The sequence below is a fragment of the Schistocerca cancellata genome, chromosome 5, assembly GCF_023864275.1.
Source record: "Schistocerca cancellata isolate TAMUIC-IGC-003103 chromosome 5, iqSchCanc2.1, whole genome shotgun sequence".
Classification (NCBI taxonomy): Eukaryota; Metazoa; Arthropoda; class Insecta; order Orthoptera; family Acrididae; genus Schistocerca; species Schistocerca cancellata.
Genome location: NC_064630.1, coordinates 366,965,406 through 367,253,763, shown reverse-complemented (window position 1 = coordinate 367,253,763; position 288,358 = coordinate 366,965,406). Strand labels below are relative to the sequence as shown.

At 41.7% G+C, this 288,358-nt stretch overlaps 1 protein-coding gene across 1 annotated transcript; it reads left to right on the top strand.

Annotated features, from left to right (window-relative positions):
* The first annotated feature begins 79,897 nt into the window (after window positions 1-79,897).
* On the top strand, window positions 79,898-263,342 carry LOC126187998 (kynurenine 3-monooxygenase-like). The gene is made up of 11 exons (XM_049929407.1): window positions 79,898-80,016; window positions 130,880-130,949; window positions 151,711-151,904; window positions 160,165-160,213; window positions 183,544-183,631; window positions 185,928-186,099; window positions 218,590-218,841; window positions 234,029-234,118; window positions 246,587-246,727; window positions 246,824-246,985; window positions 262,811-263,342. Exons 1-11 carry the CDS (start codon window positions 79,951-79,953, stop codon window positions 262,934-262,936), a joined length of 1,410 nt encoding a protein of 469 aa, XP_049785364.1. The 5' UTR covers window positions 79,898-79,950; the 3' UTR covers window positions 262,937-263,342.
* Window positions 263,343-288,358: the final 25,016 nt, after the last annotated feature.

The following is a 288,358-nucleotide window of genomic DNA, read 5'->3' as shown; positions in this document are numbered from 1 at the left end:
AGTCAGTTTCAGCAAGTACCCGAGCGCGAACTGCGAACCATCGGCCCCTTCGGGGTGGACAGGAATCGGTTGATGTCAGCCTGCAGTAAGCCCCAGTTTAAAGGCTCCAGTTCATGCCACGGCGTTATCAGTACAAGGCGTAGTCCACAACCCAGTACATCTAGAAGACTACTCTGCAATTCACAATTAAGCGCCTTGCAGAAAATTCATCGAATGACTTTCGCACTACTTCTTTACCGCTCCGTTTCGAACAGAGTGTAGGGAAAACAAACGCTTAAATCTTCCCGTTGTGGCGAAATAAATAAAAAAAACATTTGAATTTATTGTGTTTTTTTAACTTTAAAATTTTTGAAAGGCTTTTTTACGGATTGTATTGACCGGCTTGAATGCGGACAAATACAGTGCTGCGTGAAATATGCCTGTAATATAATTTACCATTCCGATTAATTACATTTTGAATTCTACGTCATTGTTGATTTAATCAGAGTTCTCACCTTAGACGTAGAATTAGTCCTTCTGCCACAATATTAATTCATCAGTCGCCATCGAAGTTCTTCTCTTTGTTGACCGTGTGTATCTTCCTAAGTCGGCTTCGGTTCACTTCACGAAGACGGTTGAAACCAAGGAATACAATGCTACTTTGCTTTAAATAATTTTCGTAACACTTCGATACTTCTCACTATTTTTTATTCACAAGACAATAATACTTGCTCTGCTCGTCGCACAAACCATAATTACTAACAATATGGCTGCCTTTCCGCAGACACCATAAATTACGTCCATCCTCCACGAGGCAACAATCGAAAGTGTCCCTTAGCTCCTTATTGGAGTATGAAACAAAAGAGAATCCAATGTGAACATTACAAAGATTATGACCTACATGCCTCTCAATTTAATCTTTAGTGCAGCCTTTAAGGTGTTGTATGTCTCTGCGTCGGAATGTGTCATTACAACTGCCCCCCTACTGTATACTGTCACTAGAAAATTTTATTTGGTTGACAGGATACAGTAGTCGACCTTGCAATTGGTAGGTTTGGAGGTCTTTTATTTACAAACTTCACTTTTACTGTTTCATTTTCATGGCACTGTGAATTCTTTGGTATTACTGAGTGTGTGTCAGTTTTTTGGTATACTTATGCTAATATTTACAAACCTTAAAGTTTTGGTTAATACTGAGAAAACGACATCATGTGGTAAAGTTTGTACAATAAAATATACAATGAATACAACGTTATTTACAAATGTTTCCTTCCTCATCAGAGGTGAAAATAAAGTGCTTGTATTGCCTTCTGTATTTATTCTGGGGCGACGAGCTTTGTTCGCTAGACCCAGTGTTGAATATGGGCGGGTGATACGCGCGCCTGTTTGTTTGGTCGTCCGTTAGCGGGCGACGTTGGTTGAATGCGCGCGCCAGAGCACTGAATATACACCGACGTGCGGGCACCGTCAAGACTTCCGAACCTCAGTATGCGTGTGCTTTTTGTAGTTCCTTCCAGTACTTAGACTGGATACGACGAGGTACATTGGAATATGTGCCCCGAAGAACACACCACACTATGTGCGAGGTGGAGGACGATCCCGTCGATGCAGCACCAGGTAAGAAGCGTACCATGTCAAACTTGTTTGGCATTGTCCTTTCCTATTGTGAAGCCATGGGTAGTTTGGCGATACAAGCTTCAATTTTTCGATGTCACTTGTTTAGGCTCGCTGACACTTGCAACGTAGCACTACTTTGCACAATTTTAATTTCTACACGCGCCACTTTAACCGCGAGTATTGCGATCGAAACTTCCTTTTTCACTACACTTTTTTCTTCGTATTAACCCCTTTTACCTATTGTACCGAGATTCATTCCCCTCAAAACTTCTGGTCAATGTACATAAATATTCACAAATTTGTAAGTCACGGGACTTGACATGAAATACAAAGTACATCACATACAATGGAATAACATAAAACACATACAATACATTGGTTACATTAATTACAGGAAAAAACTATCGACTAAAATTGAAAAAAATTTTGACCACTCATAATGGCTTCTTCGTCTTGGATTTTACTGACACACACACACACACACCTTATTCCATTAATCAGTTAGAAGGAACAAGTCCTTTGTTTTCCTTCTTGAACTCGAGAGTAAGTTAAGGTTTACCTTCGTTACGTATTCGTCATACGCAACGACATGCCTCAGCATGCAGAGAACACACCTGTAGCCGCTCCACTGCACCTTGGAAAGGGAATTTTCTACCTTCTACTTAGGGTAATGGCAACGACTACGTGTATGCTACGCTTTTTACGTATAAAATCCTAAAATGCACAAAATAATAATTTGTATGTAGCATAACCCTAATATGTACAGTTTTTTGGGCGTAAGCACATTCTGGTGTGCTTGTAAATCATTACCTCTAATAAAACTTCCTACATTAACATAGACATATAAACATAAAATCTTTAAGTTCAGGGTGTAGCTACTATTAATAAGTACAGTGTTTCATAATAGCGGCACGCCCTTGTGTACGTGTATCATCTTCAATTAAAGTGCGCTTATAGGCGTCTTGTGTTATCATGGGAGAAAAAATACAGACATTTTATGCATCGGTTGTCATGAAAATCTATGTACACGAATAATCCGACTTTCATAGCTTCAGTGCAGCATAAAATTCTGTATGACGGTTTTGTTCGTAATTCATTTTATAGACGATTCCTTTGCTTACAGGTCGTCGATCACACTACTTACCCGTTTCTCGTACAGCGGCGATATCATTTTCATTCTTTGTGACTGTAAATCGTGATATGTATGAAAGATATAATTTTGACATGATTTATCATTTCATGTTTCAAGTGTGTAAAGTAATTCATATCTTCCTTCTGCATACATGAGTGAAGAATCGCTAATGTTGCACTGGGTATCAGGTATTTCGTATTTTCTCGTAAACTCGTAGAGTCTTACGGTTTTAATTAAGTTATTTCTTGATGTTAGGTATACATGTTTATAAGAGGTTGTCTTAGAGTTTAATTTTCCTTAAACACTTCTATGTTGTTTAGGTTCCGTACATGTACAGAGCTTCTTTCGCCTTCCACACATTCATACATACGTTTATACACACAAAAAAAAATATCTACCACTTAATATACACATTGCTGGTGAGGCCCTTTTTCGGTACCCTGCACCATTCCTTCAATATTCCAAAATAATTCAGGGTGTGCTGAGCATCGTCCCTTCATACTAATAATACTTACAACTAAATATTTCTTCTTACATACATAACAGCCTTACGGTCCATTAATGCGCAATCATTCCATATTTTCCTCCTTTACACTTTAGCTTTCGTACATGTAACCTCGTGTATAGCTTATATATTCTACAAAGTTGTTTGCTGAGTGCTTTAGGTGTTTCCTAACGTTAATGTGTTTCTCTCTCTATAAATCCTAGGTATTTGTTTTGAGAGCGATTCAGTTCATTACTCACGCTGCATAGATCTGTTTATTATTTTCCTATTTTAAAGCTTGTGTCATTCTTTTCCTTAGTCACAAAAATTCACACGTTTACCTTGTTGTTCATTCTGAAAATCGCTAGCTACTGTGTAATGTAAATGTATGCGTTATCTCTTTGCTTTCCTCTTTGCTGCTTTTTCCCTATATGTAATGGTGTGTTGTTCTCGTGTACATAGCCTTTCTTCCGGTTATCTATCTGCATTATTTATTTATTTTTTCTATTTTCTTTCTCCTTTCGTACAAGCTAAGATTTTTTACTCGGTATAAGATAATTAAATTTTCTAAACTACTATTTACAAGACTTGTGTACCATTTTCTTTCTTGTTTTTGAATGGCTTTCATCACTGTGTCTCACAGTAAGAGTGGTCTAAAAACTTTTAAACGTTCCGCGCAAGCGCGCTTATGTACCACGACTGGACTGTAGGCGCGGGGAAAACTCTGCATTGTTGGTGAACATTATTCGTGATAGCCACCATCGTGTAATAGAGTCACGTGACGCCTGGACTCGACCGCGCATGCGCCTTCGCGCTTTGTATACACTCAGCTGATCGGACAGGGAAGGGGGAAGATTTCTCCCCGGCTCGCTGCCTACAGCGCGGCCAATGACCTCGTCTTGACATGCAGCTATCGCGTGCTCATGAGCTGAGCGTTGGATTGCAACTTCGACGCGTGGTTTGTTGCTCGTCTCAAGCGAACAACCTCTGACCTTCGCTCTAATTTGTCTTCGTTCCTCTCTCTTAAATAACTGAGTTAGACTACAAAAGTACCGTATGGTTTATTTTATAGTGTTAAAGACTCACAGTAACACATGTTTCATTAGGTGTGGTTAACTATGCGTTGTTCAGCTGGCATATGCCCCCAGTTGATTACTAGTTTCGATGTTTAACTGATATTTCAGTTATGTTTTCTAGTTTAATGCATGTTTTTCACTAACTGACTGTCTTTTTCAATGTACTTCTTAAACTACGAGCACCGGACTTAAAGAATTTTTTTTTTTTTTTTTTTTTGTGTTCGCAAGTTTCTTAGGTTAATAACAGCAATTCTACTATGTGATCCAAGGTTGTATAATTTCAATTTTGCTAAAATAATATATAACCTTTAATAAAAAAATTCCTTGATATCCTTGTGGGGGTATAACCCTTTTATCTTGCCCGTTCGTGTGTTACCTAACAGATAACATCCTTGGTGGGATTTGTCTATTATAATGACAGGGCCATCATACAACAACTGCCACTTTTTGTTTAATGCCTTAATTTTAGAGGATTTTGGGTGGGTATGTAATAGTACTTCCTGACCAATGTTAAATTCTGTAACCTTTCTTATCTTTTTGTTGAATTGTTTTTTCCTTATTTCTGCTTGTTCTTCCATCTGTAGTAATGCTTGACGTACCTTTTCGTCTAGTGTTATTTCCTTTGTGGCTAATTTAGGTAAAGGTTTAGCCCATTCATCAAGTTCTGTGCCTTGAAACATTAACTCTGTAGGTGTAAAGCCTGTTGAAGTATAAATTAAATTATTTATAATATGCTGAAAGGGGGCTATGTATTCCACCCACTTTGTCTGTTTATTTGGTATATAAGTTCTTATAAAGCGATTAAATTCTTTAAAATTTCTCTCAACCGGGCTCGATTCTGGGTGAAATTTGGATACCAATATATGTTTTATGTTTTGAGATTCGAGAAATGTTTTCCATTTATTACTAGTGAAGTTTGTTGCATTATCAGTCAATATAAATTTCGGTTTTCTCACTAGTGGTATGTAGTCTCTATCATGCGTTTGATTATTGATCCCGACAATACTGCTTTTATGAAGACATCATAAAATGCGATCACATATCTAACTCCTCCCCTAGCTCGTGGATATGATCCTGCTGCGTCCACGGAAACTAGTTCTCTTGGTCTAGTTGGAATGATAGGGTGTAATACGTCCAACCAAGGTCTATTAAGTTGTTTAACCTTCTGACATATTTTACACTTTTTTATTATTTGTTCAATCCTGCGTCTGAGGTTCGGGAAGTAACAATACGTTGATATTTTCGCTGTACATTTTGATACCCCATAGTGTCCCGATACTCTATGTGTGTGTCTTATCAAATTGTCGATGTATTCTTCCGGGATGCAGACAGACCAGGTGTTGGATTGTGGATTGCGCCTGTAGAAAAGAACATCGTTTGACATTGTGTAATATTGTTTCAGTGTACTATTGTCATCTGCCTGCAGTTTTTGTATAACTTGTCTCCATCTATTGTCTTCCTTTTGTAGTTTGCTCATGTCTTTACTCATCTTTCTGTAACATGGTTGAAATGTGCCATCATGCATCAGAAAAACTCTAAAATCGGAAGTCTGTTCGATCAATTCATTGAACTCGCTCAAACCTTGTGGCAAGCGCGATAATGCGTCGGCAATTACATTCTGTTCACCCTTGATATAAACTATCTCGAAATCAAATTCCTGGAGGAATAAACACCAACGTGCAATCCGTTTGTGCAACAATTTGCATGTGAGTAAAAACGATAATGCTTGATGGTCACAAAACACTCATGTATGCCTTCCCCAGAGATAGTACTGGAACTTGCGGAAAGCCCACACTACAGCTAACGCTTCAAGTTCAGTTGCCGAATAGGCTCTTTCACATTCCGTTAACGTTCTACTGGCAAAACTAATTATGTTTACTTTCTGTTTTCCATTATCATTTACTAATTGGAACAGACGAGAGCCTAATCCCTGACATGAGGCGTCCGTGCTTAAACAAAAGTTGTAGTTCATGTTAGGATGCTTCAGAATGGGTGCGTTTATGAGTGCCTGTTTGATTTTTACGAAATCTTCCTCACATTTTTCTGTCCACAACCATGTGTGGTTTTTCCTTAAAAGGTTGAGTAGGGAATCACTATTCAGTAACTGTTTGGGCACGAATTTTCGAAAAAATGACGTGAGCCCCAGAAAAGCTTTCAATTGTTTACGTGTTTGTGGTGAGGGGAAATATTTTATGGCATCAAGCTTGTTTGGATCTGGTAAAATTCCGCCTGGTGAAATAATGTGGCCTAAAAATTTTATTCCATCCCTTCCGAATTCGGACTTCTTAAAATTTGCTGTGACGTCATATTCTCGGAACTTTTGGAACACTTTGTGTACCAATTCTACATGCTCTTGCTAGGTCTCCGTGGCTATCAAGAGATCGTCTACATGCAACCTCACTTTGCTAATCAGTTCTGGACCCAATACTCTGTCTAAAGCCTCTATAAACACCCCAGCACTCACGTTGAGTCCAAATGGCAGTACTTGGAATTGTTAGCTTCTGCCAGCATGAATGAACGCAGTATATTTTCTGCTATCACTATGTAGGGCTATTTGCCAATACGAAGCCTTCATATCAACGGATGTTAAATACTTCACTCCATGAAATTTAAGCAACTGCTCATCTAAGTTCTCCGGCCTGGTGCGTATAGGTACGATGATCTTATTAATTTCCCGCGCATCAAGTACTAATCTGACTGACCCGTCAGGTTTGCTGACAGCTAGGACGGGACTGCAGTACGGTGAATGCGAAGGTTCTATCACCTTCCACAGAACCATTCTATCTATTTCTTTGTGAACCGCTTCCTTCTTTGCCCATGGTATCGCATATGATTTATGGCAGTACGTTTTATGTGGGTAGACTTCCATTTTGTATTCATACATTTTGATTATTGTCGGCTGTTTTCTAAAAATGTCTCGGTATTCATAAATAAGATCTGCTAGTTCGTTTTGTTGAGTTTTTGAAAGACAAGTGGATTTTCCTACCTTCTCGTGGGCGGCCTGTTCGTTAATTATTTCCGTGTCTAATTGTTCGGGGTAAGGAATATCTGTCAATAACACTTGTGGGTAAACTAATTTTATTTCAGCTTGTTTCTGTGATTGGCCATTACGATCTATTGTTGACTTTACAAGATTGACCTTCACACTACGACTGCCCACTCGGAAATAGCAAAGTCCACTGCCTATGTCGATGTTTACTTTATACTGCCGGAAAACTTCCATACCTGAAATACAATTGACGATTAACTTGTCAACGATTAAGAATGTACAGTTTATCGTGACATCGCTAATGGTAACAGGTATTTGCGTCTGCCACTTAATACTTTTTGGCTTGTTACCTACAGCTGTCAAGATTTTACAATTTTCCGTTGGCAACACTGGTACTTTTAATGCTTTAGAAACTTCTTTAAATAAACTGTTAGAAATAATATTCGTAGATGCGCCTGTATCTAAAATTACGTTGTTAATTATAGTTCCTATCTTTGCTGTTATTACAGCCTGCACGAGGTCACTTACCTTGTCCGGTGCTTTCATCTCTTCTTCACATAGATCATCTTCTACGGTCGCATCCTGATCATATCTTAAAAATAATTGTCTAAGATGTAATGGCCCGCATCTCGTGGTCGTGCGGTAGCGTTCTCGCTTCCCACGCCCGGGTTCCCGGGTTCGATTCCCGGCGGGGTCAGGGATTTTCTCTGCCTCGTGATGGCTGGGTGTTGTGTGCTGTCCTTAGGTTAGTTAGGTTTAAGTAGTTCTAAGTTCTAGGGGACTGATGACCATAGATGTTAAGTCCCATAGTGCTCAGAGCCATTTTTTCTAAGATGTAATGTGTGCTTGTTTGTGCCCCCTGTTGTCAAATCGGTCGGCCGGTGGGGGCTCATTACGACCGATTGTTGTTTACCGGGGGAGACAAAGGCGTTGCTTCAGTACTGTCCGTTACCTCTACAAAGTGTACTGAGTGGTTATTCTGTCGCCAATTAGTTTCCGGACCGCTGCGTGCAACATTTTCTTGCGACCAGCCGTCGCTATTCCTCCTTGGTCTGTCATTCCTATTACTGTAACTATTGTAATTTTCATTTGTGTGCCGCCTTTCATCACGCGGGCCTGACCAATCATTCACGTGATTTCTATCATTTCCATACCGGCGTGGACCGTAATCTGTACTATACCTTCGGTCTTCACGTCTCTGTGGCGCCGAATTCCTCCGATTTCCGTAATTCCAGGTTCCATTATTTGGCCTCGTCGCATACGGATGCCAACTGTGTGGGTTTTGTCCACTGCCATTAAAATGATATCCGTTACCGTTGTTTTGATTGGTTCCGGAATATTCATTTCGATTACTTGTGCTCGGCTCTTCTTCGTTTATTAGATCAATTGAGTCAAGCACAGAAAGAAAGTATTCAAGGTCGTTCTCCGGTATGGTTACCAATTTTTCGCGTAAGTTCGCGGGTAGTCTGTTTTTCAGAATTTTGAGAACATCTACGTGCGGCATTGGATTGTTCCAATAGCGCGTCTTATTCACGTACTTTTCGAAATACTTTCTCAACCCGCCGTTTTTGAGGTTGAACGGTTGTGGGTTGAATACCTCACGTCGCAGTCTTTCTTGGACCCCAGCAGACCAATATTTCTCCAAGAAAGCCCGTTCAAATTGGCACTGTTCAGCCATGTCTGTGGCCCACAAAAGTGCGTCGCCTTGTGTGAAGCCTACTACATATCTAATCTTCTGTGGCTCAGTCCAGTTTCTTGGTGAGACATTTTTAAATGCTCTTACGAATACGACTGGATGAGTTTTTCTGGATTCTGTGGAGAAAACTGGAAACTGTCTATGTTTCAACAGGCTCTCACCGACTAGAATCGTCGAGATGCAAGGCGACACGCCTACTGCCTGTTGCAGCACCGCGTTTGGCGAACAGCCATTGTTTGCCTGTGCCGGTGCGTGCACATACGCCGGACTGGGCGCGTGATGTTCTGCATTATTGACATCGTAATCTGGCACGGGCGAATAAGTGTCGCGCTGCCTGTTGCTTGACGTAGGCAAGTCATTTGAAACATTCAGTCTACCAGCAATTTCCTTGCGTATTCTGTCCTCGGCTACTTTGATTTCATTACCTAATTTTTCAAAAGTTTTGTTTCCCGGTCAGTTATTGATTTATTTACATTACCGTTTTCTAAAGTTTCATTTATTTTGATAATGTCCGCCTTGATACGTCGAGTCTCCTGTTTCAGAAAACCGACTTCTTTGTTAACTTTATTAACTTGGTCAAGTATTTCTTCACATGCGGACTGTACTCTTGTTAAATTTAATTGAATAGCCTATACGTTTTCATGTATTTCTTTTTGTACGGTTTGTGTTTGATTGTGTGTTTCTACTATTTCTGACAGTTCCTGTTCCTGTTTGTTTGTAAGATCTGACAATTTCTTTTCTAAGTCATTTGCCAATACATTGTATTCACTATTGACGGTTTTGATGACTTTGTCTTCGATCTTTTGATCGATTTCATTGGTGAGTTTATTTAAGCGTTGATCGAAATGTCTGTGCATGTTTTCAAATTGCGTGTTTACACTTGAAAACTGCTGTTGGAACCCAATTTCCATGTTTGACAATTTTGTGTTTGTTATGTTGTGGCTGATTTCTAGATTCGCCATTTTTGTGTTCGTTGTGTTGTGACTGATCTTTAAATCAGATAATTGCTCGCTCACGTTTGACATCAGACTATATAATGCCTCAAGCGTAACTGACGAAGCTTGTGTGTTTGTATTTATGCCATTATTTGTTGCCATTGTTTCTCTGCCACGGTCTGAGTGAATCGAAACCGGGCTAGGTTCACTGATTTCAAGTGAAATATTTTCTTCTGATCTGGTAATCGATGCTTCATCGACTGTGCACAAGGTTACATTTGCAAGTGGTTCGTTATTGTTAATCCCTGTGGAGTGCAATTGAATTGTATTTACTTCTACATTATGTTGTGCTGAAAAACTAATTGCGTCATCATTTACGTCACTATTGTCAGAATCGGTGACGTGTCCGTGAACATTTGTCAAATTAAAGTTCTCCGATTCCATTGTGGAGATATTATTTTTATCTGTACTTTACTGTTAATCTAAATCTTTAAATTCTCTCGCAGTTGAATTAATAAAAATATCTCGCGATTGTTATTTGTTACGCGTCGGAAATTTACAAGATGGCGCACTACGTCTTCTAATTCTGCGATTGTTGAACATAAAAAAGTAATTATCAACGTGTAATTGTGTGTTGCCACAAACACTGCCAGGATTTTAATATGGAAAGGGAAAGGTTCTGCTTTAAGTGGAGCTAAGCCAAGGTGCAGCCGCTGCATGCGTTTGCGCTTTCCTACCTTAATTCCGGCTGAGCTGCGTCACTCACGATTACGTTAGTTTTGTAAATCCGTGTCCTTGTTCCTTCTGGTTATTGTGCCATCCGTTTATACAGTTAACATTGTTTCACCTTATTCGTCATTTTCCATGTGCGTCATGTAACAGAGAAACAGTAATTAGTACAAGTACATTTGTAGCACAACAATCAAGTACTTACTCCTTGTTCCACCAGCACTGTCCCTGTCAGCGGTCGCCAGTGTGGCGAAATAAATAAAAAAACATTTGAATTTATTGTGTTTTTTTAACTTTAGAATTTTTGAAAGGATTTTTTACGGATTGTATTGACCGGCTTGAATGCGGACAAATACAGTGCTGCGTGAAATATGCCTGTAATATAATTTACCATTCTGATTAATTACATTTTGAATTCTACGTCATTGTTGATTTAATCAGAGTTCTCACCTTAGACGTAGAATTAGTCCTTCTGCCACAATATTAATTCATCAGTCGCCATCGAAGTTCTTCCCTTTGTTGACCGTGTGTATCTTGCTAAGTCGGCTTCGGTTCACTTCACGAATACGGTTGAACCAAGGGATACAATGCTACTTTGCTTTAAATAATTTTCGTAACACTTCGATACTTCTCACTATTTTTTATTCACAAGACAATAAGACTTGCTCTGCTCGTCGCACAAACCATAATTACTAACAATATGGCTGCCTTTCTGCAGACACCAAAAATTACGTCCATCCTCCACGAGGCTACAATCGGAAGTGTCCCTTAGCTCCTTATTGGAGTATGAAACAAAAGAGAATCCAATGTGAACATTACAAAGATTATAACCTACATGCCTCTCAATTTAATCTTTGGCGCAGCCTTTAAGGTATTGTATGTCTCTGCGTCGGAATGTGTCATTACACCGTGCGAGCTCGTATTTTATTATGATGACCATTGCTCCCAGTGTAGGCTGGCGCCAGCATGAAAGTTGGCGATTGAAATTTCGTGAAAAGATCTCACCGTGACAAAGGAAGCCTCTGTTTTAATTTTTGACACCCCATTTCGTGTATCACATCTGTGACATTCCCTCTCCTGTTTCGCGATAACACAAAACGAGTTACCCCTTTTGGAATGTATTCGATGTCCTCCGTCTGCCCTATCTAGTACGGATCCCATATCCTGCAGAATACTCCAGAAAATGACGGACAAGTTTAGTGTAAGCAATCTCATGAGTAGACCCATTGCAAGTGTCTGAAAGTAATACACAGTCTTTTGTGCACCTTCTCCCACAACATTATCTATATGATCGTTTTAATTTAAGTTATTCGTTTTTGTCATTCCCGGGTATTTAGTTGAATTCTCAGCCTTCAGGTTTGTGTGATTTACCGTATAACCGAAATTTAACCGATTTATTTTCGTACTGATGTGTATGACCTCACACGTTTCATTATTTAGGGTCAATCGCCACTTTTCGCACCATACAGATATCTTGTATAAGTCACTTTGCTATTGGGTTTGATCATCTGAGGACTTTACAAGACAGTAAACGACAACATCATCTGCAGAAAATCTAAGATAGTTACTCAGATTATCTCCTAAAACATTTATATAGATCATGAACAGCAGTGAGCCTATAACACTTCCTTGGGGAACGCCAGTATCACTTTTGATTTTCTCGATGACTCTGTGTTTATTACTACGAACCATATAACCTTTTTGACAGGAAATCACGAATCCAGTCCCACAAGTGCGACGATACTCCACAGGCACGCAATTTGATTAGAAGTCGCTTGTGAGGAATGGTATCAAAAGCCTTCTGGAAATCTAGAAATACAGAATTAATTTGAAATCCCCTATCGACAACACTCATTACTTCATGAGAATGAAGACCAAGTTGCGTTGCACAAGAACGATATTTTCTGAATCTGTGCTATGTGTCTGTAGGGAGATTTCTTCTAGGTAATTCATAGTATTATAACACAGTGCATATACCAAAATCCCACTGATAATCAATGTCAGTCATATGGGTGTGTAATTCAGCGGATTACACCTATTTTCTTTTGAGTTTTGGAGTAACCTGTGCAATTTTCCAGTCTTTAGGTACGCATCTTTCGTCGAGCAAGCAGTTATATACGATCGCTAAATGTGGAGTCAGTACAGCAGCATTCTCTTTAAAAAACCTAATTGCTATGCTGTCTGGACCGGAAGACTTACCTTTACTAAGGTATTTAAGTTGCTTCTCTACACCGATGATATATAATATCAAGTTACGTTCGCTGCAGTTCTTGAATCAAATTCCGAAATATTTACATCTTTGTTGAATGAACCTCGGAAAACCGTATTTGGTGACTTCGCTTTACTGACATTTTCAGCAGTAACATTACCGTCGCTATCGCTGTCACCACCTGCGTCTAACGAAGGTAATGGCTAGTTGTAGATGAGAGTGTATGACCCACACTGGGTCGACTGACTGTGAAGCCCGCTAGGAAGTTGTTGGCGTAACGACAGTGTCACTTTAATTACAAGCATTTAACGATCTATACTAAAGGCGGAATTAAATTTAAAATCTCGCATAGTTATTACTTGTCAGTATAGAGTTACGAAGCAAAATAATTTCTAAATAAACTTATAAAGAAATTGTTGTTCTGTGTAAGTCAATGATGAATTAAATAATTTCTAGTAGTAACTATTACTTAGTAAACAAAGTGGAAGATAAAAAGAATTTTATCATCTACGAAACCAACAATATTTACACACGCTACGTTTGATCTTTCATTTTTAAGTAGAGAGCAATTAATACACAATTTGTGTCAATAAGATCTCGTTTAGGATAAGTCAGTCACAAAAGTCCAGGCACTGCCCGCGTTTTACTTCGTGTCTGGGCTACAATATTTCGTGAGGATAATTACTGTCGGTACTGGCATTCAGCGATCTTGAATTTGATGATGATAAACGTCATATTGTTTACTCGTCCGTTTTGTCGCCGAAGCTTTAATATCGGAGTATACATTCAGACATTAAAACTTAGACAGCCACCACACAAGTAATTCTGAAGTGTAATTGCGCTTACAGTTTTGTGGTCAATAGCACTCACGAAACACTATTTGCCTGTTTGGACCTTGTGCGGTCCTTAGTAATCCAGTTAAATTTAGATCGTGACAAACGGGAAACCACGACAGCTACACCATATCTTTAGGATCTCACACGATTCCCGTCACCATCAGTCATTCTCGAGTCATCTACGAGCTCTCATAACAAAGATGTCAATGATTTAAAAGATACAAATGCAATTAGGAATAACAGAGTAAAATAACATAAAATTGAGCAACTTTCAGGAGAGGGCAACCGCAGTTCAGAGATATTGCGAATAACAATAACAACACTCAACATTCAATAACCATTCAGATTAACATAAAATTATAACAATTAAGAAGTCAAGAATGATAAACTACTTCCAAAAGCCGCATAGCTGTATGGAGATGCTTTATTTGCAACTACCGGTCTCACGCCAGAATAGACGCAGCTTCTTATTTATAATAGTAATTATAATTTACCTGAATATATTCGTGAATAGTTTGCTGAACACAAAGGTCTGCCACATCTGCCCTTCTGTGAATGCAAAATGGTCGAGGATTTACATTTCGTCGCAGTTTACATTATCACAGATAAAATAAGCAGATGTCACGTTCATGTTCATAATGAGGAGGGGTGTTTCCGTAAGAGCGAACAAAAATATAACAGGGCATTGTGAATGCCCCACAGATCAAATTCAGGAAGAGAACCTGGGGTCGGAGAAGCCAGCTTAAGGAGAATAAACTTGTCTACCGCTTTGTCTAGCACTACTGTTTTCCATCTTTTTTACAACTGACATGCGTACTAGTTTACATGTATTGTGCTGTTTATTTACATGTACAGTCGTGCTCAAATGTATCCGAACGACCTGAATTGCATTTCGCCTGATTCGCATGCTACCCACATAACGCAACTGTCTAGCAGGTCCTTTAATCGCTCCTCGGTACAGTCGTTTGACTATTGAAAATGGTTCCAAAAAGTCACCTCAAGAAAACACTGCTCTGTATCACAATTACTCAAGATGTAAAGTAATATCACGATACTACAAATATCAGGGAACACCTTATCACAGATAACACAGTCCTTAAGGATTGTAAGCTCACATTTATTACAAAAAATGACATATCTGAATGTTACCACTCTCATTATTACGTCGGATAGGTAATGCACGTAGTAAGTTCGTCGTATTCATGATTTCCTCTTCAAATGACACGACGAACCGTCTCGTTCTGCATATGGATTCAAACCCCGGTCATGCAGACTAACCAAAGATTTCGTGACTGACGGAAAGTAACAGTCATTCCTGACTAGGCATACAGGGAGTGATATACCTTTATTTTAGACAGTATCAGTTAGCAAATATCAACTTTAAATTACATAACGTAAACATTTTTAACGGATGCGAATTCCTACCCAGCATCTATTGTCCCTGTTAACGAACTACGAGAGATGTTAAATATTGCTTGTTGACAAGTAACTTACTTGAAATGCCGTGATGTAAGGCTTTCTGTTGGAAAGGGATTTGAACCCAGAAGCTAATCGGATTGTTATCGATCAACTGTGACATATCGGGTTTTCTCGGAATTTGCTAGATGAACTGGATTGGTGAGACGAAAAATTAATTTTTTCCTTCCCAGGACTCCAACCCGGCATCTATCGCTGTTATAATCTAGAGAAAATGAACGCGAAATAGGGTCTGTTACACCAGCAGCCACATGTGAACATGTTTGAACTAGAAATACTTTGACGAAAAGTTCAGTGCTGACTAGCAATCGAACCCGACACATATCGTTGGCGACTACACACAAAGACACGTCAGCTACCGAAATTTTCTCCACCAGCATCTCGGAATAACATCCTGTGTCTCACTGGGAGTCAAAAACGTCAGATAACGTTAATGTTGACAACGAATGAAAATACATTAAAAATCAAAATTAATATCCACCAGGAGATAGGTGTTTTCATGCCAGAGCTTGTTGATGCATAATGAAAACTTTAGTGTCAGGCCAGGATTCGAACCCTTTCACTCGCAATATGTGGATATGTTGAGAAATCTGCAGTTTCGAACAAACAATAAATTGTAGTCGAGCTGTGCTGTCATGGAGGGATCACATTCCGCGTTAAGGGCGGTCTGAGTTGTGTTCCCAGTTCAGAACAAATTTTATCGACATACAGAAGCTCAAATAAAATAAGGAGTAAGCGTCCTGTGACCCTACATAGCTTTTGTTTCGTCACTAGAAATAAATAACTAATATAAGAAAGGTTACTGGTGATAGAGTTTCTATCCTGACTTTATTGTGGTTCAACCTAACGTCTACTTGGTACAGAAGGAATATAATAGTTAATGTGAATTTCAGATCACGATGCCATTGTACCTTCTTCACTTGGCGTAGCCAGAAGAGAATAGAATCTGTCTCTCCCTATCAAAAATCATCAGCAGACGTTGGAATCGAACCCAGACCTTAAATATATGAACCTCTCATCAATCCAACAGACCACCAAAGCCTGATCTCTGACAATCATTTTTCTATCATAACGCCGTTGCGCCACACTGGATGAGAATTCTGTCACACAGGCTCCCTGTAGTGGTTTGCAGCATGTTCAGTACATTCATTTGCTTGGTTGACCGAATCGCAATGAACTAGCTGTCTCGGGTGCCCGGTGCATACATTCGACTCTGTTTTGTAATCACCGAAATAACATCACATAACTGCCATCTACACAGAACTGTCAACAGTGTAGGATGCAGAAATTTTAATAGGAAGTGTTCCTTTCCACTTGAGCTACTCTATTGCGCTATCTGTTTGTTGAAAACGTCGTGCAGTACAAAAGTAAAGCTCTAACTGTCTGTCTCTCAAAAGTCTAGATCTGGCCATATGCATTATCTCACAGCACTGTGGAATGCAGAAGTTCTGGAGGAACTGTTCTTGACTTCTGGAGCTGCTGTAGCTATGTGTCAGTTAGTAGCGTAATGGTAAGTGTTGCACTGTGTATATAAAACGTCGCGAGTTCGAGTATGTTCACTGCTATATTTTTTAAAACGCAATTCTGCTGTCTGCTGAAGTTATCAATCTGATGGTACTTTGAACATAATTCCCTGTTGCACTGACCATGGCCTGTAATGATAGAAGGGTCTGTTTAGATATTGTATACAGAAGTGGAAGAGAGAGCACCATTAAATTCTACAATCCGTATGCATTGCATACACACAGAAATTACTATTACACTGTACTTATGGAGCTCAATGAGTGAATTGCATATTTTCCAGTGAGAAACAGTACTGGCAAACAGTCTTCGCTACATTAGGTTACTTAAACTGGTGTCACTCTGAGCTAGAATTTGTCAGCGACTAAATGTAAGGTCAATAAGTCGGATGCGGGTTTTGCAACTGTGAAATACTTTCCTACATTAGTAACGAATTTTAAATTTGAACTAATATTTCGAAAATTTTGAACTTGGATAGCTTAGAATGAAAATCTTTCTGTTTATTGCAAAGGAAAACAACTGATTTTCTAAAACATTCTCTGTCACACCCAACTTGAAACAGGTCAGGTCGACCAGTCATATGGAAGAACTGACAGCAACGTATATCGGAAGGCAGTAAGATCCCTTGGCTTTTAGTTTGGCAGTATTCGACAGCCATTTCTAGGCGCAAGTAAATGAAGAAATGCAACGTCTTCATCGATTACTTTAAGTTTAATGTAATCTATGGTAATTGTTGATGTTTGATATTAACATGAAAAGGATTTCGTAGACAGAGAAAGAATCTGTTCTTGGGCAACTACTTCTATAATGAGCAAAAGGCATTAAATGATCTTCAAGCACATGTGTTCCAGCATGGTTCAAATGGCTCTGAGCACTATGGGACTTAACGTCTAAGGTCATCAGTCCTCTAGAACTTAGAACTACTTAAACCTAACTAACCTTAGGACATCACACACATCCAAGCCAGAGGCAGGATTCGAACCTCCGAACGCAGCGGTCGCGTGGTTCCAGAATGTTCCAGTAGGGGTATGAAGAAAATGATAGTAAAAATGACGATAATTACCGAATTATCTGGTAACTTTATACTTGATTTTCTCGAACTAAGAAATCTGCTGAATTAGTGAACATTTCAAAATGGCTTCACATCGAGGCTATGATGCGTAGAAGAGTCTTTACATCGTGCTGACATGAGAATAGCATAATCTCCACGTCACAAGCTTGCTTCTACTTAACCATTTAATAGAGTCGCATTTTTTCCACCGTGACCAATTTTGTAAGCTAATCACATCATTTACTTTTATGAGGCACAAACAGATTTACTTTACCTCTGGTAACCTCAAGAGAAAAACGTTATAATCCAGAATCCGCATGAAACATCACGTTCGTTCATTACCAACTGGGCAGAGCCGGTTTACATTGGGAAATGACATAGGCGGAGTACTGGTAAACAGAAATACTGTCGCCAGTAAACTTACTTGCATTAGAAAATTTTATTTTATTTGATGAACCTATAGCCATTTAAAGGAACTGGGCTCTTATTTTACTTGTACTTGATTGAACGAGAGACGTTGAAAAATTTGGTGCTGGACTGTCATTGGAATTTGTATCTCCTATTTCGAGGACCTGAATCTCTCGCAACAGTATAGTTCAATCATTTCGTTCCTTTTCCCAAGACTGCAATCTTCTATAGGTCTCCTCCAAAAGTAAGTATGTGGGTCCGAATCCTGATCCAGCACAAAATTATTCACAATTTCATTTCAAGCCCTATCACGTGGCCACCGGCCTGCCGGTGAAAATTAACATGCATTTTTGATGTCTGTTCATGTGTTGCCAACAATTGCAATAGCTGTCGTTGTTTCTGGACAAACACGCACACATCTTACTATTGGTGAGTAAGCAATTGTTACTTAAGCTGTATCGTGGATGATAAAGAAGGACAGTAGGTGTGCGGTTCGATTGTCGCTCAGACACAAAAATTTATATCCTTATTTATATTCAAGCACCTAGCAGCTAGAAAGAAAAACCGATGCGTAACATTTTATTTTGCTTAGTTAACAATCCGATTATGTGTTGGCTTCGTATCTCTGTCACAGAACTTCACATCATGCACTTCATCTGTAAATGCATGCACACTTCGTTACTTCTGAATGAAGGTATTCAGACATGTTTCGTGGTTAGCTAACGGGGACGAATGGGTCTTGATAGGAGTCCCGGTTTATTACGAAAACTGTCGTCTTTTATTTTCAAGGTTAGATTTGGTTACTGATATTGGCGAAGATTTAGGTAATTCATGGCTCTTCATGCCTAGTCAGCAACATGATATGATTAGATTAGATTTGATTAGATTAGCACTTGTTCCATAGATCATGAATACGACAGTTTCGTGGAACGCGTCATTTTAATGAAAGATTTCTTTACCTATCATGATTGAATTTCTTTACAACAATTTTTACTCTCTCTCATTCTTTTTGATTTCTCTCTGTCTCTCTCTCTCTCTCTCTCTCTGCCTCTCTTCTCTCTCTGTCACACACACACACACACACACACACACACACACATTCTTGTTCTTGTTTTTATTTGTTTGTTGTGCTCGACTATCGGTAAGGCACGAAAACGTCCGTGAATGAGTTTCTTAGTTTTGAGTACATTTACGAAAGAAATATAAAAACAACTGTGAGAGTTACTGATTTATGATGCTTAGTTTGCAGTCAGTTTTGAGTATTATTAGTATACGCTCCAGTCCCTAAACCCAGTTAGAGACATGTGAATGAGATGCATTACGTATTCCAGGCCGTAGCAGCCGCATCTTTGAGACGCCAGCTATGGTTACTTCCCAGCCCGCTGTAGGATCACATCGGTTCATCTTCTTCCTGCTGGTACTGTAACTGAAATTTGGTATCAAGGCCAGGTATGTTTGGCAACTCTGTGATGGACGAGTTGTTTTCTGGTGTGCAGTGAATTAAACCTCAAAATCAGTCGATTTTTTCTCTAATTTCCAGTGAATAATCTGAGTTATTATCGCTTGAGGTGTAACAAAAGATTGAAAATTAATGGTTTTCAGTCCAGGAACGTCGTTGCACGTGATATTGCAACTAATCTCGTCCCTTAAATAGCGGTTTACGAGTTCTAGTCACTACTGACCTCGTAAGAGGTAGCCAAGACACATACCTCTTCAGTAGCTCGCCGGAACGGTAGCTCAGCGTGTTCGGTGAGAGCTGGTTGGCCTCTGTAATAAAAAAACTGACTGGAAGGATGAACAAACGAACTTTAACAGATGTCATGTGACGTACGCAACGACCAAACACAACTATCAAAAACGAACAAAATGCAAAAAATAATTTTAAAAAAAGCTCTGTGGTAATGTGCTGACCTGTGAAAAAGCGTACGTTATGGTTCGTGGTTCTCGTCTCGCAGACTATTACGTTTTTATCCCTTCTTTGAAAGAGCTACAAGCAGTCAGATTAAACATCGATAAGGAAATCGCAAGAAAATACTTTGGGCTCATAGAGCAATGGTGAAATCTTACAATGCTGCACGACAGGTAACGCCTCTTTCCCCTGCTGACAAGCAATTTTGGGTTTCTGGGAATACATAACTTTATTTATGAAATGCCACATTTGCAGTGAGACACAGAACTATTTGCGATATCACTGTAAGTTCAAGGATGCTATTCCGAGATGCTGGTGGAGAAAAATTTGGAAGCTGACGTCTCTTTGTGTGTAGTTACTACCGATATGTGTGGGGTTCGATTCCCAGTCAGCACTGAACTTTTCGTCGAATTATTTCTAGTTCAAACATGCTCACATGTCGCTGCTGGTGTAACAGACCTATTTCGCGTTCGTTTTCTCTAGATTATAACAGCGATAGGTGCCGGGTTGGAGTCCTCGGGAGAAAAAATTAATGTTTCGTCTCACCATTTCCGTTAAAACATCTAGCAACTGCCGAGAAAATCCGATATGTCACAGCTGATCGATAACAATCCGATTAGGTTCTGGGGTCGAATCCCTTTCCAACAGAACGCCTTACGGCATTTCAAGTAGTAAGTTACTTGTGAACAACCAATAATTAACATCTCTCGTAGTTCGTTAACGGGGTAGGAATTCGCATCCGTTAAAAATGTTTACGTTACGTGATTTAAAGTTGATATTTCCTAACTGATACTGTCTAAAATCGAGGTATATCTCTCTCTGTATGCATAGTCAGGAATGACTGTTACTTTCCGTCAGTCACGAAATCTTTGCTTAAGTCTGAATGACCTGGGTTTGAATCCATATGCAGAACGAGACGGTTCGTCGTGTCATTTGAAGTTCATACATATTCTCAACTAGCTGCTCGTGTATAACTTAAATTTTTAATGACATTTTGTGTTAAATAATAAGTACGCTATGTTACTTGGAAGAGGAAATCATGACTACGACGAACTTACTACGTGCATTACCTATCTGACGTAATAATGAGAGTGGTAACATTACAGGTATGCCATTTTTTGTCATAAATGTGAGCTTACAAGCCGTAAGTACAGTGTTATCTGTGATAAGGTGTTCCCTGATATTTGTAGTATCGTGGTATTTCTTTTCATCTTGAGTTATTGTGATACAGTGCAGTGTTTTCTAGTGGTGACTTGTTGGAACCATTTTCAATAGTCAAACGACTGTACCGAGGAGTGATTAGAGGACATGCTAGACAGCTGCGTTATGTGGGTTGCATGCGAATCAGGCGTAATGCAATTCAGGTCGTTCGGATACTTTTGAGCTCGACTGTACAGTCTTCATTTCCTGCAAGGGAACAAGAAGTACGAGCCTGATTACTAGGAAGTCATGATGCAGATTTTGTATTAAGGTGGCTGTGTTGCATCGTGTTTACATTGTTCCATGACAGAAAGTGCAATGAACCAACGACAGACTCATTTACCACTCAGTGCTATTTAGAGACGTGCTGCACAATCCGATGGAGCCGTACCGGTACATGCAGTGCTAGTGACTGATTTTGCACCAAGGGTCACACTGTGTCAGAGGTTGCTCCATCAATGGATTGATCGACCAGACTTCCTACAAAACGTGATGTTTACTGACGAGGCCTCATTTGATCAAAAATGGTTCATATGGCTCTGAGCACTATGGGACTCAACTGCTGTGGTCATCAGTCCCCTAGAACTTAGAACTACTTAAACCTAACTAACCTAAGGACATCACATACACCCATGCCCGAGGCAGGATTCGAACCTGCGACCGTAGCAACAGCGCGGCTCCGGACTGGAGCGCCTAGAACCGCACGGCCATCGCGGCCGGCCTCATTTGATCGTTATGGTATTTCGAACAGCAGAAATAGCCGTGTGGGGGATGAGGAAAACTCTCATGCTGTGAATATCTGGGCCGACATCGTACGCGACAGTCTCATTGGACCATATCTTCTACCTGGCTTATTGAATGGCAACCTGTACTTGAGGTTCATGCAAAGAGTTCTACATGAGTTGGAGAACGTGCTGTGGCGAAATAAATAAAAAAAATTAAATTTATTGGTTTTTTGAAAAGGGGAAAATTACGGACATGGAACTGTAACTTTAGAATTTTTGAAGGGCTTTTTTACCGACTTTGTTGACAGGCTTGAGTGCGGACGAATTCAGTGCTCCGTGAAATATGCCTGTAATATAATTTACCATTCCGATTAATTACATTTTGAATTCTACGTCATTGCTGATTTAATCAGAGTTCTCACCTTAGGCGTAGAATAAGTCCTTCTGCCACAATATTAATTCATTAGTCGCCATCGATGTTCTTCTCTTTGTTGACCGTGTGTATCTTCCTAAGTCGGCATCGGTTCACTTCACAAAGACGGTGGAAACCAAGGAATACAATGTTACGTCGCTTTAAATAATTTTCGTAACACTTCGATACTTCTCACTATTTTTTATTCACAAAACAATAAGACTTGCTGTGCTCGTCGCACAAACCATAATTACTAACAATATGGCTGCCTTTCCGCATACTCCAAAAATCACGTCCATCCTCCATAAGGCAACAATCGAAAGTGTCTCTTAGCTCCTTGGAGTATGAAACAAAAGAGAATCCAATATGAACATTACAAAGATTATAATCTACATGCCTCTCAATTTAATCTTTGGCGCAGCTTTTAAGGTATTGTATGTCTCTGCGTCGGAATGTGTCATTACAACTGCCCCCCTACTGTATACTGTCACTAGAAAATTTTATTTGGTTGACAGGATACAGTAGTCGACCTTGCAATTAATAGGTTTGGGGTTCTTTTATTTACAAACTTCATTTTTACTGTCTCATTTTCGTGGCACTGTGAATTCTTTGGTATTACTGAGTGTGTGTCAGTTTTTTGGTATACTTATGCTAATATTTACATACCTTAATCCTAATATACAAAGTTTTGGTTAACACTGAGAAAACATCACGTGGTAAAGTTTGTACAATAAAATATACAATGAATACAACGTTATTTACAAATGTTTCCTTCCTCATCAGAGGTGAAAATTAAGTCCTTGTATTTTATTTATTATTTTGAGCTTTTCCTCATTACAGAGTCTTATCTCCAACATAATAATTTACTTGGAAATTACAATACAAACAATAAACGTTCTTAAACTATAATCTCAAAATATTTCTCCAGGTGTTTCGATCTTGTGTGTCCTCTTCCTCTGCTCCCATTCTCCTCATTGTGTGCTGTACATTTTGGAGCCAGGTTGTCATCGGTCGTCCTCTTCTTCTTCTCCCCTCCGGTTCCCACTCCAGTATCAATTTTGGTATTCTGGTTTTCTCCATTCGTCGTATATGCCCGTACCACTGTAATTTCTTCCTATCCATTACGTCATATATTCTTTCTTTTATTTCCATTCTCCTTATTACTTCGGTGTTCCTTATCTTTTCTTTCCTGGAGATTCTTGCCGATCTTCTCCAAAAGTCCATCTCTAGAGCTTGTAATTTTTTAATATGCTTCATGTTAATTGTCCAGGTCTCCGTTCCATACAGAACCACACTTTCTAATATGGATTTGTATATTAGTTTTTTAGTTCTGCTCATTACATTCCTGCTCCATAAGACTGAGTTAAGCATCCCAATGACCCTCCGTCCGCTACTAATTCTTTTATTGATTTCTGACTCTGATTTTCCCTCGATTTCTAAAATGGATCCTAAATAACAGAAAGTGTTTATCTTTTTGATTTTCTTTCCTTCAATGTATAGCTCATCTGAATCATTAGTCAAGTATTCTGTTTTTTGGTAATTAATCTTCAAATCCCAAGTTTTGTATGCTACTGCTAGTTGATTGCACATATAGTTAGCATCCTCCCCATCTTGTGCTACGACTACTTGATCATCAGCAAATAATAAATGATGTAGGTAAACGCCATCTCTTATTTCTAATCCCATACTATTACATTTACGAGACCATGCTCTAAGGCTAATATCTATATAGATTTTAAATAATGATGGTGACATGGGACAGCCTTGTAAAAGGCCTTTGCTTGTTCTAAATTTCTGTGAAAGTTTATTACCAACTTTCACTTGGCAAATGTTATCTTTATACATCTGTTGTATTATTTTAATCAAGGAAGGGTTTATGTTTGCCATATGTAGTGCTCTCCAAAGTAATTTTCTTGGAACAGTATCATATGCTTTTTCTAGATCTATGAAAATTAATCCTATATTTTTTGATTTTTCCCTATGTTTCTCCAAAATCTGTCGTAATGTGAAAATATGGTCTACACATGATCTCCCAGCCGTGAATCCACATTGTTCTTCTTGGGTTCTAAAATTTTTTTCCAGTTTGTTTTTAATTACTTTCGCAAAAATTCTCATTAATGTGTTTGTAATACAAATTCCTCGATAGTTTGAACAAATTTTGCGATCCCCTTTCTTAAATATTGTATTAATGTAACCTAGCTTCATCTCGTTGGGTATTGAATCTCCATGTATCATTTTGTTGAAGAGCTGTGTTATCAGTTTCACAATTTTGTCACCACCATATTTCAGACACTCCAGATTGATATTGCCTGGTCCCAGTGATTTACCATTCTTTCCTGTTCTCAACGCCTGAAGTACTTCACTTTCTAAAATCTGGATCTCATCATCTTCATGTCCTTTATCTTCCCCTGTTCCTTCTTCTAGATATTCTTCTCTGTCCTCATTTAATAATTTTTGGAAATACCCTTCCCATTCCTTTTGTGTTATCAGTTGGAGATTAGTTTTGCTTTTTGTATCCTGTCGAAGCCCTTTCAATACTGACCACGCTTCTTTTGCTCTCCCAAATCCTAATTTGCTATTCACCTTGGCACATGTTCTTTCCCATGCTTCATTTTTCGCCATCCTTATTTTTTTCATCACTTCATTCTTCTTTTCCTTGTATATTGATCTTGTTTCTCCTGATTTATCATTCAACCACTGAAGGAATGCATTTCGTTTTTCTCTAACTAGGACCTCTAGTTCCTCTGACCACCACTCTGCTGCACGGTTGTGGTTGCTATCTTTTTTACCCAACACCTCCGTTGCTATGATTTTCACATTAGCTTTTATATAGTCATATATTTCCTCTGTACTTCCTTCAAATGATTCAACCAGTTTCCTTTCCATCCTGGCCGCAAAGAGTGTTCTGACACTTTCGTCTTGTAGGCTGTCAATATTAAAAGGTAAATTTTCATCTTTCTCAATGTGGTTTGTTTTATTTATGTTACTTGTATCACTCCTTGCATTCTTCCATGGCCAGAAAGACTTCATTTTAACTAGATAGTGGTCTGATCCACACTGGGCTCCCCTATAAGATCTGACGTCTACTGCTTTGAAACTACTTGTTTGCCTAATGATAATATAATCTATTATAGAACGAAGTTCTTTGGTGTTCTGTTGCCAAGTATATTTATGAATGTCCTTATGTTTGAAAAATGTGTTGGTAATTTTTAGATCAAATTGTTCACAAATTGCAATCAATCGTTCCCCATTGTCATTATATTCGTCCTCTCCATGTTTTCCTACTATTCTACAAGATTCTCTAATTCCTACCCTTCCATTCAGATCTCCCATGATAATCAGTTCCTTTCTTCTTGGGATTTTTTCAATAGTCTCCCTGAGGGTGTCCCAAAATGTATCTTTCTCCTTATCTTTTGTGTCGTTCGTGGGTGCATATACGCCAATAATCACAACTTCCCTAGCAAATAATGTCATTTCAACAGTTATAATACGTTGATTGATGAATGTCCAATTTGTGATTCTTTCTTTCCATGATTTCTTTATCATAATGGAGACTCCTGCTTTGGCTCTTACTGCTTTTGATACCCCACTCCAGATATGTACATAATTATCACGTTCTTCTTCTCCTTGGCCTTTCTTCTTTGTTTCAGAGAGTACGCTTTCTGTATTTATTCCTGGGCGACGAGCTTTCTTCGCTAACCGCAGTGTTGAATATGGACGGGTGATACGCGCGCCGGATTGTTTGGTTCTCTGCATTGTTGGTGAACATTATTCGTGATAGCCGCCATCGTGTAATATGAGTCACGTGTCGTCTGGACTCGACCGCGCATGCGCCTTCGATCTTTGTATATACTCAGCTGATCGGACAGGGAATGGGGAAGATTTCTCCCCGGCTCGCTGCCTACAGCGCGGCCAATGACCTCGTCTTGCCATGCAGCTATCGCGTGCTCATCAGGTGAGCGTTGGATTGCAACTTCGACGCGTGGCTTGTTGCTCGTCTCGAGCGAACAAACTCTGGACTTCGCGTTAATTTGGCATTGTTCCTCTCTCTTAAATGACTGAGTTAGACTACAAAAGTACTGTGTGGTTTATTTTATAGTGTTAAGACTCACAGTAATACATGTTTCATTAGGTGTGGTTAACTATGCGTTTTTAAGCTGGCATATGCCCCCAGTTGGTTACTAGTGTCGATGTTTAATTGAAACTTCATTTATGTTTTCTAGTTTAATGCATGTTTTTCACTAACTGACAGTGTTTTTCAATGTACTTTTTAAACTACGAACACCGGACTTAGATTTTCCTGTTCGCAAGTTTTTTTAGGTTAATGACAGCAATTTTACTATGTGATCCAAGGTTGTATAATTTCAATTTTGCTAAAATAACATAACCTTTAATGAAAAAATTCCTTGATATCCTTGTGGGGCTATAACCCTTTCACCTTGCCCATTCGCGTTTTACCTAACAGATAACATCCTGGGTGAGGTTTGTCTATTATAATGAAAGGGCCATCATTCAACAACTGCCACTTTATGTTTAATGCCTTAATTTTAGAGGATTTTGGGTGGGTACGTAATAGTACTTCCTGTCCAATGTTAAATTCTGTAACCTTTCTTATCTTTTTGTTGAACTGCTTTCTCCTTATTTCTACTTGTTCCTCTATCTGTAGTAATGCTTGACGTACCTTTTCGTCTAGTGTTATTTCCTTTGTGGCTAATTTAGGTAAAGGTTTAGCCCATTCGTCAAGTTCTGTGCCTTGAAACATTAACTCTGTAGGTGTAAAGCCTGTTGAAGTATGAATTAAACTATTTACAATATGCTGAAATGGAGCTATGTATTATACCCATGTTGTCTGTTTATTTGGTATATAAGTTCTTATAAAGCGATTAAATTCTGTAAAATTTTTCTCAATCGGGCACGATTCTGGGTGAAATTTGGATACCAATATATGTTTTATGTTTTGAAATTCGAGAAATGTTTTCCATTTATTACTAGTGAAGTTTGTTGCATTATCAGTTAATATAATTTTCGGTTTTCCCACTAGTGGTATGTAGTCTTCTATCATGCGTTTGATTATTGTTCCCGACAGTACTGCTTTTATAGCATACATTTTTAAGTACTTTGTGAAGACATCATAAAATGCGATCACATATCTAACTCCTCCTCTAGCTGGTGGATATGGCCCTGCTGCGTCCACGGAAACTAATTCTCTTGGTCTAGTTGGAATGATAGGGTTTAATACGTCCAAACAAGATCTATTAAGATGTTTAACCTTCTGACATATTTTACACTTTTTTATTATTTGTTCAATCCTGCGTCTGAGGTTCGGGAAGTAACAATACGTTGATATTTTCGCTGTACATTTTGATACCCCATAGTGTCCCCATACTCTATGTGTGCGTCTTATCAAATTGTCTATGTATTCTTCCGGGATGCATACACACCAGGTGTTGGATTGTGGATTGCGCCTGTAGAAAAGAACATCGTTTGACAGTGTGTAATATTGTTTCAGTGTACTATTGTCATCTGCCTGCAGTTTTTGCATAACTTGTCTCCATCTATTGTCTTCCTTTTGTAGTTTGCTCATGTCTTTACACATCTTTCTGTAATATGGTTGAAATGTGCCATCATACATCAGAAAAACTCCAAAATAGGAAGTCTGTTCGATCAATTCATTGAACTCGCTCAAGCCTTGTGGCAAGCGCGATAATGCGTCGGCAATTACAGTCTGTTCACCCTTGATATAAACTATCTCGAAATCAAATTCCTGGAGGAATAAACACCAACGTGCAATCCGTTTGTGCAGCAACTTACATGTGAGTAAAAACGATAATGCTTGATGGTCACAAAACACTCGTGTATGCCTTCCCCAGAGATAGTATTGGAACTTGCGGAAAGCCCACACTACAGCTAACGCTTCAAGTTCAGTTGCCGAATAGGTTCTTTCACATTCCGTTAATCTTCTACTGGCAAAACTAATTATGTTTACTTTCTGCTCTCCATTATCATTTACTAATTGGAATAGACAAGAGCCTAATCCCTGACATGAGGCGTCCGTGCTCAAACAAAAGTTGTAGTTCATGTTAGGATGCTTCAAAATGGGTGCGTTTATGAGTGCCTGTTGATTTTTACGAAATCTTCTTCCTCACATTTTTCTGTCCACAACCATGTGTGGTTTTTCCTTAAAAGGTTGAGTAGGTTCAAATGGTTCAAATGGCTCTGAGCACTATGGGACTCAACTGCTGAGGTCATTAGTCCCCTAGAACTTAGAACTAGTTAAACCTAACTAACCTAAGGACATCACAAACATCCATGCCCGAGGCAGGATTCGAACCTGCGACCGTAGCGGTCTTGCGGTTCCAGGCTGCAGCGCCTTTAACCGCACGGCCACTTCGGCCGGCGGTTGAGTAGGGAATCACTATTCAGTAACTGTTTGGGCACGAATTTTCGAAAAAATGACGTGACCCCCAAAAAAGATTTCAATTGTTTACGTGTTTGTGGTGAGGGAAAATATTTTATGGCATCAAGCTTGTTTGGATCTGGTAAAATTCCGCCTGGTGAAATAATGTGGCCTAAAAATTTTATTCGACCCCTTCCGAATTCAGACTTCTTAAAATTTGCTGTGACGTCATATTCTCGGAATTTTTGGGACACCTTGCGTACCAATTCTACATGCTCTTGCCAGGTCTCCGTGGCTATCAAGAGATCGTCTACATACAACGTCACTTTGCTAATCAGTTCTGGACCCAATATTCTGTCTAAAGCCTCTATAAACACCCCAGCACTCACGTTGAGTCCAAATAGCAGTACTTGGAATTGATAGCTTCTGCCAGCATGAATGAACGCAGTATATTTTCTGCTATCACTATGTAGGGCTATTTGCCAATACGAAGCCTTCATGTCAACTGATGTTAAATACTTCACTCCATGAAATTTAAGTGCGTATTGGTACGATGATGTTATTAATTTCCCGCACATCATGTACTAATCTGACTGACCCGTCAGGTTTGCTGACAGCTAGGATGGGACTGCAGTACGGTGAATGCGAAGGTTCTATCACCTTCCACAGAACCATTCTATCTATTTCTTTGCGAACCGCTTCCTTCTTTGCCCATGGTATCGCATATGATTTATGGCAGTACGTTTTATGCGGGTTGACTTCCAATTTGTATTCATAATTTTTGATTATTGTCGGCTATTTTCTAAAAATGTCTCGGTATTCATAGATAAGATCTGCTAGTTCATTTTGTCGAGTTTTTGAAAGACAAGTGGATTTTCCTACCTTCTCGTGGGCGGCCTGTTCGTTAATTATTTCCGTGTCTAATTGTTCGGGGTAAGGCATATCTATCAATAACACTTGTGGGTAAACTAATTTTACTTCAGCTTGTTTCTGTAATTGGCCATTACCCTCTATTGTTGACTTTACAAGATTGACCGCCCGCATCTCGTGGTCGTGCGGTAGCGTTCTCGCTTCCCACGCCCGGGTTCCCGGGTTCGATTCCCGGCGGGGTCAGGGATTTTCTCTGCCTCGTGATGGTTGGGTGTTGTGTGCTGTCCTTAGGTTAGTTAGGTTTAATTAGTTCTAAGTTCTAGGGGACTTATGACCACAGCAGTTGAGTCCCATAGCGCTCAGAGCCATTTGAACCATTTTTGAACCAAGATTGACCTTCACACTACGACTGCCCACTCGGAAATAGCAAAGTCCACTCCCTATGTCGATGTTTACTTTATACTGCCGGAAAACTTCCATACCTGAAATACAATTGACGATTAACTTGTCAACGATTAAGAATGTACAGTTTATCGTGACATCGCTAATGGTAACAGGTATTTGCGTCTGCCACTTAATACTTTTTGGCTTGTTACCTACAGCTGTCAAGATTTTACAATTTTCCGTTGGCAACACTGGTACTTTTAATGCTTTCGAAACTTCTTTAAATAAACTGTTAGAAATCATATTCGTAGATGCGCCTGTATCTAAAATTACGTTGTTAATTATAGTTCTTATCTTTGCTGTTATTACAGCCTGCACGAGGTCACTTACCTTGTCCGGTGCTTTCATCTCTTCTTCACATAGATCATCTTCTACGGTCGCATCCTGATCATATCTTAAAAATAATTGTCTAAGATGTAATGTGTGCTTGTTTGTGCCCCCTGTTGTCAAATCGGTCGGCCGGTGGGGGCTCATTACGACCGATTGTTGTTTACCGGGGGAGACAAAGGCGTTGCTTCAGTACTGTCCGTTACCTCTACAAAGTGTACTGAGTGGTTATTCTGTCGCCAATTAGTTTCCGGACCGCTGCGTGCAACATTTTCTTGCGACCAGCCGTCGCTATTCCTCCTTGGTCTGTCATTCCTATTACTGTAACTATTGTAATTTTCATTTGTGTGCCGCCTTTCATCACGCGGGCCTGACCAATCATTCACGTGATTTCTATCATTTCCATACCGGCGTGGACCGTAATCTGTACTATACCTTCGGTCTTCACGTCTCTGTGGCGCCGAATTCCTCCGATTTCCGTAATTCCAGGTTCCATTATTTGGCCTCGTCGCATACGGATGCCAACTGTGTGGGTTTTGTCCACTGCCATTAAAATGATATCCGTTACCGTTGTTTTGATTGGTTCCGGAATATTCATTTCGATTACTTGTGCTCGGCTCTTCTTCGTTTATTAGATCAATTGAGTCAAGCACGGAAAGAAAGTATTCAAGGTCGTTCTCCGGTATGGTTACCAATTTTTCGCGTAAGTTCGCGGGTAGTCTGTTTTTCAGAATTTTGAGAACGTCTACGTGCGGTATTGGATTGTTCCAATAGCGCGTCTTATTCAAGTACTTTTCGAAATACTTTCTCAACCCGCCGTTTTTGAGGTTGAACGGTTGTGGGTTGAATACCTCACGTCGCAGTCTTTCTTGGACCCCAGCAGACCAATATTTCTCCAAGAAAGCCCGTTCAAATTGGCACTGTTCAACCATGTCTGTGGCCCACAAAAGTGCGTCGCCTTGTGTGAAGCCTACTACATATCTAATCTTCTGTGCCTCAGTCCAGTTTCTTGGTAAGACATTTTTAAATGCTCTTACGAATACGACTGGATGAGTTTTTCTGGATTCTGTGGAGAAAACTGGAAACTGTCTATGTTTCAACAGGCTCTCATCGACTAGAATCGTCGAGATGCAAGGCGACACGCCTACTGCCTGTTGCAGCACCGCGTTTGGCGAATAGCCATTGTTTGCCTGTGCCGGTGCGTGCACATACGCCGGACTGGGCGCGTGATGTTCTGCGTTATTGACATCGTAATCTGGCACGGGCGAATAAGTGTCAGGCTGCCTGTTGCTTAACATAGGCAAATCATTTGAAACATTCAGTCTACCCGCAATTTCCTTACGTATTCTGTCCTCGGCTACTTTGATTTCATTACCTAATTTTTCAAAAAGTTTTGTTTCCCGGTCAGTCATTGATTCATTTACATTAACGGTTTCTAAAGTTTCATTTATTTTGATAATGTCCACCTTGATACGTCCAGTCTCCTGTTTCAGAAGACCGACTTCTTCGTTAACTTTATTAACTTGGTCAGGTATTTCTTCACATGCGGACTGTACTCTGGTTAAATTTAATTGAATAGCCTGTACGTTTTCGTGTATTTCTTTTTGTACCGTATGTGTTTGATTGTGTGTTTCTACGATTTCTGACAGTTCCTGTTCCTGTTTGTTTGTAAGATCTGACAATTTCTTTTCTAAATCATTTGCCAATACATTGTATAGACTATTGACTGTTCTGATGACTTTGTCTTCGATCTTTTAATCGACTTCATTTGTGAGTTTATTTAATCGTTGATCGAAATGTTTGTGCATATTTTCAAATTGCGTGTTTACACTTGAAAACTGCTGTTGGAACCCAATTTCCATGTTTGACAATTTTGTGTTTGTCACGTTGTGGCTGATTTCTAGATTCGCCAGTTTTGTGTTCGTTGTGTTGTGACTGATCTTTAAATCAGATAATTGCTCGCACATGTTTGACATCAGACTATATCATGCCTCAAGCGTAACTGACGAAGCTTGTGTGTTTGTATTTATGCCATTATTTGTAGCCATAATTTCTCTACCACGGTCTGATTGAATCGAAACCGCGCTATGTTCACTGATTTCACGCGAAATATTTTCATCTGATCTGGTAATCGATGCTTCATCGACTGTGTACAAGGTTTCATTTGCAAGTGGTTCGTTATTGTTAATTCCTGTGGACTGCAATTGAATTGTATTTACTTCTACATTATGTTGTGCTGAAAAACTAATTGCGTCATCATTTACGTCACTATTGTCAGAATCGGTGACGCGTCCATGAACATTTGTCAAATTAAAATTCTCCGATTCCGTTGTGGAAATATTATTTTTATCTGTACTTTACTGTTGATCTAAATCTTTAAATTCTCTCGCAGTTGAATTAATAAAAATATCTCGCGACTGTTATTTGTTGCGCGTCGGAAATTTACAAGATGGCGCACTACGTCTTCTAATTCTGCGATTGTTGAACATAAAAAAGGAATTATCCAAGTGTAATTGTGTGTTGCCACAAACACTACCAGGATTTTAATATGGAAAGGGAAAGGTTCTGCTTTAAGTGGAGCTAAGCCAAGGTGTAGCCGCTGCATGCGTTTGCGCTTTCCTACCTTAATTCCGGCTGAGCTGCGTCACTCACGATTACGTTAGTTTTGTAAATCCTTGTCCTTGTTCCTTCTGGTTATTGTGCCATCCGTTTATACAGTTAATATTGTTTCACCTTATTCGTCATTTACCATGTGCGTCATGTAACAGAGAAACAGTAATTAGTACAAGTACATTTGTAGTACAACAATCAAGTACTTACTCTTTGTTCCACCAGCACTGTCACTGTCAGCGGTTGCCAGTGTGGCTAAATAAATAAAAAAAATTAAATTTATTGGTTTTTTTTATTGGTCTGTTCTACAAGATTATGGAATAGGAGGCAAACTTTTGCAAGCAATTAAAGGTCTTTACATGGATAGTCAGGCAGCAGTTAGAGTTGACGGTAAATTGAGTTCATGGTTCAGAGTAGTTTCAGGGGTAAGACAAGGCTGCAACCTGTCTCCACTGTTGTTCATATTATTTATGGATCATATGTTGAAAACAATAGACTGGCTGGGTGAGATTAAGATATGTGAACACAAAATAAGCAGTCTTGCATATGCGGATGACTTAGTTGTGATGGCAGATTCGATTGAAAGTTTGCAAAGTAATATTTCAGAGCTAGATCAGAAATGTAAGGACTATGGTATGAAGATTAGCATCTCCAAAACGAAAGTAATGTCAGTGGGAAAGAATTATAAACGGATTGAGTGCCAAATAGGAGGTACAAAGTTAGAACAGGTGGACGGTTTCAAGTACTTAGGATGCATTTTCTCACAGGATGGCAACATAGTGAAAGAACTGGAAGCGAGGTGTAGCAAAGCTAATGCAGTGAGCGCTCAGTTACGATCTACTCTCTTCTGCAAGAAGGAAGTCAGTACCAAGACTAAGTTATCTGTGCACCGTTCAATCTTTCGACCAACTTTGTTGTATGGGAGCGAAAGCTGGGTGGATTCAGGTTACCTTATCAACAAGGTTGAGGTTACGGATATGAAAGTAGCTAGGATGATTGCAGGTACTAGTAGATGGGAACAATGGCAGGAGGGTGTCCACAATGAGGAAATCAAAGAAAAACTGGCAATGAACTCTATAGATGTAGCAGTCAGGGCGAACAGGCTTAGATGGTGGGGTCATGTTACACGCATGTGAGAAGCAAGGTTACCCAAGAGACTCATGGATTCAGCAGTAGAGGGTAGGAGGAGTCGGGGCAGACCGAGGAGAAGGTACCTGGATTCGGTTAAGAATGATTTTGAAGTAATAGGTTTAACATCAGAAGAGGCACCAATGTTAGCACTGAATAGGGGATCATGGAGGAACTGTGTAAGGGGGGCTATGCTCCAGACTGAACGCTGAAAGGCATAATCAGTCTTAAATGATGATGATGATGATGGTGGTGGTGGTTTTTTGAAAAGGGGAAAATTACGGGCATGGAACTGTAACTTTAGAATTTTTGAAGGGCTTTTTTACGGACTGTATTGACCGGCTTGAATGCGGACAAATTCAGTGCTGCGTGAAATATGCCTGTAATATAATTTATCATTCCGATTAATTACATTTTGAATTCTACGTCATTGCTGATTTAATCAGAGTTCTCACCTTAGACGTAGAATAAGTCCTTCTGCCACAATATTAATTCATTAGTCGCCATCGATGTTCTTCTCTTTGTTGACCGTGTGTATCTTCCTAAGTCGGCATCGGTTCACTTCACGAAGACGGTGGAAACCAAGGAATGCAATGTTACGTCGCTTTAAATAATTTTCGTAACACTTCGATACTTCTCACTATTTTTTATTCACAAAACAATAAGACTTGCTGTGCTCGTCGCACAAACCATAATTACTAACAATATGGCTGCCTTTCCGCACACTCCAAAAATCACGTCCATCCTCCACAAGGCAACAATCGAAAGTGTCTCTTAGCTCCTTGGAGTATGAAACAAAAGAGAATCCAATGCGAACATTACAAAGATTATAATCTACATGCCTCTCAATTTAATCTTTGGCGCAGCTTTTAAGGTATTGTATGTCTCTGCGTCGGAATGTGTCATGCCTCATTTCAATGTGGATGTCCACAAGCATCTCAGTGCCGTATTTCCTGGTCGGTAGATTGGAAGAAGAGGTTCTATTTCATGGCCTGCGAGGTCACCTGACGTGCATCCCCTTGATTATTTCCTATGGGGATTAAAGTTACTTGTGCATAAGACACCAGTTGATACGGAGGTGGAATTAGTTGTCAGAATTGTAGCTGCCTGTGAGGTGATTCCGAAACACACTAGGGATATTTGTAAGGGTGCCGATGTCAATGCTTGCATTGAGGTTGATGGCCGTCAACTCAGCACATTTTGTAAGATACGGTACAAATGGTACGTTCATTATGTCAATGATTGTATTTGCAGTTAACTGTAACTAATGTAAAAAAAATGTACACAGCAAGGTGATTTTATTCCTGTTGTCTCCTTAAGATGACTTCTCCGACCCCAGGTTCCCTGCCTCAAATTGTTCAGCAGACCATCTTCTGTGTCCTGTTAAATTTTTGCTCGCTCTTAAGGAAATACGACGATAAACCAGGCATCGGAAGAAAGTGTATTGTTAGTCTTCATATGCTCCTTACACGTCCTCTTAGCAACACGCATAAGTACGCTTGTCAAACGGGATAAAAGTTTTATTTGCTATGGTTTTATACAATTGATGTCTACTGCATCTTATAATACGCCGTACGGGGTGTTATCCGGCCTGGCTCATTTAGCAGTGACACTTCGTACATTTCGACAAACATCTTTTGGATGCATATAATTTCGTTACGACAGCCCAACAATATGTTTTGACTCTTAAGGCGGATAACTTCCCGAACTCTAGGACTACGTAATTCGCCGTTTTCATTACGGAAACATAACCATTACAAAGCTGAAGATGCGTCTATACTGACGTGAAACCGGTAGTTGCGAATAAAGCACCCTCATACAGCTATACAGATTTTGGAAACATCTTTCTTGACTTTTTAATTGTTATAGTTCTCAAGATAATTTGAATGGCTATTGACGTTTGATTGTTGTTAGTGTTATTCACAACATAAAATTAAATAAAAAATGTTTTCACGGGCTCCCAATGTCCATATGATGAAAAACCCTTCGAGTTTTAACTCGCTTTAGCACGGTGTTAAGAGGGATGTCCATTTACGTTCTTGAGACGACTTAGCATTCTGAGGTGCGACAGCACGTACTTACCGAGAAAATTATTTTACATTTCTGGTATTAAGATGAATCCAGAATGTTGGAGTAGAGCATTATTTCTATTGAGGATTTGAGGTAAGGGAAGGTTATGTATATGCTAATTTTTGTAAAGGAAGCTATTGAAAAAGCTAGTATCTTCCGTAAGAATGAGAAATAATTTCATAAATATCGCAAATACATACACACTTGCGTGATAGAACAACCGTGATGTGTATGTCATTAACTATTTTCTGTCATGCCGACTTGCGGAAAAAAGTCTGATGCGGTAACCATAGTCTTGACTAACTGTTCGTAGCAATCAAACCACAAGTGTCACTTCTCACACGGCCTTTCTCCTCGTGGTTTTCCGAAATCTAGAACACGCAATCTCTCTGTAATAAGGCGAAATATCTCTGCTCCTGTAATACAATCTCATGAGTTGGGAAGCGGTGACCTCACTTGGTTTCGAAACTACCAAACGAGGTGGCGCAGTGATCGGCCAGATGAGATTCCAGCTCCTGTATAGTTTCCCTGATTTATGGTTCAGTGCTTCCTTTAAATAAGTTCACACGAATTCTGCGACGCATCTTTAAAGAACTCTACAAGAGATACTGCCCCCTGTTATACTGACACGGAGTTAGTGCCCCAGCCCTAATGACCTTCATGTTAACGGAATGTTCAGTTTCAGTTATGCTGCTTCACCCTTTCCTCAGTTCATAATTATCGGTGGCAGAGGTGGTGGCCTGCACGTAAGAATTTAGGTGGATAATAATATTTTTATGAGAAAAAGTTGATTGGAAAGATTACATTCATTAAGTTACTCTAGAAGCGACCCATATATTTTTCATGTATCTTCCGACTTGCGTGGTGCGGCCCTACTCTTGTACTAGTCTCTTCAGCTCCCTGCATTTTTGCTACTTCCTTCGAACAGCCCTGAGCAGAAATTATTGTCAGGTTGGTGCGGATAAGTCCCTAGCGTTTCTTCATAAGTTTAATAAACACAACACATAACAGAGACTTAAGTCACCACTAATATACTCTCCATCGCTATTTACAACAGTCTCCCAACACTGAGGTAACTTTTCCATTCTGCGACTGTAGAAATCACGCATCTGGAAAGGATGTTCCTTGCCGGCCGGTGTGGCCGTGCGGTTCTAGGCGCTACAGTCTGGAACCGAGCGACCGCTACGGTCGCAGGTTCGAATCCTGCCTCGGGCATGGATGTGTGTGATGTCCTTACGTTAGTTAGGTTTAATTAGTTCTAAAATCTAGGCGACTGATGACCTCAGAAGTTAAGTCGCATAGTGCTCAGAGCCATTTGAACCATTTTTTTTAGGATGTTCCTTGAAAGTTGTTCAATAGAGAACTAACAAGGTGAAAATCTGAGGGCACAAGATCAAATGAATAGGTGGATGCGGAATGGCTTCCCAATCCAATTCCTGTGTAATGTTTATTGTCAATCTAACCGAATGCGGGAGTTATCGTGAAGTACGAGTAGCATCACTTCACGCATTCGTTCTGGTCGTTGTTCTTGGATTGTGTCTGCAAGACAATAAATGTCAGCAGTGATGGTTACATCTGGGGGAAGCAATTCGTAGCACATCACACTTTCGCTCTACCACCAGATGCAAACCATTATCTTTTGCGGATGTGCATAGGTCTTTGTACGGGGAGTTGCTGCTGTGTTTCGGCTCAACCATTTCTTTCTTTTCCTTATGCTAGCGTAAGACACCATTTCTCGTCACCAGTAACCATACAGTATAGGAATGGTCGGTGTTGTTCACGAGACAGTTAATGACGAGCAAGCAGAGATGAACATATGGCCACCTGCTGATTTTTGTGATTCTGGCGGTCGCACGATGGTGGTATGAGAACAGTTCACCAAATTTGCCATTTCTCGAGTGCACTGACGTGGATCGTTGTGGACTACACTTTGAAATGATCTTTATGAAGCCCCGAAGGTCTTCCTGGACGCGGAGAGTCAGTAACGTCTAAACGATCTCCTTAAAACGAGAAAACTAATTTTCTTGCCTTGCTCTGTCAATGACGCCCCACATAAGGCGCAAAAGTTTCTGGCTGCCTCCGCTGCTCTCACCCCTATTGAACTCAAACAGAAGAATATGTCGGAAAAGTTTCGATTTCTGCACTTGGTACTCAATTTTCTAGCGTCCACTACTTCACTCACTATCTCCAAATGACAAAATTACAACATGTAAACTCAAATAGCAACAGTGTGCTACAAATAAAAAAAATAAAAATCGATAGGTAAATACACAGCAACCGGAATACCAACATGCAAAACAAAAACACTAGGAACTTTTTCACCAACTTAATACTATTCGGATACAAGAACTTCTAACAGCTCGTTGCAACCGTCAGCATAGACAGCTGCAGCTGTCGTGTCTAGAACGTTCTATCCGCGCGTTGTGGGATATGTTTCTCGTTACCACTACAGTCAGATTTTGGTATCTTGTGACATTCTGGCAAACAGCGCCACTGACAACCGCTTTCTGAAGCTCAGGGTTCTTCGCACGCTTCACCCAGTCCTTCAGCCGAAAATCTTCACGCGGCTTTTTCACGAACACTGGTTCCATAAATGATGACTATACTGTATAAGGAGTTCCTTTTTCATTCCCCGCGTGAAAGCTGACATACCACGTTCTTTCAGTGTGGTGCTTTCTCATTCGATGTGGACTCGTTGAGAATTGATGAATTTAATGCTTTGCATTTCATAGCAATACTGTGCGTGGGCTCTGTACTTATCCTAATCACCAAGTTTTGGACAAGTGTCCTGAAGTAAAGTAATTAATGCCTTCGGTGCTAGGACTGAGACCATTCGTTTGTCTTACGAGGGTATGCGGAGCAAATAAGTGTGCGCTTTGAGGCCAAAAAATCTGCTGCATCACCCCATTCCTTTGTCATGTACATTCGCTCTCAACTGAGAGGCTGCGGATATTCCCGTAAACGTTCTCTTTCCCACTCTAATGCTGGAACGTATATGAGCTGGAATAATTCGTGAGCTACATAGTTCATCTACAACTGTACAAAAATTATATTGGTGGTAATAATTTCTGCGTCAGATTCACAGTCATTCGTAACGACTACTCGCATACTAATAGATGGCACTTCAACGGTTGCGTAAAATTCAGGATGAATAGACAGGTATCTTGATGAATAATACTGATGAAGTTATCCGTCCAATTCTGCACACACCCTCTGATGACAAATACAGTCAGCCTGTTAACCAAATACTACCCATTTCACCACTAAACATCTATTTCTTTCGCGTTTTGTTGAACGGCTAAGTGGTCATAACAAAAATTAGAAATTTATGAAAAATGAATGAGCTGTCACATTTTAAACTTAATGTTTAGAGAAACTAGAATTTTATAGTTCATTATCTCAATTTTTACCACAGTTTTTAATAGATTTGGAAAATTCTAGACTTTCATACACCTGTAAGTATGGTTCGTATACTGTGCTAAATTCATCGAAGAATCTGTCTTAGTTATGAAGAAAAGCGTACCTATAGCAACAAATACAGCCAATAGGAAGTGAAAAAAATAATTACTTACAGTACCTTAAAAGAATAGGGGTAAAGAGTAATGTGATTCTTTCCTGAGTTTGTGCATATTTCAAGTGCTTGAACCAACAATGACCTAATAGTTAAAGCACAGAATTACAGCATTGACAAACTGAAAGAAAAATTGATCTGTAATCATGACATTCTTTTTTGCGGAGTGTCGGAGCACGAGAATGCATAGCCAGGTATTACGTTACTAGACAGTTCCAAGCTGCAGTAAGAGCATATTCAGATTTTACGGTATGTAATATCTTCCAGCCTGTGGCAACATTCCAAGATCAGATAAGCACGCCAACTCAGGCAAGTCAACACATTTAGTTCAGCACAGGCTCTACACATGAGTGTCTACCAGAGCAGACTAACTTCATGACTATAATTTAAACTTCAGAATCCAGAGTGTCTTCTCTATACATGTACCCCACAGGCAAGTGTATGTATGTGATGTACACAAGAAATGAGTTTTCTGTGTCAAATATCACAACAAAAACTGCCACTTGTCTTACTCTAGGAACTTTACATTGTCTGCACCCTACTAAATAAGAATTCTCCAGAATGTTTCTTTCTAAGAAATACAGCAAGGAATATTCAAGAAATTCTTTCACAGTTTTATGCCAAAAGCAATTATTGATATGTGAATATATGATAAATGAGAAAAATATATCACACATTCATCCAACAAACACAAAACCGAATAAAAAGTCATTGTTTATTAAAGTAGTAGACATACAAAAAAATGAATATGTATGTGTAATGGTGATGTAATATAAACAGGTGAAAATCAAAAAGTTCTTCTAACTAGCCATTATGTCACCAGTTATTGAAAACAGAACTGTGAATGATATATTTGTGAACAGTTTAAGAAGACTAACTCCAAAAGTGTATAACTTGTACGGAATTGTACAATGTGTACATTACCATGAGTGTAAAATGCTAACAATAAGAGCAATTATGACAAGAAACAATAATCTTTAGTAAAGAAATAAGCTGAATAATTTATGATTAGTGACACCATGTTAATGTTAAAAGAATTAAACACATTAAAAAATGTAAACTGTCTTGCTAACTTGAAGGTCAAAATACATATAGGAGAGTGTCATTCAATTGGAGCTGAATATGTTTAACTCATGCAAAATGTCAGATGAAGCACATGTATTACTGGATATACTATTTTATTTCATAGAGGACACACTATTAAATGAGTCACAGTTTGTACTTGGAGCTATTGCTCTGAATCACTGATACTGTTGCTGGCAGTAGTAGACACAACTGAACAGAAGGGTGTATATGTGTGGATTAAGGCAGACTCAGGGAGAACGGAAGTATAAAGCCAGCCCGTTCTCTGACAATTCAAGAATTTAATATCAACAAAATAACAACAATGTCGGCTCTCTCATAACGTGCTGTCACAGAACTGGTCCATTTCGCTGAAAGCACGGATACTGTGGCAAGTCGGCAACCCAACAGTAATAACTGACAGCTGACGTGGTGATCCAGCTAGATGCCTACAAACCTCCATTATATGAAGCAGAACAGGACATCAGGTTCCTCTGCTTATAATAGGCAGCACACAAGTGCTCATTTGAAGGTAACACTTGCATGCCTCTCTTCAGTAGTGCGTACACTTCATGCTAGTCCACCATACATGAAACATAAAATGAAGGAAATTAGTCACTATATTGATACGTATATGTTCTAAGCTGGGACTTAACAAATATACACTGTTTGATATACAAGCAATGTGATATATCTTGAAACGGAAATGTATAAGTTTATAACACAGTAATTTACATTTCTGTTCATATCACATACTGTAATAAAGGTACTTTATGAAATAAACATTGACAGTAATATATCTCACGATGCATTATTCAAATTGCCAATGAGAAACTAATCAGCTGTTGGCTTGAAAAGATTGAGCAGATTATTACTACAAGTTCTTTATGTATTGTGCCGTTTTTATTGGTATTAATTGAGTTTTTAGATATTCAGTTGTTGGGAACAACCACTAAAAGAGAACTATTTCATTGCAATCACTTACAAATTTCTATTCTACTCACAATATTTACCTACACAGATATACCAAACTACAACACATCTACAGCTTGAGCTTAAGGAGAAAGGAATAGTGATCAACTGATTTTGATATCTGTGGGATGTGCATACCAACAGAACATGTACTACAAGAACTTATATTTAAAAGGAAAAGTCAGCCAAGTTAATCAACTGAACTCAAACGTTTCAGCAGATCCTCGGTGTGTTTTTTTTCCCGTTCAACCCCTCATCAATGCATACACCTAGATATTTTGAATATTCTACCTTAGCTACCGATTTCTGATCGAAGTCTATATTTATCAATGGTGTCATTCCATTTACTGTGTGGAACTGTATATACTGTGTTTTGTCAAAGTTTAATGAGAGCCCATTTGCAGAGATCCACTTAATGATTTTCTGAAAAACACCATTTACAATTTCACGAGTTAATTCTTGTCTGTTGGGTGTGATAGCTATATTTGTATCATTAGCAAGAAGTACCAGCTTTGCATCTTCGTGAATATAGAATGGCAAGTCATTAATATATATTAAGAACAGCAGAGGATCCAAGACCGAACCTTGCAGCACCCCATTCTTGATTGTTCCCCAGTTTGAGAAATCACCAGTTTTTTTGCATATTATGTGGCATGCTTATTTCAACTTTCTGCACTCTTCCAGTTAGGTATGATTTCAACCATTTGAGCGCTGTCCCATTCGTACCACAGTACTTGAGCTTATCTAGAAGTACTCCATGATTTACACAATCAAACGCCTTTGATAGATCACAAAAAATCTCAATGGGTGACTTCCGGTTACTCAGAGCATTTAATATTTCATTAGTGAAAGTATATATAGCATTTTCCGTTGAAAAACCCTTTTGTAAACCAAACTGACATTTTGTTAAAGCTTTATTTTTACATAGGTGTGAAGTTACTCTAAGTACATTACTTTTTCAAAAATTTTGGATAAGGCAGTCAGAAGAGAGATTGGGCGGTAGTTGTTGACATCAGACGTATCCCCTTTTGTATGCAGTGGTTTAACAATGGCATGCTTCAGTCTATCTGGGAACATACCCTGCTTCAGAGAGCTGGTACATATGTGGCTAAGAATCCCACTTATTTCTTGGGAACAAGCTTTTATTATCCTGCTGGAAATGCCATCAATTCCATGTGAGCTTTTATTCTTGAGACAGTTTATTATCTTCCTAATTTCAGTAGGAGAGGTGAGTGGAATTTCAATTGTATCAAATGGTGAGGGTAAGGCCTCTTCCATTAACTGCCTTGCTTCTTCTAATAAACATTTATATCCTATTTTATCTACAATCCCAAAATTTAAAACATGATTATTAAAAATGTTTTCGACTTCTGGCTTGTTGTTTATCAAGTTTCCATTCGCTTTGATGGTGATGCCATCATCCTGTACTCTTGGTTGCCCTGTCTCCCTTGTAATAATATTCTAAATTGTTTTGATTTTGTTATCAGAGGTATTAATCTCAGACATTATACACATGCTTCTGGACTTTTTAATAACCTTTCTTAATGTAGCACAATAGTTTTTATAATATTTGGCTGTTTCTGGGTCATTACCCTTTCTTGTTGTTAGATGCAGTTCCCTTTTGTGGTTACAAGATATTTTTATTCCTTTAGTAATCCAAGGTTTTTTGCATGGTTTCTTATAATTTGATTTAACTACTTTCTTGGGGAAGCAGTTTTCAAATTCTCTTACAAGTGTATCATGAAATAAGTTATATTTTAAATTAGCATCAGGTTCCTTGTACGCCTCATCCCAGTCTAACTGCTGAAGATTTTCTCTGAAATTTCTAATTGTTGAGTCATTAATTGAATGCGCAACTTTGGAGGGTAGTTTTGAATTACTGAGTGGAGCTATGTCATATACTGTAAATAACTGACAACTATATTCAGTGTTTTCTGAATTTGTATGGTCATTCGGCACTTCTTTACAATTCTCAAGACTAGTCCTATTCCCTGGTTTGTCATTAAAATCAATAATATTCCCTTTTATCTCTTCCTGTTTTTTAATACTCGCATCCTGCCTATCATTCAACTCTTTTTTCTACTTACATTTCTCACATATCATTTCCCTAAAGTCTTACAAAAACCTACATCTTCCCTAATCCCTTTATAATTCTCATCCAGTCTTTTGAAATTGTTTTCTCACAAATACTGTTTAATAAACTCTTCCTGCCTGCTAATCAGGTCTTCTTGTTGTGCAAACATCGCCTGTATAATTTCCAAAATCTCCTTCGTAATAGATGCGGATTTTTTAAAGTGGTAAACTACTTTTTGACTGAGTTGAAAACAACAAACTAAAAATACAAATCCCAAAACACTAAGAAATAATTATCATGCAAGGTGCGAGGAGATTACTCTACCAGGAACTACTACCTAGCTCAACAACAAATCTGAGTATCAACAGGAGCACAGGGGTCATGCACACTTCTCCCTCAAAGTTTGATATAAACTCCAGAGAAAGATTAGGAATATTCTGCAGTGTTTAGACAAAAGAAGAGGAAAAACCAACACTGTGTAATCTTACAACACCACAAGACAAAACTATTGTATAGTGGAAACAAGAGTTATTTCCAAAAGAAAAAATAGCAAGAGGTATGGAAAAAAATTATGTCGTAAGACCAGTCACTTACTCTAAATAAGCACTGAATTAAAAGGAACACATCGAATGTAGAAAAACGTTTTCCAGGCAAGTGCTTATCCTTCACAAAGTAGTCACTTTAGAATTTTGTATGATACACTTTCTCTTATCTAACAGATGATAAAGTGCACTAAACTGTTTTCCTTCTCAGAGCCGTAAAATAAAGATAGTCATTACACAGTAGTAGTTTTGCACACTAAGCCACCCCTAGAATTAGCGAAACAAAAATGTTTTCAAATCTTGTTGTCTGTATATACCACAGAATTACTCTCAACAAACAGTGTGTCGTGCATCCAAACTAGCAGTAGAAACACAATGTGCTTTCCACCACTGGAAGGGTACCAACCATATAGTTAGAAGAAAACGAATAAAATTACTACCCAATATTTCCTAGTGCTCCCCGCAAGATATATTATCTAGAAAAAAAAAGACTTATGTACAAAAAATTGCTGTGTGCAATAGGGCAAAAAATACCAAATTTTTTTTATATTCTACTTTTGCACAACAAATGTCCTTCTCACTTGTATGCAGATTATAAACACTTGTTGTTATACAAAAATCATAAAACGCAAGGTGAAGAAAAATTGCTACTCTTGGAGGTCGTCACGCTATTCCTCATCCAGATTCAAGACGAAAGTTAATTTAGCGAAACAAGATCGGGTGCATTTTGAAAACACGTGTATGAAAACGAGGAGCTGGCAACACTGTGACATCGTGCAGCGCATCGGAATGTAGAGAGGAAAGTGTACCACCTGGCACTATTGTACCACCCATTGTAGCTCAGTGAGTATACTGCTCGGATATCAAACCCAAATCCCTAGTTCGTATCGTTGATAAGCAGGTCATCGTCTTGTCACATGACAACAGCCTACCACAAGACAGTGGGATCATTAAACTTCATACATGTGTCTACTAACTGCACCATGTACAACCATATCTGGTCCTTTGAAGTTCATGGAGGATGGCTTTGCAGAAACACAAACGATACACTCGTCGATATGCTTTTGTTGCTGCGTGCATCCGATAATCGAGCTAATACTACTGCTGCTCGTGCTTATGCTGCACGGTACCCTCAAAGGCGCCATCCCGATAAGAATGTGTTTCGTTGCCTGGAGCAACGGCTTCGGGAAACCTGTAATCTTTGTCCATCAGTAATAGCCAGAGGTCGTCCAAGGACTAGACGTACTCCACGCGCTATTCTTGAAATCATCCACCATTCGCCTTGGCGTAGTAGACGTGACATTGCAACGCAGTTCCATATATCTCAAAGAATGTTTGTTGAAGTATTGCATTATGAAGAACTGCATCCTCATCGTTGCATTTTAACTCAACACCAGCGGCAGCAGATCGCATTTGACGAGTACAGCTTTGTGAATGGGTTTTGCACCAAGATAATGAATATAATGAACATTTTATAAATAACGTGATATGTACTGACGAATCCAGCTTCACTCGTGAAGGAATTTTCAAACTCCACAACAGTCATTGTTGGTCGGAACACAACCCACATGTCACCTGTGAATGTGGCTTTCAGGAACGTTTCGGTGTAAGCCTGTGGGCTAGAATCATGGGAGGAAGTGCTTTTGGGCTTCTACCTACTGACGGGCAACTTAAGCATCCCATTATCGGAAGCTTTTTGCAATACTTTGCCTGACACATTACAAAATGTCTCATCTGGTCTTGGCGGCAACTATGGTTTCTGCATGATAATGTACCGCAATACTTCGGAATGAAAGCGCGTAACTGTTTAAACGAAGCTTTTCCAGGGACATGAATTGGTCGTGGAGGTCCAATGTTCTAGTCTCCACATTCCTCGGATCTTACTCTACTATGTTTTTATTTGTGTGGACACTTAAGGAACAACATCCATCCCTGGGTGTACAAGGCGTAATACCTCGCATGCATGCCACTTCGGTATTGGTGGATACAGCTGTGTTGTGTAGGGTCCAACGAAGTATGATCCAGACAGTGGCAAAGTGTTTGCACATGCAAAGTGGTCGGTTTGAAAATCTTCTCTAAAATGAAACTTCCTGGCAGATTAAAACTGTGTGCCGGACGGAGACTCGAAATCGGGACCTTTGCCTTTCGCGGGAAAATGCTTCTCTAAAGTGAATGTTGCTTGTGCGTGTAAGTACCATCTCTGTGAAGATGAGCCATGACGTCAGACGTACGGAATGGAATTATTGTGGGTAGCGTAATGTGCAATCTAGTGTAGCCTATCTACTGTGTTTTTTGTACCTCACTGGATGTAGACGATGTTACTGTACCCACTATTATTTTCTGTTGGGTTTATTTGTGTCATGGACGAAATAAATGGTTGTTTGCGTCTGTAAGAAGTTCATGGTATTTCTTAATGTCTAAAGAAAGATAACAGTAACAGAAAGAAATGCAAAAAATACCGCATTGTGGAGGTGTAAATTAGATAGAATTCGATGCTTTAATTGAAAAAAAAAAAACAATCTGGCGCGAACACGACTCTGTATATCCGCTCCCCACGTCATTTCCTCGTCTCACTGAGATAATGGATTAGCTCCGGTACAGCGCAGAGTTCATGCTACCTGCTCTCAGCCACACTGCACACAGTTACAGCTTTGCGAGAAACTCGTTTTGTAAATATCATTTCTGTTAAACCTATCTGAGGGGGATGGTGGGCGGGGGGGGGGGGGGGGGGGGAGAGTTTGCTACATACACTTTTATCTTGAACAGCGGTGAGAAACTGCATGCCGACAGCCAAGTGCGGCATTTTTTCTTCGCCCCGTATACAGAGTGGTCCATTGATAGTGACTGGGCCAATTACCTCACGAAATAAGCATCAAACGAAAAAAACTACAAAGAACGAAACTCGTTTAGCTTGAAGGGGGAAACCAGATGGCGTTATGGTTGGCCCGCTAGATGGCGCTGCCATAGGTCAAACGGATATCAACTGCGTTTTTTAAAAATAGGAACCCCCATTTTTATTACATATACGTGTAGTACGTAAAGAAATACGAATGCTTTGGCTAGACCACTATTTTCGCATTGTGATAGATGGCGCTATAATAGTCACAAACGTATAAGTACGTGGTATCACGTAACATTCCGCCAGTGCGGACGGTATTTGCTTCGTGATACATTACCCGTGTTAAAATGGACCGTTTACCAATTGCGGAAAAGGTCGATATCGTGTTGATGTGTGGCTATTGTGATGAAAATGCCCAACGGGCGTGTGCTATGTATGCTGCTCGGTATCCTGGACGACATCATCCAAGTGTCCGGACCGTTCGCCGGATAGTTACGTTACTTAAGGAAACAGGAAGTGTTCAGCCACATGTGAAACGTCAACTACGACCTGCAACAAATGATGATGCCCAAGTAGCTGTTTTAGCTGTTGTTGCGGCTAATCCGCACATCAGTAGCAGACAGTTTCGTGCTCACCTACGTTTTCGGGTCAAGAGGAATGTTCGTTACGAGTCGTTGTCTTTGGAAAGTGACGTAACGTTAATGGCGCCTGTCACGTCACCTTTCGGTGCATATATTCTCAGTTTTGTTTTAGTTGGAGGAAGCCAAGAAATGTGAAAAAAATTGTTTATAGTGCCACATTGATCTGTAACTTAGCCCGAGGTATAGGTTAGGTTGGCAGGTCAGTTTGATAGTCAGTTGGCGAAGCAAACGCATGTATTACTTAAAAAAAAAAAAGAAGGAGCTGGTTGAGGTGGCCAATTTGAAAAAAATCATAACATCATGTTATAGTTGCCATATTGTTTAAGGCGTTTATCGCATGTTTCATATGTCACTTGTCAAAGCCGACGACTTATATCCAACATTCCTCAATGTCCAGTTTTCCAACAATGGAACGACATATCGTTCTGTATCTGCGTCAGTTGTAATTCCGCCCTGAGCGGTTTCTGTGTCTTTAATTTCGCTTTTCTCTTATTCAGCGTGACTCGACATGGAGTGGATATTATCTGGTTCGTCGCCTTCACAGTCGCGAATGTTTTCGGTTGAACCCAAATTACGTAGACATGTCTATCAAATCGGTTTTATCTCGCTTCCTTAGTATGACAATCTCAAAGATTTCTATTCCGTAAAGATTCATCACACGCAAACACCTTTAGTTGGTACAAATAAGGGAATATTTTGACTATAATATTAAAATAGGAGAAAGAAAAATGGCGTTCTACGGATCGCAGCGTGGAATGTCAGATCCCTTAATCGGGCAGGTAGGTTAGAAAATTTAAAAAGGGAAATGGATAGTTTAAAGTTAGATATAGTGGGAATTAGTGAAGTTCGGTGGCAGGAGGAACAAGACTTCTGGTCAGGTGACTACAGGGTTATAAACATAAAGTCAAATAGGGGTAATGCAGGAGTAGGTTTAATAATGAATAGGAAAATAGGAATGCGGGTAAGCTACTACAAACAGCATAGTGAACGCATTATTGTGGCCAAGATAGATACGAAGCCCACACCTACTACAGTAGTGCAAGTTTATATGCCGACTAGCTCTGCAGATGACGAAGAAATTGTAGAAATGTATGATGAAATAAAAGAAATTATTCAGATAGTGAAGGGAGACGAAAATTTAATAGTCATGGGTGACTGGAATTCGAGTGTAGGAAAAGGGAGAGAAGGAAACGTAGTAGGTGAATATGGATTGGGGCTTAGAAATGAAAGAGGAAGCCGCCTGATAGAATTTTGCACAGAGCACAACTTAATCATAGCTAAGACCTGGTTTAAGAATCATGATAGAAGGTTGTATACATGGAAGGACCCTGGAGATACTAAAAGGTATCAGATAGATTATATAATGGTAAGACAGAGATTTCGGAACCAGGTTTTAAATTGTAAGACATTTCCAGGGGCAGATGTGGACTCTGACCACAATCTATTGGTTATGACCTGTAGATTAAAACTGAAGAAACTGCAAAAAGGTGGGAATTTAAGGAGATGGGACCTGGATAAACTGAAAGATCCAGAGGTTGTACAGAGTTTCAGGGAGAGCATAAGGGAACAATTGACAGGAATGGGGGAAAGAAATACAGTAGAAGAAGAATGGGTAGCTCTGAGGGATGAAGTAGTGAAGGCAGCAGAGGATCAAGTAGGTAAAAAGAAAAGGGTTAGTAGAAATCCTTGGTTAACAGAAGAAATATTGAATTTAATTGATGAAAGGAGAAAATATAAAAATGCAGTAAATGAAGCAGGCAAAAAGGAATACAAACGTCTCAAAAATGAGATCGACAGGAAGTGCAAAATGGCTAAGCAGGGATGGCTTGAGGACAAATGTAAGGATGTAGAGGCTTATCTCACTAGGGGTAAGATAGATACTGCCTACAGGAAAATTAAAGAGACCTTTGGAGATAAGAGAACCACATGTATGAACATCAAGAGCTCAGATGGAAACCCAGTTCTAAGCAAAGAAGGGAAAGCAGAAAGATGGAAGGAGTATATAGAGGGTCTATACAAGGGCGATGCACTTGAGGACAATATTATGGAAATGGAAGAGGATGTAGATGAAGATGAAATGGGAGATACGATACTGCGTGAAGAGTTTGACAGAGCACTGAAAGACCTGAGTTGAAACAAGGCCCCCGGATTAGACAACATTCCATTGGAACTACTGACGGCCTTGGGAGAGCCAATCCTGACAAAACTCTACCATCTGGTGAGCAAGATGTATGAAACAGGCGATATACCCTCAGACTTCAAGAAGAATATAATAATTCCAATCCCAAAGAAAGCAGGTGTTGACAGATGTGAAAATTACCGAACAGTCAGTTTAATAAGCCACAGCTGCAAAGTACTAACACGAATTCTATACAGACGAATGGAAAAACTAGTAGAAGCCGACCTCGGGGAAGATCAGTTTGAATTCCGTAGAAATACTGGAACACGTGAGGCAATACTGACCTTACGACTTATCTTAGAAGAAAGATTAAGGAAAGGCAAGCCTACGTTTCTAGCATTTGTAGACTTAGAGAAAGCTTTTGACAATGTTGACTGCAATATTCTCTTTCAAATTCTAAAGGTGGCAGCGGTAAAATACAGGGAGCGAAAGGCTATTTACAATTTGTACAGAAACCAGATGGCAGTTATAAGAGTTGAGGGACATGAAAGGGAAGCAGTGGTTGGGAAGGGAGTAAGACAGGGTTGTAGCCTCTCCCCGATGTTATTCAATCTCTATATTGAGCAAGCAGTAAAGGAAACAAAAGAAAAATTTGGAGTAGGTATTAAAATCCATGGAGAAGAAATAAAAACTTTGAGGTTCGCCGATGACATTGTAATTCTGTCAGAGACAGCAAAGGACTTGGAAGAGCAGTTGAACGGAATGGATGGTGTCTTGAAGGGAGGATATAAGATGAACATCAACAAAAGCAAAACGAGGATAATGGAATGTAGTCGAATTAAGTCGGGTGATGCTGAGGGTATTAGATTAGGAAATGAGACACTGAAAGTAGTAAAGGAGTTTTGCTATTTGGGGAGCAAAATAACTGATGATGGACGAAGTAGAGAGGATATAAAATGTAGACTGGCAATGGCAAGGAAAGCGTTTCTGAAGAAGAGAAATTTGTTAACATCGAGTATAGATTTAAGTGTCAGGAAGTCATTTCTGAAAGTATTTGTATGGAGTGTAGCCATGTATGGAAGTGAAACATGGACGGTAAATAGTTTGGACAAGAAGAGGATAGAAGCTTTTGAAATGTGGTGCTACAGAAGAATGCTGAAGATTAGCTGGGTAGATCACATAACTAATGAGGAAGTATTGAATAGGATTGGGGAGAAGAGAAGTTTGTGGCACAACTTGACCAGAAGAAGGGATCGGTTGGTAGGACATGTTCTGAGGCATCAAGGGATCACCAATTTAGTATTGGAGGGCAGCGTGGAGGGTAAAAATCATAGGGGGAGACCAAGAGATGAATACACTAAGCAGATTCAGAAGGATGTAGGTTGCAGTAGGTACTGGGAGATGAAGAAGCTTGCACAGGATAGAGTAGCATGGAGAGCTGCATCAAACCAGTCTCAGGACTGAAGACCACAACAACAACAACAACAATATTAAAATAACATGTAGCTTAGAATGCGCTGTTTACTTTTTTGTCACGAATCTGCCAGTCCGTGTTACCTAAAGAAAGTCTATAATATACTCGTTTGTCATGTACATATCTCGGAATTTTGCTACTTGATGGTTTAAATTTATCACTGAGGAAAACTTTCTGTTAAAAATGCAAAATGGAAAATCAAAGATATTAACTAACATTCATTATGGTATGTGAAGGCATGATAGCAAACACCAGTGTCCTTACGTTTTGCTGTGGTTTCAGTTGGGGTCATTAATTGTGATAGTTTGCCAAGAATGGTTGTTTGTAGTTCTTTTCTCATTTGTGGTCTACTTATGGCGCAGTGCCTCATACACATATATGAAAGAGAAACACATTTTTAAAAAATCACAAAATTATTTTTCTTCACTAAATATTCCACATATCACTGTATTATCTCGGGCCCACGTTCGAAGGGTGACACTTATGAGGTTACCTGATATTGTTGGGATTTATTCAGTGCTGTTACGACGTGGCCAGGGTTGTTGCGTAAAACTTTTCTTTTTTTTTTTTTTTTTTTTGCAATGCAGTGCCACGTATGGAGGAAACTCATAAAAAGGCAGGCGCCCAATTTCATTGTCGTTTTTGTTGATTTATTACTCACTACTCATGAAAGGTCCCAATATTTAATTACCATCGACCTACACCTAAGCAACTTAAGTTCAAAAATAATATTTAAATCTGCTGTAAGTCAGGCCGAAGAGCGCAAATATTCTTGTTATCTTGGCTGAGAGAATAGGAGTTTCCGCTCGAATAATATTAAGTTTACTATTTTTCTGCATTTTCTACTATTTTTCTACCCTCTCGCTGTCACTGGTATTTAGAGTTTAAAATTCTACCACTTCTACCGCATGAAAACATTAATTTACTTTCTGACCCAAAATATCGTAGCTAGTTCAGTCTCCAGTTTCTTATGCAACAATAAGGTTAGTCAGCGTAAAGTGTACGAAAAATGAGAATCTCAGGATCATACGTAGGTGATCAATTATTAAGAAAGAATAATACGAAGTCCTTTTTATACATCTATTTTACACCTTAAAAGAATTCATACTGACAAGACAAGTCATCCAGCGAAGCAGTGGGAACAAGAATAAGGATTTTCTAAGTTATGGCATACTTACAAACACACAGAATTCTTTGTTTTTTAAATAACGTTATTCTTATTACTTTTTATACACTCCTGGAAATGGAAAAAAGGAACACATTGACACCGGTGTGTCAGACCCACCATACTTGCTCCGGACACTGCGAGAGGGCTGTGCAAGCAATGATCACACGCACGGCACAGCGGACACACCAGGAACCGCGGTGTTGGCCGTCGAATGGCGCTAGCTGCGCAGCATTTGTGCACCGCCGCCGTCAGTCAGCCAGTTTGCCGTGGCATACGGAGCTCCATCGCAGTCTTTAACACTGGTAGCATGCCGCGACAGCGTGGACGTGAACCGTATGTGCAGTTGACGGACTTTGAGCGAGGGCGTATAGTGGGCATGCGGGAGGCCGGGTGGACGTACCGCCGAATTGCTCAACACGTGGGGTGTGAGGTCTCCACAGTACATCGATGTTGTCGCCAGTGGTCGGCGGAAGGTGCACGTGCCCGTCGACCTGGGACCGGACCGCAGCGACGCACGGATGCACGCCAAGACCGTAGGATCCTACGCAGTGCCGTAGGGGACCGCACCGCCACTTCCCAGCAAATTAGGGACACTGTTGCTCCTGGGGTATCGGCGAGGACCATTCGCAACCGTCTCCATGAAGCTAGGGTACGGTCCCGCACACCGTTAGGCCGTCTTCCGCTCACGCCCCAACATCGTGCAGCCCGCCTCCAGTGGTGTCGCGACAGGCGACGAATGGAGGGACGAATGGAGACGTGTCGTCTTCAGCGATGAGAGTCGCTTCTGCCTTGGTGCCAATGATGGTCGTATGCGTGTTTGGCGACGTGCAGGTGAGCGCCACAATCAGGACTGCATACGACCGAGGCACACAGGGCCAACACCCGGCATCATGGTGTGGGGAGCGATCTCCTACACTGGCCGTACACCACTGGTGATCGTCGAGGGGACACTGAATAGTGCACGGTACATCCAAACCGTCATCGAACCCATCGTTCTACCATTCCTAGACCGGCAAGGGAACTTGCTGTTCCAACAGGACAATGCACGTCCGCATGTATCCCGTGCCACCCAACGTGCTCTAGAAGGTGTAAGTCAACTACCCTGGCCAGCAAGATCTCCGGATCTGTCCCCCATTGAGCATGTTTGGGACTGGATGAAGCGTCGTCTCACGCGGTCTGCACGTCCAGCACGAACGCTGGTCCAACTGAGGCGCCAGGTGGAAATGGCATGGCAAGCCGTTCCACAGGACTACATCCAGCATCTCTACGATCGTCTCCATGGGAGAATAGCAGCCTGCATTGCTGCGAAAGGTGGATATACACTGTACTAGTGCCGACATTGTGCATGCTCTGTTGCCTGTGTCTATGTGCCTGTGGTTCTGTCAGTGTGATCATGTGATGTATCTGACCCCAGGAATGTGTCAATAAAGTTTCCCCTTCCTGGGGCAATGAATTCACGGTGTTCTTATTTCAATTTCCAGGAGTGTATTATGCTTCTACCTTTCTGATGCGAACTCTTCAGGTATTACATTGTTATTTGGAATAATGTATAAAAAATTTTGTCTTACGTAATTTTACCTCGTGCAGTAGGAAGACTTATAACATCGGTTACAATTGTAACCTCAACCAACAGTCATCAGTTTTGCCTGTGGGTAATACACGATGGATGGTGAGACCGTTTCATCTTTAGAACAACAACTGGACTCCCTAGCTAAAGTGAGTTGCAAAGCAGCAAATATTTTGGGATCCGTCCACTATCAAATAGACTATAGCTTCGATATAATTACTACTATGCAACATTTGTAATATTCGAATGTCAATAAACGTTATTCTAACGCGAACGACTTTTATATAAATCATAAGTTGTAAACTTCTGATGAAAGAAATCTAACAGTCCGTACCTCTGTGGATTACTTAAGTCATTTCAAGAAAGAATAAATCAGCATTATTGTTAAATTATCAGTTTTGGGAAACCTAAGCGACCAGTATGATTTGGCATGTGCTAAATACGAGCATTACAGAAGAAAATGGCTCAGTAGTTGAGGCGTTCGACCTACATTTAGAAGGACAGAGATTCAAATCATTGTCCGGTCGTCCAGGTATAACTCGTCCGTTGTGCTCTAAATCGATATACAGCAAATGCTAGTGCGGTTCCTTTGAAACGAACACAGCCGATTTCCTGCCCTATCCGGCCACAGCCCAATTCTGGGCTACGTTTGTAAAGATATCTTCGTCAACGGGACTTTCAACCCAACTTCTCACCTTCCTTTCGACCCGTTTTCAGGTACCATTCGTCGTAGAGTACGTAGCTGGGAGACAGTATGAGGTCACGCTACGGCATGGAAGACCGGCTGGTGCTGCTACGTCCTTCCACCGAATGCGGCCGACTTGTAGCAATCGAGCGCTGTAAACTCAAACTTCTCGAAGCATGGGCGTAGCCTGGTGATTTTGACGACAGGAGTATCTGAATGCTGACCAGTAGAACTATAACGTTATCTCGTACTCATTCAAACAAAGTAAAGGCCGATCACTTGTGACTTATTGGATCAACAGTAGAACGGGAATATTTGGATTTTTATGACATAAATGCAAATATAGTCACAAAACATCACGTTAACATACCGTAAAACAATGACCGAGCATAATTCCTGGAAGATATTTATTATTATCTCATTTATTTTATAATTTGGGGTTGTTGTATTCTTGTTTTCCTGTTCTGTTACAGTTTCTCGTTTCAAAAGTCTTAAAATATTGGTCATACGTGCATTGTCCGAAAAGTCTTTCCCTGATTACATAAATTGATAACTCAGGCTAGAAGTAAGATACAAATATGAAACTGGTATCTAATAGTTTACAAACTATCAAAGTTTTTTTCACACATCAGTACACTTCCACATGAGCATCCTTGGTAGCACGTAGCACATCTAAGCGATATTCAATTTCCGTCCACACATTAGCCAACATCACTGGAGGGATCGATTCAACGACTGGTTATCCGTTGCCGCAGGGTTTCAAGATCTGGTACACGTGTTCGGTAGACCTTGTCCTTGCCATAACCGCATAAAAAGAAGTCTAATGGGGTTATGTCAGGAGAGCGTGGAGGCCAACCCGTTGGCCCATCACGAGCAATCCATCGCCCAGGAAAGGTCATATCGAGATAGGCACGGACGTCCAGACCCCAATGAGGCGGTGCACCGTCTTGCTGAAACAAGACATCGGAGTGATACTGAAGCAGCTGAGGAAGAGCATACAGTCGCAACATGTCCAGATACACTACAGTTGTGATGGTAACCTCAGCTATGAAGAACGGCCCGATAATTCGATCGTGCAATAGCGCGCACCAAACATTCACCTTTGGACTGCCTCTGGTGCACTCCATGACCTCGCCAGGGGATTGTGAACCCCGAATGCGCATATTATGGCGATTCATTACTCCACTGACAAAAAAGGTCGCTTCGTCAGAAAAAGCAATTCGTCTGAGATAACCATCATCGTCCTCAATACGTGATAGCATTTCGACCGCAGAGTCATATCGACGTGTACTGGGCAACAAGGCCTGAACGATTTGCACTTTGTATGCACGAAACAATAAAGGTTTTTGTAAAATGTCATGGAGAGAGCTTTTTGGTATCTGTAATTCACGTGAAGTCCTGCGCACCGATTTCTTCGGACTTCGCAGAAAAGACTGCCTTACAGCTTCCACCTTGTCTGCTGAGGTCCTTGGTCGACCAGACCTCGGAAGGTCAGCAACCGATCCTGTGTTCTTGAACGTCTCATACCAGGCTTTAATGCTCTTGACATCAGGTGGATTCCTTCCAAATGTTGTCTGGAAGTGTCTCTGCACTGTAGTTGGTGATCGTGTCTCATGGTACCACAGGACACACTGTGCCTTCTCCTGATGGGTTAACATGGCTTCTTGGGCACTGCAGATCATCCACTACTTACGTACTGCGAACCTAAAATAGAAAAAAAGCTTTGATAGTTCGTAAACAATTAGACACGAGTGTCATATTTGTATCTTACTTCTAGCCTGAGTTTTCAGTTTATGTAATCAGGGAAAGACTTTTCGGACTACATAAAATCTGATTTCTGTACAATGTCCTGGAAGGTTTAACTTGAGCGTAACATGCGTATTACACACATGAGTATTAGTATTTTTCAGGCAGGCGGAAAGTAAGGGCACTCCACTCCAGCTGGGATTAGTTTACAAACCAGTTCTGTTAGGAACAGGTGGCAGTTCAGTTCGCTTCATCAGTGACGTTCAAATTTCCTCGCATTTGACAACGTGGATATGTTTTATAATGGAATGCTGTGCGGGTCGGGTTCCAGTGTGAGCCTAAAAGTACATGGAAAATTAAAGGGTATCAAATCACGCATAAAACAATATTCGTAATTTTTGTATGTTCCTAACGCTGGAACATCAGTGTTGATAATGGAAGCTACAAAACTAAAGAACAAGAATTGTATAGAAAACGCTACATACTGGCTAATATACACTACTGGCCCTTAAAATTGCTACACCATGAAGATGTGCTACAGACGCGAAATTTAACCGACAGGAAGAAGATGCTGTGATATGCAAATGATTAGCTTTTCAGAGCATTCACACAAGGTTGGCACCGATGGCGACAGCTTCAACGTGCTGACATGAGGAAAGTTTCCAACCATGAGGAAAGTTTCCAACCGATTTCTCATACACAAACAGCAGTTGACCGGCGTTGCCTGGTGAAACGTTGTTTTGGTGCCTCGTGTAAGGATGAGGAATGCGTACCATCACGTTTCCGACTTTGATAAAGGTCGGATTGTAGCCTATCGCGATTGCGGTTTTTTCGTATCGTGACATTGCTGCTCGCGTTGGTCGAGATCCAATGACTGTTAGCAGAATATGGAATCGGTGGGTTCAGGAGGGTAATAATGAACGCCGTGCTGGAACCCAACGGCCTCGTTTCACTAGGAATCGAGATGACAGGCGTCTTATCCGCATATCTGTAACGGATCGTGCAGCCACGTCTCGATCCCTGAGTCAACAGATGGGGACGTGCAAGACAACAAACATCTGCACGAACATTTCGACGACGTTTGCAGCAGCATGGACTATCAGCTCGGAGACCACGGCTGCGGTTACCCTTGACGCAGCATCACAGACAGGAGCGCTTGCGATGGTGTACTCAACGACGAACCTGGGTGCACGAATGGCAAAACGTCATTTTTTCGGATGAATCCAGGTTCTGTTTACAGCATCATGATGGTCGCATCCGTGTTTGGCGACATCGGGGTGAACGCACATTGGAAGCGTGTATTCGTCATCGCCATACTGGCGTATCACCCGGCGTGATGGTATGGTGTGCCATTGGTTACACGTCTCGGTTACCTCTTGTTCGCATTGACGGCACTTTGAACAGTGGACGTTACATTTCAGATGTGTTACGACCCGTGGCTCTACCCTTCATTCGATCCCCACGAAGCCCTACATTTCAGCAGGATAATGCACGACCGCATGCTGCAGGTCCTGTACGGGACTTTCTGGATACAGAAAATGTTCGATTGCTGTCCTGGCCAGCACATTCTCCAGATCTCTCACCAATTGAAAACGTCTGCTCAATGGTGGCCGAGCAACTGGCTCGTCACAATACGCCAGTCACTACTATTGATGAACTGTGGTATCGTGTTGAAGCTACATGGACAGCTGTACCTGTACACGCCATCCAAGCTCTGTTTGACTCAATGCCCAGGCGTATCAAGGCCGTTATTACGGCCAGAGGTGATTGTTCTGGGTACTGATTTCTCAGGATCTATGCACCCAAATTGCGTGAAAATGTAATCACATGTCAATTGTAGTATAATATATTTGTCCACTGAATACCCGTTTATCATCTGCGTTTCTTCTTGGTGTAACAATTTTAATGGCCAGTAGTGTAGTATTCTGGGCCCGAATCCAGATCCTGTGCACAGTTTTAACCTGTCACAAATGTTCTTTGTAGTGAATGATCGCTTCAAGTATCAGAAATTACTTTCTCTTCGTTTAAGTGTAACGAATTCCTTTGTGTATTGTTTTGTTCGGTCTTATGCGAAAATGTGATGTCTCACCCCGTAACATTATATTACTTCAAGTAGATTCAGATCATGTGTCATGCTAGAGCTCGAGCCTGTATCTTCCTATTTTGCAACTGTCACTCCACGTTGTAGTGTATGCGACATGGTGACAGCTATGAGTACTTCATTTGTTCAAAATGAACCAATGCCGATTCAAGAAAATGTCCCATGGATTGGTCATCATTTTATTGAACAAAGCAGTAGTTCTCCTGTAGGTTAATGTAGCTCTGTTGGCTTAGAATTTCCTATGTGAAATGGCGGTAGATTGTGGGCAACACTTCATTCAGGCACTACCAATGAAAGAAAAACCGATGCACCATGATGGAATCATCCGAATGGTACGGAAATCGGTAGATGTGATGCACATCTACGAACAAACAAATGATTCCGATTTCAGAAAAATTAACTAATTTACTCATGACAAAGAGCTCCACAAAATGAGCGACTTAGTAGCGTGTTGGTCCCCCCTCTGACCCTTAGGCAAGCAGTTATTCGGCTTGTCATTGATTGATAGAGTTCTTGGATGTCCTCCTGAGGAATATCATTCCAAATTCTACCAACTCGTATCTCGTATGGTAGAACCCCGAGATGGTTCGAGGGCCCTGCCCATGATGCTCCAAAAATTCTCAATTTTGGGAGGGGGGGGGATCCGGCAACCTTGGCCAGAGTCTTTAGCAAGTATGAAGACAAGAAATAGAAACTTTCGCTATATGCATGTGGTCTCCCAGAACGACCAGCACAGAAGTTGGCGCACCATTGCACAACGGTGGTTTTCCATAGACATGCTGTGGAAGCACATTGGCCCTGTTTGGATACATTTGGTAATAACGTTGCCATAGTTCACATTTCAGTATTTACTGTACCCGCATTGAAATGACACGAATAACACACTAATTAGTTGCCCACACATCAGTGCTTATACACCCAGCTCTCTGTTACATATACACCTTCGGCAATGCCCTCAAACATAAACATTTTAGTCGCCTCTTATAGTAACAACTCATTTTATGGTTGTTTCCAAGCCACAATGCGACTAAAGTGCTACAAAGCAGTGTGTACTGAAGAAATCATCTTCGCGTAGAAGATGCAATTTTATACATTCTTGTCTTCTCTGATGTTCACGTACAGCTGTTTGTTCTTCTTCATCGACTGTTGCTCCTTACAGTTTCCATAAACTGTTAAAGAGTTTTTACTCCAGAGCTTACCAAGTTACAAATTATCTCGATAATGACCTATGCATAAAACTGTAGTATGTATGTTCAGTATCTCAAACCTCAGGACAGATTTTAACCGCGGTTAGTACACGAAAAGTAAACTTGATGAGTATCAGCACTGTGAAGTTTATAATCTCTTAGCTCCAGTAGGAGTGGAGATACAGGCAAAACCGTTTCTTCAGCCCCTGCTGATAGCCTGCCTTTCACAACCAGTGTGTTGTGTCGAAATAGTATCGGCCTGTCTTACCGACCAGCTTTGCAAGGGAGCCTTCATGTCCAGGGTAAGAAACGGTTTTCCAGCCCCCGATACAGAGGCTGCTCTACACAAAGAGCGTGTTGTATCGGAATAGTATCTGTCTGCTTTATACACTCCTGGAAATGGAAAAAAGAACACATTGACACCGGTGTGTCAGACCCACCATACTTGCTCCGGACACTGCGAGAGGGCTGTACAAGCAATGATCACACGCACGGCACAGCGGACACACCAGGAACCGCGGTGTTGGCCGTCGAATGGCGCTAGCTGCGCAGCATTTGTGCACCGCCGCCGTCAGTCAGCCAGTTTGCCGTGGCATACGGAGCTCCATCGCAGTCTTTAACACTGGTAGCATGCCGCGACAGCCTGGACGTGAACCGTATGTGCAGTTGACGGACTTTGAGTGAGGGCGTATAGTGGGCATGCGGGAGGCCGGGTGGACGTACCGCCGAATTGCTCAACACGTGGGGCGTGAAGTCTCCACAGTACATCGATGTTGTCGCCAGTGGTCGGCGGAAGGTGCACGTGCCCGTCGACCTGGGACCGGACCGCAGCGACGCACAGATGCACGCCAAGACCTACGCAGTGCCGTAGGGGACCGCACCGCCACTTCCCAGCAAATTAGGGACACTGTTGCTCCTGGGGTATCGGCGAGGACCATTCGCAACCGTCTCCATGAAGCTGGGCTACGGTCCCGCACACCGTTAGGCCGTCTTCCGCTCACGCCCCAACATCGTGCAGCCCGCCTCCAGTGGTGTCGCGACAGGCGTGAATGGAGGGACGAATGGAGACGTGTCGTCTTCAGCGATGAGAGTCGCTTCTGCCTTGGTGCCAATGATGGTCGTATGCGTGTTTGGCGCCGTGCAGGTGAGCGCCACAATCAGGACTGCATACGACCGAGGCACACAGGGCCAACACCCGGCATCATGGTGTGGGGAGCGATCTCCTACACAGGCCGTACACCACTGGTGATCGTCGAGGGGACACTGAATAGTGCACGGTACATCCAAACCGTCATCGAACCCATCTTTCTACCATTCCTAGACCGGCAAGGGAACTTGCTGTTCCAACAGGACAGTGCACGTCCGCATGTATTCTGTGCCACCCAACGTGCTCTAGAAGGTGTAAGTCAACTACCCTGGCCAGCAAGATCTCCGGATCTGTCCCCCATTGAGCATGTTTGGGACTGGATGAAGCGTCGTCTCACGCGGTCTGCACGTCCAGCACGAACGCTGGTCCAACTGAGGCGCCAGGTGGAAATGGCATGGCAAGCCGTTCCACAGGACTACATCCAGCATCTCTTCGATCGTCTCCATGGGAGAATAGCAGCCTGCATTGCTGCGAAAGGTGGATATACACTGTACTAGTGCCGACATTGTGCATGCTTTGTTGCCTGTGTCTATGTGCCTGTGGTTCTGTCAGTGTGATCATGTGATGTATCTGACCCCAGGAATGTGTCAATAAAGTTTCCCCTTCCTGGGAAAGGGGATGGATACAGGAAAAAGAGGGGAAAGAGGGGAGCAGGAGGTAGGAGGATATGGTAGCGAGAGGGTTATGGGGAGGAGGAGATGGATAAGGAGAGGGAGCAGGTGGGAGGAGGTGGGGAGGAAAAGGTGGACAGTTACAGGGGGCAGATGGAGATGAACAGAGGAAGATAGGTAGGAGGAGATAGGTAGCAAGAAATGGACAGAGAGGGGGAAAGAAGAAATGAACAAAGCGAGAGAGGGGGAGGGGGACTGGGAGAAGGGGAACAGGAGTTGGACCGAGAGAGGGGGAGGAAGAGGACAGAGAGATGCAGTGCAGAAGGACAAAGAGGGGGTGCAAGCGTAGATGAACAGAAAGAGAAGGAGGAAGTGATAGAAAGTGTTGGGAGAGCAGGAATTGGGCAAAGAGTCAGGAGAAGTTAGACTGGCGGGGATGAGAGAACAAGTAAGGCAGTGCGGAGGAGATGGGGAGAGATGGGGAGAGATGGGGGGAAAGGGCAGGCAGAGAGTGGAGAGGAGGAGATGGGCAGAGAGAGGGGACATGGAGATGGACAGAGAGAGAAAGAAGAAGATGGGCAGAGAGTGAAAGGAGGAGGTGTGCAAGAAGAGTAGGAAATGAGCAGAGAAGAGGAGATTGGCTGAGGGGAGATGTGTTGATAGGCATGAAGGAGGAGATGGACAGAGAGGGGGAGGATGAGGTGAAGAGAGAGGGGGCAGAGGTGGGCAGAACAGTGGGAGGAGGAGGTGGGCAGAGAGGGGGAAGGAGGAGTAGAGAGAGGGAGGCAGCGATAAGCGGTTGGGGAGTCACTGTTAGTACCTCCTTCTTTCATCTGTGTGGTCTGCTACTCAGCAGCTCCACAGCTGTACAGAGTTTCGCAGCCATCGTACACCCTTGTCATCTATGACCTGTGGTGCACCATAGCTCCCTCGGCGCCGGTTATTGAAGGCGTCATTTTGCATCACTGTGATGACACACAAACAGTTTAAAAACTTAGCCATTTCATAAATGGTTCCACCCTTGGCCCGAAAGCAAATGATCATACGCTTTTCGATGTCAGTTAAATTGCTCCATTTCCGCAGTACCACAATTCCAACATTCTTTTCTACATCCCCCAGACACGCTTTACATATCCTTCACTGCTAGTGCTGCCACCTGTCGTCTATGATTGGGTATTACATGTTGATGTCGAATGTAGGCGGTGGTCATATTAATGTGACCGAATAGTGTATTTTACTGTTAGTAGATCGCGACTATTTTACGCATTCTGCTATACTCAGCTTCGACTAATCGATGTTAGCACTTTGAGTAACAGCTTTACATGGTCACTGAGGGGATTTGGTATCTTTGGGGAGTCAGCTTGTCTTTCAGCCAGTGGGAAGCATCCACAATTTAGAAGCCACGAGGTTGTCTTTGATTGAAGCAGCATTCGCCATTCTAGTTCTTTGTGCCTTATTTACAGTAGTCCTGTCCTGTTTTGCGGCATTGGAGGAAGATTGGTTTTGTCTGGTGAGTTCTGTGGTGGTGTGGATATTCTACAAAGATTAAAGGATTGGGTGAGATCATTTCAATTACCTGCTGTGGCGAAGTTTAGGCCAAGTAGTTAGGGTATATACGGGATCGCTGGCTAAATTTCTGCATCATCATTACTCCGCGTTTAGATACATATTCAACCGCCCGGTAAAATGGAACCTCGAAGGTTTGAGAAACTTGATTCGGTGGAAGCTAAATAGACAAATATTATCTTTTTTATGAGTCGTGTGACAGTTCCAAAATCGTTATCCTCTCCTAAGGTATGAAAGAGATATTGCATCGTTTAAAATCGTGTACTGGAAACGTAGTATCTTGATTACTCATGGAGAAAGTAAATTTTTTAATGTTGTTTTTAGGTCCCAGGTAGACATGTAAATCAATAGCAAAAAATATACAGGGTGATCCAAAAAGAATGCCCCTTTCCAACTGCTTACAAAAGCTTTATTAACACAGGTCTCCATGATTTATAAATGCAGACCTGTTAGTGATTCTTTGAAGTTTCATGAGGTATACACCACGCACTTCTTAAAGAGCATGTCACTCAGATGAGCACCGCCTTCATTGGAGCAGTCACGCAGTGTTCTCCAGTACAGCAATGGGAATACCGGCGACCTCTCTACTGATGTTGGTCTCAAGTGCGTGACGGTTTGTGGGGGGATTTTCGGAAACTGTGGACTTACGATATCCGACGAGGAAAACATCTGGAACCGTCAAATCAGGTGAACGTTTCCGACCAAATCACATCACCAAATAGGGAGATGACACGTCCAGGAAACCGTTCATGCAGTTCTTCCATTGAGAGTGAGGCGTTGTGTGCAGTTTTACCGTCCTCTTGATACCATGTGGTCGGACAAGGATGCACTCGTAGCGCAGAGACAACAAAATTCCGATTCCTGAACACATATCGCTTGGGAGTCAAAGTACATGTTGCACTATTATTGTTCCGAAAGAAATATGAACCGACGATCTCAGCTGTAATGTGTCCACACCACACCGTTAATTCCGGGCCATGTAACGCCTGTACACAGACTTTCTGCGGGTCTCCAGTGTTCCAAAAACGGCAGTTGCGCTTGTTAACTGCCACTATCAATAAGAAGTTTACCTCGTCAGTCATCATCAAGCTGTCAACAAATTTTGGATTAGCTGCCTACATTTCCAGAAATGTGTCACATAACCGATCGCGTGCGACCATGTCGATGGGTCTCAAGCATTGAACTACCTGTATCTTGTAAGGCTGCGCACGCAAATCTAGATGTAAAAGGCGCTGTGCACCCCCGAAGTACATGTTTAGTGGTAGTGGGCTGCGGCTGAGCGATCTTCGAGGACTTGTTTAAATTGATTCCCGTACACTGTCGATGTGTTCCCGTACTCAAAGAACTCACAGTTGCGGCTGGAAGATTGTACTCTGGTCTCAACATATGGGTAACCACGTGTTGCCACTCCCCCTCCAAGGGGCCCACAGCTCTTTTGTGAGTACCACATGCTCCTGGCTGTCCTCGATGCATTTCCAGGTTCGGAAGTGGTATACACTGAAGGCTCAATGGCCAATGGACAAACCAGTTTTGTGTACACACATGCAAGGTGCAGTGAAGTAAGCTCATTGCCGAATGAATGGAGTGCGGTCACTGTTAAGTTGGTTGCCTTCAAACGAGTTCTTAGAGATGCTCGTTCTTACAATGACAAGATACTCCTAATCTGCAGCAACTCCCTGAGCAGCCTCCAGGCTATAGACCAGTGCTACCCTCGTCACAGATTAGTCACAACTATCCACAATCATCTTTATGACTTCCATGAAGCTGAATGGCAATTCGTCTTTGTTTGGACCGCTGGACAAGTTGGGATCTCAGGGTATGAACATGCCGACCACTTGCAAAGCTGGCTACCAAGATGCCAATTTTGAAAATGGAGGTCCCAAAAACGGACTTTCAGTCTGTAACGTCTACGCTCAGGCGTACGTTAACTCTTTAAAGCCTGTACTAAGGTAAGTTGACGGGCTTCACCTTATAAGAAAGGATTTTAGTAAATATGTTGACCGCGTGTAGCTGAATGGAGGCAAAATCAGACTTACACCCACTCAGTAACAACAATGATACGTCAAGCAAGTCTAAAGTGCAACTACACGTTAGGACGGGCAAGAAACATACACCGTAGATGCTACCAATTGTTAATAATATGGTCGCCGGCCTAATTAGGCATTAAGTGAGTTTTTTCCTTGTACAAGTGGATGTACGTACAAGCATAGTAATACTGCATTATATGGTAAATTTTAGAACCAGAAAAATCTACTGAACTAATATTTTCACTTTCTGTACTAATTTAGACAAGCTATAAATACACAACATTACACCATAATGATTACTACAAACTGCGTTTTGTCTATTGATCCGACTGAAATCGGGCATAGGTTATCCTAGAAACAGCACTTTTGAAACACACATACAATATCAATTTTAAGAAGGGTAAAACACTGATAAATTTAGATTTTATATTGACTTTAACTTTGCTGGTCGAAACAGTTCAGCACACTTCAGGATTCAAACGCATAGAAAAGAAAGAAAGAAGAAGGGGGGGGGGGACCCTGAAACTGTTATGATCACTGTAGTGAAAGTTTGATCATTGAGAGCCTTAAGCATTCTAGATTTCCAATATATGATTTACCACTCTTTTTGTCTTATTTCCTGCTCATTTAACTACCGTTATTTTTGTCTCAATTTAAATAAACTTCATTACTAAACCAATTTCAAAATTATCTTCCAACTTGGTCAGACCTATATTATTCGTCCAGTATTTCATTAACAACAAAGTTCTTTAAACATCATTCTAACATAGATAGGTCTGCAGGTAATTATTATTAACATACTTGGGATACTCGGATTGCACAACATGTGGAAAGGACCCTGTCTAGGTTAGTTGTGAGGATAATTAATTGATAGGACAGTCCTGGTAAAATTTAAGTTATTATTGAACAGTATGTATCAAAAGTGACACTGGTCCACACGAATACAGTACTGAAAGTTTCAACCTGTTCGTATCGATGAGGCGGTCGGCAGGCGGCGAGATGGCGAGGCACAAAGCACACGTGCAATTACAGCAATGGCTCATGAAATATCGGCACTTTACTTCTTCATGGCGTCGCAATGCTTTTCCATTTGGTGCCTATGGAATATTGTCATGCTGTATAGACGTCGGAAACAGCGCATCCGAGGCTCAACGAAACCACTTTTTCCAGGAGAGCCTCCTCGATCTAGCACGTGTTTCTCAGATCGATGCCCAACTCCGACTGCTACTGCTGAGCACGTTATGCCGTACCGCGCCCGTGTGCATTTTCCCGCGCTCGCCTGCCTCCACCTTTTCCTGCTCCCCTACAGACGGGTATTCACCAAAGGTTTTGCATTCCACATATTCTAATACATTGTCTACGTATGGGCCAGGCGTACAACTACAACTTTCACATCTTAGTTACACTTCACTTTCATTACAACATTGCTTGAAATTTGACATAAATATTAAAATTTACATCGAAAATTGTTTATAGCTTCTTCAACATTATGGCATGAAACAAAACAAAAAAAAGAAAAGAAAAGAAACCAGACCATCGATTATACTAATTTATTAAAATTCAGGAGAAAAAAATTTATTACATATACAGTAGGATAACGTTAGTGTTGTTACAAGTCGACTCTACGCCGTCAATTGTTGGAGGTCTGGAACGCAGTATTGTTCGCCCTGTACTCCTTAAACAAACTATGGGCAATAAAGGAGACCACGCCAAAGTGGCAGTCTTCCCTTAGCATTTCTCGCACGTAATCCTTTGTCTGCTTCCAATTGGTCACATTTAGCTGACCCACAGCCACGCTACATTCTCATTATTAGGCGATGTGGTGCATGTCTAATAGTGGCCCACATCCTACTAAGCTGCCCAAATTTGACTGCTCTGCGGCAATATCTTAAAATAACACGCTACCTCTAATACTAGCGAACGAGTCCAAAGTGACTGACCTGGTTTTACGTTTCACCCATGAAGGTGGTTTCTACTCTTCTCTGTGAGATGACGCACTTTGGCGTCATTAGCCACCTGAGGAATTGGAGGTGCACCCTTCGACTGCTCTGGCCGAGGGGTACCTTGGAGACAGTTGCTCAGCGGTCTGGCCCAGCCACTACCCTTTCTACATTTTTATTCTCCTTGTTCTTTCGCGATTGCCGTTTTTAATATTTTATCTTTCCTAAAATTTTATCGTCTTGTCTGCGCTGCTTGTTATCTTGCGGTAACAGACGCCGAGGTGGTGTTAGTGGGATGGTGAGGGTGCGTCTCCCGCCACATAGCATGCTCCAGAGACCTCCAACTGCATTCTGGGCAGAGCGGCTCACCCATCTTCCCCCTCTCACTCTCCTTCTACTTTTCCTTGATTTTATCTCTGTCTTATTGTATCTTGCTTACAATCGGCCTTCCCAGGTTTCGCCTTTTGTATCCTCCTTCTGAGGATTATTCCTGGTTCTGTACAGAGACGGCGAAGGGACTGATGACCTCGCAGTATGGTTCCTTAACTCCAACAACCAGCCAGCCAATCACATATTGGTTTGCAGTGACGACATTAGTAATAAATAGCTTCCCTTTGCATGAAGCTACAGATGCAAGCAACGTAGATTGATTAATGTTGATTTGACAGTCGCTGCTTGCTAAATATACTGTGTGGACTTCTCGCAGATTACTGTGATATTAGGTGACAATTATCTATTGAATATGTGTTGGTTCTGATGCCTTTCTTATTTATTTGAACTTAAAGTTAATGATTACAAAACTGAGGAAACATCCTCATTAGCAAAGCACCGCGCTATGAGCAAAATGCCAACATTTATTCAATTCAAAATGACTTTCTTGATGAATCGTTACTCACTGCCTAGTATTTAGATAATAGCTACGCACGTCCATTCTTCAGTTATGTTATATTCTGGAAGTGTGTGGGTTCGTGCATTTGTGTGTGTGTGTGTGTGTGTGTGTGTGTGTGTGTGTGTGTGTGTGTGTGTGTGTGTGTGCGTGCGCGCGCGTGTGTGCGTGTACGACTATTTCTATTAAACATTTACGAGTCAAACTGCGTTTTCTAAATTATGTTCTGTGACATAAGAATTACGCCTGTTGCACAGATGAAAGATTCAGGGCTTCACTACCACTACTGACGAGCGTAGTTTACTGTTTTTTGTCACAACACACGCCTTTTACTCTGGTTGGAAGAAAGTGGTCATAATATTTGGAACCATGTCCTCGTGGAGAAAGGAGTAGTCATCTCACGAAATGAATAAGGAAGAGAGGCAGCAGTCTCTGGTATCGAACAATGTGATCACGTTACGCAATCAGAAGGAATGAACTCTTAACGAGGGGAGGAATTTTAACGCCAACAAACTGTTCTGCAGGCCCATGAATCCGTGTTGTTGATGATTTGTCATTGACTTTAAGCGACTCACATCATTACGTCTGACAGACAATGCGTATGCAGAGAAGCATCGTAAAGAATGTGACAAGTGACTGCACTTACAACGTATTGGAAAATCTGGCGCAGCAGGGATCGCTGTGGAGACTGACATGGAACTATATTTGGTCGTGTCTCCATTGTCAGACAGACAGGCGACTTGTAGGGCAGTGTCATTACAGAAGCTGTAAAATTTATTGAGTGTATTGTTTGCTGCTTTAAAGACGACGGTTTGTAGCCGAGTCGTCGCGAAGCTGAAGCTGCATTAGTGGACTCTGGATGGAAACAATCCTTCATAGTCAGCCAGTGACAAATTCAAACACTCAGACTTTTCAGTGAAACTCTAAAGAGATCAAACTGCCACACATTAAAAGCCACTTCCCTGACGTACACGTATTGTAAGCACATCCAGTAACGACAGATAGACTATTATTCTTTACTCAAAGGCGATGAAGTCACAGTGCACATTAAATCAGTCATTTGGTTCTAACATTCTGCGTGGTGTCTGTTGTTCTAAGTCGTGTCTCCCTACCACTTTCGCGCAACGACGCTCTGGGCGTGTTTTTTGGGGAATTGACTAGTTTGAAACTGGGACCTGTTGCTGGTAAGGAGACGTCAGACCACACATGACATGTAGAGTTCAGTGAGACTAGCGATGATATAACCAAATACTTAATGATTTCAGCGTCAGCTCCACTGCACTCCCTGTAAAAGAATCTTAATACTAACTAAATTTAGTGGAAGGGGTTCAAGGCTTTCCTATTTTTAGTTAGCTGGTAAAATAACGTCGAAAAAGCAGTTACGTTTACCATTGGAAATTTTATTCTACTCACAAAACATTGTTTATAAATTGCACTATTGATAGAAGGAAATGTTTTAATACAGGATGATAAAAACCAACTGCGTTCAACAAAAATGTGAACGAGTGTTCCCTGAGTGGGTTTCCAAGTTCTACAATGGATCGAAGGATGACCTATGCCATATCACATCTATAATCTAGGTTTAAATTAAGTTTCACATAAGATAAAACTATCAAAATGGTCTACAGTGACCCTCAATTATTTTTAATTACTTATCTAACTCGTCATAAATTACAGTGGCTTCTCAATAATTATATAACAGAAAAATCATCGCGTTTCAGATTTAAACTTACGTAGCAAATGTGAATACCATGAGCTTCAATTGACGATCGACACTAGTATTACGTAAAAAAGTGGATGTAACAGATGAGACTTCTGCATTTCTGAGTGAAGCCTTATGCGCTCAAAAATGCGGCTTCGCGTGCATTCATTACCTTGTTGGTGTTCGTCAGGGGGCGGCGGCCGGCGCAACTCCATCCAGCTCGCCGTCTCGGAAGCAACTATTTTCTAACTTTTCCTTACTACAATTTACCGAAGTTGGTTTAGAAAAAAAAATTCTGGCTGTGTTTTCATCTGACCAATCAGGGTCTCAATGTTTACCTTAAGCTCTGCCTACAAAAATTATGTCTATCCAATGAGAAACGTTATACTTTTCGTGGTGGGGCGATGTTTTTAAAGTTTGCAACGTAACAGAGACGCGAAAACGTCTCACGCTAAAACTTGCAGCTGGTGTGGCCCTTTTAGTGTTATCGTAAGATCTATACTGTTCTTCTGGAGGGCTCTATCTTTTAACATGGGCTGGGGGTAGTCCTGGCGGTTACTTTTCGTGGTGGGGCAATGTTTTTAACGTTTGCAACGTAACAGAGACGCGAAAAAGTCTCACGCTAAAACTTGCGGCTGGTGTGGCCCTTTTTGTGTTATCGTAAGATCTATACTGTTCTTCTGGAGGGCTCTAGCTTTTAACATGAGTTGGGGGTGGTCCTGTCGGTTAGCTGGCGACCTTTGCTGTTCGTCAGTGATGCCTACACCGCAAAATTCTATCCCCAAGGTATTATACACACTCTAAGACAAATAAAAAATTATACACACCACTAAGGAATTACCAGAATGGAGAGGAAATCGGTAGATGCGACGTACATGTACAGATAAATAAATGATTATAATTTTAAAAAGGTTGGATGATTGATTCAAGAAAAGAAGCTTCACAAATCGAGCAAGTCAGTACACGTTGGTCTACCTCTATCTCTTGTGCAAGGAAATGTTCGGCTTGGAACTGATTGATGAAGTTGTTGGTTGTCCTTCTGAGGGATATCGTACCAAATTACATCCGAATGGCGCGTGAGATAGTCAAAATCCCGAGCTGGTTTGAGAGCCCTGCCCATACTGCTCCTAACGTTCTCAATTAGGGACAGATCCAGCGACCTTGTTGGCTTAGGTAAGGTTTGATAAGCAAGAAGATAGCCAGTAGAAACTCTCGCCGTGTGCGAATGGACGTTATCTTGCTGAAATGTAAGCCAGGATGGCTTACCAAGAAAGGCAACATAACGAGGCGTAACATATCGGCGATGTACCGCTGTGCTGTAAGGGTGCAGTGAATGAAACCCAAAAAGGGGTCCTGCTATGAAATAAAATGACTCCCCATACGATGGAGGGTGCCAGTCGGGCTGGTATCCCACTGCTGACCGTGGACGTCTCCAAATACGTCTTTTCTGGACATCGGGGCTCAATTCGAAGCGGGACTCGTCACTGAAGACAATTCTACTCCAGTTAATTCTACTCCAATTTGCATAACTCCTTTGTGGTGCGCTTTTTTTTTTCTTGGATTGTGTAACGAATTAGTCCTGCATAGCTATGTGATAAGGCAAGGTTTCTTCTTCAAGTCCAGGCCTAGCAAACAGTTTTAGTCTGCGAGGAACTCTCAAGCAGCGCACTCTCCGTTGCAGAGTGAATAGATTCATTCTGGACCTATAATATTCATTTAAAAGACCGAACCTGGCGCATAGTAGACCGTTTAAGACGTGACAAAAAAATAACACTATGCATGTATCATTCAGATCTACAACCTCAGTGGCTTCACGATATATATAATGGTGTCAGGAAGTCATTGAGCTCCTTTCAGGTAGCTCGCACAGGAAGCAGCCAATAGCCACCTTAACAAACCCCGGTAAGTATCGAGGCTAAAGAAATGAAGGTTAAATCTCAATGTGTCGACGGCGACAAGATGGAGAGGATGAGCTCGGATGAGACAAGAAGTGGGAAAAAATCAAGCTTTTCATTATACTGGCCTCAATCGATATAGAGGAACCGCTAAAAGCATACATTTGGATGAGTGAACTAGCATCCTGTTCCTTCCTAATACGGGTGTACTCCATCAATCACTGCGCCACCGCTCACGATATTCAGTCGAACACTCTTGCAGTTGGAATCATGTGAGTTGTGTGAATCCCGAAAACATTCAGTAGGGTTCACATACCTTCAACAAAGTCTTTTGCATCGTTCTTGCAATATTGTTGACCAGTTTTAGAATTTCTGTATTTAGCTGCATGCGAAAGTAAATTTAGGGTTGGTTTATCATCTGGTTCACATCGATGAAATTAGAAACAAGGAACTGACTCAATTGGTCAAGATTGAAGAGTGAACTGGCATTGATCTTTTCGAAAAAAACCAATGGGCATTTGTCTGTAGATGTCGTATTTGATAGAAAAGTTAGACTGATATAAATCAGTTAAAATATCGGTTCGGGGTGAAAAAAGCATGCAATATTTGAGGTGGGCGGGTTAGGGTATTACGTTACGACTTTGTATCGAGCTCATCGGGAAGGAGCGTAGCTCAGCTGGACATTGGGCACTGGTAGAGAAGGAAATTAACTGTACCCTTACTGAAGAAGCAGTAATTAAAATATTTACAACGATGTGCAAAAATACGGAAACGCCAAATACAACACCAATACGGTATAGGAATATCGATGGCATTCAAAACAACTTCCAGTCGTTTCGGAAAGGGTAAATAAGGATCCTGTACGGTTTTTCCCGTAGAACAATGACAAGTTCAGGGGACGGTTATGGAGGTGGACAGCTATAACTCCAAAGTAGACTACAGAGGCTCAATAATATCAAGCTCTGGTGATTTTGGTGGCCAGGAGAGACGCCACAGTTCATCATCGAGCTCACAAACCCAGTCCTGGGCCGTACGAGGTGTGTGAACAGGGGCCTATAGTCTTGGAACACAGCATCAGCAATGGGAAACAAATATTCTTCCATGCGATGGTCTTGATCAACCAAGGTTACATAATCCTTGGCTGTAATGCAACCTTACCGAGTAATCACGGGGGCCATGGAATACCACGATACGGTTGCCCAAATCATCACCGAACACCGAGCGAGGTGGCGCGGTGGTTAGCACACTGGACTCGTATTCGGGAGGACGACGGTTCAAACCCGCGACCGGCCATCCTGATTAGGTTTTCCGTGATTTCCCTAAACTGCTTCAGGCAAATGCCGGGATTGTTCCTTCGAAAGGGCACGGCCGACTTCCTTCCCCATTCTTCCCTAATCCATTGGAATCGACGACCTTGCGATTTGGTCTCCTCCTCCAAATGAATCAACCGACCATCACCGAGCGTCCGCTACGCTTCACTATTATGACTTAAACTCGGCCAGAGATTGGTAACAATGTGAAGCAAGACTCCTCCGAACAAACTACAGTCTTCCATTGCTCGGTAGCCCAGTTTTTATGGCCTCGGCGCTACGTTTCCCTGTTACGGGCACTTGCACCAGTCATGAGTGGTTAGCTAACTCCAGCTCGCCCTGCAGTTTCCTGCTTATGGAGCTCCCTTCGTGTTGTTTTGGTGCACACAGGGTTCGCAAGAGCGGCACTCGGTTCTACAGTGACTTTTACTGCTGTCGTCTTCTGATTTCTCGTCACAGTCCTCTTCGGTGACCGTGTGTCACGATCACTCAACATAACTTCCGCTTTGTGACTTACCATGTGATGTTTTCCACATTTTCTCTGTATGCGGCATAAATCTTCGATATGGTGTCTGTAGAAACACTAAACTCTTCGATACGATGTTGCACTGCATGCGTTGTTAAGAAGAATGATGAAATATTCCTTCGGACATGCGTGCATGTCCAAAAATACATTGCGACTTTCAATTAAAATGTCCTTCCCTGTACCGGAATTACATAACGTGTCTGTGAGTACAGTTTGTGACGCAGGAACGACAATGAGTGGAAGTTTGGGTCTAGCCGAGAGTCGTGCACAGATAGCCACAGCGGTTAGGCCAACCGATTACGTAAAGTGGGAGATCCGGGTTCGAGGGACGTCGTTCCCTTATGCAGCTGACGGTTGTTCGTACTCGCAGCTGCGAATACATTTCATGTATTCATGTATGAAACTCTTTGGATTCCTTGGTTATAGAAGCACCCACGACATGACCACCAACACATTGTCCATGTTCAAATTCACTTGGCTCCGACACAAGTCAGTCACAACTAGACAAAACACCCTCTTGACCATAGAGATGGGAAAACTGAAACACGTAAATGTTTCGAAACAAATGAAACAGTACAATGTAATGTTTCGATACGGTGTTTCGAAACAGTGAAACAGTTTGTGTTTTGTAATCTAATAAACCTACACATTTTATCATCTTGAATGTCTACTGTATAAGTATGTCCATATAAACACAAATGAGGTGCGAGAGCGTTAATCATAACGCAGAAAGTATGAAACTATCACTTAGGCGTCTTGGCAGTTTCGTATTTCCTGCAGCAAATGCGCTGCTTTTGTGTCATGTGACTTTCATACTTTTCAATTGGCTGAGGAAAGCCTTAGCTGAAGACAGAAGAACCACCACGAACGGAACTGGAGGTGGAAGCAAACTGCAGAAACAACAGATATGCTACTGGGATTCCCACATCCCATTAGTATGGCTAATATACCCATCCTGCTAATTTCCATGCACACAAAGGGAATCATTGTGGATAATAGACACAGTGATTATAGACTCACAAATAACGCCAAATAATTCGAATAAATAACAAAATATAACAGAAAAAATTTTTGTGTTTCAAGGTGTTTCGAACCGTTACTATAAATTTACGATGCTTCCCGTTCACCATTACACTATCAGTGATATGTCAAACAGATTGCTTGCAATTATACCTACATCAAATTTATGTACATGTCTAATAACTGTCACTCTACGCCTTTTTTTATTTAAAATGTTGTAGTCTTACTTGCGTTTCTTAATATGATTACTGTACATGAACAGAGAAGCGTATGTTATAAAAAAAGTGTAAATTAACTGAATGATTTTCACATATTTATTATTTTGAATGCGAATAGTATGCGTTGTTTTATTGTTTGGTTAGTGTTTATAAATCAGATGTTACGCCATTTCGGAACAGGACAGTCAGCTAGAAACGAAACTTTATTTTCGGATATCTTAAGCTTCATGCTATTGCTTATCAAAAGATTTAGACACTCTTGAAAGTGTTTCATGAAGTGGTATGTTGTGTTTCAGTACCTGTGCCGAGCCCGAATCTCGTCCGACACAGAGCGGAATGAAACATCACTGTTTCGATACAGTTAGTCCGTTCCAGGCGCAGGTGGACTGAAACAGTCTTATTTTGAAACAACGATACAGTTTCTGTGTCTGGCTCGAGATCCGAGACAGGGGCGGAATGAAACACCACTGTTTCGAAACAGTGAACCATAGCCGTTCCGAAACACTGAAACAGTTCCAGGTATCGATACACTGTATCGAAACATAGAAACAGTGGCCAAGTCTACTTGACCACGACTGACGCTTGCTGAATATTGAGAACATTGCACAGGTGTCTAATAATGTCCGCCGCTCGTGGTCTCGCGGTAGCGTTCTCGCTTCCCGAGCACGGGGTCCCGGGTTCGATTCCCGGCGGGGTCAGGGATTTTCACCTGCCTCGAGATGACTGGGTGTTTGTGTTGTCCTCATCATTTCATCATCATCCAGGAAAGTGGCGAAATTGGACTGAGCAAAGGTTGGGAAATTGTACGGGCGCTGATACCCACGCAGTTGAGCGCCCCACAAACCAAACATCATCATCATCACAGGTGTCTAATACAACGCGCAATCTTCAGTCTTCGCTAGTATCTGCCTTTCTCGCAGTGTTTCCATATTTTTGTTCAGTCACTGTAGATTGAGACAAACCGTGTAAAACGTAATTCGGTGTGGGTGATGGTACATTGGAGTTCTGGTCCTTCCTTCATTGCGATCGCACTTAGGCATTTATTGACGTAATACACAGTTACGCTAACAACGACCCCTTGACTCCTCCTCGAGTAACTACCTATAACGCAAGAGCGGTAATTTTCCCTGTGATGGCTGTCATCCGCGAGCAAGGATAACTTGTCCATTAAACAAGCGCTTCTCCTTAGAGGTGGGCAAGCGATACTGGCGTTCGAACGTGCTCTAGATTTCCCGATACGCTGCAGCGAGCGATACCGAATCGAGCTTGTTCGAACGTAGCATTTGACTCGCGCGGAGATAGTGCAAGGCAGACGCAAGACACTGCGAACTAGCCACAGTAATAAGCTACGGCTCTGCTTACAATTTTACAGTTTCGTAAAACGCTGGAGGAAATAGCAGTAAATCCTACCACTGCACAAACTCCTATTGTGTTTCAACAAATTTACAATTTGAGTTGTCATATTGAACTGCTATGTCTGGGTATATAAAAATTTATGTTGAAAATGTTGTCCCCAAAAAATGTTGGTTTCCTGCACCCACTATAATATTTTATTTGGTTATTAGAGGCGGTAACGATTTACCAAGTAGGTTGCAAATAAGCAGTTGACTCCCTGTACACATATAAGAATAAGAGATATAAACTTTACCAAACATACTCATTTTACTCAGATTTGAAGCTCCTGTTGATATTCTTCCGTGTTTGCGATTTAAAAATTGTGTTGTTTTGAAAATCCACCTTCTGCAAACACAGTTAGTGATCAAAAGTATCAGGACACCCCCAAAACATCTCTAGGTCCACTGTTTCCGATTTGATAGTGAAGTGGAAACGTGAAGGGACACGTGTGATGTACGTACATCACACAAGTGTACAGGCCGACCTCGTCTGTTCACTAACAGAGAGAACCGACATTTGAAAAGGGTCGTAAAATGTAATAGGCAGACATCTATACAGACCATCGCACAGAAATTCCAAACTGCATCAGGATCCACTGCAAGTACTATGACAGGCGGGAGGTGAGAAAACTTGGATTTCATAGTCGAGCGGCTGCTCATAAGTCACGCATCACGCCGATAAATACCAAACGGTGCCTCGCTTGGTGTAAGGAGCGTAATGACTGGACGATTGAACAGTGGAAAAACGTTGTGTGGAGTGACGAATTACGGTACACAATGTGATGATCCGATGCCAGAGTGTGGGTATGGCGAATGCCCAGTGAACGTAATCTGCCCGCGTGTGTAGTTCCAGCAGTGAAGTTCGGAGGCGGTGGTGTTATGGTGTGGTCGTGTTTTTCATGTAGGGGGCTTGCACAACTTGTTGTTTTGCGTGATACTATCACAGCACAGACCTACACTAATGTTTTAAGCACCTTCTTGCTTCCCACCGTTGAAGAGGAATTCGGGGATGGCGACTGCATCTTTCAACACGATCGAGCACCTGTTCATAATGCACGGCCTGTGGCGGAGTGGTTACACGACAGTAACATCCCTATTATGGACTGGCCTGCACAGAGTCCTGACCTGATTCCTATAGAGCACCTGTGGGATGTTTTGGAACGCCGACTTCGTGCCAGGCCTCATCGACCGACATCGAGACCTTGCCTCACTGCAGCACTCCGTGAAGAGTGTACTACCATTCGCCAAGAAACCTTCCAGCACCTGATTGAACGTTTACCGGCGAGAGTGGAAGCTGTCGTTAAGGTTAAGGGCGGGCCAACACCATATTGAATTCCAGCATTACTGATGGAGGGCGCCACGAACTTGTAAAACCCCGTTTTTACTTTTCTTCCAGCTCAATGTTTTCTAAAAGTGTTTCGGATTTTTTATTAATTTAATAGATGGTTCAAATGGCTCTGAGCACTATGGGACTTAACTTTTCAGGTCACCAGTCGCCTAGAACTTAGAACTACTTAAACCTAACTAACCTAAGGACATCACACACATCAGTGCCCGCGGCAGGATTCGAACCTGCGACCGTAGCGGTCACGCGGTTCCAGACTGAAGAGCTTAGAACCGCTCGGCCACACCGGCCGACCCTCACCTTAAAATTACACCGCTAAATGAGCTGCATCATTATACACCGGTTTTTGTGTTCTTTTTCGTCGTTTTTATGACAGCATGTTATCTGCAAACTAGCCAAGAAGAAAATTAATGCTTATTTGTGAAGAGCTGTTTCGTGGTTAGAGGTTATGTGCGTTTCTGTAATTACAATTTCCATCCTGTTTCGTGTCTCTAGTTGGTGTCTCGCTCAACTGCTCTCAGTGCACAGTTTCCACACATTTTTTCACAGAATTTTTTCGTTCACTACCATACAGTATTCTAAACAGTCTGAAAACAAGACGACAACAATCAAAATTTAAATGTCCAAGTAACGAAATATATCGCAAATAAGGACTAGTTTTTATCGCGAGGAGATTTACAGCGATGAGACTCTTTTTGGAGACTTCACTAGATAGCAGGATGAGCTCGAAAATTCTACAGAATCTTGATTGCAAAAATGGTTCAAATCGTTCTGAGCACTATAGGACTTAACATCTGAGGTCATCAGTCCCCTAAAACTTAAAACTACTTAAATCTAACTAACCTAAGGACATCACACACATCCATGCCCGAGGCAGGATTCGAACCTGCGATCGTAGCGGTTGCGCGGTTCCAGACTGAAGCGCCTAGAACCGCTGAGCCACACCGGCCGACTTCTCGATTGCAATCTTTTATTTATTTATTTATTGCCTGTATCGTAGAAGATATTTCCGTCCGTGTTTCACAGTTATTTTTGTTGTTAAATTCCACAGTGCATTAACGGTACTAAGATTAACAAAAACCACTAGATCGCAGGTCAATCAAAAGATCTAACATAACCCGAGATTTCCCAAATTGTAACGTAAGCTGTTCGAACAGTTCGAACCGAGTTCAGAAACAGCCGTTTTTCTCCCTGTCGAGGAACATAGTCGAAAGCATCCTATTGGCGGAAGTGTGTTATTTATTTATTGCCAAATTATAGATCTGTTACCTGGTGCTTAAAACAGGTCGTACATCTTACAATTTTCGTTTTTCATCTTTTTACAGTCTTCTTTTCTTTTGTTTTATGTACAACATTTACAAAGAATGATACTTTTCAAAATAACAATAATTTAAGGTTGAAATATAAATAAAATTTTGTTGTTTTTTAAAAAGAATATAAAAAGAAGATAGGCTAGAGGAGAGATTTGTTAGTACCATCACCGAATGTGACTGACGGTGAATACCTCGGAATGGTTTCTTCGAGCCGTTGACCGCCAGTCGCATACACACACACACACACACACACACACACACACACACACACACAAATGGTTATTAGTAGAGAAATCATGTTGCATATCCTATTTATTACTAATCCTATATATTAAGTACTTTAGGTGCCCATCCATGTACAGCATTTGATGTTTTCTTGGTTAGAACGCCAGCAATTTTGCTTATTTACTGTCACAACTCAGCTTCCTCCTCCTGTTCCTCCTCATTGTCACTATTTTCGCTGTCACTGTGGTATCGCTGTCCATCCTCTGGAGATTGTTGTTACGCTGCACATAGGCATGTCTGTAATGTCGTGTCCGCATGTAATCTTCATGTGTTGTTTTTGAAATACTGTTTGTCAGTGCGTTTAATTGTGCCCATTGTTCTTCGTGTCTTATTTCTGTGTATATATCTATGTCTGTATCTGTATAGTCTAAGCGTTGTGTATGTCTATTGCCCGCAGAAAAAGAGAGTGTGTTCTGGGGGACCTTCTTCCCCGCATGTGCATGTAGGTGTCTGCCTCAGGCTCACGCGGAAGTGTTTTATGCGTTTTTCCACGTTTCCGCTACTTCGCAGCGCCCTGTTGGTGGGAGCGTCCGGCGGCTTTGGCCCACGTCTGGAAGGCGCAGCGGCGTGCCATTGGCGGAAGGGGGCGGATCGCGTTTCCTCCGCGGTCGGCAGCCCCTGGAGCGCTCCCCGCGCAGGGTAGGGGCGGCGGGGAGCGGCGGCGGCGGCGGCGACGGCGACGGCGGCCGCGACGCAGAGCCAGACGGCGAAGCCACAGTCTGCAGCGGGCGCGCGCCCCGGCCGCCGGCAGCCACCACTCGCTCCACACCAGACGCTCACAGGCGCCATGCCGGCGTTCCCAGCGAGACTGGCGCCGCAGCCCCGGTCCGTCGCCATCGTCGGAGGCGGGCTGGTGAGTTCCGTAGCCAAAGCTCGCCTTCCGCACCCCTGTCCGTCCCCAGAGCGCCGAAGTGGTCACTGAAGTGCGGGCACACCCTGCTCGATAAGGGCTTATGTTCCCACATTTGTGCCATCCACTAAATCAGAGTAAGCAATGTTTTGATTCCAGAGGTAAGTAAAGACCACCTGCGAAAAGGAAATAATGAATACCCGCAAAAGGTAAGCGACATTTACCAGCGAAGAGCTTAAACCGTGTACCTAACAACGTCCGTCACTTTTGTGAATGAAAACATGGTCCAGGTAGGCTGTATTATTTTTTATTATTATCTATGTGACTGACCAGTTTCGACCTTTGGTCGTTTCAACCACGCATTTTAAGCTTGCAGCTTCATTTTACATTATAATACATCGCTAGTACATATCGACAGGAATACATCCTACTTCTGGTCCTTATGGCACAAAAACAATATGCTGCAAGATGCAATTGTACATGGTTACGTCTATTAGCAGTCGGATAACAGACGTAACCATGTACAACACTATATTGTTTTCGTGCCACATGCGCACGGAAGTAAGATGTATTCCTGTCGACTTGTACCAGCTATATATTGTAAAATAGTCCGCGGCCCGTTGTCTTGCGGTAGCGCGCACGAGGTCCTGGGGTCAGGGATTTTCTCTACCTCGAGATGACTGGGTGGTGTGTGTCTTTCGTCTTCATTTCATCCTCATTTACTCGCAAGTCGCCGTAGTGGCGTTAAAGAATTTGTGGAGCGGCGGCTGAACCGCCCCGCCAGGGGTCTCCCGGCCACCAATGCCATACGCTCATTATTATTATTATTGTAAAATGAAGCTGGAAGCTTAAGATACGTGCTTCATAATGACCAACAGTCGAAATTGGCCTATCTCATAGATAATAATAATAATAATAATAATAATAATAATACAGCCTACCTGGACCATATCTTCGTTCACAAAACACGTAGAGGCTGTAGACTACACAAAAAATTAAACAATTTAAAAAGTCCTTCACTTTTGATATAATCCGTTAAACGTGAACAGAAATTTTTAAAAAAATTTCCGCAACCAAAACTCGCGTTTCACGTCCCTGCTCCTTAAAATGCCATTGTGGTCACCAACATGCAAAACACCCCCGTCCCTATGGCCAGCACAATGGTACGCGTACATTAGGCTCCAATGCTCGTATCAGTAACTAAATCAGATTGATGAAGTTTGGTTTGTGGGGCGCTCAACTACGCGGTCATCAGCGCCCGCTAAATCAGACTGATCAACTGTCACGTGCCGAAGGTAATCAATGATTACCTGCACGAAGTAAGCAATAATTATGCGTGAAAGCTATGCAATGCCCACCTTTAACCTAACACCTAATAACGTCGTCCGTACTCTTAGTTTTACCTATCAGTAGTTTACAGAAATTAAAATTCTGTCTCCTTTTCTGCTGGTCATCAGCCTATTCGCACGTGCGTTTCATAGCGAATAACAAATAAATTCACTTCCAACTGGACCTTCACGACGCATTCAAGCACTAGTTCTCTGTTCATCATAGTGACAGCAACTGTCAAAACTTTTATACAAATAATACTGTTTTTCATAAACGAAAGTTCTCAGAAATAATTCACACTACGGGTTATATTCACCCGCTTAGGAGAACGTGTTCTATTTAAGCTTCTACATGGAATAAAAACTTACTCAGTAATGGCACTGGAAACATCTTTAGAGAAAGTACTAACAAATTTGTCGTAGTGAATCTGCTTGCAAGCTTATTCATTCAGTGAATAATTCTAGTGAAAGGTATTATTGTCCATTATCTCTTTCTTCCCATCTGTATGAAAGTAAACAGATTAGAAACAACGCTAACTTACATCTACTATACTATGAGAAAAAATAGAAGCCCTTCTTTTTTACTAACAAGGTATGTGTTGATATTTAAAATGTCTCAGAAACAAATATTTTAATAGTTAAATTACGTAGCCATGAGCCCAGTAATTAGAAGGTTCAAGGTTCTAAAAAGAGATTTCCGATGCTTAATGAGACGCTCACTCCGAGAAAAGTTTTACGTATGTAAACAGAAAAAAAAATCAAAAACTAAAATACGAGTACATCGGATGCCATGTTAAACGATAGTTCCACTCATTTCCAACACAGTCTGCTGGCATACGGTTAGCGCAAAAGCTAGTCACCAGCTGCAGCGCCACATGTAACAACGTCGGGATGTCAAGCTACTTGTCTTTCCCCGTATTTATGAAACTGCTCTCTGAACTTATGAATCTTCGTCTTTGTCAATTTGAATGGAGTGTCTTTGTAACAGTACTAATAGGACTTGAGGGGAGATGAAAATATGTAATGGAAACAGAATGCAAGTTGGCTTACGATCATACCTTTCCCTATCCAAAAAAGGAAAGACACTTGTGGACAGACTTAGCGCTAAAGAGTCCCACGGCTGGAACCCTCTTATCAGTGTACCTAATTTTGATTTTCAGCCAATGGGTTCCACTTGTTCAGGCCTTACAATTAGGGGCCATACAACCGAGTCTCATGAAACAAATTATATTCTATAAATATTATCGTGGTCGCTAATATCTAGAGCTGCGTAACACTGTATAATTTACACAAACTCATCAGCCGTGTGTAAAACTTTAAAGTTTGCTATTAGCAGTGAGCCAATCGAGGAGCTTTTAGTGTACATTTAAATAGAAATTCAAGGGTATTCTTTACGTAAGAGAACACTGTTAACATAGTACAATCTCTAATATCTCTAACGTCGATCAGTTGTAGAATATTGGAACACGTATTATGTTCGAGTATAATGACTTTTCTGGAGACTAGAAATCAGCATGGGTTTCGAAAAAGACGATCGTGTGAAACCCAGCTCGCGCTGTTCGTCCACGAGACTCAAAGGGCCATAGACACGGGTTCCCAGGTAGATGCCGTGTTTCTTGACTTCCGCAAGGCGTTCCATAAAGTTCCCCACAGTCGTTTAATGAACAAAGTAAGAGCATATGGACTATCAGACCAATTGTGTGATTGGATTGAAGAGTTCCTAGATAACAGAACGCGGCATGTCATTCTCAATGGAGAGTAGTCCTCCGAAGTAAGAGTGATTTCAGATGTGCCGCAGGGGAGTGTCGTAGGACCTTTGCTATTCACAATATACATAAATAACCTTGTGGATGACATCGGAAGTTCACTGAGGCTTTTTGCGGATGATGCTGTGGTATATCGAGAGTTTGTAACAATGGAAAATTGTACTGAAATGCAGGAGGATCTGCAGCGAATTGACGCATGGTGCAGGGAATGGCAATTGAGTCTCAATGTAGACACGTGTAATGTGCAGCGAATACATAGAAAGAAAGATCCCTTATCATTTAGCTACAATATAGCAGGTCAGCAACTGGAAGCAGTTAATTCCATAAATTATCTGGGGGTACGCATTAGGAGTGATTTAAAATGGAATGATCATATAAAGTTGATCGTCGCTAAAGCAGATGCCAGACTGAGATTCATTGGAAGAATCCTAAGGAAATGCAATCCGAAAACAGAGGAAGTAGGTTACAGTACGCTTGTTCACCCACTGTTTGAATACTGCTCAGCAGTGTGGGATCCGCACCAGACAGGGTTGATAGAAGAGATAGAGAAGATCCAACGGAGAGCAGCGCGCTTCGTTACAGGATCATTTAGCAATCGCGAAAGCGTTACTGAGATGATAGATAAACTCCAGTGGAAGACTCTGCAGGAGAGACGCTCAGTAGCTTGGTACGGACTTTTGTTGAAGTTTCGAGAACATACCTTCACCGAGGAGTCAAGCAGTATATTGCTCCCTCCTACGTATATCTCGCGAAGAGACTATGAGGATAAAATCAGAGAGATTAGAGCCCACACAGAGGCATACCGACAATCCTTCTATCCACAAACAATACGAGACTGGAATAGAAGGCTGGTTCAAATGGCTCTGAGCACTACGCGACTTAACTTCGGAGGTCATCAGTGGCCTAAAACTTAGAACTAATTAAACCTAACTAACCTAAGGACAACACACACATTCATGCCCGAGGCAGGATTCGAACCTGCGACCGTAGCGGTCGCTCGGCTCTAGACTGTAGCTCCCAGAACCGCACGGCCACTCCGGCCGGCGGAATAAAAGGGAGAACCGATAGAGGTACTCAACGTACCCTCCGCCACACACCGTCAGGTGGCTTGCGGAGTATGGATGTAGATGTAGATGTAGATGTAGAAGTCATACATTCCAATGTTTCCTAATCTTTCGGTCTCGGGTGAGCTGAACACTAAAAATAAATCTAAGTAATCAAAACAGGGAGAACGAATATTCATATGCTTTAGAGGAGAAGATGTCTACTGGTCACTTGCTATAACATAAAATTTTGTGCCGTACCCTAATACGGACATTTGTTTTACACGGACAGTGCTTTTGCGTATGTGCCATCTCAGCAGTTCTGAGGGACATACACAGAACTTCAAACGTAAGTCCCGTCAATTCGTTCCAAAGTCCATAGAAGCTTTCTCACGATGCTGTGTAACTAGTAGCGCGGAAACACAGGATGTTCTCAGAGATATTCAACAAATACTCTGCACTTACTGCACAGCGACACCCGTATTTCGCAGTGCACCGGAGAGGGTGTGGCGGAGGTAAGCAGTGCACCAGAAGCATTTACCCATCAACTATTCGCGATTGGTGCGGGGGAAGAGCCGCAAAAGACAACGTTAACCCATATAACATGGAAGAACAATTATCGGCAGTCTACTGTATAAACTTAAATTTCTCTGTTTTTTCTGTTGTGATCATTACATGAATTCCATTTTGAGGCCAGCCGATGTGGCCGAGCGGTTCTAGGCGCTTCAGTACGGGACCGCGCTACTGCTACGGTCGCGGGTTCGAATCCTGCCTCGGGCATGGATGTGTGTGATGTCCATAGGTTAGTTAGGTTTAAGTAGATCTACGTCTAGGGGACTGATGACCTCAGATCCTCAGATGTTAAGTCCCATGGTGCTTAGAGCCATTTGAACCATTTTTTTCCATTTTGAGGAAAGCAATAGGCTTTTTGAATCGAACTGAAACATAGGATTAGTGATGTCTGAGAACAAATATTCTACATGATGTACAAACCCTGTTTTTGTAGCGTCACCCGTTGGAGTTTGTTGCACATACCTGTGACTATCTTGTGGTGAAAAGTTACGTAACTTTTCTTTCCTACATCTCTATTTATTCCATTAGACCAGCTTAAGATTTGCTCCAACGATGGTTTTACAACGGGCCTCTATCGTAGACGAATTAGATTTTCTTGGGTATCTTCCACTGTCTTGCATCTCTGTTTTCCCTACAGCTATATTAAGGGGTCATTCAACTTTAAAGCTCGGAGCAGATACTCTTACGCTTGAGGGTTGTGACTATTTTCATAGAGTGCTCCCAAACCGTATGGTCCAAGGGCATTGGATCTCACGTCTGTTTACATACATTACATTCCATTTACTAATATTGTGTGTTAGTAGCGAGTCTTTGCACCGAAACCGTATCTTCTGCACAGTAAATAGTAACGAAACGTTCATGAACAGTGTTAACAACTATCTTGTTTGCTGATGTGTTGTTATGACCAGGTTACTATTTTTGTTTTACTCTTAACAGTCGGGCAACCCCCAAAAGAGTGTGAAAAAGCGCTAAAAGTTGTTGGTGTATTTCCTTGACCGTCTCAAGCCTGTCCTGGTTCACCTTCACAACTTAAGAGGAAGAGAGACTGCAGCATTCCATTAGCTAGTTTTTACTCGTAGCTTCCATGGAAGTTGCTCCATTACGATTTTGCAAGGAAATTTTAAATAACCGCCATGATTCGGTAATTACATGCAAACCACCCGGTGTCTCACGAGCACTGTTGTTGTTGTGGTCTTCATTCCAGAGACTGGTTTGATGCAGCTCTCCATGCTACTCGATCCTGTGCAAGCTTCATCTTCCAGTACCTACTGAAACCTACATCCTTATGAATCTGCTGCGTATTCATCTCTTCGTCTCTCTCTGCGATTTTTACCCTCCACGCTGCCCTCCAATACCAAACTGGTGATCCCTTGATGCCTCAGAACATGTCCTACCAACCGATGCCTTCTTCTAGTCAAGTTGTGCCACAAATTACTCTTCTCCCCAATTCTATTCAGTACATCCTCATTATTTGTGTGATCTACCCATCTGTTCTTCAGCATTCTTCTGTAGCACTACATTTCGAAAGCTTCTATTCACTTCTTGTCCAAACTATTTATCGTCCATGTTTCACTTCCATACAAGGATACACTCCATACAAATACTTTCAGAAACGACTTCCCGACACTTAAATCTATACTCGATATTAACGAATTTCTTTTCTTCAGAAAAGCATTTCTTGCCATTGCCAGTCTACATTTTATATCCTCTCTACTTCGACCATCATCAGTTATTTTGCTCCCCAAATATCAAAACTCATCTACTACTGCGTCTCATTTCCTAATCTAATTCCCTCAGCATCACCTGATTTAATTCGACTACATTCCATTATCCTCGTTTTGCTTTTGTCGATGTTCATCTTATATCCTCCTTTCAAGACACTGTCCATTCCGTTCAACTGCTCTTCCAGGTCCTTTGCTGTCTGACAGTATTACGGTGTCATCGACAAACTTCAAAGTTTTTATTTCTTCTCCATGGATTTTAATACCTACTCCGAATTTTTCTTTTCTTTCCTTTACTGCTTGCTCAATATACAGATTGAATAACGTCGGACATAGGCTACAACCCTGTCACACTCCCTTCCCAACCAATGCTTCCCTTTCATGCCCCTCGACTCTTATAACTGCCATCTGGTTTTTGTACAAATTGTAAATAACACAGAGGCATACCGACAATCCTTCTATCCACGAGTCCGCCGCTCGTGGTCTCGCGGTAGCGTTCTCGCTTCCCGAGCACGGGGTCCCGAGTTCGATTCCCGGCGGGGTCAGGGATTTTCACCTGCCTCGAGATGACTGGGTGTTTGTGTTGTCCTCATCATTTCATCATCATCCAGGAAAGTGGCGAAATTGGACTGAGCAAAGACTGGGTAATTGTACGGGCGCTGATAACCACGCAGTTGAGCGCCCCACAAACCAAACATCATCATCATCATCATCATCTATCCACGAACAATACGAGACTGGAATAGAAGGCTGGTTCAAATGGCTCTGAGCACTACGCGACTTAACTTCGCAGGTCATCACTCGCCTAGAACTTAAAACTAATTAAATCTAACTAACCTAAGGACATGACACACATCCATGCCCGAGGCAGGATTCGAACCTGCGACCGTAGCGGTCTTGCGGTTCCAGACTGCAGCGCCTTTAACCGCACGGCCACTTCGGCCGGCAACAAACTAGTCCCTCGTTGGGAGAAATGCATCCGTTACCAAGGTGACTACGTTGGAAAATAAATATCTAGACATGAAGAAAAAAGACATTTCATTTAAAAACCTTTAAGAGTTTCCAGATGAAAATTTCGGAGGCGTTATTTTTCAGCAGGCCCTCGTAACCCTGTACTGTGACCGACCATTGTGTATTAAGTGAGGCTCTTTAATTTTTTAATCTTGATGATTAATTTTTATGTCTTTCATGGAGAGGTACTAGAAGCGTTGTCTTGGAAGTAAAAAGAAAAGTCTGATTAGGGTTGAATATTGAGAAATTCACTAAGTTTAAGGAAGAACTGGTGATTTGCACACAAAAAATCACCTATCATTAGTGCAGGACAAACTCGTAGAATAGCAGGAAAAGAATCTGAGTCGTATAACAGAGCAGCGATACTATCGCTACACAACTGTACAGACACTTCTGTTGAGCAGATTACAGTTCAGCGTATAAAGCTCAAGGGGAACTGTGTAAAAAGAGGAGCGTTCTATGGCACGTCGGTATGGCAGCACAAGCAGCCGCGAAAATAATATCAATATTAGAAAAAATCCCAATAAGTTTATGGACTCAGATCATTTCATTTGTGGCACTAATATTAGACCAACTACATCATGTCACATATCTTTTCGAGTGCAACGCTATAAGCTTAAAATATTTTTTTAACTTGCCTCACTCATATTTGCGACTCGTACCAAACATTCTCCGACATAGTATGTATCAGGCGTACAGCAGATATCTGGAAGCTGGAAGTTTCATGCTTTCAGACATCGTATTTTTTTTACAGCTTTGTTGAGATATTGCATGTAATGCAGAATAAATGAGATTTAAATCCCCATTCGGCTACCTAGTCTAAGCTTCCTTTTGTTTCTTAAATTTAGGGTGGATAGGGCCGATTTTCTTGTCCCCCTTTTTAACGACTTTGTCTTTGGCGGCACGTTGGACTCTTGTTTATCGTATATGTACATCGCTCAAGGCACAGATACGGTGCCATCCCGATGTACGTATGGCTGCCTAAAGAATAGCCTACGACATGCGACCCAATACATACAGCGAACATGGGAAACTCAAATAACTCTTTACTGCGTCAGGACACAATCTTACTACTTTTTACTAGGCTTAAACAACACAACGACGTGTGAGAGTATATCTAATTGTAACATCTGCAGTACTTAGTTAGCTGCTCGTGGTCTCGCGGTAGCGTTCTGTTTCCCCGAACACAGGGTCCTGGGTTGGATTCCCTGCGGGGTCAGGGATGCTCACCTGCCCCGAGATGACTGGGTGTTGTTGTGTCGTCTTCATCATCATCATTCATCCCCATTACGGTCGGAGGAAGGCAATGGCAAACCACCTCCATTAGGACCTTACGGCGATGCGGGTCTCCCGCATCGTTTCCCTGCGCTCTGTCAAGAAGCATGGGACTTCATTTCTATATTTACTTGCTTATTCCTAGGTTGTCAGGTGACTGGTTAACTAAGGACACCTCACACGAATTTGACAGAATTTCAACATTCATCACTAACAAGATTAAGTGCGTAACATAGCGAGATTTTTTTATTGGGCTGCAGCTGAACGTGACTAATGGTTTACAAACACAAACTCGTGATTGCAGAAGATTAACATGTAGAAATTTCATGATGTAAGTTACACGTGGCTTCCCACTCTAAGGCTATTGCAAAACAAGAGTATCGCTTGGTCAGAAGAGATACGGGTGTTGTGTGCTGTCCTTAGGTTAGTTAGGTTTAAGTAGTTCTAAGTTCTAGGGGACTGATGACCATAGCTGCTAAGTCCCATAGTGCTCAGGAAGAGATACCATGTTCCTTGTTTCCTGCAGACAGAGTTCTGCTGCCTTACGGATAACAGGTGAATCACAGCAAGGCGGTGAAATGGCGCGCCAACTGGACACGTACTCCCAAGCTGAAGTACGCAGGACAGTATGATTCTTGAGGGGAAAATGTCTAAATTGCAAACAGATCCTCCATGAAATTCTGGTGATATGTGGAGCAAATGCATTGTAGCGGCCAGATGCAGTGAAATGGTGCCAACAATTTGACCAAAGCCGCACGGACGTAGGTGATGCTGATCGGATGTACCGCGTGATTTCCATCTCTTCAGTAAGATAAAAGAACAAACGAAATGAAAGATTTGGCACGATGAGGATGTTCACACAGCGTTTGCCGATTTGCTCCGTGACTAAGGAGCGGATTTCTATGTCAACGAACTGAATGACTGGTAGAACGTTTCGACTGTTGTTCACAAAGACTTTGTGACTATGTTTAAAAATAGTTTCATATCCTTGTGTCAGTTTGAAGTGTAGAGTAGTATTCAATAAAGTTGCATGGCTTGCCATGATAATGATAACTTTTATTTTTGAAATTTCCTCGTATTTCAGGAAGAGATTCAGAGAATGGAAGGGGAACCGGCCGGAGTGGCCGAGCGGCTCTAGGCGCTACAGTCTGGAACCGCGCGACCACTACGGTCGTAGGTTCGAATCCTGCCTCGGGCATGGATGTGTGTGATGTCCTTAGGTTAGTTAGGTTTAAGTAGTTGTAAGTTCTAGGGGACTGATGACCTCAGAAGTTAAGGCCCATAGTGCTCAGAGCCATTTAATATTTGAATGGAAGGGGGCTCGTCATCGAGGGTTACCATCGAGATTCAGGCTATCATTTCTGGATTCTGCAGAGTCTGGTAATCCGTTACTTGAAGGAATCAGAAGGGAGACAAAAAAGTCACGGTTTGTCTTCATAGTTTGTAGAAGCTGGGCTAGTTTTTTTGGAAGAAAGGGAAAGGCATTTTTAAGACAACAAGCAGTTATTCGCGTGAAGTTTATTGGAGAAACTGCGGGAAACCCAAACCAGCATGCGATCAGGGCTTTGTGGTCCCTCGCCTCTCACTTAGGAGCCTTGTATCTTACACAAATGAAAAATATGGAAAACCTTGGCTATAAGATGTGGTAACATGATAGGACAAGTGTTAACGATATCAAGGAACAGCCACGAGGTATTAGCCGGCCGGTGTGGCCGTGCGGTTAAAGGCTCTTCAGTCTGGAACCGCGTGACCGCTCCGGTCGCAGGTTCGAATCCTGCCTCGGGCATGGATGTGTGTGATGTCCTTAGGTTAGTTAGGTTTAAGTAGTTTTAAGTTCTAGGGGACTGATGACCTCAGCAGTTAAGTCCCATAGTGCTCAGAGCCATTTGAACCACGAGGTATTAGAGGAAGGGGAGGGACACTGTAGGGGGAGACAGAGTTTGGAATATACCAACAAATGATCGAGGACATTGGGTGTAAGTACCACTATGAGGTGAAGAAGTTGGCACGGGAGGCGCAGTCTGCATCAAACTCGAATGCGTTGCGGAAGAGGAACATCTCCGGCATTAGGATGACGTATTGAGCGAAGTGGCATGTGTGTCAAGAGCACCAATTATAAATGAAGTAGTGGGGACAAACTGTGAATAAGTTATATATTTTTCTTCGAAATTAAGTTTGCGTCTTTATCAGAATTTTTGTCCATTCTCACAGCTGCTGTACACACCGGCACATTATTTCTTATACTGACCGCCGTCACTGTGAGTTAGTGAATGTTTATGCAGCTATCGTGATTTCACCTTGACGGTATTTACTGCTCACGATTGTTTTCCTTAACAGAATGTGTGGTGTCACAGCCAGACACCACACTTGCTAGGTGGTAGCCTTTAAATCGGCCGCGGTCCGTTAGTATACGTCGGACCCGCGTGTCGCCACTATCAGTGATTGCAGACCGAGCGCCGCCACACGGCAGGTCTAGAGAGACTTCCTAGCACTCGCCCCAGTTGTACAACCGACTTTGCTAGCGATGGTTCACTGACAAAATACGCTCTCAATTGCCGAGACGATAGTTAGCATAGCCTTCAGCTACGTCATTTGCTACGACCTAGCAAGGCGCCATTACCAGTTACTATTGATACTGAATCATGTACAGTCAAGAGCGACACTCATCATTAATGCATTAAAGTTAAGTGTTCCACCAGCTATGTCCGTTTTTCTAAAGTCTAATTTCCTTGTCCTGTTCCAGACCTCACGCCAGCCTGTGTGAGCTAAAACGCGTGCCTTTCGGCTTCCTCTAATAATACGGTGTTGGCTCTCCTGCCAACCCACAACAGAATGTTTAGAAATTTCTTCCAAAAGTCATTACATCCAGAAATTGGAAGCTTTTCAGAACTTTTAAATCTTAATAAAGTTTTGTTTGAACAGCTCCGTGGACTGCCAAGTGTGATTTAGTCTCTTTCTTAACAGACCAAAGGTCCTACCCGTCATGAACAATTTCAGCAATGATGTGTATCTTGCACGCTTAAAAAACGTTATGAAAGAGATTCCAGACACCAGTCACTAAAACGAAAATAAGTGACAATTATTGACTATAGAAACTTTTCAGAATAGTTTTGAGACGAGGGCCTACATAATTAAAAGAGACCACACTTTCAGTAAAAACGATTATCATAAAAGTGAAGTTTGTTACTCGGGTACTTTAAAGGTCATTGCAAGTACCTTTCATGAAATTTCTATAACTCATTTCATCTGCTGGGAACAATTCCACTCGGTAAACAAGTCGTACTGAAAAGACTAGATTACACCCGGGAACAACTATTATTTTATTTTTAAGAGTGGTTTTTTTGCCTTGGAAAGCTTTAATTCATATACGTATATCATTGTTTGAACCTGTGACCTGTTTGTTAGGTATAATAACTATCTCGCGTGTCTCAGGAGGTGACGCAAGTCTTTCAATATGCCGGGTCTTTAATTATAGTGTGGAAAACATCGTTGTTCGCTGTAATCATGTGTTTATGTTACGTCTAGCGAACAATTAGCCAACTCCTCACAAACACGCAACAACGGGCATAGCTTCTTAAACCGACGGACATCTCACCATAGAAAGTTTCTTCGGGAGTCTCTCCGTAAGACATCCCGGAAACGTTTGGAACTACTCACTGCACATTGGAATACAATTTGGTGGTCGGGACGATTCACTGCCTCGTCAGACCTAGAGGTGAGACTAAACCACCATCAGGTTTCGATACGGCAATCTGTGATCATCTCATACCCGTCATACGATGTAATCAAACATTATCTTGACGCTGCCACTGTATACGTAGACGTATTCACAGTTAACAGCAGTGAACGAATCAAGCATTCGTGCGGTCCTTGGTTTTCAGTCGCATTTCATACACTGAAGCACCAAAGAAACTGATATAGGCAAGCGTATTCAAATACAGAGATATGTAAACAGGCAGAATGAGGCGCTGAGGTCGGCAACGCCTATATAAGACAAGTGTCTGGCGCAGTTAGATCGGTTAATGCTGCTACAATGGCAGGTTATCAAGATTTAAATGAGTTTGAACGTGGTATTGTAGTCGACGCACGAGCGATGGGGCACAGAATCTCCGAGGTAGCGATGAAGTGGAGATTTTCCCGTACGACCATTTCACGAGTGTACCGTGAATATCAAGAATCCGGTAAAACATCGAATCTCCGACATCGGTGAGGCCGGAAGAAGATCCTGCAAGAAAGGGACCAACGACGACTGAAGAGAATCGTTCAACATGACAGAAGTGCAACCCTTCCGCAAATTGCTGCAGATTTCAATGCTGCGCCGTCAACAAGTGTCAGTGTTCGAACCATTCAACGAAACATCATCGATATACGCTTTCGGAGCCGAAGGCGCAGTCGTCTACCCTTGATGACTGCACTTTATGCCTCGCCTGAGCCTATCAACACCGACACTGGACTGTTGATGACTGGCAACATGTTGCCTGGTCGGACGAGTCACATTTCAAATTGTATCGAGCTGATGTACGTGTGCGGGTATGGAGACAACCTCATGAATCCATGGACCCTGCATGTAATCAGGGGACTGTTCAAGCTGGCGGAGGCTCTGGAATGGTGTGGGGCGTGTACAGTTGAGTGATATGGGACCTCTGATACGTCTAGATACGACTCTGACGGGTGACACGTCCGTAAGCATCCTGTCTGATCACCTGCATCTGTTCGTGTCCATTGTGCATTCCGACGGACTGGGGCGATTCCAGCAGGACAATGCGACACCCCACACGTCCAGAATTGCTACACAGTGGCTCCAGGAACAATCTTCTGAGTTTAAACACTTTTGCTGGCCCCCGAGCTCCCCAAACATGAATATTATTGAACCTATCTGGGATGCCTTGCAATCAGCCTCTCGTACTTTTACTCATTTATGAACAGCCCTGCGGGATTCATGGTGTCAATTCCCTCCAGTAATGCTTCAGACATTAGTCGAGTCCATGCCACGTCGTGTTGCAGCACTTCTAGGTGCTCGCGGGGACCCTACACGACATTAGGCAGGTGTACCAGTTTCTTTCGCGCTTCCGTTTATTAGCATGCGTCTAGCAACTAACAGCTGGCCGACCGCGGTGGTCGTGCGGTTCTAGGCGCTTCAGCCCGGAACCGCGGGACTGCTACGGTCGCAGGTTCGAATCCTGCCTTGGGCATGGATGTGTGTGATGTCCTTTGGTTAGTTAGGTTTAAGTAGTTCTAAGTTCTAGGGGACTGATGACCTAAGATGTTAAGTCCCATAGTGCTCAGAGCCATTTGAACAATTTGAACTAACAGCTGAATTCAAGAACGTCAACTTACGCTACGAACTTAGAGCGGAGTTTTCACGCTCAGTAACAAACAAAAATACTTACAGAAACAGTAACATTTTAAACTATGCTTAATTTTAATTGACCCTGGTTCACTCGGCCTTCATCTGAGTAAAGTTGGCCGTTTACCTCAGGGTAGAGGGTATCACTGCTCCTACGGGTGTGAGGGTTTGACAGAGAGAAGATTTTGTTATTTCTCTTCCACGACTGACAACTCACGGGAGCACGCGAACGTATCAAGCAGGGTATATGATATAAATTTTGACATGTCAATAACAAAAATTCGTGAATGCACATTATAGAAACGATAATCTTCAAATGCGCTAAGTACTTGTTGCGGGAAATATGAAATTAAATTAAGGTTGTTGTAATACAATGCAATGAGTAGAAGAAAAATGAAATTCAAAACATTTAGTAAAATTTGCGATTGCATATTGCATAAGGCATTTAAATGTAGTGAAATTAGTGTTATTAATCAGTTAATTGTTCGCTCACACGGACAGCATGACAGCACTTCGTCAGTGTCACAACTTTGGGGTCGCTGAGGTGGCAGCAATATGGAACAGAAAACAGTCAACTCGAGGTGTTCTGAATGGTGCCTATTTACAACGTTCGGTACAAAGGCCAATTTATCGCACACTTACTGTAGCTAGTCTATTGGGGCATCATGAGACAGTAATTTATGTAGTTTACCAGTTAATAACGAGATCGGTACATATGCGGGCCAAGGTCCACAATGTCAGTACTCATAGCAAAAAGGTTTGACGACCACCGGTTTACGCTAAACTAGTTCTGAAACTAGTTCTGAAGCTGAATCCAGTAAGCCCCACGAGACAGCGGATTGGCGAACGCTAACTGCACTAGCTACTCGTAGCGCTGAAGGTTATTTCCTCGTGCGGTCATATGAATCACTCCTCAGTCCTCTCGTAATGTTTGTGATGGCGTAACAGCCAATTACAGGTGGAGTGTTATTCTTTGGACTGCTGTGTTGGTGTTGGACACTTAAATAAATAATTACTTACGTAATGCCATTTGGCTCTCCCCCATCTAGGCATCTACTACTACGGAAAATCAACTTAACGTTTAATTAGGCCAAAATTCGGAGCACAGTGAACGCAGATATTTTTCTCGCCTAGTAGAAGTATGAGAAACCACAGTATTTTATTGTAACAATAAAAATTTCGCCACCTCAGACCACCACGCCATAGTTTATACACGCCGTAATTTTGTCTTTCATAATAAGCACTTAAATGAAACAGAAGAAGAAAAAAGGGCTCGGCCATTTGTTAAATCCATCCTAGTCCATACTCCCCACTACCTAGTGCTAATTCAAAAAATTATGTGTCAGCTGGAAAAATGTTAAAACACCTGCCACAACTGTTAGGTATGTTGTTACCAAAGCAGTAATGCACAGATCTGCCACACTCAGAACAGCAGCGCTGCGCGCACTTTACGTCACTGAAGCATTAGGCCATAGATACTCATAGACTGTGCACGCCACTATCTCTGCAGTCTTGAGGTTTGAAACCAACATCGAAGTCACGTAGCGGTGAGCGAAAAGACGAGTTTCTGTCATTACGCACTATGTGAAGTGGAGCCGATAGTTATAGTCTTTCTCATTTATAGCTGAAATAAAGCACTGATTTTGACACAACTGAAAGACTTTTGGGTTAATGGGATAATTATCGTTTTTACATATGGCCAAGTGAAAATGTAACGAACAGTTTGGAACACTGTACTGACAGTTAATTATTTTTGCAGACGATATAATTATACTTCTTATGTACTTTCCTGTTTCGTCCCATCCACAGGAGTACAAAACAAAATATTAGTTTGCCATGTGGTATTTAGTTTTCTGGGGGTTGCTCAACAACGCGTGTGAAATGTTTTATTATGCTTTTGTAGGAAACTAGCTTAGTGCCCGCTGCTTCGCTCGCGTAGACTATACGCTCCTCGCAATATTTTTTTCGTTTTTCTTTAGTCGATTTTTTCTTGTTCACAAGTAGCAACACCTTCTAAATTTTCACGCCAATTAGGACCACAGAAGCATGGTCTTTCCCGTTCTGACCAAAATCGATTCTGATAGCCGTAGTCCAAGGTTTCTGTTAATATTGTCTTTTGCGTTCCTGTGGTGATGTTTCCGTGCAAACATTCATCACTTAACACATATTTCTTTATATCTAACCGAGAAGTGAAATATCAATTTTCATAGACATAGCTAGCATTTGTAGACTTAGAGAAAGCTTTTGACAATGTTGGCTGGAATACTCTCTTTCAAATTCTGAAGGTGACAGGGGTAAAATACAAGGAGTGAAAGGCTATTTACAATTTGTACAGAAACCAGATGGCAGTTATAAGAGTCGAGGGGCATGAAAGGGAAGCAGTGGTTGGGATGGGAGTGAGACAGGGTTGTAGCCTATCCCCGATGTTATTCAATCTGTATATTGAGCAAGCAGTAAAGGAAACAAAAGAAAAATTCGGAGTAGGAATTAAAATCAATGGAGAAGAAATAAAAACTTTGAGGTTAGGTTCGCCGATGACACTGTAATTCCGTCATAGACAGCAAAGGACTTTGAAGAGCAGTTGAACTAAATGGACACTGTCTTGAAAGGAGGGTATAAGATGGACATCAACAAAAGCAAAACGAGGATAAAGGAATGTAGTCGAATTAAGTCGGGTGATGCTGAGGGAATTAGATCAGGAAATGAGACGCTTAAAGTAGTAAAGGAGTTTTGCTATTTGGGGAGCAAAGTAACTGATGATTGTCGAAGTCGAGAGGATATAAAATGTAGACTGGCAATGGCAAGGAAAGCGTTTCTGAAGAAGAAAAATTTGTTAACATCGAGTATAGATTTTAATGTCAGGAAGTCGTTTCTGAAAGTATTTGTGTGGAATGTAGCCATGTATGGAAGTGTAACATGGACGATAAATAGTTTGGACAAGAAGAGAATAGAAGCTTTCGAAATGTGATGCTACAGAAGAATGCTGAAGATCAGATGGGTAAATCACATAACTAATGAGGAAGTATTGAATAGGATTGGGGAGACGAGAAGTTTGTGGCACAACTTGGCCAGAAGAAGGGATCGGTTGGTAGGACATGTTCTGAGGCATCAAGGGATCACCAATTTAGTATTGGAGGGCAGCGTGGAGGGTAAAAATCGTAGGGGGAGACCAAGAGATGAATACACTAAGCAGATTCAGAAGGATGTAGGCTGCAGTAGGTACTGGGAGATGAAGAAGCTTGCATAGGATAGAGTAGCATGGAGAGCTGCATCAAACCAGTCTCAGGACTGAAGACCACAACAACAACAACATGAAGACATGTCGTTGATAAAAGTTGTTACCAGAAATCTAGAGAAGTACTTGAGTCAGTATCTTCAAATTTTTACATGATACTCTAACGATTATTCAGACGGACATAGACTGTTTATTTTACAATACGTATGATATCGTATAATTTTATAATATATGTGATACATAAAAGATACGTTGTTACCGAAAATCTCAGAAGATTCTTGACTGATTAACTTCAAATTTTTACACGATACAGTAGTAAACATTTTCAGGCGAACATAGGTGATACGTTTTTATAAACAACAATGTACAGGTTTTCTGTTGAAACAAACAAGGTTTTGTTTGCACTTAGAACAAAGGTCAGAGAGAGGAGTAAGGGGCAAAAAGGCGATGGAGGAAATAGATTTAGAGAGGGCGAAGGATGGGCTGAATACAGACAGGGGGAAGATATGATGCACAGAGTGAGGGGGGAGGAGGAGGAGGAGATGAACAAAGATAGAAGGAAGGAATAGATGGGCAGAGAGAAGGGAAGAAGGACTTTAGGATGTAACTTACATCCAATTCCCATACGTAATTAGCAATTGCAAAGCATTGCCGGGTTTTCTAGTAGCATGTACAGTACATTCGGCTAGTTACGTACGTATTCTTTTATATTTAAATCACTTTTTGTGCAGTCCGTCATTCTCCTCAAAAATCTCGTCTCTGCTGCTTCGACATCTACATTCACATCGACATCTACAACCATCTCCTGCAAACCACTGTGGAGTTTCTACCCATGTGTTACGGTTTCTTCCCCGTTTCATCCGCGTATGGAGCGCGGGTAGAATGACTGGTTAGTCGTAAATGCTTTGTGCACTAATCATTTCTTTGTATTTCCTTCAGAATATTCTTAGACTGTTCACTTTTCTCGATACTGCGTAAGTACACTTTGACAACACTGTCGGCGTCTGTCTCAGGGTGTCTGCCAATTCAGATTTTCCGACATTTTCGTGACGCTCTCCCGCGAATCTAACAAACCTGTGACCATTCGCGCTCCCTTCTTTGCATACACTCAATATCCCCAGTTAGTTCGGTTAGTCCTATTTGGTAGTGGTCTCACATGCCTGACAAATGCTGTGTGATGGAAGCAAAATTGGTTTTTAAACAGTCTTCTTTATAGAATGACTGTATTTTCACAATATTCTACCAATGATCTTAAGTAAACCACCTTTTTTATGTACCCTTTACCCTGAATGATAATTCCATTCCATATTCCTACGAAGTGTGGCACCCATGAGTATATACGAGTTGATTCGATCATTGATATTATGTTCATAGGGTAGTACTTTTCTGCGTTTCGTGAAGTACGCAATTCTACATTTATAAACATTTAAAGCAAGTTGCCAATATGTTCAATACTTTGAAATTTTAGCAATATCAGAGTGGATATTCGTACAGTTTTTTTTAGATAGTATTTCACTGTAAATAACTCAATCATTTGAAGAAGTGCTGAGGTTTTTACTATGCTTGTATTTTGTATCATCTTCCTTTTATTTGCACTCGCTTCCATATAATAGTAATGGTATCGTCATAATTCTATAAATTTGATTTTTGTATCCTTTCAGTTTTGGTAGTTAGGTTGGTATTCCATTTATTGCTTGAATTTCAGCTACATCATTATCATAATCATTATCCATGTGACAGATATGATATTTAAAACGTGACATTTGTTTAGTTATTTCCTTCTTAATTACTGTGTTCAATCGTATTGGGTATTTATCCTGAAAGACCTTAAGTTTCGGCTTAAATTGCGAAATTTTTTATGTTGTATTCTCTATGCATTTTGTGTAGCCAATATGCTGCTAGCTAAATATCATGTTCCCTGTCTTGTACTGTATAATCATCTGAAAATAATGGTGCGCTTATATTAACGTGATTATATAATTCAATTCCCGAATAAGAATATTGTTAAATACTAACATTGTAAAAACAGGGTTAATAGTGAATGAAACTATGCGTAGTAAACGCGTTCTTTTTCATTTGTAAATCACCTATATTTGTAATTGGTTGTACTCCAAGAGTATATGAACTAGTTGGTTTCCCAGTTAAAATTATGAGATGTTTTAAAAACTGCACTATGTGTACGTCTTGGTTGCCGTTGCTTGAATGCATTACTGTTACAAACTATGGGGCGAAGGTCGATGGCTAAGAAAATTAAGTAATTTTCTCGGAATGCAAATTAAAAGATTTGTTGTTCAATCCTTAGTTGGTCCTAGGATGTTTTCCTTTACTTATCGCTTTTTTTAGCAGTGTCATTGACTTGTTATATGTGAAAAACGCCCAGCTTCACCGTTGTATGACGTGTATTTTAAGTTCAAGTTGGGTAAATCACTTTAAAGGAAGAAGGAAGGCTAAGTAAAGTAGCGTGTTGTTCAAACGAACCTTCGAGTTGTTAATAGCTTGAACTTACAGGTTCTAGGGCTGTCTGATACATACTGTACTCTCTGCATTGAGAGTTATCAAATGATAATGAGAACTGTTGCCTACAATGTGTCAATTAAAGGCGTTTTGTTTCATTTATACGAAGTCTCATACTTTCACACAGCTTGTCTTGTTAAATAAACTTATTGTTTATTGGATATTTATTTTCTTCGTAGGGATATAAGCGATTGAACGAGCTACATTTCCGATAGCAACACAAGTTTTCTAAAATCAGCTTAACACTACAGCCGTTTCTTTGATGCTAGTACGACCAGATTATCCAAGTTCTTCTGAGTTTCAGGTGTGAGAGAATCGTCACTGATTGTTCTATCTTGCTCTCGTTGTCCATAAAGTATCCCTCAATAATAATAATGATAATAATTATTATTATTATTATTATACTTAACAATTATTATCATTATTATTATTATTTCATGTGCTCAGTGGCCTGGTGCAAGTCTTTTAATTGGAGGCCACTTCGGCAATTTGCGTGTCCCTAACATACCCCAGTTATCCATCCGGGGAAAGAGGGCCTACAGTTTAACACAAAATTCGAACCGCGTCGACTCCCCACATCGTTTCGAGATGAATGCTTGGTTTAAACTAAGACTGAAAAATCCGTGGTCCTGCGATATTCGATCTCGAGCCGTCTGTTTCCAGGCACGCACTTTACCATTTTTTCCCCTCTTCATTTTGTTCGTCATTGTTCTCATCATTTAGTCTCGATGGACGTCGCGTGACGCCTCTTCACGTTAATCGTTGAATATTTCACCTTTTTTTTTTTTAACAAAAGGCAGCCATTCCTCTGACCAGGGACGCAGATTTACTGTGCGGGCACCACTACATCACCAGGTCCGACGTACAGGTATTGCAGAGAGTAAAGATCATAGCGTCACATGCGTCCAGCTGTATGTGTTTTCCACATTTGATACTCTAGATGTTAAGGTACTGTCAGTGCGTGAAGTGATTAAGCAAAATCACTGAAAATTTGCAGCAAAACGCCTGTCTCTAGAGTTAAGTAAAACTCCTAAGTTTCTGCAACGCTTTGGAATTAGGCACTATCATTCGTTTCAACGTTTTATAATAAGTGCAAATTTCTACCGTGCTCGAAATTGCTCAGGGATATGTGGTAGTTTTCCTACATTTAGGTAGATGTGAGCTAGTAACTAAGAGTAAGAAGAGATATTGTGTGACGTTAGAGCGAGACACAACGAAAGTATTTCGTACTCATAGAAACGGATGGCTCCCTGGTACACAGGGTGCACATCGCCCCCTCCTTTTATAAGTGAGAGTGTTTCAAAAAGTTCGTATCGTTGACTGATACTGGGCAACGATGCTCCACTTAGTGAAAACAGGGGAGACAGGCTTAACACAGTCTCGCAAGTCGTCTCACAGGCATCCTGATTACTTTTCAGCAGCTAAATTGTTAACATTGGGTTCCTTCTGTCTGAGTATCAGTTATTATTGACAACACAGACAACTTCAGTGCTGAAAGCAATAAACACACACGAAAATGTATCATTTATTGTAAATCGCATATGTCATGGAAAGATTCTAGTAAAGCAAGCCTGCACAGATACGTAATATGTCCATCATTCTTGTATTTAGCCGAACTTGTGAATGATTTTAAGAACAGTTATCCAATTAACAAATACCTTTCTGGCCAAGCCATAAAAATAAAATTTTGACCAACATGAAAAAGTATCCAATCACGTTTTGTTTATTGTTTCTGTTATTTCTGACTGGAGTCGGCCTAAACTCCACGTATAGGGACTGTAGTTTCAGTTTCTTTAGCTTGTATTGCTTCGGTTTTTCATCTCGCTTCTGCCTTCACCTTAGAAAAACCTCCCGCATACGTATGCGTGCAACGAGAAAGCCCACATCACGAGAAAGCATGGGTACCTTATGAAAACTGAACAAGTGTAAGACGAGAAAACATAAACTGTAGTCCTTGAGAGTGAGCTATAGCTCGAATCGCGTCCGAAGTAAAAATAAAAATAAAAATAAAAGATAGTGAGTGGAGTCATTGTAACAGTATTAAATACCGGCAGTACTGGAGTTCATGCGATCGAAAATATGTTTTCAAATTGTTTCGTGTGTTACTTGTTTGGAAATATGTCTCATTGTATGCTGTAACAGCTATACGATTCAAAGATTATTCATTTGTGGTTGAATTTCTTTCTATGGGAAGTGAAAATATGCTTCCATAGCTCCATCTTTTGTACAATACAACCCCTTATTCAAACAGACTTCTGAAAGATTTCTATTTATTAGTGACCCATTTGCAGCAATCTTCTCATAATTACGTATATCATATAGATATTTGTTTGTAAAAATCCAATTTCTCCAAAACATGTCCTTGAGAAAGACTTCTTCGATGCTTCAGTACTAAAGGAATGAGAAACACCAAACTTATCACTGTCGCTGACAAACTTCCAATCAAACTATTAAGCTAACGAAAAATTATTCTGATTAATGCTGTATACCTTCCCGAAATCACAACTGATGTGCCTTAAGTCACAGGTTAACGTAATAATGGTTAGTCAGTTCAGCTAGAAAATCAAAATTTCTATTTACATCTGCCATTCAAAAATTGGTATTTTTTTTTTTTTTACATTACAACTACAATCTGTAATCTCTACAGAAATAACTGGCAAGGGCAGTCTAGCTTCCCATATTTGTGTAACGATACGAGGCTCCAGGAGAAGATAGACAGGGTAAAACCTAACTCCAGCGACAAGATTTCGGAAGTTGTCCAGGGACCCAGGTGGAATATCCAGGCTGTAGCGGATATTTTCTGAGTATTTTGGTATAGGGAATCCACAGTCTCTGGCAGCTAGTTACAGTGTAAACATGGATTTTCTTTCTGTCAGTAGTTTATCCCAGTTGCTTTTGTTCCTGTTAAAATACTTTCACGACACTGTAAATCCTGTAATATTCAGTCACCTAACACGGAAGGCTCTGGCTCCTCGTAGGCGCCTATAAAGAGGTGCAGAAGTACTGCAATGTGGGTGCATTCGTTGCGGTAACAGCGTGGTGTAGCGGCGTTCTGAGGCTCTCTCACAGCGTCTATGAGCCCCTGTACTAGGTGCACGTCGGCCAACTCTTCATCAGGAAAACCTATCCACACTGCTGTGTATCCTGTTTGCATGCACGTACAACTAATGTGATGGAAAAGCTAATCCAAACAGTAATGAACGCAAGCTTGAAGGCAAAGTGCAAAGTGAACTCACGCAGGCCAAGCTATTGAAAGACTTGCACCAGACCGTTGAGCCACACGAAATTGTTAGCTGACGCTCGGTGCGGTGGCTCATGGGAACGACCGTAAATTTCAGAATCGTTTACGATCGCTCCCATCAGCCACCGCGCCTTGTGTCAGCTTGGACCGCACGAATAGTAGTCGTTACCGTTGCCAGCGGTAACCACCGTGAGTGAATGGAACGAGTTTGTTTCAGAACAAAACACACAGTTCACTGTTGGACAGATATTTGTAGTGCAGAACAGATACCACTTCGCTATTTGGGTTTATGATGACCTTGGGCAGCGGATGTCGTAGTCTGCAGGTGTTATTACTGTGGTGATGGTCTTCGCTTTGAAGTCTGATTTGATGCAACTCTCCAAGCTAGTCTATCTTGTGCAGGATTTCCCCTCTCCGCATAACTACTGAAATCTACATCTAATTGAAACTGTTTATTGTAGGCAAGTCTTGATCGTCCTGTACAATTTTTACAGCACATTTCCCTCCATTATCAAATTCACGATTCCTTTGTGCCTCAGGGTGTGTCCTCCAATTCGAGTAATATCTCCTCATTCATTATTCAGTCTACCCACCTAATCTTCAGCGCTCTTTTACATTACCACATTTGAGAAGCTTCTATTCTTTTCTTGTCTCAACTGCTTATCGTCAACGTTTCACTTCCGTACAACGCTACATTTCAGATAAACATATTCACGAAAGATTTCTAAACACTTAAATTTACGACAAAAGCCGTGGGATACCTCATAATAGAGTGTCTGACCCCCTTTTGCCTGGCGTAATGCAGCAGCTCGACGAGTCCTGGACTCAACAAGTCGCTGAAAGACCCCTGCAGGAATATTGAGCCATGCTGCCTCTACAGCCGACCATAATTGCGAAAGTGTTGCTGGGAGAGGATTTTGTGTACGAACTGAACCCTCGATTATGTCCCATAAATAATGGATGGCATTTATATCGGGAAATCTGGGTGCCCAATTTACTAGCTTGAATTGTGCAGAATGTTCTTCGAACAAATCGCGAACAACTGTGGCCCATGACGTGGTGCATTGTCATTAAAAAAAAATTCCATTATTGTGTATGAACGTGAAGGCCATTTATGGCTGCAAATGTTGTCCAGGTAGCCAAACTTAACCATTTCCAGTAAATGTTTGGTTCAGTTGGACCAGAGGACCCAGCCATCACCAGCTTTCACAGCTCCTTGGGTTCATGGTTCAAATGGCTCTGAGCACTATGGGACTTAACATCTGAGGTCATCAGTCCCCTAGAACTTAGAACTACTTAAACCTAACTAACCTAAGGACATCATACACATCCATGCCCGAGGCAGGATTCGAACCTGCGACCGTAGCAGTCGCGCGGCTCCAGACTGAAGCGCCTAGAACCGCTCGGCCAAACTGGCCAGCTTGGGTCCATGGATTCGTGGGGTCTGCACCACGCTCGAACCCTACCATCAGCTCTTACGAACTGAAATCGGGACTCATTTGACCAGGCCACGTTTTTCCAGTCGCTTAAGGTCCAAACGATATGCCGCGCAGCCCAGGAGAGGCGCTGCAGGCGATTTCGATCTGTTAGCGAAGGCATTCGCGTCGGTCGTCTACTGCCATAGCCCATTAACGCCAAATTTCGTCGCATTGTTTTATCGGATACGATCCTCGTACATCCCACATTGATTTCTGTGGTTATTTAAAGCAGCGTTGCTTGTCCGTTAGAACTACAACTCTACGCATACGCCGCTGCTCTCTGTCTTTAAGTGAAGGGCGTCGGCCACTGCATTGTCCATGGTGAGAGATAAGGCCTGAAATTTGGTATTCTCGTCACACTGCACTGCTTTTTATACCTTGTGTACGCGATGCTACCACCATCTGTACATGTGCATATCGCCATCCCATGACTTTCGTCACGTCAATCTACACTCCTGGAAATTGAAATAAGAACACCGTGAATTCATTGTCCCAGGAAGGGGAAACTTTATTGACACATTCCTGGGGTCAGATACATCACATGATCACACTGACAGAACCACAGGCTCATAGACACAGGCAACAGAGCATGCACAATGTCGGCACTAGTACAGTGTATATCCACCTTTCGCAGCAATGCAGGCTGCTATTCTCCCATGGAGACGATCGTAGAGATGCTGGATGTAGTCCTGTGGAACGGCTTGCCATGCCATTTCCAACTGGCGCCTCAGTTGGACCAGCGTTCGTGCTGGATGTGCAGACCGCGTGAGACGACGCTTCATCCAGTCCCAAACATGCTCAATGGGGGACAGATCCGGAGATCTTGCTGGCCAGGGTAGTTGACTTACACCTTCTAGAGCACGTTGGGTGGCACGGGATACATGCGGACGTGCATTGTCCTGTTGGAACAGCAAGTTCCCTTGCCGGTCTAGGAATGGTAGAACGATGGGTTCGATGACGGTTTGGATGTACCGTGCACTATTCAGTGTCCCCTCGACGATCACCAGTGGTGTACGGCCAGTGTAGGAGATCGCTCCCCACACCATGATGCCGGGTGTTGGCCCTGTGTGCCTCGGTCGTATGCAGTCCTGATTGTGGCGCTCACCTGCACGGCGCCAAACACGCATACGACCATCATTGGCACCAAGGCAGAAGTGACTCTCATCGCTGAAGACGACACGTCTCCATTCGTCCCTCCATTCACGCCTGTCGCGACACCACTGGAGGCGTGCTGCACGATGTTGGGGCGTGAGCGGAAGACGGCCTAACGGTGTGCGGGACCGTAGCCCAGCTTCATGGAGACGGTTGCGAATGGTCCTCGCCGATACCCCAGGAGCAACAGTGTCCCTAATTTGCTGGGAAGTGGCGGTGCGGTCCCCTACGGCACTGCGTAGGATCCTACGGTCTTGGCGTCCATCCGTGCGTCGCTGCGGTCCGGTCCCAGGTCGACGGGCACGTGCACCTTCCGCCGACCACTGGCGACAACATCGATGTACTGTGGAGACCTCACGCCCCACGTGTTGAGCAATTCGGCGGTACGTCCACCCGGCCTCCCGCATGCCCACTATACGCCCTCGCTCAAAGTCCGTCAACTGCACATACGGTTCACGTCCACGCTGTCGCGGCATGCTACCAGTGTTAAAGACTGCGATGGAGCTCCGTATGCCACGGCAAACTGGCTGACACTGACGGCGGCGGTGCACAAATGCTGCGCAGCTAGCGCCATTCGACGGCCAACACCGCGGTTCCTGGTGTGTCCGCTGTGCCGTGCGTGTGATCATTGCTTGTACAGCCCTCTAGCAGTGTCCGGAGCAAGTATGGTGGGTCTGACACACCGGTGTCAATGTGTTCTTTTTTCCATTTCCAGGAGTGTATATTAAACTTAAACAAACTTCTCTTTTTCAGCTTTATTCTCTATTGCCAGCCCGCTTTTTATGTCTTCCCTACTTCAGCCATTGTGATATTTTGCTGCCCAAATAGCAGACCCCGTCTACAACAGTTAGCGTCTTATTTGGTAGCCCAGTTCCCTCAGTATCGCATAATTTCAATTCGACTACGTTCTGTTACCCTTGTTTCACTGTTGTTGGTGTTCATCTCACAACCTTTGTTAAAGACGTTGTCAGTTCCATCCAACAGCTCCTCCAAGTCGTTTGCGCCTCTGACATTATTACAATGACATCGGCAAGCTTAAAGTTTTAATTTCTTGACCTTGAACTTTCATTCCTCTTCCAAACTTCTCTTTAATTTTCTTACTGCTCGTTCAATGTATAAACTGCGAAACATGAGGAATAAGCTACAGCCCTGTATCACGCGCGTCTCAAATACTTATTCCCTTTCATGTCCTTGACTGACAAGTGCAGTCGAGTTCCTGAGAAAGTTGTAGATAGTCTTTCACTCCATGCATTTATTTCTGCTACGTTCAAAACTTCGAAGAGTATATTCTAGTCAATGCCGTCAAAAGTTTCCTCTGAATCAACAAATGCTATAAATGTTGGTTTGCCGTTCTTCAGTCTAAATCGTAGGGTCAGCGTTGCCTTGCGTATTCTCCTGAACGTGACAAATATACTTCGGATTTCTGATTTGTCAGTTAGAGTCTACCTAAATAACGCAAGTTGTTACTTGCTTTAGAGACGTATTTCCTTTCTTTAGGATAAACCTCATTCACCTGTCGGAAGTATCTGTCAGCATGATTTTGGTGTTGTTTGTGTTTATCCTTACCTTAAGGTTGTCTATGACGTTGGCCGTTATCCTTGATAAGTAATTAATGTCCTATTTTGAATCTCCCAAGATTATTACATCTTCCACAGATCTAAGGGAATGTATTTATTTACCGTTAATTTTTAGCTTTTATGCGATGTTTTTATTCTCTGTATTCTACTTTCTATCAATAAATTCAATAAATAGTGTGGGAGAGAACAGCCTTATGATACTTTACTTCTGCTAGAGACTGTATTCCGCCATGAATGTCACTTTCTGTAATCTAGTTTTCGTATAAACTTAGAATAAGTATTTTACCTCTGCAGACTGTTCCAATTTTTTCAATTCTTCAAACAATTTTTCTAACCTTCTGCCGATAACCATTTTTGCGTTAATGAATGAAGCATATGTGATAAATTTAATCTCAGTACCTCTCTCTGAAATAATTCACAGAGCTATTATAGCTTCTCTTGATCATTTATATTCCTTGAAGTCAAGTTGATTTTCTTCTAGTAAACTTAGTCTTATCTTTAAGTCTTTGTTCAATCTAACTAAGTAAAAAGTTTTAAGTATATGAATCTGTAATGATATTTCTATTTTACATGTGGTATACTTTTTATTCTTGGTAAACTCTACTGTTAGTATTTCACTCTCATATTTTAACTGTTCTTCACTTTCTCTCTGGCATTCCTTAATAATTTAGTAGGGGTTACGTGTATCTATCACTTTCATGTTGTTAAAGTTGTTTAAAGCATTGTTCACATCTTATCTTATAGTTAGTGTTCACTTTCTTCGCCGGCCGCGGTGGCCGTGTGGTTCTAGGCGATGCAGTCCGGAACCGCGGGACTGCTGCGGTCGCAGGTTCGAGTCCTGCCTCGGGCATGGATGTGTGTGATGTCCTTAGGTTAGTTAGGTTTAAGTAGCTCTAAGTTCTAGGGGACTGATGACCTAAGATGTTGAGTCCCATAGCGCTCAGAGCCATTTGAATCACTTTCTTCTTCTTCTGAAATATTTCTGACATCTTATCCATCATATAATTCTTTATTATATGTCTTCTACCAATCAGTTATTTTTACAGATTATAAGAGAATACCAGTTTATGTCTTGAATTGTGTTACTCTGTGTTCTGTATTTTAATGGTAGCCTTTTTTTTTAAATATTGTACATTCTTTCGCTAGTGCTTGTCCTCCTCACTGTTTAGTTTCTTATCTGACTATCTTCTTTGCTGCACTTCTGGGTTATTGGATTTTCTATTTCAGGGCTTCGTTCAAAATCTGTTTTTTTTTCTAAATGTTTCTGTAACTTATGAAATCCAGTATCTACTGTGTCATCAATAGTTTATTTGGCTAGAGTTTCTCCCTTTTTCATTCCTCATCTGACTCAACTCCTAAGTGATCAGAAATGTCTTCATTTTATAGTCATTATGTACACAACTACAGAAGTGTATAGGAAGACAATAAAATGAAGACAAAGCTGAAGACCTTAGAGTTGAGACAGATAAGCAAGGAAAAAGGGATAAATTATGGCCAGTGAAACTATGGATGACATAATAAATATTTTACTACTTTTTTTAACCTGACATTGTACTTGGTTATAACCGTCATGTGATCGCTCTCTGTGATAACTTAGCTAGGAGTTTCTAGAGTTAATTTTATTTCTTCATCTTTGTTTGGCTAGAATACAATCCATTTGGTATCTAGCATTATGTCTCAGTGGTTTGCATCTTTTTCTGTCAGGAATTTCGTTAAGATCATTTCATAGTGTACACAATGTTCTGATAACCTTGATGTTTGTATTTCATTATATAAATTTAGCAGCCAATTTCAGAATTGGTGGTTGCCTATGAAAGTCTTAAATTCTCACATTACTCATTTTTCAAGCTCTTCTTCAGTTTTACTTTTAGAAATGTTACTATATAATTTGACTTTAACCAACTGTTACTGTATAATTTCATCTTAGCCTTTCTTCCTCAGTAAAGAAAAAATAAAATTAAATAGAAATTTTTCTAAGACGTAAATGAAAGAACGATGTGTGTTACCTACTATGCCAACAACAGTCTGTTGACGATAAAAGTAAAAGCTTCTGCAGTAGAAGTACACATACTACAATCTCAAACAATAAACATGAAAGATTAAAAAATAGAAGCTCTTCATGAAGAACTACATGAAATCACGAAGAAAATTGGTTTTCATAAATAATGAGACTGTAATGTCTATGTAGGCAGCCGCCAAAATCTAAAACTAGGAAATAAATTTGGACTAAAAGGTAAAATGCCATCAACCTGAAGTTTACTTTGAAGTTTTGGTGATACACTAGATTAGTATTCAGATTTCGGTTTCTCCTTGATTTCCATGAAGCACTTGTGGGGGAACGCCAGGATGGTTCCTTTAAAAGCTTGCGGTCGATTTCCTTCCCCAATCCGAGCTTCTACTAATGACTGTGTCTTCGACGAGGCGTTAAACCTTCACCAGTCTTCCTTTTTGAGTATGTTTTACTAGGTATAACAAGTAATTACCAATTATGACATTTTATTTTCCTCATTGGAAATACAGCCAAGTTAAAAGTCTCAGACTGTTTTCATGATAAATAATCTTCCAAAAAATGGTGTCAAATCTGGTTTCAGAATTCGATAATTGGCCTGCTCCTTTACTTGAATTCTCATTCAATGATGGGAGTAGCAATCCACCGTAGCAGAAACATAGTAACAGAAGGAAGCTATTCATTTGTATTTTGTAATCGTTCTATCCGTTATGTATATAAAACTAAATCATTTTAGTTCTGTAGGAACTAGGATATAACAACATCATTAACAACGGAGAATGGCGGTAAGGGAGTATGTCAAACTTGCATGCTAGAAATTCACAGATGTTGATGTTGATAAAAACTTCATTTGGAAATAACAATTTATATACCGTCTTAAAAGCTAAATTTTAACAATATTTTCACTTCTTCAGATTGCTGCTTCTAGTGATGCGTCAGAAAATTATTTCATTTTGCATATTTTAATACGTTATGCCACACTTAAACATAAAGCATTTACTGCAAAGCAAAGTTATGCAAGGATAACATCTGCTGCACATTCTTGAGCTTCATGTAAGTAACTATTTATACTAAAGATATCCTCATAACATATTAACTCTTATGAAATTCATTGTTAGAAGCTAGTTATAGTGTGATAAGGACATTAACATTTACAAAACATAAGAACAAAATTTGCCTCCCCTATTCATAACTTGACATTACTCTGTCGCAGAAGAAAGTATAATATTTGACCAGCTAGGATATGAATTAAAGGTACTAACAGGCTATGAAAATAATTTTAAAAGTAAGTTGAAACCAGGTGTGTTTGAAAACTTTTGCTCCATAGCTGAATTTCTGTAAAACCATTTTTGATTTTTTTTTACGTTTTCCAAGTTTCAGTATTTATTAAGATTCACTTATAAGACGAGCGTGTAATCATATTTTCGATAAGCAAATATATTTTAAAACACTTGGCATTTTACACATCGTGTGAGATATAGCAAATATGATCTACGGAACTTAAAATAAGTAGCACTTAATCTAAAGGTTTATCTTGCAGCAGTCTACTTTATAGGTAAGTGATAAAGTTTTCTGAATATAAGCGTCTTAAAAACTGAATGCTATAGAAAAGATTACGATTTTCAATTGATTTTTGTCTGTAAAAGTAATCTTTTCGTTTTCGGTGTGCTAACTACGCTAGTTTTGAGTTATACTGCGCGATGTAGCTCAGTGTCTAAGGTGCTGTCTCAAAACTCGGCACCTATCCTGCTACAGGCTTGCTTTCCCTCAAACATTGTGAGTGAACGTCGAAAGATTCCTTCAACTATTTCACTACTATCTAATGGATTTCTGGGTCAGTCTCTAATAACGTCGAGTATAGTGGGAACCTAAAATCGGTACTTCTACATCTTCAGTTTGTTCAGTCTGTTTCATGTTGGAGTTGGGGCTGAATTACATTCGTAAAATATGGAAGAAACAGCATTAAAAATTACGGCTTTTATTAAACATAATGGTGCATTACGAGCCCCAAAGACTCATCTTCGGATGCTGAACATCATATGACCACTGATTATATTTATCAGTTCTCACTGGTATGGTTCTAGTAAGGGGAGCAATTATCTAAAGCACAGCAAGTTTACACTCAAAAACTAATTTTTGTACACTACATTGATTTGCTTACACTTGTCAATATTTTAAATACTTGGTGCGTCTCCAGCACGAAAAGCCTTTGCAGAAGCTGCTGTGCCCACTCTAAATGTTTACGTGTATGGTAGCCAACCGTTTAGCCTCATTTCCGCAGAGGAAGTTGTGAAGCGCCCTTTAATTCTGTCCCGCGCTAATCCAATTCTCGTGATTGTTCACGGAGACACAGAACAAGTAGTATGGGACGTGCTCGCTCCAGACCTTCGGTTACGCAAGCGGCGACCTCAGTCCTACACTGATACCTGCAACACGTGGCTGCTCCGTCCGAATAAATATGCCGTGGGACCGGCGTTTGCGGTGTTCCACATTAGCCGCAGAATCTATATATCCTTCGCCTAAGAGAAGGTGGGATCATTTTCAGGGGCGTCGTCCGCTGCATTATGTCAACAGCAACAAGTATCACCTTTCTAGTTCTGACTCGTGATCATTCCCTGCTTACTTCAGTGCGGGAAAAACAGAAAAATGATATGTCCATTTTTTCTCCTAAATTCTTTGCAGAAGTATGTGGCTGAGGTAGTGATATAACTCTGTTGAACTTTTCTTAAATCAAAGATCTGTTGCAACTATTCGGACTATATATAACCTATTGCTGAAGAAGGAAGGCCCTTTGTTCATCATAACGTAAATTTTCCCACAATAAGAGCTGTTTCCCGGTCTCATATAAGTTACTTTCAACTACAACACAAAATTACTTGAAATTATCCGTCTCTCTTTCCCTAACGACTTTTTTTTACGTGTATTTATTTTACCAGCTTTCGTCGTTTGATTGAAGTTTTCGCATTTGGTTTCCCATTTAGAAGATATTTCCAGTATTACTAACATTTATTAGAAGCCAAAACGTATTCTCCTTTGCAGTGACGTAAGAAGTTGTTTGGGGACACCTTCCGTCATCCAATCTCGCAAAGCCTGATATGAAAACACTGCTCAACTTCCATTTCGATCAAAATCATTCTGGAATTTGAGTTATGAGAGTCGATACACTGCCTGACAAAAAAAGTGAAGCATCTAGACGGGGAGGAGAAAACGAAACGAGATTCATGGGCTGAGAGGGTGTGCCAGTGATTACAATGTTGTTTGTTGTTGTTGTTGTTGTGGTCTTCAGTCCTGAGACAGGTTTGATGCAGCTCTCCATGCTACTCTATCCTGTGCAAGCTGCTTCATCTCCCAGTAAGTACTGCAACCTACATCCTTCTGAATCTGCTTAGTGTACTCATCTCTTGGTCTCCCTCTACGATTTTTACCCTCCACGCTGCCCTCCAATACTAAATTGGTGATCCCTTGATGCCACAGAACATGTCCTACCAACCGATCCCTTCTACTAGTCAAGTTGTGCCACAAATTTCTCTTCTCCGAAATCCTATTCAATACCTCCTCATTAGTTATGTGATCTACCCATCTAATCTTCAGCATTCTTCTGTAGCACCACATTTCAAAAGCTTCTATACTCTTCTTGTCCAAACTATTTATCGTCCATGTTTCACTTCCATGCATGACTACACTCCATACAAATACTTTCAGAAACGACTTCCTGACATTTAAATCTATACTTGATGTTAACAAATTTTTCTTCTTCAGAAACGCTTTCCTTCCCATTGCCAGTCTACATTTTATATCCTCTCTACTTCGACCATCATCAGTTATTTTGCTCCCCAAATAGCTAAACTCCTTTACTACTTTAAGCGTCTCATTTCCTAATCTAATTCCCTCAGCATCACCCGACTTAATTCGACTACATTCCATTATCCTCGTTTTACTTTTGTTGATGTTCATCTTATATCCTCCTTTCAAGACACTATCCATTCCGTTCAACTGCTCTTCCAAGTCCTTTGCTGTCTCTGACAGAATTACAATGTCATCGGCAAACCTCAAAGTTTTTATGTCTTCTCCATGGATTTTAATACCTACTCCGAATTTTTCTTTTGTTTCCTTCAGTGCTTGCTCAATATACAGATTGAATAACATCGGGGATAGGCTACAACCCTGTCTCACTCCCTTCCCAATCACTGCTTCCCTTTCATGACGCTCGACTCTTATAACTGCCATCTGGTTTCTGTACAAGTTGTAAATAGCCTTTCACTCCCTGTATTTTACCCCTGCCACCTTCAGAATTTGAAAGAGTGTATTCCAGTCAACATTGTCAAAAGCATTCTCTATGTCTACAAATGATAGAAACGTAGGTTTGCCTTTCCTTAATCTAGCTTCTAAGATAAGTCGTAGGGTCAATATTGCCTCACGTGTTCCTATATTTCTACGGAATCCAAACTGATCTTCCCCAAGGTCGGCTTCTACTAGTTTTTCCATTCGTCTGTAAAGAATTCGTGTTAGTATTTTGCAGCCGTGACTTATTAAACTGATAGTTCGGTAATTTTCACATCTGTCTACACCTGCTTTCTTTGGGATTGGAATTATTATATTCTTCTTGAAGTCTGAGGGTATTTCGCCTGTCTCATATATCTTGCTCACAGATGGTAGAATTTTGTCAGGACTGGCTCTCCCGAGGCTGTCAGTAGTTCTAATGGAATGTTGTCTACTCCCGGGGCCTTGTTTCGACTCAGGTCTCTCAGTGCTCTGTCAAACTCTTCACGCAGTATCATATCTCCCATTTCATCTTCATCTACATCCTCTTCCATTTCCATAATATTGTCCTCAAGTACATCGCCCTTGTATAGACCCTCTATATACTACTTCCACCTTTCTGCTTTCCCTTCTTTGCTTAGAACTGGGTTTCCATCTGAGCTCTTGATATTCATACAAGTGGTTCTCTTTTCTCCAAAGGTCTCTTTAATTTTCCTGTAGGCAGTATCTATCTTACCCCTGGTGAGACAAGCCTCTACGTCCTTGCATTTGCCCTCTAGCCATCCCTGCTTAGCCATTTTGCACTTCCTGTCGATTTCATTTTTGAGACGTTTGTATTCCTTTTTGCCTGCTTCATTTACTGCATTTTTATATTTTCTCCTTTGATCAATTAAGTTCAATATTTCTTCTGTTACCCAAAGATTTCTACTAGCCCTCGTCTTTTTACCTACTTTATCCTCTGCTGCCTTCACTACTTCATCCCTCAAAGCTACCCATTCTTCTTCTACTGTATTTCTTGCCCCCATTCCTGTCAATTGTTCCCTTATCCTCTACTTGAAACTCTGTACAACCTCTGGTTTAGTCAGTTTATCCAGGTCCCATCTCCTTAAATTCCCACCTTTTTGCAGTTTCTTCAGTTTTAATCTACAGTTCATAACCAATAGATTGTGGTCAGAGTCCACATCTGCCTCTCGAAATGTCTTACAATTTAAAACCTGGTTCCTAAATCTCTGTCTTACCATTATATAATCTATCTGAAACCTGTCAGTATCTCCAGGCTTCTTCCATGTATACAACCTTCTTTTATGATTCTTGAACCGAGTGTTAGCTATGATTAAGTTGTGCTCTGTGCAAAATTCTACCAGACGCGTACGGCTCCACACCGGAGCGGACAGGCACTCGGTGATTACAATATCGAATCAAATTTGCAAACGACATGGTAGCCCACTTATCAACAAGACATTGCGCATCCTCTGACCTTGATGTAATAATGGCTCTGAGCACTATGAGACTTCTGTGGTCATCAGTCCCCTAGAACGTAGAACTACTTAAACCTAACTAACCTAAGGACATCACACACATTCATGCCCGAGACAGGATTCGAACCTGCGACCGTAGCGGTGGCGCGGTTCCAGACCGTAGCTCCTAGAACCGCTCGGCCACTCCGGCCGGCGACCTTGATGTAAGTTATGCGCTTATTTGGTTGGGAAGGGTCCATGAAGTCGTATTCTCTTCTGAGGCAAGTTGACCCATAATTCTTGTAACTGATGATTGATGCCCAGGATTCTGCCATTGGAACGAAGTTGACACCGACATAATCCGTCACGTGTCCTATTAGGGAGACATATAAGGGTCTTCCTGGCCACTGTAGTTCCTCAACGATCACGCAGACGTTCATAGAGACACGTGTCCTGAATGAACGTGTTTTGTCCTGCTGCAAAGGGTCCCTCGGCGCTGTCGCGTGAGGGGCAACACATGAGCACGCAAGCGGTCGCTGACATACCCCTTCCGCCATCAGAGTTCCGTCCATCACTATCAGCCGTGACCTGAAGTCATACCAGTTGGCTCCCAACAACGCGATACGAGGAGTTACACTTCTGTGCCTCTCCAAAACGTTGGAAGAATGGGACCTGTCGCCAGGTCATCACCACACTCGCCGAAGATGGTCAAATAGGGCACTGCAGAACTGTGATTCATCGCTGAACACAATCTGACGCCATTTATCAGCAATCCATGCTATGCTGTCACGGCACCATACCAAACACAGCTTTTTGTATTGTGTTGTTACTGGCAGCCTTTATATGGGATGGTGATTCCCTAGTCCAGTTGCTGCTAGTCTATGACCAATGGTGCGGCATGACACAATGTTGCAGCAAGTCCATCACTTTCTCTGGTAGCAGGCGCAGATGTGAAGGTGTCACTATGTGTTTTGCCCCGCGAGATTAGCCGAGCAGTCTGAGGAGCTGCAGTCATGGACTGTGCGGCTGCTCCCGGCGGACGTTCGAGTCCTCCTTCGGGCATGGGTGTGTGTGTTTGTCCTTAGGATAATTTAGGTTAAGTAGTGTGTAAGCTTACGGACTGATGACCTTAGCAGTTAAGTCCCATAAGATTTCACACACATTTGAACATTTCACTATGTGTTTTGTTCTCAATACGGCAATCTTTCCATTTGGTGGTCAGACGTGGCCGACTGGAAGCCTGACAACTAGTATGACTGTCTTCACGATCCCATGCAATCCAGCATCGGGCCACTGTCAGATCTGAATGCCCCCCCCCCCCCCTGATCTGGACATTGCGCGATTGGACTAGCCATCCAAACAGAGATCGAAAATGAGACCTCTTTGAAACACTGTCAACTACTAATGAGGGTGTCTCACATGAGTACACAGCACCGCTTCACAGCATTCAGTTAACATCCGAAACCGTTCACGACCCTTACATATCTCACCAGGCCTCGTAATAACACAAAACACTAACACTACTAATGCACTCTGTTAGCCAGCCCAATTGTCACAGATAATTGCAACCCCTAATCATTTACATAGCCAGTCACGGTGTGTACGTATACGAAGTAATATTGACATTCTAATATGTCTTGTGGTTGTTTCACTTTATTTTTGTCAACACACCGATTTTTATTTTGATCTTTCCCTAGTGATTTTTAATTTCTGTGTTTTTAGCTCTTCTATCTGTGAAACTTCCTGGCAGATTAAAACTGTGTGCCCGACCGAGACTCGAACTCGGGACCTTTGCCTTTCGCGGGCAAGTGCTCTACCAACTGAGCTACCCAAACACGACTCACGTCCCGTCCTCACGGCTTTACTTCTGCCAGTAACTCGTCTCCTACCGTCCAAAATTAACAGAAGCTCTCCTGCGAACCTTGCAGAAGTTTCATATCAGCGCACACTCCGCTGCAGAGTGAAAATCTCATTCTGGAAACCTCCCCCAGGCTGTGGCTAAGCCATGTCTCCGCTATATCCTTTCTTTCAGGAGTGCTAGTTCTATAAGGTTCGCAGGAGAGCTTCTGTAAAGTTTGGATGGTAGGAGAGGAGATACTGGCAGAAGTAAAGCTGTGAGTACCGGGCGTGAGTCGTGCTTCTGTAGCCCAGATGGTAGAGCACTTGCCCGCGAAAGGCAAAGGTGTCGAGTTCGAGTCTCGGTCGGGCACACAGTTTTAGTCTGCCAGGAAGTTTCATATCAGTGCACACTCCGCTGCAGAGTGAAAATTTCATTCTGGAAATCTTCTATCTGTCACCCATGCTCTGTTAACATACACATATCAAAAAAAGTTTTGCATCACCTCGGTTGTACCACCATACAGCGAGACCTTCAGAGGTGGTGGTCCAGATTGCTGTACACACCGGTACCTCTAATACCCAGTAGCACGTCCTCTTGCACTGATGCATGCCTGTATTCGTCGTGGCATACTATCCACAAGTTCATCTGGGCACTGTTGGTCCAGATTGTCCCAATCCTCAACGGCGATTCGGCGTAGATCCGTCAGGGTGGTTGGTGGGTCATGTCGTCCATAAACTGCCCTTTTCAGTCTATCCCAGGCATGTTCGGTAGGGTTCATGTCTGGAGAACATGCTGACCACTCCAGTCGAGCGAGGTCGTTATCCTGAAGGGCTGCCTCCAAACACGTCTCCGATGACTGTCTGGTTGAAGTCATGTGCGACACTCATCGGTGAAGAAAATGTGATGCCAATCCTGAGCGGTCCATTAGGCGTGTTGTTGGGCCCTTCTGTACCGCGCTGCATGGTGTCGTGGTTGAAAGATGGACCTCAGCATGGACGTCGGGAGAGAAGTTATGCATCATGCAGCCTATTGCGCACAGTTTAGTCGTAACACGACGTCCTCTGGCTGCACGAAAAGCATTATTCAACATGGTGGCGTTGCTTTCAGGGTTCCCCGAGCCATAGTCCGTAGGTAGCGGTCATCCACTGCAGTAGTAGCCATTGGGCAACCTGAGCGAGGCATGTCATCGACAGTTCCTCTCTTTTTGTATCTCCTCCACGTCCGAACAACAATGCTTTGGTTCACTCCGAGATGCCTGGACACTTCCCTTGCTGTGAGCCCTTCCTGACAATGCGGACACGATCGAACCGCGGTGTTGACCGTCTAGGCATGGTTGAACTACAGACAACACGAGTCGTGTACCTCGTTCTGTTGGAATGGCTGGAACTGATCGCCTGTCGGACCCCCTCCGTCTAATAGGCGCTGCTCATGCATGGTTGTTTACATCTTTGGGCGGGTTTAGTGACATCTCTGAACAGCAAAAGGGACTGTGTCTGTGATACAATATCCACAGTCAACGTCTATCCCCAGGAGTTCTGGGAACCAGGGTGATGCAAAACTTTGACACTGACACTGAAAATTTTACGAATGATAATTCGATTCATGAGGCACTTCATAATTCTGACTAACTACTTTGCTGACACAATAAGGAAAGAGGATGCCTCGACTGAAAGTAGGCAGTTGTGGAGTGTTTTGAGTTAGTGAGGCCAGTTACGAACAGAGTGACAAAAGCAACTGGTTCAGGTTATTCGTTTCTAATAAACAGTTCGTTGTCGACACTAACAACACCGTAATGAAGTGGAGCAATCTGATTTTATTTTGTGCTGAATAATAATAAACAAACATCACAGGAGTTTTTTGTATGAAGCCGTGGACCTGAAACCTTGGGCAAATCACAGACTGTAAGATGTGCATATCCACACATCCACAAGAGTTGTGGATTTGAGACTTTCTTGCTAAGGATTCGCCTCTTATGAGAAAATAATTTACAGGGCTATTATAAATGATTCATTCGTTTTAAAAGTTCTATACTTTCCAAAGTATTACATGTATGAATATGTCTGATCCGTGAATAGTACCGTAGACTGACAAAATTTGCATTTTGCACTGGACAAATGTTCTACGAGTGCCGCCCTGATCACACGACACACGTGCAAGCGGTAGCCAAGTACGTTACATACCTTACGTAGCAACATCCTGTCAATGATCATCATAGCAGCACTAATGTGTTACCTGATCTGTTCCAGTGTTCTTGGCACTGTGGTACGTAAATAAGGTTCTTGATACAGCTCCAACAGAGAGAGGCTTTAAGTCAGGCGACATGGGAACCAAGGGAACGGAGCACATCATCTTCACCACTAAGCAGTTCTCGGGATGAGCTGTGAGTTGTGCAGACCAGCATAATTGCAGAATATCAAGAGAAGAGGTACCCGTCACAACCTTCTCACAAGAGAAAGACGGCCCATGCAGCTTCTTCTGTGACACTGCAGAGTAAACAATCTTCACCAAATCTCGTTCATGTGCCAAATTGCACGAGGATTTTCAGTTCCCAACACTTCCACCCACATTGTGACGATTAACCTTTCCGGATTAAATGAAGATGTCGCATATTCCAACACACAAAACCTCCTCTTGATTTGTCGCCATTGTGTTAAGTCGTTATATTCTCATAACACCAAGTGGTTGGCACAATGAAAACTCTGTGGGTTTTACGGTTCTATTCATGTATCAATTATACACTCAAAGACAAAAAAAAGAAGTACCACAAAGCAATTATCCGAATACGATGGAAATCTTTAGAGGTGATTCACATATACAGACAAACAAATGATTACAGTTTCAGAAATATTGAATGATTTATTGAAGATCAAAACCTTCACAAATTGAGCAAATATATACTGCGTTGGTCAACCTCTGGCCATTATGCAAACTTTTATTCGGCTTGGCATTGACTGACGGAGGGATATCGGTCCATATTCTGCCCAGTTGGCACTTTGGATAATCTAAATACCGAACTGGTTGGAGTTTCCTGCCCACAATGCTCCAAACGTTCTCAACATTGGAGAGATTCGGTGACCTTGCCTTCCAATGTAGGGGTGACCTTTCCTTCCAAGGTAGGGTTTGGCAGGTACTAAGACAAGTAGTAGAAACTTTAGTTGTTTGCAGGTGAGTTTTATCTTGCTGAAACGAAAGCCCAGGATGACTTGCCTTGAAGGACAACAGAAGGGGACGCAGAATATCGTCGACGTGCCGCTGTGCTGAAAGGGTGCCGCGGATCACAACCGAATGGGTCCTGTTATGAAAAGAAGTGACATCCCAGACCTTCACCGCTGGTTGTCGGGCCGTAGTCTTGGCGACAGTCAGGTTGGTATCCCAGACCTGCCTGGGGTGGCCTCCAGACACGTCTTCTGCCTGTAATCTCATCCTCTGGAGTAGAATTGTCTTCAGTGATGAGTCCCACTTCGAACCCAGACCTGGTGACCAATGAAGATGTGTCTGGAGACGCCCCAGACGGCGGTGGGCTACCAGCCCGACAGTCAGGGGTCATGGTCTGGGAAGCAATTTCATTTCATAGTAGGTTGACTTTGGCTGTCATACACGGCACTTTTACAGCACAGCGGTGCGTCGACGGTATTCTACGCCCCGTTTTGTTACCTTTCTTGGCATGCCATTCTGGGCTTACATTTCAGCAATATAATGCCCGCCAAAACACGGCGATGGTTTCTATTGCTAGTCTTCGTGCTTGCCAAACCCTGCCTTGAACAGCATGGTCACCAGATCTGTCCCAAACTGAGAATGTTTGAAGCATTATGGCCAGGGCCCTCTAACCATCTCGGGATTTTGACGATGTAATGCGCAAATTTGACATAATTTAGTACTACACGACTCAGGAGGACATCCAACAATTCTATCAATCATTGCCAAGCCATGAAACTGCGTGCTTAAGGGATAGATGTGGGGCAACGGGTTACAGACTTGCTCAGTTTGTGAAGCTCTTTCTCTTGAATGACTCAACCAATTCTTCTGAGATTGTGATTTGTTTGTGTTCGTGGTGCGTCGTTGATTTGTCTTAGAGAATATTTTTATATGTAATATTCTGGAAGATAAGAAATATGAAAACGAATGAATCACTTGCTGTATCGTATCCCTGTACGTGGGTAGATGTGAAGGTTCGTGATGGAGGGAGGGAGGGAGGAAGATCCCCATTTAATGTCAGTGATAATGAAGCGACAGTAAATTAAAAACCGAGAGTGGCGCCCTGTGGGTGGAGTTTTCGAGAATGCAGTCCTGCGAGGCACGAGGCCGCCCTTGACGCAGGCTCGCTCTGGGAGACGCGGGCAGGGCACACGCCACGCAGCGGCGCTCACCGTCCCCGCCACTCGCGCCACTCGCGCCTTCAGCCAAGGCCGCGGCCGGGCGGCCCGCCACGCGCGACAGCCGCACCGCGTTATGCAACGCGCGACACGGCGGGCCTGCCCTGGCCTGCCCTGCAACCCAACTCGCCGTTCGCCTCCACCGGGGATCCGGTTTACCTCCCACCACGGCGCTGGGTTTCAGATACCGGTAGGCCGGCGGCCTGCTGACCGTCTAGCCGACGTCCCTTCGTTAAAAGTTCTGTGTCAAATATTTGTGAGGGTTCTTTGATCTACTGACTCTATAAGGGGAGAGGTTAAGTGTGACTTAGAACCAGACAGCCTAAGTCGGACGCTGACCACTGGAATAGATGGTCAGCAGCTTCACAACCGGACCGGTTCCTGATAACTGTGATATGCACTGTATACAAAGCATGTACTTAGACGCCACTGGCGCCCCTCTCAGTTTGGCAGGTCAAGCAGGCGCTAATAATTCTAATACGTCTTGTACAGAAATCTCACTGTTGTGGCGCCTCTGGCACCCCTCTCAGCCTGCTGCTCCGATTGGCGGCTTGCATCACTTGAGCCTTTAACTGGCCCTGCTGTGATGACGTGCCCATGTGCTGAAGCTGGGCCAACCTTCAGGGACTATTACAGGCCAATTACAACAGACAAGTCGTCGTCCGAATCCAGACTATTCAGTATAACACACTAACACTTCCAGGCCGGCAGCTGTGGCCGAGCGGTTCTAGGCGCTTCAGTCTGGAACTGCACGACCGCTACGATCGCAGGTTCGAATCCTGCCTCGGGCATGGATGTTTGTGATGTCCTTACGTTAGGTTAGGTTTAAGTAGTTCTAAGTTCTAGGGGACTGATGACCTGAGATTTGAAGTCCCATAGTGCTCAGAGCCATTTGAACCATTTTGAACTAACACCACCACAACCGTGAAATCAGCATGCTATCACTGAACAGCTGGCCAGTTATGTAACTTCAAGCCTCGGCTGCTCCACACCAGTGATGCAGATACCTCTATCTTCACCAGGACATGAACTGCTGCCTGCCACCTAAGCAGTCTCACTTTTTGCTGCTGTCGCAGGACTATGAGGTGATGGTGCACCCATCTCTGCCCTTGCCAACATATCAAGACAATTACACTCCCAGCTCTGGGACATGATGTAGCCTGACGTCCTCATGACACCCACTGATAGCCATACCCTCCTCTGACACCAATCCTAATAGGGCGGAGGTAGATGACACACTTGTGATGCCAGTTGTAACAGTGTGTCTAAGATGGCTTTTTGTGGGCGGAGGTAGATGACGCACTTGTGATGCCAGTTGTAACAGTGTGTCTAAGATGGCTTTTTGTGGGCTTGGATTCTCTGCTGACGAATGATGCATTGTGTAGTTGAAGGACGAGGATGGCTACAAAGACTGTTTTTTTGTGCTAGTTTAAGGTCATTACTTCGGAGCTGTAATTAACAATGGTGGTGTAGTGCGTATCATGCTGTGTCCTCAGTGCAACAGCAACTGGACTATATGCCCCACTGCTGCTCCATTAATGTGTTTATGGAGATACGAAGGTCATCAGCGACTACTGCGAAGATGTCAGGCTGCATCAAGCCTCAGGGTGCAAAGTGTAGTGGCCTTCAGTTGATACCCCAGTATGGGCAGAGATAAGTGGACCCACTTGTCATACTCCTGGGATGGTAGGGCTGACCTGGCATCCAGCTGCTTATGTGGCAGGCAGTAGTTCATGTCCCAGTTGACATAGAGGTGTCTGCATCATCAGTGTGGCATGGAACAGCACCCATTCAGCATCACATAACTGCCTGGCTCCTCGATGATGGTGAACTGGTTTGGCCACATTTAAATACTGCTGTTCCATGCTGGCTTCACAGTAACTGTGGTGTTGGTGTGCCACGCCATTAGTCTGGAATGGGGCAATGACACAGTTGTCATAATCAGGCTGTAATACTGCCTGCAGTCTGTCCCAGTTTTGGCGTATGCAGACCCTGTCGTCACAGACACAGTTCCCTAGCTGCCGACTACACAGTCCAATGACCGAGCGAGGTGGCGCAGTGGTTAGCACACTGGACTCGCATTCGGGAGGACGACGGTTCAATCCCGTCTCCAGCCATCCTGATTTAGGTTTTCCGTGATTTCCCTAAATCGTTTCAGGCAAATGCCGGGATGGTTCCTTTGAAAGGGCACGGCCGATTTCCTTCCCAATCCTTCCCTAACCCGAGCTTGCGCTCCGTCTCTAATGACCTCGTTGTCGACGGGACGTTAAACACTAATCACCACCATCACCACCTACACAGTCCAATGACTGGCAGCCAACTTTGTCTGTGGACAGATTCCACCCTCATGCTCCAGCACTGGTTCTAATATTCATTTACTTCTTCATGCCAGATTTCGTTAATGGTAGTACCTGAAGAACTGTTGTGTCCTGATATCTCAGTAACTCATGACCACACGTTTTCAGTGGATATCTGGAGAATGGGCTGTACACGTGAACTCCCTTTATACCTTTGTATAGAGGTATGTCAAGATGGAAGATAGTGTTGCAGAGAACTCGAAGATACAGTCACTGACCTTGATCATCAGAAAGGTAATTCTACTGTCCAATTTACCAGCTATGCCCACCAGAGGTGATCGTCTAGTGTACTCAGTGCCGTCCAACCCCATCACGCCTGAGTCCATGTGATGCTGACAAAGCCAACTTTGCAAGATTCGTTCCACTTGGATCGACCACCCAGTAATATGTCCATAATGATGCTGTACGCAAAACCAGGACTAGTGTGAAAAGACACAGAGGCTCTCCAGTATCCAGCACTGTTTTCAGGTAGACCATTGTAGGCTGGCTTCTCTCCAGTGCCGTCTCAGAAAAGCCACAGCAATAATCATCGTGCTGACAGACAGCAGTGCTTCAGAAGTCGTGGCACTGTCCATAAGGCTACCTCTGTCTTGCAAACAGCCCATTTCCCTTTTTAATAAAATCATCCTAGGTATTAGAGAGATATTAAAACAACAAAATCGCTTACTTTTCGACCGACTTTGCAGCGTTCCGCCTCAGGAAGAAAACCACTGCAAAGCTGGCTACAATGTAGGCGTTTTAGTTATTTCAATATCTAATAATAACCTTGCATAATACCAACTTTACTGACACTGACACTGGCTGCAGAAGCCTATGATCTTATATCGGGTAGTTATAATTAAACTGCCAGTGTTCTGAGTGCAGCCATGTGAAATGTACACTGATCAGCCAGAACATTATGATCACCTATTTAATAGCCGGTGTGTATACCTTTGGCATAGACAACAGCAGTGACGCATCATGGCATGGAAGTAATGAAGACTTGGTAGGGAGTTGGCACCATATCTGCACACACAAACCACCTAATTCGCGTAATTCTGGGGAAGGGGGGGGGGGACAAACAGTGACAAGATGGTCAGTCACATCCTAGACATGTTCGATTGAGTTCAGATCTGGAGAGTTTGGGGCCAGCACATCAATTGGAACTTGCCAGTGTGTTCCTCGATCCACTCCATCACATTCCTGGCCTTCTGACATGGCGCATTATCTTGCTGAAAAATACGACTGCCATCAGGAAATATGATCGTCGTGAAGGGTTACACATCATCTGCAACCAGTGTACGATATTCCTTTACCATCATGGTGCCTTGCACGAGGTACACTGGACATATCGATGCCACATGAATGTTCCACCTCCAGCCTGTCTCGGTCCCGCAGTACAGGTGTCCAGGAGCTGTTCACTTGGAAGACGACGGATTCGCGCCGTCCCATCGTCATGATGAAGAAGGAATTGGGATTCATCAAATCATGGAATGCTCTGCCACTGCGCCAAACGTCCAGTGTCGGTGGTCACGTGCCCATTTCACTTGTAGCAGCCGATGTCATGGAGTTTACATTGACACATGCATGGGTTGTCGGCTGCAGAGCCCCGTCTTTAGTAGTGTTCGGTGCATTCTGTATTCAGAGACACTTGTATTCTGCCCAAAATTAAAGTCTGATGTTAGTTCTGACACAATTCACTGCCTTTCCTGTTTTACCAGTCTGCCCAGCATACAACGTCCGACATCTGTAATGATGGGTGACTGCCCAACCCCACAACATCTTCAACATGTGTTGAAGACCCTCGCCACAGCACTCTTCCAACATCCTACAAGTCGTGCAGTTTCTTACATGCTTGGGCAGAGCCCCCAGGCCATCGCAATCTGCTCTTGATTAAACTCCGATAGATCGAAGCCTATCCCATTCCACATACGCACAGTACGCTCACTGATACTACAGGCACCAGGCGTATGTCTGACTAGCAGTCATTCCTCGCCTGGTGACGCTGCTATCGCCTGGACGGTTTTACATCAATTGTAGGTCGGTGGTCATAATGTCCTGGCTAATCAATGTATACGTGGCAGGACACTCAAACATCATACATATGTTCATTAATCGGTGCACTCGTGGCGTATGCTCAAAAAAGTTGTAGTACCTGAAACCTGGTTGGTAGGTACTCAGAGAGCGCACAGGATAGGGTTTCGATTGTGGATAGGGCCATAAATAATTACTGTGAGTAGCACAATCAAACACAGACCTTTATTTGTCTAAGAACCACTTATTTATACATTGTTTTTAAAGATCACAATTAAACAATACGGCTGAAGACCTAGTTAAAGAAAACTTGAGATTCTTTCTGGGCTGAAGGCCCAAAACCACGCCAAAAACAAGAATGGCTGAAGGCCTGGCTTAGAAATTAAAAGCAATTAAAAATAAAAGGTAATTTTTTTAAAAAAATATGGAATTGAAAACAATTAGCGGCTGAGGGTCTACACTACATGTCTGAAAGACAACTATAATTAAAACACATTAATAAACAATTTTTTTAACCAATAAATTTCTTTTAAACTTACAACAGAACGGCCGAAAGCCTAATTAAAGAAATATTAACTTATTGCACGGCTGAAGGCCACAAACAAATTTGAAACAACGGCTGAAGGCCTGAACAACAAGTCAGACAAACAATTTAAAATAAACCCCTTCCTTCTTATAGAAAATTTTTCTTTAAAGAATACACACGGCTAAAGGCCCTATTAAAAGGAGTTCACGTAAATCCTCGGCTGAAGGCCACACATAATACATCGAACAACTAATGCCTTAGCGGCTGGACTACAAACAATTTCAGACAGAACAAGTTTTGAGGAAAAATTATGTTTAAAAAATAAAATCAATGTTCAAAATTTTAATTTAACACGGCTGAAGGCCTTTACGTAAAATTTAAAAAGAACTTAATTAATACACGGCCGAAGGCCTCGCACAATACTTCAAACTAAAATAAAAATCACAATCTAAAACAAACAGAACAAGTGGTGCTCAGAAGTGTTCCAAGGGTCAGCCTGAGAAGGTAGCTCAAACATAAGGTGGGGTGAGACAGGCAGCCAAGAGCTGAAACAATTGGATGGCAACCCAAACTAAGGACGGCCCAAGGACCAACCAACAATTTAACCAATTCCCTTCCCTCCTACCAACAGCCCAACGATGGAAAATATCGGCCAAAGACAAGGATATGAGCAGCATTACGTCTTCAGAAATTGGCGTCTAAGAACAGCCAAGGGAACAATAACCACTCTAAGCAAAATATGAACCAAACAACTTAAAGGCCGGCCGCGGTGGTCTAGCGGTTCTGGCGCTGCAGTCCGGAACCGCGGGACTGCTACGGTCGCAGGTTCGAATCCTGCCTCGGGCATGGGTGTGTGTGGTGTCCTTAGGTTAGTTAGGTTTAAGTTGTTCTAAGTTCTAGGGGACTTATGACCTAAGATGTTGAGTCCCATAGTGCTCAGAGCCATTTAAAAGCCAACTTAAAGGCTGTCAAACTACACACCGTGCTGGACAGCATCAACACGACGAGGAAAGGCACACTGCCGGAGAACTACGCTAACGACCAGGGCATGTAACTCGGGTGTTAACGGCCACAGGGCAGAAAATACCGCTGGTGCACTTCACTGGCAAGTAGCAGTCAATTTAATAATTAATCACAATATAGGAAGACGGCTGCAAGATTTCGCCGACTCCAACACATCAAACGTTGCTGCTAGCCCGAACAGCGCAGGAAGCAACAACCCGCAAATGAACGAAGAGAGGTTACATTAGTTGAGGTTTCATAGCAGGTTAACAGATCACTCAACTTCAGCGTCCAGGTTCGGTGAGCAACGAACTTTGTCGCTCTCGCAGCTAGCGCCTCACGATCCGACAGCACGTGCACGCCACCAGTGTGGTCCCGGCCTGGTATCGCGCCATGCAGACTTCCTCGCTGCCCCATCCCAACCGACTGACCACCACACTCACCAACACCACTTGGAAATACTAGCGGTCACACCAATGATAGTACAACCGTACTAGTATCGATAAGCGCTGCTGCTGCCACTCAAGGAGGCAACCCAGCAACTTCGTTACATCAGTAAGTAAGGAAGAAACAAGACGCCACTCGATGTGACAAAATGCCAAAGAACAAACGGCATGAACGAGAGCAGCACACGGCTCAGCACCGGTTTCTGTTACCAGCTAAAACTTTGGCGTTGTAAGCAGTCGAAATGTAACGTCTTCTGTTTTTATGTCAGTATGCTGTTTCTTTGGTGAAGTGGCTACTGGTGTAAAGAGTTACGAAAGTTGAAGTTTTTGTACGAAACGCAATGAATGTTGAAAAGAAAGACCATGCACTGCTGGTAAAGTTGTTTTATCAAAACAGCTGCAGTAACAGCGCTGCATTGCGGGAATATCGCCGACAGAAACAGCTGCGAAGAGGCTCCATATCAATAAATAGACTGAAGAACATGATCAAGAAATTCGTGGAACAAGGTGAATTATATGGTGCAGCTAGGAGAAGGAAGTGGTCCATTCCCATTGGAGTTGTTGGAGAAGTTGCTGTAGCAGCAGCAGATCGTGCAGTTGGTGCTCGAGCTGTGTCACGGAAATCGTCTCTTTCTAGTCAACAGTTCTAAAAATTTTGCGGCGCATATAACATTGGTATCTGTACACTATTCAGAATATGCAGCAAACGAATCCCGAGGATAGGGTACAACGCCATGACTGCCCTTTCGTTTTTTGGCACGCATGGGAATGGATGACATGTGGCCAGGGAATATTCGTTGGAAGGACGAGACACATTTTGCTCTGCATGGTGGCGTGAAAGCACAGAATTGTCCCATACAAGGTTCTACGCTGCCATATCTTCTGCAGGGACATGCACTGCACTCGGCTTATGTTACTGTGTAATGGGGTTTCACAAGCTCTTCCATTCTCGGTCCAGGTTTCATCGAGGAGATTACACATTTTGACCCCGTTAAGTGTACAGTGATATCTGCACATTATGAAGAACTCTTTGTGCAACACCTGATACCAGTTTCGCAAGAACGCAACTGTGTCCACAGCACTACTCTCGTGCAAGACGAGGGAATGTCACATGTCACTTGCCAGGTGAAAGATTTCCTTCGAAGAACCTCAAGAAACAACCACATAATCCCTAGGAAATTTCAGGATGTGTGGTCTTCCATATCCCCCGACCGAAATCAGTGTGACTTCTGGTTGTGGGGATATATGAAAGATCTGTCTATCAGGGACGTATCCGGACTCTTCCTCATCTGAAATATAACATACGGCGACATATCGCTCAGATTACACCAGATATGCTGCGAGCAACTGTCGATGATGCCATATTATGTATGCAGCATGTTGCTAGCATGTTGCTAGCTCGGGAGACCATATTGAACACTTGTGACTTGTGACCATATCCTAATTCACGTGCCAGACCCACGTTATCACGTGTTTGAACGTTCCTCCCCTTCTGCACCCATACCTCATTCTGGCCACTTACAACGCCATAATTTCACCTGGTGGCAGAAAGTGAAATTTTTATTTTTTCGGCATACTTCGGAGCACACGGATTAATGAACGTATCTACGATGTTCCAATGTCCTGCACTGCAGCACCCGCCCCCTGGTACAGGTATGAAGACAATTTCCTGATTCAAGGCACCTGACATGGCTGTACGATCCCAAACTCCTACCGAATCAAATGCCTGTCCTCTTGGACGCTAGATGTGTAGTGCCGTTGACGTCCTATATGCCACAGAGTATGATCCTCCTAAATCCAAAGATTGCATTTTTGCATAACAGTCGTGGCAGCTTGATCAATGTGAGCATTATTAAAGTGAAACTTAAGTGAAGAATCTAGTGATATTTTTCAGCCCAATGCGTGTTGCTCGTTTACGGACAATGAATACAAAATCAGACTAATCACAGTATGCCCAGAAACATTTATGCAGTAATTCTTCCTGTGCTCCATACTCAATTGGAAAGCGAAGTAATACTGACATGTGGTACCACGGTAAGATTCAGGTTAACTCTGACTTAAACTATCGCGAGACGAGACAGCAAAACAGTTTTAGCGTGTAGTTTTCCTCCTTCTCTAAAATTCATTGTGAAGGTTGACATCAGGCTCCATTTCAGATAACGCAATAACTAGGGTCGTTACAAATTTAACAGAAAATTGTGAAAATACCATACTAATGGCCCTTTGTACATATGGTCTAAGTAAATTCAAGAACTGAAGAATCTTGTTACCTGTATAAAATGTAGCAATGTCAACTGAAAACATGTCCCTATTCTTACAGCATATAGTCAGCTACTGTTCAATTACTGATATCAATGCAGTCATGTGGATATTAAGCTAGCGACAGCACTTAGAAAGCAACTAAGTAAAACAACGACAATGTTTTCAACGTAGATGCTTCCGTGTTAAATTTTGTTTTGGTTAATATAGTATCAGTAAGCACAAAGAGTGTATAGCAGCTCAATAAAATATGATTATTAATGAATTTCCCCAAATCTGCCTCACTTTTTCAGTGTATACTTTGACTCTTTGCTTATCCCTCACGGGGATCCGTTAAGCTTGATGGATAACTGAATGAAAGAATGAATGTGGATTGTGAGTTACAATCCTAGTCAACATTTTTAAATTTAAAAATGAATACGATGCACATGTATGCATTTTATTGAAGTATTTTACCCTCTTACCCGATACTAAGTAATTGAAATTCGTGATACATGACAACCTAAAAGTCTGAATAAAGCTCCTATTTGTACCAGACATAATGTAAAGGCAGTATTAAATGGAGGATGTCACACACAGAGTGTATATACTTCAGGAATCTAATGTCATACGAAGCATATGAGCAGATAGTTATTTGTATTCGAATTGAGTTGCTCTAGATATATAAATACTTCTGTATCTATGAGAGTGCATGAAGAGTGACAATGAAGGTTTGACATTGAGATGTACATTAAATATTCGAAAAATTCCATTTTCGAGTAATCTAAAACACCTATACAAATAATAATCTTACTGTGACTATCAAACAATATGTATTAAAACTTATCTTGGTATAGTCTCTTGTGATGACATACACTGAATGAAAATGAAATATTTTGTTTACAGAAAGATTGATAAAAATTACAGGTGTCTAACTACAACAATTATTTTTTTGAAATATGTGTATTTGATAGAACATGCAATCTCGCAACTAAAATAAGAACAGCATTGGTCATATGTTTTGTGACAATTATTAAGATGTCTTACTAAAATAAACGACTTGTCTTTCTTCCTGATTCTTCTAGGTGGGCTCTCTGAGTGCTTGCTTCTTTGCGAAGAGAGGATTCCAGGTTGATCTCTATGAGTACAGAGAAGGTAAGGCACACTTAATTTTTTTCCCTTAAGAACTAAGTCAAATACTACTTTCAGCTATTTAAAACAATGCTTCAAATGAGTATTATGATAACAAGTAAAAATAATGATATATTTTTATGTAATCGATTCCCAAATTAATATATTGTAACTGTTGTGAATAGAATGAATTATCATCAGGAAGACTATGGGATGCAGTCCTGGGAAACATTGTCTTTGTGGGAGACAACTACATTTATGAACAGTCATGAACATTCGTAAGCCCAACATGTGGCTCCCAAAAACTAGTGAGGAAATGATAAGGGAGTAATTACCAGCATCTACATTTCAAAGCTACTGTTAATTACGTCGCAAAGACTATCAAACAATAGTTTTTTCTTCTTTGCGTGGGCAGCGTACAGGAAACGTTGTTACATGCATATTTTGACGTGACAACTAATTACTTTAAACTCATCACTGTCTTGTCTCAGACACATTTTTGCAGGGAAAAAATTAAGTTTGTAAATTCCTTGCAGTCATTCAGTGCAGATAATCTGAAGGCTGTTTCAGGGAGTGGTAAGAGTGGTAATACACGAATCTTGATGCATTTTGCGTAGAGGTTGATTTAATATCCGTCTAATTCTTCTTCTTTGTACAGGAAAATATGCCAAAAATCTGTTCTTTGTTCGACCTCCGCAGTCCTTTATTTCATTCGAATTTTGTTGGAAGAGTAAATCGAATTTGACGAGTAATCAACATTACAGGGCAGAATAAATACCCATCCTCTAAGGCAGTAGTAGAGGTGCGATGTGTTTCCCACCATCAACTACAAACTTGGTTGGAAACACAACATCATTGTTACAGCCAGTCTGCGAAACCCAGTTCATCTATGTTGGCCACTGATGAATCGTATATAGGCTTGGATTTAACCCCCTCAGCGTCACTTAAGACCTCAAGATAGTGAACTGAAATACCGAAACTGGTAGCCATATTATAAGTAACATCGTAAGGACGGCTGTAGGTGCTCCATTTTATTTAATAAGTTTTAAAATTGAAGGCGCAAGTCAATTTTTATAACGTTATAACATGTCGTTATGGCAATTTCTATACTTAATCTTTGTAGTTCCATTATGGACTGTGGGACAACGGCTGGCATGTATTTCTTGATGCAATAATTTACCAATAGCCGTATGTATTGTAGACATTTATTTTATGAACTTCTTATGTGCTACCAGTTTCGGCATTACATTAATGCCATCTTTAGGCCCCACACGTCATAGTCGTAAAATCGCTATACACGGAAGGAGCTATACAACTGGATCCGTGAATCAAATCGCTATGCAAATCTTGGTGGCCATGCGGCACAGAGTCCATGTATAGCGATTTTACGACCATGACGTGTGGGGCCTGAAGATGGCATCAATGTAATGCCGAAACTGGTAGCACATAAGAAGTTCATAAAATAAATTTCTACAATACATATGGTTGTTGGTAAATTATTGCGTCAAGAAATTTCTATTCTTAGCGAACCAGCATAGTAATACAAGAACGATATCCAAAAGATTTACGCAAAAACAAAAACTGCCATTAACTTTTTAACCACTGGTCTACACAGTAAGATACACACGTATAGTTCACTTCTTTACAGAAGCAAATGAAAAAAAGAACGAAGACTACATTAATTTACTGTTTATCAGACAAGTTCTGCTGCTGCTGCTGCGCGTCCTCTCGGCTCGGCGGCTGTCTCAGTCACATAACTGATGCGATGCACACAATTTGATTAGAAGTTGCTTGTGAGGAACAGTGTCAAAAGCCTTCTATATAACTAAAAATATGGACTCATTTTGGCATCCCCTGTCGAAACATTCATTACGTCTTGAGAATAAAGAGCTAATTATCTTTCACAAGAACGATATTTCCTGAATAAATCGTTTTCTTCAAGGTAATTCATAATATTCGAACACAGTATGTGTTCCAAAATACTATTGCAAATCAACGTTAGTATTCCGGGTCTTTAATTTAGCGGATTACTCGTACAGTCTTTCCTTTCTCGTGTATTGGTGTGACTTACGGAACTTTTCGTTCTTGATATTTCGACGAGCAAGAGGTTGTACATGATTGCTAAATATGGAGCCATTGTATCAGCATACTTTGAAAGGAACCTCAATGGTATATAATCTGGACCGGAAGCCTTGTCTTTATTAAGTGATTTAAGCAATTTCGCTACCCCGTGGTTATCTTCTTCTAGTTAACTCATGTTGGCAGATACGTATGTTTGCGAATAATGAAAGGACAAGGTAGAGGGAGGATCCATATGCTGGCACATAGCCCACTCCTATCGAATCGCGCCAAGGAGTCAGCTGTGCTTAAAGTCTTCATTCGACAGACGGATTACCATCAGCAATTCCACATACCCTCTTTCCATAAAACTCTCCGGAGAGTGTTTCCCGACGGATAAAATATTCTAGTCTCTTTCGGGCATGCATTCAGAATAGTATTATTTCTACTTCTGTAACTGGTCAGTACGGTATCAAGTGATTTATGTTCTGCCAGTTACTCACCTTGACGCTGGCTGCAAGGACATCAGCGAAAATATTGGAAGAAAAAAACGATACTACCTCGGATGCAGGCCCGCAAGATTATGGAATACAGTTCGGAAAAGTTCGGAATTCAATCCAGTACAGCTGGACTAAGTCTGCTGAACAGGAACTAACCGTCACCACCTCTCCTTCCTTTGCCGGCCAAACGCAGGGGGTGAAAATTTGCTCCACCACCAGGGTTCGAATCTGCTTCCTCAGAACCGAGCGCCATCGCACAGCCATTTCAGTGGGTAGCATTGTACTTCTTTTCTGCAGGCTATTTTTTCAACTGAACAACGTTTTGTGCCATTCGAACTCATTTTGGTCAGTTTTCTAATTATGCCTTTCCTGTTTAGAGTATGTTATTACGGAACTATATCTGGGCCAGTTAAGAAATTGGATTCGTATGAGAGGGAATCAGATTCTGAATTTTCCAGCAGCCGTCCTGATTTGTTCTACCCGTTCGATATCCCGTCGGTGCCGAGGTCATTAAGAACGCATTGGAGAAGGAAGCGACGTATCTTCTTTCAAAGCAACCAAACCGGCACTTCCCTTGAGTCATTTACGGGTAAATGGCCCAGTGCAAATGCTGGGACGGTTGCTTTTGAAATAACATATCCCACTTCCTTGTCAAATCCGTCTCTAATGACGCTGTCGTCGATGGGATCTAATACTTCAATGTTACTGCCAATGTATGATGAAATGTTTCTTGCTAATTGCCTCGGTATTAATTCATATTTCAGAGATTGTGACTGCTCAGCTTCTTCTATATGTTGGCCGTGCATCCATATTTCTAAGGTCATTATCAACAGATACCACATCACGTGATCACAGATTTATGAACGTTCACCTTGGTCACAACTATAATGTGTTAGATTATGTAGATATTTCAAACATATTCAGAAAAGTTTTTCTTGTTGACATTTGAGGCAGTGTTAGAATATTGTACTCGTATGTCCACTGTTCGGGTGAACTTCGTTGGAGAGTGTATTTCAGGCCGTGTAAACAGATACGATTCAGGTTTTTAGTATCAGGTTCCAAGTCCGTTCACCTGGAGTTTCCCAAGACATGGAATGCAGCCAGACCTCTCAACAACGTAATCACTTCCAACAACATCAAGGGATGATTTCGTTAAGCAAATGCAAAAATAAGTTTAACATCATGTTAAAATTTAGGCTACAGCATTAAATCTGTTATGGCAGGACCAAGTTTCGGGATTCAGGCGTGTAGAAAATTAAGTAAAAGGACTGCTGTACACAGTATGTAGGGCAGACAGGAAGGAGTTTTCAAATTTTATTTCAGGAGCACCATATACTCGCAAAACAAAACCGCGTTCGGCACACATATGGCAAAATTAAAGGCACTATCATGAACGTAGATCGCATCATGGAAATGTTACAAAGATCCTAAAAGGGACGTTTACTAAACGTCTTACAAGAATCGGAAAATTAGGGTCACAAAAAACAAACTCCGGAACAGAAGAAAAGGGAAAAATGTAAGTGAAACTTGGAAGAAAGAGAGAGAGCGTGCAAAATGACTGCTTAGCTTTAGCTGACGATTTAGCAATCTCAGTAGAGAGCCTACACGAAGGAACCAAAAAAAAATGGAAATTTGTGGTAAGGTCTTATGGGACCCAACTGCTGATGTCATCGGTCCCTAAGCCTACACACTACTTAATATAACGTACGTTATGGGCAACACACACACCCATGCCCGAGGGAGGTACTCGAACTTCCGACGGGGGACGCCGCACGAATCGTGACTAGGCGCCCCTAGACAGCGCGGCTATCCCGCGCGGCGATGCAATGAAACAGATAAACATTCTCCGAGAAGTAGAAGAAAAACTGGGTTACAAATCTGATTTGAAAAATCCATTCAAAAAGGCTCTGAGCTCTATGGGACTTAACTACTGTGGTCATTAGTCCCCTAGAACTTAGAACTACTTAAACCTAACTAACCTAAGGAAATAACACACATCCATGCCCGAGGCAGGATTGGAACCTGCGACCGTAGCGGTCGCGCGCTGCCAGACTGTAGCGCCTAGAATCGCTCGGCCACTCTGGCCGGCGAAAAGTCCGTAACATTACCAACATTAAGTGTGCACAAGCTGGACAAAGCAGTTAACATAAACAGCGCCAGAAAAATGGAAATAGCATTCCATTTAACGACAATCACGTACAGGAGCTGGACAAAAATATGTAAACACCGCAAGAAATGCATGCTTGATCATAAATCCAGATGCAAGCCAAGCCAACAGGTTCCGCTGTTGTATTTTACTATGAACGGCACCTGTGTAGTGTCTTCAGTACGTTGTGAGTGTCAGCCGTGGCCAGAGCAGTGTTCTGTGTAGTAGTGAATGCATAACATCGGAGTTAAGTGAACTCGAACGTGGACAGATTGTTGGTGCTGGTATGGTGGGTGCTTCCGTAACCAAGGCAGTCGAAGTGACTGGTGTTTCAAAATGCACCATATCGAAGATTTATACCTTTATACGGGGAAAGCGGAAAAGCACCATCCAGCAAATCACAACATGGACGAAAGTGTGTGTTAAATGATCGCGACGGACGGTCACTGAACAGGATTGTGAGACCAATAACAGGATGACAGCTACAAAAGTCACTGCAGAACTGAAAGCCTCGCTCGCGAACCCTGTCAGCATCAGAACACGAAGGGAGCTCCCTAAGCAGGGAATCGAAGGGCGAGATGGAATTCCAAAACCACTCTTCAGTGATGCTAAGGCCCGCAACAAGAAAATGTAGTGCCAAAGCCATATTTCCTGGATCATGGAACAATGGAAGAATGTCATTTGGTCGGATGAGTCTTGTTCCACACTGTCTCCAATTTCTGGTTGAGTTTACGTCCCAAAAGTGAAACATGGAGGAGGTTCTGTGATGATTTGGGGAGCCGTATCGTGATATTCCAGGAGGCCCATTGCTACCCCGCAACGTCGCATTATTGCCAAGGACCATTTTGGCTGATTTGGTCCACACCATTGTACAATATTTTTCCCCTAGCGGTGATCCTGTCTTCCAAGACGACAGGCTCCCGTCCACACAGCTCTCATCGTCTAGAATTAGTTTTGTGAGCTTGAGGATGAACTGTTGTATCTTGCCTGGTCACCACAGTCACCAGATCTCAGTACTACTGAGCCTTTGTGGTCTACTTTGGAGCGAAGGGTGCGTGATCAGCGTCCATCATCGTTACATGAACTTGCACTGTTTCGCGAATGAAAGAATGGTATAAGGTTCCCTTGAAAACCATACAGGACCTGTATTTATCCATTCAGAGATGACTCGAAGCTGTTTTGAATGCCGACGGTTTTTCTGCACTGTATTAGAGATGATAATGTGTTGTTTTGTGATTTTTCCATATTTTGGTCCACCCCTGTACAATAAAATATCCTTACCTGTTAGTACAAAATTGAAGCATTACAAAGGGGTGATTCAAACAGGGGGCCTTTATGCCTCAGAAAGCCTCGCCATAAACGCAGTCAAGCAGTTAAATAACTTGGTGAAGAAAGAAACAAGAACAATTTACAAAATTTTTTAGTCAAAATATGAAAACTGGATTTAGAAACTGAGAAATAATAAGGAGGTGTACTGAGTATATATAAGTCGAGAAAGCGGTGCACTACATTTTCTGGCCATGAAAAGATTGGATAACAAGAAACTGGCAAAAAAATATTCAACTTCTTTGACAAAAATGCAAAAACTCACTTTTCGTGTTTACGGAATTTAATCTACAGGAGTTCGGAATAACAGACAAAGACATAGTAAACAGACAAGCACTGCAGGAAAAGTTGAGTAAAGTCGATGTTTCATAGAAGAAAACCCAAAAAAGAGAGGAGCGGCACGATCAAAATAAAGAAGAAAACAACAGACAGCCAGAATAAAGAAGTATTGGAAAGCCTAAAAACCGGACAAATGCGAGTACGACTGGCGTTCTGAGGATTCAGTACACATTTAATTGTGTAACCTATATAGATAGTTCATACAAAGGTTTTTATGAGTGAGTTTGCGAGTGTCAAAATATTTGACAAATGACCATATCTTTTGAATGCCTTTACTTAGATGCTTACATTTCTTTCTCCGCCAAAGGACCACAAACCTTAGTATTTGACATGAATTGCAACTTGGTACATTTATCCGCACTTGAGTAAAAAAAAAAAAAAAAAGAAAAGAGTAAAGAAAAGATGGACAGACGAACGGAACGTTCAAGTACTTGATCCTACAATGGTTCTGGCCGGCCGGGCTGGCCGAGCGGTTCTAGGCGCTTCAGTCTGCGACCGCTACGTTCGCAGGTTCGAATCCTGCCTCGGGCATGGATGTGTGTGATGTCCTTAGGTTAGTTAGGTTTCAGTAGTTCTAAGTCCCATAGTTCTCTGAGCCATTTGAACCCTATAAGGGTTCTGTTTTTACCGATTGAGGTTCGAACCCTAAAAATAGGAAAAGAATATGATTCAAATAAGCTGCCTCACTTGGTCTTTAGTTGGCCAACTTCGGATAATAATAATAATAATAATAATAATAATAATAATAATAACAATAACAACAATAATAATTATAACACAATGAACAAAGCGAATGTAATCGTAATGCATATTTCATTATGAAAAAGACTCACTAAACTGACAGTTGTCGCTTGTGGTTGACCAAGGCGATAGTGACTGGACAGCGAGAACACATGCGTTAGGCTCGATCGGTAAAGGGTTTGTGGGGCTCCTACGCGGCCCTCCTCCCAGTACACGGCGACTGCACCTCTCGGCTCGCAGCACGTCATGGGAGAAACGTGGCGGAGACGCGCCAACGGCTACACCATCTGCACGCCCTCTGCTGGACTGATAACATGTGTTTGTGATTCCGTCTACTTTTTTTCCTTTTACTCTGATCAACCTCATGTTTTAATCATGGACACGCTTATCGATATTCTTATTGCTTTTAATACATTAAAACGTAAATAGTGTTCTTATCGTAATAACTGATTTGCTCAAAATAAGATTTTAAATTTTTATGTATTCTCAAGAAATATTTATTAATGAACTCTGGAAGTTGAACGGCATTACTAACTAATAGATTTTAACTTTTTTTCTTTTTTTTCCTTTATTGAGTTTCGATTCCCCCCGAAGGGGACGGGCTGGCAGCAGCTTAGTACGCCGCTCTTCAGGCTACAGAATTTTCAAAACAGAAAGAAGATAATAAATAATAAAAGCAGGCGAAAAAAACGGTAACTTACACTGTAAAATGGCGGAAAATTGTGGAAGTTGAAACATAACACAAAGGGTTGGCGATGCTAATAAAATACACAGGAAGCAGACAGGTAAAACAGTAGACAGACAATTAAAAAAACACGGTGACAGTCCGGTTATTGTTTGCAAGAGATATAAAAATCACACCCAGCGGCAGTGTGATTTCTGTTCGCAGCACTTCGGAAACGACGCACAACAGTTAACACTCACTTAAAACACTGCACTAAAAAGTTCGCACGCAGATGGCACACCACAGCCAAGGGCAGGTGGGGGGGACCTAGATTTTAACCTGACTGCAAAGCATTTATACGCAGCCCAGTCATATTAATGTGACCACCGCCTTTGTTCAACATCAAAGTGCAGTAACCAATCACAGTCGGCAGGAGGTAGCACTAGCAGTGGAGGGTATATAAAGCGAGTCGGATGGAGGTAGGAAACAATGCTATTGTATCCAGTGCCCAGGAGATAACCAACGTGGAAAAGTCAGATATCACACATTTATTCATAGTCTGACAACTGACTCAGTCTCAAGAACATGACGTAACTTCGTAACAATAAAAGCGTGGTATAAGTACAATGGAGAATCACCAGAAATAGACTGCCTTAAAGTTAACTAAAAGAACACTCTTCTGAAAAGTAACTTGTAAATTTCGTTCCGCAACTCGGCGGTATTAGTCCCTTTGGAATATTTAGTTAAGTCCTGTTGAGCAAGTAGCGAAATCTTTCGAAATCTGACACGAAGTTAGAGTTGTGCTGAGCAAGCAATGAAATGGAACTTTCTGGGAGATTAAAACTGTGTGCTGGACCTAAACTCGAACTCAGGTGTTGCTCTTCGCGGGCAAATGCTCCACCGACTGAGCTACGCAAGCACGACTCACGACCCGTCCTCACAGCTTTCTTCCACCAGTAACTCATCTCCTACGTTCCCGACTTCACAGAAGCTCTTGCAGCAGAGAAGGTAATGGCGGAAGTTTGGGTAGCTCAGTCGCTAGAACATTTACCCGCGAAAGGCAAATGTCCCGAGTTCGAACCTCGGTCCGGCACACAGTTCTATATCAGGGCACACTCCGCTGAAGAGTGAAAATTTCATTCTGAAAGCAGAGAAATATCTTTAAGCCTTTCTACAGCCTGGACGAAGTATGGAACACTCTCCCATTACCACTCTTTATGGTGTCGATCAGATAGCCGTCGCGGTGAGGCGACTACCGGGACTCAAAGTCCTGAATGGTTTGATCCTCGGTCGAAGGCTGCCATGATTCTACTTTCGAGGGTCACTGCAACGAACTAAATATGCCACGGCGTAGAGCGACAAATTTTAGGTTGGCTGCCCTCACAGCTTCCGCGGAAGAAGGTAGTTCCGCATACACGCGTCTTCTAGGATGCGCGCGCCGACGAATGTCCTGGACGGCCCGGTGCTGCCGGCCTCTGTTGGCTTTACTGCGAGGCAGGTCCCCCGAGCCGCCGCCGTGTCGCAGCGGCCGCGCTGACTCACGAGGTGTTGTCGGTGCGGCGTAGCTGTCGCGCCACGACAGGTGTAGTCGTCGCCTTAATGTAGAACCGAAGCGATTTATTTTACGTCCAAAAGAGAATGATCATTTGTTTGCAGGGAGAGGGTGGAAGCATTTCCGAAACGGCTAAGTTTTGAAACTTCGCGGGCAGCCGTGATTAACGTATCCCGTGCATGGCAATATGACACTATCTAAAGTGGGCACCGAGGAAACGGCATCACGGACCACAGATGAAAGGGGTGAACGACGGCAGCGGAAATGTCTACGGCCGGACAGATGTCTCACTGTTGAGCAACTGACCGCCCAGATAAACCAAAGGGCTACCAACAATGTCTTCTTAATGACCGATCAGCGAACACTGCTGCGTGTGGGCCTCCGCAACAAGCGCCTGGTACATGCACACATGCTGACCGCTGTTGATTGGTTGGTTTGTTTGGGGGAGGAGACCAGACAGCGAGGTCATCGGTCTCATCGGGTTAGGGATGGACGGGGAAGGAAGTCGGCCGTGCCCTTTCAAAGGAACCATCCCGGCATTTGCCTGGAGTGATTTAGGAAAATCACGGAAAACCTAAATCAGGATGGCTGGACGCGGGATTGAACCGCCGTCCTCCCGAATGCGAGTGACCGCTGTTCATTGACGACGAAGGCTACACCCCAGTACTGCAACTGGACGTCCGCCGAGTGTCAAAAGTGGTCTTTTCATATGACAGATGGCCGTTGGCGTGTACGGCTTGGAACGTCTGAAATCAAACACCCCGCACCAATCATCGGAAGGGTTCAGGCCTGAGGAGGAAGCATTATAGTCTGGGGGATGTTTTCGTAACATTCCCTATGTGATCTAGTTATCCTGGAAGGCAAAATGGATCAACACAAATATGCATCTATCAAATGGTTCAAATGGCTCTGAGCACCATGGGACTTAACAGCTGTGGTCATCAGTCCCCTAGAACTTAGAACTACTTAAACCTAACTAACCTAAGGACATCACACACATCCATGCCCCAGGCAGGACTCGAAGCTGCGACCGTAGCAGTCGCGCGGTTCCGGACTGCGCGCCTAGAACCGCGAGACCACCGCGGCCGGCTATGCATCTGTCCTTGGGCACTATGTCCACTCCTACATGCAGTTTGTTTTTCTTCAACACAATGGCATATACCAGCAGGACAACGCAACGTATCACAAAGCTCGCAGGGTACTTGCGTGATTCGAAGAGCAGCACGATGAGTTTACCTTAGTCACCTGACCACCGAACTCCCCGGATTTAGTCCCAATCGAAAATCTGTGAGACGACCTCGATCGCGCCATGGATCCTCAACTGAGAAATAAAGCGCGTCAGGCCACGGCACAGGAGTCTGCATGGCTCCACATCCCTGCCCATACCGTCTAGAACCTCACTGACCCTCTTTTTGTAAGTCCAGCAGTGATCCACGCCAGAAAAGATGGTTATTCTAGCCTTTCACAGGTGGTCGCACAAATGTGACTGGACAGTGAATTAGGCAGTAAGCACACTTTCATGGTGCAGTGAAATATATGAAGGCACGCCCGGGTTCGATTCCCGGCGGGGTCAGGGATTTTCTCTGCCTCGTGATGACTGGGTGTTGTGTGCTGTCCTTAGGTTAGTTAGGTTTAAGTAGTTCTAAGTTCTAGGGGACTGATGACCATAGATGTTAAGTCCCATAGTGCTCAGAGCCATTTTGAATATATGAAGGGATCTTTAACGCATGTTTCAATAATGCAAAATTATAACCAAGACGTTCAACCATTTTAAACAACCTATAATTGTAGCTGCACCTTCTATTCTAGAGAAAACACGCGCAGTGCAGCCGTAAACTCCACCTTGAATTGTCTGACACCTCATAGTAAGACGCATGAATCACAAAAGACAACTCTCGATGTATTCAGGCTCGCAACACGCGTCTCCAAGTTCGCTGCAGCTCTGATTTGTCTTATATTGCCTGGAAATTGCATGAAGAGTAAGAAATATTCTATCTGCTAAAATAAATTTATACTATTAATTCTGCTGCAGTCAACTTGTTTCCAATAAGCAGTGCTCACTTCGGCTATTGACGCGAGTAGATCACACGCAAGCACATGTAGACTGAACATCGAATTAGTAAGGTTGAGAACTGATTTCAGGAGGAAAATAATTAAGGATAAGCCTGAAATTAATTCTAATTATTTTTCAATAAATGAGTATCAAAGTTCAAGATGGTAGTTACATATCATACCCCTTGCAAGAACAGTAACATAACTAAAAAATGCAATACCTGAGGAAACTCAACTTAAGAATAAATTCTATAAAACTTATAGTGAAGTAGTATAAGCTTTCTTTAAATTTCAAGTGCTATTCCACCATGTTTTCCGAGCACTTGGGGTACTTAACGCGTTTTTTGTTTTCAGTGACAAACTAAGAATTGGCGTTTTTCGACTTGTCACTTTTCTTGACATGGTGCGATATGTCCTCTAAGGGATCGCGTGGAAGTACGAGGCCACATATTCTCAGGAGCAGCCTTCAAGTCCGCGTAATACTGTTTAGTGAGACAGAAGTGGAAGGCAACTAATATCTGTAGATGGCTCGACAAAAGGCCTAAGCTTGTTCACAATGAAGCCATGTCTGTAGAGCTGAAAAATCACGTAACAGAAAATTACGCTAGCAAGCAACGCTCTCACGAGAAATCCTAAATACTGCAAAATACGCATACAGTCCGCTTATCGTACAACACAATTACCCAACAGAAGATTAAATTTTTTTGTGTATTCTCAACAAATATTAATAATTGAAGTCTGGAAGCTGAACTGTCATACTACCTGTTAGCTTTTGTCCTGAATGTAAACACACAGGATAACAACGTTTCAACTTAACAAGTAGAACGATGTTGGATGCTGCAGGCAGCAAACAAGGGAAGAGGCAGAGCAAGGGCAAGTACTTGGCACATGGTCCTGTTCGAGCAGAAACCAGCCGTCCAACCACCTGATTAGTCGGAAGGGCTCCCAGCTCAAAGCGCAACTTGCTACACCATGCAACCATGACTTCCCCCATAGCCGGCCGATGTGGACGAGCGGTTTTAGGCACTTCAGTCTGGAACCGCGCGACCGCTACGGTCGCAGGTTCGAATCCTGCCTCGGGCATAGGTGTTTGTGATGTCATTAGGTTAGTTAGGTTTAAATAGTTCTAGGGGACTGATGACCTCTGATGTTTAGTCCCATAGTGCTCAGAGCCATTTGAACCATTTGAACCTTCCCCCGTAGACGAGAGCACTGAACAGATAGTCTCTGAGCCACACGATTGATTCGAAACTCGCGTATCGGCACATAATACGAAATAGGTTTCCAACAGCCAGATTTCAAAGTGTTTTTAAGTTATATATGACAAATTTACTAGACGTAGCTAACGAGTTCGGTTTCAAAGCACTCACGCAACCTACTAGACCAGAAGGCTTAAATTAACGATGTGTATCCTATCAGACTTTAGGATTGTTTTTGACGTTGGATTCATACTGATTATATGATTGGACGCATTACTCTTGCAGCAGACTTTTTCTGACTCATTTGGTTTTAGCACTATTGTGTATTTTACGTTATATAGTGGCTAGTTATATTATTTTTGTTATCTCTACAGATCTGAAGATGGTTCGATATAAAAGAAACCGGACGTAACTTTAGAAACACAAATTACGCAATAAAATTCTTTGTGCAACCAATAACTAAGGATTTTCTACACAAAATGACAATATGCTAATTTTCCCAAAACATCGATTCTTCTTGTTCTCTTCCGCACATTACATTTACTTATCTTGAAGGCAATCAGACCATCTTTGTTCAAGTGCTGGTAGCCTGAACGTCTCTCTACATTCCATAAACATTTCTTATCGGTATCATCTCCCCGTACATGTGTGTGATATATGTATAAAGTACATACCGTTGGCTTGCTGTCACAAGTTCCTAGGTCTGAATTTTGAGACTTTGGTGTTTTTGATTACTGAGATTCATAAATTAGAGACTCACAGGCCTGTAAACCTCTAAAGTCAAAGTAAGAATGCAAAGACTGCTATCGGACTTAACTGAAACCTCCATGTCTCTGAACCCTCGTATTACGAAATCAAAACCTTGATCCTTAAAACATGATATTGTGCTCCTGTGTTTAAGTTCTTCATGAATTGAAGTGAGTGTCTATATTACGAGGCCATACGGAAGTGGACAATATAAGGTACAAATGTGTTCTGTGTATTTGGTAAAAGTTTTACAATAGGTATTACATATTAAATTGAACTTATAACAAAAACGGTTGTAGGTATCTTTTTATGCATTGCAGTTAATAGTATTTAATACTCTAGCTTTATTTTAATTTCCTTGTAGTAACCAGCTGATTACATGATACCATTTCAGGTACAACATTAGATATAGACTTTCTTTTACATAGGCCTAAAATTTTTTTTTTGGGCAAACTTTATGTCTAGAGAACAGTATGTTTCTTTATTAGTCAAAAAGAAGAATTTGGAGTAGCATGAGGAAATGGAACGTTCGTATAGCGTTTTGAAGCAGAATAAGTCTGTAACAGTTACGACTGATTTAGGAAAGAAAATTAATGAAGCCCTTTGTGTTATGTTAGAGGACAATGAAAACTACAGTTCAGTTAACGACACTAACTTAGCAGTTCATATCATACCCAGTGACGTTATAGAACTTCATTCCTATGAAATTTCACAGGAAAAATAATTTTGTATGACGTCTAATGAAGCTCAAGATTTACGTTCTGGCTTTTCTGTGGATGCAAGTCAAAAGAAGCATCACAAATGGCTGAAGTTGGTAACATAAGCGAGGATGTTAATGTACCATGTGTTGTGCTAAATAATTCCTGTGGAGAAGATAAAAATATGAAGAATGAGGTATATGAGCCAAACGACGACCCAAGTAATGGAAATTCATAAGGAAATGATATTTTGGGTGTAGAGCAGAACAAATATTCCATAAAAAACAGAAAACGCAAACTTGACGAAAGCAACTGGAATAGGAAAGAAAATAAAATCAAAAGAGAAAAGAGCTTCGCTTACAAAGGAATGAGTAGAGATGAAAATGAAAAATGAGTTGCAAACCAAAACAGGAAATCCCACCCTGTACTAACTAATGGAGCTACCTGCCGTTAGTCTACTATTGAATAAATATGATCTAATTCAGCTGCCAATCTTACTGTCATCACTATCATTGTCATCTTTAAAGTTTAGGCATGTAGGCCTGTTCCTTCTGAAAGGGAAATTGTTCTCCCATCTACTGACGGATCTTCACACATTTAAATATCTTTTTAGCTTACACTCCAGTTAAATGTTGGACTTCCATTCTCCCTCCATTCAATACGGACTTCCGGTTTTAGTTTATTGTCCTATTTCTATCATTTATATTGAAAATTCTCAGTTCCTTCCTTGTATCATTATTTAGGTTCTTTTCATCCAAGAGCGTATAGCTTGCCACATATCTTAAAAATGTCATCTCAGCAGCTTCTTATTTCCTCTCGTCTGATCTTTAGTGTTTAGTTCTCGCTATCTTTTGCTAATATGGGGCCTGCCACCACCTTATACAAATTTATTTTTGTTGATTGCTACACATCCCCCTAAATGTCCCATTAATAATACTATTCATTATTTCGAATATGTTTCTTTTGTTGATACCTTTATTTTCTCTGCATTGTACTCAAAATAATATGAACTGAGTATTTTATGTAACATTTTATTAATTATAACTATTTCAGTTATTTCCCTTTGAAGCACATCACGTTGGATTTTGTTACAGATATCGTCAGGTTCAAATGTCTGGCTATGGTTTCTAGTTTATTCCCTGCTACCAACAGCTTGTCCTGTAAACAACTAAAACTAACCTGGTCTTTTTCAAGTAAATGAATATGAATCCAATAACATACAAAGAATTAGAGGACATTCTCAGATCAACTAAAAATAGACATGTTCCCGGAGACGATGACAAGAATACTGAATTGTGTACCACTTGCAGTTAAAAAATATAGTCTGTTGGACTCAATTGAATTTCCCCTGGGGGATATAAAGAGTACCAGAGGAATGGCATACTTAAAAAAAAAAGGTAATAGACACAAACGCCAAAACACCGTAGAACGTATTTACTGTCTCGACATAAAAATATACACAAAAATAATGACAACTATAAAGGTAATTAGTACAACTGTTCTGACAGAAAAACAATGTAGTTTTAGAAGCTGATATTCCTGCTCTGATTACATATTTGTGCTAGACTAGGCGATACAAAACAAGAAGGATTTAAAATGTGGGGACATTCTTGTTACTCGCAGACACGAAAAGGCATCTCATTGTATGATCAGCAGTAAATTACGAGAAATAATAGAAATTAAAAGATGCGCCAAACGTTTTATTTAAGAAATATCAAGTTTATGCAGGAACACATCGGTGAATGTTGGGACCAGACAAACTAGCAGTAAGAACACAGTGGTGTCAGGTAAATCAGGAGAAAGTGCACGGATGGCCAATATTACCAGATTGCTCAGAATATAAAATAATGTAGTTGAACAGCATGGGTTGTAGGGGAGGACTGGGGATAATAATCAGACTTTAAATCATCAGTGCGATTTTGAATCATATATACTGTACTATAGAATTTAAGTTAGTCAAAAATATTACTAAGTTGTCCGTGTGCTTTTGTGTTATAGAGACAATATGGAATTCCTGATGGTAGCATTATGTCTTTCAAGTATTTTATTATTTGGTTGGTGATTTGAAAGATGTTTCAGTCTGTCTCTCTCTGTCTCTCTCTCTCTCTCTCTCTCTCTCTCTCTTTCCTACCGTTCATCCCATCGTAGGTGGTTCGTCCGTTTTCAGGAATTGGCAAATTTATGTTACACTACGTGACAGACTGCCTACCCCGTCGCCACAGGTCAGTTACCGTAAAGGAGGGAAATCGTCTGTCCCATCTGCCTGTGAACCGTGTAAACTTTGCATATACTAGGGATGTGCAATAAGTAAAGCAACATTTCTTCCTCGGCCAATTTAGGTTGAAAAAATGTAGAATTTGTTCTGGGACTTCGTGGAATATTCGCGCGTCAGCCCCTTTAGTTTCATGAAGTTCCGATAGGTGACCGATTAACTTTTGAAGTTAATTAACCCCAGTGTTGCATTTTATTACCTTGCAAAGTAATTTAAGTGAATGATTAGCTTTTAGAGATAGTTTTTACTTTTGCAATAATCAAAGAACCTTGGCTATTGAAACGATACCAGTTTATGGGTCACCACCGTATTGTCCACCTATTAAAAATAAAATGAACTATTACTGAACTAAGGAAAACTGCTATATGCAAAGGAGCTTATACAGTGTATTTAAGATGTTATTCATCTTTATTTGTGTTATTCATGTCAGTCAAGATAGAAGAATCTCATGTCCAAAATTGGTTCTGCATTTCATGCAGTGATATTTCAGTATTTTTATTAAATAATGCTAATGATTGTGGCCATCATTAGTATGAGCTCCCCATAATTTACTGGTATGTGCGTTATTGGCAACTGCTGTTACACGCAGTACAAAGTGCACTGCGTCAGTTTGTATCCTGGTTGCTATTCAGAGAGAAATATCAACAAAAGTAAGTTCAATAACTAATATCCAAGTTTCTCAAATATTCATTTCCAAATTAATATGTCTTATTAGGCTGGCGACCGTCCATTTTTTTTTCATTCACTTATAATTTTACCACTTATGTTTAGTCCCAAGGTCAAGGCCCATTTGGTTTTACTGTCAACTTCACAAAATTCGAAATTATAGTTCGATACCCTTTTCCACTAGACACACGCACGGCTGAACTTTGAAATCCTCTCAGAGAGCCTGCCGGAGTGGCCGAGCGGTTCTAGGCTCTACAGTCTGGAACCGCGCGACCGCTACGGTCGCAGGTTCGAATCCTGCTTCGGGCATGGATGTGTGTGATGTCCTTAGGTTGGTTAGGTTTAAGTAGTTCTAAGTTCTAGGGGACTGATGACCTCAGAAGTTAAGTCCCATAGTGCTCAGAGCCACTTAAACCATTTTTTCCTCTCAGAGAGTAGTAACATTAGCGTGTTTCACGGCACATTAGTGTTCTACGTGACTTTCTAACTTTCCCTGTGACAGAACTAAAGGTTCAGCCATTAGGGAATAGTGATATAATCTGAAAGATTATGGGTATTCAAATTTTGCGATAGTCGTGTCGGAGTGGCACTCATAGTGCCACTATAAGGATGCAAATCAGTTTTGCTTCAAATATACACTGTAGCGGTCATGAGCGTTAGTTACCTTTGACATTGGGCATGATGAGTGAAGTTAGTCAAGAATGCCTTTAAAGTGACAAAGACGCCATTATCAACACCTCACTGACCATGTGCGAGGTCGTGTGACAGGATTATGAGAAGCTGGATGTTCCTTCTGCGATAGTGCAAAGACTTGGCAGGAATGTGGCCACAGTACACGACTACTGGTAGCGGAGGTCACGCGAATGAACGGTCGCAAGAAGATCTGTCTCCGGAAGACTGGGTGCGTGGCACTACTGAGAGAGAAGGAGGAGCAGTTGACACCTCAGAGACACAACGAACTGTAACAAATCTGTTACTTCGAGGACAGCTCCAAGCCAAATGTCCTGTAGCGACCATTCCACTGATACCAAACCACCCCCATTTGCGACTTCTGTAGTGTCAAGCGAGAGCATATTGGAGGGGCAGGGAGGAGGTCTGTTGTGTTTTCTGATGAACCCAGTTTTGCTTTGATGCCAGTGACGGCCCTGTGTTGATTAGGAGTAGTTCAATTGAGAGCCCGCAACCAACGTGTCTGCGTGCTACACGCACTTGATTCACACCTAGAGTTATGTCCTTGGGTGCGATTATCCCAACGCACCCTGACTGCAAATCTGTACCTCAATTTCGTGATTCGACCCGTTGTGCTGCCATTCATGAACAGCATCCCAGGGCGTGTTTTCTAACAGGATAACGCTCGCTCAGGTTTAGCATTTTTAACTCAACATGCTCTACAGATTGTATACATGACTCCTTGGCCCGTTAGATCACCAGATCCGTCTTCAATCGAGCAGATATGGTACATCATCGGACAACAACTCTCATCCACAACCGACCAAGTGCAACAGGGATGGAACTTCATCCCGCATACTGACATCGTGCACCTGTAAAACACAATTTATATACGTTTGCATGCTTGCATTCAACATTCTGGCGTTACATCGGTTATTAATGAATCAGCAATTCACATTTGCGTTGGCTTACCTCACGCTTACGTTAACCAGTGATCTTGCAATGTTAACCACTTAAATACATTACGTAGACAAACATATCCCCGAAATTTCATTACTCTGCATTAACTGTTTTTGATGTTACGATTCTTTTTCGTCAGTGTATCTCAATATAACTTTTACAGAATTTGTTATTTAAGAAGTGACATCTCATTTACTGTATTTTTGAGTTGTGTCACTGATCTTGTCAGGGTGCGAACTGTGGACTGCATTGCTTCCGCCTTGTACTGGTGGACGTGAAACTCCTTCTGCCGATAAGTACAAAACTTAACCTGCCGCAGACACATACACAGTTCCTATCTAGTCGTTATTTATGGAGTAATAAGACAATTAAGAGTGTGTGCAATATGACATTCAAAGTGATGATGTCGTTGACTGCTAAAAGACAACGAAGTTATTTAGATTACCCTGTGTTAGGTATATGACAGTAAGTGCCACACATCAAAGTATACTAAAGCTAAGAACCATTTTGTAAAATACTCTTAATGAATGTTATTGGGTATTTCTTATTGTGTTGCCACATTTCTGTTCTATTGCCGCCCTGTGAAGGATGTGAACATGCCATCTGCCATCTTGAAAGAACTATAAAAGTAAAACTACATTTCTGCTACCGTGGATGTTTGGACTAAATTAATAGAAGCATTCAATTACAACATTCCCAACATCAACCAACAACAAGCTGTGTCACAGATTGTCCCATAATCTTAAAAATAATGATGAAAAATTCAACAAATTTGCCGTTTACAAACTTACTTGCAATGAAAATTCTGCACAATATATACGAGACAAATTAACTTAAGCTTTCTCGCTAGGTTCAAGGAACATACAACGTATTTCGATGCAACACATCAGAAAAGTCAAAGATACAGGTCACAGCTTTGAAAATATAAATGTTGATCTCCAGGTACTGTACAATTTAATTAAAGGCCACAAAGCGGATCACTATGAAGAAATCGAGATTCGTCTCAGAGAAAGAAAGCCGGCAACAATGTCCTCGGGACCATCTTGAAAGCAAACCAAGCAAGTTCTTTAAAATTTTGAACAAAGTTTTTGATATATTTTTAGATATTTAACTCATTGGCATGTGCTTAGCGTGAGGGTAACTATTTCACCATGCATATCTTAGCTCCCAATAATCATAAACGTTACCATGAAGATCATAACTCTAGAACTCCCTACATACTAAAATATGTCAGTATCTCTATTTTATCTCCATATTTTTAGTCATAAACATGATAATGTAGATGATTTACACAACATTTTTCATGTAATTTTAAAGAGTTTCAGAATTATATTTGATTTTCATTATGCTTTTATACAGAGACTTTAGGCAATGGATTTTTCAACATTCAGAACTACACTGAGACGAAAAAAGCCATTGGATGACGATAAACACATTTTTTTTTGTCATCAGTCTACTGACTGGTTTGATGCGGCCCGCCACGTATTCCTTTCCTGTGCTAACCTCTTCATCTCAGAGTAGCACTTGCAACCTACGTCCTCAATTATTTGCTTGACGTATTCCAATCTCTGTCTTCCTCTACAGTTTTTGCCCTCTACAGCTCCCTCTAGTACCATGGAAGTCATTCCCTCATGTCTTAGCAGATGTCCTATCATCCTGTCCCTTCTCCTTATCAGTGTTTTCCATATATTCCTTTCCTGCGTACACAGCAGCAAAGGTCGTATGATGCGCGATACGGCGATTAGGATACTGTTGTTGATAAACCCGCCGTGCAGTTCGTCCGCTGTGGTGCGCTACGTAGTACGGACCAACCATATCAGTGTACTCACTCCAGGTGTATTGCTCCATTAGTAAACAGAGACAATGCACTACTACACTGGTGGACAGCAGTTGCTTACAATTGAAGAGCGTAATACGCCCTCTAACAACTGAAGATCGTAATACGGCCTCTAACAACTAAAGAGCATAATACGGCCACCACCGGTTTAAATAAACCTCATAAAAAAATGACATTAGGGAAAAATATTTGTTTTGATGTCCCCTACATCCTCCTAGAGTTTGTCGGTTTAAATACTGTTCACCCTGTAGAATACATGCAGTTGCTAAATGTTTTTTTAGTGTTTTGATTATTTTCTTTCTCGTTTCCTGTGAACACAGACGCGTCTTTTTGAACCAGAGGGGTGCGCCGTGTTGCAGACATCCGGCGGACGGAGCACGTGCGCGGCCGGACCATCAACCTGACGCTGTCGGCGCGCGGCCAGGCGGCGCTGCGGCGGCTGGGCCTGGAGCGCGCCCTCGTGGCCGAGCACGGCGTGGCGCTGCGCGGCCGCATGGTGCACCACGCCGCCGGCGCCCTCACCGCCGTGCCCTACGACCCCGTCGACAACCAGGCGCGTCCACATCACTCTAAGCCACCACACGCCCCTCCGGCTCCCCCACCTCTTCCCGCCCTGTGCAAGCCTCTTCACGTGTAGGCCGGCTACTTACTACCCACATCATTCCCCCTAACCTACACACATCATCAACGAAAGTTTCTGATAACCTCTGTATTTCGAAATTCTTGGCACAGAAAACAAATAGTAGCTGTGATGCATCCCCATGTATTCCATTTTCAATGTGTCCAGATCACCAAATCAAAGCAACAAATACATTGACAGGGGAGAAAATCGCAGTGCCAAGGCGAAATTGTGCGACACAAATGAAAGTTGCTTAGTGTGTTTCTGTATCTGAGAGGTGCTGTCTCTTTCGCGCCAGCCGCATAGGAGTGTCGCTGATAAAGCCACTATGAGGATGCAATTCGCTTTTGCTTTAAATACACGCTGTAACGGTGGTGAGCGTTAGTTCCTTTGAGATTGGACGCAGTGAGTTGGTGCAAGTCAAAAATGCCTATAAGCCGACAAAGTCGCCACTATCAACACCTCACTGAATTTCAGCGAGGGCCTGTAATGGGGCTACGAGAAGTTGCACCCTCCTTCTGCGATATCGCAGAAAGACTTAGCAGGAATATAGGCACTATAAATGACTGCTGGCAGCGGTGGTCACGACAATGTTCGGTCAGAAAAGGCCGAGCTCTGGGCGCCAACGTAGCACTACCGAGAGGGAAGAACATCGTGTTCGGCGTTTGGCTCTGGCGCATCGTACTGCGTCTGCAGCAGTAATTTGAGCGGCAGTTGACACCGCAGTGACTGTTACAAAACTGTTACCTCAAGGACAGCTCCGAGCCAGACGATCTGTAGCATACATTCCATTGACCCCAAACTATCACCATGTGCGACTTCAGTGGTGTCAAGCGAGAGCCAAATGGAGACCGGCGTGGCTGTCTGTTGTTTTTTCTGATGAAACCCGGTTCTCCCTCGGTGCCGGTAATAACTTGTCTTAGTTAGGAGGAGGCCAGGAGTTATAGTCTAGAGTCCGATTTCGTATGACACCAGGAGCACTCTCGTGCTTATCCCACGCCTCCTGATTCGCAAATTTGTACATCAGTCTGGTGATTCGACATGTCGTGTGGCCATTCATGAACAACATTCCAAGGGGTGTTTTCGAAGAGTATGACGCTCCTCCACATACCAATGTTGTAACCCAACACACTCTACAAAGTGTCGAAATGATACGCTGGCCTGATCGAGCACCATATCTGTCTCCAGTGAGCACATATGGTACATCATCGGACAACTCCAGCACCATCCACAAACGGAGTATTCATCGACTAACTGCAAGATGCCCGGAACTCCATCCCATAAACTGACTTCAGGCTCCAGCGTGCTCCTCTGCCAGCTTGCATTCAACATTCTGACGGTTACGCTGGCTCTTAATATACCAGCATTACACATTTGCAATGGCTTATCTCGTTCTTACTAACAACCACTGATCTTGCAATGCTAATCGCTTACATGTGTCACCTAGATAAAAGTATACCCGACATTTCATTCTCTATATTCATAACTTTTTGTGTTGCGATTTTTTTCCGTCATTCTATTTGAATACCCCAGAGTCGCCTTTTTCTCAAGGGGGGAGCGGGGGTGGGTATCCACTGCACTCCTGAGAAATGTCAATACGTGGAGGAACGTCCCTTTGCTCGGATGCAGGCTGGACTCCATCGTGTCCTACCATCGATGATATCATCAATGGCGATTCTTGGAACACAGAAACGTCCGAAAACAGCTCATTTCAGTCGATCCCTTACATGTTTGATTTGGTTCACGTCCGGAGAAAACGCAAGCCACTCTATTCTGATGATTCTACTATGCTGAAGGAACATGTTCACGAGAACAGCACGACAACACCCAAGTTATCACCCATCAAGATGAAATTGTACCAAAACGTTGGCGTTGCGGTCCCAGTATTCGTCGTAAAATCTCTTCCACGTAACGTAATACAGTGATATTACCCTCAGCACCCAGGAGATGTGTACGGTGGCCCCATATAATGCCAGAATTAGAATTAGATAACAGCCACGTCTGCAGTTATATAAGAAACAAAGTTTTCTCATTCAGTAGTAAACAAAAACACCCTGAAGGTCACTTGCAACAGTGACCGTAACGTCGATAGTTTTACATATTGACAGTGTGGCCACAAACCCAAAAAAATTTTATTGACTATTCACAAAATCATATTCACATATACGAGTACTCCCTCAGAACACTGTAATATAATTTAGACTGTTACTTTAAAAAGTTATTTGTCCTTGCTGATGATGAAATATGGAAACTGCATTCTGCAAGTGAAATTATGTAGAGCGAGTTTTGCTTGTAGTCTTATCGACATCAGTGACACAAACAATAACTTTTAGTTGCAGAGTCAATTCTAATGCTGCACCCAACATTTAATATTTGAAAAGAAAAACTAGTCTCTTGAAATCATGAACGAGGAATGAAACCAGTTTGATTTGGACAGCATTGATCGCTTTCTGTAAGTCTGCAAAGTATAACACATCTATTTCCCTTGTGCGATAAAATATTTCCAAGTTAATATGCGAACTTGAATACGTGCTAAAGCTTCCAGCAGTTCGTCGCGTCCAACTTACTGCGCTGCCGGGTGTTTACCTCATGGCTGGCCTACTCTTCCATCTCGGTTTTCAGAGAAACTCCGGAAAGATCTCTCTCTCTCTCTCTCTCTCCCTCTCTCTCTCTCTCTCTCTCTCTCCCTCTCTCCCTCTCTACACACACACACACACACACTGTGCCCACTAGCGCCATCACAACAAATCAAAGATTACCGACGTCAGAAGTTATCGATAGTGAAAATAATAATCAACGGGTCAAATAGCATTAACTATGTCCCTCTGTTTTTTGACAAGTGATAAAGCATGAATCTAAGCAGAATTTAAACAAAAACGACCTTCTCTGTTTATAAGGCTACTGGTAATTTAATTACAACAGCTACACTTTCTCAATAGCTGGAGGCGCATGCCACAATCTGTGTTGTTATATTGCATAAGATAACCGGTGCGAAGACTGTTCTACAATGGCAGATTTACTGAGCTGTTGTAAGCGTGAGTGCCGCTTATGCTTAGTACGCCAGTCCTCTCCAGTCCTGATAGTCTGACCAATATATGACATTCCACAACTGCAAGAAATACGGTAGACACCCGCCTTACGCAAACCAAGATCATCCTTTACGGAACCTAAAAGGACCCTGATCTTAGTGGTCGAAAAACACACTTCACATCATATTTTCGCAAAATACGACCAGTCCTGTTTAAATTGTTCCACGCGTAAGGCAAAAAGGCTGTAAACTTCAGTGTTACCCCGGTATTACTCAGCCGGTGCACAGTTGATCGATAATGCTTCGAGCGTCTGATCTGTCTCTCACTATAACCATTGCGACGAAAGATGACTTCGAGACGGGCTAATTCTGCTGAGAAACTCTCAACGTCTGCGATTATATAGGGCCTGTGAACCGAGGTACGAAGTATCCCTTCACGTTTAGCGGGATGGTGATATGAATCAGTGTGAGTAGGCTTCCTATAAACGGCGTGTGCCAACGTACCATCCAAACCAACATATCAAGGAAGGAATGACAGCCATCCCTTTCCACCTCCATCGGCAAACAAATATTCCGATGGATTTAATTCAGGTGTTATAAAAAGTCGTTATCTTTCCAGAGTTTGTCTGAAAATCGAGGTTTTGAATTCCCTTGCAGAGAGATTACTTGATGCAGTTATGCGTTGAACAAGGCAGGGTGCGCTCCTGTCGAAATATCGCCGGTTGTCGACAACGTCGCCCGGCTGCAATCCCGTAAGTTGTTCGAACAGTGTATACGCCAGGAGAAACAGATCTCTTAACTTGCGCTGATTTCTTCATGCGTTCCTAATTATAACTGGAATAAAAATTGCGCTGTTAATTCCTCCGGATTATTTGTTTCTCCAATTCAGTCAAACTATCAGCGCATTTCCTCTTGTCATACCGGTCGAAATTTCACTCCACAAATTGACTGTCCTGAACACGTACGTTGCCACCGCACATAAGGCTATTGTTAGAACACAAATAAAAAACAAAACCGTTTCACACTGTAACACCACACAAAGCGACTTTTATTTCTCACCTGCAGAAATTAATGCCACAGCACAACAGTGTAAGGTGACCACACATGTAATTGCAAGTCTGACGCGCATGTATGCTCAAGAACTTTCTGCAAATGTACTCCAATGTTCTGTATGGTAATTTTAGGGAAGCAATCGGACATTTCCAGCTGCTGAAAGGCTGATCTTTTATCAGGTATGCAGTCTTGTAAAAGCATAACAATGCGTGAATCATGGAGCGTGTGTACCGAAAATGTGCAGGCGAGCACAACAAAACTTCAGTTGTGAGGTAATCTCCGAAGAGGACCTACGTCGAGCGACATGAAACAAATCAATTGTTAGTTGCTGTAAAAGCTTTATACGAACAGAGTAAATGAAAGCCAGCCTTGCTTCAGAAACCGTAAATCGAAAGCCTATCCCTTTTAACGAAATACTAACCAATTGAAGCTGTCACAGGCAGACATGTTATAGTAAAAACAAATTCTTCCAGAACTATAGGAGGGAAAAATGGAATGTATTTGTTAAGATGGTGCAGCAAGAAATGAGATTCATTCATAAATCAACAATATTTGAGATTTCATAGCCGAATCGGCTCACAAGAAATTTTTAATCAATGGTGCTGTGAGTGATAGGGAGATTTAAATATGTTTCTATATTGATCCTGAATTGATTACACAAATCGTGTGGATATATCTTCACCTCACAAAGTAATTTAATGTGAGAATAAGTTTTTTTGTTTCATTACCGAGTCTTTACACCACACATTATTTTTTCGCTATTTTTATGCATCACAACGACGAAGCCGGACAAAACGAGCACACTAATGCTTGAACAAGCAGGCTTGTAGTGTGTGAAGGCGAAGGGTATTTGTCCATGCTTGCAAAAATTCTCGCACATGCATGCTTGTCGATCTTGCAGTTAAATTCCGTGACGATATTACAGACTTTCAGCGACGGAGACGGGTAAATTTGTCAATTTAAGGTAAGGGACCCCGGTTTGGAAAAAGAGCGAGTAGAAAGTTATAACCAGAAATCGTTCTGATGCCTCTGACAGTGGACATTTTCTAGTGCGAGCTCTTTGCTTTTCATATTTTGGAGGGAGGTAGTATGGGCAAAACAAGGAAACAATGTTCAGTAAACATAGGTTGTAAGGTGCATACCTTAAGAGCTATGAGCACTTGTTCAGAATACGAGATGTGTTTCACAGTAGCATCAACAATAACGGTATATGTCTTCCATTTTCAGATGTACCAGAACCATTTTCGCTTATAACTTTCGACTCAGTTGTTTCCGGACCAGGATCCATTACGTCAAAGCAGTACATTTTCCTCTCTCCACCATCCCTGAAATTTTGGAACATCATCAAGGAATCATCCTGTATGTTAGACACTGAGCAATGCTAAATCCTACAACATGTGGCCCCATACCACTCAGCTGTTGATCGTCAAGTACCTCTTCAATTTATAGTCTTCCCATCGCATCTCAGACATTCTCTAATGGTGACAGATCCAGGGACAGGAACGCCAGTGAAGGATCCGCGCTTACCTCAAGGCGTATTGGGTATGAGCTGTAACGGGTAGTCTTGGTTGGCTGGTTGGTTGATTTGGGGAAGGGGACCAAACAGCGAGGTTATCGGTTCTATCGGACTGGGGAAGGAAGTCGGATATGCCCTTTCAAAAGAACCATCCCGGCATTTGCCTGAAGCGGTTTAGGGAAATCACGGAAAACCTAAATCAGAACGGCCAGACGCAGGTTTGAATCGTCGTCCTCCCGAATACGAGTCCAGGGTGCTAACCACTGAGCGAATTCGCTCGGTAACGGGGAGTCTTACATCATGCTGCTGGAATATGCCAGTCGATACTCGTGAAGTGTATAACAGCAAGGTTTCCCATACTTGTCACACACTGACGTGAATTCAGCCTGCCTTCAATAATTAGCAAATCAGTCCTGTTCTCATATCGAGTTCCCTACGCCACAATTCCAGGAGTTAAAGAAGTAGGGAAATCGGGAACTGCTACTTCCTGTGACCTCACCAGGCCATCTACGGAGTCTTTGCCGTCGATCTGACTGCTACAAACTAGAGCGATAATTATCGCTCAGCACTCCGGCATTCTACATAGTGTTCCATTTGACGCTAGTTCTACAATATGCATGTCTTTGTTGTATGTAGTATAGTGTCAGTCATTCATATCACATAGAGATCTCAACCCAGTTTCCAGCAGTTAACTGCCTGCGGTTCGTGGTGACACTGTGCATGTCACCTCTGCACGGATTTCAGCTGTTATCCGTCTGTTCATCACAGCCATTCGAACAATCTTACCCTATTTTCCTGCCTACTCTTGTTTCCACACTGTTGTCATGAGATTTGCATCCACTACATTAGAGCCAATTGTCTATGTGACCTCTCGGAATGATAATCCCATGACCCTCACGCCAATAATTCCGAAAGATGGTGTTAGGATGATTGTGTACGTGCGCTGGACATCCTGTGTTGCAGTCTACATCTACATCCACGTCGACACTCAGCAATCCATCTCATGGCACGTCTAGTCATTTCTTTTCCTGTTCCACTCGTAAATAGAGCGAGGGAAAAACGGCTGTCTATATGCCTTCGCATCTTCGTGGTTCTTACGCGACCTGTGTGTTGGAGGCAACAGAATCGTTCTGCAGTCAGCTCCAAATGCCGGTTCTCTAGATTTTCTCAACAGTGTCCCTCGAAAAGAATGTTGTCTTCCATCCAGGGCTTCTCATTTGAGTTCCTGAAGTATTTCCGTAACACTTGTCTTTCGTTCAAACCTGCCCGTAACAAATCTAGCAGCCCGCCTCTGAATTGCTTCGATGTCTTCCTCTGATCCGATCTGGTGCGGATCCCAAACACTCAAGCAGTACTCAAGAATAGGTCGCATTACATCCTATACGCGGCCTCCTTTACAGATGAACCACACTTTCACAAAATCCTCTCAATAAACCGAAGTCGACCATTCGCCTTCCCTACCACAATCCTCATATGCTTGTTCCATTTCATTTCGCTTTGCAATTTTACGCCCGAATATTTAAACGGCGTGATTGTGTCAAGCGGGACACTACTAATGCCGTATCCGAACATTACTGGTTTGTTTTTCCTATCCATCCACATTAATTTACATTTTTCTACAATTTGAGCAAGCTGCCATTCATCACTCCTCTTATAAATTTTCTCTAAATCAGCTTGTACCCTACTACTTCACTCAACTTCGACATCTTAGCGTGCACCACAGCATCAGCAAACAGCTGCCGATTGCCGCCCACCCTGTCCACCAAATCATTTATGTATACAGAGAATAACAGCGATCCTACCACACTTCCCTAGTACACTCCTGACGATACCCTTGTCTCTGATGAACACTCGCCATCGAGGACAACATTCTGGGTTCTACAACTTAAGAAATCTTCGAGACACATATTTTTCAATCTTTTCCAAATGCTCGTACCTTCTTTAACAGTCTGCAATGGGGCACCGTGTCAAACGCTTTCCGGAAATCTACAAAAATGCAATTTGACTGTTGCCCTTCATCCATGGTTCGTAGTATATCATGTGAGAAAAGGGCAAGCTGAGTTCCGTACGAGCGATTCTTTCTAAGACCATGCTGAATCGTGGATCTCTACCTGAGAAGTCAGAAACATCCAATAGCCATCATGCATTCCCATCATTCTTCATCTGTAGGACAAACTTCTTTATGTACTAAAAATAAACAGGCATAAAGTTAAAATTTTAATCAACATGTCTCACAAGCATGGAAATACTGGATTAGGAGTTTACCAGTGTTTGGTTAAGCTGTCCATGGCGTAAAATTTTCCATTTCCATTACTGTATATCGTCCTCTGCAGGATAGTTAAGTAACTTTCTGTGATGTTGCTATAGACTAGCTAATTATTTTATGATTACACATATCAAAGCAAGTACGTCTGATTCATTTTTCATTTTGTGCAATATTAAATAAATGTCTTTCATTCAAAATCGTGTAACATCTTACATCATACAAGTCTTAAGGAAATAAGACATTAAGAAGAAAATTGTTTATTTTAAAAGTATAATTAATAATTTTTATTTTGTTGTATAAATATATTATTAGTACTAAATTTTTGTTGCAGTGTATATACTCTATCAGCAGACGTTACCTCAACGAAGTTTTACTGACAGGTAAGAACATTATAGTAGTTTTATAATGCATGAATGTTAGTTAATTCTGCATAATTATTTAACCCTTAAAGTCAAAATCAGATAAAGTCTCAACACGTTATACTTAACACAAATATTATTCTGTCCTCACTAATAAAAATCCGCATTTGGATCTCTGTTACGACCTTGACCGTTGATAACATACCATACAACATGACAGGTGTAATAGTGTCAGTCACAAACTGTGGAGATCGTTACAGACCATTCACAATGGTGTCACCAATTTTATACGAGTAGTATATAGATGCTATAATGGGCGTGGTATGTAGTGAACCCCACTGTGCACAATTTGCGACCGGCGACATATGACTATCACAGTTATGATTCTACATTATATTCTATTTGTTTTGATTATAATAAAGCCCCCAAAAGTAATATTTTCTTATTGATTCCGTTATGTTATCTACATTACGTATTACATGTGTTAGATTCATATTAGTTGTAACTTTTAATGATCAGTGTGATCTAACTGCAGGCAATATTTTTATTATTATTTTTTCCAGTCAGCAACTTAACTTGATGAATATGGCGTTCTTTAAACGTTTTAGAAGCGTTAGTACATAGCTGAGAACAAACTTTCGGTACGAATTCAACATATGCGGCACTGACCTTTCACAAATCATTTTAGTACATACTTATTCATGTAAAATGTACCATACTCTTTCGTCTGATTTGCTTACAGCGTCAGCTACTTCCCAGTGCCACATCTGTGATTGCAACTTCCTCCACATGAATCAGTTCAAAAGAAATTTGGACGCCATGGAATTCAATTTCCTGTTTCATAGATGTTAAAAACTTAGAGTGAATATCTATTAGCGATAATCTTACAAAGAAATGAATTTTTTGTTGGCATGGTATTTCTATTTATCCATTTGAAAGACACATTCAGTAACGCTATTGCTTTTAAAAAAAACCTCCTAAACAAAATTTCTCCTCGATTTCAGATAGTACGTGACCAGCTTTATTGCTTAGTACTGATCAGTACAACAACAAAAAAAAGTGATTAACATCAACGCTATTTCTCTACCACGACGTGAAAATTTCAGCTTTCCCTTTTACTACATCGCACAGTCTCACTGGCACGAATGAGGGGGGAGAGGGGGAGGTTTGGGCAGTCCGTTGTCGTGGATATTGAGCGGCTTCCGTGCACGACTCAGGTGTTACCTGTCTCGGCCACGGCCTGCTTCATCCTTCAGAGCTTGCTCAGTGATAGCACTTTGAGAATCTTGACGCTTTGTGGGAACATCTTGTTTATTTTGAAGGTTAATAAAATTTTTTAAAAATGTGGAAAACTTTTTTTCTGTCATTACTTCAGTTCAAAATCATACCTAATAACACAGACATCATAGCAAAATTTTGAAAAATAAGAAAAAATGTCGAAAAACAACGCCATGTTTTTAATCGTTTTTCGCGGAGCACTTATTTACTTACCGCTAAACACCAGTTTGTTATGTAGCTACTAATTAATATCATTCTTAATTCCTGAATTATTTTGTAATCATTATTAGTATTATTATTATTATAACAATTATTGTCAATTATTATTTTTATTAATATGCAAATTATTATTACCCCGATTGTTGTGTAACTTTTTTTGTATGTGTTGCTACTGGTTTGATGTAAGAGAGGGCCTTAATATCCTAAAATGTTCATGCTAAATAAGAAATAAATAAAATAAATGAAACTGGCACTGAGACGCAATTGACATCAGAACTGCACATTTGCACGTGTTCTATCGGAGACAGTTCCGGGGGTCTTGCTGACCTCGACAGTCCCTTAACATCTCGCAAAAAATTCATAGAGACCCGTACCATGTACAGACGAGCATTTCCTGTAGAAAAATTGCACCACGACACTGTGGCACGAGAGGCAAAACATGAGGACGCAGGACGTCCGTGACACACCGTTGTGGCGTCAGACTGCCTTCGGTCATATACCAGCTGTGACCTGTAGCCGCACCCTATGGCTTCCCACACCATGAGTAACACCGCTGTGCCTCTCCGACGCTCTTGAAGACTGGGACCTTCCCTCACTCACTCACTCTCTACGTTTACAATCGACACATCTTCAGAAAGACGAAATCCGAATTTGGGAAACCGTTTTTCACAGTTGTGTTTACATGTTACGGTCTGAAGCGGATTTGCTAGCCCGGTTAAATATGGCACCTGGAAAACAGCTGTTATAGTTTCTAATTGTGCCGGCACAATCGGTATATCTCTTCAACTACAAGAGGTGAAAAAATCTTCAGTCTAATATTTCTGCTAATCTTTCGCTGTACAAAAAGCCACTCCGTTCATATTAGGCGAAAATTTTTAAAAACAAAACAAAATTTGACAGTCCAAGGACGTTTCAAAACTGGTTGTGTTTACATGGGAGCGATAATCGATTGTGGAATTGGAAAACCGGTAACTAGAGGCGGATTTCCAGAATCGATTTTGAAGTGTTTATATGACCATCCGGGACCGTATTGGGATATCGGTTTACGAAATCCGATTCTGTGAGCCCCATTAAAAACGGGGTGACTGTCGATCGTCATCTGGTGTTCTGCAGATCCGTGATCATCGCTGAACACAATGCCATACCGTTCATCACGAATCCATGTTCTCAAGGCACGGCGCCAGTCCAAACGCGCCATTTGTGATGTGTTAACGGCTCCCTACGCATGGGACGGTAATCCTCAACTCCAGGTGTTACTACTCTGCGATAAATGGTGTGAGATGACTCAGAATGTAGCAGGGAGACCATTATTTGCTCTCGGATAACCGGTGCAGATGTGCTTGGTGCACAACACGGTGAATCTCCCTTTCGGTGGTCCGAAATGGTCGACCAAACCTTGGCAACGAGTAGGCCTACCGCCACGTTCGCATGCAGTCCAACATTGACCACTGCACATCCGAATGCCCCACGAATCTGGATGTTCGACGCGGCATCTCCGTGTCTTTCACATCTCACGCTGTACACATCTCTTATATACCTTACCAGCCGGCCGTGGTGGCCAAGCGGTTAAAGGCGCTACAGTCTAGAACCGCGCGGCCGCTACGGTCGCAGTTTCGAATTCTGCCTCGGGCATGGATGTGTGTTTAGTTAGTTAGGTTTAAGTAGTTCTAAGTTCTAGGGGACTGATGACCCATAGTGCTTAGAGCCATTTGAACCATTTTTATACCTTACCACACCTGGTAACAACGATAAACACTAACAGTACCAATGCACTCTCGTGGCCATTCTAAGAATCACAAAAAATTGAAACTCTAATCATTTACATAACTGTTGATGGTGTGTATGTGCACGAAGTTAAATTTTCATTCGACAATGACTTCTGGGTGTTTGGCTTTTTTTGTAAGGGAGTGTGTCTCTTCCCATTCGCGCACGTGATGTTTCGTTTTTTCTGGCACCTTGTAAAACCTAACTCCTTAGACAGATCAGTTTATCCTGGAGTTTTCTTGAAGACCTGAAGTCCAGTTGTGTACAGCACATGCTGTGAAGGTTTGTGCACTTTGGTACAGCCTTTTATTGTTCACAGAATTGCAGAAATTTCTGCCTAAAAAAATGCATTTATTCGTTCGGCAGTGGGATATTTATTGGGTGCTCTTTGCCTCTTCTTCTTTGGAGAAGATTTCCTGAATCCGTTTCTGCTCAACATCGTGCCCCTTCTTCCGTAATTTGCACACAATTGACTCTAACACCTTTCTTGCACGTTCCGTCGCCTTTTCAATCGGCACTGTCACTTCTTCCTCCATCTCATCACCAAAAAACTTACTGACGTTAACTGTTCGCCTGTCTCAGTTTCCCGAGAAGGCAGTTTCTCCTATCACTTTCCGTACTTGCACTGTGAGGTAAAAATTTTGAATATAACTGCGTGGCACGTAGTCGAGTGATCAGGTTAGTTCCCGCTACAGCCGGGGCACGGTTCGCTTTGTCGGGTATTTCCTCCCTCCCTGTAACCCACAACAACCATAAAAACACAAACATAACACAAGTACTCAACACAGTCTCCGCTCAACATAAACACGTAACTCACATACATAACAATCCGGAAGGAGGGAATGACAAACCAACTCTATTAGGACTGTCCACGACAGTAATGCGTGATCACTACTTTTGCATCCGACGGTCATTTTATGGATATGGGACCAACTTTGACTTTGTTTAGTAAGAGTAAAAACCAGATATCCGTATAGGCCATGCTCGTCCAGCCTTTGAGACCTCGATTGGCCCTTGTATTTCCGGTGGATTCGGTTGAAATAAAAAAAGTGCATGTTCTTTGAACACACAGACAGCAGACCAGCTGCCAGCAGTACTGTCAATAGCGTATCGCTGGTTCATTGCTAACTTCAGTTGGAGAGCCACTCTTCATGTTGCTGCTCGCAACTGCTGTGTAGTTATGAGTCGCATCGATTAGTGTTAAAGTTGAAGCAGCTTTGCTTGTCAGTCTCCATCACTGTGCCTGTTAGCCACTATTTTATTTTTAAAGTACTCTCGCCAACACATTGAGTGGCGTGGAGTGGAGCACAAAATAAGAAACGCGCTGTTGAACGAATCAAGGAAGATACCGTTGAAACTAAAAGATTCGGTGAATATTTTTCCATCAAAATCCAAGTTTGAACCGCCAGACAGGTAGTAATAACATCAACTGTCAAGGTGAAACGTTAATCTCATTTAATGAAAGCGTTAATGGCAGTGATATGCGTGGCAACAGTGGTGGAAAAGTTAGGAGTGAAACCGATTGTTGTCAGCGTTGATGCTGAAGAATCGTTAACCAACCAGAAGTGTTAATCTACCAGATTCCTGTTGGGCTAGTGAAGTCGTGTCTTGGTATAATGCGAGCTTTCGGATCACACCTTCCGTATGCGGCAACTATACTTGTATGGTTATACCAGTACTGGTAAATCCACCTAAATCCACTTTAACTTAAAAGCTTGTAGGACGAAAGGACGTCGTGTGCATGCTATTTTCTTACGAATTTGGATTTGTGTGGGTACCAGTCTAAGATACATGTAGTTATCTTATTCGAAGATTTCGACTGGCTTAAGCGGCAGCTATATTCCTATATAGCCTAAAGGATTGTTGAAAGCAGGTCCGGCACCATAAATGCCATAAACCGTTCAGGGTTGACTACTGTACACATAGGTCTTGTAATATTTGTTTCCAATGAATTCAGTATTGACGATGAAGGGCGTGGTTAGTCGATTATACACTGTGGAAGCAGACGAACACATTAAATACTGTCCATTCGTACTGGTCGAATACGGTGCGTCGGTGGACGATGTTTCATCGTCGTCGAATTCAGATGTTCTCACGACGTTGTCGGAGCGGAGTATTGGTGCCTTGTATTGGAAGTGAAGTGTCCGGTACTTTTAACACTTCCGCAGGAACACACACAAGCACGTCGTTCATGCTCTATATTTCAGAACACAATGAATTCAACGCAAATGATCTCCGTTGACCGTCACAAACAGGTAACAAACTTTGTATCTTTTCCTAACAGGAAAATAAGTTCACCACTAAACGCAAGTCTTGGTCGAGGAAACAAGACAACGAAAGCTTCTACAGTCAGAGTTCGTTCTCCACTACTTTGACTACCAAATGTTTAAGTCCTCGCTCTCCTTGAGCGGAGGAACAGACTAACACATAAGCTACAACCTATACGAGTCAAAGTTTCTAGTCTTGCCAAATGAGTTTGACAGAATACCAATAAAATGATAAATAAATCAAGACCCTAGGTTGTTGACAGACGTAGATACACATCAAGGGGGACATTTGAAAATGTGTGCCCCGACCGGGACTCGAACCCGGAAACTCCTGCTTACAAGGCAGACGCTCTATCCATCGTTTTTTTTTTGTTTTTTTTTTTGTAATCTCATTTTGTTCGTTATTGTTCGTTTCAATTGTTCGTGGCGGACGTCACCTGACGCCCGTTGAAGTTCGTTATTGATCCAGTCACTCAGTTTTTTTATTACAGAGGGCAGCTAACCCTCTGACCGAACACGCTGAGCTACCGTGCCGGCATTGAGCCACCGAGGACACAGAGGATAGTGCGACTGCAGGAATATATCTGTTGCTCGCTCCCCGTGAGACCCACATTCCAAACTTAATGTCCACACACTACATCCATTACACTCATTACTCGCGGCAGACAAACTTACCGAGTCCCGCAAGAGTTCGGGCAATGCGTATGCATCTTCATATAGTTAAAGATAACCGGCCATTGACCTTCTTCTTCCGTGCTGGGTGCACACGCATTGCCCGCACTCTTACGGGACTCGGTAAGATTGTCTGCCGTGAGTAATGAGTGTAATGGATGTAGTGTGCGGACATTAAGTTTGGAATGTGGGTCTCACGAGGAAAGTGCAATGGATAATTCCCTGCAGTCGCATTATCCTCTGTTCCCTCGGTGGCTCAGATAGATAGAGCGTCTGCCAATTAAGCAGGGGATCCCGGGTTCGAGTCCTGGTCGGGGCACATATTTTCAACTGTCGCCGTTGATGTATATCAATGCATGTCGACAGCTTATGGTCTTGACTTTATTATCATTTCATTCTAAGAGAGCTGCATGTCCGAAAGAACTGATACCGTCTTCATATAGAATACCAATAGGCCCGCTAGCACATTGCCGAGGTGAAGGCGGCGTGCAGCCGCGCCGGCGCTAGATCTGGAGCAAACTTGTCTTGGCTAGCTGCGTCGTAACTGCTGTAATTGGAGGTTTTTTTTCCTTTATTGGGTTTCTATTCCCCCTAAAGGGGGCGGGCTGGCAGCAGCTTATTACGCCGCTCTTCAGCCTACAGAATTTTTTAAAAAGATGAAGATAATAAAAAATAATAACAGTTGGCGATAAAATCGGTGACTTAAAGGTAAAAATGGCAGAAAATTCTGGAGCGTAAAACATAAAACACAGGGTCGATGAAGCTAATAAAACACACAGGAAGCAGAAAAACAATAGACAGACAATTAAAAAAACACGGCGACAGTCTGGGTTCTGTTCGCAAGAGATATAAAAAGCACACCCAGCGACAGCATGATTTCTGTTTGCAACACTGTGGAAGGACGCACAACACCGAGCACTCACTTAAACACTGCGCTAAAAGTTGGCACAAATACGACATACCACACCCGAGAGCAGGTGGGGGAAACTGGTCAGATGACGGGAAAAAAGGGGGGGAAGGAGAGGAAAAGTGAAGGGGGAGGGGGGAAATGAGCCAATGGAAGAGGAGGATCCATAAGAGGGGTGGGGGTGCTGAGCAGACGGGCCAGGGATTGGGGAAGGCAGAGGAGGGGAGTACAAAAGGACTCGGGGGGAGGGGGAGAGAAAGGAGATGATAGGTGGGGACAAAACACAGGATGGAAGGGGGGAGGAAAAGGGAGCCCAGGGAAAGGACGGAGGAAAGGAGGAGGGGTTGAGGATCAGAGTTGATAGGAAGGATAAATGGAGGGAGAGAGGGCATCATCCGCGAGGGGGAGCTGGTGGAAGCCACCTTGGGAAAGGAGATGTAGGGTGTAGAGATGGAGGGGAGGAGGGACACAACGATGAAGACGTGTCAGGGGGTGGGGATGGGAGAGGAGAGGAGCAACCAGGGGATGAGGGGGTTCAAGACGGCGGGAGGTGTAGAGGATGCGGATATGTTCGAAGAGTAATTGGAGCGGGCGCGGTCCTAAATGCCCGTGCGGCGGAGGTACACTTCCTCCTGATTGGCTGCACGTGTCACTGGCGAATGCAGCAAAAGGTTTGTGGCAGGAACGACCTCTATGCTTTGGTCCGGTGTGCACAGAGGTCCTCTGCAGGTCGCGCTGCAAATGGCGCAGCCGGAACGTCGCGTAATAAGCAGGGGCTGAATAGCAGCCAACCAGACAGCGGTGTGTGGTGTCGGCGCCCGACTGCTTTTGCGACACGCCAGGAAGTATACAACTGCACGGTGTATGAGGAGGAGACAGCGAAATATTGTATGGTGCTGTGGCAAAATGGCAGTCAGTGTTTAAGGGAGTCGATGATGTTGTTTTTAGTTATAGGGAACAAGAGTATAGTGAAGCAATTGTCCATCCTCACGTTCTTGAACAACGTAGTTTGACCGATATTATGATGTTTTTTGCAGAGAATATAGCCATGTTTTTACTAACAAAGTAAAAATATGTATTAATAATGTTAATTTGCATATACAAGAGATAAAGCTGCTAAAGATGCCCAGAAGACATATGATGTACACAGATAAAGGGAAAAATCTAACATAGTGCTTAGTACTAAATATTATTACGTGACTTAAAAACCAAGATCTTTTAACTAAACCACTTATTGAATGGACACAACAGTCAGTCTCATACTTACAACAATATTTTTTTCCTTTTTTCGACTGTGTGCTTGTGGAGCTGTTTGTTTTATGCTGCAGAGTCATCACTACCATTTACCCACACAATACTAGGTCGCTTTCGCTATGTATAACATCAGGAAATTTATTTTGTTCTACTGAGGATTCTGCAGTCACCCATAGTTGTACCACAATGAGAAAAATTAGACTTTTCTTATATCGTGGTACCTGCATACCATTAGAAGCACTAACAAGAAACCTGTATACATTATTAAACCAAAATAAATTTAGGTCTGATTGGTTTACCAAATCAAAATAAATCCAATACAAGTCTCTTATTTGTTTCTTTGTTACTTTAAGGTGAACATGACTATTGCATTTTCCTCCTACGTACTTAAATCCTTCCGAAAGAAATTTGTTTCTTCCCTCGCTCCAGTACATATACTGAGGCGACAAAAGTCTTGGAATAGCGGTATCGACATATACAGATAGCGGTCGTATCGTATACACAAGGGCACTGCATAGGTATCATTTATAATCAGGTGATTCATTAAAAGGTTTCCAAAGTGACTATGGCACACGGCGGGAATTAACAGATTCTGAATGCGGAATGGTAGTTTGAACTAGCGCATAGGGCATTCAATTTCGGAAATCGTTAGGGAATTCAATATTCCGAGATCTGCAGTGTAAAGAGCGCGTCGAGAATTCCAAATTTCAGGCACTACTTCTCACCACGGACAACTCGGTGGTCTTCATTTAACGATCGAAAGCAGAGGCATTTGCGTAGAGTTGTCAGTGCTAACAGATAAGCAACACTGCCTGAAATAACCACAGAAATCAATGTGGGATGTACGATGAACTTATCCATTAGGCCAGTGCAGCGAAATTTTGTGTTAATGGGCTAGGGCAGCACACGACCGATGGGTTCATGACCATATAGGCTGGACCCTAGGCGGCTGGAAAACCACGGATGAGTTTCAGTTGGTAAGAGCTAATGGAAGGTTTCGAGTGTGGCGCACACTCCACGAAGCCGTGGACCCTGCGGTATCGAGCGTTATCCAGTTGGCCGCTCTTTGAAACACGCGCGCCGCTAGATCCGCTGTCGCGTTTCCTACAGCCACCACCGCGGCACGAGCTCTCTGCTACAGAAGACTACGCCGCTGCCAATCAGATTCAAGCACCCTTCTCCGGACCTCAAGCGGCGTGTGCACTTCTAACATTCATGCACTGATACCTTTTTCTGTGTTTTCCAGTTGAATACCATTTACAGACTTTCCTAGTACCCATGGCTCGACATCTTCAGAATAGACTGTATTGAAGAGTGACAGATTTATAAATCTTTTGTATCTGTATACAGGGTGGTACACTGATCGTGACCGGGCCAAATATCTCACGAAATAAGCGTCAAACGAAAAAACTACAAAGAACTAAACTCGTCTAGCCTGAAGGGGGAAACAAGATGGCGCTATGGTTGGCCCGCTAGATGGCGCTGCCATAGGTCAAACGGATATCAACTGCGTTTTTTTTTTTTTAAATAGGTACCCCCGTTATTATTACATATTCGTGTAGTACGTAAAGAAATATGAATGTTTTAGTTTGACCACTTTTTTCGCTTTGTGATAGATGGCGCTGTAATAGTCACAAACACATGGCTCACAATTTTAGACGAACAGTTGGCAACAGGTAGGTTTTTTAAATTAAAATACAGAACGTAGGTACGTTTGAACATTTTATTTCGGTTCTTCCAATGTGATACATGTACCTTTGTGAACATATCATTTCTAAGAACGTATGCTGTTACAGCGTGATTACCTGTAAATACCACATTAATGCAATAAATGCTCAAAATGATGTCCGTCAACCTCAATGCATTTGGCAATACGTGTAACGACATTCCTCTCAACAGCGAGTAGTTTGCCTTCCGTAATGTTCGCACATGCATTGACAATGCGCTGATGCATGTTGTCAGGCGTTGTCGGTGGATCACGATAGCAAATATCTTTCAACACTTCCCACAGAAAGAAATCCGGGGACGTCAGATCGGGTCAACGTGCGGGCCATGGTATGGTGCTTCGACGACCAACCCACCTGTCATGAAATATGCTTTTCAATACCGCTTCAACCGCACGCGAGCTATATGCCGGACATCCATCATCCTCGAAGTACATCGCCATTCTGTCATGCAGTGAAACATCTTGTAGTAACATCGATAGAAAATTACGTAGGAAATCAGAATACACTGCACCATTTAGATTGCCATCGATAAAATGGGGGCCGATTATCCTTCCTCCCATAATGCCGCACCATACATTAACCCACCAAGGTCGCTGATGTTCCACTTGTCGCAGCCATCGTGAATCTCCCGTTGCCCAATAGTGCATATTATGCCGGTTTACGTTACCGCTGTTGGTGAATGACGCTTCGTCGCTAAATAGAACGCATGCAAAAAATCTGTCATCGCCCCGTAATTTCTCTTGCGCCCAGTGGCAGAACTGTACACGACGTTCAAAGTCGTCGCCATGCAATTCCTGGTGCATAGAAATATGGTACGGGTGCAATCGATGTTGGTGTAGCATTCTCAACAGCGGCATTTTTGAGATTCCCGATTCTCGCGCAATTTGTCTGCTACTGATGTGCGGGAAGCCGCGACAGCAGCTAAAACACCTACTTGGGCATCATCATTTGCTGCAGGTCGTGGTTGACGTTTCACATGTGGCTGAACACTTCCTGTTTCCTTAAATAACTTAACTATGCGGCGAACGGTCCGGACACTTGGATGATGTCGTCCGGGATACCGAGCAGCATACATTTTACACGCCCGTTGGGCATTTTGATTACAATAGCCATACATCAACACGATATCGACCTTTTCCGCAATTTGTAAAAGGTCCATTTTAACACGGGTAATGTATCACGAAGCAAATGCCTCCGCACTGGCGGAATGTTGCGTGATACCACGTACTTATACGTTTGCGACTATTACAGCGCCATCTATCACAAAGTGAAAAAAGTGGTCCAACTAAAACATTCATATTTCTTTACGTACTACACGAATATGTAATAAAAATGGGGGTTCCTATTTAATAAAACGCAGTCGATATCCGTTTGATCTATGGCAGCGCCATCTAGCGGGCCAACCATAGCCCATCTGGTTTCCCCCTTCAAGCTAGACAAGTTTCGTTCATTGTAGTTTTTTCGTTTGATGCTTATTTCGTAAGATATTTGGCCCGGTCACTATCAATGGACCACCCTGTATAATTCTACATTCAGATATACTGATAGCGACTGACGCTGCATCTACAGCAACAAAGTTATATATGATTTTTACTATTTGGTATTAGTTGTAGAATAAATTATCTGAATTCTCTGTTCATGAACGGCATTTGTTCCTCGCCCCTGTGTCCATTTAAGGATCACACAGCGTGCAAGGAAGTCGTAACAAACCCATGTTGTCAACAAGGAGGCTGTGCAGGTTGGTGGTGGCTCCATAATAGTGTGGGCTGTGTTTACATGAAATGGCTGGGTCCTCTGGTCCAACGAAACCGATCATCTACATCTACATCTACATCCATACTCCGCAAGCCACCTGACGGTGTGTGGCGGAGGGTACCTTCAGTACCTCTATCGGTTCTCCCTTCTATTCCAGTCTCGTATTGTTCGTGGAAAGAAGGATTGTCGGTATGCCTCTGTGTGGGCTCTAATCTCTCTGATTTTATCCTCATGGTCTCTTCGCGAGATATACGTAGGAGGGAGCAATATACTGCTTGACTCTTCGGTGAAGGTATGTTCTCGAAACTTGAACAAAAGCCCGTACCGAGCTACTGAGCGTCTCTCCTGCAGAGTCTTCCACTGGAGTTTATCTATCATCTCCGTAACGCTTTCGCGATTACTAAATGATCCTGTAACGAAGCGCGCTGCTCTCCGTTGGATCTTCTCTATGTCTATCATTGGCTGGAAATGGTTCTGTTCGGCTACTTGGACACCATTTTCTGCCATTCATGGACTTCATGTTCCCAAAGAACGAAGTCACGTCACTGGGTTACAATTGTTCGCTATTGGTTTGAAGAATATTCTGGACAATTCGAGCTAATGGTTTGGCCACGCACATCGTGCGACGTCGTATAGGACACAATCGAGAGCTCAGTTCGTGCACAACATCCTGCACCGGCAACACTTTCGCAGTTATGGGTGACTATAGACTGGGTCAATATGCTGTAGGAGACTTCCAACGAATTGTTACATCCATGTCAGGTCAAGTTGCTGCACTTCGCCGGGAAAAAGGAAGTTCGATACGATATCCGGAGGTATCCCGTGACTTCTGACACGGCAGTGTACCATTTTCACAGCGGAAAGATACCTATACGCAGAAAGACAACTTTTTTAGTGCAGAGTCCCTGATACAAATCTTTTAAATGATTGCATTATTGATTACGTTTTTGTAACATAAAATGGAAACCAAAACGTCGACGGTCGAAAACAAATGAGGGGGGGGGGGGGGGGTGATTGGGAGGTGGGGGAGAGGGATGAAGACGGTGAAAAATCTCTAGAGCGCCGCCGTCTGCAAATCCGGCCCCGGTAGGAGCAGCTATGCTGTAACAGTAGACGACGAATACCAGTGCCTTTGCTAACAGCACGACATTGCCTGCACCACCTCTCCTGGGCTGGTGACCACATCGGTTGGACCCTAGACGACTGGAAAACCGTGTCCTGGTCAGACGAATTACTGTTTAACAGAGAAATGCCTTTCAGATTACAGAGCCAGAAGTTTCTTGTTAGCCATAACACACACTGGAACAGGTGTTATTATATCTAAGATGGGAAATCTTCCGCATTAAATCAAGGGCAGAGTGCCACGAAATAATCGCCACAACTGTGTGTTTCCGGGGACACAACTTCAAACACCACTAATGATTTGTTTTCCAGTCATGACGTCGAGAGAGTCCAGAATAATGTGCACAGGATGTTGATGTTCGCATAACTAACTTTGTGTGGCGTCACTTCGGAGACTCGAATGTATCCCAGTTATCCAAAGGATCCCTATAGTTTAACGTGGAATCTGAAACATGTGTCTTTCTTGGCGTCTCCACACATCGTTAAGAGGGGGAGTCTAGAATAGAGGCTGACTGGAAACTTCCGTGGTCCGGCGGCGATTGGTCCCGCGACCTTTAGGTTTCCAGGCACGTTTTGTGCAATCACAAACCACCAAAGTAAGAGACTGAGTTCGTATGTAACGTGCAAGCTTTCGGGAAGCACGGGCAACAGGGGCTGGGCATTTTCTAATGCAATGTGGGTCATTAGCTTACAGATGACTCTTCACTTGCTTCAAAAATAAAGCGGAGGTCATGCATTAATTTATTCTACATACATTTTGACGACATATATTACACTAGAAAGAAATTATCCATATGTGTCTTAGATGAACACAGGTTTTCGATACCGAAGTACGATAGAGTAAAATTCTTCTTCTTCAGAGTGGGCTCCACAACCATAAAATTATTGAACACTTGTTGACATTTTTGCATTTCTGCCAAAACTATCATCAACAGAGTTATTTGTAAACCACCACAAACGGTAGCACATCGTGTGGGTTCACTGTCAACCTTGCTCTCGATAAGTAAATTTCCATTACGTTTCGTTCGCACTATTATGTACTTGTTTCGTCGTAGTAACGTACTGTGCTACTCGAAAATACACTACTGGCCATTAAAATTGCTACACCACGAAGATGACGTGCTACAGACGCGAAATTTAACCAACAGGAAGAAGACGCTGTGATATGCAAATGATCAGAGCATTCACACAACGTTGGCGCCGGTGACTACACCTACAACGTACTGACATGAGGAAAGTTTCAAACCGATTTCTCATACACAAACAGCAGATGACCGGCGTTGGCTGGTGAAACGTTGTGATGCCTCGTGTAAGGAGGAAAAATGCGTACCATCACGTTTCCGACGTTGATAAAGGTCGGATTGTAGCCTATCGCGATTGCGGTTTATCGTATCGCGACATTGCTGCTCGCGTTGGTCGTGATCCAATGACTGTTAACACAATATGGAATCGGTGGGTTCAGGAGGGTAATACGGAACGCCGTGCGGGATCCCAACGGCCCCGTATCACTAGCAGTCGAGATGACAGGCATCTTGTCCCCATGGCTGTAACGGATCGTGTAGCCAGGTCTCGATCCCTGAGTCAACAGATGGGGACGTTTGCAAGACAACAACCATCTGCACGAACAGTTCGACGACGTTTGCAGCAGCATGGACTATCATCTCGGAGACCATGGCTTCGGTTACCCTTGACGCTGCATCATAGACAGGAGCGCCTGCTGTGGTGTACTCGACGACGAACCTGGGTGCACGAATGGCAAAACGTCATTTTTTCGGATGATTCCAGGTTCTGTTTACAGCATCATGATGGTCGCATCCGTGTGTGGCGACATCGCGTGAACGTACATTGGAAGCGTGTACTCGTCATTGCCATACTGGCGTATCACCCGGCGTGATGGTAGGGGGTGCCATTGGTTACACGTCTCGGTCACCTCTTGTTCGCACTGACGGCACTTTGAACAGTGGACGTTTCATTTCAGATGTGTTGCGGCCCATGGCTCTACCCTTCATTCGATCCCTGCGAAACCCTACATTTCAGCAGGATAGTGCACGACCGCATGTTGCAGGTCCTGTACGGGCCTTTCTGGATACAGAAAATGTTCGACTGCTGCCCTGGCCAGCACATTCTCCAGATCTCTTACCAACTGAAAACGTCTGGTCAATGGTGGCCGAGCAACTGGCTCGTCACAATACGCCAGTCACTACTCTTGATGAATGGACAGCTGTACCTGTACACGCCATCCAAGCTCTGTTTGACTCAATACCCAGGTGTATCAAGGCCGTTATTATGGCCAGAGGTGTTTGTTCTGTGTACTGATTTCTCAGGATCTATGCACCCAAATTGCGTGAAAATGTAATGACATGTCAGTTCTAGTATAGTGAATACCCGTTTATCATCTGCATTTCTTCTTGGTGTAGCAATTTTAATGGCCAGTAGTGTAGCTTTTCAGCCTACACTACACTACTAGTCGTCAAAATTACACCGCAAAGGTTTCATATAACGTCACATTGACATGAAGTGAGCTACGTGCTTGTATTAGGTTGATGCAAAAGTTCGTAGCGTTTTTGTTTTGCATGTTGATATTCCGGTTGCTGTGGATTTGCTTATGGAGTGTCACTTTTTATTTGTAGTTCACTGTCGCTATTTAAGTTTACATATAGTAATTTTGTCATTTGGAGATAGCGAGTGTAGATGTGAACGCTAGAAAATGGAGAAATCGGAACATTTTCGATATATTATTCTGTTTGAATTAAATAGTGGGGTGACAGCAGCGGAGGCAGGCAGAAACATTTGTGCCCTATATCGGGATAATGCCATATTGGACAGAGCACGCCAAGAAAATGGCTTTCTTGTATTAAGGAGGATACATCCGACATTATTGCCTCTCCACACGTTCAGGAAGACATACACTGTTTGACGAATATCGTTTAACCGCATTAATCCATAATGCTCCACGTCAGTGTAATCGATAAACGGCAAATGTGACAACTGTAATCATTCCATCATCGTGTGGCATTTGCATGCAAAGGAGAAGGTTCAACATGCGGGTGAATGGGTACCGCATGCTGTAAGCCAAAATCACAAAACTCTGCGGATGGTCACATGTGCATCTATGCTTGTTCGTCATCAATTGGCTCGTGAACAACACAGACCGTTCTTATCCTGTATCGTTACTGTTGACGAGAAATGGAGTCTTTATGCTAAAATAAAGGAATGATTGAGCCCAATCAAAGCAGCAATTCTCTGTACAAAGACCTGCGCTGGTGGAACTGCGACGGTGTGGTGTACTACGAATTGCTTCCCCGAGCAATTATTAGCAACAACGGAGACGTCTTGCAGACGCCAGACGCAGTCCAAGAACAACGACCAGGAAGACTGTGTGAAGTGATGCTACTACACGATAACGACAGCCCGCATGCTGCCCGACTGACAAAAAATGCTACACATGGGTTGGGTTGAGATGAGCAGGCTAGCAATGGAAGGATCGGAACATGACGTACGAAAGGTCCCACATGGGGTCGAAGAATGTCATCAGCTTAGCGCTGGCACGTACCACAATTAGAGCAAACCGCTATCGTCGGCTATGGCCACCAAACCACGCCGGCTGTGCGGTGGTGTGGCGTGTGACAGCGTGGGTGGAACTGTACCATTCATCAGGCTGCCTCTACATCCGTATGCGGCTATCATCCAACCCCAAAACAAACTGGGATTCGTCACTAAATACCACGTTTTGCCAGTCTACTGGCGTCTACGTCGTTCTGACTCAGCACGCAATAGACGGAGTTTCCGATGTCTCAGCCGGCCGCTGCGGTTAGCGGTTTTAGGCGCTTCAGTCCGGAACCGCGCTGCTCCTACAGTCGCAGGTTCGAATCCTGCCTCGGGCAAGGATGTGAGTGATGTCCTTAGGTTAGTTAGGTTTAAGTAGTTCTATAGGGGACTATTTCCCATAATGCTTAGAGCCATTTAAACCATCTTTAAGCCGATGTCTCGATGTTAACGGCGGTACATGACAAGCACACTTGGATTGCAAATTCGCATCCACAAAACGTCTGAAAAAGGTTTGTGGAACAACTGGGACCCGTACGCCTCTTTGCATCGTGGAGAGAACCACTGTAGTACCCCTGATGTCTTCCGCGCGGTCCTTCTATCCTCTCACGTCGTCGTCTTCCTGGTCACTCCAGACATGGTACTCGTGAGATGGGTGCCATCTCGTGTCTTTTATTTTTATCTATTTATTGTTCCGTGCGACCAAATTAAGGAGAAGTCTCCGTGGTCATGGAACGAGTCAATACATGAAATTATAACACGATAGTAGAAACAGATAAAATGAAATATAAGAAACATATTCAGGTGACAAGTCGGAAGTTTAAATAAAGAAAATCAACAATGTAACACTGGAATTTTCTTAATTTTTCAGCTGTTCCAGGAGCTCCTCGACAGAATAGAAGGAGTGAGCCAAGAGGAAACTCTTCAGTTTAGACTTAAAAATGTTTGGGCTACTGCTGAGATTTTTGAGTTCTTGTGGTAGCTTATTGAAAATGGATGCAGCAGAATACTGCACTCCTTTCTGCACAAGAGTCAAGGAAGTGCATTCCACATGCATTGATTTCTGCCTAATATTAACTGAGTGAAAGCTGCTAACTCTTGGGAATAAGCTAATATTGCTAACAACAAACGACATTAAAGAAAATATATACTGTGAAGGCAGTGTCAGAATTCCCAGACTATTGACTAGGGGTCGACAAGAGGTTCTCGAACTTACACCATATATAGCCCGTTTTTGAGCCAAAAATACCCTTTTTGAATCAGAAGAATTACCCCAAAAATTAATACCATACGACATAAGCGTACGAACATATGCGAAGTAGACTACTTTCCGTGTTGAACTGTCACTTATTTCAGATACTGTTCTGATGGTAAATAAAGCAGCATTTAGTTTCTAAACAAGATCCTGAACATGGGCTTTCCACGACAGCTTACTATCTATCCGAACGCCTAGTAACTTGAACTGTTCCGTCTCGCTTATAATATGCCCATTCTGTCTGATCGAAATATCGGTTCTTGTTGAATTGTGAGTTAGAAACTGTAAAAACTGAGTCTTACTGTGATTTAGCATCAAATTATTTTCCACAAGCCACAAACTTATTGCATGAACTACATTATTTGATACTGTTTCAATATTACACACAAGATCCTTCACTACCAAGCTGGTATCATCAGCAAACAGAAATATTGTTGAATCACCTGTAATACTAGAAGACATATCATTTATATAAATGAGAAACAGCAGAGGCCCCAGCACCGACCCTTGGGGAACGCCCCACTTAACAGTGCCCCATTGTGACTGAACATCACTACCACTCTCAATATTGCGGAGAATTACCTTCTGCTTTCTGTTCTTAAAGTAAGAGGTGAACCAATTGTAAGCTACTCCCCTTACTCCATAATGGTCCAACTTCTGCAGAATATTTTGTGGTCAACACAGTCAAAAGCCTTCGTTAAATCAAAGAAAACACCTAGCGTTCGCAACCTTTTATTTAATCCGTCCAAAACCTCACAGAGAAAAGAGCATATAGCATTTTCAGTTGTTAAACCATTTCTAAAACCAAATTGTACATTTGACAGCAAATTATGTGAATTTAAATGCTCCAGTAACCTTGTATATACAACCTTCTCGATAACTTTAGCTAACACCGATGGCATAGAAATAGGTCTAAAATTTTCAACAGTGCTCCCACTCCGAACGATTGACATGGCGAGGGCACAGCGTATCGATCAGCCACAGTTTCGATGCCGATGATTAGACACCTTTTAAACTGGCTTATCTGTGATAAATGTCGTCTAACACGTCTGGTTGGCATTCTGCGTCTACTAACACCCTCCTCCAGTCGGCATGTGACCTTCTTGTGTCTGAATCGTCCACTACGCGCCGTTTAAATGGAGTCCCCTGCGCGATTGCAGCGCCGCTGCAGGGCCTGAGGACATCCACAGCGGTACCAAACTTGGATCATTTGCATGTCGGATCTCACTTTACTTATTTGCCAAGTGTGGTGTGCGAACTGTAAGACCTTCGGTGCACACACCATCAGATTATTTGATTTGTCGCTCTAACGAAGTAGGCGAGTGTCAGCAATATGTCTCGTGGTCTTATCGTGCCGTGTTTATCTTCTGCTGTTAGGTCAGACGATAGAAATGCCACTTGCACGCTTAGAATAGCAGATTGATGGTGACCAACTTTAAACAGAACTTGATTAATTTTCACACACTTTTATTAAAATAATAAAAAGCATAGACATTGCGTAACTTGATTCTGGATGCTGTTTACAATTGATAATCTGAAGTTCCTTTGGTCTTGGTATGTTAATCTTATTCTCACATATATCTGATACTTGACAAAGTGTCTATACATTTATCTTCATTGCTACATACAGGAATATGATAATCTTCTTAGGTGCAGACTGAAACTTGACTATAGACTGGTACAGACTAATGCAGACTGGTACAGACTGGTGCAAACAAATGCAGACTGACTAATCAGAGGTCTGTACACTCGTTATAATACCTCGTGCATTCAGGTATCACTGTGCGAGTGTGATCCGGGAGGAGAAAAGGTTCTACGTTAGCAGCAATCTCATTGGCTGCGTTACATATTAATATGCGGATCGGCGGAAGCAGAATTTGGTCCGTCTCTAAGGCAGCGCCATCTCGTAGTGTGGAGATGGCCGAGCGCTGTTGTGCTTAGCGGGGCGCACTCTAGTGGGAAAGTTGTGTATGCGCTGACTACGCGGAACTATGTACACAACACCAAATCTGGCGTTTTGACCTTTCTTCCCTCTGGGTGAGCTATTTTCAGTGTTCGCAACTGCATTCACTCAACTCCGACCTTCTTGGCGCCATGCAGTCTCAGTGCCCGTGACGATCCCATTACAATGCGCCACAAAACAAAATTTTTTGCCTGCTACTGGGTTGAAAAATACGTTCCTTATAGTAACTCATATGCGCTAAATATAGAACTGCAGTCGTATTTTCTCTGGCACGTCAGGAAAAAAAGTTATGTGCGTGCAAAGGTTATCAAGGATAATGTTATTAAGAACGTTGAATTGCGAATGTGAAAAATTTTAGAGAAATTAATGTGAGTACTTTTGAATGAAAACAGTAAATATTATAATCAAAAAGTGAATTACAAATATTTATTTATCTCTGAAACGAGTCAGGGACCCTTAATTACACTAAGATTGTCAATGGCTTGGTTTAAAAGTGTGTAGAGCTTCTTGATTTCCGCCTGTGAACATCTTCTGTTGTTCTCTGGAAAAACCAACACTAATACCCTAGCATGTTCGGACTGAAACGGCCTTGATATCTTGCTTCCATGTTGGACGTCTCCTGGTCGAATCGTTCACCGTGGTCGTCACTCACGAATCCCATATTTGACGGAAAAGAGGTGAGATGCAAATGCAAGAAATGCATCTTTAGTGACATACGGCAACAGAAGTGCTGGAGGGCTGTTAGCAAGTTGCCCACAATTTATGAATCGTTGTCTGCTCTGTGGCTCCCAAGAAAGTTGTGCACTACAAGCACAAACGCATCCCAAGCTGCTAGTTCTCGTTTCATGAGCTCCAATCTGAATTGTGGATCTCGAATCAACTTTCGAATTTCTGGTCCAACGAAGACTCCTGCTTTCGATTTTGCGTCAGTTTTCGTATTTCCAAACTTGCCTTTTAGGTACTGAAAACCACGGTTTGTTTTATCCGTCGCTGCAACAAGCTGTTTCATAAGACCACTTTCGTATGGGGTAGAGATAGATAAATCTTATTACGATGTACAGGAGATACATGTTGAGCGTTGTGCTGTTCATTTACAGGTAAATTTGTGGGTGGCCAGTTTTTCACTATGTAGCGACTCTTGTCATCGCGAGTATCCGACAGGCAAAGAAAGACATGCGTTTTGTATACCCAGTCTGCATTTCTAACAGAAGGGCTACAATATTCAAATCACCGAAAATATTCCAATTATCCTCATAGTACTTCACCAGCATCAAGAGAGTGTTCATTGTTTCGTAGGTTTCCTTCATTCCCACGGCATGAGCAATTCGAATTGATGGTTTCTGGTTGCCATTGTGTAGTCCTGCAGCTTCGAGACTGCTTGTGCTATACTCAATAAAATGTCTCCACTCTTCTGCTACGTATTTGTTATCTAGTTCCTTCGTGAGTCCTGTCACGTCACAACAGAAGCAAACTCTGCGTTCAACAGCTGAGAATTTCATGTGGCGATCTCGAAAATGCGTAACTGAAGCACCTGTCTCGAATAAGTTCCACTCCTTCAGTCTGGAGCCCAATAGTTCAGACTTGTCTTTCTACAGGGACAAATCGCCAAACAGATCGTCCAGTTCGGCTTGGCTGCTTAAATGTGGCTTTTTAATGTCATTGTCGGTATCATTCGTGTATTCCATACCTCCAGCGTCATTGTCATTGCCTTCAGTACCACTTTCTTCGTTATTCATTGCATTGGATGAAGGAGGATTTGGTAATCTGTAATCTGTACCACGCGCCACAGGCTTTAGTGCAGAGTGACATTCTGGATACACGATTTCTGACTTCTTTTTGCTGTAGCTGAATACGTTGGTCAAGCAGAAATAGCAATCTGAGTGGTGACATTTCTGCTCCCGCCAAATCACGGGAACAGCATAAGGCATTCGATTTCTCTTACCGTTTAATCACTGGGCTAGGCCGGAGTAACAGACAGTGCAACAGAGATGAGGAGCCAGGGTTCTGTTTGATCTCCGATTTCATACCCGGAGTAATGTTTTAAGCTATAGGTAGCCTTCTACTCATGTTCTTGTGCTGTTCAGATATTGTATATTTGCCACAAATGTAGCAAAAGCAGTCCGGACAAATTAGACAAGTGCGCCTATTCACCTTGCGTTGACTGAATCACCATATACTGAGTTACTGAATCGTCTTATACGAAATCACTTAAATGCATGTTACTGCGACTGTTGATTAACAAAACACAGAGCTACATTAGCACGAACTATTCTCCAGTCACCTCTGAATCAGACAGGTGGCTAACAAGAGAAACTGCACGGGAACTAGTTTTATAAAACATGTTGAAACCTGCCTGCGTGCTGGAGCTCGTGGACAAGTTAGAACTTGTCACGGACTAGTCAGAACTTGTCCACGTCTGCCTGTTTGTTTTTACTGCTGCACACGTATCTTTCCACAGGCGCATAAAGCAGAGTCACACCGAGAATACACACACGTACACATTCACTCACACAATCGTACATCAAACACGGCTCCTTGATGCAGCTACGCATTAACCAATGTAAGGGCTTTTAATATCAAATGACTTTTAGCTATAACTTTAAATCCACACGTCCACAACATTTCTGATTTCAAAATCGGAATCAGCGCACCCTATTACATAGCACACTCGTTCTTTTAACCCAGTAGCAAATTCAGTGTTGCGTAGTGTTATAGACAAGTAAAGACGGCGTACCTGAACTTCTCGTCTCGCCGTTGCGGCGACGTGAGCTTGGTCCTGCACAGTTCACAGGACTGCAGGGACACGCAACTCCTTGTAGTTCCGCCCACATCCCGAGCGACATTCCCGCTTACAGAAAGAGCACCCAAGGGGACGGAGACCTGATCGGAATCCTACAGGCTAAAATCACGTACAAGATCCTTGTTCTCTTACACCGAGTGATCAGAACTGCTAGTTCTCTGCCAGTACTCTAAGATGTAACAACTGTACTATTAAAGTTGGGATACAAGAAGTATTCATTGCCGACCTTCTGTAACTGCTTTTGCCACCGGTTATTGTCTTGCCTACTCCCATCCTATTAGGGAGTGCGGAAATCAAGTAATAAGCAGAGGCAGACACTGATTTTAATGAAATGATCCAGCCAGCAATTGGTAAGATCCCTTCAACAGAATGAAAAAATCGTTCTGGCAATATCATGACATTAATCGATAATAATTAATCAAATCAGCACATAAGATTGCAATTTTTTCCGTCTAGTAATATCAACGACAACTGTGGAATAACGTCATGGAATTATCTGTACTACTGTACGTATAAAGACAACTGGTTATTTAAAGTTGAAGCCAAAAATCTCGAAAAGTTCTTGACCGATTTACTTCAGATTTTTACATAATTCTCTAATAAACGTTGTGTGGATATGAAGACTAAAGTTTTAGAATGTTAATAACTTTTTTTTTAAGCTTTAAGAATTTCCATATAAAATTCAGAAGCATTACTTTCCAGCATGCCCTCGTATTTACTGAAAATAAATTTAGAAAGTAAACTATATCTCATCTGTTTTCTGTTGCGCCTGTGAAAAGCCTATTCAAAAATATTAACTGCTTTAACTTCGATTGCTTCCAGCCACTGAGAAGTATCCCAATGTGAGGCTGCACTTCAGGCATAAACTCGTTGCAGTCAACTTCAAGGAAAACCAGATGACATTTCAAGTGTAAGTAAATTGTTATAAAAATGTCTACAGGTAATAGGTTCTTCAGTTCCAATAAAACATCATAAGCATTTTAACTTTTCATGATTATTTATGATAAGCAACATAGAAAACTAAGCATGTCATGAAACACGTGAAATAAAACTTATCGTAAATTTTGGTATAGGCTCTGGTGAGTCCATCTTACACCCAGTTTCGTAATACGCTATAATAAAAAGTATAAATCCCACTTCAGTGACGCGACTACACATTTGTTATCTAGTTATAAGTAAACATTTCGTAAGCAGTGTGAAGCTGATGAGATTTGAGGAAAGTAAAAGACTATATCTTTTTCCTCTTTTGTTCACGCTGGCGCCGAAGTAGTTACCTAACATCATTAGTATGTGAAGCAAGTATCAACTTCGGCTAGCCATTAGCTAGGCATTAGTTCGTTACATTAGCAAGCAGAGCAGTGTGCACAAACGTGTAGCCCAAAAACTGGCTAACTCGTTAACGCATCGACGTCGACCAGTTTCAGTTTCTTATCCGTTGTTTCATTCATCGTTGACATTCCTGCCCACTGTGTTCACTAGATCTGAAACTGTCATTCACAATCAGACACTGGCGGACATTTCGTTCTTTTTACACGGAACACTTATTGTTAGATGCCAACAGATATCGGCCACTACAGAGCAGCTGTTTACTCAGATGTTAAGAAGTTACAGAAAGAGTGCCAGGTGACGTTGGCCCATGCAGACATACAAAAAAGAGCAAGAGGAAGGCATTCCATGAGAGTTGTTTCTTTAAATATTTTTCCACCAACAGTCAGTGAGACACAGGCTGCACGATTGTTAGTACACCCCCTCCCCATATATCTATTTCTCCCTAGATAAAATAAGACTGACTGTACCATCCTGTGCATGTACAAGGCTCTCTAATTTCGCCGCAGTCCCCGTAGCGTGAGTTGCATGTAGAGGGGTAATACTTTCCAATGATCACCTGAGGAGACGTGTTCTGGAAATCTTAGAAGGAGATTTGCAAAATTGCATATCGTCTTTTCCGAAGTTTCTTTCATGTACTGTGCGGCTGATCCCGGCGGAGGATCGAGTCCTCCCTCGGGCATGGGTGTGTGTGTTTGTCCTTAGGATAATTTATGTTAAGTAGTGTGTAAGCTTAGGGACTGATGACCTTAGCAGTTAAGTCCCATAAGATTTCACACACGTTTGAACATTTCGAAGTTTCCTTATCGGTAACGGTGTTGTGCTAATAAAACAACTATGTTATAAACTGTATTGCTATTCTTCTAAATTTTTCCATGCCTTCGGTCATCCTGAAGCAGTGATAAAGGCAGTGACCTCGCATACTCTTTGTTATCCTGATTCAGTTTTTTCCATGGTTGCTCTAAATAACTTCTTCAAATTCTGGGATGGGCCGTTCAGCAATTCCACACTGACTTATTACCTAATCTGCTACAATTTTTGTTTCTTTTTTTCATGACATTGGTATGAAAGGATCGTTGAATTCTTAACCTCCCCGCCCTCTCTCTCCCTCCCTCCTTCTCTCTCTCTCTCTCTCTCTCTCTCTCTCTCTCTCTCTCTCCCTCCCTCCCTCCCCCTCCCCCCCTCTCTCTCTCCTGCTATTACAAGTCATCCACAGCAAAACGTGTACCTCGATGGCTTGGTGGCAAAGCAAAGTCCACAGGATTTCTGTGCTCACTTACCACTTCTTTCACACCTGGCAATATTTACTAAGGTGAAAAATGCTGAGATTGGCCGTAATAAACTGTTAACTGGGTTAGCCTTCGTAAGTCGAAGAAAGGCAACGGTATATCCCCTATGATAGGATCATGCCTAGCAAAGCACTATGGTGTTCAAACCAACCTCCGGGTTGATGACGGCTTTGCCTTTACCCCGGTAAAACACACAGACGTGCATATGAGGAGAGGCATATACACTTTGCGAAGAAATTGCGCCACTATACACAAAAGAAGGAAATATTTCCAATTAAGCAAATGGATAAGGTCAAGTTCCGCGATCTACCCTACGGTTACCAATCGAGCCTGACCGGCCGCCGTGTCATCCTCTGCCAACGGCGTCATCGGATGCCGTATGGAGGTGCGCGTGGTTAGCACACCGCTCTTACGGTCGTCGATGTGTCCTTGGAACCGCTACTAATCGGCCAAGTAGCTCAACAGTTGGCCCCACAAGGTTAAGTGCATCTCAACCCAGTTCTCCAACCAAGGAAATATCCCTGGCAAAGCAAATGAATAGCCCCGCGGGATTCCGCAGCCAACACCACCACATGCCTCTTTCTTTTGCAGTGGCGACGAGAACTCGCAGGTGCAGAGGTCCGCGTCGCTGGTGGTGGGCGCAGATGGCGCCTTCTCCGCGGTGCGCCGCCAGATGATGAAGGCGCCGCTGTTCCAGTACAGCCAGCGCTACATAGAGCATGGCTACCTCGAGCTCTGCATACCGCCCACCGCCGACGGAAAGGTGAGCACGCGCTGTTCGTTGCTAATATACAGCCGCCGCAGTACACCAGGCTAGACGATTATTCAGATTATTATAAAACTGCCTGCTAGCTCTCATTTCTTAAAAATTAGTGCCATACTGCGCTAGTTACACGCTCTGGTCATTGCTCCCACTGAGAATCCGCGGTATTGATTTGATTTGATTTGATTTTGGCAGGGAAGCTAAAACAGCTTAGGTCTAACCCACCATGGCGCACACCGAAACCGAGTTTATTGTTCGGTATCGCTCCCCGTATATCTAGTAAAGCCAACCAATGCTCTTAAATAGTGCAAGGATTCCCTTTACCAATTCTTTGTTAGACACAATTTCTTCAGGTCTAGTTGTCCCGAAAATTGTGTGTCTCTTGCTCTCCAATGCCGTACATTCGAAGATTAGGTCTTATGCAGTTTCTTCACTCTCATCACAGATCCTACATTTAGGGTCTCCTTCAGTAATGCCCACTGTATGTAGGTGTTTTTTGAAATTCCTGCGGCCGTTCATCAGTCTAATCATGAGTTAAAGTGCCACAGCAATTCCTCTGCGACGTGGTTACCGTCGTCGCTAGCGGCGCAGTGTACCTGTGTATCGGAGCTTAAAAGCAATTTATATTGACTTGGCTGGGCAGTTTAATAAACAGCAATTGATTGGGCCTCAATAGAATAAAACCTCGAAGTCCTGCTCAAACGCACAGCCGAAGGCCATCCTAGAAAATGGCCTCACGGTCAGTGAGGTCTCCTTATCAGGGTGATTATATTAGGCAATTAAATGATTTTTATCACTTGGAAGACGTGGAGTATTGCTGAGACTACAGGACTGTTGGCTAAACAGCCTTATGGTACTCTTGTTCCAAGCATGTCATTTGTATTGTCTACTATATGAAAGAAGAAGTTAAATGATGGTGAGTACCTGTTTTTATTGGCTTAAGTCGGCAATGGCAATTGTAAATCAAGCCCAGGATTACAGAGCTTCTTTTAATACACGGCTTTGGCATCATTACCTTAGCATGCTTTTGTTTATAGACCTTCGCCCAGTATTCTACTGCTAAGCCAGTTCCGTAGTTCTAGTTTAATCATAGCCTTGGTGATTGTCAGGATGAATGGAGTCTTTGCCCCCATCCTGGCCAATCTGTCAGCTTGTTCATTGCCACCGATCCCTGTGTGGCCAGGGACCCACACTAGGTTTACCATATTGATTCCCCCTAGCTCCACCAGAGCCCTGTGACATTCTGCAACAATCTTAGATCTTGTCGCAGGAGCTGCCAATGATTTCAGGGTCGCCTGGATGTCTGAATAGATGTAGATGCTATGGTCCTCGTAGCACCTATGCACATTGTCCTCCACACATGTCCTGATTGCAATAATTTCGGCTTGGAATACCGAGGTCAGTTTTCCTAAAGAGATATTGCCCTCCAGTCTTGATTGAACCCAGTACACCCCAGCCCCAGTGCCCTGGTCTGATTCTGACCCATCAGTGAACCAGACAATATCCCCCGTACAGTGTCGAACTGTTTTTTCCCACTGCTTCCTGCTTCCAATTATTACATTGCAAGGCTTGTTGAAGCAGTTGGGAGTTATTATACAGCCGGCTGGCATTTCCCCAACCATTCCCATATTTACCTCACTCGCTATTTTAATGTGTGATTCTGGATATCCCAATAAGATCCATTTTTTGCCAATTTTGAGTCTGTCTTCATCTTGACCCAAAGGTGTAGTGGAGGCATGTCCACCATGGCTTCAAAAAAATGTTCAAATGTGTGTGAAATCTTATGGGACTTAACTGCCAAGGTCATCAGTCCCTAAGCTTACACACTACTTAAATTATCCTAAGGACGAGCACACACACCCATGCCCGAGGGAGGACTCGAACCTCCGCCGGGACCAGCCGCACAGCCCATGATTGCAGCGCCTTTGACCACTCGGCTAATCCTGCGCAGCACCGTAGCTTCCATCCCAGCGGTTGGTGTGTTGCTAATTCCGTCTGTTATGGCTAAGCAGGCCAGTCTCTGCACCTTAGCAAGCTCCTTAGCTGCAACCTACTGTTCTACCTTCTTCTACCACACTACAGCCCTATAGGAGGTCCTAGGTCTAACCACTGTGGTGTATATCCAGTGCATACCTCTGGGGATTAGGCCCCAGTTTTTGCCACAAGCCCTTCTGGTACTCACTAGTGCCTTTTGCCTTGGAGCAGATGCTCTTAATGTGAGGAGTCCATTTTAGTTTCTCATCCAAGGTTACCTCTGGATATTTCATTATCCTCTCCACAGGCAGAGTTTCATTGAAAAGCTTTAGATTCCAACTTTAGTGTTGAACATGCTTCTTCGTGAATGGTACCACAACACTCTTCTTAGGATTAACCCTTAGATCCTGTTTAATACACCAGTCTTGCACAATGTACAGCACACCTTGTGCCATATTCCTAACGGTGTCAGTAAATTTGCCAAGTATTATTATGATGAAGTCATTCGCGTATCCTTGGCAAAAGCATTGTCTGGAATTTAGTTCCTAAGTGAGTTCTTTCACCACTAGATTTCACAATAAAGGGGACAAAACTCATCCTTGTGAAGAACCTCTAGTGGTGTTAATTACCATCTTTTGATTCATCATGGTGGCCTCTACCTTCCTTCCATTAAGCATGGTCCCTAGGTCATGCACCTCTGCTGCCCTAACCATGCAATCGAAGGTTTTGTTACTAAAAGCCCCCTCGATGTCCAGGAAGGTGCAGAGGGCTATTCCCTGAAAGTGAAGTGCTTTCTCCACCTTCCCAACGAATTGTTGGAGACCTGTCTCACATGACTTACCTATTTGATATGCATGTTGGTTTGAATGCAGAGGAGCCCTAGTTAGCCGAGGGAGGACTCGAACCTCCGAGGTCCAATACACTCCCATTTAAATAAGTAGGGTTTTTGTATCAGGGCCACGTCCACTTCCTGTCTCCACAGGCGGTGGCTCAGGGCAGCAGTGGCCCCTTACCGTGCTGCAGATTAATCTGCAGCACCTCAAGTCTCAATCTTGCTTTGAGGTCTTTGAGTACTCTGAGCCCAAAAAACAATTTCAGGTCTTGCTCTCCCATCGCCTTAGGGACTTCTCTCCGACCTCCAACACCAGGGTTCATCCTTCCCATACAGCCTTCTGGTTGATTACTCTCCAATCCTCAGTCGAGACTTCTGCATTCTGGACCCCTATTTTCTCGAACAGAGTCTTTGGAGAGACATCCTTAAGGATCTTTGGTACCCATATTGATACCTTTGCGGTCTTAAGAAGCTCAGCTGCTGTCTTGACCAGCTGCTTCGCATCCTCCCACAGGGATATCATAAGCACCTTTCCTTGAGCCATTCCACCATATGCACCCCCTCGCAGACAAAAATGAGGGCACCACAGTCTAGATAGATCCCCCTGAAATTGGATCCTGGACCAGCGTCCCCAGCCCCTCCAATCTTTTCAAAGAGGGCCATCTATACGAACTCTTCCTGCTGCGAGGTGATATCTACAAGTGGATAACCTTCTTCGATAACTGTCATCCTACTGCAGTACTATAGGTCTGTTTCCCTATTTCTTGCCTCGGCTTTTTTGGGCTCGCTTATCCTGAGAGGAGGGGGTCTTAGATTCCTCCATTATCCTCTTGTTACCAGTCTGTGACATTGTGGGGGTCTGTGTATCCCCTTCAACCTGAGACAATTTTATTTTGGGCGTCTTGGGCTCTAACCCTTTTAATTCTGTCCACTTGTGTTTGGGAAGCCATTCTTTTCCTTCCTTTTGTTTCTGTTGCCTGATAAGTTTCCTCCTCTGGTTGCCAGACAAGGCTTTATCTTGATCTGGTCCAATTTCTCATTTACAGTTCCCACTTCTTGCTCAGGTCTAGACCCTGCCTCAGTAGTGGGAGTGCATTCCATCAGTCCTGACCCGGATGTTTAGGTGGCTGAGGTCTCAGTTTGGCCCTCAGTTTGTTTTAAATTATTTTCGTCAGTCGAGTCCATCTTGCTCCCACGATATTTGGGGATCCACACACTCCACATCGCGGAAACCATGCTCGATGTAAGGCTACTTACTCAGAGAGATCGCCCAGCGTTCTTGAGGCTCCGTTTGTGACACATCTTCCCATGTGCCATGCACCCCTCGGCACAGATTGCATCACACCTTGGGTTGGGGAAGGGAATTGCGTAAGGACTAGGATTGGATAAGGAAGATAGGACGTTGTGGTACACTCTTAGTCTGATCCATCAGCTAAGGCCTTTCCAGCAGTAGGTCCTCTACCGTCGGTATAACCCTCAGCTTCACGCAGATACGCGAGCCTCTCCAGCCGCACGGACAGTATTTCGCCAAGGTGGTGTTCCCCAGAAAGGATCCGCAGTACGGTAGACGAGTATCCAGATTATTATAAAATTGCCTTCTAGTAGTTCAGTTTCGTACTGTGCTATTTACTTTAGATTTGCGCCTATGCAGCAGGTGCATGTAGAGAGAGGAAATTATTATTGAAGGCCAGTAACAAAAATCGAAACTTTTAGTAGACCGCTGTTCCTGCAAAATTTTGTGTTCTTCAATGGAGAAGAGATGTATTGAGGTCTAACCTTTCGCTAGTGCCAAGTTGTGAGGTGCTTGTCAGTTAACCACAATTTAAAAAGTAAGTAGCAGTTAAGTCCCATAGTGCTCAGGGCCATTTGAACCATTTGAAAAAGTAAGTAGCGACCTAAAACCCAATCACAACATGGGGATAGGGGGAGTGGAAAGAGTCGCGAACACCGATTGAGGAAACTAAAATCCGGCAGCTAAAACCACGTTTCCAGAATCGATATTGGAGTGTTTACATGACCAGCCAGAAGTTATATTGGGAAATCGAGTTACGGAAAACCGGATTTTAGTGTTCATGTAAAAGTAGCGTCTGAGAGCAGGAAACACTCACGCTTATACCAGCCTTAAGGTTTTCAGAACACTTTCTTCGTTGCATGTGTTAATAGCTGAAAAAGTTGCAATGTCTCTCGAAAATATTTGTGACCCCATGATTACAGGCGCTAGCGAGTGAGTTTTTCTGGTCAACTTCTTTTAGTAAACAGATCGTACAAGGAAATAGTCACCCTGTAACTTTCAGTCACGACTGAAAACGTCCGTACCGTGGAAACGTTTTGTGTGTTAGAAATAGCATGGCATTATTAGCCGGGAAACCTCACCTGGGATGTTCAGCCGCCAGGTCCAAGTCTTTTTTTATTTGACACCACTTCAGAGACTTGCGCGTCGGGGATGGTAAAATGGTGATGGGAACAACATTCATGCAGTTAGTGCCGAGCGTAGAAAATCCCCCATCCGACTTGGAATCGAATCCAGAGCCTTGTGATCAAGAATCAGCAGAGCTAACCACAGGACCACAAACTGCTGTGTGTCAGAGTGGAACCAGGAATCTCTGAAATACAGCTGAACATGATAAAGCGAGAACAAATATTTTTGTGTATGCAGTTGACTCAGGTACCTGGTAATCAAGCAGTAAAGATCAGCATATAACCGGGGATAGAGCTATGCAAAAACCGTGATCTGAACGTAATATCGATTTTGTTTCCAGCCTCAACTGTTTCACTAGCCTAAAGTAATAATTTTCTGTGTTTAGCTGTTTTATTTTTCCTTTGTCATTGTGCATTCCCCTCGTCCCAAATGGGTGGAGGGGGGATGGGGGGGAGGGTCTGTCACCTGATATAAGTCGCCGCTCTTAAGCCACATGAGAGCAAAAAGTTTAAAACATATTATGAAATTGGGCACGACGGGTGACAAACTGAATGTTTGGATTCAGCTGCATAATTAAAAATATAAAAGGCGAATTTGTTGACTAAGCAAAAGACTGAGACAGTTGATGTTTCACAGAAGATGAAAGACAGAGGGACAATTGCTTATGTTAGAAAAGTAAAAAGTCTGTTTGTTGACTGATTAAGATAGAGACGTACTTGAGTGAAGTTATGAGTGGACCTAGACTGCCAGGAAGAGGTCCATCGTGGGAATGAAACAGTTCGGGTAGTGCGTTAGACGGTTTTGTGTGGAGGAGAAATTCAGAAGAGTGAACAGGGATGCCATTTTGGACGTAGCCTTGGGTGAAGAGGAGTGGAGAGGAAGGAAACCCTGACTGTGGCATGTGGAATGGGTTTTGTTTAATTCTGATAGGACGGGTATATATCAGGGCAAATTTCATGATCGTGTAAGGGAAGGCGATTAAAGTATCGTCGGAAGAGGATGTGGAGAGTATGGAGATGTAGCGCTGGGCGAATGTGGTAGTACAGGCGAGGCAGAGTACCAGGAGCGGTGAAGAGGGGTGAACTAAGGGGTGGGTAGTGTCAAGTTTACGGGTAACGTAGAATATTCGGATGTGTTCAAGGTGAAAGAGGAGGGAGAGGAATTTTATAGGTGGTAGAGGATGCGGTTGAGAGGGTCTGTTTAACTGTATGTAATGACGAGCGCAAACTCGAAACTAATAATACAACATTAAGCTGACTGTCACAGAGAAACCGGTAGAGGACAATTTGTAATAGATCGGACTATAACAATACCATTATCGATAGAAACAAAGCAACAATAATGTTAATATACTACACAAAATTTCCGAAAGATTAAAAATGTTTACCGGACACAGATTCGAATGGAATGTTTGTATTTCGCTGGAAATGCTCTACCAACTGAGCCAACGGCGTTCAGCTTAAGGTAGCGGACTCTATGTGCAATACAGATCCAGATCACAGATTTGAAACTGTCAGAAAGTTTCACTGCAAGGCATTGTTCATATGGCTTTATTCTGAAAAATAATAGTTTTGACTGCTGTTTGATAGGAGTGCTACTATAATGATCTGAAACGATAGTAAAATCATGAATGAACATAGCAGCTTGGTTCTGATACAGATAACCTAATAACCGAACTGGAAAAACCTAACAACCAAACTGAAAAAACAGCCCTAGTGATTTACAATTTGGTTTTATAAAGCGTTACATTGATCTCAGAGCATTAACACTAACCGCTGATTCACATTAGCTGTAAAGTTTGTATTTGCTTCTTGCAATGAGTGTCATGCTTTTCACAGAGGTTTGCAGGGTAGAGATGTATATGAAGATGAGTATGCTTTGCAGTCTTGGTCACTAGAGCATTCTTTCTTGCAAATGCCACAAATGCCACAGTAGTTACGCAAATGTTTTCACACGTTCATAGCAGATTTTACAAACAGTACATTTTAGAAGAAGTCAATGAAAATTTCGGCGGCCTCCATTAAATGCGAGAGTACGAAAAACGGATGGGGACAAAAAAACTTAGAATACAAACAATATACTTACAGTGCATTTAAACTGAGCAGTCCACACACGTATTCGTAAGCACTAATAAATAGACATGAGTCCACAGTATACCATGCAACTAAACCAGCTTCTGTTTCATACGAAAAAAAAATATGGAACCATTTATCCCACCCAATATTACGGATAAGAGCAACATACTCGTATTTACATTGCAATTCAAGGAGTGCAATACACACAATAACGTCACAGTCAGGAACATAATTTCAATACTAACTGGCACACAGGCGAAATCGGAAAACTGGATTGTACAAATAATAGGGCCTACACTTAACCTCCAGATTCCCAGACCTATTCATTAAGAATAAATGAAAAATATTGTCATTTAGAACTCATATTTCGCAAAACAAGAATATAGATTATTGGGCCATGATATACCGGATTCGTGGCTCATTGCCAAAAAACTAGGAGTGCTACACTCAGTCTCTGTTTCTGTATAGTAACAATGGCCTGGCACTTCTGATGTTTTGGTGTTCTGTGGGTGTGGCTCTTCGGTGACATAATTATTGTGCAGGAAATCAATTCACAATACTTTACTCATTCATTCACAGACATAAACTTCGCAAGTCTGTATGCATACGCTTCAGTTGGATACTTCCGTCACACAATTCATTTTAAAATGAAATTTTCACTCTGGATTCTGATAACAATTCAACAAAAGCTATTCATGTGTACAAAAAGACAAGAAATTAATATTTATTATAACTGGTGGAAAATACGCTACGTTAGGAAATTTTTCAATAGATGGTTTAAGACTGCGCGTCAGACGGGAAATCTAACCCTAACATCTGCATTTAACGAAGAGAAATCCATCCATCGAACCCCTCAGACACGCCTCACAGACACACTCAAACCTTCAGCTGATCACTATTTACTTTCCATATCCTACGAAGTTCACAGCGGGTCGCCCATTGTGTTGTGGGCCAGCATTCCTGGAAGAAAGGATACAGGGGAGAGTTTATCTGCACCACAGTATCTCGTTTGTAATTGGGATGAGGATGCAATCCCAGGAACGGAAAGGGCCTACTGGAAAGCTGAAGTTCTGAATAGGTCTATGCAATATTCCCAGATAGCACGAATGGTATGACTTCTGAGTTCGAGCCTCTATCCAGCAAACAGTTTAGTCTCGCCACAAGCATTCAACACAGAGAAAGACGTAGTGCAGTCGACAAATCATATACAAAATTATAGTACCTAACAAGAAGTTAGACAACGTTATAGACTGTAGTAGATATTTAATACTTTAATCTCTTTTGTTTTCTCTCTCTCTCTCTCTCTCTCTCTCTCTCTCTCTCTCTCTCTGTCTCTGTCTTGCTCGCTCGCTCGCTCACACACACACACACACACACACACACACACACACACACGCACACATACCCCTCGAAAATTAGAAAACTGACAATACAGAAAGAAAAGTATGGTTATGCTTTAACGTCCTGTCGACAACAAGATAATTGGCCACGAAGCATAAGCCTGTATCGGAAAAGATTAGAAAGAAAGTAGGCAGTGTCATTTTCAAAGGAACCGTCCCATTTTCCTTAAGCGACTTAATGAATGCAAGACCGGTGTCTGACAAAAGGGGTCCAGTAAGAGAATGGGGAGAAAGGGCTCTGTGTTTGCCTTATGTAAACTAACCAGCCACTTGACTTAGCACCCTTAATAATCCTAACATAAACAAATTCCTCACTTGTGTTCATAGTTTTGTTTATTTACGATGTAGTTAATGGACAAATGCCCTTAGTTTTATCTAATTCATGACTATAACTGTCATCTTAATTACCATATTATAATGGCTACCACAAGTCTAATCTTAGTTACCATAATTTATCATTAAAAATGGCCGACTCCCCTCCCCCAATATTGTAGTGTGATCCTTTTGGTGGAATTTGACTCCACGCCACACTCCATGGTTCGATGCTCTCTGTGCCAGTTAGTCAACAGCAACGGCAGCAACAAATTCAGGTGATGTTTGGAATTTAGTATTTGAAGTTTGCACCAGAGTATTGTGCCCTATGGCTCTTTCTGGAAGCACATCAACATATGATGCTATTTACAATTTTGTGCTGTTTGTTACAATTTCACCAGTTTTCTCTCAGATTCCAAAGACACACATAAATATGAGATAAATGCTTAACAATAACCGTGACAGTGTATTATTTAAACAAACACTCTTATATTCCAGTAGTTTGATGTTAACCAGCGGCAAATTCAAATGATTTTTACAGTTTTAAGGCAGTCCGTTAAGATTTTGTCAATTTTCTCCCAGTATGCCACAAATGACCGCTTTTCAAGAAGACACACGTAAATATTGAGACACTAACTGTTTAACAATTTCTACCATAGTACGTTATTTAAAAACGTACATTGATATGCCAACAGTTTAATGCGTAAGAATTAGCACAATGCAACAAAAACACTCTCACTATGGAGGAAGTCTACATTATTAGTGTGTTAAAATCAGTGACATCGCTATCAAGCTGCCATAGAGGACTCTACAAGTCTGTAATGAGCTTCTAAGTAATGGCGGAAATCCAAGTAGGAACGTTTCTGTGGACATGTATGTGCACACACACATACACACAAACATAAACAGGACATCGCTAATTTACGCTGTAAATAATTTGTCAAAGTCATGCTGCTGTCACCACTGGGATAGGAATAGGAGAGCTAAACATTTCATTCAAATAAGAAAAAAAAACGCAGAGGCTGTCTTCTGAGCAGTGTATTCCTATCGTGCTGCACCAGCTGCACCACCCAGTCAATGCTAACCAGGCACCACGCTCTTCTTCACCCCAACCCCACCCACAGCCACTGATGCCTCACCACTGCAGTGCGTGTTGTGTCCAGCCTGCCATTGGCACAGCACATGCATAAGCACATTAAGAGCACAAACCTCACAATATCTTAACTGGAGGCTGAACTCTCCACCTCTGCGCGCCCTCCCCCCCCTCCCTCCCACTCAACCAGTGCACAGTGTGTAGAGGCGAGACACCACACCATTGCCCAGTCCTCTAGGCAAGCCTTTATGACATCTTTCCATATATATTAACATGATTAAACGAATAATGATACCTCCAATCACTTTCTTGTGGAATTCTCTTAAAAATTCATCTTTTCTCAACACACCTTACAATACACATTGAACAAATAGATATTATAGAGCACCTACCGCACACGATTCTATCAGTTTACCTTAGTGGAGCACACCAACTGCAACTGGCAAAAATATATATGCAAATCCTGAAATATTTAATTCAGATATAATCTTTTTTTTTTTTACTTTATTGTTATTTTGACACCTGAGCAAGCAGGTAGGCTGGCAGCAGCACAATACGCTGCTCTTCAGCCGAAGAGAGTACAAGGAAATAAACAGAGAAGAGACATCACTTAGAAAAACGGCGGGAAAAAACAGTAGACTCATGAACATAAAAACACAAGAAGCCGTTCACACTCGATGACAATCCACACTACGAACTGTTGACACGACGCACAAACACTGAAGAAGACAATGGCACTGGTGAACAATGGAGTGTGACGACGAAACTGAACACTAAACACGACGGCACACACGATACACTGATGGCGATGACCTCCGGCGCGCGAATGTTCACTCAGCGTGTACAAGTCCGGGGACCTGCCAAGAGTGGAGGTGGAGGAGGAGGAAGGGGAGATGGGAGAGGGGAGAGCAGAGATGCCATGGGCAAAGGAGAGAGGGGGAGGGAGGAAGGGGGAGGGGAAGCCCGGAGGAGAGGGTAGGAGGGAGGGGGGAAAGGAAAGAGAAGGGAAGGGAAAGGGGGGGAGGGAGAGTGCCTAAAGGAAAGGACACAGGAGGTGGGGGGGAGGATCAAAGTTGATAGGAGGGGTAGATGCAGGGGAGGAGGACATCATCAGGGAGGGGGAGCTGGCGGAAGCCACCTTGGGAGAGGGTAAGGAGGGTGGAGAGATGGAGACCAGGTGGGATGTGGGAATACAGGCGCGGCAGCGGGCGGGGGTGGGAGAGGATCGGGGACACGAGCGGGTGAGGAGGATCAAGTTTACGGGAGGTGTACAGGATCCGTATCCTTTCAAGGAAAAGGAGGAGGTGGGGGAAGGGGATGAGATCATACAGGATCCGCGTGGGGGAGGGGAGACGGATGCGATAGGCAAGGCGGAGAGCATGGCGTTCAAGGATTTGGAGGGATTTATAAAAGGTAGGGGGCGCGGAGATCCAGGCTGGATGGGCGTAACAAAGTATAGGGCGGATGAGGGATTTATAGGTGTGGAGGATTGTGGAGGCGTCCAAACCCCACGTACGGCCAGAAAGGAGCTTGAGGAGACGGAGGCGGGAACGTGCCTTGGCTTGGATTGTCCGGAGATGGGGAGTCCAGGAGAGGCGACGGTCGAGGGTGACGCCAAGGTACTGAAGGGTGGGAGTGAGGGCGATAGGACGGCCATAGACGGTGAGATAGAAATCAAGGAGGCGGAAGGAAGGGGTGGTTTTGCCTACAATGATCGCCTGGGTTTTGGAGGGATTCAGATATAATCCATTCCAGCACCTTTAATAGCTCGCTGGTATACCATTTACACTGAGCACAATATCAACTATACGTAACACAAAGTCCTTGTAGGTTTCCAGAGGTATAATTATGACTTCAAATGTGTTCTAAAAGCTCATATACAATTACAGTTTGGCAATTGTAATATTTTTCCGTTGTTCCTACAGAATGATCATCAATGAATGTATCAACCTGGAACTGGCGTTACAGTTACGTCACATGGCTCTCCCTTCATATGTGCGCAGCTCGTGGTCTCACAGTCGCGTTCTCACTTCCCGAGTACCGGGTCCCAGGTTCGATTCCCGGCGGGGTCAGGGATTTTCACCTGCCTCGAGATGACTGGGTAGCGTGTTGTCCTCATCATTCATGAAAGTGGCGAGTTTGGACTGAGCAAAGATTGGGTATTTGTATGGGCGCTGATAACTGCGTAGTTGACAAACCAAACATCTTCATCATCTCCTTCATTTAAGTGTGATTACTGTAGTGATCTGAGAAACGCTGTGTCACTCCTAAGATACGTCAGGTCCATTTCTCTCTGCTGTTTTTGCACGTATTTGCAGTTTCGTTTATTGCAGTTTGTAGTTGTAGTCGACCTAAGCAAATGTCACTCATCATACCTTACAAGCAACATCAACTGTCGACGAAAAGCACCAGTTTTACGTGCCCACTAGATAGTGCAGTCCCAAATCAGTCTAGTCCAATATTCGTTTAATCAGCATGCACACTATGTGATCAAAAGTATCCGGACACCCCCCAGAACATACGTTTTTTATATTAGATGCATTGTCCTGCCATCTACTGCCAGGTACTCCATATCAGCGACCTCAGTAATCATTAGACATCGTGTGTGAGCAGAATGGGGCGCTCTGTGGAACTCATGGACTTCGAACGTGGTCAGGTGACTAGGTATCACTTGTGTCATACGTCTGTACGCGAGATTTCCACACTCCTAAACATCCCTAGGTCCACTGTTTACGATGTGATAGTGATATGGAAACGTGAAGGGACACGTACATCACAAAAGCGTACAGGCCGACCTCGTCTGTTGACTGACAGAGACCGCCGACAATTGAAGAGAGTCGTAATGTGTATTAGGCAGACATCTATCAAATGGCTCTGAGCACTATGGGACTCAACATCTCAGGTCATAAGTCCCCTAGAACTTAGAACTACTTAAACCTAACTAACCTAAGGACAGCACACACACCCATGCCCGAGGCAGGATTCGAACCTGCGACCGTAGCAGTCCCGTGGTTCCGGACTGCAGCGCCAGAACCGCTAGACCACCGCGGCCGGCAGACATCTATCCAGATCATCATTCAGGAATTCCAAACTGCATCAGGATCCACTGCTAGTATTATGACAGTTAGGCGGGTGGTGAGAAAACTTGGATTTCATGTTCGAGCGGCTGCTCATAAGCCACACATCACCCCGGTAAATGCCAAACGACGCCTCACTTGGAGTAAGGAGCGTAAACATTGGACGATTGAACAGTGGAAAAACGTTGTGTGGAGAGACGAATCACGGTACACAATGTGGCGATCCGATGGCGGGGTGTCGGTATGGCGAATTCCCCGTGGACATCATCTGCCAGCGTGTGCAGTGCCAACAAAAAATTCGGAGGCGGTGGTGTTATGGTATAGTCGTGTTTTTTATGGAGGGGGCTTGCAGCCCTTGATGTTTTACGCGGCACTATGACAGCACAGGCCGACATTGATGTTTTAAGCACCTTTTTGCTTCCCACTGTTGAAGATCAATTCGGGGATGACGATTGCATCTTTCAACACGATCGAACATCTGTTCATAATGCACAGCCTATGGCGGAGTGGTTACACGACAGTAACATCCCTGTAATGGACTTGCCTGCACAGAGGCCTGACCTGAATCCTATAGAACAACTTTGGGATATTTTCGAACGCCGACTTCATGCCAGGCCTCACTGACCGACATCGATACCTCTCCTCAGTGCAGCACTCCCTGAAGAATGGGCTGCCATTCCCCAAGAAACCTTCCAGCACCTGATCGAATGTATGCCTGTGAGAGTGGAAGCTGTCATCGAGGCTAAGGGTGGGCCAACAGCGTATTGAATTTCAGCTTTACCGATGGAGGGCGCCACGAATTTGTAAGTCATTTTCCGCCAAGTGTCCGGATACTTTTGATCAATGGCATTAAAATTGACCTGAACACTTACTAATAGCAACAATCGAATACATATGCTCTCCTTTCTAAGAGTGAGATCTTATTAACATACCATGATCCTGACATACAATCTTGTGTAGGAAGACCTATGCAGTAGCCATTTTTATGTTGCTTGTATTATATGTAAATGAATCAATGTCACTATAGTAGCAAACTGCTCGCAGCCAGGAATGCTCTGACTTTGAACACAGCCATGCGTAAAAACATCTTTTCTCAACACGCCTAATACGCAATATGCATCAGACAAGGTTCCCCAGCATAGAGCTTCACAACTCTTCGAAAATGCAAGTTCCCAATTAGTCTACTAAGATATTCATTTAATCTATATTTATTAAAAGGGACATTTAAATCTGTACTAAGCACCCTCCTCCATGTACAATGATTTACTGTATATGGAACGAAAAGTGGATTCATCCTCCGAGGTCTATACTTCTTAATAGTATTATGAAAAGAACGAGAATATATGTGGTGATGTAATGCATTGTTCATTTTTCGCCATATGCTGTCACATTTAGGTTTGGGGTAGCATGCATCGACACTTCTCTTTATATAATTCCTAAATCATAATTTGATAATAATCCAGCAGTGTAATAATCTATTATCATTTTTCCTATAGCAGTAAATTCATTCCACAACTACGAAATTGGCTTTGTCTATGATTTCTGCATGACATAGAAGACCCACTCTACATTACTAAAGTTCATTCACACTCTGTGTTAGCTCCCAAGGTCAGGTTCCGCCGATAACAGATCTCGGGCAGGGTGATCAATATCTTCTTTCGCATAAGCTATACACATGCCTGTGGTGGTAGTTATTTTAGAAACAGACACTACTTTTCGAAGATGGAAGCGAATTGTCATTTAGATCCTAGAGGTGGCATGTGAATTAACTGGTACACAGAGGCTGAACATCAACGTATGGAATTTCCGAGCAGAGTCTTAGTTAATGTAGTTTCAAAAATTTACCCAGTAGTGTTTCGTTAGAAATGCACAATCTTTTTTTCTGATAGGAGTGTACTGACGTAATATGATTCCAGAAGAGTTATATAGCTTCCAACACTAACTGCTTTGCAGGTGGGCCAAGAAGCGAACATGTAACATGACATTATCAATAGTAGTATTTCGTGAACCTCTTCTTTCGTGGGTGGATTCGTTCCTCTAACATCCCTGCAAATGAATCTGAGCCCAATATATGCTTATGCTTTATGTATCCTACTTTAAATCGCCCCAAATGCCTACTCCGGGCTATTTTATGGTAGTTTAACTGTACAGCAGTGGATTTTTAGGCCTGTTAATGAGTAGTAATTATATTTATTTATGTTCGGATCAACTGTCAGCCCCTGTACCATCAATCGCCAATCTTCCACAGGTCTTCCTGCAATTCGCTACTGTTGCGAACATCCAGCACTGCGCAGCACAATTAGAGGGTCACTTTTTCGAAACCCCGTAATAGTCTTCCATTGCGACGCTATAGTTTGAAATTTGGTTCAGAAGTGCCTAAAACCTTACTTTGACTTTGTGTTGGTACACAACCTTGACACCCTCCGACACCACCCTCTATCTCGGTGACGCATCAAACATCAAAGTGTCGACACATGAAAAAAAAAAAAAGAAGAAGATCTACAGCTCAGAAGTTCATGTGAGGTGTAAGATGTGTTAATGATGCCACATTGGCAACAAGTTTTCCGTCCAACACCACCGCGAACGTGTCGCATGATGGGAAAGTCATTACACCCCGTCTTGCCCACATTTCACTACTTCTTTTGACACCTCCACGATGGCGGTCAGAACTGCGACTTTCACTGTTGAATTCACCTGGTTTTCTTAGGGGTGCCAAGGCAAACATTTCACACACACTCCTGCTCAGAATCGACACGAAAAGACCTCAGGGGGCGGCATAAAAGACGTCAATGAAACCAACCCTCCTTTGGGGCGTTCATTCCCACACATTTCTGAGTCGAAGATGATTTTGCAATGTGATGAGCAACAGGACGATGTTTCTGACAACCTTTGGCACTGCTGACACCTTCCACATGATTCAATTCTTTTCTGAAGACATATTGGAGTTGCAACCGCACTGAACGCGATCTGACCGTTTTGGAGTGTAGTGCGACCGTAATTTTTGCTTTGGTGTACAGGGGGAACCACTAGCTATCTTTGAAGTGGATTCGAAGATATTTGAAATTTGAACATGATCTGAAGCAGCGAAGGGCGTTCATGCTTTTTCAGCCCTTCCATTTCGCATGCTCCTCTGGCGTGATCATGAGGAGAAAGAGAGGGGGGGGAGGGGGAAAGAAGAAGGGTACAACATTGACACACATGTCAACGAAATGGCAAAGGGTACCCCTCAGTTTGGCAACACCCTTGGTGCCACCCGTGCATCTTTGTTGAGCACCTTAAAAATGTCCCTGTACAGAGCCATTCACTGATTCCTAGGAGCTAGTGTAACAAGCAGTCATTTCGACACACCTCAGCTGAGTGACGTTTCAGCGCTGAACTAGTGTTTGCCGGCCAAATGGTGAAATCTAAGGGGCGTGGAACGGGATGCCTGTCATGACAGTGCCTAGGAATCAGAGAATGCCTGTCTCTGCACAGAGGAATTTTTAAAGTGCCCAACAAAGCTGTGTTGGTAGCACTGAGGGAGCAAGTTGACGATGTTAACATTTGTAATAAATTCATCTTTGGAGAAATATTTTTTTCACCCATTAATAGAACGGTCTTAAATCATATCTAATCGGCTAACTATTAATTTAATCGTAATCACAGTTATTTTTCTGGTTTTAAAAAGTAATAGAAAAGTGTCAGCTTAGCCCAGTACTGAAGCAAGATGAGTTTGGCAGTGGGGCAAGATGACAATTCAGATACTAATTGAATACATTTTTATTCTCAGAACGCGGAAGACAGTACATCAATTAATTAAACATTGCTAATTATGTATAACTGAATAGTATGCAATGAAATGATTATAGTATTGAAAATTAATATCTCAAAATCAGTATTTTTATTAACAGAAATCACACACAAATTTTCCTCCTTCAAAGTTTGAACAGTATTCATGCCACCATGTCTGGCATTTTCAACATTCTGTCTAGTCTGCTGACGAAGGATCAGTGTAGCTCTCATCACATGCGGACATTACACTATACTATCTTCGAATGTGTGAGCTGACTTCATGGGCTCGAGCTTTCAGATAGCACAGTCTTTTTGTTACAGATACCATACTTAGATTCCTTGGCACCAATACCCTTCTTTGCATCCTGAGCCTCTTTTCGTTCTTGTTTTAGACTTTTTTTCCATCTTACGTGATTCCTTATCAGCTAACATCTGTTTCACTGGTGAGCTTTTTAAGACACTGCAAGATCCCTCTTGTGGGAGGGAGAAAGAGGTGTGAATTTGATTTAGATTCTATAAATGAAATGCAAGGAGTGCTGTTCAACATGTAAGTGGTTTATTCAGTAAAACTCCATTAAACAGCATATGCAATAATTATTGAAATTTTATCAAATTCATTAAACATTCACCCACAAATTATTCAAACAATGATAAACAAAGATAAAAAATTGGGTCGCCAGATACTGTAGAAAGTATAAAAAAAAACAGCAACAAATAGAATTGAATTGACACCAAGAGCTCACAACAAGTGAATTGTATAAGGTGCCTGCCCTGGTATTTCCCTTTTAACATGAGCATTGTATGACTTCATTCTAATTTAACATATAAATAAATTACAGGAGACGGATTGACCTGGCGTAATAAGTGAGGAAGGAATAAAAAAAAAAAAACTGAACGTATGACTCTCTTAGCGGGCAAGCGGTGAATACTGTGCCTTGTGTTTTTATGAGCATCTAACACATTGCAAAGAAATTGAAGAAAGCGAAAGAAGAATGCGCAGCTAGGAAAGCGGGCGTTTTCTGTATTACCATGGGAGTCGGCTGATTGTGTGCGGCTGCATCAAGACTCTGCTGGCGACGTAGTTGATAGCGTCTGACATGCCCTACTCTGAAAATAGTGACAGAAACCTGCTACTGAAGTTATCATTACTGGACGGTGGTATGCGTCCATCTGCAAGTGCAAACCTACGTGAAACTGCATTAAACAAAGCTCAAAACTGTTCTAACAGTACTACTGTGTTCGGACGTGTAGTAAATCAAAATGTGATCCTGAGTTAAGCTCTTGATAATGCGCACAGTGAGTGAAGCTCGCCTACTAGGATCTAACAAACTTTGCTCTCTACGCTGTTCGCGACGAACGCAAAGTGCATCGTCTCGTGACAAGCGATAAGAGAATCCTTGCGACTTATCGGAAGCAGTCAAGAGTGAACGCAATATTCGGAATGCCAAATACTAGTGCGCTCCTCGCACCTGGAGAGAGAGAGAGAGAGCAGCTCCCCTCCAGCGTCTTGTCTCTACCCTTCCGCAAATTACGTAGCTCGTACTATTTTTCAAAGCAAACACTAGATTCTTGCCAATGAAAAGGTCCTTTTCAAAATTTCCTCCCTCCTTGCCGTCGCATTCCGCGAGGAAAAGAGAGCGATTCTCTGTGTGAAACAGAGTATACAAATAAACCAAGAATTCTCCCTTTGAGTATTGCCGCTATGTTCCCAGGTGCTCTGCTCGCGGGAAACGGCCAAAATTCCCTGGGCCACTTGAGATTCTTGGACACCAAAGTCGTGCTGTTGCTATTCAACTCGTCGCTCTGTCCACGTTACCTAGAATCGTGACAAAACTGTTTTTCGCTCTAAGTTTGTAGTTTCCACTGCCTCGGGCACACGTGCGAATGTCCACGACTTCCCTTGGCAGCGTGTTGATGTATGCAGCGTCATCGCCTGTGAAGCGTGCCGACATGGGCGCGCGACCGCCGCTCGCCCGTGAGCGCACTACCTGTGTCCACCTGGTCGCCGGGCTTCCCAGCTAGGAACGCATCAGAAGAATTCCTTTCATGCACAAAGTGTACCAAGGTTGCATAGAGAAGAACCATAGCCCTTTATCGATGCTTAATGGCACAATAATTCACCTCCATCACACTTCATATATTGCAATAACCTAATGACTGATTTTAAAAGCAATTATCTCCTTTAATTATAAACACGAGAAGCTTTGACGCTTTTCAACACTTGCATTTTCCGTACAGTAATATTTCTGTTTTGTCATACATGATCTTTCTGTACGCAATGGTTTAAAATCAAAAACACTTCGGCACCGGCTTAATGGAAGCACCGCTCGTTGAACGTCCTGGTTTTTCATTTTGTTCTGCCTGATGTTCATCAGGAAGTTCATTAGCAATTTCTGTGAGATGACCTTTACCAGGTGTAGAAGCATGAAACTAGAGTTTGGTTGCAATAATTACACGTCTTTTGTTTGAAACTGATAGACAATGTTTTATTCAAAATACTCTCCATTGCTATTTATACATTTCTTCCACCTCTCCGGCAGGCTATGAATGCCCAAAAAAAAAAAAAAAAAAAAAAAAAAAAAAAAAAAAAAAAAAAAAAAAAAGTTCTTGTTGCTTCTTGTGAATCGAACCAGCCAATGAGACAGTAATGGAAACAGATGATAAACGGACAGAGCCAAGTCTGGATAATAAGCCGCATGCCCTACTAGTATTTCTCAAATGAACACCTCGATAGTTTCCCTGACCCATCTTGCTGTGTGTGATGAGGCGTTTTCACGGAGCAATATCACTTTGTGTTGACGTTTTCCACATTCTGGTCGCTTTTCAAGTAATGCTCGATTTAAATCGATCATTTTCTCTTGGTAGCGATCAGTGTTAACGGTTTTATCAGGTTTTAGCAGCTCATAATAGATGACACCCCTCTGATCCCAGCAAACACAGTGCATTGTCTTCTTTCCAAAGCGATTTGGTCTTGCAATGGATGACGATGGTTTGCCTGGATTCACCCACGGTTTATGACGCTTAGGATTCTCAAAATATATCAATTTTTCATCACCTGTCACTATTCGATGGAGAAACGACTTTCTTTTGTATCTGGTGAACAGCATTTCACAAGTGGTCTTTCAATTTGCCTGGTGTCTTTCATTCAGTTCATGCGCTACCCATTTTCTCACTTTCTGCGCCTTTTCCATAGCTTTCAACCGAAGAGAAAAGGCTTTCTGCGTCACATTCAATTGTTCCGCGAGTTCCCGTTGAGTTTGGGTATCATCTTCATCCAATAATGCGTACAATTCGATGTCTTCGAACTTATTAGGTAGTTTCTCGCGCTCGTCATTTCTCAAGTAAGAATCATCATTTTTGAATATATTGAACAACTCGAAAGTCTGTGTTTTCCCAAGAGCATGTTCGCCAAAAGCTTTGACTAGCATTCGATGCGATTCTGCAACAGCTTTCTTCAAATGATAACAGAGAACCAATGCTGTCTACAAATTGTAGTTCAGAGGCACAAAACTCGACATGTTCACGAGTTTGAAATACACTCCTGGAAATGGAAAAAAGAACACATTGACACCGGTGTGTCAGACCCACCATACTTGCTCCGGACACTGCGAGAGGGCTGTACAAGCAATGATCACACGCACGGCACAGCGGACACAGCAGGAACCGCGGTGTTGGCCGTCGAATGGCGCTAGCTGCGCAGCATTTGTGCACCGCCGCCGTCAGTGTCAGCCAGTTTGCCGTGGCATACGGAGCTCCATCGCAGTCTTTAACACTGGTAGCATGCCGCGACAGCGTGGACGTGAACCGTATGTGCAGTTGACGGACTTTGAGCGAGGGCGTATAGTGGGCATGCGGGAGGCCGGGTGGACGTACCGCCGAATTGCTCAACACGTGGGGCGTGAGGTCTCCACAGTACATCGATGTTGTCGCCAGTGGTCGGCGGAAGGTGGACGTGCCCGTCGACCTGGTACCGGACCGCAGCGACGCACGGATGCACGCCAAGACCGTAGGATCCTACGCAGTGCCGTAGGGGACCGCACCGCCACTTCCCAGCAAATTAGGGACACTGTTGCTCCTGGGGTATCGGCGAGGACCATTCGCAACCGTCTCCATGAAGCTGGGCTACGGTCCCACACACCGTTAGGCCGTCTTCCGCTCACGCCCCAACATCGTGCAGCCCGCCTCCAGTGGTGTCGCGACAGGCGTGAATGGAGGGACGAATGGAGACGTGTCGTCTTCAGCGATGAGAGTCGCTTCTGCCTTGGTGCCAATGATGGTCGTATGCGTGTTTGGCGCCGTGCAGGTGAGCGCCACAATCAGGACTGCATACGACCGAGGCACACAGGGCCAACACCCGGCATCATGGTGTGGGGAGCGATCTCCTACACTGGCCGTACACCACTGGTGATCGTCAAGGGGACACTGAATAGTGCACGGTACATCCAAACCGTCATCGAACCCATCGTTCTACCATTCCTAGACCGGCAAGGGAACTTGCTGTTCCAACAGGACAATGCACGTCCGCATGTATCCCGTGCCACCCAACATGCTCTAGAAGGTGTAAGTCAACTACCCTGGCCAGCAAGATCTCCGGATCTGTCCCCCATTGAGCATGTTTGGGACTGGAGGAAGCGTCGTCTCACGCGGTCTGCACGTCCAGCACGAACGCTGGTCCAACTGAGGCGCCAGGTGGAAATGGCATGGCAAGCCGTTCCACAGGACTACATCCAGCATCTCTACGATCGTCTCCATGGGAGAATAGCAGCCTGCATTGCTGCGAAAGGTGGATATACACTGTACTAGTGCCGACATTGTGCATTCTCTGTTGCCTGTCTCTATGTGCCTGTGGTTCTGTCAGTGTGATCATGTGATGTACCTGACCCCAGGAATGTGTCAATAAAGTTTCCCCTTCCTGGGACAATGAATTCACGGTGTTCTTATTTCAATTTCCAGGAGTGTAGATACCGATGTATGGGACTTGCTTTACTGCGTGTTGACATTAGTCATCAACCGTTGCGGGAAGCAGATGGCGCTGCAGACATGGTCTCACGGGCCCTACACTGACGGCTACTGCCATCTATAGGGAAATTCCGGTTTCTTAATTCTACACCTGCTAAATGCTGCAATTTGAGCAGGACCACTTCCAATTCCGGCATTATCTGTAACAAGAACAGCATTCATGGTTTCCGCGGCAGCAAAATCGCCTTCTTTGAACACAAGAGGATCATAGGGTTTGATCCCACATGTTTTGAATCCATTAACAAAGTTAACCCTGTAGCTGCTTCGAAATAAGCAGTGCTCAGTAGCTCACCAAGATTTTTGTCAGTAATGGAATGGGTTATCTTTAATTTCTGACCATCCAGTTCTTACAAGCAGCAGGAAAGGGGAGTCACTGGTAGGTCTAACATAAAGATTCAAATGCTTCAAAAAAAATGTTGTTCCATTGCTCCACTCATTATCACTGCAATGTCCAAGGGTTCCTGGTGGTTCTTTTTCAACAAGTTCAGGTAGCATCTGATTCCATGTGAAAACGAGAAAGAGATGAGGTAGTATCCTGTTGCTTTAATGCGATGAAATACAGTAACGTTGTTCTCTCTCTGCTCATATGATTCTAGCAACTCCCTCAGTTCCTGTGGGTGAAACGACGTTTGGTAGCTTATTACACACAGTGGACAATCCAGATTCATCTGCATTGTAAATGATAGATGCAGGACATTTATACTTTTCCCGCATTTCTTTTAAAATTAAGAAAAAATTGTCCACACTTTTCTTGTTGAAACAAATTTATCTGGCGATTCATCTTGCCTCTAGTTTCATAAAATTTGACAACCAATCCTCTCCCAACATGCTGCTCAGCGGGTGAGCTGACATCATGGGCTCGAACCTTCAGACAGCATAGCCATTTTATTACAGATACTGTATTTAGATTCCTTGGTACTGAATGATGGTAGAGGTATCTCACATTGTTCGCGTATTCAAACACAAGTCTTCTGCACTGATGCTTCATCATAGCAAAAAAACATTGTCAGTGGCTGTTAAACAGATCTTCAAACTATCTAGTTGCGTTGTGTTGAATACTTCAGGGAATTTTCGACCATGAATAGGCATCTCTTTGTTCTAATTTAAAATTTATGTATCATTTGGGCTATAGACACACACACACACACACACACACACACACACACACACACACACACACACCACAAGCACGCAAATATGTAAGCACATACAATTCTTGTTTCATCATTTTTCTTCAAACAGGTACAATCTGTTGCTTCGTGAATACCATAAGCATTTGCTGCAACTGAGCAATTAATTATTTCCTCTTTAACGTCTGTAATAGAGCAACCACCTTATTTTTATCCCATTCTACTATAGTAGACGTTATAAATAATTCCTCAACATATCTGAAAAGTCATGTGCCATAAATTAATAAAATTTCACAGAAGTCAGAGCTATAAAATTTTCTTTTGTCAAGACCCCTTAGAAACAGTTTGTGGCCTATAAAACTCATAAAATCACAAATCAGAAGCGCATATAATAATCAAATGATAACAGTAGAAAACAAGTGGGTCAAGATGTCAATTTGCCCCCCTCATGAGGCCCCCAATTATCTATTTTCAAAGTCGTTGAATCTGATGTAGAATTAACAAGACTAGGATACGAATAAATAGTGACTGTGAAACACATACTGTCTGAGATAGTAATTCACAGCAAAGAATAACCAAATATCACACCCGTTAGACCACAAGAGCTTATGGTGGAAATCTAATGTACTCAGCTGATGTAGAAAACAAGCACATAACGCATACTGAATTGGCGGGAGCGCAGTGTGCGATTTGCAGGGGGGGATGGGGGGGGGGATTTCCCCCCCCCTCTGCATCAAACCATCCCCTCCTCTGGTTTTAGTTTATGCTTCCCAACCTGGGATGTTTATTTCCCACGCACTGGAGTAAAACTTTACATATAATTTAAATTTGTGGAACCGAACACTGAAAGTTTTTAATAAGTCTTACTATTAATACGTTTCAGTTTTCTATCATCAGAATAGGTACAACTTTTCACAAATGTGCCTCTACTTTTTGAATTCCCCTCGTATAACTGTACCTGTATGTAGATGATTTTGAAAATAAGGTTTACCTATAATGTACTTTTAAAGATATAACAAGGGATGGCTTTTCTGATAGTGCATACGCGTCAATAGTGAGTTTCGGCATTACCATCTATTTATAAATAGCTGTTTAACCATGCGTAACGCCACGGTCCAAGCTTGTAACATATATAATTCTACTAACCCCCTAAGAAATCCCCCCCCCACTGGTAAAAGCACAAATCGCACCCTGCGGGAGCGGCTCAATTGTTACAGATTTCAGTGTATCGATGTGAGAAGCTAGCAATATTCATAATGTGGTGCTACCTAGCAGAATAAACACGAACTATGTGATTAGTCATCTTTCCATATTCGTCAACGTGCCCCAGTCTCCCCTTACCTCTTCAAGAAGTTAATAATATTTATTCAACATCGAACTATCAAATACAATCCTTAGGAATAATACAATTTCTGGACATCATACAGATTTTCTTCTGAACACGCCAGTTTATAAAATTTGTTTGTATTAATAAATTGTACATTTTGATGAATTATACATTTGGTAACATACAAATAACAGTGTTACAAACATTTTTGTTATCAACATTAGATCTGTTGTGAGTTACTGAACACTATGAGACTGACACACTTACAAAGCACTTTCCATGAAGTTAAAGTACTCATCTAGGGGGTACAAAGGGTTTGCAATTATAATTCTTTTCAGCTAGTCTTTTAATTTGTTAGTAGAAAGGGCTGTGAAGCATTTTGGTAGGGTATTGGTTAGATTCAGCCCAGCATGAATTGCATTTTTTCGTATAAAGTTAGGCATTTTAAGTGCACTGTCACAATGACGTACATTCGTCACAAATTATCCATCACATTCAGAGAAGAGTAGCGATGTCCACAACTACTACACTAGAGGAAAAAGTAACCATTACTAGCATTATTAAGGCTATCAGTAGCAGGAGTTCAATACGTAGCAACAATTTTTTTATATATTTTACCCATTAACATAAAATGTCTGATAGGCAACAAAGCAGGTTTTAAATCTAACCTATGATAATTTCTCCTGGACCACTCTTTCTATTCGATGGACTAATTTCTATTTATTACTGATAACCTGCAAAAAAGAACTAGTTTTTAAGTGTACGGTAGTTGTATGACTAGCACTAAAAATAATGCGTTCGTTAATGTTGACACTAAACATGTATATATATCCAACAAACTGTCTCGTTCCTTTTCATTTTGATAAAAGAACTGTTCAAATAATTTTTGAAACATGTAACTAACTATGGTAACTAAATGAGGGACCTTTGAGGGGGCCTTTGCTGTTTCATTGTTTCATTCTCACACCTGTCAATGTCGCAGCGCAACTCATGATCACGCCAGAGGAGGGCATGGAACAGGAGGACTGAAAAGAGAAGGGCTGAATCTTCCAAGAGCTGTCAACAGTGTCAAGGGTTGCCAAAATTCTCCTGTTGCTGATGGCACTGTGAACTTGGTTTTAGAGCGTGAAATGTGTGCAAATGAAAGCCTCTGTCGGAAGGGGTAGTTTCATTGACGCCCTTTATGCCACCCTTGGAGACCCTTTTGTGTTGACTCTGAGCCGAAGCTCTCTGAGCGGTTTTCCTATGGCTAACCGTAAGAAAACCGCATGATTACAACACTGGGCTTTGCAATTGCAATCACCATCGCAAAGATGTCAAGAAAGGGTGTTAAATGAGGATAAGAGAAAGTGTGATACATTCATGGTGGCGTTGGGCAAAGTTGTTATGAAATTTGGTGTCAATGTCGCATCATTATCACACCTTAAACCTCACATGAACTTCTGAGCTGTAGACTTTTTTGCTTGTGTCGCGCTGATGTTTGAAGGGTCGCCAAGTCCAAGGATGACGTTGCAGGGCGCCCTGGTTTTGCATCACTACAGGTTTTAGGCACATAGGAGCGAAATGTCAAACTTCTGCGTTACAATGGGAGACAGTTAAGGGGTTTCGAAAAAGTGACCCTTTAACTGTTATGCAGTGTAGCCTACATCTACATCCAAACAAATACACAGCAAGCCACTGTGCAACGCATGGCCGTGGGTACGTCATTGCAATATTGATCCGTTTTCCTTCCATTTCTCTCTCATGCACTGATTGAGTAAAATAAATGATTGTCTTTGTACCTCCGTAGAGACCCTCATCTCTCTTATGTTTCGCAAAAAACACATCGCGTCTTCCTGAGGATTACTCTATTACTTATTCAAATGGTGTATAGATCTAGCAGTCACATGATACGGCTGCTTGCCAGGACAGCCACAACCAATCATGTAATGCTATTTTATCAGTAGTAGTGTTTTGGAAACCACATCTTTCATGGATGATTTACATTGTCTCAGCCTGGGATTGCTTCTACCTTGCCATTTATTATTGCCACTAATTACCATAGCTATGTCATTCACCAGTCAAGACTGGACAAATTGCGTCAGTGTTACAATGTTACGATTATACAGCATTGTAATACAAAACCCAATTAGCATAATCATGTATAATAATACAGAACAAATTTACATAAGTACAGCATAACACTTAATGACATAGAGATTAAGAAATTTTTAACAAGTACATGTTCACTTCATTTCATATGGCAGTGCATTGTTTAGGAAGTCCTATTTGCTGTTTCACTGTCAAAGGATTCATTTAAACTGTACAGTGGTTTTTGGCATAGGTTTTGTGAGATCTTTCCCCGAAATTTCACCAACTTCATGGGCTGCATTTTAGTATTTAGATGGTTGAACATTTTAATTGCTGCTGTTGGAAAACTGTCCCTTGTCATAGAGAGTGGACAGCTTGGGATATCATTGTCTTCCTTACTGCACATGTTATAATTTTGGATGTCATTCCTGTTGGTAAATGTTCCATAACTTTCTTTGCCCTACATGAGATAGGAAAGTGTCATCACTCCTAGATGTGTGAAGATGAGTTTGCATAGGTCCAGTTTCCTGCTTGATGTTATGATTCTTATTGCTTTTTTCTAAATACCTTTATACTTTGTGTGTATGATTTTTCAGGACCACTTGTGTATTATTTATTACAGGTAGCTTGTCACCTGCAAACAAACAATGTCAAAGAGAAATTTTGTGTAAAGGTATTAACAAAAAGAAATAAATTATTGTTTGAACTAAATATCCTCATAAGTTTGTAATCATTTAGTAAAAATGTTGCACATCACAGATTAAATAAAATGGAAACCCACTGATGATGGCCCAGTGGTGCTGAAACATGTTTGGGAACTTGGAAAAAATGGTGTTTTGCATAACTGGTGGACCTTACACCCTACAATTTTAACTGCAAACAAGGTAAACACAAGGAGCTAAAAATCCAAATGATGAAATTTTCTCATGTTGGTCACACCACTATTTTAACAAAATTGACATTGAAAGTTCAGATACTGCAAATTATGCACAAAAGTGGGATTCCAGAAAAGCTTACTGATGAACATAAAGACCAAAAAATGTCAAGTAGACAAGCATTTTTGGACTGCAGTCAACAAGCTGGAGATGATTCGTTTTTCCTTTTTCTTGTGGCTTACAAGACATGGATATCCTACATCGATGCATAATCGAAACAATGGTCAATAAAGTGGTGACATTCAACTTTGCCAAAAGCAAAATATTCATTACTCAGGTCAAAAAAGGACACCTACAATTTTGTGGGCTAAGTAGGATGTTCTTTTGGTTAATTTTTTGGAATAGTGGTCAGCAGTTACAGCTGATGTGTACTGAAAAATATTCGTTGAAGTGGGACATGCGATCCAAAATCAACAGTGCAGGAACTGTAGCCCAGAATAGTGAACCTCCATGACTACAAATGTCCACAGACAGTTGCACTTATCAAGGATTAGATTCGATATTCTGTGAATTAACTTTCCTAGCACTTGAAACAATGGTTTGGTGAGCAATGATTTGTAGATGCCAACGACCTCAAGATTGCCATTGTAAACTGCTGTAGTCCTCAGGTGGAGAAATTCTATGCATGGGTTTGAAGTGTGGAATGATTGGCTGGACACCCACCCCGTAACCCTGTATCACTGTTGTCAACCTTTCTCCCAAAACTCTGGCCCCTGCAGAAGTCTGACTACTTTCTAAGGGCCTCACCTTTAGCCTCTAACATGGCATGTCACTGAGTGGAATGTAAGAGCATAAAACTAACACTTTTATATACATAACCAGTTGTGCAATGCATTTTTATTAACAATAAAACCTTGCTGACTTATTCCACTTTCCACATTCCCAAAAACTTCATCCCTCCATGAACACGCTGCTCCTGAATACCCACTCTGTAACACTCTTTTCAACCTTTTGTGCCAAAACGTGTCCCCTGCAAAAGTCTCATCACTTTCTAAAGGCCTCACCTTCAGCCTTAAACATAAGTTCAGATGTGCTAGACTTGTAAATGACATTCTTTTTCGTTACTCATTCTTTACTGTGGAAACACATATCACTGACACCAGCCAACCGGAACCCCACACAGAATTTTGTTTAAAACAGTTCCAACCTTCCCTCCAACCATGATCCTCCTGCCCTTGCATCCAATCATCCCCTGGCAACCTTTCAGGAGCTAACCTGGACTCACCTTTCTTTCCTAAATCCCTCTCTATAGAGTCCAACATCACTTCTAAAGAACGGCTAGCTTTATGTAACCTGAAAACCAATCCAAGCCTTATTATCAATCCCACAGTTGTCTTGGATCATAGTGACTATGTGGCTGAGGGTCTCCACCAACTTTCTGACACTTTGCACACAAACCTTACAACCATGATGCTATCCCAAGATTCCAGTAGCACCTCCACAGCCCCTCGAGGCCTTAGGTCCACCCCGAAACCTAACACCTGAATCCTTCTCTCTCCTCACAGTAGCAACGTCCTGCACTCCTACCTTCTGTGTACTCCCCAAACACAACCCCCATGTCTCTCTACTGGTCATCCCATTGTGGCTGGGTACAATGCTCCCATAGAATGAACCTCTGGCTTTGTTGACCAACACCTTCAAACTACTGTTCAAAACTTTCCATCCTACATTCAAGGAACAGCTCACTTCCTTCACCACTTTTCCACAATTTCTGTCCCATTGCCACCAGACTCCTAGTACATTGCTGTGGATGTGATGTCTTTATACGTCCCTCATGTCCATGGCCTTGCTGTGATGAAACACACCTTTCCCAACGTCCTCCAGATACCAACCCAACAACTCTTTCATAGACTCCTAGAAAACCACATCCTGACCCACAATTCTTTTACTTTTGAAGGCCAAATCTGTAAATGAATCCATTTTATTGCCATGGGTACTCACACTGAACCATCCTATGCCAACTTATTTATAGGCCATCTGGAGGAATCCTTCCTATTCAGTCAGCACCTAAAACCCCTTGTCCGGTTCAGATTCATTCATGACATTTTCATGATCTGGACTCATGGCAGGAACAACCTTTACTCTTTCCTCTATAACTTCAGCACCTACTCACGAAACTTCTTCACCTGATCTGTCTCAACTCAACACAGTCACCTTCATAGACATTTGATCTCCTCCTCTCAGATAGCCCCATAAACAAATCTTTTTTTATCAAGTGCACCAACAACCATAAGTATCCCCACAGCTGTCAACATTCCATGTCAAAAAGTCTCTTCCTTACAGCCTCATCACCTGTCAATGTATTACCTGGAGTAGAAATCAGGAGCATTTATTGACATACAGTATCCTATCCAGTGCATCCACAAACATATCTCCCATGCTATCTGCTCCTCTGACATCAGTTAACCTGTTAACCAGCCACTGACCAGCACTACTCTGCTTATCCAGTATCACCATGGCCTTGAAAAGCTCAACTACATCCTTCACCAGGGCTTTGACTATATCTTGTCATGCCCTGAGGGGGAGGATATTCTACCCACATTACCCAAAGTTATGTTAGGCTGCCCATTCAACCTACAGAATATCCTTATCATGCCTATTCCAATCCTGCTCTCAATCCTGTAATCTATGGTTCATCCCCTTACGGTTGACCTGGATGCAAGACTTGTCCTATACTTTCACTCACCATCTCCTGTCCGCCGCTCATGGTCTCGCAGTAGCGTTCTCGCTTCCCGAGCACGGGGTCCCGGGTTCGATTCCCGGCGGGGTCAGGGATTTTCACCTGCCTCGAGATGACTGGGTGTTTGTGTTGTCCTCATCATTTCATCATCATCCAGGAAAGTGGCAAAATTGGACTGAGCAAAGGTTGGGAGATTGTACGGGCGCTGATCACCACGCAGTTGAGCGCCCCACAAACCAAACATCATCATCATCATCATCATCACCATCTCCTACCACAATCCAATCACTGGCATTTCCTATCCAATAAAAAGATGGACGTGTGAAATCAGCCATGTCATATATCACAAATACTGCAATTATTGTTTGGCATTCTTTGTGGGCATTACAAGTAACTAAATTTCTATTCATGTGAATGGCTACCACCAGACTGTGGCAGATCACAAATTTGACCATCCAGTTGCCAAATGTGTTGTGCACCATAATGCAAATGACTTCAACAGTTACTTCCACAATGCAAGTTGTTTGGATACTTCCTTCCATCACTAATTTCTCTGAACTATGCAAGTGGAAATTGCCTCTCCACCATATCCTGCACTCATGCCCCTCTGGCCTAAATCTCTACTGACCTGTTTCCTAATGCTTTTCCTTGCCTTTTCCCTTCTCTCTTCTTCCTACACCACTCCTTCCCCATCCAGATCATATACTGCCTTTTCCTCGCCACTCTTCCTCCCCTGACATGTGGGGATTCTCTCTCTCTCTCTCTCTCGCTCTCTCTCTCTCTCTCTCTCTCTCTCTCTCTCTCTCTTCCCCCCCTCTCCTTCTCTCCCTCTCATTCCCTTCCCCCTCCCCATCCTCTCTCCTTTCTCTCTTCTATCTCTGTGTCCTTCCTCATCTCCATCTTTCTCTCCTTTCCTCCCCTCCCTTTTTCACCTTCTCCCTCACTCCACAGTTTAAACTCCTTTCGTCTTGTTGTACAGCTGCTGAGTCATTTGTTGACTGCCCTGTCTTGCACTAACCCATTACTTCCTCCGCGTCTTATGCATCCTTCCCTACCCCTTCCCCACCTCCATCTGCCCAGACTACTACTATCAATAATTAACAATTAATCTTGCCATGGCCATGGGTGTGTGCATCTGGATAACTGTGTGGTTGTGTGAGTAAATACATGTACTTCCACCAGACGGAACGAGAGCTTGAAAGCTAGTGTAAATACTTTTTTCTGTTGCATATTTCTATACACCACACATCAGTTAGTTATACAGGGTGTTACAAAAAGGTATGGCCAAACTTTCAGGAAACATTCCTCACACACAAAGAGTTATGTGGACATGTGTCCGGAAACGCTTACTTTCCATGTTAGAGCTCATTTTATTACTTCTCTTCAAATCACATTAATCATGGAATGGAAACACTCAGCAACAGAATGTACCAGTGTGACTTCAAACACTTTGTTACAGGAAATGTTCAAAATGTCCTCAGTTAGCGAGGATACATGCATCCACCCTCCGTCGCATGGAATCCCTGATGCGCTGATGCAGCCCTGGAGAATCGCGTACTGTATCACAGCCGTCCACAATACAAGCACGAAGAGTCTCTACATTTGGTACCGGGGTTGCGTAGACAAGAGCTTTCAAATGCCCCCATAAATGAAAGTCAAGAGGGTTGAGGTTAGGAGAGCGTGGAGGCCATGGAATTGGTCCACCTCTACCAATCCATCAGTCACGGAATCTGTTGTTGAGAAGCGTACGAACACTTCGACTGAAATGTGCAGGAGCTCCATCGTGCATGAACCAGATGTTGTGTTGTACTTGTAAAGGCACATGTTCTAGCAGCATAGGTATAGTATCCCGTATGAAATCACGATAACGTGCTCCATTGAGTGTAGGTGGACGGAACTAAAATGAGCTCTAACATGAAAATTAAGCATTTCCGGACACATGTCCACATAACATCTTTTCTTTATTTGTGTGTGAGGAATGTTTCCTGAAAGTTTGGCCGTACCTTTTTGTAACACCCTGTATATGAGTGGTTGTCTTTCCTTTTATTTTACATTTCCACCCAGGAATTTTCATCATTGTTATGGATTTATATTAAAATGATTTGCTAATTGGATAACAAGTACTGCATCATATGTGAAACTGATGTCCGTAATTAGTTATTCTACACTCAGCCAACACTGATATACAGTGCAGTGAATGTAAAAACCTGTTATTTACAAGATCACTTTAATATCTTGAAATCTAATATAAATGGAATGATAGTACGTTATTCACTACAAACAATTGCACAAACAAAGTAATTAGCTCACCCACAGCTTATATATTTTGGTAAATAAAATATTTTGTTTCTCAGTTATGCTGTCAAATGTCCACAGTTTGCAATGGCTGAACAGTACCTGCATGTTTGGCCCCGAGGTTCCTTTATGATGATTGCCCTGCCCAACCAGGACTGCTCATGGACTGTAACTCTCTTCATGTCCTTCGAACAATTTGAAGCACTTGACACAACCAAAGAACTGCTACACTTCTTTGGACAACACTTTCCTGATGCACTGCCACTCATTGGGACTGAGCGGTTAATCAAGGACTACTTTTCCACAAAGCCTTCACCACTCATCTCCATTAAGGTTTGTTGTGAATGCAAATAAATCATATTTTTACATCAAGAAGCCCTTGCCTCACTTTTAATTTATAAGCTTTTCAATGACTAATGCAAGGATGCAGCAGTAATCAGTGTCTTAATGTACAGTATATCAATGTATTGTTTGTTCCAATGGTAACAAGTTCCAAGGCTAGTCGGTGACTTAGCATCCTTTTTATACCTACATTGTTCTTTGCATTTTCTTATGAGCAATATTGGGCTGTTATTAACATAGAGGCAATACACATAGTTCATCAGTTTTTGACTATTGATAATTTTCTGAATGTAAGTCATAAACTCAGTACATTACTGAAAAGAAGCATAATATGCCCAGAATTGCGCATGTGAAAAGCATACATTCAGTGTTTGGTTGATGATATTTATTACATTCCTTGCAAAAGAGTTACTTTATGTTTATGTTGTAAATTGAAACTAGAACATGGCCTCCGAAAAAAGCCTGGAGTTGCTGGACAACACGGTATGAACTTTTTCCATTGTTCACGTTAAATCAATAACTGCCAGATACTTGAAGCAAAATGGCCCTAAACATCACTAGACCATTATTCTCAAACATGCTAATATTCTTTGTCCCTTTACTTTTAAGCTTGCGGCTCAGGATGTTAGTATGGTGATAGACAATGATTTTATGCAAAAAGTTGAAATTAAAAAAAAATATGCTTAATCAGCAGTAACTAGTTGTCACATCACATGGCAGAAAGTTAGCCAAATTGCGTAACATGGTTCTATATACTGTTGAGAAACAATCTGGGAAAGTAATAATGCTGGTTAATGGGAAAAAACGATTACATTGGAGAAAGTACAAAAAGGTGTAGGAAGCTGTCAAATCTATAATTGTCTGCATGCTAGCATTAATGTAAACATGTTTCTCATTAGTTTCATATCCATCTTGGAAAGCTGTGTCTCCAAATTACTAAACACAGTGGTACAGAACATAAAGGAAAATCACTACTGTCATGGTTATGACAGTGCCTTCGAAGTGGTGGTGGTGGTGGTGGTGGTGGTGGTGGGGAGGGGAGGGGGGCGGAAGGGGGAAGGGGTGACAGAGAAAAAAGAGAGAGGGAAACAGGCAGACTTACAAATTCACAATGCACAAAGTACTGAAATGGTAAGGAAGCATTGCAAAAAATAAAGAAATAAATGAAAACTAGGTATATGTATATCTGACTGAAATATACCATAATTGAATTAAAATTAAATATAATTAAAACTGAAATAAGAAAATAAGCAACAGAAGATGAAACTATTTCTACCAAAGAGGATGGGAATATTATAAAGGTTGTACATGTGTCATAGTTAGTATCAAAACAATGACAACTCCAGGTAGGATTATCAATAATGTCAGAAAAGACAGATTGCTACTTATCGTAAAGGAGATGGTTCTGAGCTGCTGGAGTTGACGTTCATGAGTGCATGTGGTATGCTTGCCTGTGTGTATGAATGAGTGTGTGTTTCTGTTTTGCTGATGAAGACTGTGGCCAAGAGCTTTGTGTAAGTGTCTTTTAATTGTGCCTGTCTGCAAATTAACACATGTTCTTTACAATATGTAGCAATCTACCTTTTACTACATTGTTGATGTAGCTAATAATAATTATTCTTTTAAAAATCAGTGTTGACATTGTTGCAGTTGCTTTAGAAGAGAAAGTAGAGCTGCACAGGAACTTCGGTGCAACTAAAATTTCTCTCAAATCACCTTCAAAAATAAGGCAAAAGGCATAAGTTAGTACGAGCAGGTTTGGTGTTTCCAAAGGCTATGAAGGTCTCCTCTAGATGGCCCTAGACTGGTTCAGGTTCATTGATGATATCTTCATGATCTGGACCCAGGGCCAAGACACCCTATCTTCATTCGTTTACAACCTCAACACCTTCTCTCCCATCCACTTCACACGGTTCTCCTCAGCCCAGCATGCCCCCTTCTGAGATGTTGACCTCCTCCTCTCTGATGGCTCCATCTGCACCTCTGTCCACACTGAACTCACCAACCACCAACAGTACCTGCATTTTAAAACAAATACTAACAAAGAGATAGAGGGGCTGGCCAGTACTTACCTCAGCTCAGTACAGCCGATAGATACACACAAAACAAAACCGAAAATTTATGTTCCTAGCTTTCGGAACAAATGTTCCTTCATCAGGGAGGAGAGAGGGGAAAGAAAGGGAAGAAGGGAAAGGAGATTCAGTTACTCACAACCCAGGTTATGAAGCAACAGGGAAAGGAAAATAGGGAGGGTAGCAAGGATGGAGGCATGGTTGTCAGAGGGAAGCCAAAGATATTCTACTGTAAGTACTGTGCCAGCTTCAAACCAGAGAGGATGCATACAGAAGTAAAGAGGTATATAGTATAAAGATAAACACAACTATGCAGGATGAAAAGATGCGTGAATGGCTAAAAAGGAAAGGGAAAGAGGAGAAGACTGAAGAGTAAATGGGAGTGAGGTTGTTTAACGTAGGTTCAGTCTAGGGGGATGGCGGGATGAAAGGATGTGTTGGAGTGCAAGTTCCCATCTCCGCAGTTCAGAGGGACTGGTGTTGGGTGGGAGAAGCCAAATGGCACATACGGTGTAGCAGGTTCCTAGGTCCCTAGAATTATGCTGCAGGGCATGCTCCGCTACTGGGTATTGGGCATCTCCTAGGCGGACAGTTCGTCTGTGTCCGTTCATGCGCTCAGCCAGTTTAGTTGTTGTCATGCCGATGTAAAAGGCTGTGCAGTGCAGGCATGTCAGTTGATAAATGACATGTGTAGTTTCACATGTGGCCCTGCCTTGAATTGTGTATGTTTTACCAGTAGCGGGGCTGGAGTAAGTGGTTGTGGGGGGATGCATGGGGCAGGTTTTGCAGCGGGGTCGGTTACAGGGGTAGGAACCGCTGGGTAGAGAAGGTAGTCTGGGAATATTGTAGGGTTTAACAAGGATGTTACAGAGGTTAGGGGGTCGACGAAAGGAAACTCTGGGTGGTGTGGGGAGAATTTTGTCAAGGGATGACCTCATTTCAGGGGTTGACTTGAGAAAATCATATCCCTGGCGGAGTAATTTGTTGATGTTTTCAAGGCCAGGATAATATTGGGTGACAAGGGGGATGCTTCTGTGTGGTCTGGGGGTAGGAACATTGTTGTTGGACGGGGAGGAATGTATTGCTCGAGAGATCTGTTTGTGGACAAGGTCTGCAGGATAGTTGCGGGAGAGGAAAGCACTGGTCAGGTTATTGGTGTAATTGTTGAGGGATTCGTCACTGGAGCAGATACGTTTGCCACGAATACCTAGGCTGTAGGGAAGGGAGCGTTTGATGTGGAATGGATGGCAGCTATCAAAGTGAAGGTACTGTTGTTTGTTTGTGGGTTTGATATGGACAGAGGTGTGGATGTGAGCTTCAACAAGATGAAGGTCAACATCCAGGAAGGTGGCTTGAGTTTTGGAGATGGACCAGGTGAAATTCAGATTCGAAAAGGAGTTGAGGTTATGGAGGAAATTAAGAAGTGTTTCTTCACCATGAGTCCAGACCACAAAGATGTCATCTATAAACCTATACCAGGCCAGGGGAAGCAGCTGTTGGGTCTTCAGGAAAGCCTCCTCCATGCGGCCCATGAAGAGGTTGGCATAGGACGGAGCCATCCTGGTTCCCATGGCCGTTCCCCTGATTTGTTTGTAGGTCTGGCCTTCAAAAGTGAAGTAATTATGGGTGAGGATGAAGTTGGTAAGTGTGATGAGGAACGAGGTTTTTGGAAGATCTTCGGGTGGGCGTTGGGAAAGGTAGTGCTCAAGGGCAGAGAGACCATGGGTATGTGGGATGTTTGTGTAAAGGGATGTAGCATCTATGGTGACAAGAAAGGTTTCAGGTGGGAGAGGAGTGGGAATGGATTTGAGGCGTTCTAGGAAATGGTTTGTGTCTTTGATGTAGGATGGGAGTCTGCGGGTGATAGGTTGGAGGTGCTGGTCTACCAGAGCTGAGATACGTTCGGTTGGGGCTTTGAAGCCTGCTACAATGGGACGGCCAGGATGGTTCTCTTTGTGGATTTTGGGTAATAGGTAGAAGGTAGGGGTACGTGGCTCAGGTGGAGTGAGTAATTCTATGGAAGCCGTTGTGAGGCCTTGTGAGGGACCTTGGATTCTTAGGATTTTTTGCAGCTCAGTCTGGATGGAGGGAATGGGATCCTGGGTAACAGCTTTGTAGGTTGAGGTGTCGGAGAGTTGACGCAGTCCTTCTGCCACATACTCCACACGGTCAAGTACGACAGTTGTGGAGCCTTTGTCTGCCGGGAGGATGACAATAGAGCGGTCTATTTTCAGCTCCTTAATGGCACGGGATTCAGATGGGGTGATGTTGGGGGTTGTTGGGATGTTCTTCAAGAAGGACTGGGAGGCAACACTGGATGTGAGGAATTCCTGAAATGTCTGCAAGGGATGGTTTTGGGGGAGGGGAGGAGGATCCCTTTGAGAAGGCAGTCGGAACTGTTCTAGACAGGGTTCAACACTGGGTCTAGTATTTGGGGGCTGTGTTTGGGTAGTGAAGTGGTATTTCCAGTTGAGGTTCCGGGTGAATGAGAGGAGATCTTTAACCAGGGCAGTGTGGTTGAATTTAGGCGTGGGGCTAAAGGTTAAGCCTTTTGACAGAACAGATGTCTCTGGAGGAGAGAGGGATCTGGATGAGAGGTTTAGGACTGAATTGGGACTGGCGATATGTGGCATTTGACTGTGGTTATAGTTGAGATTTGGTCTGTGTGGGGTATGTGCTGGGATGGGGAGATTGAGTAGGGTGGCTAGGCTAGGTTTGTTGGCTATGAGGGGGGTTTGTTGAAGGTTCTGTTGTGGTTGGTGTTTGTGAGGGATAGGGAGAGGGACCCCACTTCTTAGGTGTTGCACTAGCACTGTGGATAGTTTTTTCAGGTGTTGTGTGGCATGGAACTCAAGTTTGCAGCTGGCTTCTAGGATGATGTTCTTGAGTGTGTTCTCCAAGCAAGGGTTTGAGAGGTGGAGGACTTTGAAGAGAGATAGGAGCTGTTGGGAGTGGTGGTTACATGAAGTAGTGTAGAGATTCAGGACAAGTTGGGTAAGGGCTAAGGATTGAAGGTTCTGGAAGTCCAGGAGAGACTGGTGGAAGGAGGAATTGCACCCGGAGATGGGAACTTTTAAGGTAAGCCCTTTAGGGGTAATTCCAAAGGTTAAGCAGGACCGGAGGAAAAGTATGTGGGATTGCAATTTGGCTACGGTGAATGCATGTTTCCGGAATGAATGTAAATAATGTGGTATAGGATTAGGGTACATAGTGGGTAACTGGTGGGTAGGGAAATTAAATAACTAAAATTGAAATAGTAATCATAAGAAGGAATAAAATGCGGAGGGAAGGACGAGAAAGAAAGAAATTGTGTTGGTAATGTTCAATACCAAAGGAAGACCACTAAATAAGAAAAATACGGAAAAAGTTGACCAGACCAAGCAAGTATGTCCAGATCAGGGGAAAAGAACACACGTTGCTCAAAAACAGAGATAGCGAGTGGCGAAAAAAGGATCGCGCGTACCGCAAAAAAGATCGCGCGTACCGCAAAAGCGAACGCGCGTGCCGCAAAAAAGATCGCGCGTGCCGCAAAAAAGATCGCGCGTGCCGCAAAAAAGATCGCGCGTGCCGCAAAAAAGATCGCGCGTGCCGCAAAAAGATCGCGCGTGCCGCAAAAAGATCGCGCGTGTCGCAAAAAAGACCGCGCGTGCCGCAAAAATGTCCCAAAAAAATTTTCTTGTGGCAGAGAAAGATAGCCAATGGCACAAAAATATCGCCAGCAACAAGAAATCGACGGAAATGGATGATACTGGTAGGTGCGGAAGAGATTGTAGCATCCCTTTACACAAACATCCCACATACCCATGGTCTCTCTGCCCTTGAGCACTACCTTTCCCAACGCCCACCCGAAGATCTTCCAAAAACCTCGTTCCTCATCACACTTACCAACTTCATCCTCACCCATAATTACTTCACTTTTGAAGGCCAGACCTACAAACAAATCAGGGGAACGGCCATGGGAACCAGGATGGCTCCGTCCTATGCCAACCTCTTCATGGGCCGCATGGAGGAGGCTTTCCTGAAGACCCAACAGCTGCTTCCCCTGGCCTGGTATAGGTTTATAGATGACATCTTTGTGGTCTGGACTCATGGTGAAGAAACACTTCTTAATTTCCTCCATAACCTCAACTCCTTTTCGAATCTGAATTTCACCTGGTCCATCTCCAAAACTCAAGCCACCTTCCTGGATGTTGACCTTCATCTTGTTGAAGCTCACATCCACACCTCTGTCCATATCAAACCCACAAACAAACAACAGTACCTTCACTTTGATAGCTGCCATCCATTCCACATCAAACGCTCCCTTCCCTACAGCCTAGGTATTCGTGGCAAACGTATCTGCTCCAGTGACGAATCCCTCAACAATTACACCAATAACCTGACCAGTGCTTTCCTCTCCCGCAACTATCCTGCAGACCTTGTCCACAAACAGATCTCTCGAGCAATACATTCCTCCCCGTCCAACAACAATGTTCCTACCCCCAGACCACACAGAAGCATCCCCCTTGTCACCCAATATTATCCTGGCCTTGAAAACATCAACAAATTACTCCGCCAGGGATATGATTTTCTCAAGTCAACCCCTGAAATGAGGTCATCCCTTGACAAAATTCTCCCCACACCACCCAGAGTTTCCTTTCGTCGACCCCCTAACCTCCGTAACATCCTTGTTAAACCCTACAATATTCCCAGACTACCTTCTCTACCCAGCGGTTCCTACCCCTGTAACCGACCCCGCTGCAAAACCTGCCCCATGCATCCCCCCACAACCACTTACTCCAGCCCCGCTACTGGTAAAACATACACAATTCAAGGCAGGGCCACATGTGAAACTACACATGTCATTTATCAACTGACATGCCTGCACTGCACAGCCTTTTACATCGGCATGACAACAACTAAACTGGCTGAGCGCATGAACGGACACAGACGAACTGTCCGCCTAGGAGATGCCCAATACCCAGTAGCGGAGCATGCCCTGCAGCATAATTCTAGGGACCTAGGAACCTGCTACACCGTATGTGCCATTTGGCTTCTCCCACCCAACACCAGTCCCTCTGAACTGCGGAGATGGGAACTTGCACTCCAACACATCCTTTCATCCCGCCATCCCCCTGGACTGAACCTACGTTAAACAACCTCACTCCCATTTACTCTTCAGTCTTCTCCTCTTTCCCTTTCCTTTTTAGCCATTCACGCATCTTTTCATCCTGCATAGTTGTGTTTATCTTTATACTATATACCTCTTTACTTCTGTATGCATCCTCTCTGGTTTGAAGCTGGCACAGTACTTACAGTAGAATATCTTTGGCTTCCCTCTGACAACCATGCCTCCATCCTTGCTACCCTCCCTATTTTCCTTTCCCTGTTGCTTCATAACCTGGGTTGTGAGTAACTGAATCTCCTTTCCCTTCTTCCCTTTCTTTCCCCTCTCTCCTCCCTGATGAAGGAACATTTGTTCCGAAAGCTAGGAACATAAATTTTCGGTTTTGTTTTGTGTGTATCTATCGGCTGTACTGAGCTGAGGTAAGTACTGGCCAGCCCCTCTATCTCTTTGTTAGTATTTGTTTCACATCTCTATATGAGATTTTCCATTAATCATTTAGATCACCTATATGGTCCACATCCTTCATTGTTTTGTCCCTTTTGTTAGCTATCACTTACGTCTGTCATCTTAACATTTTCTCTTCTTCAGTGATTTATATATCCATAAACAAATATTTTCGTCACCAACTGTGCTAGTTTCATCTTCCTCCTATTATCTTGTTCCGTTTATAGTCCTCTTCTCTTTTTTATTTATTGATTTATTTATTCAACATTCCATAGTTTTAACGTTCGTTACTCACTGTTTTCCAGCCAACAATTACTGCCAACAATCTCTTCCGCACCTACCAGTATCATCCATTTCCGTCGATTTCTTGTTGCTGGCGATATTTTTGTGCCATTGGCTATCTTTCTCTGCCACAAGAAAATTTTTTTGGGACATTTTTGCGGCACGCGCGGTCTTTTTTGCGACACGCGCGATCTTTTTGCGGCACGCGCGATCTTTTTGCGGCACGCGCGATCTTTTTTGCGGCACGCGCGATCTTTTTTGCGGCACGCGCGATCTTTTTTGCGGCACGCGCGATCTTTTTTGCGGCACGCGCGTTCGCTTTTGCGGTACGCGCGATCTTTTTTGCGGTACGCGCGATCCTTTTTTCGCCACTCGCTATCTCTGTTTTTGAGCAACGTGTGTTCTTTTCCCCTGATCTGGACATACTTGCTTGGTCTGGTCAACTTTTTCCGTATTTTTCTTATTTAGTGGTCTTCCTTTGGTATTGAACATTACCAACACAATTTCTTTCTTTCTCGTCCTTCCCTCCGCATTTTATTCCTTCTTATGATTACTATTTCAATTTTAGTTATTTAATTTCCCTACCCACCAGTTACCCACTATGTACCCTAATCCTATACCACATTATTTACATTCATTCCGGAAACATGCATTCACCGTAGCCAAATTGCAATCCCACATACTTTTCCTCCGGTCCTGCTTAACCTTTGGAATTACCCCTAAAGGGCTTACCTTAAAAGTTCCCATCTCCGGGTGCAATTCCTCCTTCCACCAGTCTCTCCTGGACTTCCAGAACCTTCAATCCTTAGCCCTTACCCAACTTGTCCTGAATCTCTACACTACTTCATGTAACCACCACTCCCAACAGCTCCTATCTCTCTTCAAAGTCCTCCACCTCTCAAACCCTTGCTTGGAGAACACACTCAAGAACATCATCCTAGAAGCCAGCTGCAAACTTGAGTTCCATGCCACACAACACCTGAAAAAACTATCCACAGTGCTAGTGCAACACCTAAGAAGTGGGGTCCCTCTCCCTATCCCTCACAAACACCAACCACAACAGAACCTTCAACAAACCCCCCTCATAGCCAACAAACCTAGCCTAGCCACCCTACTCAATCTCCCCATCCCAGCACATACCCCACACAGACCAAATCTCAACTATAACCACAGTCAAATGCCACATATCGCCAGTCCCAATTCAGTCCTAAACCTCTCATCCAGATCCCTCTCTCCTCCAGAGACATCTGTTCTGTCAAAAGGCTTAACCTTTAGCCCCACGCCTAAATTCAACCACACTGCCCTGGTTAAAGATCTCCTCTCATTCACCTGGAACCTCAACTGGAAATACCACTTCACTACCCAAACACAGCCCCCAAATACTAGACCCAGTGTTGAACCCTGTCTAGAACAGTTCCGACTGCCTTCTCAAAGGGATCCTCCTCCCCTCCCCCAAAACCATCCCTTGCAGACATTTCAGGAATTCCTCACATCCAGTGTTGCCTCCCAGTCCTTCTTGAAGAACATCCCAACAACCCCCAACATCACCCCATCTGAATCCCGTGCCATTAAGGAGCTGAAAATAGACCGCTCTATTGTCATCCTCCCGGCAGACAAAGGCTCCACAACTGTCATACTTGACCATGTGGAGTATGTGGCAGAAGGACTGCGTCAACTCTCCGACACCTCAACCTACAAAGCTGTTACCCAGGATCCCATTCCCTCCATCCAGACTGAGCTGCAAAAAATCCTAAGAATCCAAGGTCCCTCACAAGGCCTCACAACGGCTTCCATAGAATTACTCACTCCACCTGAGCCACGTACCCCTACCTTCTACCTATTACCCAAAATCCACAAAGAGAACCATCCTGGCCGTCCCATTGTAGCAGGCTTCAAAGCCCCAACCGAACGTATCTCAGCTCTGGTAGACCAGCACCTCCAACCTATCACCCGCAGACTCCCATCCTACATCAAAGACACAAACCATTTCCTAGAACGCCTCAAATCCATTCCCACTCCTCTCCCACCTGAAACCTTTCTTGTCACCATAGATGCTACATCCCTTTACACAAACATCCCACATACCCATGGTCTCTCTGCCCTTGAGCACTACCTTTCCCAACGCCCACCCGAAGATCTTCCAAAAACCTCGTTCCTCATCACACTTACCAACTTCATCCTCACCCATAATTACTTCACTTTTGAAGGCCAGACCTACAAACAAATCAGGGGAACGGCCATGGGAACCAGGATGGCTCCGTCCTATGCCAACCTCTTCATGGGCCGCATGGAGGAGGCTTTCCTGAAGACCCAACAGCTGCTTCCCCTGGCCTGGTATAGGTTTATAGATGACATCTTTGTGGTCTGGACTCATGGTGAAGAAACACTTCTTAATTTCCTCCATAACCTCAACTCCTTTTCGAATCTGAATTTCACCTGGTCCATCTCCAAAACTCAAGCCACCTTCCTGGATGTTGACCTTCATCTTGTTGAAGCTCACATCCACACCTCTGTCCATATCAAACCCACAAACAAACAACAGTACCTTCACTTTGATAGCTGCCATCCATTCCACATCAAACGCTCCCTTCCCTACAGCCTAGGTATTCGTGGCAAACGTATCTGCTCCAGTGACGAATCCCTCAACAATTACACCAATAACCTGACCAGTGCTTTCCTCTCCCGCAACTATCCTGCAGACCTTGTCCACAAACAGATCTCTCGAGCAATACATTCCTCCCCGTCCAACAACAATGTTCCTACCCCCAGACCACACAGAAGCATCCCCCTTGTCACCCAATATTATCCTGGCCTTGAAAACATCAACAAATTACTCCGCCAGGGATATGATTTTCTCAAGTCAACCCCTGAAATGAGGTCATCCCTTGACAAAATTCTCCCCACACCACCCAGAGTTTCCTTTCGTCGACCCCCTAACCTCCGTAACATCCTTGTTAAACCCTACAATATTCCCAGACTACCTTCTCTACCCAGCGGTTCCTACCCCTGTAACCGACCCCGCTGCAAAACCTGCCCCATGCATCCCCCCACAACCACTTACTCCAGCCCCGCTACTGGTAAAACATACACAATTCAAGGCAGGGCCACATGTGAAACTACACATGTCATTTATCAACTGACATGCCTGCACTGCACAGCCTTTTACATCGGCATGACAACAACTAAACTGGCTGAGCGCATGAACGGACACAGACGAACTGTCCGCCTAGGAGATGCCCAATACCCAGTAGCGGAGCATGCCCTGCAGCATAATTCTAGGGACCTAGGAACCTGCTACACCGTATGTGCCATTTGGCTTCTCCCACCCAACACCAGTCCCTCTGAACTGCGGAGATGGGAACTTGCACTCCAACACATCCTTTCATCCCGCCATCCCCCTGGACTGAACCTACGTTAAACAACCTCACTCCCATTTACTCTTCAGTCTTCTCCTCTTTCCCTTTCCTTTTTAGCCATTCACGCATCTTTTCATCCTGCATAGTTGTGTTTATCTTTATACTATATACCTCTTTACTTCTGTATGCATCCTCTCTGGTTTGAAGCTGGCACAGTACTTACAGTAGAATATCTTTGGCTTCCCTCTGACAACCATGCCTCCATCCTTGCTACCCTCCCTATTTTCCTTTCCCTGTTGCTTCATAACCTGGGTTGTGAGTAACTGAATCTCCTTTCCCTTCTTCCCTTTCTTTCCCCTCTCTCCTCCCTGATGAAGGAACATTTGTTCCGAAAGCTAGGAACATAAATTTTCGGTTTTGTTTTGTGTGTATCTATCGGCTGTACTGAGCTGAGGTAAGTACTGGCCAGCCCCTCTATCTCTTTGTTAGTATTTGTTTCACATCTCTATATGAGATTTTCCATTAATCATTTAGTACCTGCATTTTGACAGCTGTCATCCCTTTCACACCAAAAAATCCCTCCCATATAGTCTGGCTACCTGGAGATGGCATATCTGCAGTGACAAAAACTCTCTTGTTGAGTATGCTGAGGGTCTCACCAAGTCCTTCACAGACAGGCATTATCCCTCAGAAGTAGTCTGCAAACAGATCTCCCCCTGAAACTTCCTGGCAGATTAAAACTGTGTGCCGGACTGAGACTCGAACTCGGGACCTTTGCCTTTCACGGGCAAGCGCTCTAGGAGACGAGGTACTGGCAGAACTAAAGTTGTGAGGACGGGGCATGAGTCGTACTTGGGTAGCTAAGTCGGTAGAGCGCATGCCCACGAAAGGCAAAGGTCCCGAGTTCGAGTCTCGGTCCGGCACACAGTTTTAATCTGCCAGGAAGTTTCATATCAGTGCACACTCTGCTGTAGAGTGAAAATTTCATCCGAGAAACATCCCCCAGGCTGTGGCTAAGCCATGTCTCCGCAATATCCTTTCTTCCAGGAGTGCTAGTTCTAAAACATTCGCAGGAGAGCTTCTGTGAAGTTTGGAAGGTAGGAGATGAGGTACTGGCGGAATTAAAGCTGTGAGGATGGGGCGTGAGTCGTGCTTGGGTAGCTCAGTCGGTAGAGCGCTTGCCGGTGAAAGGCAAAGGTCCCGAGTTCGAGTCTCGGTCCGGCACACAGTTTTAATCTGCCAGGAAGTTTCATATCAGCGCACACTCCACTGTAGAGTGAAAATTTCATTCTAGAAACATCCCCCAGGCTGTGGCTAAGCCATGTCTCTGCAATATCCTTTCTTCCAGGAGTGCTAGTTCTGCAAGGTTTGCAAGGTTTGCAGGAGAGCTTCTGTGAAGTTTGGAAGGTAGGAGACGAGGTACTGGTGGAATTAAAGCTGTGAGGACAGGGTGTGAGTCGTGCTTGGGTAGCTCAGTCGGTAGTGCGCTTGCCCATGAAAGGCAAAGGTCTCGAGTTCGAGTCTCGGTCCGGCACACAGTTTTAATCTGCCAGGAAGTTTCATATCAGTGCACACTCCGCTGTAGAGTGAAAATTTCATTCTAGATCTCCCCTGCCATTTCCCCTCACAACGCAATTCTCCCACCATCCCCAAAACCAGCCACAAAGGAGTGTCCCTTTTATCACCCAGTAACACCCTGGACTGCCAGGAAGTTTCATATCAGCGCACACTCCGCTGTAGAGTGAAAATTTCATTCTAGATCTCCCCTGCCATTTCCCCTCACAACGCAATTCTCCCACCATCCCCAAAACCAGCCACAAAGGAGTGTCCCTTTTATCACCCAGTACCACCCTGGACTGGAACAACTGAACCCCATCCTTCACCAGGGCTTTGATTACCTAGCATTGTGCCCTGAAATGATGGACATCCTAACAGAGATATTGCCCATTCCTCCTAAAGTGGTGTTCTGTCACCCACCCAGTCTCCACAACATCCTAGTCCATCCCTATGATGATTCCAATCCCAACCCCTTGCCACAAGGATCATACTCCTGTGGAAGATGCAGCTGCAAAACCTACTCAATCAACACACCCAGCACTTCCTATTCCAGTCCTGTCACAGGTTTATCCTACCCCATCAGTGGCCAGATCACCTGTGAAAACAGCCATGCCATTTACCAGTTCTGCTGCTATCACTGCACAGCTTTTTATATTGGTATGACTACGAACCACTGTCCACCAGGATGAACAGCCACCGCCAAACTGTGGCCAAGAGCAAAGTAGACTGCCCGTGGCCCAATATGCAGCTGAACATAACATGGTAGATTTCAATGGCTGCTTCACTACCAAAGCCATCTTGATCCTTCCCCTCACCACCAGCTTTTCTGAACTGTGAAGATGGGAATTATCCTTAGAACACATTCTCTGCTCCCATAATTATCCTGTACTCAACCTATGGTAACATATTGTTCCCCCACCCTGTCTGTCCTATCATCTCCTCCCCATTCTCACCTTCCACCTTGTTAATTTGTAACCCTCTGCCAATGAACTCACTTGTCTTTCCCTGTTCCTTTCCTTTTTTGATCCTTTTTCCCCCACAACCTCCTGACACTGTACCTGTCATCAGTCTAATCCCTGCAAGTCTCCCTCCCCACCTGTACACTGCTATCCCATTCCCTTCCCCATCCCCTCCAGATTGCTGCTTGCATCCCACATGATGTTGTAATCCGGCCCGAGATGCAGGAGTTGGTGGTCGTGTGTGCATGAGGTGTGCTTGCTCGTTTGTGTGGGTGTGAATGTTCTGCATGTGTGTGTGTGTCCTCTTTACTTACAGAGACTGTGGCCAAAAGCTCTATGTAGGAGTCTTTTAATCATTGTCTGCAACTTGATGTGTCTTCTTTACAATAAGTGGCAATTATATTTTCCTCCTTTGTTGATATTCCTATCTGGAGTTTACATTGTTTGATTTAATCTTATATGTTGTTGATTCAGTAGTAATAAAATATACAGTGTCATCAGAAAGGTGTTTTCAGCATTTTGAGATTAATCTCATTTAAACAACACAGAAATCATGGATCGCTCGGTAGCCATTTCCAACATCTTCTGTAAAAAGCAGTTCTCCAGTTCATTAAATAAAGTAACTTTTCCACAACAATTTTATAAGCATATTCTGGCAAAATTTTATCTCACATGCCTCCATGTTACCAAACCGAGCACTGAAGATATTTCCAAAGCAGCAAAGTATGTGCTACACCAATGTATAAAAAGCTAAGTGTATAGTAATATCTGTCTGTGAGGTGTGTATGTCTGTAGTGCCACCTGTTTTTTTTTTTTCTTTCTTTTTTTTCAAATATTAACAGCAATCCTGCAAATATCATGATTTACCTCTTTTGAAATCAAACTCTTATATACAGAGCTAGACATTTATATCATATACCTACAGATATCACCTCTTCTATCTTTAGATAAGTGGGCATGACACACAAAGTTATTTTTTTCTCTTCTTCTATTACTATGTTACAGAATAATTTATAGTTGATACTTACTGATAGTTTATAAGAACTCCAATCATAACAGTGACAATTTAAACTCGAATAACTATCTTATTTGGAAACATAACAGTAGAGATATCAGTATTTTATGATTGCCAGTGTAATGGAAGATTATCAGTCCTATCACAAGATACAGATTTTGGCTAACAGATTTTGTATACAATTCAACTGAAGAGTTTGATAAACATTCTGGAAAATTAAATTGGTACCCATTTGTTACCACATTGGAAGCAGAAATGAGCTTTTACTGCTTTTTTACATCACATATTTTGTTAATCATAAGTAAACCAATTGCAGCATGATGAGTTACATATGTGATATTATTAGCCACAAGCATAGGACTGATCAGACAATATTTATGTTGTAGTGCAATCCCTACCATGTTGGCAGTTCAGTCATTATAGTTGGAGATGCAGCCCATGCAATGGTTCCCTTTTATGGACAGGGAATGAATGCGGTAAGTCTTTCAGTGTAAGCTTCTTTCTATTTCTTATATCTAGCTGAGACTACAAAAGACATGCCATTAAATATGTCTGAACTATATAGCAAGTGCTTATGTTGCTCCTCATAAGTATTTGAATGATTTTTTACATTATTTGAATGATGTGAACAGCTAACAATATACAAATAAGAACTTAAGATGCTGAAACTAAGTACTTTATAATGAATTACAGCACATTCAAAGCCAGTCCACATATGTTACTTGTAGATTTAAATTTCATCAAGATCAGGATCTGTGTTGTAGCAAATACTCTCATATTTCACTTCATAGAATTGCACAATTCGTAAACAAAGTGGTAAACGCACTGTAACCTACTTCCACATTAGTGGAGGGATTCATTTTCTAAATAATGTTCTGAGTTATGCACATCAATCAATGATAAGTAAAATCACAAATCTGTCTGGTTGACACAAAGATATTTTATGTATGAGAGGAAAATGCAATATAACAAGAAATTAGTTTTGAAATGCAAATATCTTAAACTGCTGAAGATTTCCGTCCGTATTCATGTACGAAAATGAATTCCAGCTACAGTATAAAATGTGACGACCCAATAACATTAATGGAGGCAGACAAATAAAGAAAATAAAGTATTATTGAGAACTGCTGAAGATGTTTGTTAATATTTACCCAATAATATTGATTCCTCCTAAAATGAAAAACTAATGTTACTGAGAATGGACAAATGATGAAAAACATGTAACTGAATGAAATAGTTTTCTGTGTTTCAGTATTACTAAACAAGCATTCGCTACAACAGTCATTTATTAACATGAGCTTTTTTGCAATAAACAGTGTCAAATATAATTTATTATAAACTATGATGATTAATTCGTTTGCAATAATTGTGTAAGATGGTGATGATATATTTCTGAGGTTTCTTTGCTGTCCATCTAGTTGTGATCTTTGACTGCCCTAATACAAAACTTTCTCAAGTGGTCTCATGAAATCATTGACAGTTGGTACTATTTTATTGTCTTATAATTGGTTTTAAGGTGTACTGTCAACCATTTATTACTGAAGTTTTATCTGCCCTCAAAATGAAGAGTATAGTGCCATCAGCAAAATGAACATGGTTCAAAGCTTGCTTTTCTGTCTGAGATACCTTCACTATCTGAAACTTATTTTTAGTTTTCTTGTTTACAAAACAGTTTACAACTGAATTTCTTCCCAGTTATTTCTCTGTAATAAAACATACACTTCAGTTTTGATATTATTTGGTTTTTCTTTTGTTGTTTCTCTTCTGATAATCATATGTATCCCATTTGATCTTATTCAAATTCTCTTCCAACTCCTGTAAACTATCCTCAGATACACTATGTGATCAAAAGTATCCAGACACCCCTCCAAAACATACATTTTTCATATTAGGTGCACTGTGTTGCCACCTACTGCCAGGTACTCCATATAAGCAACCTCAGTAGTCATTAGACATTCTGAGAGGCACAATTGGGCACTCCACAGAACTCACAGACTACGAATGTGTTCAGGTGATTGGTTGTCACTTGTGTCATATGCCTGTATGTGAGATTTCCACACTCCTAAACATCCATAGGTCCACTGTTTCCAATGTGATAGTGAAGTGGAAATGTGAATGGACACATACAGCACAAAAGTGTACAGGCCGACCTCGTCTGTTGACTGACAGAGACTGCCAACAGTAGAAGAGAGTTGTAATGTGTCATAGGAAGACATCTATCCAGACCATCACACAGGAATTCTAAACTGCTTCAGGATCCACTGCAAGTACTAGGACAGTTAGGTAGGAGGTGAGGAAACTTGGATTTCATGGTCGAGCAGCTGCTCATAAGCCACACATCATGCTGGTAAATGCCAAACAATGCCTTGCTTGGTGTAAGGAGTGTAAACATTGGATGATTGAACAGTGGTAAAACGTTGTGTGGAGTGACAAATCGTGGTACACAATGTGGTGATCTGATGGCAGGGTGTGGGTATGGTGAATGCCCGGTGGATGTCATCTGCCAGCATGTTAGTGCCAACACTAAAATTCGGAGGCAGTGGTGTTATGGTGTGGTCATGTTTTTCATGAAAGGGGCTTGCATCCCTTGTTGTTTTGCATTTCACTATCACAGCACAGGCCTACACTGATGTCTTAAGCACCTTCTTGCTTCCCACTGTTGAGCAATTCGGGGATGGTGATTGCATCTCTCAACACGATCGAGCATCTGTTCATAATGCACGGCCAGGGGCAGAGTAGTTACATGACAATAACATCCTTGTAATGGACTGGCCTACACAGAGGCCTGACCTGAAACCTATAGAACACCTTTGGGATGTTTTGGAATGCCGACTTCATATGAGGCCTCATCGACCAACATCAATACCTCTCCTCAGTGCAGCACTCTGTGAAAAATGGGCTGCCATTCCCCAAGAAACCTTCCAGCACATGATTGAAAGTATGCCTGCCAGAGTGGAAGCTGTCATCAAGGTTAAGGGTGGGCCAACACCGTATTGAATTCCAGCATTACTGATGGAGGGTGCCACGAACTTGTAAGTCATTTTCAGCCAGGTGTCTGTATACTTTTGATCACATAGTGTTTTTATTGCAACCAAAATAAAAAGATTTTTTGTTTATTTATTTATTTATTTATAAATCTGAAGTAGTTAAGTTTCTGTGGTCCATTTTATTCTCTATTTAGCAAAGCTTAATTTAATGAGGAGTGGATGCAGAAGCAGCTGGGCATGCCCCTAGCTCTGAAGTCATTTCCCAAATTCCTGTCATCCACTCATCACAAAACTCTTTCACATAGGCTGGAATACCAATTTCCCACATACTTACAGCAGTAGGGCCTTTGATGGCCTTCTTATGGCACAGTAGGTTCGCAGGAAGTGAAGGGTTTGGCAGTATACATGAACAATGCTAAACCTTGGCAGAACTTCATTCACAGTGTTCTTGCCAATGAAATGAAAGTTCCTGAATCTCAGAGCCTGAGATTGACACAACCAGTTCACTTGCAGACAATATGTCACAATAGTTCTCAAGACTTCAGTCAATATTGTCAGTTAACAATCAGACAGTCTTTGTGTTTTTGGAGACAGTCACACCAAGGGAATTTCTCAAGAAATGCAAATCAACAGAAAATCATCAACAGTTACAGTTATGATTAAACCACATTCTGGTTTCAAAGAAGTGATGAAAAACATTGTAAAATATAACTATGTCAGGTGGCAGGCCACTGTAAAAATGGATTACAATTTCCATGTAATATAATGGGGATAATCTATACTTGTCAGTTATACAATAACAGCAGCAACAATGGTCATTTTATGTGTGAATCAGTCTGCAGCAGCACCTGTGATCTGGATGATGGACTAAATAAATCTTTGATTCATGATAAGATAGGTTTTCCCATAGATGTGTAAGCATGTCATTGCTTGTGGACACCATTTTTCCTTCTCTGGCCTTAACACATTGACTTCCACATGGTTAGTGAAGGCTGTTTCACTGCCAGGACAGGCCAAGTGCACAGCTCTTTGCATATGACACTTCTGTGGCCACCACCATACACACAGCATCAGGCATGTGGTTCTGCTATGGCTGCTGATGGTCACATGGCAGTCACCATGTGTATTATTTATTTTATTCACCATTCAAAAGATCACACATGTGATATAGTATTTGTCATTAGAATGTTTGTATGTAACACATGATAACAACCATAACATAATAAACAAGCAAAGCAAATTACATACCCATAGTGCTTAAATCGAGAACAAACACTTAATATACAGAAAAACATAGGGCATTAACTGCGCCTTATACACCAACTATATTGAGAACATTTAACAGAGTTTCTATAAATATTTCATAATTTGAAAATAAATTTAAATTTATTTAAATTATTGAAAGCAAGTAAAGGTTTCAATTTATTGTCTGTGACAGATATTCATTGACACAGTAGAAGCATTTATCAATCAGGTATTTTTTTACTTCATGCTTGAATTTACTTTTGTCTTCCAGCACTTCAATTTGGATGGAAGTGCATTTAAAAGCTTTATGCCTAAGTGGCATACATCATTCTCTCTTCTGGTTTTTGCCACACAGGAAATGTGGAACTCTTTACAATGTATTGTGTTGTGATTGTGGCAGCTAGAGTTTGTTTGGAGATTACAATGATTTTTGCAGATCATTCCCAGGCATTTGAAGATCTGTGTAGATGGTAGTGTTAGTATCTTTAGCTGTGTAAATAAGCGTGTACAGTGTGTTTGTGGTATGTGTGAGTCATGAAATGAATAGCTCTTTTTTGTATAATAAAATTTTCTTTTAAGCTTGACTTGGTTTTGCCCCAAAAACTTATGCTGTAGCTTGCAACTGACTGGAAACAGCCGAAGTACACAGTCCTAGTACATTCTGGGCTGCATAATATGGATATTATTCTTAAGGCAAAACATGCTTAACTGACTTTCTCAATAAGATACATGACATATTCATTCCAGTTTAAATGTTGTTGGGTTCACATCATCAGAAACTTTGCGGTACACGCCATTTCTCCCCCCCCCCCCCCCCCCCCCCCCCAGCGTCATGCACATGCTTTTTTCCCCAGCGTCATGCACATATGCACATGCTTTCCTCTTGATGCTTACTTCCATACTATATAAAGTTAGTTCTTTTTTGTATTTAAAGTCTGCTTATTTGAATAAAATGATGACTGTAACTATGAGAGCACTTTTTTCTACTGTAGTACACAATGATTCTTTTATATTGCTAATTGACTTGACAGTTGTCATCTGAAAACAACAGAATTTTATCTGGAACCTGTATACCATTGATATAAATTAGAAATAGCAACAGACCCAGTATGCTGCCCTGTGGAACGCCTATTTCAGTTAGTTTTCATTCTGATACAAGTTTAAAATTATGAAAATTGTGAGATGACATCAGCTCAACAACTTGTGACCCGTTTTGCAAGTGGGATTCAAACCATTTTTTGTCAGTACCCCTAATGCCTATTGCCTCAAGTTTCCCTAGTAGTAGCTTGGGAGAAATTTAAATTAATTCCAACAACATGTTTATTTAACTCCAGATTTCGTACTGTTTCTGTTGTGTAATCAAAGATGGGTGTTTCTGTACTGTAAATTGCTCAAAAACCATGTTCACTGTTATTTATTAGTTTATGTTTTTCTAGGAATTGTAAGGACAGATCAACAAGTGATTTTACTATAAACCATAAAGGGCATATCATGAAATGTCAATGTCAGATTGCAAATGCTTTAAACGAGTACTTTTCTTCTGTTGGAAAATCTGTCAATGACCATTTTAAGAATCTTCAGCATAGATATAGGGGCATTACAACAAACAAAGCATATACTTGGCCCCAACCAATAGTAAGGAAGTCAAAAACATAGTAATGTCGTTAAAAAATACAAAATCAGCAGGCTATGATGGCTTGTCTATCACTACACTGAAAAGATGCATAGACATCATATCTGATGCCATGGCCACAGCAGTAAATGATGTAATTGCATCAGGTTGTTTCCCAGATAGTCTAAAGACAGCACAAGTAACCCCGATTAACAAGAAAGGTGATAAATCTAAAATTGAAAACTACCGCCCCATCTCAATCTTACTTGCATATTCTAAGGTAGTTGAGAAAGTTATTTATACTAGACTAATGACATTCCTGAGTCAACACAATTTAATATTTGAAAATCAGAATGGCTTTATGAAAAACAAGTCAACATCAGTAGCAGCAGCACAATTAATAGACAAAGTAATAACAGCCATAGAGAACAAGGAGTATGTAACTGGAGTGTTCCTTGATATAGAAAAAGTTTTTGATTGTGTCAACATCACCATATTACTTGACAAGCTGTGGAACCTGGGTATCTGAGGAACTGGCTATGAGCTAATAAAATCGTATATGAGCAACAGAAAACAATTTGTCTTGCTTAAAACAAACAGTGGGTCTTACAAATCTAAAATTACTGATATCAAATATGGAGTGGCTCAAGGTTCTGTCTTGGGACCCCTTCTTTTCTTGATTTACGTTAATGATATGCAGTATTGTTCTCCTAACTGTACAAAATTATTGTAACAGATGACACATCAATAGTGTGTAAACAAAAAGACTATGAGAGTCTGGGGATACTGTGCAACAGTGTAACTAATGAAATAGTCAAGTATTTTAATGAAAGTCATCTAAATGTAAGTGCTTCAAAGACTGCAATGATGGAATTTAACACAAGGAAACAAATAGAATTTGACATTAAATTATCCATAGGAAATGACATTGTAAAAAAGGAAAAATGGACAAAGTTCTTGGGAATTACAATCCAAGACAGCCTCAAATGGGACATGCATATTGATTCCTTAGCATGTAAGCTGTCGAAGAATGTGTTTGCTATAAATATGATTGGCAAATATTGCAAGGACATGTGTGTTCTAAAAACTGCTTATCATGCCCTATTCTACTCAAATTCAAACTATGCTGTAGAAATATGGGGTGCAACAATTCTAGCCAACCTAAGCACATTATTAATACTACAGAAAATAGTTATCAGAATTATTTATGGTGCCAAACCTTGAGAATCATGTCGGAATCTGTTCCCAAAATTAGGTGTGCTTACCATTATAGGTGTATACATATCGAAAGTTATATTGCTTGTGAAAACAATAAATCCAAATTTCAACTGTGACCTGCACCAGTACGATACAAGGCAAAAGTTCAGATACCATGTAAATAGCCACAGATCAGCTTTATATGAAAAAAATGCACTTCATGCTGGGCTGAAGCTAGCCAATGCCCTACCAAAAAGTCTCACAACCCTTCCTACTAACAAATTAAAAGATCAGCTAAAAAGAATTCTGATTGAAAACCCTTTTTATTCCCTAGACGAGTATTATATCTGTATGCAAAGTGCTTCATAAGTATGTCAAGCTCATAGTTTTAAGTAACCTACAACTAATAAAATGTTGATAAAAACAATATTTGTAATATTTTGATTGTATACTACCAAATGTAAAATCCATCAAAATGTAAAATTTATTAATACAAACAAACCTTTAGTTTGTAATTTATAAACTGACGTATTCAGAAGAATAATCTGTATGACGTCCTGAAACTGTATTATTTCTAGTGATTGTATTTGATTATTCTATGTTGAATAAATATTATTATTATTAGATATTTTGCAACACTGATTTTAATTAATGCCTCAAGTATTTTACAAAAAGCCAGGAGAAGTAATATAGGTTGGTAATTTTCTATTTTGTGTCCATCACCATTTTTGTATAGTGGCATGACTTTAGAGATTTTAAGCCTATCAGGAAATATTCCTTCACTAAAAGGTAAGTTTGCTACATGCAATATAGGTTTGACTCTACATGATTCAGTTTTCTTACTTAAATATTTTCTTCATTACTGATAGTTCATCCAGCCTGGATGACATTTTGGATTTCAAGCTTTTAATAACTTTTAGTACTTCATATTCATCTGTTGAAATTGCCGCCATACTGATATTTACCATTGGAGCCATCACTGTTGGTTGTTGTTTATACAGGCTACATAAAGTATGGGGAATATTTACAAAATAATTGTTTACATGTCAGTTATGACTTCTTTTCCTGTGGAGGTATTTTCCTTATTTTAGAGATTAATTTCCTGTTCCTTAGTTCATCCCCCTGTTTCCTTTTTTATAATTTCGCACATCATTTTGTAGGTCCTCACATACTCAACAAACTGCAGATCATGACAAGTTTTTAGCTTAAACTTAATATTTTCATGGTTTCATGTGACTTTTTAATTCCTGGTGTAATCCAGGAATTTGACACTTTGGATCCAGATGAACTGTAACTCATAAGTTTTTTCAGGAAACACATTTCAAAGTTTGTCATGAAAGTGGAAGCAAATATATTGTAAGCATCATTTGTGTTTGTTTGTACCAAGACTTCTGACCAAACTTCATTTTTTAAGATGCTTTTGAACTGGTTACAATTTTCAGTAGAGGAAAATTGTTTGTACTCGTTTTGTAGTATAGTTTTCTTCTTAGTAGTTGCAGTGAGATTAAGGATTGCTGAGTTATGATCCAATAATCCTTTATTTTCCCATTTGTTACTGTCACTTCATTTTTGACCACATTGCACAAGACGTTATCTATTAAACTTTCACTGGAGTGTGTTGTTCTAGTGGGATCTGATATGTGGAGAAACATGTTGAAACTTTTTAATATGTCTACAAACTTGTTTTTTTACTGAACTTTGGACCAAGAGATTAATAGTAATTTTACCACAAAGAATTATGCTAGAGTTCTCATTAGAGAAAGTGTTGAGGAATACTTCCAATTTCTTAAGAAAGACTTCAGTGTCCCCAGATGGTGATCTCTAAACTGCTGCAACAATTATTTTCTTCTTTAAAATATACAACTGAACAGCTACTGCTTCAAAAACCTTTTCAATGTTTAATGATTTAGCCTCAGATTTTAAATTTAATTTAAGTTTGGGATCTAGATAAATACATACACCACCACCTTTGGTGGTTAGCCTACAGAATGGACTGCAAGTTTATACTGGCTTAAATTTATGTTGTTTAATCCATTGTCCTTACACCAGTGTTGCTGTCTCAAGTTTAACATTCTTATTTTTAAGACACTGAAAATTCAAACTCATAATCTTTAGAGGACCTGAACGATCTGCCAGTCCTATATGTTTACACTCTGTTACTACAATCTCTTACTCCTTTTACAGTTCTCATACCTTGTTGTAGATCCCTCTGCTTGCAAACATTTAACTATTTCCCAGTTCATTGTTTGGCCCCAGCAAAAGTCCTGGCTTCACAATGGTGGGTGTCTGCTTCTGGGTTGACAACTGCTGCTGATGTGTGCTGTTGCTGTGAATGCCAATGACTTTGGTTGGTTTGTTGTTGATCTTGTAACTACTGCTACTGATGTTGGTTCTGCTGCAGCTGTTAATATTGGTTCTGTAGAAGTTTCCTCTGTTGCTACTGTCATCTGGATAGCTGATCAGAGTGCTACTGCTATTTGTGCTGGTGACGATGGTGTTATTCATATTGGAGATTTGTACCACCCCAGTTCATTGACTGTCATTTTGTAATTACTTGTAATTGATTCCCTTATTAAGTTTCCTAACCTGGCCTTCCCATTACTGTTTAAGTGAAGCCCATGAGTAGTAAAACATTCTCTATCAAATGTGCTTGAATCATTTAATTGCACATTACTGAAAACCCTACAGTGACTTCTAAGATTAGCACTAATTTTGTGAATTTCCTTATTTCCACAAGGCCATTCAGATAGATCATGCCTGTGGGCAAAGTTTACAAGTATAATATTTGTATTTGATTGTTGAGCAAAAGACTCAAGAGCTGTTTATACATTTTCATAGTATTATTTCTGTAAATGTCTTTTGCTCCAGCAAATATTACAGCGCTGTCCCACCTGACATAGTTATATTTTACAATGTTTTTCATCACTTCTTTGAAACCAGAATGTGGTTTAATCATAACTGTCACTGTTGGTGATTTACTGTTGACTTGCATTTCTTGAGAAATTCCCTTGGTGTGACTGTCTCCAAAAACATTGATTTTTGTTTCTTTCTTCTTTGTAACACAGATCAGTTCTTGTTGCCAGGATGAGATTTTTACTCTGCAGCGGAGTGTGCCCTGATATGAAACTTTCTGGGAGATTAAAACTGTGTGCTAGACTGAGACTCGAACTCAGGACCTTTGCCTTTCACGGGCAAGTGCTCTAACAACTGAGCTACTCAAGCAGGACTCACGCCCCGTCCTCACAGCTTTACTTCTGCCAGTACCTCATCTCCTACCTCCCAACCTTTACAGAAGCGCTCCTACGAACCCTGCAGAACTAGCACTCCTGAAAGAAAGGACATTGCAGAAACATGGCTTTGCCACAGCCTGGGGGATGTTTCCAGAATGAGATACTTCACTCTGCAGCGGAGTGTGCACTGATATGTAACTTCCTGGCAGATTAAAACTGTATGCCGGACCGAGACTCGAACTCAGGCCAGACTGAGACTCAAACTCAGGATCTTTGCCTTTCGCGGGCAAGTGCTCTACCAACTGAGCTACCCAAGCACAACTCACACCCCATCCTCACAGCTTTACTTCTGCCAGTACCTCGTCTCCTATCTCCCAACTTTACAGAAGCTCTCCTGCAAACCCTGCAGAACTAGCACTCCTTTCTTTCATGAGTGCTAGTTCTGCAGGGTTTGCAGGAGAGCTTCTGTAAAGTTTGAGAGGTAGGAGATGAGGTACTGGCAGAAGTAAAGCTGTGGGGACAGGGCGTGAGTTGTGCTTGGGTAGCTCAGTTGGTAGAGCATTTGCCCGCGAACGGCAAAGGTCTCAAGTTCGAGTCTTGGTCCAGCACACAGTTTTAATCTGCCAGGAAGTTTCCATTCTTGTTTATTTTCACATTCACTGTTTTTTTGTTTACCAAACTGAGTCAGTTCTCAAAAATGAATTTGAAGTGATGTTGTTTGTTTGCTGTGTTTTCTTTCACCTGTTCATGAATCGGAATGTAGGGGAAACTATACTTTCATTACTGCTAATTTCACAGCACTGTTCTTGGACTTCTAGAGCAGCAAATTTATTTGTCACATTTACAGATTTTGCACACATATTACGTATGGCATTTAGTGAGACACTCTTTGTAGGTTAACGTCAAGTATCGTCATTGTTGATGTCCCAATCACTGAAATGGTGGAGATCTTGTGGAAGCAGTTGCATATTTTTCATGTAGGGTGCTGTGTTAAGCACTGAATACCTCCTAGACAGTCTAAACAATAATGGTACTGTATTTCTGTAGTATAAATTAGGGAACCTCTGTCAGAAAGGTTGTCCTAAACATTCATGGCTGTGGTGCGTAACTGCATGAAGTGTCAGTGCACATGGATTGCTCTGTATTTCAGATATTGCATTTTATATTTTACTAAAAATGTTTACATTTTACAAGTATATTAATCAGGTCCTGATAAATGTCCAATAACAATTCACTAGCTATTTTTGCAAATTTTGTATAGTGAAAGTGAATTTGGAATACACAGTGTGGCTCAAGAGTCTGATATATATTTTTGTAACCACTGGAGCCAGAAAGATGGGGACAAAGTCTTTCTTCACTGTGAACTGTATTCTTATTTATGATCACTATTTAGATAATTTAGGAAGCCAATGAGTTATTTTCCACAGTGACTGTCTTCAGTGGTGGTGTCACTGGGATGTTTGTATCACATTCTGCCTGTGTACTTTTAAGGTGATCAGCTTATAACTTATTCTCCAGGTACTTCTGGGGGAGGGGGGTTCAACTCTTAAGATTTCTCCAAGACATAGTTTCCATTTGGTCAGAGGATTCTGTATTTCTTGTTTAACAACTTACCCTAAATCAAGCTTGAAAAAGCTTTGATATATCAAAGAAAAATGAGTCAAATTATGTGAGATGATAGTTTAGTAAAATCTTCATAAATAATTACACCTCACTGAAACTCTTACAGTTTTCATTTGATCTGAGCCTCAGTTTCTTGAATGGCTCAGCAAATTTAGGAACCCTAATGTAACACCAATGGTTTCCCTTCTGCAACTGTAGACTACGACTAAATATTTCTCAGAACAACATTTCAATGAATTCCCAGCCAATGATGAAGACAACTATAATACTGGAACTGCCACATACTAGAAAATATCAGAAAAGCATAAGAATTACACAAGTGAATCCTATCTCTATGTTTGATGGAAAATCTATAAGCACAGTACCTGGAGAAGGTATGCAGTGTTCATTTCTTTTTACTATGGATGATAGCTGCAAGATGTCAAGCTGCTAATACATAGACAAAAGGTCTGAGAACTCGTCTCTCAGTTTATAAATGGACAAACGCAAAGATGTTAATGTTCTGCATGGCTTGATTTTTACTGTGAAGGTTAACCTGGAGTAGCCCAATGGATAAGACATGGGTAATAAGTGTAAATTTAGTCCATTAGACATCCCAATTCAGCCATCCTCAGAAATTGTTCTGTGGTTTTCTTGTATAATTTCAGAAAATGATACATGATTCCTCCAACAAGCATATGCATTTCTTTCCTTAATTTAGCTCTCTATAAGGTAGGGCACTGATTTTAAGGGCATTATTGTTTTGTTAATTATACACATGCAACCAATTTCCAGATACTTGTGGGCCACAAGCATTGCACAGTACTCATGTTCTCCAACAAGACTGCAGTGTTTCGAGAAAACAATCTGGAAAGACACACAACTAGTGCTATTCTGCCATGGTTTGCAGAGTATGGTGATAAATTTCCTATGGTCTGGGCAGTCACTTGCTTCATAGTCACCGAGTTCTTGTCATTAATTTTAACTGCATGGATTATTTCTGGTTTGATTTAAGGCACACAATACTTTGTTCTGTTGCATACACTGATTTTAAATCGTCATATTTTTCAGGGTTTTGAAGATTGCTTAATCCTGGACAACTTGATGCAACAGTACAATGAAGATTTCTCTAAAGTTCTTCCTAAATATTCAGAGATAAGAAACAAAGATGCAGAAGCAATCTGTGATCTAGCAATGTACAATTACTATGAAGTAAGTTACACTTGTATAAAATATCCAGCTTTGGTAAACTTCAGTAAACACATATGTCTAAAATGAAAGTGAATTTCTTTTATTCCATTATTTCAGATGCGAGATCTAATGAACCACAAATCATTCTTATTGAGGAAGAAATTTGACAATGCACTCTACCAAATAATACCCAAACTATGGATTCCACTGTACATATCAGTTACATTTACTAGTGAAGGATACTCCTGGTGCCTCAAGAACAAATATTGGCAGGATAAGGTAATAGATTAAAAATACAATAGTTAAAAAACAGTGTCTAATTAATTTAAATGAAGTATAGTGAAAATCTAGACACTTTCACAGAGCAAAAAAAGCACCTGTGGAACATTTGGAAACATTGTTACAGACTTTCTCTTAAATGAACTTCAAAGGTGAATGGAAACAAAAAAGTGTAAGCCTTAAAATGTATTTCTTACCTTTCCATAATCAACTCTTCCTTCACTAAACCTATAAGCACACTTTACAAATCACAGTGGAGACCACTGTGGAGCATATTTTCCAATCTCACTGCTTATTGATTTTTCCCCTTGTAATTAATTAAATATAAGTTCCTATACTTACTGTGATTGCACCAATATTTTCATCATCCCTGTGGAACCAATGTACAAGGATGAAAGAGAGGATAATTGCTACACGAGAAGTTTTACAGCAACACTAAAATACTGCATGATGACTGATGCTTGAAATTTTATGAGAAGATTTCCTGAGATAATTAGATATTGTCTTTATAATGCAGTATTGGTACACAAATTGAACAGACTACATTCCACTACAGGACATGACAAATTGGGCACAATTGACCTCCATTATTATTACAGCTTTATGTGGGAATGATACACTTAATCAGTGTTGCAAAGAGGAATCTGCAAGCTTTTTATAAGCTGCCTCTCACCTAAATAAAATACACTTTTGCAGTTTTTACTAGTTTCATAATAGCCTGCAGCTTTCTTCATCTACAACTGATCTCTCTTGACTTTCCCACTTCATATAATCACATGACTGGTTCCAGTGTAACTTTTCAATGCTATAATCTAAATTTTATCAAGGGGAGATACTATGAAACAATTACATCAAGAAAATTTGTGTGTTTGTGATATAACTGACTGAATTCAGTAGTTTATGTCTGCAACAAATGACATTATCTGCATGAATACCAAGCATGCAATATAATATGTATTAGAGTATGGATCAATTCTTATTAAAGAGAAATGGAGTTGAGCTATGGACACAAGGATACAAAATAGTGAGAAAACTGTTTACTTTAAATGGGAGCAAATGGAAAGGCATGGACTGAAGAGGAGGGGCAGTGAGTGAAGGAAGAGAAAGAACAAAGCAGGAGGACATCAGGGAAGACAGTGCTGGCATGGAACACAAGAATAAGCGAGACTACAGGCAAAAGCTCAAAGGTCTAGAGAGAAAGATAAGAAAAAGTTCTGTGAGGGTGGTTTGATAAGTCTAGTAAATTTCCATGAAAGAATGAATCATTTTTGTTGGACTTTCATGGTTGGTAATCTTGACTATTCCAAAGATCATATAAAGAATTTTAAAATGTACCACACACAGTTCATTGAAGAGAGCTACCTAAATTTTTCAGTATGTCTACTGCAACTGAAAATGGAAAAAAACTGAGTTTTGTGCTGTTATTAAACATTTTCATTTGAACAGTTGGACTACTGCACAAATCAAATCAGAATTGGGCAAAGTTCAGGCAGACTCTGTGCCATCATTGAAGACCATTTACTTTTAGATCAATGATTTTAAATAAGGCTTAACAAGAACTGAAGTGTGCTCCAGCTTTCCAGTTGAGGTCAACACCAAGGAGGCCATTTTCAAAATCCGTTATATGGTACAGTAAGATTGCTGAATAAAGACTATGAGATTGTTGAGACTGTAGGCACCTTAACTGAGCAAGTGCACAGTATCCTGCATGGAGAATTGGTTATGAAAAAGCTGTGTGCTTGGTGGGTGCCATGATTGCTCACAAACAACCAAAAAAAGCATCCGGCACATTTTGACACAATGTCTGGTGATGTTTAATCTCACTCCACAAGACTTTTTGTCCTGATTTGTGACTGTTGTTGAAACAATCCATTATTACACACCAGAGCCAAAACAGCAGTCAAAACAATGGACAAAGTCTAGTAAAATTACACCGAAGAAGGCAAAGACCATTTTGTCAGCAGTAAGGTGATGCCCACTGTTTTTTTGGGACTCCCAAGGACTACTCCTTATAGATGACCTGAAAAAGGCAGAATCATAACTGCACCCAATTATGCTTCATTGTTGGATTGTCTGAACTAGCATTAACTGATGAAAGACCAAGGGTGGCACACAAAAAAGCCGTCTTTCACCACGATAATGCGCCATCCCACACATCAGTTATAACAATGGGGTAAGTGTATGAACTGGGCAGTTAATTGGTTCCTCATTTGCCCTGTTCATCAGACTTATCCCCAAGTGACTGCTTCCTGTTCAATAACTTAAAACGTTTGCTTGATGGGAAGAAATTTTTGTCAAATGAGAACTGATAGTTGCAGTCAATGAGTATTTTGAGGAGTTTGAGAGAACCTATTTTTTTGATGGTGTACCAAGTTAATCAAGTGTATATCCATCAAAGGAGACTTTGTTGACAGGTAAGGTGAGTTATTTATGAAAAAACATTTTTTCTTGCTTTTTTATCATGCTTATCAAACCACACTTGTGGTTGAAGAGGAAGGATGGGGGTAGGAACGCAAAAGGGTGTGAGGATGGTGTGTGAAATGGGATGGAAATAGGAGAGGAGGAGGGGCAGTGGGGTGAAAGAAGCAAGGGGCAGCAGAGACTGAGGCCAATGGTCTTGGGGAATGAAGAATATGTTAAAGAGAGCATTTGTATCTGCAACAGTGGTGTAGGCTGTAAAGCAGAGACTGAAGTCTACCATATCATGTTGAACATCATGTCTGTACCATGTGGTGTAGGTGGCCAATTGCTACAGTTTGAAGGTGGCCAATCACTCAGGTGGATAATCTGTTCCTGATCATATTAAGATTGAGTGCAGTGAATTTGGTAAAAAGAGTGGTTTCTTACACAGCTGCCTTGCCTTTGATGAGGGTAGGACCCACTTGCTAACCTATACCATTTGGATTTTTCCTTCCAACCCCAGATTTCTTGGTTTGTTCAAGTGAGAACTTTCCAGCAACATAAAATTATGAACCAAAACTTTTGACCAACAAATTGGAATCTAGCAATGGTACAGGCTGCAAATCAGGAAATCCTCAGACTCCCCGTGCTACTTTTCTACTCTATCCAAACTCAGCCACTAGAACCTACTCTTATCTCTTTCTCATACTCTGGATCCTCCATCTTTCTCCTGTAATTTTTTTTTCCTGGAAAGCAGCAAAAGAGTCAGGCCATGAAGAAACAGATTCTAAGATTGAAAGCATGAATCTGGCAAAACACAGTAAAATCAAAGAAAACAAACATTGCAAAAATGAAAAATAAAATCAGAAGCAAAAGTAAAGCCAAGAAAGATGCAGAATTAGTAGGGGAGAGAGTTGTACCTAGGAACACTTTTCAGTCTTTCACTTCTTACCAGCCCTATAACAGATGTTTCATATATTTTCCTACTTCATTTTGAACTGACAGCATTCTCTTTACATGCAACATGGTCTTGTTCTGAAAATACAAAAATTACTCTGAAAAAATAAACTTTCCTAATATCGAAATGTGTTTCAAGGTGCATCATGATCAGAAACCTAGGAGTGTGTGTTCTATTCAAATTTAAAAAGATTTCAATTAAAAAAATCTTGTCAATATGTATTTAATAGCCTGTGTGTTACATCTTTGATCTACTACATACCAATTATCAGACAAGACTGCCACCAGCTGTAGTGTCAAGAGGATGTGGTGGGGCGGGGAGGGAGGGGGAGGAGGGGAGGACAATGCGGCGTAGAAAAAAACAGTTACAAGTTAAAACCATTTTGAAGTAGAAGCTACTGGCAAATAAAAATTTCCATTTCCAAGGCAAGAAAAATTATTGAGATATTAAAGCAACCCAATTTGTTTGCAAAATATCATGTGTTCCATGGTAGATGACCTTCTTACAATTCAGGGTGCAAGGTAGTGCATGACTGACAAAGCACGGCTTATTTGTCCACCATGTATGTAACTAGTTTTAAAAATATACTGCATTTTACTCCCAAAAACTTCTGCAAGTGAAGAATTAATAGTATCCTCCAAATAGCTTTAATATATTATACAGCACATACGTATCCACAATAAAAGGAAAAGGATAGATTGTGACTTACCATAAAGATTACATATTGAGTTGCAAACAGACACAATGACGAGACTTACATATTTAGCTTTCAGCCAAAGCCTCCTGGAGAACGAAAAACACAAACACATTCATTCGCACAAGCAAGCACACCTCATGCCCACATGTCTACCGCTTCTGGCAGCTCAGTCCAGAATGTAACTGTCACACTGAATGAAAGCAACAATCTGGAGGGGGTGGGGGAAGAGAAGAGAGAGCAGAGTATGGGTGGGGAGAGATAAAAGTGGTGTAGATGGAGATCTGACAAGACTGCCACCAACTGCAGTGTCAAGAGGCTGTGGTGGGGCAGGGAGGGAGGGGGAGGAGGGGAGGACAATGGGGCATAGAAAACGAGAAGAGCAGGGAACAGGAAAGTCGGGCGGTTACATTGGCAGTGATCGGTGAACACTGAAGGTCATGGAACATGCATAGGGATGAGGTGATAGGACAGAGGGGTTAGAAACTTCTGAGTGGAAGGTGTGGGGACAGGAGGTTCCTGTAGGTTGAGGCTGGGATAATTTTGGGAAAGGAGATATTGTTTTAAGGATAACTCCCATCTGTGCATTTCAGAAAAGCTGATGGTGGAGAAGAGGATCCAGATAGCCTAGGCTGAATCAAGCACATTATGTCCAGCTGCATGTTGTGCCACATGGTGGTCTACTTTGCTCTTGGCCATGGTTTGGCAGTGGCCATTTATCCTGGTGGACAGCTGGATGATAGTCACACCAATGTAAAACTGTGCAATGATTGTAGGAGAGCTGATGTAATGACACGCTGCTTTCACAGCTGGCCCGGCCTGTAATGGTGTAGGATAAGCCTGTGACAGGACTGGAATAGGACGAGCTGGCTGGGTATATTGGGCAGGTCTTGCATCTGGGTGGGATTTGGAGTCGCTTAGGGATGGACCAGGATGTTGTGGAGGTTGGTTTGGCAATTGAACACCACTTTAGGAGAGTTGGGAATGATCTTGGGTAAGATGTTCCTCATTTCAGTTATTTGATTACCTATATCATCATGATAAATTCCATTACCTAGACCTTTTAATTACTTAGACTTCTAGTTTAAGTAAGTGCATCATTGTAATCAGGAAGCTAAATGTAAGAAAATGAGTTATATGCTTAAATGAGACTTTGTATAAATATTAATTTTACACATTCCTGCACAAAGTGCCTATTATGTGTGCAGCTGTATTAGATATAGAATGGAAGAATAGATATTCTGGGGAGCAGGAGACACAGCAGCTTAAATTCCAGCTTGCTATGTTTCACAGTATCCACTATGTCTGCTTGGCAGAGGGCCACATCATGACATACGGAGAGGGCTCTGCCAGCAGCGATTGAGCACACTGGATCTATCTGGCTGCAAATTGTGGCTCATGTCAACACAAATTACACCTGCTCCCTGGGTTCAGAGTCCGTCCCACATTCTTACAGGCATCTGGCAGCTTTGGTGAAGACAGTTAGCCTTGCTTGTTGGGTACAAGCAGAGCTAACATTTTGCAGCATTATTCCCAAAACTAGTCATGATCCTCTGGTTTGGAGCTGAGTGAAAGGCTCCAACCAGCGGCTCAGACAATTCTGTGATGACCTTGAAGGCAGGTATGTTGACTTCCACTAATGGATGGAGAATTGTAGGAGCCCCTTAATAGATCAGGCATGCACTACATGCAGGAAGCAGTTAGTAGGGCAGTGGAGTATGTCTGATATGTACATCTGGCCGTTTTAGAATAGAGGAATCCCTCTGCAGGCCCAATAAGATATATTCTGAATTCAGACAGGAAAGAATTCTATCCTCGTTAATTAAAGAGAGTAACATTGTTCATGGCAGATCAGAGAAAGAAAATATGAATCTAGTATTAGTTAACTGCAGGAGCATCTGTGCAAGTATCCCAGAACTAGTCTTGCTTATAAATGGTAATAATGCCCCCATAACACTTGGGACAGAAAGTTGGCTGAAACCAGCTATTACTAACAATACATTCTAAACTCCAAGTAGAATATATATTGTAGAAAAATGCAGGCATGTTACTAGTGATAAAAAATATGGTAATATCTAGTGAGATTAGCACAGATTCCAAATGTGTAAAGTGAGTATTAAATGTAATTCAAACATGGTCAGTCAATGCCTTAATAAACCACTTGTCTCTTGAGCTGTAGTGCCAGAACATTTAGGGGGAACCTGGAGAATATTTTACAAAAAAATTCTTGGCCATGTTGTAGTGTTAGGTGGAGATGTCAACTTATCACCTACAGACTGGGAGACTCAAGTGATTAGGGTGGCTAGCAGGGAAAGAAACTCTAGTGAAACTGTTCTAAATGCTTTACCTGAAAATCACCTAGAACAGTTAATCAGACAACTGAACTGCGAAGGTAACAGCACAGATCTGTTGGCAACAAACAGATGAGAACTCAGTGTAGAACATGGAATCAGTGACTGTAAGGCCATAAGCATATGGCTTTGAATATGACTACAAAGAAAGGTTGGAAGGTCTCCCTCCCTAGCAAGACAATAGGAAACAGATTTCAGATTACCTGAGTGGTCAGCATGAAAATCTCATCTCCAGCACTAAAAATGTTTAGTATCAATGGGTAAATTTCAAGAGTACAGTTGAAAGCACTTTATATAAATATGTGCTGAGAAAAGTTGGGAGGGATAAAGAAGATCTGCTGTGGTTCAACAGACATATTAGAAAGCTGCTACAAAAGCAACTAGAGCTTCAAATTTAAATGTAGCCAAAGCCTCATAGACACATAAAAACTGAATAACACCAAAATTTGTGTAAGGAGAGTCCTGCATGAAGCTTTCAATGAATTTGAAAGTAATATTCCATCTACTGACTTGACAGAAAATCCAAAGCAGTTTTGGTCTTACATTAAGTCAGTAAATGGAACAAAGGCAAATTTGTTCATCCTCTCGGATTCATGCACAAAGTTTGTCCAAGAATACAGTTGTCCTGTCAGCTACATCTCATATTGTTCTTGAAAAATCAGCAGACTACTGGCATATATAAGTAAGTAAGCTAGTTAGTTAGTTACATGCTCCATAGATCATTTGAATGATTCTCATATCAAAACGATGTGGAATGAGTTTACAACTGTTTATTCAGTTTAGTCTTGGTTAATGTGTATAGAGTTATGTGGTAGCAGGCAGATCTAAGTGGCATGCATGTGGCTGTAGTGTGCAAGGTATAGCACGAATAAACTTTGCATACCATGGCAGAAGTTGCCAAAGATGACCATCTTGTCTTATAGCACAGCCGAGTCAGTTCTTGTCAACAACCATGCAAGTGTGCTAGTGAGCGTGAGTGCACGACAATATAGCCACAGACATTAGCTCAGTCATCTGCCAGACACTTGCATACACTTGCACATAAGCTGCAAATTTCCTGTGTGAACATAAACATTGCATTTCCCTTACCACTGGAATTTTGTAAATTTTACTCAAATGATGAGTAATGAAAACAGATAAAAATTATTATTCTTGAATAACAAATAAAAATAGTTATTCAAAACATTTATTCATTATACATGAATAAAAAGTATCAACAATAACACATAAATTTGAGATCAATTATTGCTCGAATTCTTTGTCACTTAATAAGCAGATGTACTTTTCCTTGCTTTTAAATTAGTTTTCAACACAACTCTTCCTTCAATCTTCCCATCATTAAGTTTATTTACTCTTTGAAGATTTGCCACATATTCTTCAAATGCAAAGAGGATGTTGGTGTATTATATCTCCTGCAATCATTCTTATTTAAAGATAATAATATAAAATTTTCAAGTCACAAAAGTTGGGAATCATCAATTCTACTATAGTTTCTGGCAAGTATATTTATTTATTGAGTCATCTATCTTTAAGTATTTGCATGCAATTGATGCCATAATGAGTAATGTACAAGAGGTTTTATAAAGTATTATTGACATATTAGGAAACATACTTATGTACACTACCCCACCATACTACACGTAACTGAAGTACATGTAATGTAAGTACATACATAATAAAACAACATACGTTATATACAAAGATTTCTCCACATGATTGATAGTTAGATATGGCTCTAAATATAGGTAAGTTGCTTATTGAGGTTCACACAGTAAAAGAAATATGGCACACAAAAATTTCCCAGTGTGGTTAATAGTAAAACATTTGCTAACATTATTTAGTTACTTGTATATTCATTATATACATAAGAAAAATACCAGAAGGGATAAAAATGCATAAAAATAAGTTACAAGCAAACACTATTATGAATTATTTAGTAAAGCAGGTCAACTTTTTAACAGTTTTAAAATTCTTTAACATTTCCGAAATGAAGCCTGAGTATCACCAGAATGCATTTCAATTTATTACTTATTTAGTAGTAATTCTACCCACAACACATTTTGCAGACAGTATCCACATATAATACTGAATGTACACACAAAATTATAGCACTGTACGACACACAGTTCATAGTTCAGGAGATATGGCATCTATAGTTATGGGTTATAGCCCGAGTGAGGCTCAGGACTCATCTTGAAAGTGTCAAGAGGATAAAACATGTTCCCTTTTAGCCATTTTTGAGTGAAATAAGAAAATCAGCACGTACATGCACAAGCAATGTGCTGAAAAGCCTTAGCCTTTTTCGTATTTGCATTTTTTTAAAGTCAAGTAGAAGGTAAGTCTGTCTATAATGTTTGATGATTATTATCATTATGTACAAACTGCCTAAGGATTTTTTTAAGTACCAAAGGCAACTGCATCTAAAAAGAGATGGGACTGTCATTATCAGTAATTCTTTAGTCTCCATGGATGTTACTTTTTGTAATTTCAGAGATGCTCCTATGGCTTTCTTCTGCCAAATAAAAATTTTCCTGGCTCCTGGAGAATTACTCCATCAAAGAAAGCCATATCTTAGTTGGCAATTAAATAAGGCACAATAGGAGTTATTAACCTCTTTTTAAGAAAGTGATGTGTGTAATTTTTGGAGAAAGCTTTTGAGATCTGTAGTCTATGTGACTCGAGATCAACACTGCACAAAATGAAAAAAAATAAGGCTGCAAGAAATATCTACATTCTTTTCATAGTTAACAGCTAACTCATTGGCTTCAAACAACATTTTGAATAACCTGAGGTAATCTTTACTTTGCGTCTTTAGTTTATTTATGTCCTTTCCAGAATTTATGAAAGCAGTATCATCTGCATAAAGCAAGCATGTTGCTGCACAGGTGATTTACACTCCTGGAAATTGAAATAAGAACACCATGAATTCATTGTCCCAGGAAGGGGAAACTTTATTGACACATTCCTGGGGTCAGATACATCACATGATCACACTGACAGAACCACAGGCACATAGACACAGGCAACAGAGCATGCACAATGTCGGCACTAGTACAGTGTATATCCACCTTTCGCAGCAATGCAGGCTGCTATTCTCCCATGGAGACGATCATAGAGATGCTGGATGTAGTCCTGTGGAATGGCTTGCCATGCCATTTCCACCTGGCGCCTCAGTTGGACCAGCGTTCGTGCTGGACGTGCAGACCGCGTGAGACGACGCTTCATCCAGTCCCAAACATGCTCAATGGGGGACAGATCTGGAGATCTTGCTGGCCAGGGTAGTTGACTTACACCTTCTAGAGCATGTTGGGTGGCACGGGATACATGCGGACGTGCATTGTCCTGTTGGAACAGCAAGTTCCCTTGCCGGTCTAGGAATGGTAGAACGATGGGTTCAATGACGGTTTGGATGTACCGTGCACTATTCAGTGTCCCCTCGACGATCACCAGTGGCGTACGGCCAGTGTAGGAGATCGCTCCCCACACCATGATGCCGGGTGTTGGCCCTGTGTGCCTCGGTCGTATGCAGTCCTGATTGTGGCGCTCACCTGCATGGCGCCAAACACACATACGACCATCATTGGCACCAAGGCAGAAGCGACTCTCATCGCTGAAGACGACACGTCTCCATTCGTCCCTCCATTCACGCCTGTCGCGACACCACTGGAGGCGGGCTGCACGATGTTGGGGCGTGAGCGGAAGACGGCCTAACGGTGTGCGGGACCGTAGCCCAGCTTCATGGAGACGGTTGCGAATGGTCCTCGCCGATACCCCAGGAGCAACAGTGTCCCTAATTTGCTGGGAAGTGGCGGTGCGGTCCCCTACGGCACTGCGTAGGATCCTACGGTCTTGGCGTGCATCCGTGCGTCGCTGCAGTCCGGTCCCAGGTTGACGGGCACGTGCACCTTCCGCCGACCACTGGCGACAACATCGATGTACTGTGGAGACCTCACGCCCCACGTGTTGAGCAATTCGGCGGTACGTCCACCTGGCCTCCCGCATGCCCACTATACGCCCTCGCTCAAAGTCCGTCAACTGCACATACGGTTCACGTCCACACTGTCGCGGCATGCTACCAGTGTTAAAGGCTGCGATGGAGCTCCGTATGCCACGGCAAACTGGCTGACACTGACGGCGGCGGTGCACAAATGCTGCGCAGCTAGCGCCATTCGACGGCCAACACCGCGGTTCCTGGTGTGTCCGCTGTGCCGTGCGTGTGATCATTGCTTGTACAGCCCTCTCGCAGTGTCCGGAGCAAGTGTGGTGGGTGTGACACACCAGTGTCAATGTGTTCTTTTTTCCATTTCCAGGAGTGTATTAATATTATAAACAGTAGTGGTCCAAGTACTGATCTTTGGGGTACACCTCTAGTAACACTCAGAGACTGTGATTTTTAATAATTGCAGACCACAATTTGTTTCCCGTTACTGAGATAGTATTTAATGAGAGTGAGTTTCAGATCCCTAATGTCATAACACCATAGTTTCTCCAGTATTATTCTGAGGTCTACAAAGTCAAATGCCTTGCTCATGTCCACTTGTGTAGCTCTAGCAAACAGTTGGGATTCAAAAGAGTGTTGCACAAAAGAAATTTTCAATGGCTTTAACTGTTGATAACCGCAACTCAAAACAATACTGTTGATTAGCCAGTACATCGTGTTTTGAGAAATGTGTGCAAATTTGGTTTTGTGTACTATATTTGATTATTTTGGAGAAAACAGGTACCATAAAAAATTGAACAGTAATTTTTAGTGCAAGATTTATAACCATTTTTGTGAAATGGAATGACTACTGTCTTAATTAGGCATTCCGGAAGAACACCACTAATAAACATCTAGTTTATATATGCACAGAAAAGTAATGATATCAAGTCCATGTATCTCTAATCACTAATCTAGAGCCATTTAATTTTCTGTTAATTTAATTTCATCACGTACTTCCACTTTTCTCCAATTGCAAGTTGGTAAGCAGAATGCGAATTAGGTTTCGGCACGGGTGTCAAGCTCCTCTTATGAGGATGTAAGGATTTAGAGTTTGCAGCATTGATAAAAAAAGAGTTTAATCATCTGGAGTGATAACAACATGAGTTATAACTTTATTATTACTATTTTGTTGTGGTTTCATATTAGTTTCACCTACCAAACCACGTTCAAAATAAATTTTCTTATTACAGCATAGCATCATTTGAAACTCGTGACCCAATTTCTTTGGCTATTGTATAGTTTGTTGTGGGCTCCTATTGGTGATGGACAGCAATAACAGTGAACTACTTGCTTTTAAATTGTGATTAAGGCATTGGTGCAATCATTATAGCTGGTGTAGAAATACAAAAAAAGTCATCCACTCATCTCTTGACATTGTCTCGATAAAGTTTCTAGTGTGGTTCAATATTATGAACTCTTTTATGTACTCAAACCTAATGTCTCTTCTGAAATGTTTCAGTCTCAAAGTTCTATGTAACTGCATTTGTGCATGTAGGATCAGAAAACAATTTTAATGGAAAGCTTACTCAGAGTTAGTCCCAAAACACTTGCTGATGACTCTAAATGTCCAGCACCATTCCACAAACATCTTAGAAGACTTCAGATTTAAACTCTGTTGACATCAGTTATTGGCATCCACTGAGTTCTTCCTTTGTTCCTCCAGTTTGTAGCACTACAAACACAAACTAATTGCATAATTATATAAACAAGTCACCAATATCCAATCTTGGTGCAATGGAGGAAGGTATTGCAGATTAAGAGTTACTGTTGACTGCAATCTCATCTTTAGCTATTTACACAGAGTGCTTCTGCTTGTCAACAGTGGGAGGGGGGAAGTATTGGCAAGTGTGGAGTTCGTTGAATTAAGCTGCATCAGTAGTGTAACTTAGGGTGTGGAATTCATACAGGGACTTCTGGCAACATGACCTTAGTTTGCTGCCAGGCTGCTTTGAGTGCTGCAGATTTACCAATCCTTCATCATCTTCTTTTCTTATTGGATGATTTAAAGTCTTCCATATTTATTTTTGTTTCATAAAAACTTTGAGGTTTGCCGATGACAGTGTAATTCTGTCAGAGACAGCTAAGGACCTGGAAAAGCAGCTGAACGGAATGGACAGTGTTTTGAAAGGAGGATATAAGATGAACATCAACAAAAGCAAAACGAGAATAATGGAATGTAGTCAAATTAAATTGGGTGATGCTGAGGGAATTAGGTAAGGAAATGACACACTTAAAGTAGTAGACGAGTTTTGCTATTTGGGGAGCAAAATAACTGATGATGGTCGAAGTAGAGAGAATATAAAAAATAGACTGGCAATGGCAAGGAAAGTGTTTCTTAAGAAGAGAAATTTGTTATCATTGATTATAGATTTAAGTGTCAGGAAGTATTTTCTGAAAGTATTTGTATGGAGTGTAGCCCATGTATGGAAGTGAAACATGGATGATAAATGTTTAGAAAAGAAGAGAATAGAAGCTTTCAAAACGTGGTGCTACAGAAGAATGCTGAAAATTTGATGGGTAGATCATGTAACTAGTGAGGAGGTACTGAATAAAATTGGGGAGAAGAGAAATTTGTGGCACAACTTGACTAGAAGAAGGGGTTGGTTGGTAGGACATGTTCTGAGGCATCAAGGGACCACCAATTCAGTATTGGAGGGCAGTGTGGGTGGTATGAATCATAGAGGGAGACCAAGAGATGTATACACTAAGCAGATTAGGAAGGATGTAGGTTGCAGTAGATGCTTGGAAATGAAGAAGCTTGCACAGGATAGAGTAGCATGGAGAGCTGCATCAAATCAGTCTCAGGACTGAAGACCACAACAACAGCAGCAACAATTAACAGAAGCTGGTCTCATCAGATTGTGCTCCTGATTATGACTTCTTCTGGGTATTGCACTCTTTGAATTGCAATGTAAATATGTTTTTCCTCACATCCATTATACTAAGTGGAGTAAATGATTGCATATTTGTTTTTGTTTCATATAAAACGGCAGTTGGTTTGATCACATGGTGTCCTGTGGACTCAGGTATTTTGTCCCTGCTTACAAAATTGCTTGATTTAAATGCATTGTAAGTGAGTTGTTTGTGTTCTTTTTTTATTTTTGTTCACATCCATTTTTCATGGTTCCTCTCAGTTAATGGACAACTCCATGTTAGCAGATTGTGACAGAATTAGTATTCAACATTATTACATCTTGACACATAATGAGTATGTAATTCTCCTTTAAATGGTGTGGCTTCTTGTCACTGAGTATGCTCTGTAGTCATAGTGATACTACAAATCACACATTTCAGCAGAAATTAATGTACTAAAATCATCCTCCCACACAACTGAAAATTTAAAAGCATGCTTTCAGCACTGGATGTAGGCCTACTAGTGAATTCTATACAACATACAATCCCATATACAAACAAGCACTTCAGTTTAGAATATTTTGCTACCTGATGGTTCCTGAAACAACAACTACATTCTCTGCCACTAAGACTACAAAGCATACGAGTACTCAGTGCAAAAACCAACACTATTCAATGCTGAATTACATACTCATTCCATGACAAGATTTAATAAAGTTGAATACAATTTCTATCAAAAGGTGTTAAGTGGATTTCTCCCTTAAATGCAAGAATGTATGAAAAATTGATTGAACAAAAATAAAGTTGAATATGAGCAATATACTTATAACACAATAAAATCAAGCAGTTAACACTGAGATTTTTAAAATGTATATGAGTTCACAGAACAACATGTGATTAAATGAGCTTCTGTTTTATATAAAACAAATGTCTGCTTGTGTCTGTGTATATGCGGATGGATATGTGTGTGTGTTCAAGTGTATACCTGTCCCAAGATCACCTACAGGTGGTCTTGACCTGTCCTTTTCTCCCCCTAAGGTAAGTCTTTCCGCTCCCGGGATTGGAATGACTCCTCACCCTCTCCCTTAAAACCCACATCCTTTCATCTTTCCCTCTCCTTCCCTCTTTCCTGATGAAGCAACCGTTGGTTGCAAAAGCTTGAATTTTGTGTGTATGTTTGTGTGTCTATCAACCTGCCAGCACTTTCGTTTGGTAAGTCACATCATCTTTGTTTTTAGATAAAACAAGTATGGAGTTATTTACTCAACCCAATATTATGGATGAAGCAAAAATTGGCCAGAATGTGAGCAACATATTTACACTGCAATTCAAAAAGTGCAATACACAAAATACATGGTAATCAGGAACACATTATGATGAAAGCAGCTTCTATGTCACATCAGATGATTTTTAGATTTTGACGTGAGCTAAAGCACAATTGTTTTCCTTCATAATAGCCACAAAGTCAAACTGTAATACTGGATTTTACAAATAAAAAATTTTGCAGCCAAAGGGTGACCAAAATGCCATTCACACAATTTTACATGACTGTAAACCCTAGCTATGAGAAGTTAATCTTAGTTTTTGATTGAGATTTCTCCAGCGTAGAGAGTTACTCAAAAAGATCAAGACACATTCAAGTGATTGTAAAAATGTTTGTATTGAGGTTAGGTGCTGTATGTTTATATTTAGGAAAACAATGATTGAAGAAGTTCTTTGTGCCATGTTCACAAATGTTCAATGAGTTAACCAGAACCTGCATAGCACACATCCACTCTACAGTCCAGTTCTGCTCACACTCCCCCTAGTGTCCATATCAGAATCAGCCACAGCTGTCTTGATACATCCTCATAAGTCAGCACTGTTGTGGGAAAGTGGAAGTGTGTAAACAGTGTCTTTCTTGTAAATCCCCCCCAGGTAAATCTCACAGGGAGTCAGGTATGGGAGGACACGGTGCCCATGCCAGCAATGGGAGATTGCCATCTGATGCACGATAAAGCCAGCATCCTAATGGTCTGTGTCTGAGAACTCTTTGACATCACTAGGAAGTGCAATGGAGCTCTTGCAATTTCAGCATTAATTGCACAAAACGCCTTCTCCATTGGACTGGTAGCCTTGTTGCTGGAGATCAATGTAGCAAAAAAAACTTCCCGAGCTGCTGTTTCCATACATACCTGTGTTATCATGAAGTACCTAATCACAATGCAAACATGTCTTACTATCACCTGAAAGTATTTAGACCATTTTGAATAACCCTGTATTATTTTGTAGTCACAAAAATTTGTTGTTTGCAGGCATGGATTTTCATGCCATATTTTCTCATTTTCAGAGTTCAGTGCCGTACCATTTGGAGTGATGGTTTCATTCTCTGCTTCCATATCATAACCTGGGCTTTACACTCCTTATACAGGGGATACACAAGAGAAACCAAATTAGTTTTTTAACTTATTTATTCACATTTTAAGCACAAGACTTCAGTCCCCTTCATAGTACTCTTCACCTGCATTACTATACTTGTCTAATCTTTTATTCCAGGTAATGGTATAATACACTAATCTGTACTAATCAATTTTTGTTTTCATTCCAGGCAATACGTGCTGTTCTCGGGGTTTTTGGCATGATAATATTGTTAGTGGTAGTATTATTTATATTCTTTTTTATTCATGCTATTATTGAAACACCATGTAAACTTTTTATTGTACCAGAATTATGACACAATAATATCAGATTTCCAGGCAAAAATCTTGCACTGGCCAACAAACACTGCCAAATTCAACAAAGTCAAGTCTGTGATAATATATTATTTACACTGCCTCATATATCACCCCAAGTGATTCACTGACATGATTCTACTGTTCATGCACAACACATTCCCAACACAAAAAGCTCAGAATACAGCTCATTTATACAGTGTGTATTTATAGTGACATTTTCTTAATATTGTATATGTTTGATGATTTTTGTTAAATTTGAGGTAAATACATTGTTATTACTGTAATAAATCAATTCACCGAAAATACCATTTCTAAAATAATAAAGATTTTGGAAAAAAGGCATTCTGTTTAAGAAGATGGTGGCTTTGTTTATTTTTGACACAATCACATTTTATGACACAAACATAATTGTATTCATCCCACAATGGCAATGTTCTGATGCTAAAAAAGGAAAAATAAAAAGCTTAAAACAAGTAAAAATATTTTCACTAGGTCTACTTGTGAGTTGAATAAAATTCTATTAAAATACACATAGGTCATAACCATGGATGGCATTGGTTGAACAAATATTCATGTGCTGTCATACTAAACATAGTACCAAGAAATGAGGGAATTATAGACACAACTACATGTACTTTTATTTCCCTACTCTTCGTCCTAGATGCATGCATCCAGTGTGAGACAACCTTTACTTATGAAGACCATAAAACATGACAAATTTACAATAATATTTCTATCAGTTATTCATAAAATATAAAAATAGGCTACAGATTGTTAAAGCAGTAAAACCATATTCAAAACAGAGTAAAGTCTTTACAATAAAAGGAACAAAGGAGTAAACCTTATGGTACATATGTTAAAGGGTTGATGGCATTACACTTCAAGCTACTAGAAGTTTACACTATTGTCCATCAGAAGAGACAATATGGACCAGATGACAAGGGTGGCTTTCTGCTGTAGCTCACTTGCGCTCCTCTTCTAGCTGGGGGAAGCATAGCAAATATTTATATTAACCAATTAGAAAAGACTTTTTGAAGGTTCCTTTAGACATTATTACCAATATAGTATAGATAAAAGAGACATTGATGACTCAGTCATTCAGCACAGAGGGAAAAGAATGTAAATACAGAAGTTGGCTAGAAAAAGTGAAATGATCGTGTGGCACTGATGGCTGGGAGGCCCAGTTCGGGGAAGCTCGGCCGCATGATTGCAAGTCTTATTTCAGGTGATGCCACATTGGGCGACTTGCACATCGGTGATGATGAAATGATGATGAGGACAACACAACACCCTGTACACAAGTTGAGAAAAATCTCCAACCTGGCCGAGAATCGAAACCGGGTCCACAGTATGGTAGGTAAACACATTACCACCCAGCTAATCAGGTGGACAGTCAGCTAGAAAGTTGAGTAGTATGCATTCCAAAATCACATTCACAACAGAATCTAAAATAACCAGAAAGATAAAACATTTTTTTTTTTTAAATTTGACCATTTCAAACCAAAAACAACAGACATGTATTTAAAATATATAGAAAACCACCATGTATGGATGTGATTAACAAACACCAATCTATTCATCCTCTGTATCAGAAACAAGCACACTTTTACTCTATGGTAAATCAATGACAGTAATAAAATATAATAAGCAAGGGTGGACAAAAATATGGAAACACCAAAAACATAACACATTACGATGGCTGATATGTTGTTGAAAAAATGCTGGCTTTCAAAACAGCTTCAGTCATCTCCAAACGGATAAATACAGGTACTGTGTGGTTTTCAAGATAATCTTTTATCATTCTTCCTGCAAAATAGTGGTAAGTTCAGTAATGATGATGGAGCTGAATAATGATCATGTGCCCTTCTCTCCAAAGTAGACCATAAGGGCTCAACAATATTGAATCTGGTGACTGCAGCAGCCAGGGAAGATTCTACAATTCATCATCATGGTCTCAAAACCAGACTATATGAACAGGAGTCTTGTCATGTTGGTACTTAGCATCACCATTGGGGAACAAACATGTCATGGGATGGGCCTGATCAGCCAAAATGGTCACATAACCCTTGGCAGTGATGCCACATTGCAGAGTGTCCATGGAATACCATGATATGGCTGCCAAAATCATCACAGAAAACCATCATGTTTCACTCTTGGAATGTAAGCTCAACCATCTGACCAGATGATTTTCTTCCATAGTTTCAAACTCCCAGTTTTACAGCTTTGGTAACATGTTTTCCTGTGATGAACATTTGCACCTCTGATGAGTGGTTTTGAAATTCAAGCTCACCCTGCAGTTACCTGCTTATGGAGTTCCCTTCGTGTTTGGGTGCCGGCACAATTTGCAAGTGCAACATTTAGATCTGCTGTTACATTTGCAGCTGTTGGCCTCTTATATTTTATCATAGTCCTCTTGAATAATTGCCTGTCATGATCACTAAACACACACTTTCATATGTATTGTGGTTTAGCAAATGATGTTTTCCCATTTCCCCGATATGCAGTATAAATCTCCAACATGGTGCCTTTTGAAGCAGCAAACACCTTAGCTACCTCGGCATCCATCATGCGAGCACCAACAAGTTGCTCATGTTCAGATTAACTTGTTGTTTGTTGTTGTGGTCTTCAGTCAGACTGGTTTGATGCAGCTCTCCATGCTACTCTATCCTGTGCAAGCTTCTTCGTCTCCCAGTACCTACTGCAAATTACATCCTTCTGAATCTGCTTAGTGTATTCATCTCTTTGCCTCCCGCTATGATTTTTACCCTCCACGCTGCCCTCCAATACTAAATTGGTGATCCCTTGATGCCTCAGAACATGTCCTACCAACCGATCCCTTCTTCTAGTCAAATTGTGCCACAAACTTCTCTTCTCCCCAATCCTATTCCTCATTAGTTATGTGATCTACCCATCTAATCTTCAGCATTCTTCTCTAGCACTACATTTTGAAAGCTTCTATTCTCTTCTTGTCCAAACTAGTTATCATCCATGTTTCACTTCCATACATGGCTACACTCCATACAAATACTTTCAGAAACGACTTCCTGACACTTAAATCTATACTCGATGTTAACAAATTTCTCTTCTTCAGAAACGCTTTCCTTACCATTGCCAGCCTACATTTGATATCCTCTCTACTTCAACCATCATCAGTTATTTTGCTCCCCAAATAGCAAAACTCCTTTACTACTTTAAATGTCTCATTTCCTAATCTGATTCCCTCAGCATCACCCGACTTAATTCGACTACATTCCATTATCCTCATTTTGCTTTTGTTGATGTTCATCTTAATCCTCCTTTCAAGACACTATCCATTCCGTTCAACTGCTCTCCTAAGTCCTTTGCTGTCTCTGACAGAATTACAATGTCATCAGTGAACCTCAAAGTTTTTATTTCTTCTCCATGGATTTTAATACCTACTCCAAATTTTTCTGTTGTTTCCTTCACTGCTTGCTCAATATACAGATTGAATAACATTTGGGAGAGGCTACAACCCTGTCTCACTCCCTTCCCAACCACTGCTTTCCTTTCATGTCCCTCGACTCATATAACTGCCATTTGGTTTCTGTACAAATTTTAAATAGCCTTTCGCTCCCTGTATTTTACCCCTGCCACCTTCAGAATTTGAAAGATAGTATTCCAGTCAACATTTTCAAAACCTTTCTGTAAGTCTACAAATGCTAGAAACGTAGGTTTGCCTTTCCTTAATCTAGCTTCTAAGATAAGTCGTAGGGTCAGTATTGCCTCACGTGTTCCTATATTTCTACGGAATCCAAACTGATCTTCCCCGAGGTCGACTTCTACCAGTTTTTCGATTCGTCTGTAAAGAATTCGTGTTAATATTTTGCAGCTGTGACTTATTAAACTGACTGATTGGTAATTTTCACATCAGTCAGCACCTGCTTTCTTTGGGATTGGAATTATTATATTCTTCTTGAAGTCTGAGGGTATTTTGCCTGTTTCATACATCTTGCCCACCAGATGGTAGAGTTTTGTCAGGACTGGTTCTCCCAAGGCCGTTAGTAGTTCTGATGGAATGTTGTCTACTCCCAGGGCCTTGTTTCAACTCAGGTCTATCAGTGCTCTGTCAAACTCTTCACGCTGTATCAGATCTCCCATTTCATCTTCATCTACATCCTCTTCCATTTCCATAATATTGTCCTCAAGTACATCACCCTTGTATAGACCCTCTATATACTCCTTCTACCTTTCTACTTTCCCTTCTTTGCTTTGAACTGGGTTTCCATCTCAGCTCTTGATATTCATACAAGTGGTTCTCTTTTCTCCAAAGGTCTCTTAAATTTTCCTGTAGGCTGTATAAGCCTCTACATCCTTACATTTGTCCTCTAGCCATGCCTGCTTACCCATTTTGCACTTCCTGTCGATCTCATTTTTGAGACGTTTCTATTCCTTTTTGCCTGCATCATTTACTACACTTTATATTTTCTCCTTTCATCAGTTAAATTCAATATTTCTTTTGTTACCCAAGGATTTCTACAAGCCCTTGTCTTTTTACCTTCTTGATCCTCAGCTGCCTTCACTACTTCATCTCTCAAAGCTACCCATTCTTCTTCTTATTTATTTATTTATTTATTTATTATTTGTCCCGTGGATCAAATCAGTACAATGGCTTGTACAACTGATACGGGATAAGTCAATACAAATATACAGTTTACAGGAGTCTAAAATAGTAAACAAGAATACAGAGGAAAGATTATTTTACATTACCTACAAAATTATGTTACTTAAAGTTACAGCTTTACAGAGAATTGTAACATGATGTGACAAAACTGACTTAACAACATTCAGCTTTGATACTTTATCATGCACTAAGACAATTTTGATTCCAAATATTCCTGGATTAATAAAAGCATTCTTTTATTAAAAGAGATTTCACTATCTGTTTGAATTTATTTATTTCTTGGATTTCTTGTATAAAAGTTGGAAGATGATTATATAATTTTATTCCCATGCACTTGACACCATCACTGTACAGTTTTGTTGAGTGGGGAAGTATTCTTAGAGAGGTTTTTGATCTTGTGTCATAATCGTGGTAGTCCATATTTTTGCTAATTTTGTTGATACTTTTTTTGGTAAAGAATAATAATTCTAGTATGTATTGGCATGGGAGGGGCAAAATATTTAGTTTCTTAAATAATGGTTTACTAGTGTCTCTTTGTTTTTTGAACATAATTGTTCTGACTACCTTCTTTTGCAGTTTGAATATCTTAATTGATTCAGAATTTTGGCCCCAGAAGATGATTCCGTAGTTAAGTACGGAGTGGAAGAGTGCATGGTACATTGTGGTTAGGGTACTTGTGTTAGTGACGTTCCTTATTGATCTAATCATGAAGCATACTTTACTAAGTTTTGTGCTGGTAACGTCAATGTGCCTTTTCCATGTGAGCGTATCAGTAATAGTGACCCCCAAAAATTTTATTTCATTTTCAAGTTTAACATTATTTTTTTCCAGTGATATAGTTGGTAGTAATGGATTTCTGTTTTGGGCAGTGTGAAAGGTTATTCCAATTGTCTTTTTTGCATTAATCAGCAGCCTATTACTTTGAAGCCATCAACTTATTTGATCTGTGGTTCTATCTATATTAGATTGGAGAATTTGTTCGGGCGCAGATATGAGTATAGAGGTTTTGTCAGCAAATAAAAGGGTTTTTGTGTTTGGTAGGCTGTGAGGAAGGTCATTTATGTAAAGTAAGAACAGCAAAGGGCCCAGGACGGAGCCTTGGGGAACGCCTTGCTTTATGGTATGTATGGAGGAATGTACAGTGCTAGCTGTACCTGAGAGCTTAGTTTCATTTAATTCGACATACTGCTGTCGATCTTCCAGATAGCTTTTAAACCAGTCATAGGCATTTCCTCTTCTACTGTATTTCTTTCCCCCATTCCTGTCAAGTGTTCCCTTATGCTCTCCCTGAAACTCTGTACAACCTCTGGTTTACTCAGTTATCCAGGTCCCATCTCCTTAAATTCCCACCTTTTTGCAGTTTCTTCAGTTTTAATCTACAGTTCATAACCAATAGATTGTGGTCAGAGTCCACATCTGCCCCTGGAAATGTCTTACAATTTAAAACCTGGTTCCTAAATCTCTGTCTTACCATTATATAATCTATCTGAAACCTGTCAGTATCTCCAGGCTTCTTCCATGTATACAACCTTCTTTTATGATTCTTGAACCAAGTGTTAGCTATGATTAAGTTGTGCTCTTTGCAAAATCCTACCAGGTGGCTTCCTCTTTCATTTCTTAGCCCCAATCCATATTCACCTACTACATTTCCTTCTCTCCCTTTTCCTACTACTGAATTCCACGGTTATTGGGGGGGGGGGGGGGGGGGCAGATTCACTTAGCCATGACATAATGCACTCACGACTTCACAGAATGCTGTTCGGATCACAGTTGACACCTGCAGCATATTGAGGGCATTCCAAAGGTGTTGTTCAAATGCTACAACACAATGTGCAGACTTGGCTAACATCAGCATTTATGTTCAAGAATGCATTTCTCGTCATGTTTCCATATTTTTGTCCAACCTCTGTAATATCAGCAGCAGAAGAAAACACACATAAAAGTTGGGACATGAGCAAACTTTCAGAGCCTGTGACTCCTTTTTCTGGGAGAAGTATCAAAGAGAAAGGCAGAAGAATAAAGGAAAGGATTGGCAAGAGTTAGGAAATAGGGAAAGCTACCAAAAGTCACCCCAAGCCTTCGGTCAGGGCAGGCTTACTGGATGGAATAAGAAGGAAAGACTGTAGAACAATACGGCTTTCATTATACCAAGCAGAAGCAAAAAAAGAAATTGACATATCTGGAAATTGTGAATACCATATACAATACAACTAAAAAGAACGTAAAGTAGAGAAAGAAACTACGTATACAGATGTCATAAGGTCAAGTATGCAAAACACAGTACGAAATGAAGCATGTATCCAGAAAAGTGCAGTTAAAATTGTGTTCAGGATATCAGACAATATAAAGACCCATCATAACTTGGTACATAAGAATAATAAATATGGTCTATAAAATATCATGCCATGACTGTGAAGAAATCTTTATTGACCAGACACGTAGGTTGATCGACTTGTGATTTAAGGAGCACACCATGCCAACAATAGCACAGCATTAGACTTATATATGCAAAAGGAGGGACACAAAATTGGTAAGACTGTGAACAGCTATAATTTTATGTAAATTGGGAAAAGTGAATGGTCAGATATTTTTTTTAAAAAAACTAAGATTTGTATTACAAAGCAGAAGGAAAAGAACAAACTCCTCAATGAGCGGATTGAGTTTGCAACAGATGCTCATTTTAATATTTATGACAATCTATTTAGTTGAGATACCACTGTGTCTTGCATGTATGCCCCAACAGATAATTTGGCCTTCATGCGACAGAATGTTGCACTATGGCATCTGGACCATGTCCTGACTTCTGAGTAACTAATGTGAACAACTTGCAGCCAGGAGTGCCAGTGAGCTACAGAAGAAAGTTATCCTTGTCATCCAGTCCATACAGCCTCCTCTGAACTTACAGCAGTAGCCTACAAATTTAGCAGCATGAATTGCAGCCCCCTCAGCCATTTGAAATGTGTACTATAAGGATAGCTTTGTTCCTTTTATCCTAAAGATGTTACTTTGTTTTGAATATGAATTTACTGCTTCAACAACTTGTAGGCTTATTTTATATTTTACAAATAACTGACAAAAATATATTGCAAAGCTGTCATATTTTACAGTTTTTACAAGTAAGTACTGGTTTATAGAGAATGCGTGCATTTAACACAAAGAGTAGGGAACGAAAAATATACCTACTTGTATTTATAATTCCCTAATTTTTGGTATTATTCTTAGTATGACAATGTATGAACATTTGTTCACCAAATTCTGTCCATAGGTAAGATCCACAGATATTTCCACAGTACTTTACTTAACTCAAAAGTAGACATAGTGAAAATTTTTTCCTTGTTTAAAAGTCTAAACAGAAGCTTTTTTACTTTTCCTATTGTACCATTTGAAGATTGCCATTGTGAGCCAAAACTGATTGCAAATGTGTCATAAAAAGTGATCATGACAACAACAAACAAAACTCTACAGCAATGGAAGAATGTAATTACTTATGTCATAAATATACCGTATCTGGATTTCTGAGGGTAAAAAATGTGTGTGTGTACACAAGTACAAAAATGACTCACATGTTTGTAACATTGCCACAGATATCAGAAACAATTACCACCAACAGCATATAGAAAGTATCTATCATTTTTCTCCAAAGCATACAGATTGAGAACGACAGCCCCATGAAAAACAGCTACATTTTCCAAATATTGTGGTCTACCTGGTCAACATATTTAAAAAAATAGTCAGCTGCTTTAATTAAGGATAGTTATTGTTCAATGATCTCATTTTAAAGTGCAGGCAGTCAAATCATTGTCACTACATGTTATTCGAGTGAAGCACTGTGAAATGCTGAGCACAAATAATTAAAAACTTTATTGCAAATAGTCACAGTAAAATGTAACTAGCTCTCATGGCTACATTTCAGATAATTAACTTGCTAATCAGTAATCCTGATTGAGGTGTGTAACTCAGATTTGTTGCATTTCCCCCACCACAAACAATATTTGGGTTCATGTATGTCAGACAATTTGTGTCAAATTAATCAAATGAATAATGAAGCAGAAAAAGTAAAAATACATTTAAAACTTGTTTATTGTATCACAAACTGACAAAAACAGACATGAGTTTTGTGCCTAAGACATGAAACAGGTATGACAGAACCATGACTATTGCCGTTGCTCCTAATATAGCTTCCAACAATAAAAAATTGTATTGTACATTGTTTCACTCACATTTATTTGAGTTTCCAATTAAGATTTCAATACTTTTACAAAAATGGTTATGGAATCTGGCAATACAAATCATTGCAATGTTTTTCAATTCGTTAGCATGTCAAAATATTATAATGTTCATGACAAAATAATGTGAAATATGTGTTCATAATTTTTGGTGATAATTTTATAGGTACAAAATGGTTTCTGTTCCTAACATAAATCCTGTGACTTGACAGTTAGCTGTAACATAAATATTACTTCCCTACATACGAATTTTGTGAATAATAAATTGGACTTGGTTTACATTGATTTTGACAATTTTCAGTTCGTGGTTTGATAACTTTACATATTAATTACAGTGTATCTAAGCTGTTGGTATCAGTGCATTTCAAGCTGATTTATTTCAACAATACAGTAATCCAATAATGTTACAATACAAACTCTTTCATTTTTGTAACTTTGCAGCCTAGTATCAGATACTTCATTCTCATCAGAATCATAGGTTTTGTTAAATGTTGTCTTATTACACACAGCATTGCACACAAGACTTATTGCAAAAGAGTGCAAATATGTTCACATGCCAAAATTTTTGATGAGGAAGGTGGAATGAGTGTTGAGGGAGCTCATTCCCCACTTTCCTGCTTTTCTGTCAGAGTTTTTTTATAGAGAAGTAGCATTTTTAGGCTACACCCACAGTACACAAAAAACTTTGGTGTTTTTGATTTGCAAGCATAAATAATTTCATATCATGAAACAATTTTTTGTAAATTGCCTATGCAGGCAGATGGCACCACCAAACAATTTCCAGGTCAATACAGCCTGTATTGTATGGAGACAGCACATCAAAGTTTCATTGATGAAAAATTTGTGACTAAAAATATAGTTTGGTAACACCAGAACCCTTGCCATGTGCTCACTACATCAGTTAAAACTATGTTTACATCTTAGACCAGATATTATGTACATATTTTACATGCATAACTATGGTAACTTTGTTCCTCTGCATCCCAGTAACAGATAATTATACTGGAAAAAGTTTGAAGGATCCTGGAGATCATCATCTTAAGAAGACACAGAGAAAATTCTGACATTCTGCTATGAACATAAAATGTAGAAGTGGGAATCCCCACAATTGATACTTTTGGTATGCCAAAAAATCATCATTTTTCAATGTTTTCCCAGGAGCCACCTCTGAACAAATGGTGCTCTTATAAGCTGCCTAAGGCCCACCCTAGACCACATCTAATGCAAAAGAACTAACTGATTTTCTCAATTTGTCTGGACTGGAGAGGGTGTGTAATGTTTAAATTTGACTCTATACTACAGGACCGCTATAGCATGCCTGTTCTTCCAATCACTAGGCCAAGGGCTATCCAAAACACTTGACTCATCTCTCTGATCAATGGAGCCTGCTGACATACGACCCCCTGAAAACCAAATTGTCACATGCAGCTTTTTGGAACGTATTGGTAGATAATACTAATACTAAATTAAAATTGGAATTATGGTCTATGCTCTTATACATGCCCAGAAAGGTAAAGTTGAACAAGCCATTGCTGAAACCAATATGAAAACAGACATAACTAATGCCAACCTAGAAAAACATATAATTCATTCACATCAGGAAAAAGTAGAAGAAAATAATAAGATGTCCAAATTACAATCTGCTGTTTTATCTTGAACAGAGGAGTTGCATTCTGGGGTGATTAAGCAGTGTGACTTACTAAGCAATGTAATTAATGTGCAGTTTAGAGCTGTAAAAAAGAACTTAAAACTATTAAAGAGTTCATTGAACAGGAATTTACAACAGTGCACAGGCAAATCTCAGACACAACAGTCAGATTAAATGTTTTGGATCAAAACAAAGACTCAGAAGTAACTGCGACTCTGGAGGTGCATGTTAGTGATTTAATTGAGCAAAAGATACAGAAAAATATCACATCATCTACTGAAGTACCTCATTCCACAATCAAGATCAATGGAATCGAGGGTGAATTGCGAAAGCTCTGGAACAAATTAGCCAAAACCAAGGAGGAGTTAAATAAAAAGGGGTTTAATGAAAATGTTGGATTCCCTATAGAATTAATAGAGGAACGGCATCTTGGAAGTGGGACACACTTATCCAAGCAATTTCCTGAGCACCATGTCCTGTCACTTTCTGGGGCGAGTACCACCACTGGAAGCTGGCATCCCCTGCAGGCATCTTGCTAATCTTCAGCACTGCTGGCTCCAACCTTGAGCAGTCATGACCCACTAATAGGGTTGCATGCCTATGCATAAGCTTCTGGAGTCAGTACTCCTGGGTGCCAATATCACAGTGCAGTAGCCATCAGCTCACCATGCCATGCACCAACCCTACCACATGCTGCTAGAGGGTGTGGCTGGCACCTCCACTGACTACCAGGGTAGTCGAGTGAGTGCTAATAAAGTGTTTCAAATTTTGATGCTGTCTAGGCTACCAGTGGTTTATTGCCATGAACTTACCACACTGCCATGACCCAAACCCAGATACCACAAGTTGTCATAGAACCCTGTACCACTTCAGATTGTATCCAAAGTGCTGGTGTCAACATCAGGCGACCTCAGAATGTCTGGCTCCCAAACACCATGATGTCATAGCCACAGCTTGCAATTATCATACAGTGGGATGAGTGAGCAAACTGATGATTTTGCTTGTGTGTGTGTTGAAGAAATGTGATCTAGATGAGACTGCATAGGAAGTTGAAGGTTACGTTAGTCAAGCTAATACAGTCAGTAGACATATCAGAGTTTTGTGGGTACTGTTAACAAACACTGTTTGCAGGTGGTGATGTGTTCTCATTGCAACCTGCAAGGGCACAGTGCGCCTTGTGCACAATCAGTTTTGGTGGAATGTTCCACATGCTGCCATTATGACCACACTGCTAGACAGTGTACCGAATCCAGGTTTTTGTTGATAAGGCATAGAGTGAAAGTTGTTGTGTGGTAATTGTAAGTGTGTGAGTAGTGTGAATTGGTACTGTGTTGTACCTGATTACACATGGAGGTTAAAGGTTCCACAATGACAGACTCTAGGATGCAGGATTTTCAGGATGCAATGCAGGTTTTACTTAATGATGTAGTGCTGTTGGGAGTTCACAAGCCAGAGTTATTAGAGCAAGTTGTGGTTTAGAATGAGCAGTTATCATTAGTTGATCAGTCTGATTCCCTGACAGATCTGACCGCCCCCAACATAGTTACTCTCATTTCTCTCAGCTCTTAGCTGTATTTCTCAGATGACCTGCAATCATCAGCAGTGATAGGAGGTTGGCTGGATGTTCAGTTGCTGCACGTAACCAAATTATGGTTAATTAAGGAGACGAAAGTGTTTGTCAAGTGTACAGAGGGTTTGAGGAATGCAGAGGCATTTAAACAGTTAAAGGTTGGCCTCCTACAGCTGTATAAAAAATAGAAGAGCACAAGAGTTTTTCACAAGCAGCTAAGTAGTGTGACAAAGAGACACAGTGAGTCACTAGAAGGTTTCGCAGACAGAATATGTGAGATCGGAGTCCAAAAATGTGAATTGGATACAATGGCAAGGTGAATAATATCATGCTCCAGGAACCCAAACATAGTGCAATTGACATGATCGTGAGTGGCTGGTCATCTGGTACATCTAGATGGGTTCAAATGGGTACCTTGAAAGACATTAAAAATTGCTGTCAGGTAGGCTGCAGCATTTGAGGAAACTGATATAGTTTCAGAGGTGTGAAATGAGTGAGGAGCGTTTTCCACTAATGTGAAGTGTTATAAGTGCAAATGATCGGGGCATGTTCAGAGGCAATGTAGACAGCATCAGTGAGGTAAGAATGGAGCAGTGGACACCATCAGTGGGATTATAGGAGTAATGGTGGGAACAGACAGGGCAGAACTGGACAAGGGTTAAACATAAAACATCTTACATTACATATGAAAAATGTCATTTTGCCTTAGAGGAAATAGGGGTGAGTTAGCAAAGAAGGGGTAAGGACAGATCTGAGGTTGGTATAAGCTGTAAAGGATTTTCCTGTTGCTGGGATGGGTTAAGATCTATAATCATTTTTAGCGCTCTCCAATTATTACAAGAAATTTGTAAAAGTTTTCACAGATACTGCACAGCTACCCACACAACTGTTGAAAAAAAAAAAAAATAAATAAAATTCAAGTGGATGAAGGATTGCCATGCTGCTTTCAAGGGATTAAAGAAGGCTTTGACATCAACCCCGGTGTTGATTTTCCTAGACTATTAGTAGGAGTTTGTGCTATCGTGTGATGCTTCCAACCAAGCATTAAAGCTTGTTTTGCATCAGGCAATGAATGGTGCAGAATGTCTTGTGGTTTACAGTTTGTGACAGTGGACTAAAGTGTGAAAAAACTATTCCATGACAGAAAGGGAGATGCTCAGCTTAGTATATGGGAAGTAATTGTAATTCAAAGTAGTGATGTATCATGCAGCTCTGAAGTGGTTATCGGGGCTGAAGGGCCCTCTAGCAGGCCCATGAGAATGGTGTTGAGGTTGAGTGAATCTGATTATTAATTTGTGCATAAGCCAGATCAAAATCATGGTAATGTGGGTGGGTCAAGCAGAAAGGTAGCAGTAGTGTAGGCACTGAACAGCAAGCAGCACCTACTGCTGATGCTGACAGCAAACTGTACATGATGCAGCCTTAGTTCAGTGTGTGTGTGACATCCAATCATGTAAGACAATTAGGTCAGGATCACGTATGACGTTGCCAGCTAAGCTCAGAGAAGAATGGTTAACGGAAACATGTCACCACATGCTATCTGGGCATGAAGATCAGAGAACAACAAAACAGAGGGTAGCAGAAACTTACACATGGAAAGGAAGGATGGAAAAAGTGAACATGTTGCCAGCTAAGCTCAAGAAAGAACTGTCAAGGTAACATATGACCACACCCTATCTAGGCACAGAAATCAAAGGGCAACAAATTGGAGGGTCACAAATGGAAAGGAAGGAACGAAGGAAGATGTGGTCCAGTATGCAAAGAGTTGTGTGCAGTGTGCACAGAAAATGGATGAGCCATAAGCAAGTGTATTTAAGAGGTTATTGGAAGCAACAAAACCATTTGAAATGATAGGGATGTGTGTTCTACGTCTGTTTGATTAGGCTCCAGTGGGAAACCATTATGTTTTAACAGTTATTGACTACTTTCATGGAAGGTGGAAATGGTCACCATCCCGAATCATAAAACAACTATTGTGGCAAAAGACATGGTTAACAGTTGGTTGCTCATGTTTGATATATGTGGGATGGTATCACAGACAATGGGACAAATTTCATAACAGACTTGATGAAACTGCTGCATAATTTGCTACAGGTTTGGAAATTAAGAACTAGTCCATTGCATCTGCAAACTAATGGCAGAACAGAATATGTGCATCATACTTTTGGTAAGATGGTGAGTTGCTATATAGATTCTCACCACAATGACTGAGATATGTACTTATCATTTGTTGTGGCAGCTTACAGCGTGAAGATTCACACTGGTACAGGTATATCTCTTTATGAGATGGTGTATGGGAAAAAGATGCCCTCACCATTTGAAGTGATCAGACCAAAGGTTGGTAAGGATAAGAAACCAAATCCCAATTTTGCCAGGAAGTATGGGAGGTACAGAAGTTTGTGTAGAAACTGAATTCTAAAGCCTTGGAATGGCAAGAGGAAGTGAGAAGGTGCACAGGAAAGTTACCACAGTATATAGTATGGCAAAAGGTAATGTTGTCAAGCCCTTTTACTCCTATGGCGAAAACAAGAAAGTTCATGACATGGTACCAGGAACCATACTAGATGATAGAGACAACAGCACCAGTAAACATCTACATCTACATCTACATCTACAGCCATACTCCGCAAGCCACCTGACAGTGTGTGACGGAGAGTACTCTGAGTACCTCTATCAGTTCTCCCTTCTATTCCAGTCTCGTATTGTTCGTGGAAAGAAAGATTGTCGGTATGCCTCTGTGTGGGCTCTAATCTCTCTGATTTTATCATCATGGTCTCTTCACGAGATATACGTAGGAGGGAGCAGTATACAGCTTGACTCCTCGGTGAAGGTCTGTTCTCGAAACTTCAACAAAAGCCCGTACCGAGCTACTGAGCATCTCTCCTGCAAAGTCTTCCACTGGAGTTTATCTATCATCTCTATAATGCTTTCGCAATTACTAAATGATCCTGTAACGAAGCGTGTTGCTCTCCATTGGATCTTCTCTATCTCTTCTATCAACCCTATCTGGTACGGATCCCACACTGGTGAGCAATATTCAAGCAGTGGGCAAACAAGTGTACTGTAACCTACTTCCTTTCTTTTCGGATTGCATTTCCTTAGGATTCTTCCATTGAATCTCAGTTTGGCATCTGCTTTACCGACAATCAACTTTATATGATCATTCCATTTTAAATCACTCCTAATGCCTACTCCCAGATAATTTATGGAATTAACTGCTTCCAGTTGCTGACCTGCTATATTGTAGCTAAATGATAAAGGATCTTTCTTTCTATGTATTCACAGCACATTACACTTGGCTACATTGAGATTCAATTGCCACTCCCCATTGTTACAACCTCTCAATATACCACAGCATCATCCGCAAAAAGCCTCAGTGAACTTCCGATGTTATCCACAAGGTCATTTATGTATATTGTGAATAGCAATGGTCCTATGACACTCCCCTGTGGCACACCTGAAATCACTCTTACTTCGGAAGATTTCTCTCCATTGAGAATGACATGCTGTGTTCTGTCATCTAGGAACTCTTCAATCCAATCACACCATTGGTGTGATAGTCCGTATGCTCTAACTTTGTTCATTAAACGACTGTGGGGAACTGTATCGAACGCCTTGCAGAAGTCAAGAAACATGGCATCTACCTGGAAACCCGTGTCTATGCACCTCTGACTCTCGTGAATGAATAGCGTGAGCTGGATTTCACACGATCGTCTTTTTCAAAACGCATGCTGATTCCTACAGAGTAGATTTCTAGTCTCCAGAAAAGGCATTATACTCTAACATAATACGTGTTCCAAAATTCTACAACTGATCAATGTTAGAGATATAGGTCTATAGTTCTGCACATCTGTTCGATGTCCCTTCTTGAAAATGGGGATGACCTATGCCCTTTTCCAATCCTTTGGAACGCTATGCTCTTCTAGAGACCTACAGTACACCGCTGCAAGAAGGGGGGCAAGTTCTTTCGCGTACTCTGTGTAAAATCGAACTGGTATCCCATCAGGTCCAGTGGCCTTTCCTCTTTTGAGTGATTTTAATTGTTTCTCTATCCTTCTGTCGTCTATTTCGATATCTACTATTTTGTCATCTGTGTGACAATCTAGAGAGGGAACTACACTGCAGTCTTCCTCTGTGAAACAGCTTTGGAAAAAGATGTTTAGTATTTCAGCCTTTAGTCTGTCATCCTCTGTTTCAGTACCATTTTGGTCACAGAGTGTCTGGACATTTTGTTTTGATCCACCTACCGCTTTGACATAAGACCAAAATTTCTTAGGATTTTCTGCCAAGTCAGTACATAGAACTTTACTTTCGAATTCATCGAACGCCTCTTGCATAGCCCTCCTCACACTACATTTTGCTTCGCGTAATTTTTGTTTGTCTGCAAGGCTTTGGCTATGTTTATGTTTGCTGTGAAGTTCCCTTTGCTTCCGTAGCAGTTTTCTAACTCGGTTGTTGTACCACGATGGCTCTTTTCCATCTCTTACGATCTTGCTTGGCACATACTCATCTAATGCATATTGTACAATGGTTTTGGACTTTGTCCACTGATGCTCAACACTATCTGTACTTGAGACAAAACTTTTGTGTTGAGCCATCAAGCACTCTGAAATCTGCTTTTTGTCACTTTTGCTAAACAGAAAAATCTTCCTACTTTTTTAAATATTTCTATTTACGGCTGAAATCATTGATGCAGCAACCGCTTTATGATCATTGATTCCCTGTTCTGTGTTAACTGTTTCAAATAGTTCGGGTCTGTTCATCACCAGAAGGTCTAATATGTTATCGCCATGAGTCAGTTCTCTGTTTAACTGCTCAAGGTAGCTTCCAGATAATGCACTAAAAAAAAGCATCAGTTGTCAACTAGAACAGTGATAGTTCATGTTGGACATCCATAACCATTTCAAGGTGCTTCATATTAATTGCCACTCAAATCAATATTCATGGAATAGAGAAAGGGCAAAGAATATGATAAAGAGGGTGAGCAAGAAGCTGTCAGACAACCTGTGCAGGAAATACTGTATAGATTAAGGCCAAGGAAATGAGGAGTGATGATGTGGATATTTTGTGTTGCGTTGTAGTATAATAATGGAGTTAGGTAGCATTAATTTGTGGATGGTGTAATTTTTGGAGACTGCAGAAAGTAATGAAGAGAGTACATGCAATGTATTTTTGTTTTCTGTGGGTTTTATAATTTTGTTGAGGGTGTGTTATTAATGTAGGTCTATGGATTGCGGGAAGAATGATTGACTGAATGCCCCTGTGTGTGCAGTAATTATTCTAATCTTATCCTCATTATCCCTATGATAATATGTAGGTGATTATAGTACATTCCAAGAATAATCAATTAAAGCCAGTTCTTGAAACTTTGTTAATAGACAAACTCTATGTCTATCTTCAAGAGTCTTCCAGTTCAGTTTCTTCAGTATCTCTGTGACACTCTCCTTTGGATCAAACAAACCTGTGACCACTTGTGCTGCCCTTCTCTGTATGCACTGAATATCCCATGTTAGTTCCAAACACTTGAGCAACATTCTAGAACTGCTCGTACGAGTGATTTGTAAGCAGTCTCCTTTGTAGACTGATTTTACTTCCCCAGTACTCTACCAAAAAAGTGAAGTCTACCATCTGCTTTACCCATGACTGAACCTACATTATCATTGTATTTCATATCCCTACAGAGTGTTACATCAGGTATCCATATGAGTTGGCCAATTCTGACAGTGGTTCATCGATACTACAGTCATATGCTACAATGCTTTTTTTCATTTTGTGAAGTGCACAGTTTTACATTTCTAAATATTTAGAGCAAGCTGCCAATCTCTGCACCATGATGAACTCTTATCAAGATCCAACTGAATATTTATGCAGCTTCTTTCAGATAATACTTCATTACAGATAACAGCATCATCTGCAAAAAGCACCATTTTACTATTAATTTTGTCTGCAAGGTCATTAATATACAACACGAACAGCAAGGGTCCCAGCACAGTTCCCTGTGGACCTTAAGTTACCTCTACATCCCACATATGATGATGACTCTCCATCCAAGATAACATTCTGTGTCCTCCTTATCAAAAAGTCCTCAATCCAGTCACAAATTTCCCGTGATGCTCCATACAATCACACTTTTGACATTAAATGTAATGAGTCAAATGCTTTTTGGAAATCAAGAAATACTGTATCTACTTGACTGCCTTGATCCAAAGCTTTCAGTATGTTATGTGAGAAAAGCGTGAGTTGGGTTTCACATGATCAGTGTTTTTGGAATCCATGCTCACTGACACTGATGAGGTCATTCTTATTAAGATACATCAAATCAATGTCAGGGATACTGGATGGTAGTTTTGTGGAGCACATCTACCACCTTTCTTGTAGATGGGTGAGACCTGTACCTTTAACCAAGATGTGGGCATGATTTTTTGTGTGAGGGATCTACAATACATTATAGTTAGAAGAGGGGCTAACTCAACCACAAATTCAGTATACCTTTGTAAAAGAACATTTGAAAATGGAGTTAAGTGCTTCACCTTTTGCTTTACTGTCCAGAGTTTCAGTTCCCATGTTGTTTGCTTGGGACTGGACACTAAAACTTTGGTGCTGTTAACAGCCTCTACACATGACCAGAATTTCTTTGCATTTCGTGAGATATCATTTGACAATTTTCTGCTATGGAAGTCATTGAAGGCATCATGCAATGCTGTCCTTACTGCCAAACACATTTCATTCAGCATCTCTCTATCTATTGCCCTATGCTTTGTTTTACACCTGTTATGCACTAATCTGTTTCTTTGGAAGTTACTTTACAGTGACTGTAGGCCATGGATGTTCCCTCCTGTTATGAACTGTTCTACTTGGTACATATCTATCCAGTGTATGGCCAACTATTCTTTTAAACTTGACCCATAGTTTTTATACTAGCTCCAGTCCTGCACTGAAAGCTTCAAGTTCCTCATTGAGATATGACACTACTGACTGTTTATCTAGTTTACTGGACACATGTATCTATCTGCTTGTTTTAGTTGTTCTTTGTACTTTGGTAATCATTGTTGTCAAAACCACGTCATAGTCACTGATATCAGTTTTGATGTGGACATCCTCAAAGATGTCAGGTCTAGTTGTTGCCATGAGATCCAATATGTTTTCATTATAAGTGGAGTTCCTATCTAACTGTTCTTGGTAATTTTCAGAGAAGGCATTAACTAATGTCTCACAGGATGTCTTATCACACCCAACACTAACAGAACTGTAATTGTCCCAATTAATTGCTGGACGATTCAAGTCACCACCCACGATGACAGTATAGTTGGAGAACTTGCAAAAAAGTGAACTGAGGTTTCCTCTAAAGTTTTTGGTTACATCAGGAGACACATCTGGTGGGCGATAAAAGGCTCCAATTATCATTTTATGCCCATCCCTGATACTGAGTCATTCTACAGAAGTGCATAATGTAAGCAGACTTATACTATTGCTATATATGTACAGTTATTATTTTGTAGAAATCGATGCACATACAATTGTTTGTTCCTCTGTATCAGATGCCACTGACAGGTTATAAACCTGAAAATTGGTTTTGGCAAATAAAATGTTTATAGTGCAGCTCATGGTGTACAGAGAATGTCTTTTAATAACTCAGGGTAATTATGATGAGCAACTAGATGTGGTGATTTATGTTGAGGTGAAAGAATAATTAGCAGAATTTAGATAGTGTTGATGAGACATGCTGTAGAAGTGAAGACTTTGATAGTATAAATAATAAGATTCATATTTTGCTAGTAGAGATTAATAATGCATCAACTAGAAAGGGGGATGCAAGCAAAAAACAATAAACTGGCTAAAATTTTTGGACAGATATGGTATAATTACAAGGACAGTAACGAGAATGATGAAGTAAAGGCCAAAATAAAACAGTTTTGAGACAAGTTTCATCCTGATATGCACGAGGAGTCAAGCTACAGGTCAAGTGATTATGGAAAACCTGTAGAAATCAATCAGTTAATGGGAACTGCACAAGTGAAAGGGGCTCTGATGTTACTCTCAGTAACTTAAAAACTGTTCTTACATTCTTAGAAATAACAAAAGATGGGTAATGTAGACTCCTTGGCCAGCCAGTTCCATGTTTACTCTATACAACAGTTCTGTCAGACATTATCAAGAACTGTCGCTGTCTAAAATTTGACGGCAGTAACATACATGACAAACTGTGTACTGTGTTACAGGACATATTTCAGATCCTGTCATACTAAAAGACAAGCACGTCATTGCTATAGAAGTGCACAAAGTAAGTAGACTTACATTACTGCTATATATGTACAGTTATCAGTTTGTAGAAATCAACGGACACACAGTTGCTTGTTCCTCTATATCAGATGCCACTGATGATGGGTTATAAACCCAAAAACTTGTTTTGGCACATAAAACATTTCTAGTGTAGCCCACAGTGTAAAAAAGATATCTTTTAATAAATATCTGAAAGCTGCAGAGCACCAAGTATTCAAGATTACCCTCATTGCTATAATCGTTATTTACACTAACATCATCTACACCATCATTACCTTTTAATGTCAACACTTCTTCCTCCCTTTCTGTATGATCATCATCCCTACCAGTAATTACATTAGAATCAGCATCACTGACCTCTTCACTATCTTCCCTATTGTACATTAAATTGCACAGACCAATTCATCATAGTTGTTACCTAACATAACCTTTCCCTTGACAACTGTATCTTCTGACTGATTATTAAAGTTTCTGAGTTTCATAATCTAATTCTACATGTTCAATACATATAAGATTAATATTCTTTGCATTATTTATCCCATCACTCATAGCCTCCAAAACTTTCTTGTCAAATGAACCCTATTTATCTGGTGTGTCCTCCAATTATTTCATTCATATAACCCTTAATTTCTCCTCCCACTGTGTCTCCTGCTACAGTTGCTAGCCTGATTTTGATACCAATTACTTGCACCAAATGAACAGGCTCCCAATGGACAAGTCCTCTATTTCCCTGTTCATTTTTGGACAGGGAAACTGAGGATTTGTCCATTGCGAACCTGCTGTTTGGGGCAAGTAATTGGTATCAAAATCAGGCTAGCAACTGTAGCAGGAGACACATTAACTGGAGTTCAGTTATCCTGTTGTCTGTTATTTCCTTCTCATGGCCTACTTCTGTTTTCAAATCCTCTGCTCCTATTTTCTGTTTCTGCCATTCCAATTATAATCCCTTCTGTTCCGTCTTCCTCTATTTTCCATCTTTTTTCCCGTGACCTTGTAGCAGTTCTCTGTATTCTGTGATAACTAGATTATTAGTTCGTATAGAATGAAAACTGTACATTTATTTTATCCTCAAAAACAACATTAGAGCCTTGATAACCAGTAAATATAAAGAATAAATGCAAGCACAGAACTCCTTGGCCACCTCAGTACTGTCTCTTGTCTACTGTCGACTTTCGATTATCTGCATATCACTATAGAATGTCTCCACAGAACACCCTCCTGCCTTCCCATCCCTCCCCAGCATTTGAATGTGAGGCATGAATACATGAATTTACCACTGTGTGGTGATTCTCCGCAGAATCTAGCTGTTATTTCCTCTCCCTGGTAATACAAATCTTCTTCCGGAAACCTGGTGCACCTGGAATCTCTGGAAATGTAGGCTAAATTTGACATCCAGCTCAAGATAACAATACTCTGTGAAGTACAATCATTGATCCAGATGTCACATTATGTGTCGCCACTCTCACAGTCATTGCCTGTGGTCTTGGTTGCTGTCCACGTGGTTGTGATTGACTGATAGCCGAGACATCTGTTGTGTAGGGGCACAGAGGTACGACTTTCCTTCTGCCTGCATCCTAACCTCTGTTGGCACTTGAACTGTGCAGTCAATCAGCTGCTTGTCCTCCTTCTCTTGATATGTATGTGAATTAACGTTCTCCTCATTCTTTAAAACTATCGTACTGTTGGGTGTTAATGCATTTCCACCACGTTGATTGTCTGTGGCTGCATGTGCTGTATGCTGCACTGCATCCTCTTCTTAGGCCATTTACACTGGCTGTAGCCTCTCTACAGATACTGTTGTGGCCTTGCCTTGTTGCTCCTTGATAAAATTAAGAGACTTATGCTCCAAGACTCAGTAAGGTCCCACATGCAGGGAGCACAATAGTGGTTTGTCTGCATCTACTGATAACCATGCATTTGAGCACTGATGAAGATCTTTATGAATAAATACAGGTTTTGTACCATGGCCAAGAGGGATCCTTGGATGAAGCTGTTGCATTGAATATTGTAATTTTTGTAAAAAGTCTGGTAACACACAAGCTTAAGGCATCATTATGTTTTGTTGCACTACTAAGTTGGCGGGAATATGGATCTGCTGGCCAAAAACCAGTTCACTTAGCAATAGGTCAATATCTGATTTTACAGCAGTTTGTAACCCATGCAGCACTACTGGTAACACTTTGATCCACACCTCTTGGTGGCACATGAGTGCCACCTTAAGAGTTCTATGTAGACTTTCTATGATGCCATGGATGGCAGGATGGTAGCTTGTAGTCTGAAGATGGAAGATTCCACATAACTTCATAAGCTCTGAAAAAAGTTCACACTCTTCGTTGATTCTCTCAAAGGCATTGATGAGTGGATGGTGATCTGTATAAACAGCATAGGCTCTTGCCTCTAAATTTGTATGGAAATCTTTTTTTGCTTTCTACACTCATGTTTAGAAAAAGCAGAACACCTTGAATGACTAGAGATAGGACATTAATATTCACAGAACATATACACGAGTATGTTCTACAAAAATGATTAGTATTTGAATAATGTCAGCCCATGGGTTCAAGGTCAATGTTGATATTGCAGTGCAACACCACCCACCAGTAAAATGTGCCTGGGGCTCTCATTGTCACTCTTAACTGAAGGTAATGGATCAGTGTGACTTGAGCAGACATACAGGATGCCTCACAGATGTGCGCACTAACTGTACCGTCAAATCAGTGAGTTTGAAGGAATGTGCATTATTGGCATCAGAAAATATGATTATTGGCATCAGAAAATGTGATGCATCCATCTGGGAAACTGCTGCTCATGTAGGACCAAGTGTTTCGGCAGAGCAACAAGTGTGAGCAGAATTGTTCACAGAAGGCCGTAGAACATGGTCAGATGAGTCAGGTCACATCACCCAGACCACCCACCAAGGAGATCGACACCTCATCCTAATGACATTGCAGGATATATCTGTGTCCTCCTTTGCTCTGATCGTACTCTATCAGGGGTGACAGACTGTTTATTACAGCACAGGTTACGTGTGTGTCATCCACTTCTCCTCTGACTACCTTTGATGAATGTGCAGAAATATGCTAGACAGCAATGGCATATGGAATGATGTCTCTGTGGACAGGAATGGCATCAGACAGTGTTTTCAGATAAATCCAGGTTCTGTTTGTTCAAAAATGTTGGTCACATTTTGGTTCGCCACGGACAGGAGAAGCAGCATCACAGTGACTGCTTTTACACAAGACATACAGTGCCAACTCAAGGCCTTATGATGTGGTGTGCTATTGGGTACAACCACAAAAAACAGTTGGTGCATGTCCAGGGCAGTGTGACAAGTGTGATCTACATGAGTGATATCCTGCGACCCGTAGCCATATCCTTTCTGCACAATACCCCAGATGCCATTTCTCAGCAAGCCAATGCATGACCACATGTTGCCTCACAAACACGTGCCTTGGTGTCACAGGATGTCAGTCTCTTGCCCTGGCCCACCAGATCACCAGACTTGTCACCAACTGAAAAATGTGTAAGATATGATGACCCAATGTGCCAACCACAACACATGAACTTCAGAACCAGGTGAATGCAATACCACAGGATATCATTCATGCCTTATACGCATCAATGCCATCATGGACGGAACAAGTTATCGGGGTCCATGGCGGACCCTGTGCCTACTAGGCAACAGGACACATGCTGAACTGAGGCGACTGAAATGCTACTCATTTCTGCAGAACACACTAACATATCTGTCCTATGAATGTTAACGTCCTATCTCTAGTTGTTCATACTGTTCTGTTTTTTTCTGAGCTAGAGTCTACATTGCTAATAGTCCCCTGTCGATGGCTGGCCATAAAATCTGAGCTGACTTAAGTTTTCCTGAGAAGAATGCCAGTGGCTACCACACTCCTTCTACCCACTGCTGCAGTGCCACACAAACGGCAGTCTGGCTTGTGTCAACCATTAGGGCCATTTCTGCAGTATGACTAGGATGACACATCAGAGTAGCCAACAATAAAGACTCCTTAAGCTTGAAGAAAGGTCCTGTCATTTGCTATGATCACAGTACCAGATGCTTACCATTAATATGTTTGCCTGCCAGTATGGCATTAAGGAGTGCGTGAATGTCTGCACCACATTACATTCGTAAAAGTTTATCATTCCAAAGAAATGACATAACCCTTGGAATGTTTCTGGTTGGCATACATGTAATATTGTCTGTACGCACTCTGGAAGAGACTTTATACCTTCTGCTATTACCTTGTGCCCCAGAAATGAGATTTTCTTTTTTTCTAACATATTTATATAAGGATTTAGGAGGACATTAAACTCTTGCAAGTGACTAAATAGTAGCTATAAATGCCTCTTGTGTTCCTCCTTGTCCAATGAAAACACCAAGATATTGTTGATGAAGGCAAAAGAAAAATCTAATTCGCATAAGACATCATCTACGAAATGCTACCATGTGTGTGTGACCTTGCATAATCTAGATGGCATAAACAGAAATTCAAATAGCCTGAAAGGTATCATACCTGATTTCTTAGAAATATTAAAAAGGGCCATACATATCTGGGTGTACATCTTATTACAATCAATGGCACTGAATATGGTTTCACCCTGTAACATACCTACATAGTCCCAGATACTTGGGACTGCATAATGGTCAGGCACTGTCCTGACATTTTAACACCCTGAAATCAATGAAGGGTCTATATGTACCATCTCTCTTACTCACCAAGTGTAGTGGCAAGCCCAGGGGCCATCCAAACAACATACAATCCCCAGGTCCAGCAATCTATTGAAGTGTTGCTGTGTACTTCTCTAGTGCTAGGTGGCAAGCTGGCACATAGACCAGTGGACCAAGCACCAAGCACCAATCTGATGTAGTGCATTGCTGAATGCTGACTCACCTTCTGCTGTGTCATCGGAGTGACTAGTTCCAGGTAGCTGGGCACTATTCGTCGAAATGGGTCATCATTCATTCTTGATTGCAATTGTTGTTGTTTGTTACTCCACCACCTTGGTAGCACAAATTTTATGAGAGAAATCACTGGTGATTAG

Excerpts from the sequence above, each read along its gene's own strand:
- LOC126187998 (XM_049929407.1), top strand. The coding sequence starts at position 79,951 with ATGCCGGCGTTCCCAGCGAGACTGGCGCCGCAGCCCCGGTCCGTCGCC. Across the intron at positions 130,950-151,710 it reads TCTCTATGAGTACAGAGAAG|ACATCCGGCGGACGGAGCAC; the intron begins GTAAGGCACACT and ends GCCGTGTTGCAG. Across the intron at positions 183,632-185,927 it reads AACCAGATGACATTTCAAGT|TGGCGACGAGAACTCGCAGG; the intron begins GTAAGTAAATTG and ends TTTCTTTTGCAG.